Below are 288358 nucleotides of genomic sequence, written 5' to 3' on the forward strand. Positions count from 1 at the left end.
ACAGATGTGGGGTGGCTTAGTGATATGATAGTCAATAATCCACAAATGACAACGCGGGTGTCGGCATTGGAGCTCCATGACGCTCGTGCTGCTGCAGCCAGGAACTTGGAGAAGCTGGGTTCGTAAATATTCGCGATGCGTGGATTCCTCATGCACTGTGAGAAGAAAATTTGATTCAGAGCGTGTCCGTCTGTGTCTTCTTATTGAGACGCAGTCAGACTGCTCCTTTTCGTTAATGACTGGTAATTGAAGATGGAAAGTGAATCGTGTACAACAACGCCCGGAAGAATAAATCGTGGCGCGAGACATGGCAGCCACCACTATCGGGTCCTAAGCCAGGGATGCTTCTCGGAAAGATTCAGCTATGCGCCTGGTGGGATTGCAAAGACGTCTTGTATTACGAACTTCGTCCGAATTAGACTATCACTTCAGAGATCTAGTGTCCGCAGTTTGATCGTCGCAAGGCTGCCATTGAATGAGCGGATCTTGGACAAGATGTCATGTTTCACCACAACATCGACAGCCCACATATCTCTATGGCGGCCCATCAAAAGCTGAGTTATTTCCTTCGGGATGTGTTGCCCAACCACCTTAAGCACCAGACATTGCCTATTCCGAATTTCATCTACTCCGTTCCCTGCAGAATTTCCTCAATGGCTAATACCTCAACTCCTTCGAGAGCTACAGACCTCAAAAACGCCAACATTTTCGGAGAAAGGCATTTACAAATTATCGGGGAAAAGGCAATATGTCGTCGAAAATAGCGATATACCCTGCACGAAATTAATAGTTCCGTTTACAAAATCGATCCGTATTTTGGTTATGTTATACCCGACCTTCTGTGTGAAGTGTATGAGGTGACAAACTGGCAAACTCTCTGCCATAGCTGTGTGCAGGGAAGTGTGTTCTCAGGCGTTCTGTGTGATTCCACTGTCACGAAAGCGAACGAACTTTCGAGACAACCCAATCTGTTTCTACAACACTTGGCTGTCTTGTGTCTATGTTACACATGGAACACCATAATTAAGTACCCCACTAGTTTTGTACAATTATATTGCATTTGTCGAGTGTGTGTGACCAACAATTAAGGTAGAATCGTAAGTCAATATTATGATATACGTCACTTGTGTTCAATAACAGACTTCCAAGGAAACTGTTTTGGAAAGTCTTTTGGTCGTTCGTTACGTCTTGTTTTTAAAAAAAATTTGGAATGGCTGTTTGTACAAAGAAAGAGAGGTAGAAAAATAAGACTGAACACAAAGCTGATTACCTAAGTTGCTTTATTGTAGAGATAGAGCTATTGTGATGATTAAATTCGGAAATTAAATTTATGTTTCCCAGAAGCCATTTGTGGTAAACAGCAAATGCTCAGAAAACTAATGGGGCCCGGTCAAGCAATGCCGATTCAGGTCTTAGCTTGAAAACACGTCAGAGAAAGTTGGTTTCCGAAATTCAGGTTCCGTCATGCACAAGTCGTATCTCGTGTAAAAGTAACAAGTACATCACTGTCCACTATATCCTGGGAAACAGAATACTCCATTTTCTCCCATAAGTTACGTTCAGTATGTGTAACCAAAGCTACAACGTTAAGAATCAAACCCTTTCCTTTTGAAAATATTGAGCAATTCCTGGTACTCAACCTGAGTGCGAAAACCATGTTTCCAACAATTAATGTATAAAAAAAACTAATGACATACGGCACCAGAATTAATGATATTTAAATTTATTATCATAGACTCTTGTGTAATGTTTATATTCTTTGTGGTTGTGTGTTCTGTTCTTTTATCGACACAACTTTTAAAAATATTCTTTAATGTTTAAAGCTCTTTGGTAGGACGATGAACGTAACTCGTATTCTAGCATTTCGGAAGACGGTGACAGATGAATTATGGATGGCTGTGAAGGGCAAAATGCTCACCAGGTGTTGCTCTTCCTTCGGATGGTATGTGAGATGAGAGAGGGGACTAAGGGGATTTTTACCATATCAGCAATTGAAATTCTTCCTTCCTCTTTCCTACCCATTTGCGATCGCAACCCGTTCTGTCATTTCCCGAAGTGTAACTCAAGTGAGAGACTACAGACATCAGAACTGAACTCGCTGGGGTTCCTTAACATATCCGAAGAACTTTTCCGACTATCCACATAAGAATATTGAATGTCAGCTATCACACGGATTTCTGTATTCTGTTATTATTAAGTGAAGACAACATTCTTGCTAAGTTGAGTATAATTTACGTAGCATTCAAATGAGCGTTGATGAATTGTCATCAGATTTTCTGTCTTTAAGTATTTGCTGTTTGGCTGAAATAAACTTAATCGACGTTCCTGAGAATATCATACTTTCAGGTTTACTGCATCCAACTTTACGGTGCAGCAGCACTAGCGGCAACACAACAAATGGTGCAGAATCACATTCACATGAACGCATATGTTCGTATACTGACGCTTGCTCAGTTGTTGGTTAACATACACGTTAATCAATAATTAAGTTACTGCTGCTAGTAACATATTCTACACTGGCGGTGCAGGCAATTTATTCCTTTCTTATGTCACCCACAACAAGAGAATAATATTACACTAGGGACTTGGAAGCTTAATCCATAATTTGGCATACTTTTCTCTTACTTTACACTTATAACTATGTTAAAAAAGATAAAGACACTTCTTGTAGGAAACGACTTTGTACTGGTACTATTAATTCTAATAGAATAACTTTACTTTCGTTTTCCATGGTGCAGAGCATCGTACACTTCAGCAGTGGTGTCTGTCGTCATCACATTCAATCACGAGATTTACACTTACAAGGGCCACCTTACAGCTCGAGAGTGCAACTGTTTGAACTATTACTCTCCATAAATTTTTATAGCAAGAGGAATGTCTTTCAGAAACCGTTAGGTTTAGGTGAGTGATGTTCTAGATAATGTAACTTTCATTTGATCTTTCACCGCCATGGATTAACCGTAACTGTAGTGCATAAAATGGTGGTTTACCATATTGGTATGTCTGGGGAGTTGATAGTATAGCAATCACTCACATATGGATGTCCTTTCCAACTTGGCACAGTTATTTTTAAATAAATTTGTGGCTAGATTCTATTTAAGAAAGGCCCTCCCATACCACTTTCCTTTTCTTTCTAGTGCAGGCTTCTTCAGTTTCCTAAATTATTATTTCCATGCACAACCAAGCCCAATCCAAAATTTACTGGTTACTGATCTTTAATGTCTATTTGTCAAAATTTCCAGAGCTATCCTATAACCACACGCATCAGTATGCATGGAAAGAGGCTGTGAAATGCGTGATAATACAGAATATTTATCTGGACAAACTGACCCGTTAGCCTTTGATTCTCTCTCTCCCCTGTCCATACCCATACGACGTTTCTGCTTGCACGTATCTCGTATAGAAACAAAATAAATGGAACATTGTCAATAATTGCCTTTAATACTCGGAATCTTGGAACGCCTTTATAGCCATGAACTCAGTCCCTCAGAACTATTCTCTGAGCACTAACGACGTGTCACGAAAATACAATTCACTCCTCACATTTGATGCCTCACATGACTTTCATTTCATACCACTGTTTTGATAACCACTAAGACATATTCCATCAGTTCGTATAGTTTAACCCAAGCGGATATGCTCAGAATTACGTCCTAGGCGTCAATAATCAAATCACATATTTATTGTAATCAAAATCCCGGCTCCGTTGCCCTAATAAATGGACAAAAATGATATCTTGAAAGCAAACGATACTAATAAAAACCATGATGTAAATCTATATTTCCTCGATTTCTGAGATGCGCGTTCTGATAGTTATTTTAATTTGTTAAATTTTTGCTTAGTCTGTTAACACGACCAGGACACTCAGTTTCAGTTACTACAATCTCATTTAACTTTCAGGCATCAAGAATTCGTACGCGCACTGCCGTCTCCATTCGAAACGATAACTAACATACTCACATTGTTCGCACCAGTAATTTCCCATTCTTATATTCTGTTTTTTTCCTTCAGTGCAGCTTCCTCTTTTCCAAAAGATGCGGGCTACTTTCGTTTTTCATTTAATTTATGTGTTATTTATTGTGAGGTGACGAAAGTAATGCAGCAACTTATGCCACAGACTCAACAAACCCCTGTTGAAATCCTGAGCCATGCTGGTTCCATACCAGTCGATAATAGCAGAAGTGTTGTCGGTGCAAGATTTTGTGCACGAACTGACATCTCGATTATGTCCCATAAACATTTCATGGGATAGATGTCGGGAGACGTGGGTGGCCAAATTATTCGCCTGAATTGTATAGAAAGTTCTTCAAACGAATCGCGAACAAGTGAGCTCCGATGACTTGGCACATTTTGAGCCATAACAATTCCGTCGTTGTTAGAGAACGTGAAGTCTATGAATGGCAGGAAATTGTCTCCAAGTAGACGACAGTAACGATCTCCCGTTCAGCTGAAGCACAGGACCCTGCCCACTGCATATGGTGTTCGTGGGGTCTACGCCTCATTTAGATCGTCCTATCAACTCGTACCAACAGAAATAGGCACTCATGTGACCAAGCCACGGTTTTCCTGTCGTGTAGAGTCGAACTGACGTAGTCACGAGCTGAAGACAGTCGCTGAAGGCGATGTTCTGTTAGCAGAGGTATTCGTGTCTGTCGTCTGCTGCCATAGACTATTAACGCCAAATTTACCGCACATTCCTAACGGATACGTTCGTCGCACGTCTTGCGTTAGTTTCTGTGGCTGCGGTTATTTCACACAGTGTTGTTTGTGGCGTAGCACTGAATACTCTACACATACACCACTGCTCTCTGTCGTCAAATGAAGCCTTCGGCCTCTTCGTTATCCATTGTGAGAGATAATTCCTGAAATCTGCTACACTCGGCGCACTCTTGACACTGCGGATCTGGGAATATTGAATTCTCTAACGATTTCCGAAATGGAATGTCCCATTCGTCTTGCTCCAACTACCATTCCGCGTTCAAGGTCGGTTAATTCCCGTCGTGTGTGCCATAAACACGCCATAAGCCGTTTCACATGAACCACATGTGTACAAGTGACAGATCGGCCAATGCCCTGCCGTATTGTACCTTGTGTGCACCATACTCTCCCCATCTGTACACGTGTTTATCGCTGTCCCGTGACTGTCGTCACCTCAGTTTGCGGCGCGGAAGATCTTCAGTAGACCGAGTGAGCACCGTGTAGCAACAAAGGCGTTGTGGACACTCCTCATGCAGCATATGATTCATGGTATATTGAAATATGGTATGTACCACTGCAGGCAAAAATGAAATCGGCGCATATGTTCGTAGAGATTTTATAAGGAAATTGACAGCCTGGTTGCTATTTGCGTAATTATGAAACGTCACTTTTTATTTGATGTTTTAGACTAATATCTTGGGCAATTTTTTGAATGTTACATGTATGGCCGGCCGTAGTGCCCGTGGAGTTCTAGGCGCAGCAGTCTGGAACCGTGAGGCCGCTACGGTCGCAGGTTCGAATCCTGCTTCGGGCATGGATGTGTGTAATGTCCATAGGTTAGTTAGGTTTAACTAGTTCTAAGTTCTAGGGGACTAATGACCTCAGAAGTTGAGTCCCATAGTGCTCAGAGCCACTTTTTACATGTATGAAAATATTCAGGAGCCCTGTTTAAGCGTTAAAAGTCGGAACATAAAAGAGGAAAAGTCTGTGATTCGAGACGTTTTCGTTTCTTTGGATTTAGTGCCGGGGTGAATGCAGTTGTGCGGCATGAATAAACTTGTGTTGTGTGTACGGTGAATAGCATTAAATTAATCGTGTGAGAAAACAATACTCCCATTTAGAGTAGTATCATATCGATGTGAACTATTCCGGGCATGGGGGAAGAGCAACGGGCTTTGATTAAGTATGTCTTTGAATCTTTCAGTTGCGCTCTTCGTCAGCGTACACGACTATTTAACCATTGTGCGATACTTGCAGTCAATGAGCAATGTTGGGAAAAAAAGAAGACAAGGAAGATTAGCGACAAACGTCCGTCAATTACAAAGTCATCCGAGACAAACCAAAAGTTTCATTGAGAGGATCGGGAAGGAAATTGGCTGTTCCATTTTAATGGAAATAATGCAGGATTTATCTCAAACCCTTTTAAGAGCATATATCATTATGATCACATAGGAACTTGAACCACTATATCTTAACTCCGTAAAAAGGAAATGAAGATTGAGCCCTAAGAAAATACAGCCAATTTTAGTCCACAAAACGCAGTGTTATGTACAAGGTGACAACAAGTAAGTGTTTTGTGTAACCAATTACTTTGTCGTGCCGCGTCCATCACAGCTGTATTTGTTGCGAACATTCTCATTGGAAGAGAACAATCAAAAGTTCTGGATAACGTGTGGCTACAGTAGTCTACTATATCGCCAGCTGCATTCTGCTGGCTTCGCATCAGAATTTATCCGCGGGTCACCACTCATCGCCCTTTTTCTTTCTAATTCCATAACGCTCACCTGTCTGAGTTCTTATACAGCAACCATGAAGAAAATTTCTTTACTGATAAAAATGCGTTCTCCAGTTGGCATTGTAGACGACGAACCAGTACATCTCTGCGAGTGATACGGTCAATAAAGTAACAATTTATCAGGACAAGCCTACGACAAAAATCTGTCTAAATTAAACAAAGTATCCATATCAGTATCTTCCCGTTTTACATTACAGTGTCTGACGCTTAAACAAGGCACCTCATAACCTTCGAATATTCAACATTTTATCACGAGGACAAGACTAAAGGGCCAAATTAAAAAAAAAAATCAGTTTTAATATACACGTATGGCAACTGGGTAACCACAACCAAAGCAAAGTTGTCTCGCACGTTTGCATAAATCTACTTTTGTCGGTTATGTGTTGCCTGAGATGATAAATTACACACTTGATAAGCTTCACGTCATATGCTGCATGAGCAAGGGTCTGACACTGATTTTACGGCACGGTTTTCAGTCAGCCTTTCGAAAATATTTCGGGCTGAAAACTTCAGTACTAAATAACATACAGTATCAAATAATTTGGTGCTGGCCAATGCGAGTGCAGAAACGCACACAGTAGGCCTGGCGCTGTGCGGTCATTGCTCGGTGGCCATTGCCCGCTGCATTGAGGGGGAACTCCCGAACACAGATTGTTTGATCTTGGCACGAAGCTGCACTCTCTCAGACGGATTTTCTTTTTGGAACTTCCATAAGAATGCTACTCTTAGTAGACAGACGTAATGCGGTGAAATAATTAGAGAAAATGAAAGGGTACAGTACCGCCCGACATTGAAAATAGGTACAGCATACTTCATTATTCTTGTCTGAGCAACATATTTTTTGTAAAAATAACTCAATTTCAATTAATACAGTGAAGCCGGTTACCAGTGTGGGAAAGAATGACAATTTATTTATTTAATTGATCACATGTGCACTCCCACAAAATAAATCCCTACATCCAGTTTGGTGAGATCTGTGAAATGAATGAATGTATGGTTGTCTGCTAACCACAGATAGTGAATGTTAACATATGATCATCTTTGAGAAAGAATGACAATTTATTTATTTAATTGATCACATGTGCACCCCCACAAAATAAATCCCTACATCCAGTTTGGTGAGATCTGTGAAATGAATGAATTTATGGTCGTCTGCTAACCGCAGATAGTGAATGTGAACATATGATCATCTTTGAGACGATCCTTTAGCCACCTTTGGTGGAACCAAAGAGATGAAACTTACCGGAGCTTTGAGCGCCTGAAATGTGGCTGACCAATACGGTAGCATGGTCTTCTCCCACCTCGACAGTGGTGCAAGATGACCCGAAGAACGGCCATGTTTCAGCACTCTGCCGCTGGATCTTGTGCTGTTAAGACCTGTCTTGGGTGTGCTCTGTAAAGACAAAAGAGTGGAGACATGGTATGCATGTGGAATACTTAAGAGTAGTTTGAAATAATAATTTCTCTATTTCAGGAACTTTCGTGGGGAGAATGTCAGGCAGGTAATATTAACGGTCACAGTGAAACCACGTGTAGCAATAAATTGAAATTCTTCCGTGTGCTTAAGTTAAGCTGAATTACTAGCGTGTGTTCTGTAAGTTGAAATATTTAAGAAATGGCGTGTGCAGGCCTTGAAATTAGAGACGAGTACTTCCACGTGGTGAGTACTGTGTGAGTCTCAATCTGTGTATGAGACAAAGGATAAAGAGAAGTACTCGCCCATGGTATCAGTTGAGGACTCGCGTGTGTAATGAATATGTTCTTCATATTACTTTGCGTGATATGTTTCCGTGTGACGCTTGATTCATACTCTGAGAGAGATGCAAGGTGAGTCAGCCGTCTATCCAGCAACGCCACTTGGCTTGCATTGCACGGGAAGACGTGCATATATCTCCAGAGATCATAGTAGGAAAGTAGAATTACGAAGTGGGGCAGTGTCGTGTGAAACTGGGATAAATATTAATTGAAGTGGGAAAGCTGAAAGTGATAGTGTTGTGACTATTCATTGTATTGTATTCCATGTCGTAGTGTGGTGTATGTTATGTAATTTGGGTATGTGTGGTTTGCATGGGAGAGTAGCAAGGTAGTTTCAAAAGATTAGTGGGTTATGCTTGTTCCTTCGGTACCGCTCGGTCTGGAGGAACGTTTCGTGATGATGATTGTGAGAGTCGAAGTGTGAGGTATAATAAAAGATCCACCATCCTATCCAGAAAGTGCACTGTAGCGTTAAATAGTTATGAGACCATAAGGTAGAGAATCACCAATGTAAAGCCATGCCCACTAGGCGAAATTTCTCATGTGTTATTGTTGTAGGTTATAGAATTTGTGTGTTTAGGTTATCGAATTTATCGGAAAAAATAAGATAGTGAAAAGAAAAAGATTGGTGGCCTTTTCCTTCGAATTGTATGTTGTCATGATATCCAGAATTTATAATGTGTGCGCCACTCATATTCAGTGCGATGGCCACGTGTCGATAAAAGCCGTTAAATAAAAAAAGAAAATGTGGTATCGCCAGTGCTTAGTGAACAGTCAGAGTTCTGTAAATTACTGATAGTCAGAAGTGCGTTTCCGTTGCGTATTATTCATATAGGAGGATAATTGGTAACTTAATTATGAGTACGAGAGTTCATGTTACTCGATAAATAAGAATGAATCCACTCGCTTGGCAGACCACTCATCTTGCAGGCCTGACTGCTTGATGCCACAGTATGAGCAAGGCATGTGGGTGCCTCCCAAAATGAGTGGGTTGGTTATCTCCTTGCCACTTCATTTTATTTAATTTTTAATTACGCCAATCTTGCATCACAAGACATGCGCGAAAAAACTTTTTCGGCAATTATGAAACCAAGCGCTACCTTTTTCTTTGATCCTTCGATTTTTTCTTCAATCGAACTAAAGCCCCCGCGCACACACGCGGGACTTCACCATGCTATTCCTCATATTCCATATATGCGAAACAATACGATCATTAGTGAGAAAAATATAAATTAGAAAACAAAAATTAAACGACGAGTGGGACAGTTGCCTCAATTTCTTCGCTACTACTCCGAGAAGGGGAATGTTCTGTGCGATGCATTACACAAAATTACGTATCCAGTCTGTGTGCTATCTTAAAAGTAGTAAGCGAAAGCCGTTCGTGTTCCAGTGCGGCACCCTGAATTTTGTCAGTAAGAGATTTCCAATTCAAAGTTGCCATCTGTAATGTTCAACGGTCGACGTTAGCCCCCACAGATGAATATCGATCATCAAATCGTGGCCAAGAAATGAAAGCGTCCTCGAAGCCGTGTAGGTCGAGATATTTCTTCATTTAAGTGCTCACATGCAGTAAAACAAAAATCATCAATTATAACTTTTAACAATGGGACTTCCTTACTTCGTCGTAGGAAGACCAGCGCTTCATCGACAAACGCCCTGCCTGCAAGATTCTCCTCTGAGAGTTTCCACGTGCGGGAATCAGATTATTATGCATGCACTATGGGAACCAAGGACCGGGACATACTGAATTTTGGATGTGTTTGTGGTAAGTCCTCTCGAGCCAAAGTGGTACCGTTTCCCTATGTCAGTGCAGCGGTTCGGATGTGCTGTTTATTTCCACAGCGAAAGGTATGCTTGTGATGCACATTCAGTAATCGGCTGTTACGTGTGCGCTAGTTTAAGCATATAGATCAACATGGGAAAGCAATAAAGATCAACGCTCACATTTCCGTGCCCAAGCGAATTTGCTCGCCGAAAAGCATTCAAAATAGGAAGATTTTTACAAGAAAAGGTCAATATCCAGGCGATTTACATCACCAGCATATATTTATATGTTCTCAGTAGTATAGTCTGTGTAAAGATCATCACAAACACAAAATGGACAGACTCTTTGGGAGAAGAAACAGGGTCTCTGCGTCTGCCACGCTGATGGCAGTGTAGGTACTGTGGACGTCAGTCATGATCTGCACAAGGAGGATACTCGAACATCCATTTGAACACCCAGCAGAAGACGCCAAGTCGGCATTTCGCCCATCTGGCATGTTAGATAGTCATGTCGAGGAAAGATGGACGTAATTCCGGACATACCTTATCGTAAATGGAGTCCGACAGGCCTGAAGTGAACTTAAAATACATGTTCAGTCATCTCTCTACATCGCTAACTACCATGCCAACGTCATCTCCGACGGACGAGTAAAAAGCTACTCTCGATGTGGGAAAGAAGTGCACTTCCAATTAGTATGCCTCCACGGTAGAATAGTGCAAGTACCGCTGTTGGATATGGAGCCGCTGTAGCAGCTGACACTGCTTCCTGTGACTTACGTTTCAGCCGCCACGACTTTTGCCACTTCACCATGTCATCTGACACTCCCTAAAGACCCGTCGCAGCATCCTCTGATGAACTGGGAAGATGAAACGCCCGTTGTAAGTGTCGTATAATTCACAACGACGACGCCACCTCCGTCGAGAGATGATGAGTTTCATAACTGCGACCTTTCTGACAGAGCCTTGTGAGTCACTACCTTCATCTGACACAGAAAGGCACTCCTGAATGAATTGATCACCAAAGTACTGTAACCTGAGGCGCCAGGGCAGCTACAAAACCACCCCCCAGAGGACTTCTTAGGCTGCCAGAACAATGCTCTCAAAGAGGCAGCCGCTGCCAGCTGCAGTGTGGGAACACAGAATGGGACACATGTCCTTGCAGCTGAGCGATCATAGATTGATACGTGAGACGTTTGCTGACCCCCATGTGCTGGTATGAGGGTACTCATCCTGTGGGCTGAGGAGACAAAGGAATACGTTCTTGTTCTGTGTTCAGTGGTCTGGGGATGACAAGATGACACGCGCTGGTGGTGCTGGCACTTTAAGAACGGTTCCAACCAAGGTGCTGCGGTCGCCCACAGTTGCCGTAATAACTTGATGCTCAGTAGACATTGCCTACCTAATCAATAACTTGGCTTACACAGTTCGGCGACATGTTTATCCCATCGCCACAATCAATCTTAACAGTCTTGGAACAATGGTAAAGATCCATCTGCTGCGACGTATGATTCGTGTGTCAGATATTGACATTGCTTCATTGCAAGAAATGTGCATTGCATCCCTACGCGGCTTCTGTGGTTATGTCACACATATGATACTGGGTGATCAGACTGGAACAGTATGGCGATTCAACTATATGATGGCATTGAAACTGCCATGGGGCTGTCAATCATGACGCTGGGAACGTGTATTTCTATCTTTCATACTTATTAAAAACCCGCAAATAGTTTTGGATACTAGTGTGAGACCTGCTTCCCATTGATATTTGGGAAGAAGTGCAATTTGACCACCCGGGATACACATATCTTATCTGTAACTTTGCAAGTTCTCTTGATCACCCCTATGTCCCATTTCTTCTTGTGCCAGAGTTGTCAGATGCCGAACGATGGCTGCTTTGCTTCTCACACCATAGAACCTTCATGTGTAGTGTCACCCTCCAGCCACAACAGGTATGAAGCAGCCATTGGATGTAAGAGGTGAATGTGTCACACATCTGGATGGAGAATTCCATCAGTTTATCCCGACTATATGGGTAGACTGTCAATTCTTTTTGATGTTGGCATGATGGATCCCGTGTGTAACACTGGCGTTCCGGTGGCTGCTAATACAATATTGAAAGGAAATCAATGCACAGCATCGCCATACTTTGGACTGTTATTGCCCGATGCTTGAAAACTCACATCCCAACTGCAGCCACCAGACTGAAAAATGATGCCGCTGAATTAAAGCCAAAATATTGTTTCTTAGACTGGGAAAATTAAAAATGTTCCTAGTGTGGTCGCAACGTCAAAACAGAGCAAGAGACGAAACCCCGTCTCTGCACAACATCACATTCGATAGCTATCGACCCCAACGACAGCTATTCACGGACCTCACTTTGCTGGGTGGTCGACTCTTTAATGACCCAGGCAGGCATGGTGCATGCCTGTGAAACCGTTATCGACGACATTTTCAGGAAGAGATTATAGAGGATCACGATGGTAACGACGGTTGCCAGCACATGTCAGTCACACACAACAGAAAAGCAGCATCGACGCTTTTAGCGGAAATTTCGCAAGACGACGTTGAGGACGCGATGGAAAACGTACATAGCATGTCGCCCAAGCCACACGGTATGTGTTTCGAAACCTATCGGACTTTCCAAACGTTAACGATGAAACATCGGATCTTCATGTACCAAGATCTAATGTCCCCCATGTTTTGCGTGTCACCTGCCTTTGGTAATGGACTACTCATTTTGATACTCAAGGCTTCAAGAAGCTGAACTACCGAGGACTGCCATCCGATTACAATGTTAAATTCGGAGTGTGAGATCTTCACTCAGCATCTGGCGGTGTTCATAAAAAGTGTCTTGTCACAAATCATTTCAGTGTAGCAAACGACAGAGGAATGGGAGACCGACATAAAAGCAGCCACTGGCGAATGTGGGGTTTTAACAGCCGCCCCCCCCCCCTTCGCCCCCCATGGTGGAGAGAATGCACCACAAGTTTCTCACATCGTTTCTGGCACGAATGGCCCAATGGGCTTCCAACCTGACTTCCTTGACAAACTTTCACTCCTCTTATGTGGAGCATAGTCCCATGTACTGGTACGTGAATGTATCGCCGGCCTTTTGCCAATGTGTCATTCGTTTCCTCAAGAATGACCACTCTCCATTACTTTGTAACCGATCGCATGGGAACCGCTCACCTGAGGGCTGAAAATCAGTCACTCAAGTATTAAATTCAATGGACACGTCTTCCATAGAGTAGGGAACGCTAATGTCGTTTTACTGCTGGCTGGTCCCATGATGTGGTGGTGAGCTACAGGATTCAATAGAAAAAATGACATCGATTGGTGGCGAGAAGAAACATGAATGCATCCAAGACTGCGGCTTTTCATTTGGATGGGGCCTCCAGGAGTGATGCATGCTGGCCCTACCACAGGTGGATGTGATCAGATATTTGGACATTACTTATACATGGGTTGCATGTCACACACCTACCATGAACTATAGATGACTGCACAGGAGGTGCACACAGAATTTTGCCAGAAACTACTTTGATGCATTGATGTATTCCTTCGTATTGAATTCCTTAACCTTCACATAGCGACCAAGGCGATACTCATGGCTCAGGTTCTACCACTACCGACAGCGATAGCAAGCAGGCTACAGACCGTGCTTGCCTATTACCTTACAGCTGGTTTCCTATTTAAAGTCTGGTATGACACCCTGACAGCCACTCCACATGAGGGCAGGATGAAACTTGCTACTGTATGAGCGATGGCTGCAGCCTTATATTTGTGCACAATGGCGCAATTGTGGACCCATCAGCATAATTCACGTACTGGATATCTTTTAGAGTAACTGATGCCCACATCCATCCTGTCACATGTTTCGATAACGCACATCACTACACTGTTTTTCACATCTCGGAATTCATACTCAAATATAGATATGTGCGCCCTGGTTTTACCACCACTCAAGCTCCCAAACTGAGAGACATTGGTTGCTCATGGCTGAGATTCATCACTCGCAAAGTGATTGATTGTAAAAACCTGGCAACGCTGTTGTCTGAGGTGTATAGGGCAGTGCCATGGCCCTACATCCCTACACAGATACAAGCAATGTGGTACGAAGTTAGCAACTGGAAATACGCAACGAGACACCGGTGGCACACTATTCTGCTGACATAGTCTTCCCTCATCCCACAGTGCCACTTCCCGCACATTGATGAACACCGTTTGGAATGTGGATAAGAGTTTCACGTGTGTATGCTGGGGTGCTGAAGATCCTCGTCTGCAACCTTCACGCTCCACTTCGCTCGTTTGATCACTAGCTCCTCCTATGGCCATAGGATACTTTCTTACTGACCAAGAAGACTCAGCTCTCATGTTCTTTAAAGGCATTTGTATTTACTACTTATTCCGAGACGATGACAGGTGGTTCTTAACTATTGGCCACATCTCCAAGACAATCACAGCACACTTGAACACACTCGTCGCTAGCAGCATCTCTTCAGTAATTATTTGCGTAGTTGCTCCCAAAACCACCCTCACATTTTTAGAGTACTGTGGCAAAGGCTGACGATCTCTGTAGTGGTCCATGATATGAGGAGAACTGGTTATCAACTTGCTACCAATAAACACTGCTCATGGGAAGAGAGCGTGGGATGGTGTGCAGGATTTGCTTCAACACTGTTTTGATTTCATTTGATTGTAGGGTCGTTGCGAAAGCAATACAAATAAGCTATTTCCATTTCCTTATTTGTTCTTATATGTTTGGATATCACCCACATGCAATAAGATGGACGCACGAATTATGTGTGCTTACTTTTCATTTCATGTTGTGGTGACTTACGTTATTTAATTTGTTTACAATGTCTTCTCTACAACAAAAATGGTTTTTATTAACAGCAAGTCACAGAGTTTGGATTTGAAGGAAAAAATAGTCTCTCAGGGGGTTGTTCAAGGTGAAGAAGTGGAAGGCATCTTGGCTGCGCCTAGTGTTTAGACCACTGTGAATCTACCCGCCTGAAGCTAGTTTCTCTGCTTTCTTAAGGCAAAATAAAAGTGGTTGGTGACCGTTGACATAAGGTTGGATATCTGGCTTCAAGTCCCGGTGTGGCACTAATTTCGTTTCTTTCTAGTAAACACCATAGAGGTGGTAGTACTGTATTCGAAATTTGTGAATACCGTTCATGATTTGTCCGCAGCGTCTGTTACTTCACACATGCACGCATGTGCGAAGGAACATTCATCAAACATTACAGACACTATCAATGAAAGATACTCGCCTAATGTACTTCCTTTAGAAATCTGAAATATATTCAGATACCCTAGCACTCCTCGACCAGTTCACTAAATTACTCTGCCTTAAATCTGCAGAATATACCTAAGAGTATTTCAAACAGTTGACGAAAGGAACAATAATTATGCCCGCACAGTTTCGTAACTCTCTGAAACCTCATCACCAGTGAGTGATACAGCATATGAAGAGAAACGCAAGGACACTCTTCCACACCGAATTTAGGCCATTATCAACTGTAGAGGAGATGTTTGTGGGACGTCTCCTAGGAGGGAGTTCTTATAATTCAAGTATCACGATTAATTAAATTTTGTATAGCTTGGCATTCAAACTCTTCTCTCCCGCTGACAGCAATATGTCGACTTGCGTAGTTATCCTAAGGATCTACATCTACATCTACATTGATACTCCGCAAGCCACCCAACGGTGTGTGGTGGAGGGCACTTTACGTGCCACTGTCATTACCTCCCTTTCCTGTTCCACTCGCGTATGGTTCGCGGGAAGAACGACTGTCTGAAAGCCTCCGTGCGCGCTCTAATCTCTCTAATTTTACATTCGTGATCCCCTCGGGAGGTATAAGTAGGGGGAAGCAATATATTCGATACCCCATCCAGAAACGCACCCTCTCGAAACCTGGCGAGCAAGCTGCATCGCGATGCAGAGCGCCTCTCTTGCAGAGTCTGCCACTTGAGTTTATTAAACATCTCCGTAACGCTATCACGGTTACCAAATAACCCTGTGACGAAACGCGCCGCTCTTCTTTGGATCTTCTCTATCTCTTCCGTCAGACCGATCTGGTACGGATCCCACACTGATTAGCAATACTCAAGTATAGGTCGAACGAGTGTTTTGTAAGCCACCTCCTTTGTTGATGGAATGAGCATGAAACGCATACTCTCCTGTGGCCATACAGAGTGCATTAGATATTGAAGATAAGAAAATAAAATTTTATGTGATGGTTAGCAGTAGTACAATACAATGCCAAATTTAGTTTTCAGAATTTTATGCGAATTCATAACTTGTTATAAATTATAAATCGTAGTACACTTGGTGTAATTAATGATCGTTTTTCTCTCTATCTGTTAAACATATCAGTACCAAATTAACTGTGTTATGTTTACACACATAAAAATAATAACACTTAAGTAATTTTGCATTAATTTGATGAAACAGGATTTCATGACATTTGATTTCTTTTTCCTAGTAATACATATAGGAATTTTAGGATTCAGAACAATATATTTTACCTAATAAAAGTTTTAAAAATTCAGCCCTTTATGTTTGTTTGTTGAAATTAGAGAAATTTATGGGCCAAATAATAAGGGTTTACGTCACAGGCATCGTGAAAAAAGTGTCAGAAAAGCTGGTTTCCAAAATATTAATTCAAGTATTAAACTTATATTTTCCTTACTTGTCCCTTCTTAGAACATTCCAGAACTGTACTCACGATCTTCTATGCCTTTAAGACATACGTTTTAACTTCTTTCCTTGTACCTTGCATCCTTTGGTTGGTCCTGATGCGACATTTCAGCTCTAGACACATGATGACGGTAAATTTCGTGTTAAAGTCAAAGCACCAGCCTTGAAGCCGAAACGCTGTAACACTTTCACTCATGTATGGCTCCATAGTTAAAATCAATTATAGCATCATATGTTGAATGTTTCACAACTATTGATGACAGGAATGTTGTTACTCTTTCCAAACATTTGCATTGGGGTCCATTCTTTCCCTACCAGAACATTTATCAACACTCCATGGAACTTCCCGTGGTTAACCTTCTTGGCAATCACAACAAATCACAAAACGCGCTATTTAACGCATATAATGAACTGAGCAGTGTCATCAAGTGACAGTGTTGTACTTTGGTTCACTTTCAGAGTTTGATGTAGTTTGTTGCTATATTTTGATGTAATAACATTCACTTTGTGTGTGCTACACTCTATTCACAAATTTGAAAAATTACCTATGGAAAGCAAGCGTTTTCCTAACCTGAAACACTTGCGAAGTGTAGCATTGTCATGGATCTAGGAACAAATGTTCCGTTCAAATTTAAAAAATATCCAAACAAGAAAAGTTGTTGGTGATGTATTTATGATTCCATGTGTCATGTCATTAATATAATACATACCAAGTGTTCATAAGTGAACTCAAAAGAAGAAGATGCATTTTCACATACAAGTTAATAGTTAAAAATATTTTAAAATGGAAGCTAGTATCTACCAACGCAAATTTCCATTTTGGGGTCACAGAAACTTAAATAAACATATTGCCCTTGCAAATATTTACAAACACTACACGGAACGTAATCTCATGTCTCACAACAAGAACGAAATTCGTAGGAAATGCTGGTAGTAGTTGTGGTTGCATTCCTTGATATGATTCTACAATTGGTCATTAGAATGAAGTACCAAACAGAAAAATATCATGTGTTTATAGGCACACTATCCTCCATACTGCTTCTTGTAGTATTTCATAACGTCTGCGAAAGGGCGTTACCTATACTGTCATTTGAACTATCAAGGACTTGCTGGGAAAAGAATACTCAGCAGTGAGGCCCACACGAAAGCGGCAGTGGGTTCAGGGTAAGGAGAAACACTCTATTACTTGCTTCGTATATCATAACCGTAAACCATTTATGGATGGTTTTCGATCAAAAAATTCCCATATCGGTTGAGGAACAATACATAATCGCTTGCCTACTTTCTTGCAAAAGTTGTCTACATACTGAAAGAAGACTTCTGTGAAATATGACTGGTGAGAGATGTTGTCATTGATTTAAGTAAAAAGCATACACTTCATTTGTTTTCAGGAAAATTAGCTCTAATTATCTATCAACACTTTCTTAATCATTTTAGCAACATGTTGTTAAATACAGGCAGTGACAACATTTCATCGTTTCATATTCCTTATTTAATCCATTATCACAAAAAACTGCTATATTTGTCACACTATAAGTTCTAAGAATGCTTGTCTATCATTTTTGTTTGGAGTACTAATGCTGTCATAGTTGTCACTTTAATACCGTTCTTGTGAATAATTATATCTCAAAATTCAGATTATTAATAAGTTTCATTTTTCTGTAAATACTTGGCCCATGTTAAAACACATGCAATATACTACACTTCATAACTATCTATCCTTTACCCTAGAATTAACATCTTACCAGAATTAAAAAAACATTTCAAATGATTATCATCAGCTTCAGAAAACTTCAAAATTTTGTATAGAACAACACTTTCATCACTATCCAAAAAATCGACGAATTCTCTGAACATGTCAGTACAATCCTATCACATGACAAAAAAAATCTTCTTTCCTTGAATTTACAGTACATTTCACACAAACACAACAATAAGCTTCAAACGAAAAAACTACAAAGAACGACATTCCCAGTTTTTATTGCATATTCGTGTACAACATAAAGAAATATGAATGTTTTAGTTGGATCACTTTTTCGCTTTGTGATGGATGGCGCTGTAATAGTCACAAACATATGGCTCACAATTTTAGACTAACAGTTGGTAATAGGTAGGTTTTTTAACTTAAAATACAGAACGTACGTACGATTGAACATTTTATTTCGGTTGTTCCAATGTGATACATGTACCTTTGTGAATTTACCATTTCTGAGAACGCATGCTATTACGGCGTGATTACCTGTAAATATCACATTAATGCAATAAATGTTCAAAATGATGTCCGTCAACCTCAATGGATTTGGCAATACCTGTAAAGACATTCCTCTCAACAGCGAGTAGTTCGCCTTCCGTAATGTTCACGCATGCATTGACAATTCGCTGACTCATTTGTCAGACGTTGTCGGTGGATCACGATAGCAAATATCCTTCAACTTTCCCCATAGAAAGAAAACCGGGGACGTCAGATCTGGTGAACGTGCGGACCATGGTATGGTGCTTCGACGACCAATCCACCTGTCATGAAATACGTTATTCAATACCGCTTCAACCACACGCGAGCTATGTGCCGGACATCCATCATATTTGAAGTACATTGGCATTCTGTCATGCAGTGAAACATCTTGTAGTAACATCGGCAGAACATTAAGTAGGAAATCAGCATACATTGCCCAATTCAGATTGCCATCGATAAAATGGGGGCCAATTATCCTTCCTCCCATAATGCATCATGCATTAAACTGCCAAGGTCGCTGATGTTCCACTTGTCGCAGCCATCGTGGATTTTCCGTTGCCAAATTGTGCATATTATGCCTGTTTACGTTACCGCTGTTAGTGAATGACGCTTCGTTGCTAAACAGAATGCGTGCAAAAAATCTGTCATCGTCCCATAATTTCTCTTGTGCTCAGTGGTAGAACTCTACACGACGTTCAAATGCGTCTACATACAAATCCTGGTGCATAGAAATATGGTATGGGTGCAATCGATGTTGATGTAGCATTCTCAACACCGACTTTTTTGAGATTCCCAATTCCCGCGCAATTTGTCTGCTACTGATGTGCGGATTAGCCGCGACAGGAGCTAAAACAACTACTTGGGCATCATCATGTGTTGCAGGTCGCGGTTGACGTTTCACATGTGGCTGAACACTTCCTGTTTCCTTAAATAACATAAATATTCGGCGAACGGTCCGGACACTTTGATGATTTCGTCCAGGATACCGAGCAGCATACGTAGCACACGCCCGTTGGGCATTTTCATCACAGTAGCCTTTTCCGCAGTTGGTAAACGGTCCATTTGAACACGGGTAACGTACGAAGAAATACCGTCCGCACTGGCGGAATGTTAAGTGATACCACGTACTATACGTTTGTGATTATAACAGCGCCATCTATTACAAAGCGAAAAAAGTGGTCCAACTAAAATATTCATATTTCTTTACGTACTACACGAATATGTAATAAAAAATGGAGGTTCCTGTTTAAAAAAAAAAGCAGTTGATATCCGTTTGACCTATGGCAGCGCCATGTAGTGGGCCAACCATGGCGCCATGTGGTTTCCCCCTTCAACCTAGACGAGTTTCGTTCTTTGTAGTTTTTTCGTTTGATGCTTATTTCAAGAGATATTTGGCCCGGTCACTATCAATGGACCACCCTGTGTGTATATATATATATATATATATATATATATATATATATATATATATATTAATTTTACTGTAAATAAAATTATCTCTGACAAAGTATTTTAAGTTCTGGGCGTATACAGCTCTTGAAAAGCAATTGTTTGTGCATCAAAATAGTTCACTTTCGGTGTAACTTTATCCTGAAATTACAAGATGATATATCACCAGACTGTTTCGAGGATTTTAGTTTTTATGCTGTATATTTATATGGAGATCTTTTTTCCTATTCTAGTAGCCAAGAATTACTTTACACTGTGAATGACATTGTTCCTAAAAGGTGTTACATATGATATTCTACCATACGTATCTTTACTTCTTGTTTAACACTTCAGACTAGCCTCCTTTAAAAGCTGGACATCTTTTACTTGCTATATTAATGCGAGGTATATGTCAATTTCGTCTCAAACAAGATTCATGAAAAAAGAGTTCTTTCTCTCCAGTTCCAAAGCTATGGACAGATTTCATTACCTAAGCACAGAGGTAATCAGATCATGAGAAGATCTGAGATAATATTAAAGCGCTAAAAACCTAATTAGAAAGAAAGAATACAGCACTCAATGAAGGTGAGGAAACTGTGCAACACGACTGAGGACCTTGTACTCTCCGGAAAACAATGTGTTTATGTAGCACTAAATGTTTTAAAAGGGAATGAGTTACATAAAACACTCTATATCACATGCATCATTTTGTTGTAAACTTTACATACAGAAGAAACTATGTTAACTCATCCTTATTTTCAGTATGTAGTGACAAACAAAGCAAAATCTCTGTATATCAGTAAAAATTCGGCGCTCTATAGTGTAAAAAACAACATAAATATTTTACAGTTCTGAAGCACATTTAATATCACAAAGAAAACTAGGTAATAACCTGAACTTTACCATGCTCGAAGCCAATGATACATATTGATAACTTACTGCTACAGACTGACAACACAAGTGCCATATTGGAGAGAAAATCCTATTAATAAACTCTGCTTTCATTCATTATTACTCAATGACACAGGGAAAACCTATAGTCCATATAACCAATTAACACTGAGAAAAACCACATGTACCATTACATAAATTAGTATCATGAAATGACCAAACATTGTGGTTTCTCTTCGCTATACTATATGAGATCTACTACTTTCTCTCCTCCTGTCCATTCACACCCACTTGCACTTTACCTGAAATCACAATAGTCTTTCGGAGATTTTGAAGTAAATATTGTTACTGAGTTCCACAGCTTCCCCAGATTTACATAGAATTCACTGGACAAGTTCTGTATGTGTACAGTTTACTTTGGAAATATTATATTTGCTTTACCATAAAACATACAAAATTTTATGTCTTTAAACGATGACCTCAACAATATCTTTATAGAAATTTTGCCGCACATATTTAAAAATGTGTCTTTTTAGAAATTAAACGAGACTGTATTTCGTAATATGGTAAATGTCATTATTTTATATAGATCATTTCTTTACTTCACAAGAAATTTACATAGAGCATAATAATTCTGACTAAAGAAAATGGACAAAGTTCATCATGGGAGAATTAGGTATCTTCAGGGCATAAGGTTTATCCACCTTCTCTGTTGAGGGATGGGTATCATCCATAACGGTCAGACTAATAAGCACTAAACCGAACACTTACTTATATGTATGTGGTATGCAGGCCTACACTGTCCACTTTTCAGAATTTTCGCCAGTCAGAATCATTTACTTTCAAATTCCTGATAAATTTACAATCTATGACAGAAGTTATGAGCAATTGTAAATTCAATCGACTATATTAGGTGTAATCGAAAAAATAACTTTGTCGTAGGCTCTGATGGTCTAAGAACCAAAAGAACCTTCATCAAACCAATGAGGTGTAAAAAATGAAAGACACTTTTCAAATACGACATATGGATGGGAGGAGGTATCATTCCGGTTAGCACTAGGATGTATGGAAATCCTGGGAAATTAGCAAGCTGCCAATAAGAGAAGCATGTGTCAAAATATTTTTTTCTAGTTTTCCAGAACATGAAAGCGGTTTAAAAATTCCTCCATTGTTGCGTAAATGAAGATCCTGTTATTCCATTTATATGTGAAAGGGTGGTTTTCATCATATCATACAATTTTTTGTTGCTGTTGGAACAACTTGTGTTACTAGCTGTCGATATCTACATGCTGTGGTATGTTGAACTGTCAGTGACTACGAAAGCGAAATATCTTGGGTGGTGGCTAGCATACTTTGAGGCATGCACGTGAGTACAGTGGCTTTTATTAAGTTAGCAAGGTGGAAGTTACTCTTCTGTTTGTCTTAAGCCCAATGTTAGGCCACAGAGCACTATAAATAAGCACCCAGCTAGTCTAGTAAAAAGAATTTGTACAAGTGCGTCTCACAGCCTCATCAAAGTAACTTGTGTTCAACACTGGAATAGGCAATTTTCCTATGTTCAAAACTGAAACGTCCCCTTAGAAAAATTAGTGAATTATTGTGCTAGTAAACCCCTTACGTTATTTGATTTTCAAACAGCTGATCAAAACTGAACGTACTCAGACGTTTTTCTCTTTACTTATTCTGATCATCACTAAACTGACACACAATATTTTTAGCTCAACGCAATCTGACTTTTAATAATCCCTACAAAAGAATGGCCCTGACTAACAATAACCTATACCTTTCATGAATCACTTACCTCACAAAAATCTTCATTACTCGAACTACTGCAATACAGCGAACGCCAATACTGCCAGCTAAATAAAAGATTCTAACTACTGAAGTCACTAACTACTGATATGCATAGTTAGCAAATGAAAGATTTTGATAAAGAACAAACAATGTATTTACCTTAATAGTGTTCAAAAGTCATGATATAATAACAGTTCATGACATCCAGTCTTACAAATTTACTGTCTCTGATGGACACAAGTCCAGATCATCCACTCTCAAAACTCCACCATCTCTCTCCCCACATCCACCACTGCTGGCGGCTCACCTCCAACTACGCAACGCTACGCGCTGTTAACAGCCAACTGCCCAACACTACAATAGCGACTATTTCAACAATGCAATCCAGCCACAGACTTCACACAGGACAGCCAGTGATTTTCATACAGAGTGCTACGTGGCGTTACCACCATAAAAACCTAAACAGCCTACTTAGAAAATATGTTTCGGTTTGTTGTTATTCGGAGTGATTATGAGATTAAAATCGCATCTACGGTCAATATTCCTACAAAATATCTCTTATTTTTATCTAATTAAGGTTCGAGGATCATTAAAAAAATCTGGATTTGGTCACGTGATCGAAAACGTTCTGTTATTGGCTGATGCCCTGGTGACGTCACTGAATAGGAGTAAGACGAAGTTATACGTGTGTTAGAAGTGTATCTGGATTTTACGTGCTTTTTCTACAAATAATTTAGCTATTTAGTACTGCAAAACGCATTTACAACTTTTATGAAGGAATAGAAAGGAATTTTGTGAATGCTGATAGTGGAAACCTTACCAAAATTGATGCTTTTACGCTCTACTCATTTAGTGACCCTATATGTGCAATGACAGAAATTCTTTCCCGCGCTCCCTGCAACATTATTGAACACAGTCAGATCTAAGTAATTATAGTACCCTCCCAAATGCGTCCGAATCATACATCTAGATCGTCGACCATCAGTTATGAAATACGACTAAAAGCACAAAAAATTATTATTGGCAAAACTTAGTGCTTATGTTCGATATGCAGGAAATTCAGCAGAGGGACGACGACAAGCACAGGCGCTGCGGCGCAACTGACAGCCCCTATAACTGTGGACGGAAAACACGCAGGTTCGAATACTTTAAAGGTTATGAACTTTTGAATGTTTTTCACGAAATATGTAAATGGCTTTAGCAAAAACTCATTGTAGCCGTTGTATCGGCCTTGGGATGTATTCTATGTAGCTTCACGTTAATCTTATTCTGAGGAATGGACAACTGAGGTTAAGTGGATCTACTCTGCTTACAGACAATAACCTTTTTTCAAAGTATTGCTAGTATTGAAGATAACATCGTACTCCCTTAGTAAAACGAGGTGCAGGTATGCAATGAGGTAGGTCTCGTTTGAGAGATATAAAGCAAATACATCATGCTGGTATCACAAACGTAAGGACTCTGTTGATTGTGAGTGTAAACTAAAGTCAGTGTCTGAAGCAGACTTAAATTCGTCTTATGTAAGATGATGAATTTTCAAAAGCTTAAGCAATAACGGTCTAAGCTGGACAGCTAGAAGATAAAAAAAAAGAAAACTTTGTTTCGAACGAACATAACTTACGTGCACAGCCATTGCTAAAGTAAGTGCATCTAAAAGCCAATAAAAACGCAACAACACTGCGTTTGTAACCGGTTCGGTGAAATTTTTAATTGCGAGTTGGGTTTCGTATGACAGTACCGTCGATTTGTTTTGTAAATGAGTTAAAATCTTGTTACAGGGTAGATTCTAACCAGTGACTAACAGACATAATCCTTTTATATTTCACAGTTCACCGCTCTACCAATGAAGCTTCCAGTGACGCGAAAATAAGCGGCTATAGCCTTGACTTTTAGTAAGAGGCTAGTTTCGTAGGCTGACGGTATCATTTTTTGTAACACTGGGAAAGCGGGTCTCGGTGATAAATTGATGTTAACATCAGAGTGCAAGGCGTTTTTAATTGATATGGGCATCGACATGTCGGCATTTTGCCGGTACTGTGAAACCTATTTTTACGAGCCTTCTCGTTGTCTGAAACAAAAAAAAAAAAAAAAATTTGAAGAGCTTTTATGAATGTAGCCGTACAGTGTGTACTACATACCATTTGCTATCCATTTTCAGAAACATAAATCCCAAAGGAAGACATCACTGTGACATAGATTTATGGCAGTTGGAGCTGCGAGCTATCTAGTGACGTCACAAGTACCACCGGAATCGAATGGAGCGTTTTTGCGGGCTTTTAAATTATTTGAATTTCATTTCCGTTTTTATAAAACAATACCGAAATTTAAGAATTAAAAAAGCATGTTACGAGCATAAAACGACATAGTTAACGATTTAAGACGATTTCCAGAAAACAGTCAAACACACTGTGTAAGCGGACATTTTGGAAATAAGTAATTTAGACTAAATGTGTTCCCAAAATACTCTCTGAGAATTCGGAAGTCTATGTAAAACTAAACACACAAATGCAAGTGAAATTATCGCTTCTACAGACACCTGTTAGAGTATTCTTAACATAACAGGATACTGAATCACTGCACCATGCGACTGAGTGGTGTATAATGGTGCTAAGTTATTGACATAAGACGGATTATGATAACGCAACATAAAGAATTGGAGTTTTCATTTGTGTCTCGTACACTGTTCGTTCAGTCAGCGAAGTATGCACTTTAGATCTGAGCCACCCCCTTGTGTCTGGTACACAATATAATTAAAGAAAGATATGAAGCAAGTGACGCACCCATCACACTACACAGAAGGCATTGGCAGTGTATGGCGGGGATTCAGTAAACCGGGTTTCCGTATGATCTGTGGGGGCCAGCATAGACACTAGTCTCATAAGCCAACTGTCCGTAGTTAATAAATTTTAATTGTATTTACATAAATTGAGGCAGGGGTTGCTGGCAAAAACACACGAAATATTTCCGTGAATATACAGCTTACTATTTACGTTTTACACGTAACGGTATAGTATAAAAAAGGCAGATTTAGACATCAAACACTTAATTATCGCGGTAGCGAATCTCAACCCAAAGTTAATGTTCCGAATAGATAGCAATAGGAAGGACGATATCATTAAACGAACGATAGGATTGAAACACGAATCCCCATTGTCTCACTTACCAATAAATCACAACCCTGGTTGACTATGTCCAACACCACGAAATAACTTCAAGGTAGGCGAGTGTGATTCTGCACGAAACTACTTCAACTTCTCATCTGGTAAATGTTCAATGTTTACCTGCCGAATCTTGGCATAATTTTCACAACTTCAACTCAGTATCTAAGCATATACACAGAAAAGTTGAGTCCAAGACACGGAAAATGTTCCAGGTCTGAAGGGCCTTTAAACTATACTAAGAATTGAAGTAAACTCGGCAAATTTCATCGTACTGACGTTGTGTATCGTCGAAAATTTCCAAGGCCGCGAGCGCCATTCGACATGAAAAATATTCTAAATCGAGACCACGAAGCTCGGCAAAAAATCATAAGCGCAAAACTCAAAACCTAGAGAAATTCCGCGTCTCACTCACTGAGACTCTCGAGCCGAAATGCGACACAAGTCTTGTATCAACCGGACCTGAGATCACACAATCCCCGATCCAAAATGGCTGCCGCCTATTATACCCTTCGTGTCCTACTAAGGGAATCAAGAAAGACAATTTAAACACAAAAATTACACTTTGGTCATTTTATCCCAATTTTATATCCGAATTTTTACTTAATTTTATTAGATTGTCATTTATTAACATGATATATTTCTACCTTTAACTGTTCATTTGTAATTCATGTTTTGAGGGAGTCTATAACGCATTTTTTTCGGATTTTGCATATTAAATGAATACAAAGAAATATGTTTGAATGTTATAATCTTCATTACTTATATCTAAACTTGGGTCTTGCCACTACTTTTATTAACGTAACTTTATTTAGTAAAATAATAATGTTTTTAGATCCAAAAACACACTTTCACTCGTAATTAAAAATTGGGCGTCAGAATCATTATTCTGCTATGGCGACCTCGTAGGCCTCGACGTCGCCATCCCATTGACACATTATTCGTTGCTGTCGCATAATGACTTGTTGAGATATAAATTTCCAAAGTTCCAATAATATAATGATTGTTCAAAGTTCTGTAATTTAAAAGTATCATATGATAACGGTGGCGCGTCTCAGCAGTCACTATAGTCATAATTTTCCCTTAAAACGGAGTCTACCGGCTCCTCTGTAACTCTTTTGCTTGTATCTTTATCAATCGTTGTAGTGTCATCCCAAACAGTGGAGGGTGCGCCCTGGTTCCACGAGATGCGGCCGGGGTTCCCTCAAGGCACCAAAGACTCTGTCACAGCATCCCGCCGGACCACGTGCTCGCTCCAAGTTGTGTCTCTTAAGTACCAGGCAGTTCATCACATGTTACCCTGCCCTTCACTGATGGTACGTAATTTGTTGTACAGCGACCGACCGTCGCCAAATTAGCGATACGCTCGCTATCAACACCATATTAACGAAGAGTACCCCACATTTGTTGTATTTTACATAGAAATTTGCAAACAGACTACTATCAGCGAATATCAGTAAAACAGCAATTCGTGCAGTAATCTAACCCAATGTACCAACACAAAATCGAGGAAATACGCACGTGCGTTGCTGTTCGCATCTAGGTCTGGAACTAATCTCGCAATAAACGTCTAACACTTGTTACAATTATTAAATGTCACTTATTGTGCGTTTTGCAACATTTAACTCCCCGAAGACATTCAAACTTCCGTCACGACTAGTACACCACCCACACCCGATCAGCACCGGCGACGTGATTTGCCTACAGTCGAAACCCGTCACGGTCGCTTCTGAACAAAGGGCTCCCAACCCTACATGTACATTTTTTGTCATCTGTGAGGCCATTTACCTCATTTATCGTTGGTACGACAATCTGAACCGTTTTATTTGTACAAAATGTGGCAAATGCGTACTTCCACTCGAAACAATTTTTTTTATGAAAATTTAATTACATTTGCTTATGTTCCATATATTACAACGTTCGACACTCTGTTTTCTATGCCTCACGACTTCAGAGAAATGGACGAGTACATTAATCCCGACGCAAATGATTTTGATTCATTTAAGCACCAAGCATTTATATATCCCAGGCACCAAAAATCGACAGTATAAAGGTGACGAGAACGGTCAGGTGAAAGTATTGGCCCTCGCGAACAATTCATCATTACCGAAAGATTCTTGTTAGGTGTGGACATACCTGAAGTTCCAAGTGGGCCCGTACCACATCATGCATGTATCGCATTCCTAGTCGTTTATGTAGTGGCACATTCTCCAGTGACACAGGTAATTGGTTGTGAAGGAAGTGACGATACCAAGCACCATTCACTGTTCTGCGTAGAACGTAGGGGTCCATGGACACCAACAGAAATATTGATAGTAAATGTGTGCTGGAGTCGTCTCTCTCCATGTGCATGTTGGTTGGCATCGACCCATATGTGCGTATTGCCGTAAATTACTTCAATGTGTCTCGTGAAGCCCACCTCATCAACAAACAACAGCTGCTGTGAACTACAGACCATTAACACATTTTTGAGAAGCCACTGGCAGAATTGCAATCTGCTTCGCGGATCGTTTGGCACCAGAGGTTGGACTGACTGCACGTGTTGGGGATAGAATAATTATTTATGGATGACTGTCTGGACAACACACTTAGCAACATCTTCCACTGCAGATATTTTTCAGATACTCTTTCCAGAATCGTATACTACATATTCTAATTCCAGTTCTTCAAGATCTGTCACGAACACGTGTTCGTAGTGCAAAGGATCCCCATTTTGAGAGTCTCTGGAGTAGTCTACTAAACATCTCTGCAGATACGAGGTATACGGCGTGGTGGTTATTTTGCGTCATAGAGGTTGGATGCCAGTAGGCTGCTACCATCTGTATTCCCTTAGCAGAAGACCATATCTGCCATCTCCTTTGTTGAATATTAGGTTTCCATTCGGAGGTGTGCATCCAGTGACAGACACGTAAACTAATTTCAGAAACATAAATTGTGTGTCGCAACAAACAATGCGTTTTCATACCTCATAAGAAACGCGTCAGATTCCAACAGTCATGCAACGGGGTTTCAAATTTACTATTAATTCAGTAAACCATTCTAGGCCCTCCAGGACAGCCCATTCATGGTTTTCTGGTCACTGTAGAAGGTACTACACACTCAATAGTTGGATTTGATGTTCCAACGGGAACTGATATGTTGTCTTAGCGTTAATCAGCTGAATTGACTGCACATTCCGACCTACACTATCAGCTATTCTGATTATATGTTCTGTTTTTGTTCTTGTGATATCAGCGTTCGATACCACACCTTTTTGGAGTTGCAGATATCGACCGCGGTCCGTAATAGATATCGCTGGACCCGCGAGTCGCGACTAGCGCCGCTCCGCGGCTTGTGACAAGTAGCTAGCGAGCTCTCACCCACTCTTGCTCGGGACGTCAACCAGCAATGTAGCATAGCGTTCAGCTGATAGGAAGCAACATCTAACAAGGTGCTTAGTCAAGTGTGGCATAAGTAATGTCTCTCTAGATATCTGTTTGTTATTATATGTATGCAGCCTGTAACACAAGTTAAGTACAATATATATTATTTTTTACCAACGACTGCTAATTATTTCAGTCGTTGCAGATACAGACTATGCAGCCAGCTCCTTACCGACTTCACTGCCAAGCCTGCAACATACGTTTCTATTTAGCATTAGCCACCTGTCATCAAAGCAACTGGCGACGAGAATAATAACAGTTCTCACAATTAAATTAGCAGCCAAGATAAGTGTGGATACTGGGTGTCGAGGGCAAGCAAAGCTTCCATCATTTCAATTGAAGTGTTCAAAAATACCGGCCATAAACGATAGAGCTCTCATAAACAATTAAATGCGAAGTATAATATACAAAGATCACTTATTCCATACGAAATTGCAGCGGAGACCTATCAGTACGTACCGCTGTTAAAAATTGCAGTAGTTTGATATCACAAATAAACAGCACGAGAATATTCTCCACACGCTGCAACACCTACTGCCCGTGTATACGGTCGCCATTTGTGCGTCATGTTGTGAGGCGTCATATCATATTGAAAAGGAGCCACACTAACAGTGCTTCTTCAACGATCATTCAGCAAATGCTGCCAAGTATCAGCCCCTTGGTTCATCTGGCCGGTCAGCTGCTCCACAGCTGCACGTCTACTTGCCTGTACACATCTCCACAGCTGTCATTCACCTCCGTCATCTATGGCCCGTAATGCACTACAGCTACTTCGTCGCCGGTTTTGGGTAGTGCCTTTTTGCCGTGCACGGTATACTTTAACCATGGCAGCAAGCAAACTCAGCCGTTCCGCTAATGCTTCCACCCTTGGCCCAGAAGCCAATGCTGAAACCCCCCTGGACGTCAGACAAATCACTCCGTTTCCGCATTTTGCCAACGACTGCACTGTTTTCCCCTTTATATACCCTCCACTGCTAGTGTTCCCACCTGCCGTCTGTGAGTGGTTATTGCACGTTGACGTCGAAGGTAGCCGTTGGTCACATTATTGTCACTGGATCATGTATTCTGGGCATTGCCATGTATAATAGTTATGGTGCCGTTGAAACTCTATTAGTAATTATTCTGTAAGTCGTGCGGAAACATGTATGACGGTCCGTCTCTTACAATAGTGGAATTCTTATTGGCAACCAAGAGCGTATCCTCTCATATGGTCTGGTGGTCGACTATCCCTGTGTTTCCGAAAAGGTTCGTAGGTAATTACTTACAGCTTGCTGTGATCTGCGTTTCCTCTCATCTGGTCTGGAGGTCGTACTACCCCTATATTTCCAAAATATAAGTACAATTTAGTATTCCGAACTGAGTGGCGATAGGTGGCTTTTGCAGATGAATCATGTTCCATCAGACAGATAGACGTGGGCGTGTATGGCGAGGTAGGTCTGAGAGCAACACTTTCACGCTGGAGGAGGGAGCTTTACGCTCTGGCGAATGTTTTTGTGGCATACCTTGTGTGATCTCGTCATTCTGGAAGGCGTAATGGATCAACAAAAGTACGCATCTATCCCTGGGGAACCATGTCCTCTCCTAAAGGCAGTTTGTTTCTGCTAGGCATGATGACATCTACATCTACATCTACATTTATACTCCGCAAGCCATCCAACGGTGTGTGGCGGAGGGCACTTTACGTGCCACTGTCATTACGTCCCTTTTCTGTTCCAGTCGCGTATGGTTCGCGGGAAGAACGACTGTCTGAAAGCCTCCGTGCGCGCTCTAATCTCTCTAATTTTACATTCGTGATCTCCTCGGGAGGTATAAGTAGGGGGAAGCAATATATTCGATACCTCATCCAGAAACCCACCCTCTCGAAACCTGGCGAGCAAGCTACACCGCGATGCAGAGCGCCTCTCTTGCAAAGTCTGCCACTTGAGTTTGTTAAACATCTCCGTAACGCTATCACGGTTACCAAATAACTCTGCGACGAAACGCGCCGCTCTTCTTTGGATCTTCTCCATCTCCTCCGTCAACCCGATTTGGTACGGATCCCACACTGATGAGCAATACTCAAGTATAGGTCGAATGAGTGTTTTGTAAGCCACCTCCTTTGTTGATGGACTACATTTTCTAAGGACTCGCCCAATGAATCTCAACCTGGTACCCGCCGTACCAACAACTAATTTTATATGATCGTTCCACTTCAAATCGTTCCGCACGCATACTCCCAGATATTTTACAGAAGTAACTGCTACCAGTGTTTGTTCCGCTGTCATATAATCATACAATAAAGGATCCTTCTTTCTATGTATTCGCAATACATTACATTTGTCTATGTTAAGGGTCAGTTGCCACTCCCTGCACCAAGTGCCTATCCGCTGCAGATCTTCCTGCATTTCGCTACAATTTTCTAATGCTGCAACTTCTCTGTATACTACAGAATCATCCGCGAAAAGCCGCACGGGACTTCCGACACTATCTATTAGGTCATTTATATATATTTTGAAAAGCAATGGTCCCATAACACTCCCCTGTGGCACGCCAGAGGTTACTTTAACGTCTGTAGACGTCTCTCCATTGATAACAACATGCTGTATTCTGTTTGCTAAAAAGTCTTCAATCCAGCCACACAGCTGGTCTGATAATCCGTAGGCTCTTACTTTGTTTATCAGGCGACAGTGCGGAACTGTATCGAACGCCTTCCGGAAGTCAAGAAAAATAGCATCTACCTGGGAGCCTGTATCTGGGTCTCATGAACAAATAAAGAGAGTTGGGTCTCACACGATCGCTGTTTCCGGAATCCATGTTGATTCCTACATAGTAGATTCTGGGTTTCCAAAAACGACATGATACTCGAGGAAAAAACATGTTCTAAATTTCTACAACAGATCGACGTCAGAGATATAGGTCTATAGTTTTTCGCATCTGCTCGACGACCCTTCTTGAAGACTGGGACTACCTGTGCTCTTTTCCAATCATTTGGAACCTTCCGTTCCTCTAGAGACCTGCGGTACACGGCTGTTAGAAGGGGGGCAAGTTCTTTCGCGTACTCTGTGTAGAATCGAATTGGTGTCCCGTCAGGTCCAGTGGACTTTCCTCTGTTGAGTGATTCCAGTTGCTTTTCTATTCCTTGGACACTTATTTCGATGTCAGCCATTTTTTCGTTTGTGCGAGGATTTAGAGAAGGAACTGCAGTGCGGTCTTCCTCTGTGAAACAGCTTTGGAAAAAGGTGTTTAGTATTTCAGCTTTACGCGTGTCATCCTCTGTTTCAATGCCATCATCATCCCGGAGTGTCTGGATATGCTGTTTCCAGCCACTTACTGATTTAACGTAAGACCAGAACTTCCTAGGATTTTCTGTCAAGTCGGTACGTAGAATTTTACTTTCGAATTCACTGAACGATTCACGCATAGCCCTCCTTACGCTAACTTTAACATCGTTTAGCTTCTGTTTGTCTGAGAGGTTTTGGCTGCGTTTAAACTTAGAGTGTAGCTCTCTTTGCTTTCGCAGTAGTTTCCTAACTTTGTTGTTGTACCACGGTGGGTTTTTCCCGTCCCTCACAGTTTTACTCGGCACGTACGCGTCTAAAACGCATTTTACGATTGCCTTTAACTTTTTCCATAAACCCTCAACATTGTCAGTGTCGGAACAGAAATTTTCGTTTTGATCTGTTAGGTAGTCTGAAATCTGCCTTCTATTACTCTTGCTAAACAGATAAACCTTCCTCCCTTTTTTTATATTCCTACTAACTTCCATATTGAGGGATGCTGCAACGGCCTTATGATCACTGATTCCCTGTTCTGTACATACAGAGTCGAAAAGTTCGGGTCTGTTTGTTATCAGTAGGTCCAAGATGTTATCTCCACGAGTCGGTTCTCTGTTTAATTGCTCGAGGTAATTTTCGGATAGTGCACTCAGTATAATGTCACTCGATGCTCTGTCCCTACCACCCGTCCTAAACATCTGAGTGTCCCAGTCTATATCTGGTAAACTGAAATCTCCACCTAAGACTATAACATGCTGAGAAAATTTACGTGAAATGTATTCCAAATTTTCTCTCAATTGTTCTGCCACTAATGCTGCTGAGTCGGGAGGTCGGTAAAAGGAGCCAATTATTAACCTAGCTCGGATGTTGAGTGTAACCTCCACCCATAATAATTCACAGGCACTATCCACTTCTATTTCACTACAGGATCAACTACTAGTAACAGCGACGAACACTCCACCACCGGTTGCATGCAATCTATCCCTTCTAAACACCGTCTGTACCTTTGTAAAAATTTCGGCAGAATTTATCTCTGGCTTCAACCAGCTTTCGGTACCTATAACGATTTCGGCTTCGGTGCTTTCTATCAGCGCTTGAAGTTCCGGTACTTTACCAACACAGCTTCGACAGTTTACAATTACAATACCGATTGCTGCTTGGTCCCCGCATGTCCTGACTTTGCCCTGTACCCGTTGAGGCTGTTGCCCTTTCTGTACTTCTCCAAGGCCATCTAACCTAAAAAAACCTCCCAGCCCACGCCACACAACCCCTGCTACCCGTGTAGCCGCTTGTTGCGTGTAGTGGACTCCTGACCTATCCAGCGGAACCCGAAACCCCACCACCCTATGGCGCAAGTCGAGGAATCTGCAGCCCACACGGTCGCAGAACCGTCTCAGCCTCTGATTCAGACCCTCCACTCGGCTCTATACCAAAGGTCCGCAGTCAGTCCTGTCGACGATGCTGCAGATGGTGAGCTCTGCTTTCATCCCGCTAGCGAGACTGGCAGTCTTCACCAAATCAGATAGTCGCCGGAAGCCAGAGAGGATTTCATCGGATCCATAGCGACACACATCATTGGTGCCGACATGAGCGACCACCTGCAGATGGGTGCACCCTGTACCCTTCATGGCATCCGGAAGGACCCTTTCCACATCTGGAATGACTCCCCCCGGTATGCACACGGAGTGCACATTGGTTTTCTTCCCCTCTCTTGCTGCCATATCCCTAAGGGGCCCCATCACGCGCCTGACGTTGGAGCTCCCAACTACCAGTAAGCCCACCCTCTGCGACCGCCCGGATCATGCAGACTGAGGGGCAACCTCAGGAACAGGACAAGCAGCCATGTCAGGCCGAAGATCAGTATCAGCCTGAGACAGAGCCTGAAACCGGTTCTTCAGACAAACTGGAGAGGCCTTCCGTTCAGCTCTCCGGAATGTCTTTCGCCTCCTGTCACACCTTGAGACGACCTCCCACTCTACCACAGGTGAGGGATCAGCCTCAATGCGGGCAGTATCCCGGGCAACCACAGTCGTAGGCCGATCGGGGGATGCGTGGGACGAGCTGGCCGTTTCCGACAAACCCCTATCCGGAACCCCACAGTGATGCCCATTGGCAACAGCCTCAAGCTGTGTGACCGAAGCCAACACTGCCTGAAGGCAGGACAATGCAACGTGTCACACAGCTCGTAGTGTACGTGCGTGGTTTGAAGAGCACCAGGATTTGTTTAGCGTACTCCCACGGCCACCAAACTCCCAGATTTTAAACCCAACTGAGAATCAATGGAACCACCTCGATCAGGGAGTTCGCGTCATGGATTCTGAACCGAGAAATCTAGCGTAGCTGACTACAGCACTGGGCTCGGCATGACTCCACATCCCTGTCAGTACCTTCCAAAACCTAGTTGACTCTCTTACTGTATATGTTCTCTCAATGGTCTGCACTGCAAAAGGTGGTTATTCAGGTTTTTGACAGGAGGTCACATTAATGTGACTGGAAAGTACATTGTCGTGGTCTTTGGAATGAAGCACGTGTTCACGCTAGTATATCCTGTGCGAACGTCTTCTTCTCTATAACTACGCAGTTTGCACCCAGTTGAAGATGCTTAATGTAGGCAAGTCTCGGTTTCCCTCTTCAATTTTTACTCTGAAACTTACCATAATTACCAAATTGACATTTCTGTGATGCCTCAGGATGGGCTTACCAGTTGATTTCTTCTTCCAGCGAAATTATGTCGTACTTTTCTTTTCTCAGTGATACAAGTTAAAATCTCTTCGTTTGTAATCGAATGTACCTGTATAATCCATAGCGTTCTTCTACAAAACTCTCGTTGTGTTGTTGTGGTCTTCAGTCCAAAGTCTGGTTTCATGGAACTCTCCATGGTACTCAATTTTGTGCAAGTCATCTCCGAGTAACTACTGCAGCCTACATCCTTCAAATCTGCTTACTGTATTCATCCCTTGGTCTCCCTCTACGATTTTCACTCCCCACGCTTCTCTCCAGTACTACAATGGTGATCCCTTGATGCTTTGCAATGCGTCCCACCAACCGATCCCTTCTTTTGGTCAGGTTGTAACACAAATATCTCTTCCCCACAAAACAAAACAAACAAATATCTCTTCTCCCCAATTCTGTTCAGTACCTCCTCATTAGTTATATGATCTACCCATCCAATCTTCAGCATTTTGCTGTAGCACCACATCTCAAAAGCATCTGCTCCCTTTTTGTCTAAACTGTTTATCGCCCACGTTCCACATCCACACATGGTTACACTTCAGACTATTACTTTCAGAAAGGCCTTACTGAGACTTAAATCTGTATTCGATGTTAACAATCTTTTCTTCTTCAGAAACGCTTTTCTTGCTATCGCCAGTCTGCATTTTATATCCTCCCTACTTCGACCATCATCAGTTATCTTGCTTCCCAAATAGCAAAACCTACTTTAAGAGCTTCATTTCCTAATTTTAATTGCCTCAGCATCACTTGATTTAATTCGACTACATTCCATTGCGGCGCGGGATTAGCCGAGCGGTCTTAGGCGCTGCAGTCATGGACTGTGCGGCTGATCCCGGGGGAGGTTCGAGTCCTCCCTCGGGCATGGGTGTATGTGTTTGCCCTTAGGATAATTTAGGTTAAGTAGTGTGTAAGCTTAGGGACTGATGACCTTAGCAGTTAAGCCCCATAAGATTTCACACACATCTGAACATCTACAATACATTATCCTCGTTTTTCAACCTAGATCCTCCCTTCAAGACACTGTCCGTCCCATTCAGCTGCTCTTGCAAGTCCTTTGCTGCCTCTGCGAAAATTGCAGTGTCACTGGCAAACCTCAAAGTTTTTGTTTCTTTTCCCTGAACTTTAATTGCTACTCCAAATTTTTCTTTTGTTTTGTTTACAGCTTGCTTATTATACATTTTGAATAACGTCGGGTATAGTCTACAACCCAGTCGCACTCCCTTCACAACCACTGCTCCGTTGTTGTGCCCCTCGACTCTTATACCCGCCTTCTGGTTTCTGTACAAATTGTAAATACCCTCGTGCTCCCTGTATTTTACCCTTGCAACCTTTAGAATTTGAAATAGAGTATTCCATTCAACATTGTCAAAAGCTTTCTCTAAGTTTACAAATGCTATAAACGTAGGTTTTATCTTTCCTTAACCTATCTTCTATCACACCTGTCAACGCTTGCTTTCTTTGGGATTGGAATTATTATATTCTTCTTGAAATCTGAAGGTATTTTGCATGTCTCACACGTCTTGCCCACCAGATGGAAGAGTTTTGTCATGGCTGGCTCACACAAGGCTACTAGTAGTTCTAACGGAATGTTGTCTACTCCCGGGACCTTGTTCCGAATCAGGTCTTTCAGTGCTCTGTCAAATTGTTCACGCAGTATCATATCTCCCATTTCATCTTCATCTACGTCCTCTTCCATTTCCATAACACTGCCTTCAAGTACATCACCGTTGTATACACTCACTATATACTCCTTACACATTTCTGCTTTCCCTAGCTTGCTTAAGACTGGTTTTCCAATTGAGCTCTTGATATTCATACAAGTGGTTCTGTTTCCTCCTAAGATCTTCTTCAGTTTCCTTTATGGAGCATCTATCTTACCACTAGTGATATATGTCTCTACATCCTTACATTTGTCCTCTAGCCATTCCTGCTTAGTCATTTTGAATTTCCTGTCGATCTCATTTAGACGTTTGTATTCTCTTTCACCTGCCTCATTTATTGCATTTTTTTATATTTTCTCCTTTCATCTATTAAATTCAATATCTTTTGTTTTAGCCATGGATTTCTGCGAGCCCTCATCATTTTACGTACTTGGTCCTCCGTTGCCTTCACTACTTCGTCTCTAAATGACAACCATTCTTCTTCTACTGTGTTCGTTTCCCCTGTTCTTGTCAGTCGTTCCCTAACGCTCCCTCTGAAACTCTGTACAACCTCTGGTTCTTTTAGTTTATCCAGGTCCTACCTCGATAAATTCCAGTCTTTATGCAGTTTCTTTGCTTTTAATCTGCAGTTCATAACCAGTAAAATGTGGTCAGAGTCTACATCCGTCCCTGGAAATGCCTTACAATTTAAAACCTGGTTCCGAAATCTCTGTCTTACTATTATACAATCTATCTGAAACCTTCCAGTGTCTCCAGGTCTCTTCCACGTATATAACCTTCTTTCTGTAACACTGTTGTTCATATATTCTCTCCTTGTCTGAACTGTGAAATGAATTCGTAGCTCTTTAATTCATATTCGATGTACGCAAATTTTGTGTTTTGAGAAATCCTAATCTTGCTAACTCGAAAGTTTTCATTTCTTCTCTTTTTTAAGTTTAATTCCCTTTTCAAATGTCTCCATTTTTGCCAATACTATTTGCTCAATGTACAGATACAGTATCATCGAAGATAGATTTGTTGGTATATCAACGCGGACTGTTCAACATGCCTACGAAGTTCCAAAATTGACAGGTATTTCTGTTGTCAGTGAACGCAGATCCGTTTCAAAGAGTTTTTGAGCGAGCATTGCAAACAGATATTCATTTTACAAAAAAATAAAAAAATTTAAAAAAACTGTCTTCTCTGGCTACAGTGTATTTTATTTCCTTTAGACGTGTTTTGCATTTTACTTTAATGCATATTCAGTGGGATAGTTCTTGGAATCGGCGTTTCTTCTCATCGGGTCACATGCTGGAGGTGGCACTTTAACTTGACTTACGAAAAATAAGCACGTTTTCATATTCCGAATTTCTTTCTTGACAATTTTCATATTGTTTGCCCTTATTGCTGTGGAACACTAGTAGTCTTCTGTCACTAGTTGTAGAAATTTCAATTAAATTTGTGATTTAAAGTCGTAACTTCTGTGGGTTCTGAACTCACAGCATTAATTTCGTTACGCAAATTCTCTTTACTAAATGCGACTGACTTGTCGTCACTGCCAGTAGTCATGTTTTGGATTTTGTCTACTTCATTGTTCAATTCGTTGCACTAGATCCGTACGCCGTTAACCATTATGCTCATCGATTTTTGTCCTTCTTGCTTGTATTATTGATTTTAATGATCTCATCATTTTGCGCCTGTGTTTTCTCAAGAGCTTTGCTAACCAGTTCAATTATTTGCTTCCATTTTTCATCAACGTGGGCCCGAAATTTTTGGGTTTCCGTTTCGATTTCTTCTCGTTTGACTTTACATCCCTCCCTGAGCTGATTATGTTTTTCATCGAACATCTCAGTAAGCTCGGATCACAAATTATTGACAGTTAACCTGCACAATTTAGTTTTGGTTTTCTCCTGAATTTGTTTTTTTTTTTTTCCTCCCACATTTCTTTGTTTTCCTCCCGAATAGATTGTAATTGTCTTTGGGATTCTTTCATTTTGTCGTCCATCATTAATTCCATTTCCCCTAATACTTGAGTAGAGACGTTATTACTAACAGTAGTGGTCCCCTTCTGTTGAGTAGCCAACGGTGTTGAACTAGGCTTGGGCAGATGTTTTCCATAAGCATCAAGTTAAAGAGGGATGCAAGCTGCGATTGCTGATGAGCTTCATCGTTGTGCCAGTTGAACGTATCCTAGGTGGGCAGTTATCACAAAAGGACTTGGCAACCTTCATCAAGCATACTTAATTGACATGATTGCATATTCGAAATGGAATTCTCGATATAAATATTTATTAACAGTGGTTGATGTTTATTCCAAATACGCATGGGTTGCTGCTCTAAAGAGTAAAGGCGGTGTTGCAGTTGCAAACGTTCTTGAAAAAATTTACACAGCAAGCAGGCGAGTTCCAGTGCACTTACAAACTGATCTTGGGAAATAATTCTACAATACTAGTTTCAGAATTAAACATTAGTCTACTTTTTTAAATATGAAAGCAGGACTCTCAAGAGTGTTATTTTCAGAAAATTTACTGCTCAGGGCTCCTAAGAATTGATTAATAGTGTACAAGGATTCGTAAAGCAATATAATCACACGAAACACAGGACAATTAAAATGCAGCCTGCGGAGGTGTATAATAAAATCAAAACGATCGATCCACGCCCTTAGAAACTTAAAACTGGCGATTATGTCAGTATTAGCAATCAGAAGGCATTCTTTGACAGAGAATACACTGCAACTGGTCAACGGAAATTTTCAGAATATGTAAAGTGCAGTTTCTCAGATGCAGATATTGGTGGTACGTCTTCCATTTCCAAAATTTGCGAGCTCGCAGGCGAGCTCTTACCTGCTACCTTTTTGGTTCCCATTACTGCAAGGGGTGAGGAATCTTGGCTGCTACATTTCGCTCCAGTTCTCCTTGCCGCCGTCACTCTTCTGGGAAAGTCGAATGATAGCGACAGACTTGATCGATCGTGGTACACAGGACGTGGTACACAGAACGAACTATCTCCATGGTACTTAAAGCGAACTTTGTTAGTGGTTGATCGATCGACTTATTTCCGTGGTACAGAAATCGAACTAACCTACACTTGCACAACACACTGGAAAAACGACACACGCAAGGTGTTTTTTTCCACCTCAACCGGCCTAAACCGACCCTTTTAACACTTGAACTGATAATTCGTAAGAAAGGGAAGTTCACAATATTCCCATATTAAATTATGCAAATTTTTACCTCTTGTACACAGAGAAAACTGTAATAGTAAACATTGTGTGTGTGTGTGTGTGTGTGTGTGTGTGTGTGTGTGTACGTAACTGACTCATCTGGACGGCTGCCCAACCCTGGACAACGGCCAGAACGTGATGACTCAGATGGGTACGGTGCGGTGTAGTAAGCTTCCTCGTTGCGTATATACGTTTTCAAAGTGTTCCAGAACGAGCATAGACATACTACTGACGTATAGTTACCAATACTTAAATCTGAGATCAAAATTACGTGAACATGAAAACCAAAAATTATAAAAACATTACATTATATTTCATTCTTTTGTTAAATTACATCATACGTCTTCTAATAATTTCCGGGTATGCAGCCGGATCCCGTCGACATTCTGCCACGATATTTCGGCCCAGAGACGTCCGGCCATCATCAGGTGAGTACACAACTACTGAAGAGCCCAGGTGCAGTCGCGGTATTTATGCCGAATCTCGCGCGAGATTCGGCATAAATACCGCGACTGCACCTGGGCTCTTCAGTAGTTGTGTACTCACCTGATGATGGCCGGACGTCTCTGGGCCGAAATATCGTGGCAGAATGTCGACGGGATCCGGCTGCATACCCGGAAATTATTAGAAGAAGAAATACGCCGGGAAAATTTCAGAAGTGACATCATATGTGTTCACATTTTCTTTTTCACTCTATAGGTATGGAAGCAAGCACTAATGGTGCTTATACTGCAGAATTATAAGTACTCCTTTATTTCTGTGATCGCAATTAATTGGCGGAATTGCTCATCGATATAACTCAGATTAATCTTAAACAATAAGATATTCTTGGAGAAATTACACACTCATAGACGAGAACAGTGTTCACTGACCAGATAAACTACTGACATACACGGACGGTAATCAATGAATGCAGCAACCAGCACACATATCTATCAAATTAACTTAAACGACTCGTGAAGAGCACAGTACAGGAGACATTTGAATTCATATGGGCATCCTGACATATTACAGCAAGAGATGAACCCTTGAGGTAGCATACGAAGTGACGGGAGAAGAATGATTGTGATGACTGGTCATCACTGCAAGATCGCGACGTAGTCATGCTCTGCGACTGCAAACACTGGCGCCTACACGCCATTAACATTCCTGAGGTATTTGAGCAAGCAAACATTACTGTGACTATGGACGACCAGTGTCCAGAGTATATTCTGCAGCTATCAGAGTCGTTTTGCTGCAGCCGTCGGTCCGAAGAGAAGCTGGCAGACAGATTGGGGTGGCTGCACTCTGAAGTTTTATTACTTCCGAAACTCCGCACAATGTTAAGTTTCCGACCTCAAAATGAGGAGAGTGCCAACGGCTGGTAGGCTGACTGGACAAGGACTTGGAAAATTGACCGTTTTATCGCCATAGAAATTTATTTTCTGCCTTCATCCTAACAATTGAAACACAGTCGATTTTGTAGCATTTCGATTCTTATAGCAAGTAACAAATCGATTTGAATTTTTGTATGGATCTAATAATCGCCGCAACCGTAGGCAGATAATCTGATCATCTCAATCTGATCTCAGTTGCATTAAGATACCGGCATTCTGTTCCTAATATGTCAGAAATCTGTGTTACTCTTTCTTCTAGCTCTAAATTTTTAAATTGCATTTAAAATCATTAGTTCTTGCAAACAAAATTAATAAAGTGATAATAAAATCACCCCTCTATAACTACACCGTGCAAATAACTGTGAAGTGCAAGGCTGTGGGTACACCGTATTGTGCCACTCATTGGGACTTCTTCCCTTTCCATTAACACGTGTCGCGCAAGAAGAATTTTTAATAGGCTCTGTGGGCCCTGTGATTAAGCCAACCGTGTTTTCGCGATCCCTATTTAAGAGATACGTAGTAGCTTCTTGAACATTCCTAGTGTCATCACTTAAAGCCAGTTTCTGTAAATATACAGTAGATATGTGGTTTCAGTTCTGTACGACATGTCAGACAGAACAGACACCGCACGTCTACGTATATATGAGCGAGGGCGGCTCTAGTTACTTTTCAATGTGAATGTGCCATATCTTCCAACCCCCTGTAGACATCGCGGATGCGACTAACAGTGGGGTTAATGGGTGAGGGTACTACTTGCGGGTGACACGTTGAGAACTTGAGTCAGGCAGGAAAAGTGTTCGGATGCCCGAGACGGTTAAGGCAACCGTTCTACTGGAGGGGAGTACGTGGCTTGGAGTTCCAGTCAAGCACAAAGGCTGGGGTAGTCTTGTTTGGGGGAGGAGACCAGACACCGAGGTCACGGTCTCATCGTATAAGGGAAGGACGGGGAAGGAAGTGGGCCGTTCCTTTTCAAAGGAACCATCCGGGCATTTGCCTGGAGCGATTTAGGGAAATCACGGAAAAACTAAATCAGGATGGCCGGACGCGGGAATGAACCGTCATCCTTCCGAATGCGAGTCCAGTGTGCTAGCCACTGCGCCACCTGGCATGGTAGGCACAAATTTCAACGTCCACCGTCTCCCTTAATAATCTATTTATTATAAACAGCGTGTCAGTAGCTAAAAATATCTCTGGAACTTACAATGATGAGAACTAATTTTTACCTATTCAGTGTTTCGTCCTCTATAAGCGAGAGTCTTGATTAAACTATCAATGACTGATGTAATGAAGTGGGATCTACACCATCATTCATAATGCGGTTGAAATTCCCAGTAGTCAAAGTCTTAATTCATACAACAACTCTCTGCGGAGGGCAACCACAGCTCAGAGACATTGATAATATCAATGACAACACTCAGCAGTGAATAACCAATAAAATTACCGTAAATAATTACGTCAAATTAAAATCCAATGGATGATGAGGCATTTTGAAAGGCTCCGTACCTTTATGAAGTTGGTTATTAACAACAGACGTGGATTACTTGCTGTTGTTTCGTTGAATGCCAACACAATGGTTCCGTATTTCTACCATTGCAAAAATTTCACACAGCGATTTGCATTGTTGACAGGTAAACCTGAAGATGCGTTAACATTAAACGTGAAACGAATAGTTGCCAAACAAGGACCTTCATACAGCTCTGCATCTTTTGAAAATACCTCATCACTTTTTAATTTTTAGTTGTTATAATAGTTGTCGATCCTGCGACCGTAGCAGGACCTTCATACAGCTCTGCATCTTTTGAAAATACCTCATGACTTTTTAATTTTTAGTTGTTATAATAGTTGTCGATCCTGCGACCGTAGCAGCAGCGCGGTTCCGGACTGAAGAGCCTAGATCCGCTCGACCAAAGCGGCCGGATTGCTCATTGGTTAGTTTACATAAAATACAGTCACATATGATAAAGAACTTCCTATTTACACTCCTCAACACGCATTGTTAGTACACGCGCGATTCAATAAGACAGTTACGTGTGTGCCTTTACACTAATGTCTTAAAGGTGTGGATTCCCACTTGCAATCGTATGCTCCAGATGCTCTAACCCGGCTCACTCGATTTGATTCAGTAAACTCGACTGCCCAAATATTTCCATACGTAGATGCGTTTTGATTTACCTACTGTTAGTGATTCCAGGTGTTTTTACTATGTGTTCATCAGTTTATTGCTACTGTCTTCAGGGCTGGAAACACAACAGTTTTTCAGATGTTCTCTTGTTATCTTTTTCTCTCTTTGCTGTAGTTGTGCTTATACCTGCTGTTAGGATATGAAGATATGATTCTCTTCTTATGCTTCTGTATTATAGAAAAACTTCGCTGATGACCAGAAGGTTAATGTGACGATTGATGGTAATAGAAATGGAAGTCCATTGCCACACCATCACCTTTTTCTTTACAGTTCCAAAGGTTAAAGGAAGAAAAATTAATCTGTTCTGTCAGCCTCCCATTCAAGAAAGTAAATGTATAATCCCTCAACAGAGACAACTGTAGAAAGCCAGCATCAGTCTGATGAAGATATTGTGTCTGAAAATGTGTCTGATATCTTTCCATGTTATGGCCAGCAGTACCTCTGCTCTGCATGCTCTGCCCCAAAATATTAAACACTGTTATGAAGTACAGCTGTGTTAAGTGACACACGTAACTAATTATTTTTTATGCTTGAGGATTTTATACGTTTTCTAGTGTGAAGGAGTGTATCAACACACACAGCAAAATATATAATGATCTGGACTAAAATTTGTATTCAGTTTTAAAGCTTGTGTTTCTTTGTAAAGCTAAAATTCATATTTTTCAGTTCACATATGTAGTTGTATTATGTGTGGCCTACGTGTGTACTAATACAGTTACAAATATTACTTCTCTATTTCTGCTGACTCAGTAGTAATTAAAGACTTACTGCCATCTGTCAACAGTTTGTTTCCACTTGCGTAGTACATTCTGTGTGGCAGTTAATGTAAACACGTAATGGTATTGTGCCCAATGGACTCAATTTCTGCGTCTAGTACTTTTGATGTAGGAGATGCTTCATAACACATCTAATGTTTATGCGTTTTCAATTACACTCAAATCCATATTAAGGATAGGTGGTTAAAGCACAGGGGATACTTAATATCTGACATAATAGAAATGAGGCGAAAAAAAATCAACCAGTACTGTTCCCAGCATGATCCCCCCACATGACATAATAAAAGTATGAGAAAACACATGCGGAGAAGAGCCTGCAGGACTTGATACAGATACAAAATCTCATCATGGGTGTGTGTATTGGCTGCCATTTTTCATTACTCCCCATCCTGGTTAAAAAAAAAAAAAAAAAGAAAAACCTGTTATTACAATGTGATGAAAAGACAAGAGATTTTTTCTTAGTCATTCTTTTCTTTTCCTAGTCTAATTAAGTTGTGAGATCACAAAATAAAACAATAACTTTAATGTTCAACAAAAAAAATTCTCAGTTACCCTCTACATTATGTAAATGTTATAAAAACGTAAATTTTAAATATCGCTGCTCACGGTCGTTAAGTGATGGCTGTACGTACCATATCGATTGCCGTGGTTATTTCACGCAGTGTTGCTGGGCTGTTAGTACTGACAAGTCTACGCAAATGCCGCTGCTTTGTTAAGTGAAGTCCATCGGCACTGCGTTGTCCGTGGTGAGAGGGATTGCCTGAAATCTGGTTTTCTCTGCACACTCTAGAGTGAAAACGAGTGTCAAAGTTATTGTGAAATTTGTCCATGCACCTATAAAGCAATTAAACGTTTGTGACTGGAATAAAAAAAGTTTTAGCCTACTGGGCAACATTTGAGTAAATTCCTGGGTCTGTCATGTGTGCATAGTGCAACCAGACAATTTAGCTGTTGCAAAAGCCCCAAAGAGGTGAAAACTTCACTTACCTGGGTTCAGTCCCGTGAGTCGCTAGCTGGGCGTGGTTTGGTGTGCAGAAGAAAGACGTCGTTGAGTTGATTAAGCAGGCATCCCACCAAACACACAACGAACGCAGTAGCAACCGTACTGTACCGCAGCGTCAGCTGAGAGCCCTAGCCGCGCACCTACCCGGTGACAGTCACGGCACCGCTAGAGGTACTTGCTTGTCGCTAAAAGACGTTCAAACGGCTGGATCAGAGTTGATGCGAAAATAAATCTACAAAGGACGCTTATTGTGTCTGTTCTGAACCTTAGTGACGGGACAGACTGATTCAACACACATCGCAGTGTGTAATAAATAAGAAACTAACGAATTCCGCTACAAAATAAAACAAAAGGTTGTTATATAAAATACCAACGGCCTTGCTGCAGTGGTAATGAGAGGTGGAATGAGCCCCCTCTCATATTTCTATCTTAGTCTGAGTAATTCGATTTTCCTCTCTAAGTGCATGCGGTGAAAAGTTGCTATCCCTTCACACGCGGACTTCCCACGCAGCGTCTCTCGTCACCCGGGTGGTCCGGTGACAGGCGAGTTCTGTTGAGTTTGAAAGGGTTAAGCCGACAGGTGTGAGGGAGTCGAGTGAATGCTTTCCAGACGCCGACATTGTAGAATAGTGGCGGAGACACGCTCGCAGGGGCCTGAAGTAGTGGCTGGGCTAGAGGTTCCGTTACTTCGCAGAAACTTAGCGAAAACACTTTCTGGCGGGCTACCAGCGAGGCGTGGGAATGACTTGTGTACCTAGGCAGTTGTGACAGGAAAATTCCCGCGCTTTCTGCAAAATCATGACTGTGATTGGCTTGCTCAGGCCACAGCTCCGTGACGTAGCAAAATCGGCGCAGAAATTGGCCCCAAGAATCTCCATTGGTGGGCTAGTTGCTTCAGCAATAGAGAGGAATTTTCCGCCTGTTTTCGAGTTGCTGATTGGAACGTTTAACGACGGCCACTGTCTCTGGGGGCGGGAATGTTCTGTGTTCGGTTTGTACGGGTGCCCTTGTGAGAGTCGGCTCTCGCATTTCGGTCAGAGTAGGTTACAAGTCTGAGGTCCCGCTGCTCTGGACAGCCTGCCTTCCGTTGGCTGTCTAATATACTTTTATTTAATTGAAACTGTCTGACGTAGTTACTGAAGTTTCGACTTCAACGTAACTTTCCGAGTACAGTTGGCAATTGAGTGATCTGCGTACTAGCGGCCTATCTTGTCTGTCTTGAACAGATTTGGCTTAAGTTGACTCTACCGGAGTTACTGTGTGACTTCTCTGTTAAAATCAATCACTGTACGGTCAGTGATTGTGTGGCGAGTCTTCTTCGTCTCCCTCAGAGGCGCATTTGTATTGCTAGGAAGTCTTTAGTCTGGGACAACCAGACCAGGATAATTTGTTTCGGGCTATACTCGCGACATTATCATCACCACAACAGGACATTGAAGCAACCAGCCATCGCCTCCGGTACGCCAGATCGTGTTCTTGCAGTTAAGAAGACAGCTTGGTAATGTATGTCTGCAGCACCAGCAGATTAGGGATTTTGTTTATTATTTTGAGTTTAGTCATAATAAATCATATTGTTATTTTGGCCAGAACTGTCATTCTGTTAAACAGTGGAGCAACCCTTTAATTTCTCACTACATAAATGAAACTTCCCCTCTATTTAACTTATTTTTCAAATTAAATTATTGCAGGTGCCAAACTCTTTTCTACTCCACTTGCAGGGTCGATTACAGTCAGTTCGCGTTTCTTTTTAATCCATGTGCAACAGCAAAAGTCTGAGTTAGAATAGGGGGGGGGGGGGGCTTAAAGCATCATTTATATATGAAGATTCTAGAAGAATTTAGTGTTAAATACACTGCTAGCCCCGGCACCTGGCAGTAACACCGGTTCCCGTTAGATCATCGAAGTAAAATGCTGTCGGGCTGGGCTACACTTGGATGGGTGACCATCCGTTCTGCCGACCGCTGTGGCAAGTGGGGTGCACTCAGCCCTTGTGAGGCAAATTGTGGAGCTACTTGATTGAGAAGTAGCGCCTCCGGTCTTGTAAACTGACATACGGCCGGGAGAGCGGTGTGCTGACCACATGCCCCTCCATATCCGCATCCAGTGACGCCTATGGTCTGAGGGTGACGCGGCGGCCGGTCAGTACCGTTGGGCATTCCAAGGCCTGTTCGGATGGAGTTTAGATTTTATATAAAATGAACTCGGAAACGATGTCCCCATATCAATAACAATACCACGTGAATCTCCTAATTTAGTGTATATTTCTTATATCATCTATGTTTGCCCTCTAAGGAAAAAATTCTGTTTTTGTAATAATAACCTTTATTTCATCCATTATTATCTCTGCAACGGGATGTCTGTTTCCACCATACAATTTTTCCGTGACAGTTGACCCGTGTTGTACACTTGAGACCAGAGCGAGTGATCCTCCAGCCGATTCGTGATGCCTCATGCCACTCCAACTCATCGCCTGCTTCCTGTACTGAAAATGGGTTAACTAAATTATTGCAAGTTCTTTGTAAATGAACAGTAACGCAAATATTTAACGTTTACCAAATGAAAATCGAGCCGTTGTTTACCAGAATCAGTTACAGAAACGCTACACTCGAAGTGAAAAATAATGAAACTCATGATCTATAAAACACACACTTTACCCATGACAATTAAGAAAATCTATCTGATTTCAAAAACATGAGAAGAAGAAAGAATGACACTGCTTATGAATAGGAGTGAATTGCGACAGTAATAATAAAAAGTAATGAATTTCCCTACGTGAGCGTAAGTGTAGAGTGATGATTCGGTGAACGGTGTCTTCAAGTCGACTACAAAAGCTGAGTCTTTTTAAATTAATCCCTCCTGGAAAGCGGCGCGTGGGTCAGCAATTGACGCTAAAAAGAAAAAAGCAATTATAACGTTATCATATCCCATCAGTGAATCTTTTACCATATGTGGGGTACAAACGTAAAGTAAAGTCGTATGGCATTAATGGCTCCCAGACCGCAAAAGGCAGGTTCAGCTTCGTAATAGGAAATGTTTTCCCTAGTCTACGCGCCCGAAGACACCATTCCGTCCCGAAATATGAGCTGTGTATGTAAGTGTATCTGCTAAAGTGTTGATGACTATAATGATTTGTGGTGTGTGTGTGTGTGTGTGTGTGTGTGTGTGTGTAATATAGTGTGATTTTCGTGTTGGATGATGACGAAAGGAAGGAGAGGGGGAAACGCGCTGCCGTCCGGCACATCACCTGCTCCTCTCGAATAGCACCTCTGAGTTTAACGTCCCCAAACTACGCGAAGGGGTCCGGGTTCGATTCCCGGCCTGGTCGAAGATTTTCTCTGCTTGAAGACTGGGTGTAGTGTTGTCGTTATATTTTTACTGTGGTAATTGACATTAATTATTCAGGTGAGTGGATGAACTCGCCCCAAAAGCTAACAAAGTGAAAAAGAAAGAAACGTGTCGCATGCCCTCACTTCATGACACATTTGGGAAAGATCTGAAATTAATCCACGATAATGGCGCAATAACTGGTTATTATAGACCTTAGGCTAGCACCCCTCCTGCCCTTCCCGGGCAAATATTGGCAGTGAAAATTTCATCCACCAGCAGGATTAGAACAAGCTTACCCCACTGCGGAGCAGGCATGCGTTAGTGACCTCGGTTATGGCACCGGGTTTATGTGTGCTCTGACATTTAATCTCAGCTGGACAGTTTAAGGAGGCGTGCGTGAAACGTAGCAATTATCATGATACAGGAGTTTGTGGTTGCAGACTGATATTTATTGTCACATAAAAAACTTGTCTGCCACTTATTAGTTAAACACGATACATGTATTTATGTTTGATGGCTCACACTTTTTACAGTACATGAGTTTTTCTGATTAATCATCAGAATTCTTCCACTGCAACGTGGAAACGAGACGTCAGCCTTCCTCACGTGTGTTGTTGTTGAAACAACAAGGAAACAACAAATTAATTAAGCTGAGGGTGTGCCTCACTAAATATGGGAAGTGCAAACGGAAGAAGAGACCTTTAAATCTACAATTTTCTGCTGAATGGTCAATCAAACAGCAAATTGTAGACTGAAGAAGAAGAGAGAGAGAAAGACAGAAAGATCAAGAGTAAAAAAGAGAAAGGGGGAAAGAGGCAGGGAGGTTTCTATGAGGACAGATGAAAGTCAGTTCTTCCTTTTTGAAAAAAAAACACTTGTTACGTCGCAAAATAATAAAATCCATCTTGCGAGGAATGCTTTCCCCATTGCACAACTCGTCCATCCATTCAAGTTAGTGAGTGGTCTCGCTTTGTGCTGCCCTGTCAGACGACACACTGTAGGAGACACATTTTACTCTTATATACTACGACGGAAATGGAACGTGTTAAACTACGAAGCACCACACAAATATTTATGGCACCTTGTGTATATGTTTAGTATGTGACCAACATTATTTGATCTAATTTTCATTCCATTCACAACAGATGTCATCAACGACGTTGGAATGAACTGTGGTCAGGACGGACTAGGATCATATTCTTTGTGGCTAGGCGCATAACAGCCAGCCATTCTTGAGGATTTTATTATAGTGCCTGAAACATATTCTATGTCAGTTGGCGTTAGGCACATTGCATAATAACACATAATTCAACGAGGCCCGATCAGTCAGGGTTCTTAAGTTTCAAACGGTCTACGCCGACTTAAGAGCAAACGACACAAGCTAAAAAGCAATCCAGATTCAAATGGCCTTTCGTTACGAAATAATTACGGGACAATAAGACCTCAATCTTCCCCACATATCCCAGCAGTCTCACCTAAAAGGATCGTTTATGATTCTAGGTTCCAATTGGCACTAGCCGCTCTATGGGAATAACCACATAAGCCATAGAATAATTCAAATCAGCAAAGGGTCTAACCGTCTACGCATGATACACAACGCTCAAAATACTAAAATTTTAATCGGTGTGTAGCCGCTTTAAAATACCTAATTCGACTTTCTTACTTGAATCGACAGTAGCCAATTAAATTGCACACTATGTACAATACAAAATAAATTTATCAATGGTCCAAAGATGGCGCAAACATAGAAAACATGTCGTTTAAGTCGGTGCTTAACCGCCTTTGAACTCACAAGTTGAGTCGGCACTAGCCGTTTAAATTTTCAAACTATTCGAGCATCTTATAAAAACATATTATATTTTAAGTTTAACTCGGCGCTTAGCCGTTTTAAATTTCTGCAATGAATTTACCACTTCAAATCGGAATTAGCCGTTTTAACTCTAGGTAGACATTAAATTTTTTTTTAAATCCAGCCGTTGGCCACACGTAACACAAAGTATTTTTTAAAACAACTTCACGGCTCTAGCCTCCACTAAAGTAAGCGGGTTAACAATTTTCCTGAGCAATTACAGGTGCTTGGAAGTTCCAGTTCAAAGCTCTAATGAAGCTAATCGTCTAGCGGGACATCCTCAAATAAAAGCCTCGATCGACGCCATACATGAAAACAAACTTGCGTTAACTCGTGTTATAAGTCCAGCCAGGAGCATGAAATAATATGGGCGCTACACTCTTGATACTTAATCCAACATATGACTACGACTTGTCAATGCATAAGCTCCCCTATCCTGCGTCATAACACTTGGTTTTGAAAGTATTTAGTGATAACAATTGAAACCCAGAAGTATAAATTACTCTAAATAAACGCATATGGCAGCAGTATTGCTAGGAAATGTTAAAAGTGGCCGTAAGAATAAAAAAATAAAAAGCTGGTGGCTCTACCCACTCACATACCAACCAATACCACAAATACAAAGTTTTCTTTGCTAAAGTAGTTCACCGAACTATATCAGCCCCAAATGTTTAACTTGAAAACTATAAGGAACAACAACCATTAGGCTACTGCTACAGCCACACAACAGACAGTTTAACGGGCCTGTAGCCACTCTGCGTTTTAGATGTTTGCAAATACAATAAGTTTAAATACATAGGAAATGACTTCTCGGTACAAAACAGTTTAACCCTGATGTACAACACGTGTTAATTTTAGTCACAGTACTTTACACTTGCCCACTGTGGTCGTGTGCTACGTGAGCGACAGAAGCGACCGACAGCGAGCGACTTCTGGATACGCGACACATCAGCGACAAGCAGCAGCATCGGGCGAAAAGCTCGGGTGTTCTGCAGCGAATGACCATGTCGCGCTACAAGATGGCTGCTTAGAGCCAACTGCCTGTTTCTATAAAACGGTGCCCCTAAACTGTAGCATAGTGTAGCTGGAGAGTAAGGCTACAAAACTACGCTGCCACCTCGTCGTCGGAGTTGAATCGCTTTCGGGCCAAATGTTCTTTTAACCTAGGGAATAGGGGAGCCAATTCAGGACTATAGGGCGGGTGGGTGATTTGTTCCACTGAAACTGTTGCAGGAGAACAACGGTTTGCCGAGCGATGTGTGGGCGAGCGTTGTCATGGAGAATGTGTTGCCCGTTTGAGTTTTTTCAGAGTCTCACAGTAGCTGTCAGCGTTAATTGTGGTCCCAGCGATTCAGCTCCGACGATGAGATGAAAGAAGAGGGTTCATAACTTTCCAAACAGCATGGCGGCGAGCTGGTGTGACATGGGCATACAAAAACTGCCACAGAGTTTACAAAAATGCATCGAGATATATGGTGATTATGTCGAAAAATAGCTAAATGTTCAAGCTGTAAACTGATGTAAACCATTTTAGAAATAAACAGGTCTATGTACTTATAAAAAAACAGGAGAAGTTACTTTTGGGATTAACCTCATAGGTTTACTGAAGAAAATAAAGGGAAAAGGAATGCTGTGCATGAAATTTACAAAGGGAGAAATCTCGATGGATAATTTCATAAATATCATCAACTACGAAGATCACCAGACAAATTCTTCGAACACACGTGAATGAGCAGAGGAGCATTCGACTATGTCATCAATAAATAACATACGAATGTTTTTTACATGATCAAGACTTTTAACAGCCAATAAATGCGGAAGAATGACTGATTACATGACTAACTACCGTCAATGCACACAGAAATACACTGTTTGCTATCCGAAGCTAATAGCTAGGTATGGTGTATCGGTAGCGTTACAGTTAGTGGCTGTGTGCGTCGGAGAGGTCCTGCGTACGCCTCTGGGACGCCGCGCCGTCGCCGGGCGCGCACCCCGCCCCGAGGCTCCAGCTGCCCACTGTGCGCCGCGGGAAGGCGAGGACCACCGGACTCCAAGCCGTCGCCGCCCGGCATTCCACCGCGCCTGCCGGCTCCCGCGCCGCACCAGCCGTAGCTACAGGCTTTAACTTTCAACTTAACGATCCGGTAAGTCACCATGACTACCGTTCGAACACGACCTCTCAAGTGCAACTCGGACGTGAACACGTCAGGCCAACAGACTTTGATATTGAAGAGTGGATGTTCAACGAATTGCGTTTACAGGGTGTTACAAAATTCACATTAATCATGGAATAGAAACACGCAGCAACAGAACGTACCAGCGTGGCTTCAAGCACTTGGTTACAGGAAATGTTCAAAATGTCCTCCGTTAGCGAGGATACATGCATCCACCCTCCGTCGCTTGGAATCCCTGATGCGCTGATGCAGCCCGGGAGAATGGCGTATTGTATCACAGCCGTCCACAATACGAGCACGAAGAGTCTCTACATTTGGTATCGGGGTTGCGTAGACAAGAGCTTTGAAATGCCCCCATAAATGAAAGTCAAGAGGGTTGAGGTCAGGAGAGCGTGGAGGCCATGGAATTGGTCCGCCTCTACCAATCCATCGGTCACCGAATCTGTTGTCGAGAAGCGTACGAACACTTCGACTGAAATGTGCAGGAGCTCCATCGTGCATGAACCACATGTTGTGTCGTACATGTAAAGGCACATGTTCTAGCAGCACAGGTAGAGTATCCCGTATGAAATCGTGATAACGTGCTCCATTGAGCGTAGGTGCAAGAAGATGGGGCCCAATCAAGGCGTCACCAACAACGCCTGCCCAAACGTTCACAGAAAATCTGTGTTGATGAGGTGATTGCACAATTTCGTGTGGATTCTCGTCAGCCCACACATGTTGATTGTGAAAATTTACAATTTGATCACGTTGACGTTGGAATGAAGCCTCATCCGTAAAGAGAACATTTGCACTGAAATGAGGATCGACACATTGTTGGATGAACCATTCGCAGAAGTGTACCCGTGGAGGCCAATCAGCTGTTGATAGTGGCTGCACACGCTGTACTTGGTACGGAAACAACTGGTTCTCCCGTAGCACTCTCCATACAGTGGCGTGGTCAACGTTATCTTGTACAGCAGCAACTTCTCTGAAGCTGACATTAGGGTTATCATCAACTGCACGAAGAATTGCCTCGTCCATTACAGGTGTCCTCGTCGTTCTAGGTCTTCCCCAGTCGCGAGTCATAGGCTGGAATGTTCCGTGCTCCCTAAGAAGGCGATCAATTGCTTCGAACGTCTTCCTGTCGCGACACCTTCGTCCTGGAAATCTGTCTCGGTACAAGCGTACCGCGCCACGGCTATTGCCCCGTGCTAATCCATACATCAAACGGGCATCTGCCAACTTCGCATTTTAAACATTGCACTGACTGCAAAACCACGTTCGTGATGAACACTAACCTGTTGATGCCACTTACTGATGTGCTTGACGCTAGTACTGTAGAGCAATGAGTCGCATGTCAACACAAGCACCGAGTCAACATTACCTTCCTTCAATTGGGGAAACTGGCGGTGAATCGAGGAAGTACAGTGCATACTGACGAATCTAAAATGAGCTCTAACATGGAAATTAAGCGTTTCCGGACACATGTCCACATAACACCTTTTCTTTATTTGTGTTTCCTGAAAGTTTGGCCGTACCTTTTCGTAACACCCTGTAGAGGAGGAGGAACTAGAAGGACTCATGCTCGATTTTACTGTGTACAACCTGTTTTTAAGGCTACAGACTGAAACGGTGTGAGACTCTCGTCACCACACATGGGGGAATACGAAAATCTAAACATAGAGACGGCGCTGTGAGTGTTGTAAAAATCTCCTTCGCCGGATACGGAGTGCGGCACTTAACCTCTTCAAGGTCCCGACGTACACACACGTGCACATCAGGTCTTCGTAGTGTCATCCTGCCAAGTGTCGTTTTCCCGAATTAAGACCTGATATGCACCACTGTGTATATCTTGCGGTTTCTGTTTTTGCCACTAGGTCGCGCGCAAGTCAGTTTTAGCAGGTTTTCTCGCATCGTGAAAATTCCGATCTTAAGGATAGCGTCATCTGCGACAAGCGAGAAAGGTAAATTCAGTTTCAATATTCGTTTTTTAATTGTATTGCTGTTTTTATCGTGTCTTACTCCAAACAAGACATCAAGGAAATGATTTGTGCATGCAATTAAAACGATAGTTTTTCAAACATCGACTGTTGAGTTTGAAGTACACATTTGTGTGCATCTGGTCTTAGCTCACAGCATGTAGTGGTACTGATGCTAAGACTGGTCTCACTGCGAAATCGGAATTTAAATCTTTATCTAAATTAAAATATAGGAGTTTATGTACTAATACGGTAGAGTAGGAGCAAAGTCGTTTTAGGTGTTACGGGAAGCATGATGGACATGTAATCTATAGGTCCTTGGTAATAATCTCAGTAAAAGCTCTAAAATTTTTAATTTTGTTATTAGGTTCACTTTCAATTCTTTATTCAGTTACTTCAACTGCTACGTTCACTTTATTTCATTTTCGCTTCTCAGCTCTGACAGACGATTATATTATGAAATTACTTGAGATAAGTGACTTGAGTACCTTGTCAGGTGAAGACGAGGATACTGTTGATGAACTTCTAACTACGCCTGAACGTATTGGTGTGCCACTGTTAATTCATGGATTATGTACAAAAGGTGTTGTCAAAAAGAAGGGACACCAAAACAAAAGTGGATGTCTCTCATTAACTTCAGAATTCACTTGGCCCGCGGCTTGGTGAAGTCTTCAAAAATTGTAGCACTCACTGGAACTGTCGAAGGAAATTTCTCCGAGTGTAACACAGGAGAATGTCAGCAGTTATGATGAAGATGAGGAGCATCAAACCACACAAAACGAAGATGAATTGTGCCAAAGGCAACTAGAGAAAGCGAATGTGACAGGGTTCGCCACCTTCCTGAATACAGCGAGAGTATTTTTGCCTCAAGGTATCGGTTACCAGGGTGCAAGTCAGGTTCTCGCATAATGTGTGAAAAGTGCAAAGTTTATTTGTGCGTATTAAAAAACAATTGTTTGCTAAATTCCATAAACATGAGAAGTAATGTGTTCATACATGTAATGTGTACATAAAAATGAGAAGTAATGTGAACATTTTTCATTGTAAATAAAACTATGAAAATACTACGAGATCGGCATTTTTTTCTCTGTTAAGACCTAGCGTACACATATGTGTAAATTCAATTATACAAACATTATTTAAAATAAAATTTCTAAATTAGTTTTTTAAGATACTTTGAGATCAACAGCACCAAAAAAAAGTGACTGAAATATTTTTCCATTCTTTGTTTATCTTCGGGACTGAAGAGGTTAATGTTGTATAATCTGCCCGTTGAAGTACCCGACGACGAAGTGGGACGTTATTTGCGTCTTTGTGGGGAACTACTGTCAGTGAACCGAGAGTTCTGGGATACTGGACACTGGTACAAGGTGGACTCAGGCATCAGACCAGTGACGTGACGATGATGCCGTAAAAGAACGCGCCCTCCTTTGTGATGATCGGTCGACATAGGGGGGTTGTGCAGTACAACGGCCAACCACAAAAATACTCAATCTGCAGCTCCACGGAGCACTTGAGCAGCCAACTGTCCGAGGAGCAGACGTCCGGCGCAATTGCCGCTCACAGAAGCCGCGGAGGCACCGCAAGGAAACGCCACTGCCAGCCACGCGGGAGCGGTAAACGCGCGACGCTGCCGGTGCTCACGAGGCGGCCACAGCGGAAGCGGCTGCACCGTTAGCCGCCGCCACGGAAAGCCCGCCGGCTGCCCCCGCCCCTGCTCTGGCCGCGGCCGGCGCAGGGAGCGTGGGAGAGGAACGCCAGCTGAGCTCCGACTCAGAGGGCGAAAGTACAATGGAGGGTGGGGCAGCCCCTCCCCCGCCGGCGGCGGCCGAGGATCGCGGAGGTCAGCGCCCTCTCCCAGCCGGCAGCAGCGCCTGCCAACGAATGCCGGACATTTGCCACGCCGGACATTTGCCACACTTGCCCCTTCGCCAGGTAGTTTGAGTAGCGATCCCTCAGGTAAAGGACGCTATTCCTCGTACTTCTTCTGTCCGCTTTCAAACCGCCGTCTCCACATCTTACGCGATGCAACCAGCACGTAAGGGGCCTTCTTCTTCATCTTGGCGAAATACAGAGCTTCTTTTCCGAAATCGAAATATTTATAATTTTTAGGAAACGGAAGAAATACCGACGATTATATCAGTATGTAATTAGTTCTGCCAAGTATAAATATAGATCCCTCTGTCTGTACGGTAGCTTCCTTTCACGCTTACTGATTGCGATAGAAACAGTCCATCGCCATGGGAGCAGCAAGAAAGGAACTATGTAAAGAGAATGCGAATGTACGCTAATCGTTTCTTTTTGATCACTGCATTTGTGCCTACTTTAATTACTACAACTGCATACCCAGAAGACAATAAGGAAAGAATAAATGAGTTTGTGAATGTTTGAAAAGAAGAACGACATACTCCACATTAGTTAATAAAGTGTGGCGAGACAATGTTCAAAACATAACTGAAAACGCGTTCTCTAAATAGAGATAAGAAAATCTATGATTCACATGTCATCTAAAGTCGATGTACAATTTTAAAACGTTAGAAATAAGGAAATGAAGTAATACAGAATGCTACGCTTGTAACGTACGTTGTTGTTCTACGTTGTTTAGCTCTGGTATTTACAGGGTCACAGAGAAATAATTCTGGGTTCTGGAGGGAAAAGCCGTAATTGTAATTATCTGCACTACAACACAAACAAGAAGGACAACTTAAGGAAAAATAATGTAATATGTGTTCAAGCTCACAATCAACATTGAATCAGATAGTTCCTGTGACTTAGTTTGGGCAGAGGTTATATTCGACAACCGGAATAAATTAATAACTGGCTCGTTTTACCGACTCCCTGTCTCAGGTGAAACAGTTGCTGAACAGTTCCAAAAAAACTTGAGTATCATCGTAAATACGTACCCTTGGCAGTGACTTCAATCTACCTTCCGTATGTTGACAAAAATACATTTTCATATCCTATTGTAAATAGAAACAACTTCAGTAATTGTCCTAAATGCTATTTTTAAATTATTTTTTTACATTTAGTTGACGAGGCCATTGAAATTGTAAATGGTTACTAAAACACACTTGACCTCTTAGCCGCAAATAATCCTGAGCATCACGACAGATACAGGGATTAGTGAACACGCAGTCATAGCGAGGCTCAATTCCGTAACAAAGAAATTCACCAAAACTAAACGCGAAATATATCTATTAATACAAGCAGCTAAAAATTCGGTTGACATCTCTCTAAGAGATAGTCTCCAATCCTTCCAAATTATGTAAATGAAGACCAAATGTGGCTTAAGTTCAAAGAAATAGTATCAACAGCACTCGAGATATTCATACCAAATAAATTAATAAGAGACGGAACTGATCCCCCATGGTACACAAAATAGGACAGAAAACTGCTGCAGGAGCACCTCAAAAGGCACGTATAATTTAGACGAACTCAAAATCTCCAAGATTGGTGAAGTTTTACTGAGGCTCGAAATTTGTTGCGGATTTCAATGCGGGATGCATTTAATAGCCCCACAACGAAACTCGCTCTAGAAATGTGGCGGAAAAGCCAAAGAGATTCTGGTCCCATGTTAAGTAAACCAACGGAAAGTTTTAGTAAGTACCTTTACCACGCGACAGCGGTAATGTTACTGTTGACAGTGCCACTAAAGTGGAGTTACTAAATGCATTTTCCGAAATTCCTTCACCAAAGAAGACGAAACAAATATACCAGAATTCGAAATGAGAACAGCTGCAAACATAATTTAGAAGTAGATATCCCTGGTGTTGCAAAGCAACTGAAATTACACTGTCAGTGACAGAGGAAACGATCAAATATCTTTTCAAAAAGTTTCTAATGTATAAGAAAAGTAGGTCTAATACATTTGTTTCTGATGTTCTTTAGTAAGAATTAATTTTCAGTAGTAAGCTCCTTGCTTTTACTGACCTATTTAAAGATAATCAACAATTTAGTAAGAAATTTTAATTTTTAAAGGACTATATCTAAATGTACTTAAGCAGATTTACATCTACTATAAATGTTTGCAACTAAACTAAAATAAAAAAATTTATAGGGTTGCCAAAATCGTCAACCTTAGCATCAGATCAGTTTTGGGACATCAATTTTAGGTGCAATTCAAAGGTTCAGTTCCCATTTTCTTTTACAAAAGCGTATACTATCAGTTTAACAAACCATGATATTTTAGGTGATAGTTGCGACTCTGAAGCTTCAGAAAATAATTTTAGAACTCGCAATTATTTAATAGTATGGCCATAATATTGGAAGGTAGAAAAAAAGTTATCTTAACGTGATAACAATAGGGATACTTTTGTGAGGCTTGAAACACTTTTTAATTTTTTCATTAAAGGCTGATTCGCATCACACTTTGCACAGGCTTTGGATCGTCAAAATGATAATTGACCCTTTACCATTCCGGGGTGTGTAAAATCAGCCTAAACACGCTGAACTAATGTACACTCTATTTAAAATTACAACTTAATATTAGCTCCGATAATACTACTTTAATGCTTTAATAATTTTATCTCAGTAATCTGCAGGGACTCAGTGGCCTTCATAGTTTTTTAATATATTATTTTAACGTATTTTAGTCCAGTTTCTGATTATGGGCAATGGCTTCCAAGCAAGGCGTAATGATGCCATTCTCTTCATAATTCTTTACGATTCTCTCTATCCTGTTGTCCAGCTTCAAGTACTTCTTCTTCCTCTTCTTACCTTCAAGATTCATTTCCAATTTCATGTACATGCAATTTGTGAGCTCTGCTTCCTTTTTCAAGCACTCCACCAAGTAGTTGACTCTAGGGTGAGGGAGTCCAATAATACTATTTATTTTGTTGTGCCTGCTTCCTTTGATCAAAATTTTTCATCGGTTCAAAATCTAAAGTTTGAACAAATGGTTGCCTTGTGTGTTGCTATGAGGGGAACAACTGCGTGGCCACTAGTGAAGTTTTTCTTGCTACACACATACCCTACCAGACTGGAGCCCCAAGTCAACTTCGAAAAATTAAATTCAACGGTTATTCCCAGGCTCTGCTATGAATATAAACCAAGAAATTGTACTTGAATTTACCAATGTTTAGGGGTTTTAATTCCACTCAAATCCATGTTTAGGATAGTTGGTTAAAGCAGAGGGTATAGTTAATATCTGCCATAATAGAAATGAGGCCAAAAAAATCAATCACTACTGTTCTCAGCATGATCCCCCTACATGACATAATGGAAATATGAGAAAACACATGCGGAGAAGAGACTGCAGGACTTGATACAGATACAAAAATCTCATCAAGGGTGTGTGTATTGACTGGCATTTTTTAATTACTCCCCACTCTGGTTAGAAAAAAAAAAACATGCTGGACCTGTTATTACAATGTGATGAAAGGACAAGCGAATTTTTTCTTAGTCATTCTTTTTTTTTCAGTCTAATTAAGTTGTGAGATCACAAAATACAACAAAGATGTTCAAATGTGTGTGAAATCTTATGGGACTTAACTGCTAAGGTCATCAGTCCCTAAGCTTACACACTACTTGTTGTGTCGGTATCTGGGCCGACACCGTGAAGTTGAGATGGCTGAAAAGGCAAGCTAGACTAACGCAGACGGGCGTGAAGTACTGGAACAGGATACGTAATTAATGTTAGGAAGAAAAGTACGGAGCAGGTTTAATACTTAACTTTACTCAATCATAGTGGTACATCGATCTTGACGATACACAGGAGACTTTAAGTACAATCACTGTATGGCTAATGGCGCCTTGCTAGTTCGTAGCCATTAACTTAGCTGATGGCTATTCTGTCTCTCGGCTAATGAGAGAGAAAGGCTTCGTACATCTGGTCGGTAGCTAGGTTCTCGTACAACTGGGCGGTAGCTAGGTTCTCGTACAACTGGGGCGAGTGCTCTCTCGTATCACGAGACCTGCCTTGGTGGTGGCGCTAGGTCTGCGATTACACAGTGGCGACACGCGGGTCCGACATGTACTAAATGGACCGCGGCCGATTTAAGCTACCACCTAGCAAGTGTGGTGTCTGGCGGTGACACCACACTACTTAACCTAAATAATCCTAAGGACAAATACACACACCCATGCCCGAGGGAGGACTCGAACCTCCGCCGGGACGAGCTGCACAGTCCATGATTGCAGCGCCTAAGACCGCCCGGCTAATCCCGCGCGGCCAAAATACAACAATAACTTTAATGTTCAACAAAAAAATTTCTCAGTTACCCTCTACATTATGTAAATGTTATAAAAACGTAAATTTTAAATATCGCTGCTCCCGGTTGTTAAGTGATGGCCGTACGTACCATATCGATTGCCGTGGTTATTTCACGCAGTGTTGCTTGGCTGTTAGTACTGACAAGTCTACGCAAATGCCGCTGCTTTGTTAAGTGAAGTCCATCGGCACTGCGTTGTCCGTGGTGAGAGGGATTGCCTGAAATCTGGTTTTCTCTGCACACTCTAGAGTGAAAACGAGTGTCAAAGTTATTGTGAAATTTGTCCATGCACCTATAAAGCAATTAAACGTTTGTGACTGGAATAAAAAAAGTTTTAGCCTACTGGGCAATATTTGAGTAAATTCCTGGGTCTGTCATGTGTGCATAGTGCAACCAGACAATTTAGCTGTTGCAAAAGCCCCAAAGAGGTGAAAACTTCACTTACCTGCGTTCAGTCCCGTGAGTCGCTAGTTGGCCGTGGTTTGGTGTGCAGAAGAAGGTCGACGTTGAGTTGATTAAGCAGGAATCCCACCAAACAGACGACGAACGCAGTAGCAAACGTACTGTACCCTGGCGCCAGCTGAGAGCCCTAGCAGCGCACGTACCCGGTGACAGTCACGGCGGCGCGAGAGGTACTTGCTTGTCGCTGAAAGACGTTCAAACGGCAGGATCAGAGTTGATACGAAAATAAGTCTACGAAGGACGCTTATTATGTCTGTTGTGATCCTTAGTGACGACAGAGACTGATTCAACGCCCATCGCAGTACGTAATAAAAAAGAAACTAACGAATTCCGCTACAGAATAAAACAAAAGTTTGTTATTTAAAATGCCAACGACCTTCCCGCAGTGGTAACACCGATTCCCGTCAAATCACCGAAGTTCAGCGCTGTTGGACTGAGCTAGCACTTGGATGGTAACCATCCGGTCTGTCTAGCAAGTGGGGTGCACTCAACCCTTGTGCGGCATACTGGGGAGCTACTTGATTGAGACTTAGCGGCTCCTGTCTCGCAAACTAACATACGGCCGGGAGAACGGTGTGCTGACGATATGCAGTGGCGCCTATGGGCTGAGGGTGACACGGCGGCCAAACGGAACCGTTGGACCTTCCAAGGCCTGTTCGGATAGAGTTCAGTTTTTATATAAAATAAACTCTAAAACGATGTCTCCATATCAATTATAATAACACGTGGATCTCCTAATTCAGTGTATATTTCTTACATCATCTATGATTGACCTGTAAGTAAGAAACTGATTTATTATAATAATAAAATTTATCTGATCACAACTATTATTATTTCTGCAACGGCATGTCTGTTTCCACCACACAATCGTTCCATGACGCCTGAGCGAGTGATCACCCAGCTGATTCGTGATGCCCCATGCCACTCCAACTCAGCGCTACTCATCACCTGCTTCCTGCACTATTGATTGCCGCCATCCCACAACTACTGACGCCACCTGTCGCCTGTCCGATGGCCCAATTGTCGAATACTGAAAATGAGTTAAGTAAATTATTTCAATTCTCAACCAAATTATTTCAACTTCTTTGTAAATGAACAGTAACGCCAATATTTAACGTTTCCAAATGAAAATCGAGCCGTTGTTTACCAGAATCAGTTACAGAAACGCTACACTCGAAGTGAAAAATAATGAAACTCATGATCTATAAAACACACACTTTATCCATGACAATTAAGTAAATCTGTTTGATTTCAAAAACATGAGAAGAAGAAAGAATTACACTACTTATGAATGCGAGTGAATTGTGACAGTAGTAATAAAAAGTAATGAACTCCCCTACGTGAGTGTAAGTGTAGAGTGATGATTCGTTGAACGGCGTCGTCAAGTCGACTACAAAAGTTTTGTCACCGTCATTCAAGGATATTGTGTAACAGAACATCATGAAAGAGAATCCACAGCGTTCCTAGATATCAAATGATGTGATAAATAGTAATCTCTACGTAAACTTTTCGTTATGTTTTTAGTTTAAGACTTTTTCTGTGCTAGCTCAGCTTTCTTATACCACTTACTTCTTGTCTCCTCTCCTGTCTGCACGGAAAGCAGAAGAAGGTATTGTTAATCACTCTAAAACTTAGATTAATTACATATGATTCAAATTAGCGTTACTTTTGTTCAGTACTGGTAACATTTCCTATCCTAAGATTATTTTAATTTTTTTTTCCAAGATTGTAGCGGTGAGTGCCAAATGAAATTAGTTTTGCTAATAGAGTGGTGCTACTGAAGCTAAAAAGAAAAAAGGAATTATAATATTATCATATGCCATCAGTGAATCTTTTATCTTAATGTATGGTAAAAACTTAAAGTAAAGTCGTATGGCATGAATGGCTCCCAGACCGCAAAAGGCAGGTTCAGCTTCGTAATAGGAAATGTTTTCCCTAGTCTACGCGCCCGAAGACACCATTCCGTCACGAAATATGAGCTGTGTATGTAAGTGTATCTGCTAAAGTCTTGGTGACTATAATGATTTGTGTGGTGTGTGTGTGTGTGTGTGTGTGTGTGTGTGTGTGTGTGTGTGTGTGCGTGTGTGTGTGTGTGTGTGTGTGTGTGTAATATAGTGTGATGTTCGTGTTGGATGATGATGAAAGAAAGGAGAGGGTGAAACACGCCACCGGCCGTCACATCGTCTGCTCCTCTCGAATAGTACCAAGCTTTAATAATTCAAAAGGTATCTCGGGAAAAAAAGGCAACACAAAATAAAGAAAGGGGACAGTCGAGTTTAACGTCCCCTAACCACGCGAAGGGGTCTGTGTTCGATTCCCGGCCTGGTCGGAGATTTTTCTCTGCTCGGAGACTGGGTGTAGTGTTGTCCTTCCATTTTTACTGTCGTAACTCACATTAATATTCAGGTGACTGGATGGGATAGCCCCGAAAGCCAAGAAAGTGAAAAAGAAGGAAAGTGTCGCATGCCCTCACTTTGTGACACATTGGGGAAAGGTATGGAATTAATCCAAGATAATGGCGCCAGAACTGGTTAATATAGACCTTAGGCTAGCGCCTCTCCTGCCCTTGCCTGCCAAGTACTGGTAGTGAAAATTTCATCCATCAGCAGGATTCGAACAAGCTTACCCCACTGTAGAGCAGGCATGCGTTAGTCACCTCGGCTACGGCATCGGGCTTATGTGTGCTTGGACATTTAATCTCAGCAGGACAGTTTAAGGAGGTGTGGGTGAAACGTAGCAATTATCATGATACAGGCATTTGTGGTTGCTGATGATATTTATTCTTTCACAAAAAAGGTGTTTGCCACTTATGAGTTTGTCACGATACACGAATTTATGTTTGTTGGCTGACAGTTTTTACAGTACATGAATTTTTCTGATTAATCATCAGAATTCTTCTACTGAAACGTGGAAACGAGACGTCAGTCTTCCTCACATGTGTTGTTCCTGAAACAACAGGGAAATAACAAATTAATTAAGCTGAGGATGTGCCTCACTAAATATGGGGAGTGCAAACGGAAGTAGAGAGCTTTAAATCTATAATTTTCTGCTGAATGGTCAATCAAACAATAAATTGTAGACTCAAGCAGAAGAGAGAGAGAAAGGAAAAGAGATGAAGAATAAAAGAGAGAAAGTGAGAAAGAAGCAGAGAAGTTTCTATGAGCACAGATGAAAGTCAGTTCTTCCTTATTGAAAAACCATTTATTACATCGGAAAATAATACAATCTGTCCCGTGAGGAATGCTTTCCCCATTGCACAGCTCGTCCATCCATTCAAGTTAGTGAGTGGTCTCGCTTTGTGCTGCCCTGCCGGGCAACACACTCTAGGAGACACGTTTTACTCTTATACACTCCGACGGAACTACGAAGCACCACTCAAATATCTGTGGAACCTTGTGGATATGTTTAGTATGTGACCAACATTATTTGATCGAATTTTCATTCCATTCACAACAGATGTCAATCAACGACGTTAGTATGAACTCTGGTCTCGACGGACTGGGATCGTGTTCTTTGTGGCTAGGCACATAACAGCCAGCCGTTCTTGAGGATTTTATTATAGTGCCTGAAACATATTCTATGTCAGTTGGCGTTAGTTACATTGCATAAAAACACATAATTGAACGAGGCCCGATCAGTCAGGGTTCTTAAGTTTCAAACGGCACAAGCTAAAAGGCAATCCAAATTCAAGTGGCCTTTCGTTATTTAATAATTACGAGACAATGAGACCTCAATATTCGCCACAATTCCCAGCAGTGTCACCTAAAGGGATCATTTATGATTCTAGGTTCCAATTGGCACTAGCCGCTCTATGGGAATAACCACATAGCCATAGAATAATTCAAATCAGCAAAGGGTGTAACCGTCTACGCATGAGTACACAACGCTCAAAATACTAAAATTTTAATCGGTGTGTACCCGCTTTGATATACTTAATTCGATTTTCTTACTTGAACTGACAGTAGCCACTAAAATTGCACACAATGTACAATACAAAATAAATTTATCAATGGTTCAAAGATGGCGCAAACATAGAAAACATGTCGTTTAAGTCGGTGCTTAGCCGACTTTGAACTCATAATTTGAGTCGGCACTAACCGTTTAAATTTTCGAACTATTCGAGCAGCTTATAAAAACATATTACATTATAAATTTAACTCGGCGCTTAGCTGTCTTTAATTTCTACAATCAAATTACCGCTTCAAATCGGCACTAGCCGTATTAATATGAGGAATAGATCAATTTTTTTTAAAAATCCATCCCTTGGCCAGATATAACACCAAAAAACTTTTTAAAACAACTTCACGGCTCTAGCCGCCACTAAAGTAAGCAGGTTAACAATTTTTCTGAGCAATTACAGGTACTTGGAAGTTCCAGTTCAAAGCTCTAATGAAGTTAATCGTCTAGCAGGATGTCCTCAAATAAAGGCCTGGATCGACACAATACATGGAAACAAACTTGCATTAACTGGTAATTTAAGTCCAGCCAGTAGCATGAAATAATTTGGAGCTACATGCTTGATACTTAATCCAACATATGGCTACGACTTGTGAATTCATAAGCTCTTGTATCCTACATCATAACATGTGAAAGGTTTTGAAAGTATTCAGTGATAACAATTTAAACACAGAAGTGTGATTTGAGGCTAGACATAGACCATTTTACTGCCATATATTACTCTAAATCAACGTATATGGCAGCAATAGTGCTAGAATATGTTAAAAGTGGCCGTAAGAATAATATAAACAGAGAATATTTCAAGTAGGCGGCTCTCACATGTCAACCAATACCACACATGTGCAAAATATTCCTTGCTAAATTAGATTACCGAACTATATGAGCCACAACTGTTTGAATTGAAAAGTATCAGGAACAAGAACCAATCGGCTACTACCACAGCCACACAACAGACAGTTTAAAGGGCCTGCAGGCACTCTGAGTTTCAGATGTTTTCAAATACAAAATAACTTTGAATACTAGTACATAGGAAATGACTTCTCAGTACAAAACAGTTTAACCCTGATGTGCAACACCTGTTAATTTTAGTCACAGTACTTTACACTTGCTCACTGAGGCCGTGTCCTACGTGAGCGACAGAAGCGACCGACAGCGAGCGACTTCTGGATACGCGACACTCAGCGACAAGCAGCAGCGTCGGGCGAAAAGCTCGGGTGTCCTGAGTGAGAGCGACCACGGCACGCTACAAGATGGCTGCTTAGAGCCAACTGCCTGTTTCTATAAAACAGTGCCCCTAAACTGTAGCATAGTGTAGCTGGAGAGTAAGGCTACAAAGTTACGCTTTCACCTCGTCGTCGGAGTTGAATCGCTTTCGGGCCAAATGTTCTTTTAAACTAGGGAATAGGGGAGCCAATTCAGGACTATAGGGTGGGTGGGTGATTTGTTCCACTGAAACTGTTGCAGGAGAGCAACGGTTTACGAGCGATGTGTGGGCGAGCGTTGTCATGGAGAATGTGTATGCCCTTGCTCAACATTCCTCTTTTCCGGTTCTCAGTTGCCCGTTTGAGTTTTTTCAGAAACTCACAGTACCTGTCAGCGTCAATTGTGGTCCCAGCGATTCAGCTCCGACGACGAGGTGAAGGAAGATTGCCAGGTATGACGTTAACAACTTCCCAGTAGTAAGATTTTAATGTGATATATATATATATATATAAATAAAAAAACTCTTTTAAATAGCTGGCAAATTTTCTCTATGTAAAGGATATTGCAAGGTATGACATTAACAACTTCAGAATGTCCCCCCCAGGGGGTCCACAACTCTTTTGCGGATACGTGCGTAGCAAGAACGGGACCCCGAGCTAATGTGGCCCTCCTTCCTTTCCGGGCTGCATATCTTCCTTTTCCGCATCCCCCATCTTCTTCTCCCCCCCCCCCCTTTCCTCTGTCTCTTTCCTTCCATTACCCCCACTCTGGGAGTGTGTTTTGTGCCTACGTCTGGAGACGGACGCTCGAAAATGTAACACATTCTTGGCTTTCTCTGCTTGCAAGTCTTTGTCCTTCCTTTGTCCTTCTTGTTTTCCTTATATCTTCTCTTTACCCTTTTCTCCGCTGCAGCGTTTCAGACCTCTCTTCTTTCTTTTCCCTTTCTCTTTCTTCCTCCCTGTGCGTGTCTGAAGGCCAACCCACGCACTTCCATGCGTAGCCGGTGACGGGGTAACGCGTAATTCCCCGCCCCGGGTAGACAGGTAGGACACGTACGTACCCCCTGGTAACGGCCAGGCCCAGGGAGGGGTGATTACCCGAGCTGATACCTTCCGAAAGTGCCGATTGGACCCTCCGTCCGTTTGTCGGGAGGTGTGACCTGAGGTGTGAACAATCACCTAAGGTGGGAGTGCCCTCAGAGAGGGCCCCCACAAGGGAGGAGCGCGCCATTGGAGACGCCGGTAATCATGGGGGATACTACTGCAATGGTTTCCTCATCTACTACTATGTCTGCTCACAAGCGTAAGTTCAATGAGTCTCAGCCACAGACAGTTCTTCCATCGTTGTCACAGTTCCTTGTTGCTTCTCGGTATGACGAGGGTCACGACTTCTCCACGGTCAACCCTTTCATTATTCAGAAAGGTGTTGACGCAATTGCAGGTCCTGTAAAGTCTTGTTCCAGATTACGAAATGGCATCTTGTTGTTAGAAACAGTCAGTGCCCTCCAGGCACATATATTGCTGCGTACTTCACTGCTACACTCCTTCCCTGTCCGGGTGGAAGCGCACCGCTCTTTAAATTCCTCACGTGGGGTCGTTTATACACGCTCCCTCGACGTATTGTCCGACGAGTAAATTCAATACTACCTGTCTGACCAGGGCATAACGGCTGTTCATCGAGTCATGAAAAGGGTTGACACGAACATCGTTCCAACCCGTACTGTCTTCTTGACATTTGACAGAGTTCAACTCCCATCGAACATAAAAGCGGGCTATGAGATAATTTCCGTTCGCTCTTACATCCCTAACCCTACGCATTGCTATCGGTGTCAGCGGTTCATTCATACCAGCCAGTCCTCTTCCAGTCCGGCCAAATGTGTTATGTGTGGCAAGGATGCCCATTAGTGTGCTTCTCCACCTCCATCCCCTCGTTGCATCAACTGTATGGGTGACCACGCTGCTTCCTCAGAGAGTGCCCCATTTTTAAAGACGAAAAGGTCATTTAGGAAATCAGAGTGAAGGAAAAGGTGTCGACCTTTGGTGCTCGAAAATTATTCGCCAGTCGAAAGCCCACTGTGCCTCAGACAGGTAAATACAGCACTGTCCTTGCCTCTCCTTGACCAACAAAGGAGGCGGCCACGCAGGCTTGTGATTTCACCTTTAGTGCCACGGTCGTCAGATCGGCCAGCGCAAAGATCGCCCGTTCAACCTCCCCACCATCACCTGCTCACTCTATGGCTCACCCTTCATTGGGTTCTGCTAAATCTCGAGCCCAAAAGTCAGACACCCGGACTTCCAAAAAAGAGCATACTCGTGAAGATTTTTTACGTACCCCAACATCACAATCATCGGTTCCTCCTTCATCTAAAGATCCTGTTTCCAAGAAGGCTAATAAAAAACCCAGTTCCTCTCCTTCTCCGCCACGGCGTGTCTCATCTACAGCACCACCTGTCGGTAGGCGCCCTCACCTGTCTCCTGTGTCGCCGAGGCGCACTGCTGGCGGCCGATCAACCGGCCGATCGCTGGTGGCAGGAGCTGCTCCTAAACAACCTATGGATCAGGATCTACTGCCTTCGGCTGAATGCCGTTCCACGCTGTCGGTCGCAAGCTCTGAGCATTTGAGGGCAACCTTGGTCACATTCTTCCATTTTCTGTCCACCCTATGTCCATTATCCATCGGAATATCAGCGGCATTCGAGCCAATCGGGATGAATTGTCGATCCTCTTACGATCCTACTCGCTGGTCATCTTCTGTCTTCAGGAAACATAGCTGTGTCCCCAAAAACGCTTTGTTTTCCCCCATTTTTAGTCAGTCCGATTTGATCTCCCCTCTGTTGCAGGCACTCCAGCACATGGAGGACTCATGATTCTTCTCCATGATACTCTCCATTATCAACCAATCCCCTTAAACACTTCCTTCCAAGCTGTCGCTGTCCGTCTGTCCCTTTCTGGATACACCTTGTCTCTTTGTACTGTATACATTCCATCGTCCACACCAATGGCACGAGCTGATCTCCTTCATCTTCTTGGTCAGCTTCCACCCCCCTATTTGCTGGTTGGGGACTTCAATGCCCACCACCCGCTTTGGGGATCTCCACATCCTTGTCTGCATGGCTCACTATTGATAGACGTCTTCCACCAAGCGGATCTTGTTTGCCTCAACACTGGGGACCCTACATTTTTGTCTGCCTCCAGGACAAATTACTCTCATTCGGACGTTTCGGTCGGTACTGTTCCGCTAGCTCGGCGCTTCGAATGATTCGCCCTTGCTGATACACACTTGAGTGACCACTTTCCATGTGTCCTTCGATTGCAGCCACAACTGCCATATATGCGCCCTCGACACTGGAAGTTTGCCCAAGCCGATTGGACACTTTTTTCGTCTCTAGCAATATTCGATTACCACCACTTTCCTAGCGTCGACGATGAGGTCACTTATCTTACAGACGTTATTCTTACAGCTGCGCAACGTTCAATACCTCGCACCTCCGAATTGCCCCGGCGCCCCCCCCCCCCCCCCCAGTTCCTTGGTGGAACGAGGCATGCTGTGACGCAATATGTGAGCGGCCACGTGCTCTTCGCGTTTTCAGACACCATCCTACTTTGGCCAACTATAAGCAGTTCCGTGCGCGATGCCGTCGCGTCTTCCGCGATAGCAAGAAGGCAAGCTGGGACTTATTTTCTAGCTCATTTAACACCTTCACTCCCTCTTCGGAAGTTTGGAGTCGGATTCGACGGTTATCTGGCGCGCCTAGTTTCTCCCCGGTCTCTGAGCTCACTGTCGCGCATGATACATTAGTGGACCCCGTCGCAATTTCTAACTCATTGGGTCAACACTTTGCTGAGATTTTGAGCTCTTCAAATTACCCGCCAGCGTTTCTCCCGAAGAAACGCGCAGCGGAAATGCATCCTCTTGCCTTCTCCTCTCAAAATCGAGAAAGCTACAACACTGTTTTCTCCATGCGGGACCTCCAACATGCACTCTTTTCTTCCCGCTCTTCCGCCCCAGGACCGGATGGTATCCACATCCAAACGTTGCTGCATTTACCATACCATAGTCTGCGTTACCTTCTTCGACTTTATAATCGAATTTGGACCGGCAGTACTTTTCCCAGACGATGGCAGGAAGCTATCGTAGTTCCTGTTCCGAAACCTGGAAAGGACAAACATCTCCCCTCTAGTTATCGCCCCATTTCTCTCACGAGTAGTGTATGTAAGGTTTTGGAGCGTATGGTGAATTGCCGTTTAGCTTGGTGGCTGGAGTCCCGCAGTCTTTTAGCACCTGGCCAATGCAGTTTCCGAAAGCATCGTTCTGCAGTTGACCATCATGTTGCTCTCTCCACTTATACCATGAACAATTTTCTCTGGAAACGCCAAACAGTAGCGATATTTTTTGATCTGGAGAGAGCATATGATACCTGTTTGAGAACAGGCATCCTCCGCACACTGTTCTCTTGGGGCTTTAGAGGTCGGCTGCCCCTTTTTTTCACGAATTTATGGCAGAGCGCACATTTAGAGTGTGGGTGAACACTACTCTCTCCTGTACTTTCTCCCAAGAAAACGGTGTACCCCACGGCTCCATGCTAAGTGTTGTACTGTTTGTCATGGCCATAAATCCCATTATGGATTGTCCCCTTCCTGACGTCTCGGGCTCCCTCTCTGTGAACGACTTTGCGATCTACTACAGCCCTCAACGGACCAGCCTTCTTGAACGACGTCTTCAAGGATGTCTCGATCGCCTCCACTCTTGGAGCATCGAAACCGGCTTCCGCTTTTCTCCCAGTAAGACCGTTTGTGTTAATTTTTGGCGTCGTACGGAGTTTCTTTCACCTTCCTTACATCTAGGACCTGTCAACCTTAAGTTTTCGGACGTCGCTAAATTCTTGGGTCTTATGTTTGACAGAAAACTGTGCTGGTCCTCCCACGTTTCCTATCTTTCGGCTCGCTGTCTGCGATCCCTCAACAGCCTCCGTGTCCTGAATGGTACCTCCTGGGGAGCGGACCGAGTGGTCCTTCTCCGCCTCTATCGCGCCTTAGTGCGCTCGAAATTGGACTATGGAAGCATAGTTCACTCCTCTGTTCGGCCGTCTAGACTCTATCCACCACTGTGGATTACGTTTAGTGTCTGGAGCTTTTTATACCAGCCCTGTCGAAAGCCTTTATGCTGAGACTGCTGAGCCTCCGCTGTCCAATCGGCGAGCTGTCTTTCTAAGTCGTTATGCTAGCCATCTGTCTTCCATGCCTGCTAATCTGGCCCATGACATTTTTTTCGACGCCTCCTTGGATTTAGGGTATGCAGGCCGCCCTTGCTCCCTACTACCACCGGGAGTCCGCTTCTGTCAACTGCTCCATTCTCTTTCCTAAAACTTTCTTGACAACTTGAGGTACAGCACCGCCTTGGCTCCATCCCCAGACCTACCTGCTCCGTGACCTTTGTCAGTTTCCCAAGGATGGTACCCCTTCACTTGTTTATCATCGGGCATTTGCTGCTCTAAGTGCACAAATGAAGGAAGCCACTTTTATTTTCACTGATGGCACAAAAACATCATTTGGTGTTGGGAGTGCCTATATTGTTGGCGACACCCCAAATCACTTTCGGCTTCCCGAGCAGTGTTTGGTTTATACTGCGGAGCTTTACGCTGTTCTCCAGGGTGTCCACTACATCCGCCGCCATCAGCGGATACAATACGTTATCTGTTCAGATTCTCTCAGCTCTCTCGTCAGTCTCCAAGCTCTCTACCCTGTCCACCCTCTGGTCCACCGGATTCAGGACTGCCTCCACTTGGGGGGCGTCTCTGTGGCGTTCCTCTGGATCCCAGGACACGTTGGTATCTGTGGAAATGAGGTGGCCGATATAGCTGCCAAGGCTGCAGTCTCTCTTCTTCAGCCAGCTATTCGCATGATTCCCTTCGCCAATCTACGGAGTGTTTTATGTCGTCGTGTCAACACTTCCCAATAATAAATTGCTGGACGTGAAAGCTCTTCCCTGTGCTTGGACCTCTTCCTCCCGAACGCGTCGTCGGGAGGAGGTAATTTTAACTAGACTCCGTATAGGGCACTGTCTCTTTATCCATCGACATCTTTTAAGTGGCGATCCTCCCCCACTCTCTCCCCACTGCTCTCAGCTGTGGACGGTAAGACACCTTTTACTTGAGTGCCCCTATTTTACTCCGTTACGCGCCCGTCTACAGCTGTCGCCTGATATGTCTTCCATTTTAGCAGATGACACATGCTCAGCCGATCGCGTTCTCGAGTTTATTAGTGCCAGTGAGATGACGTCAGTCATTTGAAGCTCTTTTTGGGGACAACCAACCCGCCTCTACAGTGGTTTTTTAAGCTTTCCTTCTGTTTTTAGTTTCTCCAATTGTTTGAGTTATGTTCCCATTGCTACTGGTTTCCAGTTTTGTTTCTTTTAGCTTTCCCTAAGTCACAGACCAAGCGCTAATGACCGTAGCAGTTATGCGCCCTAAAACCAGAAAAAAACTTCAGAATGACGCCGGCCGCGGTGGTCTAGCGGTTCAGGCGCTCAGTCCGGAACCGCGCGACTGCTACGGTCGCAGGTTCGAATCCTGCCTCGGGCATGGATGTGTGTGATGTCCTTAGGTTAGTTAGGTTTAAGTAGTTCTAAGTTCTAGGGGACTGATGACCAGAGATGTTAAGTCCCATAGTGCTCAGAGCCATTTTTTTTCAGAATGACAAGATTTTAAACTTGTTATATCTATAACAGAACAATTCCTAAAAAAAAAACAAAAAACAAAAGAAAAACACCTTTAAGTAGCTAGTTTGTACTAAAGCTAAAATAATTGTCTCTCAACAGTTAAATAACTTATATTACACATGCCAGTTGTTACAAGATAAATGTGAATAAGCCAGCACGCAAACCCTCAGACTAAAGGCAGTTTCCAAAAAAATTTTCCTTAGCTCGGTGAGTGAGTGACACGTCTAAAGGGGCCCGAATCACAATAGGCGGAATAGTTACTGGTGGTCTACAGGGCCACAGCAGATCGGTCCCTAAAACTTCCATTACAAGCCACCACCTCCCTGGGTTACCCAAAACCAGAAGATGTAACAAGGGCAGCGCCTACACAGACACCGAAGCACAGCGACATGCGACACTCACCCTAAATCACCCAATCAAGGTGTGAATGAAACGGTGCGACCAAGAAGCAATTACCACATTCCCGCGGACAGGCAAACGAAAACTGTGGTGTGAAGACCCCAACAAAAACACTAATGGAGAAACTCATACACTTCACTAGAACTTGAAAAACAAAACAGTATTCAACGTCTCACACTCCAACACAGCGCCGTGAACACGTCGCACTTCCAAATGCTTGTCAGAGCCAACCGCTGCCAGTGATTTCAACGGTCGATAGGAAGACATACGGTCCCACGCGCTGATTTCTGCACTACGGCTTCTAACCTTCATAAGCCACGTACATGCGGGTAAGGCAGACTTAGCCCCTGACAGCCAAGAGGTCGGGGAAGCACGTGGCGTGCAGTGACGACCACCAACAACAGGGCCCCGCTCGCGGCACCACCTCTCTCGATAACCGCGCAGTACGTACTCCCCGATCGTCACACGCGACCGTACACTTGCTCCACCTCCCGCCAGAGACCGGTAGCGATCCCAACAGCGCGCCAAACCGAAAGCGCCACCGCAAACACTAGACGCGAAGTGAAAGCACTCCGCCTGGCGCGCTTTGCGAAGAGCCGGACACAACTACGACTCAGACGTCCGGCGCAATTGCCGCTCACAGAAGCCGCGGAGGCACCGCAAGGAAACGCCATTGCCAGCCACGCGGGAGCGGTAAACGCGCGACGCTGCCGGTGCTCACGAGGCGGCCACAGCGGAAGCGGCTGCACCGTTAGCCGCCGCCACGGAAAGCCCGCCGGCTGCCCCCGCCCCTGCTCTGGCCACGGCCGGCGCAGGGAGCGTGGGAGAGGAACGCCAGCTGAGCTCCGACTCAGACGGCGAAAGTACAGTGGAGAGTGAGGCAGCCATGGCCCCCGCCCTAGAGCCCTACAGCCCAGGCCGGGCCCAGCGCCGACGCCGCTACCCCGATGCGTGAGCTTACCATCAAGAAGAAGTCACGAAACTGACACGTATTCTGAAAGCGTCCCGGCTTCGCGAAAAACTAAAAAGTGCTGAAGCAAGCGACGAAGCCTCAGTCGAGAAAAAGATGAAGGAAGACAAGATGGACGTATCTGAAGCAGAGGAGTCAGACACGACATCTGCCAGCACCAACCCCCAAAGCAGAGGACGTCGTCCTCAGGCCAGAACGGCCACAGCACGCCACAGATCCGCCTCCACAAACCGCCCAAATGTAACTGGGCTCAGTATACAACGTAATTATGTGCAATGTGAACCGGATCACCGCCGCACTAACGTTAGACGTCCTTCCCGACTTCCTGCAGCACAAAGCCGCAGGAGGTGGTCACGGTGGCAATAGAACAGGTACGGGGATATTACGTCATCTGCAAAATCGACGTAGAAACTCGCTGCGGAACTGCTACCTTCGTCAGACACGGCTTCAAAACTGCCGACGTGAAACTGATGTCCGACGGACGCGGACTAGCGGTGAAGGTAGAAGACACTCTATTTGTAAATATCTACGCTCCGTCGGGATCTGAAAACAAGCGTGCCAGAAGCAAGTTCTTCAACGAGGACATCTGCGAGCTGCTACTCCACAAGAACGTCGTGCTGGCAGTTGACTTCAACTTTGGAATTGCACCCGAAGACCAGATCCCGGTACCTAACTTGTGCGCCGAACTGCAAGAGTCTAAAATTAGCAGACTCTTGGCGTCTACTTCACCAAGACCACACAGAATTCACGTACCTTATAACTGTGGCAGAAGCAGAATCGACAGAGTCTATGTAAACAGAGAGGTGGCCGCCTCTGTGACACAAGTAGGAGTCTGCCCTGTGACCTTCTCAGACCACTGCGCGTATCAGTGCAATCTCCGACTACCAAGAAGAAAGCTGCCACCAGGAAGAGGGACGTGGAAGCTCAACAAAAGCCACCTCACGGACGCAAGGCAGGAAATTGTTGACACGATTCATGCGTGCACAGAGAGGCTAGGCGAGTATAATTCTACCACTGATTGGTGGGTAGAACACGCCAAACGCAAATAAAAATGTAACTGATAAGATACAGCGCTGAGAAGGCTTTTTGGAAACGAAACACGGCAACTTCTACACAAGATGCTTACAAGGCGCAATGGACGCCTCTGCGGAAGACGAACTGCTTCTGCCGCCGATCAGAAGGCTCGAGGCACGTATACTGAGCCTGAAAAGAGAACAAATGAAAGGTGTCATCCCCCGCAGCCAGACAAAGGAGGAGATGGAAGGTGAACCTGCCGCGCTGCACCACATGCACGGGGGTAGACAGAGGGCAAACAGCAAACAAGTACGGGATCTCGTTGGCAAGGACGGGAACAGGCTATCGACGAAGAATGCCACGTCGAAGACCGTTTCAACGACTTGTTCCGAGGGCGAGGATCGTTCGAGAAATCCACCGGATCATTACCAGTGCAGACCGGGCACTTTTAACTGAAATATGACTGAAGACGATGAAACGTAGGACTTAGCGAAAGCAGGATAGGTATGGACGGGGCCTAATCAGTTACGGTTGGTTGCACAGAAAACACAAACACTTTATTTAAAAAAAAAACTCTCAACAATCATTTTTAAATTTATTTTGCTACACTCGCGGCTGAAAGCTTTATAAGAAGAATTGCAAGTTATTGTCGGCTGAAGGCCCAAAGCAATGTTACACGCAATCAACGGCCGAAGGCCTGATTAAGAAGGTTACAAATTATTCGTGGACTGAAGGCCATCAGCAATTTCAGAATACAGAAGGGCTGAAGGACTGAATTACAAATAAGGTGGACAATTACACTTTACAAATACAAAAAACCCTCTTAATCTTAATAACTTGTAACAAGCTATAGTGATGGCGGAAGGCCTCACTAAAACAGGATTGAAAATTATTTGTCGGCTAAAGGCCAAAAGCATTGTTGCAAACAATTAATGGCTGAAGGCCTGATTAAGAAACGATTCAAAATTATTGGGGATTGAAGACCACAAGCAATTTTCAGAATACTGAACGGTTGAAGGCCTCGATTACAAGTAAGGAAGGCAGTTGCATGTTAAAATACTAAAACCTTTTAAAATGATCTTAACGAACTGTAACAAGCTATAGTGACGGCTGGAGACCTTATTAAGAGCAAATTGAAAATAATTTGTCGGCTGAAGACCACAAGTAGTGTTACAAACAATTAACGGCTGAAGACCGGAATTACAAATGGGGAAGGCAATAGCATGTTAAAACATTAGGATAAATCTTAAACAATTATGACAACTTATCCAAATAAGACGGAGTGATCCATAGACAGTGCTCCATGAATCGACCTGAGGAAGGTGACTACAGCTGTATAAGCGGTGAGGCAGGCAGCCAAGAGTTGTGCTCACGTAACAGGATGGCAACACACACAAGGGGTAGCTTAAGCGCCGACCGACCGACCGACTAACCAATCCGCCTAATGTCCGATCACCGGTACAATGAGGTTGGGGGGTTTGGGTTGTTTGGGGAAGAAGACCAGACAGCGAGGTCATCGGCCTCATCGGATTAGGGAAGGATGGGGAAGGAAGGCGGCCGTGCCCTTTCAAAGGAACCATCCCGGCATTTGCCTGGAGCGATTTAGGGAAATCACGGAAAACGTAAATCAGGATGGCCGGACGCGGGATTGAACCGTCGTCCTCCCGAATGCGAGTCCAGTGTCTAACCACTGCGCCACCTCGCTCGGTGGTACAATGATGGAATGTTTTTAGGCAAGGCCGAAGAGACAGACAGCACTACATTTTCATGAAAACACCCAAGGCCGAAGGATACACTAGAACCAAGGTCTCCCCGAAACATATGCACAGTACAATTCAAGAGGCTTTGGAACTACAAGCCGTGTTGGACAGCATCAACACGGCGAGGAAAGGTAGACTGCCGCAAAAGTATGCTGACCTCCAGAGCAGGTAACTGGGGCGTTAGCGGCCACAAGGCACCGCTGGTTGCACTTCACTAATAAGAATAGTACTAAATCCAAATAAGTCCATGACTTCCCCAAAGCGCCCCATTCTGCTCTCTCACGATGTCTAATGACTAATGAAGTCGCCGGTATGGAGTACATGGCAGTAGGTGGCAATAGAATGCACCTAATATGAAAAACTTATGTTTTGGGGGCTGTCCGGATACTTTTGATCACACAGTGTACGTGAGGTTGTGCGGAATTAGTATTTAATTTAGAGGTAACTAGACACTTCAACAAGAACAACAAGTAACAGGATTACCGTTGCCACAACTTAACAATATCCTCTAGTCTCCTGAACGTTCAATGAACGTTCCCAACTGGCCATGGTTGATTGGCTAACGGAGATGAGTGCCTTCAGTAACTGCTTCCACAAAATTACTGATTTAATAACAGTTCACTGAAAAACAAGTCTTAAAACACTTCATAGAAAGGCCGCAATGTATCACGAAACGCTGAGCAAAGCAAATACATTTGAATAATTAGCGGAAGGTTTGCGGCAGAGATACCATAAGCAGAATAGTGCTAGGATTTTAAAGAAAGGTTGAGTGGGTTGATACAGAACTCAAATAAGATTTTGGAGATTTTTTTCAGTCAGAATCCGTATAGTACATGCTAGGCATACGAGTTGACAGGGAATCCAGAAACGGATCGCATCGTACGCAGAGACGCAGAAAACAGAGCTACCGACGTGTTTCTGTGAGGAATTCATGCAGAGTTTCTGTGAAGAGTACGAATGGAAAATCCAGAGGGGCCATAAGGAAAAAGAACAGGAAGCAGGGTAATGGAAACGAACAACGGAAAACGTTAAACATAGGCGGGGGAGTCCATCCGTCGGAAAACGTAACGGTTAGTGCAGACAGAGCACTGCAAACACTAACGCAGAGACGGACTGTTATTTGATGGGCTTTGTAGATGGTAAAGAATGTTAATTTTTGGTCGATACCGGTGCTCGTGTTTTTGTGATTAGTCTAAATCTCGGGGATAGGAGAAGACTAGGCACTTAAAGCTATAAATTGCGGGGAATGAAATCATTGATTTGGTATCACTGGGGGCAACACAGCTCGTTTTTATAATTGGAACTACAGAGTTTCGAGAGTACATGGAACTGTTGCCAACTGTGGGACAAGGGTATTCCACTATTCTCGGACTTGACTTCCTCGATAGATATCATGCGAAAATTAGTCTTCCACAGCTCACAGTTAAAGTTGGTGGGAACTTCTCTCCGATGAACCTAACAGCCAGGTGAAGTGTTTTCTTCTTGTAAGTACTTAGCTTCTGCGTTATAGAGTTGTTTGAAACACAGCTGTAAGAATGAGGCGATTCTCCTTCCGTGGCCAGCTTGGTAAAGGCGAAGAACCGCTACGCTCGCATAAAAAAATGCCTAGAGCGCTGTGTGATGTGTCCAGTGTTGTTTAAAGCGCACTGCAGTACCTGAGAGCAGGCGAAATGCATATGGATGGGTCTTTCTGCGAAGTTCTTTTACCAGTCTTTCTTGTCACGGATCAGGCTACGAAATGACAACACGAAGAGGATGAGGGCCTGCAATTCATCAGATAAGTAGATAAAGTGCAATAAAAATCAACCAGACGTTGTAGGCGTGATGCACAGCTGCCAGGTACACTGGCGCACTCCAAAAAGAGACAGCCCATGTCGATGATAAATCGGAGTAGGAATCTGACAGCAATGCTCCATCTACAACTAAACATCCAGTCAACCGGTGTGAGATGTAAGGCAATGGTCCTTTTGCAGTCTTTGGTGGATAGCGTAGAAGGAAGTCTCAGTAGGACTTATGCAATGATGATCTCTCCATTGGAAAAGAATTTCAGATTAGTGACCGGTGAAGTGAAACGAAAATAAGGATAAAGTTATATGGGCAGACATACCAACAACAACAGCATAATGAATGGTGCACCGAGAGTAGGATTGGTTGTTGCTAACAGCAAGGTAGAGCAGAGTGTATTGTTATGAATATTCAACGTTGGGATTTTCCTGTCCACCATGAAAACAAAATCTCTGTCAAAATATATAGGTCACGTACACATGTCAACGTCAAAGTCTAAAGGTGACGAAACAGAAAGAATTTTGAGACATTTCATAAAGAGTTTCTGTATTTAAATGAAAATAAATATCTAATAACGATGGTGAATTGGAGCACTACATATGGGAAGACATGGTGGCCAGAGCTAAGGCAGTATACGGGCTCGGCAACAGAACTGAGAAATGAGAAATGCTGACTAAAATGTGCAGTAAATTTTGTCTTTAATAGGAACTATAATTCTTAGGGATCACAAGAGAAAGAGGTGTACTTGCAAAGGACAGGGAGGCATAGGAAGTGGCAGGCTTAAATACATCATGATGAGACAGAGATTTCTAAATCACATATTATAATATTACCCAGGGGCACACAGAGATTTAGATCTAATTTTATTAACGACGAAGAGCAGGCTGAAATTTAAGGGTTCAAGAAGCAATGAGAAAGGGAGTCGAACACTGATCTATTGCGGTTGAGTTTCTCTGCGGATGTTGATACTGCGATAGTGCTTGTTACAGTGAGTAATTCGGTAGACACTGAACGAAAGCACCGGAGAAGACTAGGCGGCAAAATTGGGTACGCAAATGTTGTTATGAGAATGGCTACTGCGAAAAATTGTGAAGGACTTACAACAGTCTTTAATTGATGGATAAATGAAGGGAATACAAAAATGTTGAGGAAAATAGAGGACAACAGCAATATGCTCTGAGGTGACAAAGGTCAGGGATGGCGACACAGACGTACGCAGATGGCAGTAGCAATGCGTACACAGTGTATAAAAGGGCAGTGCATTGGCAGAGCTGTCATGTATACTCAGATGATTTGCTTGAAAAGGTTTCCGACAGGATAATGGCGGCGCAACGGGAATTAACAGACTTTGAACTCAGAATGGTAGATGGAGGTAGACGCCTTCGACATTCCACTTCGGAAATCCTTAGGGAATTCAATATGCGGAGATCCACAGTGCCAAGAGCGTGTCGAGAATACCACAATTCAGGCAGTGTCTCTCACCACGGACAATGCAGTGGCCAACGGTCCCCACTAAACGATCTAGAGCAGTGGCTTTCGCGTAGAGGAGCAATCTGTGTGGGAAGTACGACGAGCGTATCTCTTAGGATAGTGCGACGAAATGTGGCGTTAATGGGCTATACCAGCAGACGACCCACTCGATGAAATTTTTATGGATTTAACCGCGCTATGTCACTGGGCCTGAATTGTTCGTCGTTGGTTTGAAGAACATTCTAAACAATTCCAGAGAATGTCACGGCCACCCACTGAGCATATATGGGACACAATCGGGAAGTCAGTGCATGCACAAAATGATGCACCAGCAACCCTTTCCCAGTTATGGACGGCTGTAGAGGCAGCATGGCTTAATATTTCTGCAGGGGACTCCCAGAGAATTGCTGAGCCTAAGCCACGTCAAATATTACACTCCGCCGGGCAAAAGGAGATCCGACACTAGATTAGGTCGTATCTCAAGACTTTGATCACCTCAGTGTATGTGACGTAGCACTGGAATCAGTAGTAACTGCTGGAGAAAAAAATAAGAAACGTATTAAAATATTATGTCTGTCATAAAGTCAAAATTAGTATACAGGGCGTAACATAATTAATAGAAACAACTGACACCGGTGAGAGTTTACGGCAATAGATACAAAAGCTTTCCAGAAAACGTATATATGTGATATAACTGGAAATGTGTGTTAGTTTGTCTAAATGTATTTCAGATATCAACTTTTCTATTACGTCTCCATCAAATTTCACCCATGGCCCGTGATTGTAAAACATGCTAACATAGATGGTTGGACTTACGAGTTTTGATGCTGCTGACAGACATCTATTGCTCAACCATGGGCTGAGATGGATTGGCCACTGTGTTTGCATCAAATCTCACCTGACCCTCAATCCTCAAGAGTTTTCTACGGTCATCTCAAACGTAAAGTGAATAAAAAAGCCGCTGATAAAGTTGAAGAATCGTAGCATTGAATTAAACAGCCTTTTCAAGACATAAGTGATGATCTGGCAATGTTTCAGTGGGGTTGTAAGTCATTGTGAAGACACGAACGGCATATGAAACATCACCTTTAAGAAATATGTGTGTACAGTAAATTTCAACATGGAAAACTGAGTTATACTCCATACGGCGAGAGAAGAGCTCTGACAGTTGACACGGTCTTGGCGCACTTGCTTTGCGCAATCAAGAAGGCCAGTCAGATTGTGAGCTTTTGTTTACGTTACTGTGGAAACGCCCCAGTGTTTCCGTAGTGCTGGGCGACCGCTGCTTTCAGGCAGTTGCGCCACGTGCTGCGTTCTGGCTTGTGTGTATACCTGTGCATTCCGCTACTTCTGTGAGTTTCTTGCCGTGTGTATAAATGGAAAATGGTTACGTGTAGTGCAGAGGACAGGACTTTTGGGAAAGGAGCTGCGCTGAAATCTCAAGCACACGGATTTCTATACAGATTGCGAGTTTACTTTGAAAGGGAAACAGACAGTGGTGGGCCTTTGATATGAATGGGTAAAGTGGTTGACAGAGGGACAGAAGTATCGAATATCTCTACAGCGACAGTGAAGAGAGTCACAAATGTTAGAGAGGCTGTCAATTCAGCTGTGAGCACTGTTATTGTGAGACCTGGAAAGTTAAAGAAGAGATCGTGTCTTGTGACTGAAACAGGCGCCTTTGAGTAAAGTGCTATCAGGCAACACATATACGCGCACTACAGCAGGAAGGAGTATTCAACACAAGAAGTTGATGGCATCACTGTCGAACAGTGGTTTGGTCACAGGCAGAACGACAAGTATCTCCATTGTTTTGAAAGAAATTGTCTTCCGTTGGCAAAAGTTCTCAGGACGAAAGGTATTAATGGAACGTGAAGACACTGTAGCATGGAGATGTCGTTTCCTGTGCGAGGTGCTAGCAGTGACTCCGAAAAATGTAATATGGATTGACGAAACATGGATCAACGTGCGTCATGCACCCGTTCCGTCGGATGGACAGACGACACGTGCCACGGAACTATTAGTGTGCCAACTGGTAAGGAAGGGCAACTAATTATACTTCACGCTGGCTCTATGAACGATTTTTTGCCCGGTGCTATGATGATGTTTCAATCAAAAAGAAAAAAAAAAACTGTCTACTACCATAAGGGGATGAATGCAGATACATCCAAAGACAGGTCCGTTACTCGGTTGCTACCAAACGCCAAACGTCATTTCTGATAGGGTTTTTTTAATGGACCATGCGCTGTACCATTCTGTACAGTTAAATAAGGCACCAACGGCTGCTTCAAGGAGAGACGAAATAGTCAGCCGGTTGAAAGATAGTAAAATAGGCTTTGAACAGAATATGCGGAAAGCGAAACTTCTGGAATTAGTGGAACGATACAAGCCACAGAAGACGCAGTATGTGATTGATACATCAGCAGAGAACACAGCTACAAAGTTATCCGTCTCCCACCGTGCCACTGCCATTACATTGTAACTGAACTCATCTGGAGTCAAATAAAAGCAGATGTTGCGGAGTGAAACAAAATCTTTACGTTGTGAGACACAGAGAGGCTGGTAGGAGAGGCAGTCACGCGAATAACGCCAGGAAATTGGAAAAACGTCGTGAACCAAGTGAGGAAAGAGATTACAACGTTCAAACATAGAAGAAGGTATAAGAGTAGAATCCGTTCATAATGCTATAATTTCTTTATCAGACGATGAGGACAGCAGCAGCAAAGATACCGAAGACTATGTGGTCATGACGAGAGATGACCAATCAGATGACGATGATCTTCAAGTTTCCTTTCTCCCGCACTAAAAGTAAAGGTAACGTCGTTATTCGGTATTTTACACGTAACATTTGTGTAATTTGCTTTACCTTGTTAATGTTGAAAATCTGATTGTGTGTAATTTTTATTTTGGCTGGAACCATAGTCATGCAAATTTTTTTATGATGTTACCGCCGTTTGACGGTAATAATTTTTATTTTATTGTTATAGGATATAGAGTTCGGTCATAGGCCATTTTCAAGTACAGTAACTTATTCATGTCAAAAGATATCGGACTGGTACGAAATACAGCGAAATTTGAACCGTGTAACAATTAAATAAAAACTGATGGAATCAAATGGGCCGGCCAGAGTGGCCGTGCGGTTCTGGGCGCTACAGTCTGGAACCGAGCGACCGCTACGGTCGCAGGTTCGAATCCTGCCTCAGGCATGAATGTGTGTGATGTCCTTAGGTTAGTTAGGTTTAATTAGTTCTAAGTTCTAGGTGACTGATGACCTCTGAAGTTAAGTCGCATAGTGCTCAGAGCAATTTGAACCATTTGAATCAAATGGCTGGAACATCACTGAAGAAAACATTTGTGCGTGCGTTTGTGTAAGCCTGTAAGGTGATAAACATTGGTAGCGCATGGGAAAATATTCCATCGAGGAACACATCGGCCAGCGCTGCCCCTACCGGAATGCTGCAATGAATGGCGCGGCATTGTTAGGTTCTGAAGTGGCCGGGTGTTGCCGCGGGCCGAAGGGTGGGACGGGAAGGTCTGTCACCCCGCACCCCCCACCACTGGCTCGCTGCCCGAGCGTGTCGAATACTGGCAACTGCGCTGCAGCTGTCAGAGCTCTTCTCTCAACGTACTGCTCGTTAGGATAGGTCAGGAGTAAAAGTTTCAGCCAGATTACATGGGGATTTCGCCGAAAAGTCTCCATTTTGAGCACATTTGTACTAACTAGGCTATACTTCAAACTGAAGCCAATGGCGACGCGTAAATACTAAACAGTTATCTCGCGTCGGCTCGTTCTCGGAACGTTGTTTGCTCAGAGGTTTCTACTGTCGAATACTGTGTTAGTTTACACTATTAATTACGACACACACTGCACAGAAAAGTAAAAGTAACTTCCAGAAACGGGAAAAACATAGGTGTTAACATTGGGAGAGCATGGAAATTACACTGCTTGCTGCAGACGTGGGATCGAATATGTGTTAAGGATACATAGGAGTCAACAACACTCCAAAAAATTAGTAACAAAGTCACACAAATGAATTAAAAATATTTACTTACCGTTGTGACTTGTTGAACAATGAAGTCTGCAACACTGCTTGTAATGTAACACAGAAAAGGCCCTCAATGGCTAAGTACAAATAATCGTATGTAATCTACACAGTACATAGCAAATGTAAACCACAACAATTGTCTGCTCACTTCTGAGATGTTCCGTGTCTAAGTTGGCCCTGAACGATCATCTATATCCAAGTGCGCAAGAGCTGCTCTTCTATCTTTCGAGTCGGCTTCTGCCCGTTGTCGTCCGGTCATTGGCGGATTCGACCGGCAATTGGCCGACGTCAAGTCGATCTCTTCATCCTCAGCGCCGTCCGTGGCGTTCTTTGAACTCGCGCAGGTGGCGAGACAGGTCACTGGCACCAGCTCACGCCTTTGCTCCTATGGTGCTTTTTCCCTGGCCGTGTCTTGTTCCGACGACACAGCAAAGCTAAATTGTATTAACTGGTGACAATCGAGACAGATCGTCAGACTTTCTGAATAATATTACCGACACAGTGCTGCAGACAGCAATGGCAAATAAACGCCGTAGTCACCATGCAATGAGCTTTGTACATAATGCCTTAAATCAGATGTCCATAATATATAAAGTAAAGAAAACTGAGTATCTGTTAGGCGACGATCATTTACATCTTAGCAGAGATCAAGGCTTTTCTAACTATGGACTCTTGAATGGAGTAAATACATTTTATCGAATTAAAAAAGCATTTGACAGTTTCAAGTGTACAAGATGTTCGGAATACTCAGAAAGGAGTAGCAATGTGCTATAGACAAATACAAAAAATACACAAGGGCGTGCTGAAAGGTAATACCGCTGATATTCTATGTCAAGAATCTAAAGCTTTTTTAATAAAACAAACGTTATTCACTTTCTACATCTTTATTCTTATGTCTACACATTCAATTCTCAACACAGCCATCCTGGTGACGACCACTTTCCCCTCAACAAGAGACAGTGTGTTGATACCACCACTGTAGTGTGTTTGTCTTTGTTGACGAAGACACAACCTGATATCTGCTTGCACTGCTTCATCACTATCAAAATGAAGTCCTCGAATGGTTCTTTAGGTTTTGGAAACAGATGAATATTGGATAAGGCTAAGTTGGGGCTGCAAAAATGATGATCGATGATAGTGAACACAAAGGGTGAGATTGTTGAAATGTCGCAACACTCGTGTGTGGTCCTGCAACGTCATGCTAAAGAAGAGGGTGCTCGGTGTATGGACGAACTCTTCGATTTCGAAACTGGATTACAGCACCCCGTTTCTCAAGCAGCGACATACCCTGAAGAGCCAAAGAAACTGGTACGCCTGCCTAGTATCATGCAGGGCCCCCGCGAGCTAGCAGAAGTGCCGCAACAAGACGTGGCATGGACTTGACTAATGTCTGAAGTAGTGCTAGAGGGAACTGACACTATCAGTCCTGCAGGGCTGTCCATAAATCGGTAAGAGCACGTTGCAAGGCATCCCAAACATATACAATAATGTTCATCTCTGGGGAATTTGCTGCTCAGCGGAAGTGTTCCTGGAGCCACTCTTTAACAATTCTGGACGAGTGGGATGTCGCGTTGTCCTGTTGGAATTGCCCAAGTCCGTCAGAATGCACAATGGGCACGAATGGTGGCAGGTGATCAGACATGATGCTTACGTACGTGTCACCTGTAAGAGCTGTATCTAGACGTATCATGGGTCCCATACTACTCCAAATGCAGTCATCAAGGGCACACGAGTGGGAATTCGACTCCGAATGCCCATATCGATGATATTTCGTTGAACTGTTCGCACGCTCACACTTGTTGATGGACCAGCATTGAAATCTGCAGCAATCAGTGGAGGCGTTGCACTTCTGTCACGTTGAACGATTCTCTTCAGTCGTCGTTGGTTCCGTTCTTGCAGGATCTTTCTCAAGCCGTAACGATGTCGGAGATTTGATGTTTTACTGGATTCCTGATATTCACGGTACACTCGTGAAATGGTCGAACGGGGAAATTCCCACTTCATCGCTACCTCGGAGATACTGTGTCCCATGGCTCGTGCGCCGACTATAACACCACTTTCAAACTCACTTAAATCTTGATAACCCGCCATTGTAGCAGCAGTAACCTATTTAACAACTGCCCTGGGCACTTGTTGTCTTTTATATGCGTTGCCGACCGCAGCGCCGTATTCTGCCTGTTTACATATCCCTGTGTTTGAATTCGCATGCCTGTACCAGTTTCTTTGGGGCTTCAGTGTAGTTACGTTACACTGTCTAGTTACACACTACAGTTCGGAGACATCTAGCGGCAGACAGCTGCGAATACAGTATGCAGACATGAAGAACAGAAATGTAGAACGTTAATAACTTTTGAAACTTCCTGGCAGATTAAAACTGTGTGCCCAACCGAGACTCGAACTCGGGACCTTTGCCTTTCGCGGGCAAGTGCTCTACCATCTGAGCTACCGAAGCACGACTCACGCCCGGTCTCACAGTTTTACCTCTGCCAGTATCTCGTCTCCTACCTTCCAAACTTTACAGAAGCTCTCCTGCGAACCTTGCTGAACTAGCACTCCTCAAATCTGCCAGGAAGTTTCATATCAGCGCACACTCCGCTGCAGAGTGAAAATCTCATACTGGAACAGTCGGCTTTCAGCCGTGTTACCGTGCGGACGGGCTCGGCGCGCCGGGCAGTGCTCCGCAGGTGTTGTTGTTTACCCGCTAGCGCGCGGTCGCGTCGTTGTCTTGCCGTATAGTACCTGTACCGACCCAACATGGCGCTCTCATATCGAAAAGCTACAATCAAACTAACGTTCAACGCATCGTACACGAGACCGAAGGCCCATGAAATTGAACGGTTTCTACGAGACATTATGCACATCGAACCACAAGAACTGATAGGAATTCATCTGTCTATTGTAACCAGCACAGTGTACCTCAAACTGATTGACGAAGTGGCCTGCGACAGATTACTCCAACGATCTGCAAACGGCTTTCGCTTCTGTCACGCAGACGGTAACGTGAGCGTGGTAGGAGTTGACCATGCTGGTCTGGGGGTGCGTACCGTGCGCATCTTTGAACTACCGTTCGAAGTTCCTGCCAACCTAGTCGTTGATGCGCTGCGGCCATACGGCACAGTTCTGAGCCACACAGGGGAGAAATGGAACACATTCGAAATGTACCCTGTCCTTAACGGGGTACGACAAGTGCGCATAGAACTTAAGAAGCACGTTCCATTGTATGTTTTCGTTGGTGGCTGCCGCGCAATTGTTATATATGATGGACAACCGAGGACCTGCTCGGGCTGCGGCCAGGAGGGCCATGTTAGAACTGAGTGTCTGCAGCGCTGCCTCGTTCAGGTGCCCCGCAATGAACTTCCCCAACGATTCACTATGACCTCTCTCCCGCTAACATATGTGGAGGCGGCACGACATGATGTGATGGATGATCAAAACCTGCTACCTCCTCAAGCCACTGCCAGCTCCGTTGGAGAGTCAGCGCCGTCGACGACGCCGCAGCCCAACGGTGCAGAGGTTCCTACAGCCTCCGCCCGCCGCAGCGTCGTGGGCACCCAGCCACCGTCACTGTCGGGATCAGACACAGGGGTTCCTAGCGACCGAGACTGTGTCGAGCCCCGCCCTCCAGTGGATGTCAAATCTCGGACCCGAAAGCAAAAATCACTCAAGCGACACAAGAAGAGGCGATTGTCAGCTGACGAACAGGACAGGAATGTGAAGCCGGCGGAAGACATCGACTTCGTTGACTCGCCCACAATTGCAACGGACTCCAGTGGCATCATTCACCAGAAGGTGCCTGAAGACAAGGAACACTCTCCTAAATCTGGTGGCCCAGAAAACGAGGCGCACTGTGTCGACTCCCAAAATGTGGGCTCCTGTGAAAGTGTCCAGCCCCCAATGACATCACAATCGTCTTTTGGTGATTGGGCAGACGATGTGGAGGCAGATGATGCATAGCAAACATCGATATCTCCACCAGAGCCCATGGGTGACATTGAGCCCGGAGGGCTCTGCCAGTCAGGGACTCCTACGGCACAGTAATGCACAGCATGCAGATGGATGGCTGTGTGGTGTGTGGTGTGTGAGATCACTGTGGGATTGCACCGGCACACTGCCTCCGCCACTTGATATGTCTCAGTCATACCGTGTGGGAACAGTCAACGTAAATGGTGTCCACTCCACTGTCAAGACCCGCATGTTACACGACATGATCAGAGCGGCAGACTTGGACATTGCCCTTCTCCAGGAGGTCCGTCCCGAGCTGTGTTTAGACCTATATGGCTACACCACGTACAGTCTACCCGTAGGTGATGGCGCAGGAGGAACGGCCATCCTTCTCCGAGATGGCATAGACGCGACGGACGCGACGTACTTGCCGAACGGGCGAGGCATCGCACTCACACTTGGCGCAGTGCGCCTCATTAACTTCTACGCTCCCTCCGGTAATTCGCACCGTGGTGACAGGCATGTCTTCTATTCGGAGGAGTTGGCCCAACTTTTGCAAGGAAATATGGACCATTACATAGTGGGCGGCGATTTTAACAGTGTTCTGCGGCCCGAGGACCAGATACCGCATTACGTCCCATGCCCGGTTCTACAAGCATTGATACGTGACCTCGCGCTCCACGACACATGGCTCTTACATCATGGGACCCAGAGTGGATATAAGCACTTTACCAGCCATTCTGCCAGTCGTCTGGACCGGATATACGTCTCGCGTGCCCTCCGCACAGCAACCCGTGATGCAGAACTCTGGCCGACGGCCTTCACGGACCATCTCGCGCACATCTGCACTGTCGCCTTGCCCCGACAACTCACAAGACGCAGCAGGGGCCCGTGGACGCTGAACGTCTCCCTCCTTCGCGAGGAAGCGTGTCGGCGAGCAGTCACTGACACGTGGCGTCGATGTATCAGGCGCCTGCCTATGTATGCTTCCGCGTTGCTGTGGTGGCTGGGATGTGTCAAACCTGCCCTCCGAAAGACCTTGATGGCCTACGGGCGTGACAGATCGAACTGGCAAAGGGCAACATCGGAATTTTACTATACAGCGTTACGTGAGCTGGCGACGTAACCGCCGTCTCCCGAACGTCAGATGTCCGTACAACGCATCAAAGCTCGTCTACTTCGCATCAGGACAGAGCAGCAAGACGGTGTCCGCATCCGTGCGCGAGTGCAAGACTGTATCCCCAACGAAACAGCGTCAGTGTATCACATTGTGCGCGAGAGGCGCCACCGCAAACGTCAGCTCATTACGGCGGTAAACACGGAGGACGGCGGGCGCGCAGTGACACAAACGGACATCGCGCACACGTTCGCCAGACACTATGGGACCTTGTACATGGAAGATCCGCGAAATGTACGTGATTATGACGAGCTGTTGCACGATTTTCCCGCCCCTCGGGACGTGGCACCCGATGATAGTCTGCTGTTGCCCATTACACCCGACGAGCTGACATCGGCCTTGGCACGTGGAGCACCGAACAAGTCGCCTGGACCGGCCGGTTTACCCCTGGAATTCTACCGCACTTTTTGCCACCTTATGGGTGACAAGTGGCTCCAAATGTTTCAAGATCTGATCCGCCCTGATTTCACTGTCCCCACAGAATTCACAGAAGGCATCTTGATCCCAGTTCCGAAACCGAATGGTGGTTGTAGGTGGCAGGATTTTCGCCCACTCACACTCCTCAACAGCGACTACAAGATCTTCGCCCGTATCCTCCGCGTGCGTCTCCACACCGCTATCGGGAAAGCAGTCCACACTGATCAGACATGTTTAGGTGGTGTCAGCAACATTCATACGGCGTTAGGAGCATACCGCGACGTAATTGCTTTGACGGTGGCCTGCAAAATACGAGGCGCCCTTGTCCCCGTAGATTTTGACCACGCATTCGACCGCATCGATCACGGCTTTTTACGCGCAGTTTTGCAACACATAGCCCTCTCTCCGGAGTCTGCACAGGTGGTCCTTCGACTGGTCCACGGAGCGCGCTCACGCATGATGGTCAACGGTTATCAGTCTGGTCACATTGTTGTTGGACGGTCAGTGCGACAAGGGTGCCCCCTGTCGGGCATATTATTTGCTGCAGCGCTTGAACCAGCCTTACATGGTCTACGGCAGCGATTAACTGGTATCTCCTTGTGGGACGTGACCTTTTGTTGTGGTGCATTCGCCGATGACGTGGTGTTCCTGGCCAGATCAGAGGATGAAATGCATATGGCGCTACAGTGGCTACGCCAGTACGGGGCGGTCGCTGGGAGCGTCATCAACGTGAAGAAGACAAAATACATGGATGTCGGAGGGGGGATTTCCCACACAACGGCGGTGCCCTTTGACAAGGTGCCCGTACTCAAGTGTTTAGGAGTGCAAATCTATAGCAATGTCCGCCGCTCGGCGGCGGCTGCGTACCGCCGGCTCCTACACCAGACACGTGCTCTGCTGCAGGACAACAAACTGCGTCGCTTGGATATGCTCCTCAGAACACGTTATGTCAACACCTATCTTGTCTCAAAACTGAACTATTTTGCGCATATCCTTCCCATGACAGCTGCGATGACCGACAGATTTCAAGCAGCATATGGACATTTCGTAAGCACCGGTCTGGTTTTTGAAGTCTGATACGCCACCCTGACACTGCCCCAGCGGGCGGGCGGTATCGGTTTAATTCACGTATATAACCGTGCGCGATCGCTTTATCTCAACACTATGCGTCGCACGTGGACCTCTGCCCACGCCACTCTGACGGGCACCCTGATAGCGGAAGTGGCACCACACTCTCTGCATCCCCGGTTTCTGTAGGACACATTTCACCGGCACTCACCCACATCAGAGACTTCTTTATTGACTTCAGCTACTTACGGTCAGAACTTCCGACGACACGGAAGCCCAGCACAAAAGACTATTATCGCCTCTATCAGCAGCGGCAACCTGTAAATACGGTCACCCACAGACATCCTGAAGTTGCCTGGAACACGGTGTGGCAAGCGGTACACACGCCTTTTCTACCTACGACGGTGGGTTCATTGTAGTGCGTGGTTGTGAATGGGAAGTTCGCTACTCGTCAGAGGTTACATTCCATACATCTGACGGACGACCCTTTGTATCCAACATGCTCAGTCGCTGACTCGGATGCACACCGTCTGACGTGTGCCTCGACCAGCGAGTGCTGGCTACTGACGCAGCGCATGCTGGCATTACTCTTGCGGCGATTGCCGGAGTCTATCTCCCCTGATGACGTATTGCGCCCCGACGTCGTATACTTTCCATCAATCAGAACGAATGCTGTTAACTGGCTAAAAGGCATGGCCGTTTACTACATATTTTGCAATGCTCCCAAAGGCACACTCGACTTTTGGTCCCTATTGATGACGACACATCCAGCTTTCAGCCGCCACCCGAAGTACAGAACTCGTTTCGCAAATTATTTAGGTTCATTATTTGCGGATCCTCCTGCTCACTGGGGCGTTCCGGGTATGAGACGCTGAAAATGAAGAAGAATCCTGGAGCATATTGATCCTCTACGGACGGAATAGGGGGGAGCCCCTCCCAACAGACGAGAAGACGACTCGGACGCTCGGCTACGGCAGTTGTAGGATCTTTCTTTGTAATGAAGCAAAAATAATACTATAATACAAAAAAAAAAGTTTTAAAAATTAAAGAAATAAATAAATAAAAAGAACAACATCGACAAACCCACTCCATCCTCATCCTGATCCTTCGATCCTCGAACTCGAACACGTTGCTTGGGCGTGGCGGCGGGATGGCCAGGCTTCGGGTGTCGACCCCTGCACTACCCATCGTCCTGCTCCTGCAGCGGCTCATTAGTAAAAAAAAAAATGGTAGAGCACTTGCCCGCGAAAGGCAAAGGCCCCGAGTTCGAGTCTCGGTCGGGCACACAGTTTTAATCCTCCAGGAAGTTTCATATCAGCGCACACTCCGCTGCAGAGTGAAAATCTCATTCTGTTAATAACTTTTATTTCATTCTAAAAAGTGTTAAGAGTTTTCACACATGAAATTCGGACTCATTACTTTTCAACACGGCCACGTACAACACACACAAGAACCAATATGTAGCAATAAGGTTTGGAGACAAAGAACAAATATAGGATTAGAAACAACATAAGGTGGGGATGCACTGTCCCTCCGACACTGTTAAAACTGTAGACATGAGATGCAATAAAGGAGGTAAAACATCAGGAGTGGGATTTGCATTCGGGTTGAAAGGATAGCAGTATTAAGATTCGTTGACGATATTGTTATTATCTGTGAAAAAGGAGGAATAACTGTACAACAGTTTGACCGAAATGAACGGTCTACAGAACACAGAGAATGAAATGATTGTAAATCTATGAAAGGCGAATTTAGTAATTGGTAGTAAAATTTGTGATTAATTCAGGCCGCCCGGAGTGGCCGTGCGGTTCTAGGTGCTACTGTCTGGAGCCGAGCGACCGCTACGGACGCTGGTTCGAATCCTGCCTCGGGCATGGATGTGTGTGATGTCCTTAGGTTGGTTAGGTTTAATTAGTTCGAAGTTCTAGGCGACTGATGACCTCATAAGTTAAGTCGCATAGTGCTCAGAGCCAATGGAACCATTTTTGATTAATTCAGTATTATAGTTGGAAACCGTGTAGTAGACGAAGCGAAGCAATTTTGCTAGTTTGGGAACATAGTCAGACATATCGGAAGTTACATAAGAAGCAGATGATAAGAGGTTAAAGGAGCATTTCTTGCCAAGAAAAGTCCACTAGTATGAATATGAGGAAGAAATTTCTGAGAATACACAATTGGAGCACAGTATTGCAGCATTGTATGTAAGTGTCTGAGATGTGGTTTACAGACGGATTCTGAAAACTAAGTGGGCTAATGAGGTATGAAGTTACGTGCTGCTCAGCAGAATCAGCCAGGTAAATAGTGTGTGAGAAACACTGACTAGAAGAAGTGGCAGGATGATGGGACATATGTTAAATATCAGGGAATAACTTCCATGATATCAGAATGAACTGTAAAGACGTGATGGATTTGGGGAGAGCGCACTTCATATAACAAATGGAATCTCGTATAGAACCGAATGAGATGATATACAAGAGATGCCACTTCAAGCTGCTACAGCTACATTAGAAAAGTAATCAGAATCAAACAAACATAATGTTGGTTTACAGACCGCAAAAGGAGACCGTAACGAAACAATAACATAGTATGCTGATTAATTCCGCAGCGCATCCGAAGATATTACGTGATTTTCGTGTTCATAACCCTGTTTAGGGGTCAGCTGCAAAATGTCAGCACAAATTGTCGACGACGATAATTTCTTGTCGTTTCAAAGGACGGTTCCACGACGAGGGTAACTGCACCACACCCACGATTGAGCACTGTAGACATTTGTTTTTTATTCCAGTCTTTGACTACAATATCAATCCTTTAGACGATGACCGGTTTCAGTCCGTGATGACCATCCTCAGATCTTTTTTATACCATGTCCTAAAGTGATAAGGCCATAAAGCCATCGTCAAAACATATACGTATATTCAGCACAGCATCGTCACATAGATCTAAAATAATGTGTAGAATAGGCCACATCGTCCACACAGTCATTATTCAAATATGTGTAGAAATATATAGATTTATGTTTATTTTTATCTAGTTGAACATTAGGCTTCACATGGGACCTAGTAACAGAACCCCTATGATCTGGTCGCGCGGAATCGATCTGTGGTGAGCCTGTCAACAAGTGGATCATTCGGAAAACGGGCTTGAACAAATGCACAACTACACTTTCGGAATAGATACACAAGATGGCAGAATCTGTAGAAACGAGAACAGAGTAAGCGAATTTAGTTGCTTGTATGGCAAGAGAAGCAACAGTAAATATCTTATAAACAAAATCGTTGTCCTGAAACCTAAAATATTACCAGTGTGGTAGAATTGGGGATGCAATAATGCAGTGCTGGACCAAAGGAACACACTAAAACCGTAAAACTGGCACGATTCGGAAGAAGATTATGAAATTTATTTATTTAAGTGAGTGTGTCTGTACTTAAATTGCTGAATGACTGACAAGATGAAACTTCTACGTTATTTGATTCTGAAACAGCTGAGTAAAACTGAACTTTACTTGCTCTTTACTTTTTGTTATCATATCAACACTGATCCGCAATACTATAGAGCAACACAATTTGACTGCTCAAAAAAAAAAAAAAAAAATTACAACGTCACTTCAAATAATTAATACAAAAGAATGGCCCTGAATAAGATGCAATCCTGACAATAACCTACGCATTTCATCATTAAGCACTTACCTTCGAGGTGCTGGGGCTAGCAGTGTATTTAACACTAAATTCTTCTAGAATCTTCGTATGGAAATGATGCTCTAAGCCTCCCCCCCCCCCTTTTCTAACTCCGACTTTTGCTGTTGCACATGGATTAAGAAGAAACGCGAACTGACTGTAATCGACCCTGCAAGTGGAGTAGAAAAGTGTTTGATACCTGCAGTAATTTAACTTGATAGAAGTTAATTTGATAAAGGAAAGTTTCGTTAACGTAGTGAGAAATGAAAGGGTTGCTCTACCGATCTACAAAATGAAAGTTCTGTCCGAAATTACCAATTTGATTTATTATGACTAAACTGAAAATAATAAACAAAACACATGAAACATTTACAATACGTCAAATTGGATACTCAAATAAATGCTGTGAAGGTGAAGTTGTACATAAACTAGCTTGTGACATTTATGACCAAGTGGTATGTGGAGCCAATTCCTTGCAACTCAAATCTTAAGAGAAACATCCAGAGAACCCAACATTAACTGCTGCTACAGCAGTGAGAACTCAGACAAAGAACACCCAAGACAGAACCACATTAGAAAAGACGGGAACAGGAGCGCTCTGCTGAGCTCTGATTACACTGTTCGACATGGGTTCTATTTCTGATATTAAAGTATGTGCTTCTAGACCATTTTACCGTGGGAAATTCAAATATGTAAATAAAATATCGTTCTCAGGGATACTTTTTATGTAATATGTGTATATATGTGTATTCACAATTCATAGCAAACACAGAGACGTTATAGAGAAATACGGGTATTTTGCCGCATCCAGTAGTGATAGAACGTGATAATTTCTTGTGCAACAGCAGGTGGGAAGAATCAGACATCATTAGGTTATCCCCCGCCACACCTATGTCATTAAAACCACCTTAAACATCTCATTAACTCGAACGGTGACAGCCGGTCGCTGCCTTGGCAGTAAAGCTTCACGCCTCCTAGGGACAGGTGCATCGAGTTTTCAACAGTGGTGTTAGCCGCAATTTGTGTCAGTCTTAACGAGTGGGTGTTTTGGCTGCCAAGTAACTGTCTGTCATATTTCCGAGCACGGTTGAATTTTTTAGTTTCTGTGTGTAAACTGATTGAGCCTGGTGCTGAAGGTAAAACGACTGCTTGTTTTTATACATCAGCGTTCCTCTAGTTCCCTACTATTAACACCAAAGTAGTATTTCTAAATTTGCAGAAATGCCACGTCGTCGTGGATGTCGATATAAGCCGGACGACGTCTGCTACATCTGTGGGAAGTTCACTTTTGCCAGAAATAGGAAGCAAAATTTCTTCAGTCATAAAGAAAGCATACAAACATTACTTTGGAGTAGAGGTAGGAGACCAAGATAAAGAATGGGCACCACATTTCTGTTGTGCTACATGTTACTGCAAACTAATTCAGTGGTGGAAAGGTAAAGAGAATGTGGCGTTGTTTGCTGTTCCCATGGTGTGGAGGGAGCCTAAGGACCATGTTACTGATTGTTATTTCTGTCTAGCAAAAATTCACAGTTTTACAAACAAAAAGCCAAAGAGGCACACTGTTTACCCAGATCTGCTTTCAGCGAGAATGCCAGTGCAGCATTCCGACAATCTTCCAGTACCTTCAAGAGCTCGAGGTCAAATTCCGAGTGACAGTGAAATAAGTAGCACTGAAGAAATCACAGATAATGATTCTTTATATCACTGCACAAGTGAGTCATCGCCACATTTGTTAACACAGGCAGATTTAAATGATTTAGCACGTGATCTAGGACTAAGTAAACAAAAGGCGCAACTGCTTGGTTCAAGATTACAAGAGTATAATCTACTGCACCAAAGTACTAAAATCAGTGTGTTCAGGCACAGAGAACGTGCCTTTATTTCTTATTTTTCAACTGACGAAGCACTGATATTTTGCAATGAAGTTGCTGGCCTGATGAAAGTGCTGAACTTCACTTATATTTCACAGGAGTGGAGACTTTTCATAGACGCATCGAAAACAAGTCTGATGGGCGTTTTGCTCCACAACGGAAATAAGATACCGTCTGTTCCAATAGCTTATGCTAGTCTGACAAAAGAGAATTACGAATTCGTACAAAGGATGCTAAATTCATTAAAATTCAATGAACACAAATGAAAAGATTTCAAGATAATTGCTATGGTACTGGGAATGCAACAAGGCTACACAAAGTATGCCTGTTTCCTTTGCGAGTGGGATAGTCGAGACCGAAATTCTCACTGCTTGAAAAAGAAATGGCCTAGGCGAAGATGGAAAGTTGGCGAAAAGAATGTACAACGTGAAAGTTTGGTAGCTCCTGAATATATACTACTTCCACCGCTTCACATCAAACTTGGCCTGATGAAACAATTCGTGAAGGCCATGGATCCAACAGGCTGTCAGTTTGCGTATCTAGCTACCAAATTCCCCCGTCTTTCAGCTGCAAAAATAAAGGAAGGTGTATTTGTGGGCCCACAAATCAGGGAGCTGCAGAAAGATGCAAATTTCAAAGCATGTTTAACTGATAAAGAAAAAACCGCATGGGAGTGTTTCAAGATGGCGTCGGAAAACTTCCTCAGAAGAAGAAGAGCTACTAACTACAAAGCAATGGTGAAGGATATGATCAAAGCATATCAGGATTTGGGGTGCAATATGTCTTTGAAGATACATATGATGGACTCTCATCTGGACTACTTCACAGAGAGTTGTAGTGACGTTTCGGATGAACATGGGGAAAGATTCCATAAAGACATTTCTACCATAGAAAGGCGCTATGAAGTGAAGTGGGTACCTTCTATGTTAGCAGATTATTGCTGGAATATCATTCGAGAGAAGAAAGATTCACAATACAAGAGAAAAAAGTGATGTGCATTACAAGACAGTGGCTCATTGTTTGACAATGTTCTGTAATTTCTCATGTCAAATAAATGCTCCAAAGTGTATACACAAAGGTTACTGTGTTATATGTTAGATCCCATCCTCCATTAGTGTGATGAACTTATAACGTCATAAAGATGTGCATTTGTTTGTCGAATTTCACCTCACGTTTGCTGCACTATAATAGAAACTGAAAAGAGAAATAAAATTGCGATTACTCATAAACTATCCCTGACAGAAAAAAACGAAAAACAGTTTTCAATTCAGCACTCAAAATACAACTAGGATCACAATATTTTTTATCAGAAATGGAAGAAAAGTTTTTTTTGTAGAACAGTGTTATCACATAGAAAAATTCCCTAGTCTGCCGGTGCTGCGACATACATTACCAAGCTGTCTTCTTAGCTGCAAGGACACGATCTGGCGTACTGGAGGCGGTGGCCGGTTGCTTTGACGTCCCGTCGTGGTGATGATAATGTCGCGAGTATAGCCCGAAACTAATTATCCCGGTCTGGTTGTTCCAGACTAAAGACTTCCTAGCAACACAAATGCGCCTCTGAGGGACACAAAGAAGGCTCGCCACACAATCACTGACGGTACGGTGATTGATTTTAACAAGCGAAGTCGCACAGTAACTCCGGTACAGTCAACTTTAGCCAAAACTGCTCCAGACGGACAACATAGGCCACTTGCACACAGAACGCTCAATTGCCAACTGTACTCGTAAAATTACGTTGAAGTCGAAACTTCAGCAACTTCGTCAAACAGTTAAAATTAAATGAAGATATATTAGACAGCCAACGGAAGTCAGGCTGTCCAGTGCAGCGAGAGAGTCTTGTAACCTACTCCGACTGAAAGATCAGAGCCGACTCTACCAACAACACCCGTACAAGCCGAACACAGAACATTACCGCCCCCACCACAGTGGCCAAGGCTAAATGTGCCAATCAGCAACTCGAAAGCCGGTGAAAAATTTCTCTCTATTGCCGAAGCACTACTATTCCACCAATGGAGGTACTTGGCGCCAATTTCTGCGCCGATATTGCTACGTCACGGGGCTATCCCCTGAGCAAGCCAATCACAGTTATGATTTTGCAGAAAACGCGGGAATTTGCCCTCCAAGACTGCCTGGGAACATAAGTCATTCCCACGCCTCGCTGGTAGCCCATCAGAAAGTGTTTTCACTAAGTTTCTGCGAAGTAACAGAATCTCTAACCCGAGCCGCTTCTTCAGGCACCTGTGGGCGTGTCGCCCCCGCTCTTATGACAATGTCAGCGTCTGGACAGCATCCACTCGACTCCCTCACATCCGTCGGCATAACCCTTTCAAGATGATCAGAACCCGCCTGTCACCGGACCACCTGGGTGACGAGAGACGCTGCGTGGGAAGTCCGCATGTGAAGGAATAGCAACTTTTCACAGCATGCAATTAGAGAGGAAAATATTCATATCTTCTGACTTCTCAATACAGCCTTGTAATGACCATACTCGGCTATGCTTCCCTAAATCGAATTACTCAGAGTAAGGTATAAATATGAGAGGGGGTAAGTCACTGTGTGCATCGTAAAGGCATACCACTTCTCAACCTCACAAAAATCTTCATTATGAGAACTACTGCAATACAGCGAGCGTCAGTACTGCCAGCTGAATAAAATATTCTAACTGCTGAAGCCACTAACTACTAATAGGCATGTGGTTGGTAAAGGAAAGATTTTTCTGCAAACCAAATAATGTATTTTTTACCTTAATAATGTGACATCCAGTTCAAACACAAATATTAATCGCCACTGGTATCCAGTACAAAGATTATATAATCATGAATAATTTTGAATCTCTAAGTCGGATACTTCCAGATCGTTAGCCTACGCAAACACTTCAGACCTCTACCCTACATGAATTCCAACTTCTCAAATTAAACATCCATCGCTGCAGCTGTTCACCTCCAACTGCCCAGCAGTACTTCCTTCACTACTGGTGACTAACTTCCAACTGCCCAACACTTCTGGCAATTAACTTCCAACAACGAGTCCAACCAGCCACAGAGTCTCTTACAAAAAAAGTGCAGTCAGAGATCCAATGCAAAGCGCTACACAGAAGCAGCGCACTTACACATACTTCAATAGATTCAAACTAAAAGTAAAGCGATAAAAAATAAGAAAATATCTGCGTGGATAAACTTCCCACCAAATTAGTGGGTAACTTCTTGATTGGCAGCAAAATGATTTGAACAACTCACTGATGAGCAAGCGGAGAGAGGAGACTATTTCCTGAACGGAGGTGTACTGCCCTGTCATCTGGGAAAAGTAGTGTCCCATCGACTGGCAATATACACTGGTGGAAAAAATCGCATCACCAACAAGAAGTTGTGCGACATAAGCGAATGTTGGTAGACGTGTTCGTACATATGAAATATGATGCCTGTTCAGATTCAGCTCCTGTCGCATATGAGTGGCGCTAGAAGCGGCACTATGAGGGTGCAAATACGCGCTGTAACGGTCGTGTGTGTTAATTACTTTTGGGACTGGACATGGATGCTCATGCTAGTCAAGAATGTCTTAAAGGCGACAAAGACGTCACTATCAACACCTTACCAAGTTTGAACGAGACTGCTCAAGAACGCTGCGATATTCCAGGAAGAATTGGCAGGAGTACAGCCACTGTACATGATTACTGGCAGCGGTGGCCACGGGTATGTACGGTCGCAAGAGGACCGGGCTTCGGACGGCCACGTGCGCTATCTAAAGGGAAGTCAATTGTGTTTGGTGTATGGCCCTGGCGCATCGTGCTGATGCACCTGCAGCAGCAATTTGAGCAGCAGTTGGCACTCAAGTGACACAACGAACTCTTGGAAATCGGTTACGTAAAGGACAGCTCTGAGCCCGACGCCCAGCAACGTGCAATCCGCTGCCCTCAAACCATCGCCATTTGGTGTCAAGCGAGAACTCATTGGAGGGCAGGGTATAGGTCTGTTGTGTTTTGTGTTTTCTGATCAAAGCTGGTTTTGCCTCGGTGCCAGTGATGGTCATGTGTTGGTTAGAAGGACACCAACCTGTCTACGTGCTAGACACACTGCACCTACAACTGGAGATTTTTTTCTGGGGTACGATTTCATATGACAGCAGGAGCAATCTCGTGGTTATGCCATGCACCCTGACTGCGAATTTGTATGTCATCCTGATGATTCGACCTGTTGTGTTGTCAGTCATGATCAACATTTCAAAGAGTGTTTTCCAACAGGACAAAGCTCGCCAACATCTACAGGGAATTTTTGCCTTGGCCTGCTCGATCACCTGATCTGTCTCCAGTCGAGCACAAATGTTACATCATCGGACGACAACTTCATGGTCATCTACGACCAGCATTAATCGTCCTTGCATTGACCGACCAAGGGCTGCATGCATGGAACTTCATCCCAGAAACTGACTTCCGTTATCTATACAGTACAATGCATACTTGATTGCATGCTGGCGGTTACGCCAGTTAGTAGCATACCAGCATTTTATCTGTACATTTGCAATGGATTATCCCGCATCATATTAATCTGTAATCTTGCACTGTTAATCACTTCCATATTACCTAGAAAAATGTATTCCCGAAATTTCATTACCCTACATTAATTATTTTTTGGTAGTGGGATTTCTTTCCATCAGTGTACTTTACCGTATGCTACCTTCTTTAACGGGCAGGAACCCATCTCTGTAGTACTTTAATAATATTTGAAACAAAAGAACAGATGTCCCAATTGGAAGCTGTCATGAATAGTGACGGTAGGAAAACACAGTAGGCCACATAACGAAAAAAATTCGTGTAGGCCAATAACGATGCTGATATGTGTAGAGGAAGTGTTGGAAGGGATGCTGAAATATTGACCACTCACGTGGTATGAGCAACACAGCCTGTTCCCAAAACAACGTTTGCTTTTGGAATAATAATACACTCAGTAGCCGACGTCCATATAAGACTCACCACAGCGGATATGACATTTCTGCTTTTACTGACATAAGGAATGTGTATGATAACGTCACTTAATTGATACTGCCTGCAAAAACATCCCCGTTAGCTTTGTGGCCATCATGCACAGCACGCACACAAATATTCGTTTTGTGAATGATAACCACCTTCACTTGCTACAATATTTTTATTTTTTCAAGAGGCGTTTCGCCTTTTACTTTAAAACATCTTCAGTGGAATCTAGAATGATACAGTTTTGTTTTGGTATGTGGTATTAGTACATTATAAAGCAGTTCATGTCTCATTTTTTACTTAAATAAGTGAGTACTTAGAGTTCTTCGTGTTTTTGTTTGGCATCTGCGTTCCTCTCATCTGGTCACATGCTGGAAATCGCACTATAACTTTACATACGAAACGTAAGCATATTTTTATATTAAGAACTTTTTTCTTCACAGTTGTCATATTGTTTGCCCTTATTGCTGTGGAGAATTATTAGAGTTCTGTCACTGGTTGTAGATATTTTACCGAAAACTGTGATTTAAAGTCGTAGCGATTGTGTGTTCACTTTGTTTACGAAGATGTTGGCAACACAAGGAAGTATACGTTGAAATCTAACGCTTGTTCGTTTCTGTTCTGTTTCTCTCTCTCTCTCTCTCTCTCTCTCTCTCTCTCTCTCTCTGAGTGTGTGTGTGTAAGAGAGAGAGAGCGTGTGCACGTATGGATTTGTGTTTTGTGCGTGTGTAAGAGAGAGAAAGAGCATATATGCACACTGGTTACGACTTTAAACCACTGTTTTCGCTGAAATATCTACAACTAGTGACAGAAGGCAAATAATACACGACAGCAATAAGAAGAAACAATATGAAAATTGCGAGGAAAAAAGTTCGCAACATGAAAACGTGCTTATGTTTCGTAAGTGAAGTTATAGTGCGACCTCCAGCGTATGGCCGAATGCGAGAAAACTCGGCTGCCAACCAAAAACGCGAAGAACAGTAATTACTCATTTATTTACGTAAGAAACGAGACGTGAACTGATTTATAATCAGCTAATATCGCTTATGAAAACAAAACTGTATCATTATAGGCTCCACTGGAGATGCTTTAAAGTGAAAGGCGAAACGCGTCTGGAAGAAATAAAATATAGTGCACCTAGAAAAGGCGCTTTTTATATATAAAACGAATATTTTTCCCCTTACTTAACGATCATTGAGAGTAAGAAAGAGAATTGACTATGAGGGATCGAAGATGACAAACGAAAGGCTGTGGCAATGATCAATTTCATCTCTCCTGATTTTCAATATACGGGCGTTTGTTTAGTGAGTGACACCGGTCATGGAGGTTGTAGACGATGAATCAGTCTTTTTCTAGACTTCACACACAGAGGGTGAACATCAATAAAACCAGCAAACTGCAGGGACGGCTTCCTGACTGGAGATGGAGAAAAAGAGGTCCTGTGAACTTGTGTCCGGAAATGCATCCTTACGACGGCAGATGGCGCTGACGAATGACAGCTCCTCTGACCACATACCGCGTGTTTCTTGTGTGTTGCAGGTGGCAGGGAGAGTAGCAGTTGTCATACGGGATACACATCATCATACTTCGGCTTGCACCACATTGGTGGGCCACTTTCCTGTAGCTTGTACTAGGGTTCGTCTCAATATTCTGTAGAACATGGTCCTCCAAATCTGGTACACGCGCAGTCCGCCGCCTCCATGCACGTTCGTCTGTCTGAAAGGACCCGTGATCACACAGACGCCCAAAAAGGAATCGAGATGTTGTGTGATGTGGTTGGTGTCTGTGAGTGTACTTGTATTGATACAGCCGTGCTTCCTTTCGACCGCTTCGATCTGCGTGGCCGTACACATGCGCTATCTCTGCTTGTACCCGACATGAAGGCCGGACCATTTATGCTCCTTAGAATATGCTGCGTCAGCCGCACAGCCTGCAACACACATGGAACACACGGCACGTGGACAGAGGAACAATCATTAGTCTGCAGCATCTACCGTGGCAACGCTGAATTTCTGGACACATGTTCATATGGCCTTTTCTCCTCCATTTCCAATCGCGTATACGTCCCTGCAGTTTGTCGGTTTTATTAATGTTCAGCCTGAATGTACAGAAGAATCGTTTCGATATCTCACCCAGCAAGTCTTTGGTTCTATTGCTCACCAGACACACTGAAGCTTGGGTCGTACAAATTATCAGTTGAGATAGTAATCAAATATGTAGTCCCATATCGACCACAAATAGCGGTGGAAGACACATACTACAGAAGCTGTCGTATAGTGCGAAACGTCCACCAATATACTGCGTGCTAACATGAGAGTGATCATGGAAGCGGTTGCAGACTGTGGTCTACGACTGTATCGTGCTTTGGTTCGCCCATAGATGGATTATGCTTGTCTTTATTTCGGGTCAGCTCTGAACACATATCTGTTCGAAGCACGTAGGGTGTAGATGATGATAATGGAGCCTACAACGACAAACGCTATTTTACTCGAAGCAGATGAGCCTTCCCCACATCTAGGTCGCAAATACCTAAGTGAGAAATATTTATTTAGCTCGTCGCAGTTTGCACGGGACCTGCGCGCGGCCTGCCTTGGAGCATAATCTAAGGCGCATAGGCGATATCAATTTCTCCGGTGATAGGTGCGAATGCGACTGTGTTGAGGTCATGTTTGGGGGAGGCCGAGAAGAGACATTTGTTCAGTTTGGCAGCTGGTGGTGGTTGGGCGCGTCTGTTGCACTATTTTGCGGGCATGACTGTGCACTGTGCGGTGCTTTGTTTGGAGAGTTTAAGAGTACAGAGCTCGTCTGCTGATATTGTGTACTGCATTATTTAAGAGCTGTTTGCTATTGTGTGGTGAAATTAGGAGTAGTTTACGTGTTTGTGGCCTATGTCAGATGACCACAGTCGGATCAGTGCGGGTGTTCTGTGACAAATATACTCCACGACTAATTAAAAGGGCTCCAAATAAATAGAGGGCAGCCCTTCCTTAATTCTCCGAGCAGCACAGCGCCGTCTGAGTGGTTTTTGCGCAAAAACTGCAACCTGGTCAGACTGTGAGTGAGTCAACAAATAACTGGACAAATTTATCTGTAGAGGAGTTAGAGGTCTGGATTGGGATGAATATCTTGATGGGTGTGGTTGTGTTGCCTCGTGTAGTGCACTACTGGAGTTCAGAATCTGCCTTATGTCAGCGTTACATATCGAAACCTATGTCATGCAAAAGTTTCAAAAAGATATGTCCCAAATAAATAAAGTACACTCGTTCCTCCTTCCATCAGCCTATGCACTGAAATTATCGCGGAAAGTTAGCAGATCCATAATGAGATTTTCACTCTGCAGCGGAGTGGGCGCTGATATGAAACTTCCTGGCAGATTAAAACTGTGTGCCCGACCGAGACTAGATCTCGGGACCTTTGCCTTTCGTTGGCAAGTGCTCTACCAACTGAGCTACCGAAGCATGACTCACGCCCGGTACTCACAGCTTTACTTCTGCCAGTACCTCGTCTCCTACCTTCCAAACTTTACAGAAGCTCTCCTGCGAACCTTGCAGAACTAGCATTCCTGAAAGAAAGGATATTGCGGAGACATGGCTTAGCCACAGCCTGGGGGATGTTTCCAGAATGAGACTTTCACTCTGCAGTGGAGTGTACGCTGAAATCAAACTTCCTGGCAGATTAAAACTGTGTGCCCGATCGAGACTCGCACTCGGGACCTTTGCCCGTCGCGGGCAAGTGCTCTACCAACTGAGCTACCGAAGCACGACTCACGCTCGGTACTCACAGCTTTACTTCTGCCAGTACCTCGTCTCCTACCTTCCAAACTTCACAGAAGCTCTCCTGCAAACCTTGCAGAACTAGCACTCCTGAAAAAAAGGATATTGCGCAGACATGGCTTAGCCACAGCCTGGGGGATGTTTCCAGAATCAGATTTTCACTCTGCAGCGGAGTGTGCGCTGATATGAAACTTCCTGGCAGATTAAAACTGTGTGCCCGACCGAGACTCGAACTCGGGACCTTTGCCTTTCGTGGGCAAGTGCTCTACCAACTGTGCTACCGTAGCACGACTCACGCCCGGTACTCACAGCTTTACTTCTGCCAGTACCTCGTCTCCTACCTTCCAAACTTTACAGAAGCTCTCCTGCGAACCTTGCAGAACTAGCATTCCTGAGAGAAAGGATATTGCGGAGACATGGCTTAGCCACAGCCTGTGGGATGTTTCCAGAATGAGACTTTCACTCTGCAGCGGAGTGTGCGCTGATATGAAACTTCCTGGCAGATTAAAACTGTGTGCCCGACCGAGACTCGAACTCGGGACCTTTGTCCTTCGTGGGCCAGTGCTCTACCAACTGAGCTACCGAAGCACGACTCACGCCCGGTACTCACAGCTTTTCTTCTGCCAGTACCTCGTCTCCTACTTTCCAAACTTTACAGAAGCTCTCCTGCGAACCTTGCAGAACTAGCATTCCTGAAAGAAAGGATATTGCGGAGACATGGCCTAACCACAGCCTGGGGGATGTTTCCAGAATGAGATTTTCACTCTGCAGTGGAGTGTGCGCTGATATCAAACTTCCTGGCAGATTAAAACTGTGTGCTCGACCGAGACTCGAACTCGGGACCTTTGCCTTTCGTGGGCAAGTGCTCTACCAACTGAGCTACCGAAGCACCACTCACGCCCAGTACTCACAGCTTTACTTCTGCCAGTACCTCGTCTCCTACCTTCCAAACTTCACAGAAGCTCTCCTGCAAACCTTGCAGAACTAGCACTCCTGAAGGAAAGAATATTGCGGAGACATGGCTTAGCCACAGCCTGGGGGATGTTTCCAGAATGAGATATTAACTCTGCAGCGGAGTGTGCCCTGATATGAAACTTCCTGGCAGATTAAAACTGTGTGCCTGACCGAGACCCGAACTCGGGACCTTTGCCCTTCGCGGGCAAGTGCTCTACCAACTGAGCTACCGAAGCACGACTCACGCCCGGTACTCACAGCTTTACTTCTGGCAGTACCTCGTCTCCTACCGTCCAAACTTTACAGTAGTTCTCCTGCGAACCTTGCAGAACTAGCACTCCTGAAAGAAAGGATATTGTGAAGACATGGCTTAGCCACAGCCTGGGGGATGTTTCCAGAAGGAGATATTAACTCTGCAGCGGAGTGTGCGCTGATATGAAACTTCCTGGCGGATTAAAACTGTGTGCCTGACCGAGACCCGAACTCGGGACCTTTGCCTTTCGCGGGCAACTGCTGTACCAACTGAGCTACCGAAGCACGACTCAGGCCCGGTATTCACAGCTTTACTTCTGCCAGTACCTCGTCTCCTACCGTCCAAACTTTCCAGAAGCTCTCCTGCGAACCTTGCAGAACTAGCATTCCTGAAAGAAAGGATATTGCGGAGACATGGCTTAGCCACAGCCTGGGGGATGTTTCCAGAATGAGATTTTCACTCTGCAGTGGAGTGTACGCTGAAATCAAACTTGCTGGCAGATTAAAACTGTGTGCCCGACCGAGACTCAATCTCGGGACCTTTGCCTTTCGTAGGCAAGTGCTCTACCAACTGAGCTACCGAAGCACGACTCACGCCTGGTACTCACAGCTTTACTTCTGCCAGTACCTCGTCTCCTACCTTCCAAACTTCACAGAAGCTCTCCTGCAAACCTTGCAGAACTAGCACCCCTGAAGGAAAGGATATTGCGGAGACATGGCTTAGCCACAACCTGGGGGATGTTTCCAGAATGAGATATTAACTCTGCAGCGGAGTGTGCGCTGATATGAAACTTCCTGGCAGATTAAAACTGTGTGCCTGACCGAGACTCGAACTCGGGACCTCTGCCCTTCGCGGGCAAGTGCTCTACCAACTGAGCTACCGAAGCACGACTCACGCCCGGTACTCACAGCTTTACTTCTGGCAGTACCTCGTCTCCCACCTTCCAAACTTTACAGAAGCTCTCCTGCGAACCTTGCAGAACTAGCACTCCTGAATGAAAGGATATTGCGAAGACATGGCTTAGCCACAGCCTGGGGGATGTTTCCAGAATGAGATTTTCACTCTGCAGCGGAGTGTGCGCTGATATCAAACTTCCTGGCAGATTAAAACTGTGTGCCCGACCGAGACTCAATCTCGGGACCTTTGCCTTTCGCAGGCAAGTGCTCTACCAACTGAGCTACCGAAGCACGACTCACGCCCGGTACTCACAGCTTTACTTCTGCCTGTACCTCGTCTCCTACCTTCCAAACTTTACAGAAGCTCTCCTGCAAAACTTGCAGAACTAGCTATCCTGAAAGAAATTATATTGCGGAGACATGGCTTACCCACAGCCTGGGGGATGTTTCCAGAATGAGATTTTCACTCTGCAGTGGAGTGTGCGCTGATATGAAACTTCCTGGCAGATTAAAACTGTGTGCCCGACCGAGACTCGAACTCGGGATCTTTGCCTTTCGCGGGCAAGTGCTCTACGACCTTTTTTTTTTTGTTTCTTTGTTTTTCGGAACCGCTTTTATTTTATACAAATATATAAATAAGAGTTACATACAAGTTAAATGAAGGTGATAACAAAAAATAAAAATCCGTATTCCAAGCTGATTTTGTATCTTGTTTGTGGGAGCAGGAAGGCAGGGTAAATAAGCAATCTTTATTCGTACAATTGTACCATTTTAGGGATAAGAAAAAGATCGAGACAGCAAAAACAAAGCAAAAACAATTTGGAAACCAGAAAATCAACGTAAAGGCCGTCCTTTTTTTTGTGTAACATGAATAAAGTAAATGACAATCCTAGACACGGGCGGGAGTGAAAATGAAGTTATCATCTGCATCACAATCCCTGCAGCACACGGTGTCGCATCATAAATCTGGCAGACAGCCATATAATCTTGACCATTTCTGCCTTTGTGGGTGGCATATATTTATGTATTTCTCCTGCGTCGACCATGTAGGGGCCAGTTTTCTTCTCAGTGTGCTGTATGCCAATATAACTGAACCGCGCAGTATTGTCTCTAGTCGTTCTGCTGCAGGAGTCTTCTGAGTTCTGGGACACCCCAGCTGTTGGGCGGATTGTGAAAAACACTTCCTAAAAAATTGGAAAAGTAAGTCCTGTATTTCGTATGACTCCGTATGAGCTCGTGTTGTTCTTGTAAATACCTCCAATAATCCATCACGGACTTAATATCGTACGAATACAAATATTTCGTCGCATGTCCAGCGATCCAATTGACCGCATATGTCTTTTGTTTGGGAAAAAAGGTCTTGTCCTGTAGAAAAAGTACATCCGATGTGATTTCTGTGTAGTTAGTGCGCCGAAGGAAGGCCAATATTCGACGCGTCAGCATCCAGACGTCCCTCGCTGCACCACACACTAAACCATGTTCTTCCGTTGCTAACAGGCCACAGTTTGCGCAAAGAGGAGAATCGACCATATGAATTGTATGTAATCGACTCCTGGTGACAAGTTTACGGTTTATAAGAATGTACCACATCGATCTCGCTGCTGTTGACGGTAATGGAGTATGCACTGCACACCAAATGTGGTTCCACGTTCTCGACGGGTATTTGAATTCCATTACGTTGCGGGCATGGTGATCCATCAAGCACCTATAGATCTCCCGAGTCGTGGGTATTCTCGTCGAAGGTACTTTCAGACGAACATAACTGTAATCAACAAGAAATGAGGCAATGTGTGCAAGAGAAGGCGAAATATTGCCCACCGCAACAGGGGATTCGTACGAAGGCGGAACAAGTACTTTTATCAGAGCTGACGTTATGGTGTGCTTTCGTTGTTGCCAATTTCGTATCATCGCTCGCATGTAAAGCGCCAGAGCTTTGTTTCGCACGTTTGTGAGGTTGAGGCCACCGTTCCGGAATTGTAGCGTTAACGTGGCATATGTGATCTTAAATAACATCCCAGTACTAACATAGTGACCAAAGGCAGCCATGAGGCGGTCTGCAATACCCTTCGGTATTGGTAGGATCTGCGCTAAATGGGGCAGTCGTGACGCTATGTGAACGTTAGTGTATGTCACACGCTGGATCATGTCAAAGGCTCTCAGTGAGTTGTTCCGTATCGCCAGACGAACATTTTGCAGAAGCCGCCGAGAACTCGCCGCCGCTGACCGCCGTAGTGAACGGGTAAATGTGATCCCCAGACATCTCAGCGTTTCCACCGTCTGAAACGGTCCCGGTACGTCTTCCAGACCCCGTCCAATGTGCATAATTTTGGATTTCGTCATGTTAATGACACTGCCTGCTGCCGTCCCGTAAGAGTCTAGATATTCAACAGCCTGATGCACTTCATGACCTGATCTGACAAGAAGGATCAGGTCGTCCGCATATGCGCGACAAACGAAGGAGGTCTCATTAAGCGCTATCCCAGTAAATGAGCGCCTCATAACACACATCAGCGGCTCAAGCGCTATCGCAAACAGCATCATGGAGAGTGGGCACCCTTGTCGGACGGAGCTGTTAATAGGAACCGAGCCCGCTTCCCGACCGTTTACAATCACCTTCGATGTAGCCCCTCTTATTAACCTCATAATGATGGAGATGAAAACAGGTGGAATCTCCATTTGGCTCATGACTGACGCCAAGAAGTCATGGTTTATCCTGTCGAACGCACGATCGAAGTCCACAGATATCATCGCTGCTCGCATTTCACAAGTTTCCGCAAGGGCGATAACGTCACGGTATTCACTTAACGCCGAGGAGATGTTGCTTCGCACCCCTAGGCAAGCCTGATCAGGGGATATTGTCCTGGATATCGCCAGCTTGAGACGAGACGCTAGTAGCCGTGCAAAAATTTTATAATCGGTGTTTAGCATAGTGAGAGGTCGATATTGATTAACACTGTGACCCCCTGCCATCTTCGGGATGGGAAGAAGAAAGCCCGTGACAAAATCCGACGGTAGGCGCATGTTCGGACTCATCGCCTCATTGTACATCGACACCAACTGTGGCATCATCATGTCCACGAATTCTCGATAAAACTCTAGCGTAATCCCATCTGGACCCGGTGATTTATGGGCCGCTCCTTTTGTGAGTGCCACCTTTATATCTATCGTCTTCTGTGAGTGGCTCCATAAGCGCTGCCTTATCCGTCTCTGTCAGTGTCGTTTGCAGATGTTGCAGTATCTCTTCCCCTACCTGACGGTCCGTCGGTGTACCGGCATAGAGATGGCGGAAATGCTCTAAAAATTCATTTGCAATGTCCTGTTGTGTTGTCAGTTGACGGCCATCTAAACCGTGGAGCACTGTTACCAATGCCCGGCGGTAACGCTTATGTTCCCGCGACACATGGTGCATCGAGGTACGTTCCCCAGTGATGGTGTCAAGACATCTTGCCCGTATTGGGATGCCACCCAGTCGTCGTCCCGTGATCGATAGGATTTGTGCCTTGACACGATGAACTTCCGCATGATGTTCTGCAGACGGCACCTGGAAGGACAGCTCACGAAGCATGGTGTAATAATAATCAAGAGTGTCTCTCTGCCATCTCGCCTTATCCCGACCATACTGTATTAGAGCTCTTCTTATTGCCGGCTTAGTGCACTAGAGCCACCATTGAAGCACGGAGATATACGTTGGTAGACGGCGTTGACATGTGGCCCATACCTCCTCGACTCTCTGACGACATTCGGGGTCCGCCAAAAGGGACGAATTGAGCTTCCATGTCCCGCGGCTTCTCCACACACTTTGCCTAGGGAGTGACATGGCACAAATGTAAGCCAGATGATCAGTGAATGCCGCAGGCCATCGTTCCGCGTCGACCACCTTATCCTGTAGGCCAACCGAAACATATATTCGATCGAGTCTGCTCGCCAAGTGACTGGTAAAAAAAGTATATCCCTCACGGTTCCTATGAATCATGTCCCAGGTGTCGCTTAACTCCAGATCCCGGCATAGCACATGCATTTCACGACAGGTATTGTAATGTGGTGTCTGGTCTTTTTGGGCTAAAACACAATTGAAGTCACCACCTATAGTGTAGGAAAAGGGAGAGAAGGAAACGTAGTAGGTGAATATGGATTGGGGCTAAGAAATGAAAGAGGAAGCCACCTGGTAGAATTTTGCACAGAGCACAACTTAATCATAGCTAACACTTGGTTTAAGAATCATGATAGAAGGTTGTATACATGGAAGAACCCTGGAGACACTAAAAGGTATCAGATAGATTATATAATGGTAAGACAGAGATTTAGGAACCAGGTTTTAAACTGTAAGACATTTCCAGGGGCAGATGTGGACTCTGACCACAATCTATTGGTTATGACCTGTAGATTAAAACTGAAGAAACTGCAAAAAGGTGGGAATTTAAGGAGATGGGACCTGGATAAACTGAAAGAACCAGAGGTAGTACAGAGTTTCAGGGAGAGCATAAGGGAACAATTGACAGGAATGGGGGAAAGAAATACAGTAGAAGAAGAATGGGTAGCTTTGAGGGATGAAGTAGCGAAGGCAGCAGAGGATCAAGTAGGTAAAAAGACGAGGGCTAGTAGAAATCCTTGGGTAACAGAAGAAATATTGAATTTAATTGATGAAAGGAGAAAATATAAAAATGCAGAAAATGAAGCAGGCAAAAAGGAGTACAAACGTCTCAAAAATGAGATCAACAGGAAGTGCAAAATGGCTAAGCAGCGATGGCTAGAGGACAAATGTAAGGATGTAGAGGCTTATCTCACTAGGGGTAAGATAGATACTGCCTACAGGAAAATTAAAGAGACCTTTGGAGATAAGAGAACCACTTGTATGAACATCAAGAGCTCAGATAGAAACCCAGTTCTAAGCAAAGAAGGGAAAGCAGAAAGGTGGAAGGAGTATATAGAGGGTCTATACAAGGGCGATGCACTTGAGGACAATATTATGGAAATGGAAGAGGATGTAGATGAAGATGAAATGGGAGATACGATACTGCGTGAAGAGTTTGACAGAGCACTGAAAGACCTGAGTCGAAACAAGGCCCCCGGAGTAGACAACATTCCATCGGAACTACTGACGGCCTTGGGAGAGCCAGTCCTGACAAAACTCTACCATCTGGTGAGCAAGATGTATGAAACAGGCGAAATACCTTCAGACTTCAAGAAGAATATAATAATTCCAATCCCAAAGAAAGCAGGTGCTGACAGATGTGAAAATTACCGAACAATCAGTTTAATAAGTCACAGCTGCAAAATACTAACTCGAATTCTTTACAGACGAATGGAAAAACTAGTAGAAGCCGACCTTGCGGAAGATCAGTTTGGATTCCGTAGAAATACAGGAACGATTTATCTTAGAAGAAAGATTAAGGAAAGGCAAACCTACGTTTCTAGCATTTGTAGACTTAGAGAAAGCTTTTGACAATGTTGACTGGAATACTCTCTTTCAAATTCTAAAGGTGGCAGGGGTAAAATACAGGGAGCGAAAGGCTATTTACAATTTGTACAGAAACCAGATGGCAGTTATAAGAGTCGAGGGACAAGAAAGGGAAGCAGTGGTTGGGAAGGGAGTAAGACAGGGTTGTAGCCTCTCCCCGATGTTATTCAATCTGTATATTGAGCAAGCAGTAAAGGAAACAAAAGAAAAATTCGGAGTAGGTATTAAAATCCATGGAGAAGAAATAAAAATGTTGAGGTTCGCCGATGACATCGTAATTCTGTCAGAGACAGCAAAGGACTTGGAAGAGCAGTTGGACGGAATGGATGGCGTCTTGAAGGGAGGATATAAGATGAACATCAACAAAAGCAAAACGAGGATAATGGAATGTAGTAGAATTAAGTCGGGTGATGTTGAGGGTATTAGATTAGGAAATGAGACACTTAAAGTAGTAAAGGAGTTTTGCTATTTGGGGAGCAAAATAACTGATGATGGTCGAAGTAGAGAGGATATCAAATGTAGACTGGCAATGGCAAGGAAAGCGTTTCTGAAGAAGAAAAATTTGTTAACATCGAGTATAGATTTAAGTGTCAGGAAGTCATTTCTGAAAGTATTTGTATGGAGTGTAGCCATGTATGGAAGTGAAACATGGACAGTAAATAGTTTGGACAAGAAGAGAATAGAAGCTTTCGAAATGTGGTGCTACAGAAGAATGCTGAAGATTAGATGGGTAGATCACATAACTAATGAGGAAGTATTGAATAGGATTGGGGAGAAGAGAAGTTTGTGGCACAACTTGACCAGAAGAAGGGATCGGTTGGTAGGACATGTTCTGAGACATCAAGGGATCACCAATTTAGTTTTGGAGGGCAGCGTGGAGGGTAAAAATCGTAGGGGGAGACCAAGAGATGAATACACTAAGCAGATTCAGAAGGATGTAGGTTGCAGTAGGTACTGGGAGATGAAGAAGCTTGCACAGGATAGAGTAGCATGGAGAAGTGCATCAAACCAGTCTCAGGACTGAAGACCACAACAACAACAACCTATAATGAAATGATCTAATCTGCCCGTAAATATGGGCACAATCTCTTCCGAATAATATCTCGCACGCGCCCGTCTGTTTTCTGTGCCGGAAGGGGCACAAACATTGAGAATGCGAATTCCATTAACAGTTATCGCCAGTCCTCGTGCCGAAGGTAGATAAGCCAGGTCTCGGACCGGAATCCCGTCCCGGACCAATATCGCCGTTCCACTGTCGTTGTTCGAGTGCGGCGAGGTGTAGGAGATGTATCCATGTACTTCCTGGAACTCAGGAATGTAAATTTCCAGCACCATCAGTATATCCACATCCGACGCGTATATCATGTCCCTAAACAACTGCTGTTTCACGGGCGATCTAATGGTATTTACATTCACTGTCCCTATTCTGTATGCCTGGGGTCGAGTAGCTGTCATCTCCACATGATGTTAAAATGACAAAGTTTCACTGTGTCGATAGTCCCTTTGCACATCCGCCGAGGGTCGCCCGAGGAACGTGTCCCTGCGGCATTAGGTTTCTTGAGATGCGGACGGATGCAAGGCCCCGCCAATAGAATGGTCCGCATCGGTGATGTAGTCGTCCTGCTCATACCAGCTGATACTATTGGTGTGCTCCAAATTTTCCTGTGCGGCATTGATGTGTGACATCTGTTGTTCTTTCGCAGCTGTAGACTCCATCGCCGAAGGGGTAGCAGGCCCCTGAGCGGATGCGTCGTCTGAACGATATGACATCATTTCACTGTCCGAATTCATATGAATTCCATTAACAGTTATCGCCAGTCCTCGTGCCGAAGTAGATAAGCCAGGTCTCGGACCGGAATCCCGTCCCGGACGAATATCGCCGTTCCACTGGGGAGTTGCGACATCCGAAGCTTGTGGTTCCATGTCAGACAGGTCCATAGTGTTAGACTCGTCTGGGCTCCCTAGAAGAGAAGGGAGCGTCTCCGCAGAGTTTAGTCGGCGCTTCTTGCGGCGCTTTGGCGAGCGTTGTTTGCAGGCCCTAACCTCGGCCTCTGGTGTTGGCGCATCTTGCATCTCCTGCGTTCCCGCCGCCGCCACAATGCCCTGGGGCCGTTCCACTTCAGCTTCCATGCCTATTGTGATGCTCTCATCCTCTTTCTGCCCCACCTGTAGTGTCTGAGATTGGAGGTTGGTCGGAGCCATTCCTTCTTCAGCGGCGTGCGAGGGCGCCTCAATCAACTGCGGCGTTGGTTCGATGGTGCGCTCCGACCTCGGAGTCACCTCCCCGCGAAGTGCCGTCACGTAAGTCATCGGCAGTGACGTTGGTGTAGTCGGATTCTGGAAGTCTCCGCTGCGGAGTTGCACGAGTCTCCTCTGCATACACGCTGATCAAAGATGTCCTTCACCACCACACCCGGAGCATGTCCGGGGCTGTCCATCATAGATGACAATAGCTCTACAGCCGCCGATGTTTATGTACGATGGCACATGTTTCGTAAGGGCAATTCGCACCTGTCGGACACCATTGAGCACTGGATACGTGCTAAAACTTGCTCAGCGTTCGGCTGTATGACTAATAACTCTGCCATATGGCTGGAGTGATTCAGTGACCAATAATTCGGGTACCTCGAAAGGCAGCTCGAAGATTCGAATCGTACGCACGCCCAGGCCCGAATGAGCGACTAAAACTTCGCCAATATGACCATCGGAGTGTCGGAACTGGAATCCTCGTTTGGCGGCTTCAATGATCCTATCACATGCTGCGTCGTCAATCATCTTTACGTACAGAGTGCTGCTCACGATTGATAAATGAATTCCAATAATCTCCGTGTAATTGAGATGCACTTCGTCCCTCAAGAAACGTTCGATTTCGAAAGCCTTCGGTCTTGCATACTCGTTACAGAACGTGAACTGTATCGTGGTTTTTCGGAAATTGTGTGCCATTGCGTTCGATTCTAACAGTAACACACGCGAGTGACGACGGTGTAAACACCGCTTCTTCCGCGACCGTTCGCAGCCGAGACGTAAACAAGTCCGAGCTGCTCCGCGGCGAAAGGCGGACTGACCAACTGAGCTACCGAAGCACGACTCACGCCCGGTACTCACAGCTTTACTTCTGCCAGTATCTCGTCTCCTACCTTCCAAACTTTACAGGAGCTCTCCTGCGAACCTTGCAGAACTAGCACTCCTGAAAGAAAGGAGTTCGAGTCTCGGTCGGGCACACAGTTTTAATCTGCCAGGAAGTTTCATATCAGCGCACACTCCGCTGCAGAGTGAAAATCTCATTCTGGAAACATCCCCCAGGCTGTGGCTAAGCCATGTCTCCGCAATATCCTTTCTTTCAGGAGTGCTAGTTCTGCAAGGTTCGCGGGAGGGCTTCTGTAAAGTTTGGAAAGTAGGAGACGAGGTACTGGCAGAAGTAAAGCTGTGAGTAGGGAGCGTGAGTCGTGCTTCGGTAGCTCAGTTGGTAGAACACTTGCCCGCGAAATGCAAAGGTCCCGAGTTCGAGTCTCGGTGGGGCACACAGTTTTAATCTGCCAGGAAGTTTCAAATTAGCAGTTGTTTGGCTATTTGGACATAAATGTTTTGCATTATTTACGAGCGGTTCGCATGTCTGTAGGATGTGCTATGAGTTATTTTTGACTGTTTACAATTAACAAGCGTGTGTCTAGACCATTATAAACGAGTTATGTAGGAGTGTTTTGCAGGTCTGTATGGTGCGGAACAAGTCGGTGTGATACATACACTCCATTCCTAAATAAAGTAAATTGGTTCTTCCATCCTTGGGCCTAGTGCAAAAAAATGTTCAAATGTGTATGAAATCTTATGGGACTTAACTGCTAAGGTCATCAGTCCCTAAGCTTACACACTACTTAACCTAAATTATCCTAAGGACAAACACACACCTATGCCCGAGGGAGGACTCGAACCTCCGCCGGGACCAGCCGCACAGCCCATGACTGCAGCGCCTCTGACCGCTCGGCTAATCCCGCACGGCGGGCCTAGTGCAGGGTGAGTCCTTTTAGCTGAAACGAGTAGGACGAGGTTGAGTGGTGGTGGCTTAGTTTAGTGATGATGAGCATCGTTTGCAACAATTTTCTTAGGTTGGTGGTGGGAGCACATGTGAGCTTGGTTTACTGGCAGATTTCAAACTTGGCGCTGGTTCCTAGGAGGGAGTGGCGGTCGGGCGGCTGAGGTTCGTACAGGTATCCTTTCTTTCCAACAATTTTCTTAGGTTGGTACAGAAAGCAGAAGTGACCTTTCTTTACTGCCAGAATTCAAACTCGGCGCTGGTTCCTAGGGAGAGGTGGCTGTCTGGTCCTCGAAAAGTAGTTGAAATTAGGAATTTGAACACCTTCGCATACATACATGAAATTGTAAATATTTAATATGATTAAATCGAAATGGAATTAAGTACTTAGGTATTTGCAGAAGACTATGTCCGTCGCGTGTATGGAGGGTGTGTGACATAAGCGGCGCAGCGATTGTACAGTTATTACGCGTTCACGCGAGAGAGAGTCAATTTGCGAGCGTTCTATTGCGGACCAAACGTGCTGTTAAATAGTCATGGCGGATTCCACTGCCGAGGAAACTTTGCCGCCAAAAGTGTAGCACTGCGTTCCGCTCGCACAAGGATACGTGGTGGACGGTGAGCGGTCGGCATCGACAGGTTTGAACGTGCCAGGAAAACAACTTTGGCGCCAAAAGTGTGGCAGGGAATGGCCGACCGTTGTGTGATTCAGCTCCGAGGCAAACAATTTTGGTGGGAAACGAATACACGTGGCGAGCGGACAAGGGACCGCTGTGACGTCAAACTCGACAAGTTCCAGCGTGTCCAGCGAAAACATGTTTACGACGTGGGAGCGATTGCTGGGCTCGCCCCCAGCGTACCGCCAGTCCAGCGCGAGAGGCCGGCTGCCTAACGTGACAGGCATCGGCAGTACCTCTGCACGCTGGCCAGGGGGTGGCGAGGATTTGAACTAAATCCGTTGGAGCACAGACGCAGTGGCGACTGCACTGCGATATCAAAGATGTGTGCTGACTGTGTTGGAGAACAAGTGATGACCGTGCTGCTTGAAATCAAGTCTTCAGTTCCCTTCCCCCCAGCAAAATCAAGGGACGTGACTTACGTTACTATAAGTGCAGTTTATTATTTGACACGATTATGACAGGCTATCAGTGAAAAAAGATAAGTGACAGAGAAAGTTCGAACATGTGATCAGTTATGGTATTGGGATTTGAACTTGTGATAGATTTTTGTTATGGATGTAAGGAAAACGGCTTTCTCTCCGAGAAAATCGGACATCTTGAATTAATAATAAATGATAATAACAAATAGAAGTACAGTTTTCGAGACATTATCGTGCTGGAATTAGAATTTGAGACAATCTTCTAGTGGAGGTAGGACTATAATAATAAATAATAATAATAAATGATAATAAATGATAATGAATGATAATAAATGACAATGAATGATAATGAATAACAAAAAACAAAAGTAAGGCTTTGCAGCCATTATCGTGTTGGAATTTGAATTTGGAGGGAATTTTCTAGTGGAGGCAGGGCAGTAATAATAAACAATAATAAATGATAATAAATAATAATAAATGGTAGTGAATGTTAATAAAGGATAATCAATAATAATAATGGTAAGTACAGTTTTCCTGTTGGAATTCAAACCCCCTGCCATTATTTCTTCTGGAGGCTTAGTTTAGGGACATCGCACAATTGGTCTATTTTCCCGCCGAAATTCAAATTTCCCGACATTTATTCTTGAGGTTAGGTTACTGGACATGCACAATTGGCCTATTTTCCCGCATAAATCGGCTGTTGCCAAGTCGACATGCAGCCATCTTGGATGACATCATCGCCGCCACCTTGAATAAATTTGGCAACAATGCAGAGTGCGCTGACGCGAAGGTTGTCCCACTACTGACGCTGCATCACATACAGGAGCGCCAGCGATGGGGTACTCAACGACGAACCTGGGCGCACGAATGGGAAAACGTCATTTTTTCGGATGATTCCAGGTTCTGTTTACACCATCATGATGGTCGCACCCGTGCTTGGCGACATCGTGGTGGACGCACATTGGAAGCTTGTACTTGTCGTCACCATACTGGCGTGTCACCCAGCGTAATGGTATGGGGTGCCATTGGTTACACGTCTCGGTCACCTCTTGTTCGCATTCACGGCACTTTGAACAGTGGACGTTACATTTCAGATGAGTTACGACCTGTGGCTCTACCCTTCATTTGACCACTGCGAAACCAATCACTTCAGCAGGATAATGCACGACCGCATGTTGCAGGCCCTGAACGGGCCTTTCAGGATACAGAAAATGTTCGACTGCTGCCCTGGCCAGCACATTCTCTAGATCTCTCAACAATTGAAAACGTCTGGTAAATGGTGGCTGAGCAACTGGCTCGTCACATTACGCCAGTCACTACTCTTGATGAACTGTGGTATCGTGTTGAAGCTGCATGGGCAGCTGTGCCTGTACACGCCTTCCAAGATCTGTTTGACTCAAGGCCCAGGCGTGTCAAAGCCGTTATTACGGCCAGAGGTGGTTGTTCTGGGTACTGATTTCTCAGGATCTACGCACCCAAATTGAGTGAAAATGTAATCACATGTCAGTTCTAGTGTAATATATTTGTCCAATGAATAAAAGTTTGTAAGACGTGTATATTTCTATTGTTTATTGTTAAATCACAAGTTATGAAAGATGCTTATATTTTATTAATAGGATTAAGTAGGAATAATTATTATCTGTCATGTTGGAAATAATTGTGGTAGCAGGGAATGTCTGCACCCAAGTATTGTTGACAAGAGAGACTGCAAATTGATACAATTTTAAAAAGGGCCGGAGAGACTGCGTATGGATACATTTTAAGAAAAGCGCGGGATAGACCGCGTATTGATACATTTTGTAATGGTAGCAGGGGTTGTCTGCACCAGAAAGCATTGTTGGCAGGAGAGACGGTACTTTAGCGTTCGTAGGAAGTCAGTAGTAAGCGAGAAGTGAAGCGAGTCGGTAGCAGGTCCGAAGCGAGTGGTTGAGAGGAGCGGTGTGCCTGCCAGCCACTAGCTATGTTTTACAAGAGATTATAAACGGATGTACAGAGACATCAGATAACTATTATAATAAGAGGAACTAATATTATTGAATTAATTTTTGAGAAACTCAAGACTACTGAAGGTATGTTTGCGCATTGCTAGTTGTAAGATTATTGTAAAAAGTAAGTCCCATTTGAACGTTTGTAAAATCATTTCATTCAGAATATAATTAACTTTTGCCAGCAATATTGCATTTCTAGTTATAGTCCATCCCAAAAACCATCAACGTAAAACTTTGCGAAATTTTATTGTTGTCAAGAAAAAGTTTAACTATGAATTACGTAATTTCAGTCAAATTTATAAAAGAATAACGTCAGCTTTGGTAATAAATACAGCCACTTATTATGAAAGCCCACCAGCAGCTAATAGAGTATAGTAAAACAGAGTAAGTATATTCATGTCGCACTTCGATGTTGCAGTCAGATGGCGATCCAGTAACAGTAAAAAAGGTAAGGAACAGTTTTTGGTTATTGCAGATAACGACTGAGGGTCACGACGACGACACATTCTATGTTTCGTCGAAATAATCAGAAGCAGTAATAACGTGGAATCTTTTGCCGAACAATCAACTTCAGAAATGCCAACTAATAATGAGACATTAGTGCAAAATATTTTTTTTTAAATACAACAGACGCTCCACAGCTACAAATTACGCGTAGAAGACATAATAGTTTCAGGTACGAAAACACTATAATGCAGTCAAACAAACTTCAGAAATGCCAACTAATAATGAGACATTAGTGCAAAATAATTTTTTTTTTAAATACAACAGACGCTCCACAGCTATAAATTACGCGTAGAAGACATAATAGTTTCAGTAACAAAAACACTATAATGCAGTCAAACAGTGTGCCTCCATTACGTGCCGAAACAGATTCAAACGGTACACAGATACACAATCTGCGTAGCAGATATCACAGTTTTATTGACAAAAATTCCGAAACTCCGGAAGAGGTGGCACGATTAAAATCGTCTAAGGATGTTCAGATGAACGCAGATTTACAACCTTTAACCACGAATACAAATACACACACAAGTCAATCCGAAACGGATCCAATAATGGCATTTTTGCTACAAATGAGACAAGACATGAATCAAAACTTTAACAGAAGGGCACAAGAATCAGCAGACCTAAAAAACGAAATCAAGGTAGTCGCTGAAAAATCAAACCAAGAATTACACGCCAAGATTCAAGAAATAACAGATAAACAAGAAGCATTCGCGGTTAGCATACGAAAAACAATGACAGAGAACTTTTGTAAACAAAACGCTCACATTGATGAACGTTATAACAATCACACAGAAAACTGTTTGATACGTCACCGCAAACTGGTGCGATCGCAGGATAAAGAACGAAAAGAACTATTACGAACAATTAATAAACAGCGACAGGACGACAAAAAGAAAGTGTTTCCTCAGGGAAAAACTTACGTGGATAATTACATACACTCGATTTCGGAAGAAATCGAAACGGTTAAGGAAACAAATATTCAAATACAAGGGAGGCTCACGAAAATTCAATCACACACAATTGAGGCGAAAATTTCTACAGACACTGAAACCCAGAATATTAAGGATAAATTAACAGAAGAAGTTTTGACACTAACTGACAGAATGGAACACATAGAAATCAATCAAAACTCAGAAAATTTGAAAGCAGATTTTAAGAAAGTAACTACAAGTAATCGTAAATTACGTAACGAATTGACAGAAAAGATCAACGAACTCACTACAAGAACAGACCTGTTAATATACTACCAATGACCGTAAATCAGATGACACTGCACCAGTCTCAGTTCAACAGATTTCTAATAGTAAAGATACGCAAATTACAAATGTGCAACAAACACTCGCACCTAGAATCACGTAATAATTTGTTACATCTGAAAATCACTTCTTTACAGCAAAGGATAGCTGACACACAAGAAACAACTGCAAATAATCAATTCCGACAGAACACACACCATTACCACATGCCTCAGATGCACAGTACATATAATGTCGGTAGACTTCAGAGAGTAAGAGATCTTAACCAGGCAGAAAGACACACAAATTCACATTCACAACATTACGAAAATAATTACACACAAAGACATGACGGTTTCGACCACAAGCATTTCCTTTCAGTGAGAAAGTTTAAAACATTTCAAAATGACAGGACGCAAGTACATCCACTGGACTGGATCCAACAATTCCATGCGGCACTCCCACCATCATGGCCAGTTCAACATAAGCTAGATTTTATTATTAGTTTTCTTGAAGAGGAACCAGCGAGAAGAATGTGACCAATTGCTAGATAGTGTTTTTCAGTAGAAGCATTCCAGGAAGCATTTCTAGCAGCATATTGGTCAGATACCACACAGAGTAGCATTAAAGATCTGCTAATTAGTCTACCAAATTTCGAGAATTCTACTTTCCCAACAATCACACAATTTTTTCGAGTATATGGTTGAACAAAACCAATATCTCAATGAGCCATACAGTCAACCCACATTAATACAGTTGTACATTTCAAAACTCTCCAGAGCATTGAAAGTGTCATTATTAAGAGGGCAGCAAAAGGACAGCTTGTACGCATTTAGAGACATCCTGCAATTGCTAGAGGTGCACCAGGCAGATTATGCGTTTGTTAATAAGAACTTTTCACGACATAGCGCAAACCAGACAAACAATAATAATTTTGAACAAACACGATTTGGCAATAACAATCATAATAAACGCTTTCGCAGCGAAAATGAAAACTTTAGTCGAGAATACACACAGGGATTCAATGAACAGCAGTATAATAACAATGTACATTACAATTCAAGACAACAACAAAGCCTTCCAAATGACACGACATATATACGACAGGAAATGCCGAACCGCTCGAACTGTCACATGACTCACCGCCAAGAAAAGGTGACAGGTGCAAACAATTACATGGGTCAGCCGCAAAATAAACAAAACGAACAAAGACAGCCTTTTCAGAGAAACACGCATGTCTCGCCGTATAACCACAGTTATGACGACAGAAGGAGAGAAAACGAACACCGACCGCAAAGGACATTCTACAATAATAATTTTCATAGAAATTCAAACAGTGCACAACAACCAAGTTATCGTATGAATGTACCAGACAGAAGATTTCATCCACCACCTACGGCTAATAATCAAAACGGTAGAACAGTGCAGCTCACTGAAAACACACAACACTCCCCAACAGAAAATGAAATGGCAGAACATTTATGACTAGAGATAGCCTGTGATGAATCTCTGAATGACGACACTATGGATAAGCACAGAGAAAAGATAACGATAGAGAATGCCATTACATTCGACGACGTGCGAGACACATTGTTACAAGAAAAACCGATCATGCAAAAAACTATATGTCACCCAACAATTCAGATAAATTTAAAGGCACAAAATATTTTAGCAATAATTGATTCAGGCTCACCAATGTGCGTAATTAATGAAGACACATTTAACAGATGGAATAGCGACAATGATTATCCAGTATTCCCATTACACAAATCTAAAGTTAAGGGAGCATTTCCAGGAAAAATCATTGAAGTCAAAAGACAGACACAATTAACATTTGTTTTTGCAGGGCAAACTTACCACAGAAATTGTTGGATAGTTCCACATTTAACAACTGATACAATACTAGGAATGAATTGTCTCGTACAGTACGATGGAAAGATTGACTTTAAATCGTCATACCTAACATTAAAGAAGGAAGACTGTGAAGTGGTAGTGAGATTTCAAAATACGGTATCCTCAGAAGAACAAAATATGCACAGGATCGAGATTATTGCAGATTCTAAAGATAACGATTGTTATCTCACACTATACACGAGTACACATAATAACGACATGGCAGAGGAACAGGAGTATAATGTATTATAGACAATTACACGCAAGGTTGGAGACAATATAGCAAAAGACGACATAGAGCGCACAGAATTAGAAAATATTCTTGTGCAATATGAAACAGTTTTTAACAATGTTCCAGGAACGATGACAGGATTTATGTACGAATTTCAGGAGAAACCACACGAGACTTTTAAAGCAAAACACTATCCAATCCCGCATATATACACAGAAGCAGTTAAGAAAGAGTTAGGAGCAATGATTGATCAGGGTGTAATTGAACCAGCAGCAAGCCAATATATAAATCCATTACACATCGTTGAAAAGAAGGATGGATCACTCCGTTTAGTTTTAGATTCACGTGAAGTTAATAAAATAATCATTACAGAAACTGACCGACCACAGACGTTAGAAGAGCTACTGCAAAAGTTTCATGGCACCTCCATGTATACCACCCTCGATCTGTAATTAGGATTTTGGCAAATCCAGTTGTATCCAAATTGCCGAAAGTATACAGCATTCCTTTGCTTTGGTGAATGTTACCAATTTTGTAAACTTCCGTTTGGACTAACGATTTCGTCTGCAGCCTTTATACGAGGCATTAATACAATTCTCCCAAAGGATCTTAAAATCAAAATTACTATATATGTAGATGACATTCTAATCGCAGCAGAAAACTGGGAACAGCACAAACACACCCTTCAACAATTACTGAATACATTCGAGCAAAATGGTATAACTATAAACCTCCGTAAATCTGAATTTGGAAAATCCTCTATAAAATTTCTAGGTCATATCATTTCACAAACAGGTGTTGCACCAGACTCCGACAAATTGCAAGCATTGAAAGATATCGACGTGCCAACAAATAAGAAGGAACTTCGGAGCTTTTTAGGCCTTATTAATTATTTTAGAAAATTCATTCATTATAATGCATTAGACACACCCTTGCTATACCAGCTCACAAGTAAAAACACAATTTGGTCATGGAATGAAGACGCTGAAGCTGAATTCGAGAATTTGAAAGAAGGTTTACTAAGGGCACTTTTGTTATCGCATCCTCACCCAACACAAAACTTTTCCATTGCAACAGATAGTTCAACTACAGCACTAGGAGTACATATTTTCCAGGAAGTAGAGGAGGGCGGTAACACAATCGTTAAACATATTGCGTTTGCAAGCAGGATACCTTCTCCAGAAGAGCGATATTACTCTGTAACATAATTAGAGACGCTATGTGTAGTAAGGGCATTTAAGAGATTCCGTCATTATCTATATGGAAAACACACCACAGTATATACCGATCACCGAGCAATCCAGTTTTCATTATCAGCAAAACTTACGCATGATAGATTAAGCCGTTGGAAATTATACCTACAAGAGTTCGACTTTACTATTGTACACATTCCAGGCATGCAGAATATTGTTGCCGACGCACTATCGAGATCTATTCAGCATAAACGACTAGAGAAAGAAAATACCTTCTGCTACAACAACCATAGTATCATGTATATCAAACAAGTAGTTTTCGAAAACTTTATATCATCAGCATTACAGGACATAGAGAGAGAACAGCAGAAAGATAAAACACTAAAAGAGATTTTAACGCTTTGGCGAGACTAAAGCAACGCAAAAATCAGACATAATTACACTATACATCAAAATATTCTGTTTATTCGCTCGTGCCCAGACGCCAACAATTGGCTTTTATGCATTCCAGAAGGGATCAGAAACAAATTGATATGGTATACGCACCTAAGCTATGCACATTACGGAGCTGGGAAATGCTTTCTAATTCTTCGACAAAATTCTCACTTCAACAATATGGAAAAACACATTCGCAAAGTTATAGCATCCTGCAAGATATGTCAGAAAGCTAAATCATCCACAGTATCACATATTCCACCACTGCATCCCATCATACCGGGTAAGTTAAGACACATGGCAGCAGTAGATCTGTTCGGTCAAATCCCCAGAACAAGTAAAGGTTATAGTTATATTCTAGTAGCCGTAGAACTGACATCCAAATTTGTAACATTTTCTCCACTAAGGAAAGCAACAGCTAGATCAGTATCAAGAGCATTTGTAAGAGATTTTCTATCAATAGTAGGACATGTACAGAAGGTTATTTCAGATAACGAAACGCAGTTTAGTCAGACATATGGAAACACATGTTAGAAAGTAAGAACATAACACCAATTTATATATCAAGATATCACAGTTCCTCTAACCTCGCAGAAAGAATAATGAAAGAGATCGGGAAACTTTGTACAATTTATTGCCACAGAAAGCATACAACATGGGACGAATACATTTCACAGTTTCAGGAAGTAATAAATGCAGTAACTAATGAGTCAACGATGCTCTCACCAACTGTAATACTGACGAATAAAGACCCATCGAATAAACTTACTGAAGTGATTACTTTTCCAAAGAAGCGTAGACTTCGTCATTGTGAGATAATAGATATGGCGTTAGCGAACATTAAACGAGCTGCAGATCGTCGGAAGAGACAGCAGAAGCAGGTAAGTAGACCACGCAAGTACGAGATTGGCAATAAGGTACTAGTCCGCACCCCTTATTTGTCACATAAAGGGAAGAACCGATGCAAAAAAATTGAACTTCTATATGCAGGACCGTACAGAATTCGAAATATTCCACACGCTAATGTAGTACACATTGAGACACTCAGAACAAAAAAATCGAGAGGAAACCATCATATGTCAAACATAAAGAAATTCTTAAAATAGACAAATCTTCTTACAGGGATACATATAGACAGAGTATAACAATGAGCTTTTTGACACAGTCCAGCAACACCGACTACAGTGAGCTACTAATGGGTTATTTATGTGCACAACAGGCCACCTCGATTCGACCGCAGATAAATACACTGAACATTAATAGCAGTCTTAGAAGTGTTCTCACAGGACATTTATTTCACATTATGTAAGGTAAGTGAAGCAATTAACAGGACTACTTTAAATCTAAGTGTATAACACATACAAATAATTTTCATACAGTAGTAGCAATTAGATGTATTTTTTAACCCATGCATGAAGCATTGTTGTCATAGTTCACCAAAATAAACGTAGTTTTAATTATAATGTAAGTATTGAATATGGAGAAATGTGGATAAATGCTTTATAGGTCATGCCGAGAGCTGACGCGATTTTCCAGATGCAGAGAGATGTTGAAGTCATGCCGTGCACTGACGATTATTAACCATGAATATTTTGTTATAGGTAATACAGAGCGATGACACGTGGTACAAAGGAGAGAGGAGAATGAAGACTTTAGTATGTAAGGAGTATAATTTAGTAATGGTTTATTTTGATAACAGGTGCCACAGCGCAGCACTACGGAGGGAGAAACCACATTAAATTGCTTACTACATGTACTTTGCTATTCGAAAATTTTTTTCTGCATTGAACATATCTTTTACATCAGATACATACATAGGAAAAACAGATCACACCAAATGTCAGAATAGCGATTCGCACTCTATGTAAAATACAAATGTTTTTCTTAAATAACAATGGCGATGTGTGTTACACAACTCAAACATAATATATAGTCGACTGAAAATATGACTCATAACTGACGAACACATTACCGAACATACTGAAGTCACAGAAAGTGACATATTTTGTCAAAATGTGTTTTCATATTTCAAAAATTGTGAATTCACAACCTGTGAAGTAATATAACAGTGTCTTTATGTAATTATTTATATGAGCACCAGATTGTAATTTATTTAGAGTCACAGAAAGTGACATAGTTTGTATAAAGGTACTTGTCTATTTTATTTAAAATGTTGATGCCTAAATGTACTTCTAAATTCCACTTACAGAAATATTTGTTTATGTTATTGAGTGTCACGTAATGTGATACGTATTGTAGGCTGAATTCACTACAGGTGGAAAATGTGTTTCTTTATGTAAGGGTTTAAAACTATAAACTTTATCTACATCCACACAAGGTGAAATATTTTGCCCTTTTAAACGTAAAATATATAATTTTATGAGCACAGAGGAAAGAGATGATGTAAAATTTGGTAATAATGGTATCAACCATATCAGTGAACCTTTTGACCAATTGATTATACCTGTACCTTAATTCCTGTGTATCCCCACGGTTATGGAGCACGAACAAAGTGAATAGTGAACCATGTTACTTCAATCTACGATGTTTTCTATGAGATGTTGGCATACAAGGATGCACACCACAGTCACGATGTACGTCAATAGGTGCTTGCATACCAAGATGTACACCATCACTACTAATGGACAATTGAAGTTGGAACTTGTACCTGATGTAGCTGTGGCAACTCAGGCAATTCGATGGTTAACTTAGTGTTTGCTTACACTAAAACTATGGATCAAAGAGACGACGGAATCACATGGCGAATCCTGGTGTTGTGCTATGTGAGGGAAAGAAGCGGACTTTTGAGTGCATTCACAGACAGTTTCCAGTGCTTTGACCATGCTATCCTATTCCTTTTTTTCCCTTCCTTGAATATGGTATGAATAGACACCAATTCATAATGAAACATAAACTATGTTCTAATTTTTGCCATCCATTACTATTAGAAATATAAATAACTTTTACTACCTGATGTACACTTCCAACTTACTGACTCATATTATTTGTACATTTTGATGTATACTCTTTTGAATATTCTCTTTGTTAGAGTTAGGAAAAAAAATTCTTATGGCAGTATATGTATGTACTTTGTTGAAAGAAATATTCTATCTTAACTTACTTATTACTACACATATTTCTATAATCAAATGTTCTCCTTACGTCAAGTCCAAATGACATAACGACGTAGGAAAATTTTAAGGAAATCCAGTGGAGGGTTATGTAAGAAGTGTATATTTCCATTGTTTACTGTCAAAGCACAATTTATGAAAGATGTTTATATTTTATTAAAAGGCTTAAGTAGGAATAATTATTATTTGTCATGTTGGAAATAATTGTGGTAGCAGGGAATGTCTGCACCAAAGTATTTTTGACAAGAGAGACTGCAAATTGATACAATTTTAAAAAGGGCCGGAGAGACCGCGTATGGATACATTTTAAGAAAAGCGCGGGATAGACCGCGTATTGATACATTTTGTAATGGTAGCAGGGATTGTCTGCACCAGAAAGCATTGTTGGCAGGAGAGACGGTACTTTAGCGTTCGTAGGAAGTCAGTAGTAAGCGAGAAGTGAAGCGAGTCTGCACCAAAGTATTTTTGACAAGAGAGACTGCAAATTGATACAATTTTAAAAAGGGCCGGAGAGACCGCGTATGGATACATTTTAAGAAAAGCGCGGGATAGACCGCGTATTGATACATTTTGTAATGGTAGCAGGGATTGTCTGCACCAGAAAGCATTGTTGGCAGGAGAGACGGTACTTTAGCGTTCGTAGGAAGTCAGTAGTAAGCGAGAAGTGAAGCGAGTCGGTAGCAGGTCCGAAGCGAATGGTTGAGAGGAGCGGTGCACCTGCCAGCCACTAGTTATGATTTACGAGAGATTATAAACGGATGTACAGAGACATCAGATAACTATTATAATAAGAGGAACTAATATTATTGAATCAATTTTTGAGAAACTCAAGACTACTGAAGGTATGTTTGCGCATTGCTAGTTGTAAGATTATTGTAAAAAGTAAGTCCTATTTGAACGTTTGTAAAATCATTTCATTTAGAATATAATTAACTTTTGCCAGCAATATTGCATTTCTAATTAGAGTCCATCCCAAAAATCATCAACATAAAACTTTTCAAAATTTTATTGTTGTCAAGAAAAAGTTTAACTATGAATTACGTAATTTCAGTCAAATTTATTAAAGAATAACGTCAGCTTTGGTAATAAATACAGCCACTTATTATGTAAGCCCACCAGCAGCTAATAGAGTATAGTAAAACAGAGTAAGTATATTCATGTCGCAGTTCGATGTTGCAGTCAGATGGCGATCCAGTAATTGTAAAAAACGTAAGGAACAGTTTTTGGTTATTGCAGATAACGACGACACATTCTATGTTTCGTCGAAATAATCAGATAATCACTTTTAATAAGCAGCAATTTAATTTTTATACGAAGATAGAGAAAGAGAATAAATTTCAAAGGGAAGATTTCATTTGTTAGTATTAAGCAAGAGATGGAAATCCTAAGGGAAGGTTACATAGGTATTGTAAAAGGGAAGGTTACCATTAACAAAAACGATATAGAGGAGACGGGAAGGTTTCAAGTTTATCATCTGCATTTCTTCATTGTGTAGCAATTTTAATGGCCCGTAGTGTAAATGTTATCTCAGATACGACGGTGCCACTTACACCTCCGGATGTAAACTGCACCACACACCCCTAACGCCGTGTGCAGCCTCCTTCTCACAATGCAACCTGAGCGCCCCACGTCGCAACAGCACGTTGGACTTTCATTCTGGAAGAAGGCGGTTCGAAATCTCACCCGACCATCCAGATCTAGGTTTTTCTCGATTTGCCTAAATCAGCTAAGATATGAGTAAAGACCGAGACGGTCTCTTTGAAACGACACGACCAATTTCTCATACGAGTTTGTGCTCCGTCCCCGACGACCTAGCTGTCGATGGGACTTTAACCACCAATATTCCCTCCCCTTTTCTTTTTTTAAACCGAAATAGCAGCATATAAATGTGTGGTGGAATAGTGTGCGTTCGAAGATCTTTAACGCAGCAGATGCACAGATGCTGAATACGGCAGTAGATAATTAACTTATGGGAGAGTAGTTATTTCCAAATAGGATAACACAGGGTGCGCAGCGAAGGAGTCCTTGTTTCAAAATTAAATATCTCGAGAATAAAGATCGATAGGCTTGTGCAACAAAAAATATGTTTATTGTGAAAACTGTAAGAATTTTATACAGAAGTTATGCAGAAGTATCAAAATAGAAAAGCTTGCAACAGATGCCGCTGTAAGCTGTGGAACTCGTATGGTACCAGCTTGCATAATCAGAATTTTCCTCTGGGAGCAGTCTCTGCAATTACATCACAAACTTTCTGAAATGTCCACCACTCGCAGTACGCGGCCGGTCCAAAGGAACAAAGGAATTTTCCATCACATCGTGAAGTATTTCAGTGGAAAATGATTCGGAAGCCACACGGATCGCCGATTCAACTCGTGCAGTGTAGTGCGATGTTCCGATAAACAGTATCTTTCAATGTGTCATACAAAAGTAGCCAGGATTCATCTTGGGCGAATATGAAAGTCAATCCATCACCTCCCCAGTAAATTTGCAACAATGCAACGCAGTGACTCTGTTCGAGAAGTAATCAACAAGAAAGCGAAACGCTCGTTCGGTGCGATGTTGTCTGGCCCCACCTTGCAAAAAAGAACGCGGTGTTTGTTAGAACATCCAACGCCAGCTGTATGGCAGGAACTTCTTCTGAATTTGCAACGTAACGTTCACAAGAGAACGTTTCTCACGTGAAAAAATGGACAATAAAGCCTCTGTTGCATATCATAGCCCTTTGGGAGAATGCAGTGGTCTCACTTCACACAAATGGATATCTTCGGAACCTCATAATCTCCTATTACGTTTATTCACACCTCCATTCAGGTAAAAGCGTCTTTCATCCGCCAACCAGAGGCTGGCAACATCAACTCCTTCATTATCAATCATTATGAGAATCTGGTTCGCTAAGTTAGTCCTCTGTCGTACAGGTGCGGCCTGGTGGCTTTGGATTTTGATTGGAAATGTGTGTAGGCTCTGTCCCAATATTTTCAGGGTGTTGGTATGCTTAAAACCAGTCTCTGCTGCAATTCTGTCGACGAATATCCTTCGACATTGCTCAATAAATCTAGAAACTGATCGATATTTTCAAAGGTAATCCAGTTTCGCTGCCTTTCCGTTGGAATCTGGCGAAAAATGCAAACGTTTTTCACATCGGGTCCTATTGCTCCACTAAATCGTGTTTGCCTGTTGCCGTAGGACTGTATTCTGACCTGTGCCATTCCACCAACAGAAACACTTTGTTTAATGGATAACATGATTTCTACCTCTTCCTTCGGTACGCTAATCCCGTTTCACGTTTCGACGGTGAAATGCTCGATTTAAGCTGTGTCACACTAATTATGGACACTACGCATTTCGATTAGTGGGCCATCTGTTAGCAATTTTTTTGGACTATTTCGAGACTTCTGTATAACATCTGTATAAAATTCTTACAAATTTCGCAATAAATACACCCTTTGTTGCATTCGTCTACCGATTTTAATTTTCGAGATATTTAAGTTTGAAATCAGAGACTCCTTCGCTGGACACCCTACTTATATGTGAGTATAATAAGGTAATTGCAAAAACATTGTGTAAAAGCAAAATCCTTACTTCATACGACTGACGATAGAAGGTAATGAAATAAATGCTCCGAAAGAAAAATCAATACGAAAATGTATTCAGCAAGAATTGCAAACAAGCTGGAGTGAAATAGCTGCAGGTAAAATGGGAAGAAATCAAGAAGAATGTGGTCGACAGAGGAACTGATTCAGTATACAGAAAAGTCATAATACATTATAGGTAATTTAATGTGATGAAAAAAGAAAGAAATCGAGACAGCTTTGAAAAGCTCACTAAAAATTTGTCCAAGTTCTACCTTGGCAGCTCCCGGAAGCTGGACTACCTATGCCAGTGACAAGTAGTCTGCCAGGTAGTGGGAAATGCTGAGCGAGTTGTGGCAAACACCGAAGTTATCACGTTATCACAGCACAAGGGAACGACTGAGCACCCACATCTGCAAGTGATGCATAAAGTCGAAGGATACCGTCTTAATAGTAACAAAGCAGAATTTCGTAAGGAAAGCTAGGTGCAACGCAACAATAAGTATTCAGGTGTCGAGCCAGCAGAAAAGAGTCTCTGAAAGGTGAAACTACCAATGTCTGAAGTCACTAGGAGAGCAGATAGCGAGGTAAGAAACAGGATACGTGATGTCATAGCCATCCCCACGGCCGCTCAGTGCACAGGAATCGCCGACATAAATACCCCACTCTTATTAACATAAGTTTCATTGCTGATTGCTGAGTAGTGATCGCCGACTGCCCAATGAATAGTCTCAGCACTTGGTCAGCTGCAGCTATGCACTGAGAGGAGAGGCTATAGAGGTCGATCGTCAGCACACTTGGCTGTTTTCGATCGTCTCTGGAACCGCGAGTCCAGTTGTTCTGCCAGCTGCACTGCCAACCTCTGAAGCAACACTGATGGGACGCAGTGGCAGCCATCACCCTGCAGGCCTGTTGGGGACTTCACCTGCATGGTCTGATCGCTGTACGTCATCTCCCTTCTAGAGAGAGGGCACTGGTGCTGCTCATCCCATCCCTGTGGCTGACACTGATGCTAGCAGCATCTGTCTCCAATATGGGAGCTGAGAGGTGCCCCTGTTAGCTAGTGAAGATTTCAGGTGGACGTGGGTCGCGGCGCCTGAGTGTAGATTTTCGACGTCAGCGAGAGCACTTTGCCCGGATCCCGTGGGTCGACGGCCGCCCGCCCGCCAACACTTCGCTGTGCTGGTCGTACTGTGAGCCGAGCGCACGCTGGCTTTCCTCTGCTGACGAGGCGCTGTTCCGCCGGCCCGACTGTGGCGCGGCGCTTTGGAGAACAGTCCTGTGTTAATGCCCAATAAACACGATATTGTCAATGAATTTTTCTTGGTCCTCTCGAGCTTAGCTAGGTCCTCACTACTGAATCCCACCCGGCTCTCTCTTGACGACTTTATTGTCTGGATCTGGACCATTACAGTAGGTAACGTTCTTCCTGAATTTCTAAATTCACCTTGAGAAATGGCAACCAAACAATTTCCTGGAGTGTTATTGGTATATAAAATATTCTATAATCCTTCAGGAGTGCGACCAGGACCAAATTATTTTTTCTTTCGATATTTGGGTTGATATAATTACAACCAACTTCAAGGTGAAATGGTAACTGAATTCAAAACAACTTGGTGCAAATGTGAGTGTTGGAACTTTAATAGTGGCATCTGTTTCTTTACAGTTCGTTCAAAATTGATACGTGGTTCAAATGGCTTTGAGCACTATGGGACTTAACTTCTTAGGTCATCAGTTCTCTAGAACTTAGAACTACTTAAACCTAACTAAGCTAAGGACATCACACACATCCGTGCCCGAGGTAGGATTCGGACCTGCGACCGTAGCAGTCGATCGGTTCCACACTGTAGCGCCCAGAACCACTCGGCCACCCCGGCTAGCATAGATATGTGTTTCAAAGTTTTACTGACCTTCAGAACTAGCTCTCCTGGAAGAAAAGATGTTGCTGAGACATGGCTTTGACAGCCGGGGGATGCTTCCAGAATGATATTTTCACTCTGCGGAGGAAGATAGGAGACGAGGTACTGAAGGAATTAGAGGTGTGAGGAGGGGTCGTGAGTCGTGATTGGGTAGCGCAGCTGGTAGAGCACTTGTCCGCAAAAGGCAAAGGCCCCGAGTTCCAGTCTCGGACCGGTAAACAGTTTTAATCTGTCTGGAAGTTTCATATCAGCGCGCACTCCGTTACGGAGTGAAAATTTCAGTCAGGAAACATCCCCTAGGCTGTGGCAAAGCCCTGTCGCCGCAATATCCTTTCTTCCAGAAGTGCTAATTCTGCAAGGTTTGCGGGAGAGCTTCTGTAAAGTTTGTAAGGTAGGAAACGAGATACTGGCAGAAGTAATGTTGTGAGGAGAGATCGTGAGTCGTGCTTGGGGAGCTCACTTGGTAGAGCACTTGACCGCGAAAAGCAAAGTTCCTGAGGTCGAGTCTCGGTCCGGCCTACAGTTTTAATCCGCCAGGAAGTTTCATACCAGCGCATACTCCGCTGCAGAGTGAAAATTTCATTCCGTAAAAGATTATGCTCTATTTGAAAAATCAAAATTGATTGCTATAGCTGTTTAGGTAATAACTAATGCCCGTAACGCCGATAAAACGAGTAAAATTTCTCATGTTCAACTTTATGATTAAATATTCCTTACACTTATTATTTTGTAAGTTGGAGAGAGAACCACATTATCTGAACATCCTGTGTAATTAACATTGTTTTGAAATTCCTTTTATTTTTAGTATTATTGCTGTAACGGGATTTAATATTCTGTTCGTAGTTAGTGTACAGAGACTCTCTTGCTGCGCAATAACTTTTAATCCCTTAATTTATTTCGTTCATACTATTTTTTATAAAACAATACATTTGATTCGACGACTCTGTGTAGAAAAAGAAATACAGAGAGCAAAGTGAGTAGAGTTTTATTGAAATTATCTCACAGTCGCACAGCAATGGCGTATAAGTTCGTTATACAGACGTTATATTTTGGCGTAACTGTAAGCTGTAGGATTTTATCTTGTATTTAGTTCCACGTTTTTTACATCTGGTGTATCTCCTATTATTCACCTACTATATGAGGATAAAAATGTTTATGCTGCATGTTGTTGGCCTCTGGAGAATAGACATGCATGGTAACAGAGGCAATAAATAGTTTTTTAAAGTACACACAGCTATGAGAAGTATTCCACAGATGTGACACATCTTACAATAATTGCGAAATAATGAAACGTAGTCAAAAACACAGAGAGTTACTCTTACCAGATGATCAGGAGTGGCTCGTAGTGTTTGAGAAACTGCAGTCGTAAATTGTGCTACCCGGCAGTCTTACTTGAAAATGGCCGGTTCCATAAAGACTTGAATGGCGCGAGCATACGACATTTGAAAGTCTGCCATCTGCACGAGTAGGGAGACCGCTGACCAAGGAATGATGGAGCAGTTTCTCTGAGTGCTTGTCATTTGTGTCCAGGTCTGAGTACACCTGGAATGCACATTCCAGCCAGTCGCCAACAATACCTAGCAGCTTAAAACGATACTGCCAGTTAGGATAATTTACTTGGCATATAATGGTGGGGTACCCTGGAAACCTGACGTACAACTTTTCGTCCAGGCTACGGAAACGACATTTCACTTGACCTTCCTCATTAGGGCGCTGTATTCTCACATGGAAATATTCCTCTGGCAGCTGTGAATCGGTAGTGCATCTGACTTCGCTGCTGATATAGACTAATTTACGCTCCCCTTCGGAAACGAAAACTCGTGGTAGACGTTTAAGTATCAATTTCAAATCAGCGTGTGATGTAGCATTTCTTTCGAACGAACACGTGTAGAACGACCTGGCGTATGCCAATTTGAGAATGAGGTCGGCTTTCAAACGGTCTCCCCCTGCCCAGTCGCCATCCATCTCCAGCTCGCAAATGAGGGGCGGAGCAGCGGCCGTGAAGAAGATGAGGGCGTCCTCGGGCCTGGAGGGAATGTGCTGGAATCTCGCCTGCTGGAAGTATTCTGTGGCGTTGCGGCCGCTGCACACTGCCGCCATCGTCAGCAGCAGGAGGCTGCAAGCCCCGCCCGAGCTCTTCATGGCGCACTGCACTCCGACACTGCTCCCTCCTCAGACTGCGCTGTGTAACAAACACCGCGCCCAAACGCCACAGCCGTACTTCACGGTGTGTTTTGTTTCTCGGATTGACCGCTCGCGCAGTAATTAAACAAGTGTTGCGGTGACGTCACCACAGCTGCTGCGACGGCAGTGATCCGCTCTGACTGCTGTCACCCAGGCTCAGAGTGTCTTTTCTTGTTTCCTATTTGCGACTGACACGTGTGCACGTGTCGATGCTTGTCGACAGACGCAGTAGATTGAATTCAGTGGCATTATCCTCCAAGAATAATCATTTCTAAATCTGCTTCATATTCAGGAAGTCACTTTCTGCGGATAGCGGTCAGCCAGTTGCGAACCACAATCTTCAGCCTCCAACCCGCCCACTCTTTCGCCGTCATAACCCTTAACGCCAGCAGATCCTCGTGAGAACGATTGTGGTAAGCTTCCTGATGAAGCAGGGATTTCTCAGACTTTGTTTTCTTTTGAAGTCTCTGATTTTTGAGAATAATTCTTTCCATAACGCATACTACCACTCTGGTATTTTCTAACAGTAGACACGGTTATGAATCTCTGAGGTGCTCTTTCTTTACCTAAAACAATACGAGGTGAAAAATTTCTTTTCCCTCCTCACTATTAACACTATTTTGTAAACCTTTCGTAACAATAGCCCAAACTGAATATGTTCAATTCGTGAGCGAATTACATTTCCTTGAGATTTTTTAACGTATCTCATTTGGAATCTGCCTCTTCTGCAGCTAAGCACCATATCGTTTTTTCACCTTAAACTACTGTGAACGACTATCTTGCGGCTGTGGCCTTCCAGCAACTCTTCAGCAGACGTCTAGTCACACAGTAATGATGAATGGCTTCTTTACTTTTTCTTCTTCTTTGTTAACAGAGCAAATTTTGCATGCAGTCTTTTTGGAAGCATTCGTATCACATGAATCAGTCTGCTAACGTATGCTGCCTCACAGAAATCCCAGAATCACTCTAAGACAAAAAATAATGAAGCACCAATTACGAATCATCTGAATGGGACGGAAATCAGTAAATGTGATGTACACTTACAGACGAATAAATTGTTGCAAGTGCAGAAAAATTGCATGATTTATTCAAGAGAAATAGCTTCACAAACTTTGCAAGTCAGTAACGCGTTGGTCCACCTCTAACCATTATGCAATCCGTTATTCGACTTGGCGTTGATTGACAAAGCTGTTGTATGTCCTCCTGAGGAATACCTTTCCAAACTCTGTCGAACTGCCACCTGGCGTGTTAGATCTTCAAAATCTGGAGATGTCTGGAGGGACATGCGCATACTGCTCTGAACGTTCTGAAATTGGGAGAGATCCAAAGACCCTGCTGGCCAAGGTAAAGTTTGGTTAGCTCGAACATAAGCAGTAGAAACTATAGCTCAAACGTAATTCCATGGTGGTTTGCATGAAGGGCAAGAAATCGGAGAGTAGAATATCGCCACGTACCGCTGTGCTGTAAGACTGTAGCGGATGACAACCAAAGAGGTCGTGCTATGAAGAGAAACGGAACCCCGGACCATCACTCCGGACTGTCGCGCCGTACGGCGGTCGACAGTCAGGTTGGCATTCCACCGCTGTCCAGGGCGTCTCCAGGCACGTCTTCGGTGGTCATCGGGGCTGAGTTCGAAGCGAGACTCATCACTGAAGACATGTCTACTCCGGTCAATGACGTTTCAGGCTGAAAACGTGAGTGGAGACGTCCCAGACACTGATGAAATATCAACCTGATTGTCGCCCGCCGTACTGGCCAACAACCAAAAGTTACGGTCTGGGGTGCTGTTTCTTTTCATTGCAGAACCCTTTTGGTTGTCATCCGCGACAGTCTTACAACAGAGTGATGCGTCGACGATATTCTACTCCCCGATTTCTTGCCCTTCATGGCAAGCCACCATGGGATTATATTTCAGGAAGATAATGCCAGCCCACACACGCTTGCAGTTCCTACCACTTATCTTCGTTCTTGCTAAAATCTACGATGGGGACCAAGGTCACCTGATCGTTCCCGGTATCATAGGTACCATCCGACTATTGCGTAAAGAGTTTAGAGAAGCTACAGAAATCCGAATTCTGGATGACTGGACGTGGGTTTGAATCCTGGTCGTGTCGAACGCATGTCCAATGTACTACGGGCCACTTCGTTCGGTCCCAGCTTTCGGGGCTAATGTGACGATTTTACATGTGTAGCATTTCCCCAGTGCAAATATATATAAACAAAAAAATCGATTTAACAAGGGATTTAGTATAGAAAGTAATCTGTGTGGAAATTATATCTTGTTTCTGTATTAGTAATATCTCTGAAAACCCTCCCTTATATGTCGAGAGAGTGAGGGTGAGGCGCGAGAGACCTCCATGAGGCACTGAGACAACCAGAAGTGGAACAGTGCTCACTTCGTGCGTGCCAGCGGAATCACGACACATGTTCGATATTATACCGTGTGAGACAAAATTATGTGAACACTATTCGGGACAAAGCACTCATAATACAGAGTCAACCTGACCACCATCACAATTAATGCACTCGAACATTCGTTCGACAGCACAGTTTAGTGCCAGAAGACACATTTATGAGGTAGTATTGGATATCACAGCTTTCATTCTGTCCCTGAGTTCTTGAGGTCTATCGTTCGTGCGCTACATACGCGCTCCTTTATCTACCCCATAACCAGAAATCAAAGGGTGTGAGATCTGAAGAATGGGGAAGCCATAACAACGGTCAGCCAAGGCCAAAGTTGTGGGGACGTTTCATCAAGATAAGCACGAATGGAACCAGAAAAATGGAGCGGTGAACCATCATGTTGAAAATAACCTTCTCGTATAAGCTGTAGGAGCATGTTATCAAGGAAAACTCTTTCAGCATTTACAAGTAATCATGTGCGTTCACTGTTGGGGTTGTAAAGAAAAATGGGACATGTACACCAGACGCCGTCACGGCGCACCACACATTTACTTTCAGTGACGCACGCTCATGCTCACGTGTGATACGCGGATTTTCAGCACACCATAAAATTGTGTTATGACGATTAACCACTAATCTCAAATGAAATGATAATTAAATGGGTACCCTAGCTGCAAACAGGTGTTGATATACTACATTGGGGACATGTTGAAAATGTGTGCCCCGACCGGGATTTCCTCCTTACATGGCAGACGCTCTATCCATCTGAGCAACCGAGGGCACATAGGACAGTGCGCCTGCAGGGACTTATTCCCTTGCACACTCCCCGTGGGACCCACATTCACATGTCCACACCACAACATTCGTAGTGCGCCTAATAGATGTTTGCCCATCACACTCATTACTCGTGGCAGATTAATCTACCAAGTCCTGTAAGAGTTTGGGCATAGCGGGTGCGTTCGCACAAGATGGTCAATAGCTGGGAAGCCTGTTTGCAGCTAGGGTGTCCATTTTATTATCATTTCATTCTAGCGAAAGCTGCATGGTCATCAACTGTAACTGTTCTTTCGGGAACAGACACAACCTTCATATGTACTAATCTCAAAGGTAGCTTCGTCACGGAAAATCATTTGGCTAATAATGCTCGGCTACCAGAATCTTACAGCTTTCCACTCGTACCTGTTTCTGCCGAGCAGTCAGACCCCGAACGATTTGTGGGGGATGCGGTCGCATCCTAAGGTCCTTGGATAGAATTCAGTTCACTGTCCTCCGTGTAATACTTATTTCCAGACTGCATGGTGTCGTCGATTTTGATGGACTCCGTAGTATGGCTTTCTAAAATGTGGCAATGTATACTTCACTTCTGCCAGTTCTCGGTCACCCATCATTCACGTGATAATGGTCTACTACTGATCCAGTTGACACAACCTTCTAGTAAAAGTGATAAATTACCAAACGAGTTGAGCCGTCTATCTGAAAGCCGTTCTGCATGCCAACGCCCCTTTGCCACCCACTACAGAACTTCCATTGAGCTTGCAATCACTCTTCGCTGCTCCAACGTGAGTCACTCAACCATGGGTACTAACAGCTTGCAATAAAAAATGAAACAAAATTAAGATTGTTCACATAATTTTGACTCAGCCACTGGTAATAATCTGGAGTAGAAAACGAAACAAAATTAAGACTGTTTATGTAATTTTGACTCACCTTGATATCTAGACCCTAATAAAGCCAGTATATGATGTCTATGTAGTAGTCTGTAACTGTACAAGAATAAGGCAACATTCGTTTTCTTGTGACATGGAATTACTTTTGTAGAAAGGTCTCACGCTCTGGGGGTATATTGCTGGAAATATCGAAAGCAACATCGCCAGCATTCGTTATCTCACTTCGATACTGCCTCCTACGAGAACTCACCACATATGTCGAACGACAGTATGTCGTAAACTTCTCCAACGATAGATGAACTATTGTACTTAGGCGCAGTGACCAGTGTACACTGGCTAATACCTACTAGTGCAAATAATACTAACAAAACGAGGGTTGAATTTTACAAATTTGAATAGGATGAGGAATTGCACCTTATGCATGACACCTTTTCAGTTTGGTTTCACCCAGACAAGTTTCAGCGCTTTTTGTGCTATCTTCATTGGGTTACTTTATTTTCTTACTTACATGAAGATATTGTGTATTTATGTTGGTAGCTAACTGCTACACAATCTACAACTTGTCTTGGCATTGATGTTGTAGTGTCTTCAAACATGTCTGAAAATTCGTAGAAAGCGCATTGTCAAACGACCATACGTCACAGAAATCAGCGTATTCATCTCGACAAAACATATGAGAAAATACTACAACATCAAAGCCATGACAAATTGTAGACTGTGGCCGGCCGGTGTGGCCGTGCGGTTCTAGGCGCTTCAGTCTGGAACCGCGTGACCGCTACGGTTGCAGGTTCGAATCCTGCCTCGGGCATGGATGTGTGTGATGTCCTTAGGTTAGTTAGGTTTAATTAGTTCTAAGTTCTAGGCGACTGATGACCGCCGAAGTTAAGTCGCATAGTGCTCAGAGCCATTTGAATTTGTAGACTGTGTAGCAGACTAGTTACCAACATAAATACACAACAGCTTCATTTAAGTAAGAAAATAAAAGAACCCTTAAACGTAGCACAAAAGTGCTTAAACAAGTCTGGGTAAAACGAAACTGAAAAGGTGTCTAGCATAAGGCGCAATCCCTTGTCCTATTTTCGTAGCAAGTGTGGACATAAGAAGAACTGCAACACCACAAGATGATTATTTACAAATTTGTTTTGCAACGCTTTGGTGGTAGGCAGTAGATAGGCTATGATAAAAAATATCTGTCATTTTTCATTTGCGCAAAATATATTGGTAAGCTTTCAGTTTTTACTTATTAGTCTTGATCACTAATTATAAGTGAAACTTCCTAGCAGATTAAAACTGTGTGCTGGACCAAGTTTCTAATTCGAGACCTTTACCTCTCGCCGGCAAGTGCTGTACAATCTGAGCTACCCAAGCACGACTCACGACCCGTCCTCACAGATTCAATTCTGCCATTACCTCGTCTCCTACCTTCCAAACTTCGCAGAAGCTCTTCTGCGAACCTTTCAGAACGAGCACTCCCGAAAGAAAGGATATTGCGAGACGTGGCTTAGCCACAGCCTGGGGGGTGTTTTAATGTGCCAGGAGGTTTCATATCAGCGCCCAGCCCTCTGCAGAGTGAAAATCTCATCCTGGATTAATTAGAAGTGTTTAGAAGCTGTGCTTAGGAGTGTTATACCTCTGTAGTTTTCAAATGCTGTTCTGTTCCCTTTCTTATAAATAGGGATTATTATTCCAGTTTTCTTGTTATCTGGCATTGTTTCTGTTTCCCACATATCTGATATTAATGTGTACAGTTCCTTTATTACAGCCTCACCACCAGTTCTTATTAATTTTCGTTTTCCATACGTTGTTCCTCCGACTGCATTTGCCGTCGATTTTTCACAAAGTGAAGCATCTTTAGAATGCATTCTTTCTTTTGCAAGTAAGTCCTTTATCTGCTTCATTCCTTTTTTCCAACTCTTTATTATCTCAACAGGTAATATCATGCTTTTCATAAGGTTCGTCTGATGGATTAGCTCCTTTATCACCTCTAGATAATCTCTCTTCTAATTTTGTTCCAGGGTCACAGTATATTTATAATTAGGAAGATGCGTCTCAAGCGGTAATTTGCTAACCAAAGAATTTACTAATCCTTTTTCATATTTTTCACTTTTTCGAAAAGTGGGAGGGATACAATTCAAAAATCTAATCAGGTATAGAATTCCTTTTACATTGTTGATGATGAAATCAGTAAACTTTTTAGTAACACTTTAGTTATTCCAACATTTCCAATATGATAACTTTTATTTCCAGACAATTCTTCACCATAAACTACTGACAATTTATTGATTAAATTACGGACATCATCCATCCAGCCATACGTGATTTGTTTTTCTGACCATTTCTTTATTAGACCTTGACCTGTTTTTTCATCTAAACTTGAATTTGTATCAATTATGTTTTCTCTTATTAAGTTGAAAACAGTCATCAATAATTTGTTTTATCAGTCCTGGAGTACCCATGTCGCCACTGTAGTGTCTTGTACCGCAAAGGAGTAAGGGAGAGGACGTTACAAGAGGCTAGTGTCCTCTTTTTACAACACAAATGCACACGTGGATTAATGTGGTTCTTTATTTACATGAACATTTACTTATCTCGAATACAGTCTGTGTGTTGTGATACGTTCTCATCTGTAATAGTCCTCTTGCAGACAACATCAGTAATCCTTCTATTGGCTGGCCGTCGTGGTCGAGCGGTTCTAGGCGCTTCAGTCCGGAACCGCGCGACTGCTACGTTCGCAGGTTCGAGTCCTGCCTCGGGCATGGATGTGTGTGATATCCTTAGGTTAGTTAGGTTTAAGTAGTTCTAAGTTCTAGGGGATTGATGACCTCAGATGTTAAGTCCCATTGTGCTCAGAGCTATTTGAACCAATCTTGCTATTACAAACTTTAGTCTCAGTGTTAGTCCAGCTATCATCACTCATCTGGTCGCTGTGAACTGTCGCAACCTGTGATGTGGACTGAGCCAGCTCTGTGAATGTGTCGACAGACACCAAAGTCGATTAATAAGTCCGTGAAACGCTCCAGTCAGCGGCGGGGATCTAACTACGTGCTGCCGACAGGGCGTTGGCAGCGTGTTGCTTGTAGGTGTGTCTCTGGCCTCACTGATGATAGGTGCGCTTGATCCAGCCCCTACCACCAATCTTCGAGCTTCATCTTTGATGACCAGTGTACTGGCGACAGCTAACGCTATCACATTCCTCCGCCCCTGTAATACCAGACTGTCGACATGTATGGAGGATGCAAATGATAACGGGTGGGGGAGGCAGGATGCTGGAGACAGAGATGAGCCAGCAACCGTGACTGGAGGACGGCGTTCTTTCGACCCTACCCTGCAATATGGCTTGCGACGCATAGGGAACATCCTTCGGAAGACTGCTGCCAGGGTACACATCGAGGCCTGAGAGCGTGTCCTGGAGCGATGATGGCGACAGCGACGGAGACGACGGGTCAACGTCCATTGGGTCGGCGAGCGGGTACGGTGTGGGGCGAGGGCACACCGTCCATCTGCTCCTCTTGGGGTGCCCTGGTGGCACCACCGGGTTTCTTCAAAGAGCAGGCGGTTCCGTGAGTCCGTGTATCTGGGTGAGTAATAGCAGCAGAAACACGGGGCAAATGACACACACGAATATGGTTCTGGTGGCGACGCTGCAAACAATCGGTACCTGCAATCAAGTACATAAAAGAGCCAATGCGTTCCTTTATCACACCTCTTTCCCACCGCCCTTGTTTGCCATAAACCGTGAAGAGAACAAGATCACGTGATGCAAAGTGATACCAGCGGACCATTGGCGGTACCGGGTGCTGCGCTGGATGCAGGAAGTGTAGCAGCGTTCGATGGCGGCGGCCACGCAGATGTTCCGCCGGTGGTGGTCCGTCTTGTGGCTGTAAGCGACAGGAGGCGAGAAAGTTGCTGCGCCTGTTCCCGTGTGTGGCTGGTGCGGACCTTGCCCATCTCTTCATTGAAAGTGCGTAGGAAGTGTTCTACTTCTCTGTCGGATTGGGAGGTGAAACGGAGCACTTGTTATATGACGAATGTTGGATGATGAGCTTTCAGAATCATGTAAAGTGAACTGTAGTCTATTTTCTGACACAAGTACTCCTGGGAAAACTTTTGTGCAAAATATGGAGGACAACGCTTGAATGGGCTATGTGACGTGGTAGTGTTCATAGGCACCGCAAGTCAACCACTATGAGCCAACGAGTGTTCCAAAATCGTCCTGCAAAGTCGTTGCCATGAAGACTAAGTGTTAGGCCAAGCTGAGAATGTCTGTGGCGGAGCGGATTGGTTTTGCGCGCATGTGCGGCAGTGCGACATCATCTGTTCAACATGGGCGTCTATGCCCTGCCAGTACAGAGCCGTCACGCTAACTGTTTAGTGAGAACATCTTTTTGCAACACTTTTGGAATAAGCACATGCGATTGTCCACTGTCATTTTGAACTAGAATCACATCCTGTTGAACTGAAAGGTTATGCCAACATGCAAAATATCAGCACACAACTGGTTCTGGATACTGTTCAACCAGTGAGGTCAAGCCGACTGAGTGTAATGCAACAGAATCTTCAGTCTGGTCTGCTTCCGTGGTCTGTGTAATGTTTCTGTAGTGCAAGGGAAAAGATACCAGTAATTGTGAGTACAGCAAATCAATCTTGCAACAAGATGCGGAAGATGCATCAATATCAGAGCCTGGGTCAATCAAAATGCGAGATAGGGCGACTGCATTGCCATGTGCTGTGCTGTAAGTCTGTACACAATTTCATACTGATACTGTGAAAGCAACAAAGCCGATCGTTGCAATTTTTGAGCAATGCGTGTAGGGACCGGCTTTGTCGCATGAAACAAGGACTGCAAAGGCTTGTGATCTGTCAGTAAATAGATCTTTCGACCAAAGAAATACTGATGGAATTTCGTCACGCCATACACAATAGCGAGAGCTTCTGTTTCAGTTTGTGAAAATTGCACTGAGTTTGTGTTAACAACTTTGAGGCAAAAGCAATGGGTCTGTCTTGGGCACCATTTCTGTGCGAAAGCATAGCGCCAATTCTGTAGGATGAAGCATCGACTTGCAAAACTACTGGCTTGGCAGGGTCAAAATGCACTAAACGTCTGTCAGCAAAGCATTTTTGAGTTTCTGAAATGGGCCTTGACAGTCTTTTGTCCACCCAAAAGTTACATTTTTCCAACGCAAGCGATGCCATGGAGCCGCGATCTGAACGGCATTCGGCATGAACCGCGTGTAGTATGTCATTTTGCCTAGTGCTGATTGCAGTTTAGTTACATTGCGAGGAAGAGGCAGGTCGTGGATTGCAAGCAAATGAGACTGGGCGAGTGCGGGAGGGTGCACAGCCGCCCTGTTTTTCATATGACTTAAGTATTGTTGTTCAGTTTGAAAGAAGTCAGACGTTTCGAGACGATACTTGAGTCCAGCTTCTGACACAATCGAAAAAAGAGTACTCAAATGGGCAAGGTGTTCCTCTGGTGCACGACCTGAGACGCCAACATCGTCAAGTTAGTTTGAAGAAAATGGAGCTTTCGCCGTCAACTGTTCCAAGTAACGTTGAAGAATGGTGGTGCGGAGGCACTGCCGACGGGCAAACGCAAATATTCGAACATTCCTAAGTGTGCATTTACAACAAACACTTTCTGTGATTCTTCATCCAATGGAAGTTGCAAGTAGGCATGACGCAAATCTATCGTAGAAAAATAACGTCCTGTACCAAGCCTGTTCATGAGTTCCTGAGGGCGAGGTAACGTATAAGTGTCTACTACTCTCTGTGGGTTGACTTTAGAGTTGAAGTCAACACACATACGTAGGCATAAAACGAGAAGACTAGCCCATTGACTAGCTTGAATGGGGAGCAATTACACCACTATCTGGCAAGTCTTTCAATTCACTGGCTACTTTGTCTCTGAAAGAAATTGGAACGGGGTGGGCCCTGAAAACTTAGGCTGCCCATTGTCTTTCAAAATACCATGCGCTACAAAGTTACTAGCTTTTCCCATCCCTTCTGAAAATAGTTAAAAAAAATTCTTTGAGCAGGCTAGCTAGACTGCCTGTTGGCTTAAAACCAGACACTGAAAGTACATTGTCTTGGATGCTAGGTCTGAACAAATCAAAGCCATCTAAACAGAATACGTTCTCACTGTCTCTCGATTTCAACACAGGAAATTTCACTGTTCTGGTGTGAGATTTGTAAGTGACAGGCAAACCAATCTGTCCAAGCAGTGAGGTGCTTACTAGATTTAAAAAGGTGTGGTGAGTCTAACTGTTGGCATGTGGCACGATTAAGTAAAGTTACTGAGGCACCTGTGCCTAACTGACAGTTCACACAACGGCCGGCAATTCGTAATGAGACAAATAGTTTGTTACAACGTCGTTGCACAGCACTACGGCGAGACCTTAATCTTACTTTTGTCACAACCTGTTTTACGTTTTGAAAACAAAGCGTTCACTCCATGAGCACGAGCCTTTTTTTTTTGGGAGCGGGCAAAATTGGCGTTTTTGTGCCGTTGCAAACAAAGTGCTTGGACATGGCCTTTTTCTCGACATGTTCCGTTGCGTGATGGGCAATCCTGTCTTTTATGGCAAACAAAACGTCTAGGGCAAGACTTCATTAAATTCACAGTCCTACGTGGCAGTCCGCGCGGCTGTGTACGTGCTTGTTGTGGCTGCTTTGGGCGGCCGCGAGCAAGCGGCCTAGTCAAAATTATCGGCCACTATGGCACCCTAATCACATTGCTCTGAGATTTGCAATGCTTGGGAAAGTGATGGATCGGAGTACTTTAAGACCTGTTCCCGTATTCTACTACTTGGAACATTGGATGTGATTGAATTGTGTATCATTATACCAATGTTAAACTTGCCACAACTAAACTTAAATTTACACTTCACAGTCGTTCCCGTTAATTCTGTGTACCACTGGCGGTACCTCTGTTCCGGCTTTTTATACAAACGAAAGAACTGATATCTAGGTGCAGCTACTTGGACTTGCTGATCGTAGTATTGAGTTACTATAGCGATTACCTGGTCGTAGAGGAGTTCGTTGGGAGATGCTGTTGGGATCAGTTTCTTATTAACCTGAACACTGGGGGTTCTGTAATCTTATGTAAGTATTGTAACTTTACAATACCTCGAACACCATGAGCTTGACAGTGTGCTTGGAACTGAGTCAGGTATTCAATCAATTCTTACTGTGTTCCCTTAAATGGCCGGAACGGATGTATACTGTTAGGCAGTACACTCTGTGTGCAGAAAACCGACGCATTCAGAGTTATATCTAAACGCGCGTAGTTTTCACCACTCAGCTCAGAAGAGAGCTATGCTGAATAACTTGGTACGTAGAGCAAGACTATTTCGGACAAGGATCATCTTGGCTCGGAGATTAAACACCTGACGACGGCATTCGGAAAAAATGGATATTCCGATCGTGATCTACTCTGGCGAAGAAACCTAGGAAGGACGCTGTTCGAACAGATGAAGAGGACCAGCTCATCTCGCGGCTACTATTCTGCGGTGCAACGACCAGCAAGATCGGCAGAGTCCTGAGCCGGCAGGGCATCAGACCAGTCTTCCGGCCACCCAGGAAGATTAAGGAGATGTTGCGAGCCGTGAAGGATAATCTGGGCCTGAGAGTGGCTGGAATTTACAGCATGCCTTGCGAGTGTGGCAAAAATTATGTGGGCCAGTCTATAAGAACTGTTGCCGATCGCTGTGTGAAACATCAGCGTCACCTCAGAAACAGGCATCTAGAAAAATCAGCGGTGGGTGAGCACATTTTGTTAAATAAACATAAGATTTTATTCGATGAACCAACACTACTTGCTCACGCTTCAAACTATTGGGACTCTGTCATCAGGGAAGCAGTTGAAATTAGACTCTGTGAAAATAATTTCATCAGAGACTCCGGTTATACACTCAGAAATACATGGAAGCGCGCAATTGATAAAGAAAGAGCGCAGAGAGAGACTTCTTACATTCCTCGCAGTTCTCCGCCTGTTGCGATGGATGGCGCTGCAAGCAACGCTGGATAAAGTGCGCCAAGAAAAAAGAAAATCTATGGATATAGAGATCGCCACCTCGGTACGGGCCGTTTTCACCGTGACGTCATCCAGCCAATGAGAAGCCGTCTACTGCATATAAAAGCAGAAGCCTCACCGGTCCAGGTTTTCCCCTGACGAAGATGACGGAGGTAGTCACCGAAAGCTTGGGATTTTATCCAACTTTGACGCGGCAAGTAAACCGAGAACTTTTACTGCAACCATTCTAACAGTCTCGTTACTATCGATCTTCCATGTGGGTCAGGCAGGCAGGGAGATGGCGTCCCACGTGCCGTACCGCCAGCGCTGAAGCTGCGCTGCCACCTCTTATGGAACGGAGCTGACCAGGCGACCAATAAGCTTTCAGCACTCAGATAGTACGATTTTTACCTGTAGCGGGAATGGCAGGCCGTTCATTCCCTCTGTTTCTGACGCGACGTGCCACAGATCGACTTCATGAGATACCACCCCCTGCGCAGGACGTCTGCAGCCCTCTTCCTATAAAACACTTTCGTGTCAGTTACACCGTCTTCTCCCTACCCCTAAATTTCCAGTCCATCATTTCGTTCACACTCCTAACTTTGTCACTCTGTACAGCCTTTGCACGCTCCATAATTTCTCTAATTTTGTCTTAGTGCACCTTAATGCATACATATGTAGGCTTCTATAATATATTCCTATATTATTCACTTCACACGTGTTATTGAAACATCTCTCAGGACCTGTACATTACTTTTACAGAGAAATGGATAACCGTATGTCTTACTTTGGTGTACTATTGTAACAAAAACATGACAAAACACATATCCGAATCCATTAATCTATATTATCCACATTCAAAGAATTCACCATATCCACCTAAATGATGCTAACGAGATACCCACTTCTCTTAAGACCATATTATCAAAATTTTCTCGTTGAAGGACGATTTCATAATGCCGAATATGTTAAGTACGCATTCACAGTACAATGTAGCAATGTAGATGAATAAGAGAAACAGGGAAAGAGGAGATTTAGTTCTGCTTTGATTGACATACAAACATAATAACACGAAAGTATCAATACAAGCTGAATATAAAAGCTCTTCAACTGTTTCTCATTTAATTTTCCAGTCTACCCCCAGCCAAAAGAACTGTAATAGAAGAAAAACTCAGAAAAAAGTTTCAATGGTTTCAGTATGACACAAGTTACGACTGACCAGATTTGCAAAAAAGGTTATTAAAAGTATTTAAATTCTAAATACATATACTCCAGTATTTTTACTATTTCAAATGTAAATACAAAACGGTTGTAAGTAAAAGTATTTAAATACTAAATGCTAACTACATGTTCTCGAATACCTTTATTCAAAAAAAATACACTCCTGGAAATGGAAAAAAGAACACATTGACACCGGTGTGTCAGACCCACCATACTTGCTCAGGACACTGCGAGAGGGCTGTACAAGCAATGATCACACGCACGGCACAGCGGACACACCAGGAACCGCGGTGTTGGCCGTCGAATGGCGCTAGCTGCGCAGCATTTGTGCACCGCCGCCGTCAGTGTCAGCCAGTTTGCCGTGGCATACGGAGCTCCATCGCAGTCTTTAACACTGGTAGCATGCCGCGACAGCGTGGACGTGAACCGTATGTGCAGTTGACGGACTTTGAGCGAGGGCGTATAGTGGGCATGCGGGAGGCCGGGTGGACGTACCGCCGAATTGCTCAACACGTGGGGCGTGAGGTCTCCACAGTACATCGATGTTGTCGCCAGTGGTCGGCGGAAGGTGCACGTGCCCGTCGACCTGGGACCGGACCGCAGCGACGCACGGATGCACGCCAAGACCGTAGGATCCTACGCAGTGCCGTAGGGGACCGCACCGCCACTTCCCAGCAAATTAGGGACACTGTTGCTCCTGGGGTATCGGCGAGGACCATTCACAACCGTCTCCATGAAGCTGGGCTACGGTCCCGCACACCGTTAGGCCGTCTTCCGCTCACGCCCCAACATCGTGCAGCCCGCCTCCAGTGGTGTCGCGACAGGCGTGAATGGAGGGACGAATGGAGACGTGTCGTCTTCAGCGATGAGAGTCGCTTCTGCCTTGGTGCCAATGATGGTCGTATGCGTGTTTGGCGCCGTGCAGTTGAGCGCCACAATCAGGACTGCATACGACCGAGGCACACAGGGCCAACAACCGGCATCATGGTGTGGGGAGCGATCTCCTACACTGGCCGTACACCACTGGTGATCGTCGAGGGGACACTGAATGTTGCACGGTACATCCAAACCGTCATCGAACCCATCGTTCTACCATTCCTAGACCGGCAAGGGAACTTGCTGTTCCAACAGGACAATGCACGTCCGCATGTATCCCGTGCCACCCTACGTGCTCTAGAAGGTGTAAGTCAACTACCCTGACCAGCAAGATCTCCGGATCTGTCCCCCATTGAGCATGTTTGGGACTGGATGAAGCGTCGTCTCACGCGGTCTGCACGTCCAGCACGAACGCTGGTCCAACTGAGGCGCCAGGTGGAAATGGCATGGCAAGCCGTTCCACAGGACTACATCCAGCATCTCTACGATCGTCTCCATGGGAGAATAGCAGCTTGCATTGCTGCGAAAGGTGGATATACACTGTACTAGTGCCGACATTGTGCATGCTCTGTTGCCTGTGTCTATGTGCCTGTGGTTCTGTCAGTGTGATCATGTGATGTATCTGACCCCAGGAATGTGTCAATAAAGTTTCCCCTTCCTGGGACAATGAATTCACGGTGTTCTTATTTCAATTTCCAGGAGTGTAGCTTCAGCTAGTGGACAATTTACAAACCTTTTGTTTCACCGATTTTAACACTAGCAATAGTTCGAATATATCATCTTTTATGTTACACGTATGTGGCCTTATTATTATTCCACAGAAGGCAAGTAGTCGTTCAACAGGAGCAGAATTTGGTAAAGAAGTATTATAAATATATTTTTAAAAGTTTGATATCTCTTCAAGGAACCTAGACTATTGTCGTCATCCTTAAATATTGTAGTGGTATCGAGATCTATTATAGTGTGGCCACTATCGCTGGCCACAAAATAGTCAGTCCTCAAACAGAACATAATAAACTTCAACCTTTTCTTTATCAGACTGTAGAAAGTTCTTCCCATCTTCTCGTTCTTGTTTCTTCTTCTGCACTTCTGAAATAAACTGCTCTTTAGCGTACGCTCCGCTAGTTTTCGGCACCCATATCAGTTTTAAAAAAGGACAATACAAATATGGTAATATGCCATCATTTGCTTTTGGTTCCTCTACATTATAGACTCTTTCAAAAAGTCTATTAATACCTTCTACATCACAGTGCGCAGGTTTATCCATTTGCAATCTGCTTAACAATTCGTTAGTTCTGGCAGAAGACATCCGTAGGAGGTATCTTTCTTCCCTTCTAAGCTTCTCATACTGTCAGCAAAATATTTAGAACAACTCACGTATTCATTAATAAACTGCATTTCAGTTTCCTTAAAAGCTCCTAATTTGAGTTTCGTTTAAGCATCCTTGAGTGTCAGTAGATCTTGAAAAGAATTATAGTATGAATTCCATCGTGTTGGACATGTACAAGTAGGGGATTTTCCAGTTGCTCTTAAGTAGGTTTCATAAGCCTTAGAAGACTTTGAACAAAAACTTCGATTGTCTTCCTATGTTGATGTAAATGTATCAGAAACTTTCTTGTATGGATTACAACTAGGTCTGGCCTCATCCTTACCTCTTGAGGTTGTTAAATGTAATGTGTGTGACGTTGCTTCCTCCTTCAGCCAGTCCCATGGCGTTATCAGATCATTTCTGTTTGTTTTACATTAAAGCAACAATAATGATAAACACATAACATGTACTCAAGTCTTACAGACTTTTCTAATAATTGGGGTCATCGACATATTCACTCGACAGGTATACCTTAGGCGCTTATTGCGCCATTTGTATCTGTCGTGGATGAAAACTACGAAGTATGAAATAAAAAATTTCAAGAGAAGCACTTTGCATTTTACAAATTTCTATTTCTTAAGTGTTTCAAATAACATATGAAATGCTTTTCGAAAAATAATGTTTCAAATGCTGAATAAAAATAGGTATTTGCCATTTTGTATTTGCTTTAGCGAATTTAAGCGCTGTACGGCTAGGCCAGCACTTGGATGGGTCATCGTTTGGGTTGCCGAGCGTTGTTGGAAAGCGGAGTGCACTCAGTCATTGTTAAGTCCAATTGAGAAACTACCTGATTGAGAAGTGGCGGCTCCGGTCACGAAAATTGAAAACGGCAGCGAGATTAGTGTGACGTCTGTCCATATCCGCACCCAGTGGCTCCTGTGGACTGGGATTCACACGGCGGTCTGTCAGTACCGATGGTTCCTCCGAGATCTGTTCGGACGGAGTTTAGAATTTGACATGTGGGTAACGTCAAGCACCACCGGTAAAAGAGAGTCGGGAGTACAAAACTTTGTTATTTAGTTGAAAGTTGTACCATTTAGAATCAGCATATATATATGTCAGAATCCTTCATAGTTTTGGATGCACTCTTGCAATATGAGTTAAATTCAAAAGTTTCCATCTATGTAGATGATCTTTTGATACCTACTCGACAATGGGAGGGGCACTGTCAGATACCTGGAGAACTGTTCAGAGCACTTAATTAAGACAGACATGACGCTGAAAATTGCTGAATCAGAATTTGTAAACGATAGAACCATTGTTTTTGAGCATTACGTTTCTCAAAAGGGAACTGAAGTGAATTCAGAACAGGGAAGAGCAATCAAGGAAGTACCTCATCCGAAAGATAAAAGGCAGTTAAAATCACAATTCATAATGTGGGAACTATATCGCGAATTCATACTGAATCAAGCATGCATTGTACAGTCAGAATTTAGCAACATTATGTAAGATCAACAGCATTTTGCTATGGAGAATCGATGCCAGCAAGTATTTGAACAGATTAAAGGAACGTTAGACAACATCCTAACATTGCAGTGGCCTAATTTTATGTACCATCTTGTCTTGGACCAGAATCAGGTGACCGTAGGACAGCATGCCATCTATTTCAAGAAACAGAAGAGAGTGGGGAGAAACAACAGGAAATAACATCGTTTTCAGTCATGATCTAACGACCTGCAAAGGGAATTACAATATTTTGAAACGGAAGCTCCATCTGTTATCTAGGGTTTAAAGACAACATACGGTAGTCATCACAGATCGTGAAACACTGAGATACTTGAAGGGACGACATTTCTTAAATGGATGCTTGGTCAGGTAGTCATTGTTCCTGCAGCAATTACATACTGATATTATAAATGTAAAATGAGAACACAGTGTGGTAGCAGATGCACTTCCGTAATGCCAAGAGATACAGAACTGCAAGATAACATACTAAAAACCAAAAGAAAATTAAAACTTATGTATTTCAAAGGGATTCCACATAAAGTGAAAATTAAAAGAATTATAAGAAGCTACACATAATGAAAGAACAGGACACTTGTTTGAGAATAATACGAGACAGAATTCAGCAAGAAGAATAAAGTATTGAATCACTACTTCATTCACGGGGAGACCCACTTCTGGAGAAGAAAGGAGGAAGATTCTGACTGGACAATTTGTTGGCATGAGAAGTTTGTGGATAACTTAATTAACTACACGTATGACAGTTGTGATGCTTCTGGGGTTCGATAGTGTTTAGGAAAACACCTGGTGTACCCAGTGGATCCACTCTCACAGCAGGGTGAGTGGCGGATGGTAAAGCATTCGTGTCGCTCGAGGCGGAGGGCCAATGAGCAGGCTGACCATCCGTCCTCGCCTGTTCGCCCTGTGAGTAAAGAGGTGGGGGCCATTCCTTCAGCAGGGTCTCAGTAGACAGACCTGGGCAGAGGTTTGCTGGTCAGCGGGATCTCCTAAAGTATTCAGCTCCTTAGGAAGACATCACTTCGGGCTGGAAAAAAATGTTCACTCAGTATGAAACTTCCTGGCAGATTAAAACTGTGTGCCGAACCGATACTCGAACTTGGGACCTTTGCCTTTGGCGGCCAAATGTTCTACCATCTGAGCTACCGAAGCACGACTCACGTCCCGTCCTCACAGCTTTACTTCTGCCAGTACCTCGTCTCCTACCCTCCAAACTTTACAGAAGTTCTCCTGCGAAACTTGCAGAACTAGCACTACTGAAAGAAAGGATATCGTGGAGACATGGCTTAGCAAGAAGGACGCTGGTCTTGCGTACAGAGTGCAAGCAGAGCTCGCAATTTGAAACACTGTTCCCAGAGTTGATTGGGGTCTTTGGTTTGGAGCGGAGGAGAGGATCTCAACGAAGGCCAAATCTTGGCTGCAGATTTCTGGACGTGCGTGGGGATTAGTAGGGCTCCCGTTGACAGGAAGTCATGGGTCCCCTGTTGTACAGCTACGCCGGTAGGAGAATACTTGCGGACTGCACATTGGTTTTTTTATGCTAGACGGAATACTCGCCAACCAATGCGCATATAGCGTTATCAGACCGTGTTCAGAGTAAAGGCACTTCGACTATCAAAATTTTATCAGTAAATTTGTCAGTGTTTTCCACATATTCCTTTTCTCTCCGATTCTGCGGAGAACCTCCTCATTCCTTACCTTACCCGTCCACCTAATTTTCAACGTTCGTCTGTAGCAAGCACATCTAAAATGCTTCGATTCTCCACACAGTCCATGTTTCACTACCATACAATGCTGTGCCCCAAACCTACATTCACAGAAATTTCCTCCTCAAATTAAGGCATATGTTTGATGCTAGTAGGCTCTTCTTGGATAAGAAAGACTTTTTTGCCAGTGTTAGTCTGCTTTTGATGTCCTCCTTGCTCCGTCCATCATCTGTTATTTTGCTGCCTAGGTAGCAGAATTCCTTACCTTCATTTTCTTCGTGACCATCAATCCGGATGTTAAGTCAGATGGTATGTTGCCAGACTGATACATTTTACGTGTCAACGTGAATAGTCGTTTTGTTGCAGCTCCTCCCAAAGATTTTAGAAACTCTGATGGAATGTTATCTATTCCTTCTGCTTATTTGATCTTGAGTCCTCCACAGCTCTCTTAAATTCTGATTCTAATACTGAATTCCCTGTCTCTTCCAAATCGATTCCTCTTTCTTTTTCTGTTACATCAGACAAATCTTTACCCTCACAGAGACCTTCAATGTACTCTTTCTACGCATCCGCTCTCTCCTCTGCTTTTAAAAGTGGATTTCCTATTGCACTCTAAATGTTATCATCCCTGCTTTTAATTTCACCGGAGGTTGTTTTGACTGTCCTATATGCCGAGTCAGTTCCGACAATCAGTTCTTTTTCGATTTCTTCATATTTTTCGAGAAACCATTTTGTCTTTGCTGCCCTGCAGTTCCTATTTATTTCATTTCTCAGCGACTTGTATTTCTTTTTTCTTGAATTTCCCTGATTATTTTTGTACTTTCTTTTTTCGTCGATCACCTGAAGCATTTCTTCTGTTACCCATGGTTTCTTCGAAGTTATCTTCTTTGCACCAATGTTTTTCTTCCCATCTTCTGTGATGGCCCCTTTTAGAGATGTCCACTCCTCTTCTACTGTACTGCCTACTGAGCTTATCCTTACTGCTTTATCTGTAGCCTTAGAGAACTTCAAGCGTGTCTTGTCATTCCTTAGTACTCCACTTCTTTGCGTATTGATTCTTTTTGACTAATATCTTAAATTTCAGCCTACTTTTCATCACTACTACATTGTGGTCTGCTCCTGGGTATGCCTTACAATCCAGTATCTGATTCCGGAATCTCTGTTTGACCATTATTTACTCTTATTGAAAGCTTCCCTTATCTCCCGGCCTTTTCAATGTATACCTCATCCTCTTGTGATTCTTGAACAGAGTATTCGTTATTACTAGCTGTAATTTATTACAGTACTCGATTATTCTTTCTCGTCTCTCATTCCTTGTCCCAAGCCCATTTTCTCCTGTAACCTTTTCTTCTGCTCTTTCTCTTACAACTGCATTCCAGTCCCTCACGACTATTAGATTTTCATCTCCGTTAAGGCACTGTACTACCCTTTCGATATCTTCGTGTAGTTTCTCTGTCTCCTCATCTTCAGCTTGTGGCGTCGGCATGTATACCTGAACTGTAGTTATCGATGTTGGTTTGCTGTCGATTCTGATAACAACAACACTATCACTGACCTGTTCACAGTAACACACTTTGTGCCACATTCCTCCTATTCACAGCGAATCCTACTCCCGTTATACCATTTTCTGCTGTTGTTGATATTACTCTATACTCTACCGACCAGAAATCCTTGTCACTTCACTGACCTCTACTGTATCTAGACTCAACCTTTGCATTTCCGTTTTCAGATTTTCTAGTTTCCCTACCAGCTTCAAGCTCCTTGTATTCCACGCCACGACTCGTAGAACATTATCCTTACTTTGGTTAGTCAACATTTTTCTGATGGTAACCTCCCCCTGGGCAGTCCCCTCTCGGAAATCCATTGTTGCAACTGCCTTCTGCATCCTCATGTCGTTTATCGTTGCTGATTCTTCCGCCTTTATGGCCATTCTCCCAACCCAAGGACAAGCGAGTGCTCTGAACCTCTGCCCGCCCCTCCGCCTTCCTTGACAAGGCCTTTGGCAGAATGAGCGTGACTGATTATGCCGAAGTCTTCAGCCACCAGTGTTGATTATTAATCAAAGTTTAAGCGGTGGTGGGTTTCGAGCGTGGGACTGCCGACGTTTTGATTGCTAATGAAAGACGCTACCCCTAGACCACCAGTGAGTTATTTTATCACATTACGTCTTTGGACTTGTATTTTACAAGTGGAGGCTGTCCAATATGGTTCTGTGTATTGAACTATGTATTATCTTTAAATATTAGACCTAACAGTGTGAGGATCCTTGCTCCGAAATAGTTATTTCCAAAGTCTTACAGTGTGCTCATCCACGAAACAACGTGTTGCACCATAGCTGAAATTTTATTAGAATTTCGGTGATAAATTTTCTAATTGAATAAACAGCAACCGCCGCAACAACCGTTTTGCTATGTCCAGAAGTCTTCAAAGAACAGCAGCATTGCACAAGCGGCAAAGAACTTCCTCCACTGCCATGCATCTCTAGGTGAGCCATATTATCCATTTAGCGATTATCATTCAGGGGCCAGCTTCATTGTTACATCCTGTGAAAAACACAGTTTTGACAAACTACTAAATTAAAGTGAGCAAAAGTATTTGGGTCTTTACATAGAACCCACTATCAGAAGGAAACATTTTAGATATTAAAGAAAGAGGATTGTGTCCAGCAATATTAGTCAGTAACAGTAGGAAGTATTATAGTTTACATCAGGATTTCCCACACTTAATTAAAATTTTGTAAAACTGTTTAAACTAAACCAGTACCAATGATATCACTTGCGGACTGGCTTAGTCAGAAGAGTCAGAGGAGTAAATTGAAACCGTTTGCACGTACCTCTCCCAACTTAATCTCTGCCACAACTGGTAGCAGAGTGTGGTTGTGTATTCCGAAGCTGTGCTCTTTTTGGTATGGTTACATTCTTAATTAGTAGTTTTTGTTATGTTATTGCTTAACTGTTAAGGAATGAAACGACAGTGCTCTTTTATGCTTTGGGGTATGACCATTTCATTTGGTTACTGTCTGTTAATTCGTTTGTTCAGAGTCAATGATTGTGAATATTATTGAAATACGTGAGTAGTGTTATGGTGAACATTGTTAGGGGTGTAGTAATAAATGTAAATGAACGATATGTTTTCAGAAAACTATTTTTAGAAGGTAAACTTGGAATAATACCAAAACTTAGTGTGTGTGTGTGTGTGTGTGTGTGTGTGTGTGTGTGTGTGTGTGTGTGTGTGTATGTGTGTGTGTCTGAAATTAACCTGAAAGATACTAAACAGGACACAATTGATTGAAGATGAGATGCCGACAGACAGTTCCTATCATGTTTGTCATGACAAGTGGATTTTTTTCAGTGTTGTATGTATGATTTTTTTAATTGCATGACATTCTGCCTGTAGCAATATGGCCAGATACAGATGAAGGGTAAATGTTGATGTGTACTCCCCATCGAGTATAACCCTGTAATGATTTATTTCAGTAAATTGGCTTAAGGAGATATATTGTGTTTGCTGTTGATTAGATTGAAATGTCTGGGACATTTAGTTCCTTATGTACCGGTGAGGCATGCACTCCCCTCTCTGTTGTGCTGCTTCTAAATGTTGCACACACGCAAGTTTGATCTTTTGTGATTAACTTGCCCACAAGTACCACACCCATGACTTAACAAACCATGGTGTGGCACCAGATGATGGAGCTCTAGCTTCCCCAGAACTACTTAATATGCAATAAAGGATATATCATTCGAAACTGGAAAGGGTTTTCAGGCTAATTTGTCTGGTTATCTGCTTAAGTATTGTGAGCCATTTTTGTAAGAAGTATCTAACTTTACACTCATCTTGTCTAACTGCATCACACATATCACGTAAGGACATAATACGTTATGCTTGATACCAAGGCGCTGCTGTGTTCCATTATATTTTTATTACTATAGGATTATTTCGGCGCTATTGGCATCGTCAGGCTATATCAGGTTGTCTTGATGTCCACATGATATCGCTTCTTAGTTGCTGTCGCTACAGATACTGCTGGCTCAACTGTCAATATAGCTGTCAGTTCACATCATTATGAAATAAATTTTCATAATTGATAAACTCCAGAAGCAACATACAGCTGCAGTTACAACCTACCATACCTCCACCACCATCAAAGGAGCAAACTTATACTGTAGTGACAGCAACTAAAACAGCGATATCATATGGATATCAAGACCACCTGATATAACCTGAAAATGCTAATCAAGCCGAAATAGGCTTATAGTAATAAAAATGTAATCGAACACAGAAGCGTCTTTGCCTCACAGCATAATGTATAAAATCAAAATTGTTGAGTTTATTAATGGGGAGATTGCCCATAGATGTTGCAGAATAAATTCGTGTGCAAAGTAAAGAAGACAATTTCTGCAGGAGCCTTGATGTCTTGTGCAACATATTTAAATGATTGGTATCATGAAGAAAAGACTTGCATCAGGCGAACGGTCCACCCGATGGGAAGCCCTAGCCACACGACATTTCATTTTATTTCATGAAGAATTACTACCTCTGGCCAGAGTTGAGTGACATGTGATGTTTAGTAGTAAACACCTAGTGTTTTAATTCCAACTAAAGCTTTATGTAAACTGTATAAAATAATATTTTGTCTAGTATTAGCATATGTACAATGTGTATTACTCCATTCACAGTGTCGTGCTGCCAAGTATAGGAAACATGAAATTTTCATGGTCTTTGATTTGTTCACATAAATTATTTCCAGTGATCCAGTTAAAATTAAAAGAATGGAAATGAGGAAGGGTTGCAGTGTTCGAACAAAGTCAGTCAGATTGTAGAGATTGTGTATACGTAATTTTCGGACCAAAGCAGACATCTGTTGTATTTTGACAGTGTCTAAATGGAAGCTTTGTTCTGGGCAATTGTGATCACTAGACTTGTTTGATCAGCTTGCAGGATGAATTAGCTCACGAATCTTGGTACCATTTCTGCTTATAGTTTGTACAGTTCTTCCCAGGTATACTCTTTCAGTCCAGGTCACTTTAATAATGTTGAGCAACATAGGCAAAAAAGTCACTCATTCGTGCTATTGACACTGCTTTTAACTTAGTAGCAGTTTGCAGTATAGTGTTATTGGAAACTTTGTCAGTCTCAATTAGGGTGATGAAGAGATAAAGTTAATGAACCACATTAAGTGCCTAATGCATGAATTTTTTCGGATGGCTGTTGTCAAACGATTGATTGAATAGCATGATGAGGGATTACATTGCTGTTACATTATCCATACCAGTGTGTGCATCATACAGTACTCTGTTGGGCGTTTTAAGACTAAGACCTGGATGTAACCTAATGTTGAAATTCTACTAAATGAAGTGGGACAGTGTAAGGGTCCCACAAATGCTTTATCTTGAAATTATTTTTTGAGTGATACTTACGTTATTGTATTCTTTATAGATACTTCTGTGCCGATGAGACGGACTTTCCACTTTGGTTAAATACGACTCTAGGCGGTGATGTGCTGTGCTAAACCGCTAGACTAACTACTGACTCCAGTGGAGAACCACCTATTGTTGTAAGTAAATAGTGAAGTAATACATATGCTTAGTGCTTGTTTTATCATATACATTTATGATGAGAAAGATTTAGTTTTATTTTTATATTTAAGAATGTACCACCGTCGGTCTATATCGGTAAATTTGCCTGCAGTCGGTTTTTGTGTGCTTGTCTGTTAACGGCATTCTCACTTGGCACACGTCTGTCAACGAAAAAATATTCACATAGGCTTTATTATGAATTTGAAGAACATGTAGCGAAATTAAAAAAAAACTGGTTATCCTATCATGAGAAACGGTTCTGTTTAAATGAACTGCATAGCAGCAATCATTATACAAATGTTCCTTTCCGTTATCGGGATCGTGTCCCATGTCGCCACATCACCATCGGTTCTCAGGACGTTACTTCAACGGACAAATGGATGAAAACAGTCTGATGATGTTTTGTCCCAGTCCGGCCATACAGGATTCGCAAGTAATACATTTGTGACTGACTGTTATTTTGAATATCACGACGCTGCCACAAACCTAACAGGATTTCTTGCAATTTTGTAGCTGCAGGTGCAGAGTACGATTGTGAAAGTAGTAGTAGTAGTAGCTTTATTCACTCGTAGACCTCTTTTTGCAAGGATGTAGGTCATGCCAAAGTATTTACAAATTTAGACCAATTTAAAATACGCTAATTTGTATACACAAATATTTACAGACTTATAGTTAAAGACAATCATTAGATTTACTCCTGTTATACTACACTTTTTTTACAAATAACTTATTAAATAATGTAATGCCACATTGTTCACCCATATCTCACTATCAGTCACTGCACACACTATACACACATTGTTTCATAACACTTCACTCACTACACACACACACACACACACACACACACACACACACTGGTGATTTTTGGGCCATTTTCTGTAACGGAACTTTCCATTTGCTATCCTGAAAAACTGAGTCAGCATCCCTCCATAATGAGTGAGATGTTGAGCTCAGAAAGAGGACGAGGTGTTAGTATTGTGGCATGCATAGCTTGGGGGTAAGTATTTCTAGAATGAAAAAAAAAACAAGAAAAAACATAAATCGATGGTGTTATGTGGAATGTTGGATATTTTATAATCATTATTGTATTATTATTTATTTGTATATCATGTTTTGTCAAATCCCTACTCTAAGTAATCCTTCAATGTATAAATTTTATTGAATAACAGGTACTTTTTGGCTGTCTTTTTAAATAAGTGTATTTTCCTAATTTCGTTAATCTCTTTTAGTAATTTATTGTACAGTTTTATTCCTTAGTAGAAAATGCCATACTTGGCTGTAATTCTGCAAGAAAGGTTTCACTCACTTTTGAGCCATGCGTGGCTCACGCTCGTGCCATCTCTTATTTTACATCCTGTTTTTTTCGTGTTGTCACCCGGTTATGTTAGTTTCAGTTTCTGTTGTCACTGAGTTGCTGCTTTGTCTGTCCGTCATTGGCAGCAGCAGCGCCTATCGATATAGCCCTCATGTGTTATCTTTGCTGCACTGCTATTACTTCCCGGTTGTCGTCTGTCGTGGAGTCAGTTGGAACGTGGCAGGAGGGCAGTTCGGACCTGCCAGTCGTGGAGTTGTAACACGGCACAAGTTCAGTCGGGCTGTAGCAGCAGTGAGGCCTGGAGGTCCATGGCTAACCGACAGTTTCCGCCATGCATCACTTGAGCCGGGGACAGTCTTCGTGGATCGTTGGTCGGTCGTCCTACTGGACGACGAGAATTGGCTCGCCGATCGTTTATAGGTTGGCTGTGTGTGTGTACCGACTCCAGATTTGTCTTCATGATTGCACAGTCACTGCTGAGGGTTGTTCAAGTCTTCCTGCAAGTGTTTGTGAAACTGTGTGTGTAGCGGGTGTCATTTCGACTGACAACTTGTTTTAAATGTTGCCGGCGTACTGGCAGTGAGCCGGTCGGTTGGAGCAGATCAGGAAGCAAGTCTCTACGCGGCACAGTTGGCCGGCCACGCTGGCGGTCCCTACGCAGTGCGGGGGCTGTTGCGAGTGTTACAAGGTTCATGGCTCACCGACCCAGGACATGAAAGTTGAGTGGTAATTTTATTACCGAAGCCACGTCTGTTCAGGTTGTCCCCTTGTTTGGTGGCTCGCTGTTGGCGGTATTCCTGGAAGCAACAGCGAGTGTTCGAGTTGGTGAAGATTTATTCGCCATGAGGTGGAATTAATTATATTTGTCGGTTTGAAATTCAAGTGCACAAGTGGAATTTTCTGCCTTGTGGCCGTTAGTGTTCCGGTTACCTGCACTGCTCGCTGACGTAGATTCAGGCAGTGTCCTTTCCTCACCTGTTATCGCTGTCCAACATGGTGTGCAGTTTTTGACCGCTTAATGTATTTTTGATTGTGAGCGGCTATGTCTGTAACGTTTAGGCTTTGGAATTCTCGTATAGTGGTCGGTGGTTAGCAAGTCGTGTTGTCGGTGGGTCGCTGACTGTCTATCCGTTGTGTTGCCGGCGGATCGAGTATAGTTGGGCCGACTTCTTGTCTCCGCTAAGCAAACGTTAAGATTTCAAGGGCAGACCCCCCCTGAAAACTTCTGAGCGCCGTTGCCTATAAAGCATTCTTATTAGCGTTTAATTGTGTATTTTTAATGGCTCATAGCCAATGGTTGGAATCTGTGTTTTTTTTTTAAACAAAGGCCATCAGCCCTTTTAAAAGTATGTTCTTCTAAACTGGGGAAATCTTACGTTGTCTGAACATAAAGCTGGGGCATTCTGCCTGTTAAAAATTTATTGTAGTTGTGTTGTTCTTAAATGATGGGCTTTCAGCCTCTTTAAAAATTTGGATTCTTAGTTATCAGGTCTTACATCACTTGGGCTTATATACTATTTAAAGGATAAAAGCCTTCTGCCTTGGAAAATTGCTTGCAGTTTTTTTTTTAAAACAAAGGCCTTCAGAAATTTGAAGTAAAGTTTCTTATTGGTCATAAAGCTTGGGCTTTCTGCCTATTGAAAGATTATTGTAGTTGCGTTGTTTTAAATTTATGGGCCTTCAGCCTCTTTTAAGAATTTAATCTGTTTACTCAAGTCTTACATCGCTTGGCCTTAAAGACTATTGAAGGTTAAAGCCTAGAGCCTTCTGTCTCAAATAAATAAATAAATAAAATAAAATTTAGCTGTTGTATTTGACTCATGGGCCTTCATCCATTTTAGCATTAATGACGTCGACAGTCAAGTTTAGAAGTTGCACTGTAATGTTTGGACAACTAAATAAAGTGTTATGTTTGGAATGTAACTGACAATCGCTCATTTTGGCCCCCCCCTTCCACAATTCCTACTACTTGTCCTGTCCTGCAGGTTTAGCAGGGCATATAAACTTCCTTATTCTCCAAACGTTTCGTTATCTGTTTTAGGTGACACGCAATGCTACTCACCCAAAAAAAGCTGCAGAAAACTACGAAGACATTGGATGTTTCCTTAGACTGCATCATAATCTGAAATAGCTGAAAGTCGGGAAGATAAGTGGCACATATTGTTAAGGATAACCAACTCACAAGTCCCTACACTAATAGAATGTGCAATTCCCTGGTGTACTTTTCAAAGATATCTGATTATATATCACCTCTAATTTCACACGCAATGATCACGCCTTCAAGCAGTACAGCAAGCATCATACAGACGGCACTACATACACGTACTGGTGACTCAGTCGCGACGCACCATCTGTGTCCCGTGCAGTACACCTCCTGGCTCCAGAACACGGGACCGTGTGAGCCTCTGATCGGCTGAATCTAGCACTGTTATGTGGTATGTATACCTATTCCAACATTATTAAGGAAATACAAGTACATTTAAGTGAGTAATCATTCCTCCTGAATGTAATTTATGATAAATACCTAAATATATTTTGAAATGTCTCTCTTGGATTCCTTTCATGTTTAATTTCTTAAATCTGTTGTCATTTACGGCATAAATTCCCCTTCTAAATTTACTGTGGCGTTTCTGACTATCTGGGAGGAGACTGAATAGTGGAACGTGTTACTTTTACACATAAACAAGAATGATCTGTCACACTACTACACTTTAAAACACAGCTTATATGTAATTCATGCCACACAGTCTCATACAGAACCTACATCCACTTTCTTTTATATGCTGTATATGATAAGATACTGTCATCCCCCTTCCCTTATGTGTGAAACGATGAATGAGCATGCTTGATGGTAGCAGACAAGCCTGTCTGCTAGAGAACAGTAGGACCAATGCCGGAACAGGTAGCTACGCTTCCTAAAAGCAAAGAGGTTTCTATGCTTAGTATGGTCCTGTCCATCCCTTGTCATGTTGGTATAGGAAGCTGCCTCTCTGGTCACTTCTGTTTGGATCTGTTAAGCACCCTCGGTAGAGGCTGAGGCAGTCTCTCCGCGGCGAGCGTCTGACGTGGTAAGATCTCCGGCTAAGCGCATCTCTGCTAAGTCCATAGGACAATGATTTCTTAAGTACAGCCTAACTCAAAATTTAATCACCTTTATTTCAGGTTTAGATCTAAAATATCTAATGTTATCTTAAATTGCAAAGCAGTGTAATTCGAGTATGAAGTTCAGAATATCTTCCAGTAGTTGCTTTGTCACTACTTTGTGAGTAAAGTGGAACCACATGTGGTGATCCGCAACTCTAAGTAAAATCATCAATGTTAAATGCGAATGTGCGTGAGATTGTAACGTCTCGTCTTGACAATATTTTTCAATATAGCAACTTTTCTTTATGTTCAACCCACGTGCGGTGTAGTTTGTAAGACCAGTACCACATGCTTATACAATTGTTTGACCCATCAGGTTAATAGTAAGACGATAGTAACCAGTTCGAGGGTTTTCTTTTGTAATTTGTGTTTCGATGTAATTTATTTTAATTATCAAAATTATTGTGGAGTTACACTCTTTGGGTAAACCAAGTTGACCACGTGAAGCATGTAGTGTTATCATCAAAGTAGCCCTCAGCTATTCTTTTCGGGAAGATTTCACAGAGAGTTAGTATGAATTTAGTATACCAGTGTGTGGTAATTTCATGACGGACAGGATTGCGCTACAAACGTAACTTCTTTGGGTGAAAATTGAATCGGTTGGTTGTGGTTAATTTCCTCTGGCATATGTTTCAACGTTCTTCGTGTGTTATTTTATGAATGCAGTGTTGTATGCAGTCTCCCAATCTTGGCTCCATATTTGATGTGTTCTGTAAGATTACAAACTCACAATTTCACAATCCTAAATAAGGCACCAGTTTAGTTATGAATCAAGTTTAATATGCTGACATTTTAACGGAACAATGATCAATGTTAAAACAAATGTCCAAATATAAACTGATTTATTTATTTTTATTTAAATTGTCTTTTTATATATATATCACCGGTTATTGTAAGATGAGTACTAAAACATTATAATTAATGTTAGTCTGGTTGGGAATTTGGTAAGCTAGACTGGATACCTGGTGAAGTAGTTGCTCAGTAATGCAAGGTTAACTTCCCCACATAGCTCACAGCTTTTAACCCGCTTTTATTGTCTTGAATATCAGCACAGCTTTCAGAAAAAATTAATGCATCAACTTCAAAACTTTTAAATGGTAAATTAACTTCTGCCAAGCACATATTCAGTGATGGTACGGTGTGAATATGCTCCTTTCCTGGTAAAATTATCATATTGTTCTGCAGTTTTCAGTTAACTCTGTATATGTGATTATTTCACTACTGCGCAACATTTCACACTCTTAATCATTATTACCCACAAATTAAAGATTCTTTACACACATACACTTCCAATTTACTCCACACACATTCGAATAACATACCAACTGTTATTTGCTCTTAACAATTTGTAAGTTTGTGCTTTAAGGAATTTACGAACTTCCAGCATGCTGGAATAACTTGGGCCAGGAACTTCTTTTAATCAGTAGAACGACGAGCAGTCCAAGCTGAAAATTTTTCCTTTTTATTCATTCTCTGACTAGTTTCGGGCCGATATCCATTTTCAGAACATCGTAACAAAGTCGGAAATGGCATTTCTGAACATGTTAAAAACGTGCAATGAATATTTACAGTTGATACACATAACTGTAAGGGCTGTAAATATTCATTGCACGTTTCTGACATCTCCGGAAATCCCATTTTAGACTTTGGTATGATGTTCTGAAAATGGGTCTCGGCCCGAAATTAGTCATCGAATGAATAAAAAGTAAAAATTTTCAGCTTGGATTGGTTTTTCGTTCTGCTTTAAGGAACTGCCTGTATTTATAAAAGATATTGACTTGAAATTCACATTTCAAGTAACTGCATGCAAGCTTAATTAATATTGGACCATGGAAAGGAATAAAAGTGGAATCTCAATCTGCTGTATAATTTAGCATCTTTCTCTCTCTCTAAGCACGTGTGTTGAAGCATCGCAGAATGTAATGTGTACGAATATTTAATACTGATGACTACGAACGCACTTCATCAGAAGTTCTCCTAATAATTCTCACGCAGAACGTACAGTTCTGGATATTAACAAGCGTGGAGGAAACGAAAAAGAGGTTTTATTTTTTATTACTTCGAAGAAACCATCAACCTGCATATCAAATATAGAAGACAATATGCAGAAAGTGTAACAAAAAATCTTTTTTTATGGAAACAAACGACGCTTTAGGAAGCGAAGACATACTGTTCTGGCTTCTCATTTGTGAATCTCAATGTATTAGGAAGTACGTGTTGGTTCATGGAATAATAATCTTATCTTTGATTATTGGTGTCTGCAATTATTATAGAAACTTTTCTCATCATCATATTAATTTTATTTAATGATCTCGTGTGTTTCAGGTAGATGAATCAGGTCGAATCTTCAAATCTATTTTTACGAACTCCGAAATAATATTTATCACTACTTTTTACATGGATGTCCTCATAGTATTGTATGTATGTGATCAAAGATCCTCCAAACAATGATGATATCAGTAGCCACAAAGGCTGATACCAAGGCTGATACTTCAAAAGATCAAGATACGCGGAGGCATAGATATTTGAATGACGCTGATTCAGTTCAGTAGAAATTTCGGTTGTATGCCGATATGTGTCCTATTATTAACCACAATGTGCCATCACGTTTGTAGCGTTTCTTTCCTGGAGCAAACCTATCTTCATACATAGCATACTATCATCAGAATTTAAATATTTCTCTCTTATCTGGGGCAAATAAAAGATTCTTAACAACACAAACGCCATTTCTCAAACAGAGATGGAAACAGATAATAAACGTCAAGAGAGGATACGATGACAGGACTAGGATATTACAGGTAATTAAACGGGGAAGATGAAAACGAGTTATGGAGATGACAGCAGGCAGACATTGCGTCGCTGATAATAGAGTAGGCGAAGGGCGAGGTCCGCAGTCACCACTCAGTGTGTGAAGCACTGCACTCGCAGGCTGGAGGACGCTGGTTTGTAACCCCTTACGACATGCTGACTGAGGTTCACCGCCATTTCTCGGAAGTGTTTAAGACACTTGTCAAGGTGGTCCCTGAGAAACAGCACGGCCAACGTCTGTCCCTACAGTTCCCCAAACACTTCTTTTAATCAGTAGAACGACGAGCAGTCCAAGCTGAAAATTTTTCCTTTTTATTCATTCTCTGACTAGTTTCGGGCCGATATCCATTTTCAGAACATCGTAACAAAGTCGGAAATGGCATTTCTGAACATGTTAAAAACGTGCAATGAATATTTACAGTTGATACACATAACTGTAAGGGCTGTAAATATTCATTGCACGTTTCTGACATCTCCGGAAATCCCATTTTAGACTTTGGTATGATGTTCTGAAATCTCTGACATCATGTCAACGACAAGAGGTTAAGTCCGAATCATCCTTCGTTTCCTTCGATCAACAGTGAAATACTGAAGGCAAACAATAGTTGTAATAAACATTTGTCCTCTGGGTAATGCTGGTCATCGGAGTTGGATATTTCGCATTTTATTTATCGTCTGCCTTGCGCCGGTTCTAGGCGCTTCAGTCTGGAACCGCGCGATTGCTACGGTCGCAGGTTCGAATCCTGCCTCGGGCATGGATGTGTGTGATGTCCTTAGGTTAGTTAGGTTTCAGAAGTTCTAAGTTCTAGGGGACTGATGACCTCCGATGTTAAGTCCCATAGTGCTCAGAGCCATTTTATTTATCTTGGCTCCCTGTAATTATGCAATGCACTTACCTGAATCATATATTTCTAGAAAGAGTATTGATTAGTGTACAACTATGGAATTAACACCGCAGAAGGGACTTTAAAGGTGGAATAAAGTTACGTAACACAAACTCTGAAGATCAATTATTCATATTTATTGTAATACTACAAAGTATTTTAATTTCTTAAGTGTTCCTGCTTTGTCGTCTTCTGCCTTCATGAGTGACCTGTCTTTCAGTCTTGTGGCGTATTTTCTGGCTGGGGCTGCAACAGAGAAACAACAAACTTACAAAGTAAGAGAGCACAGGTAAGTCACACAAGTAAAAAGTTACTGGGGGTTGAATCTGCTGGACCCTTCGAGGTGGTGCAAAAGCCATCGAATTTGTTGCTCTATTATTTTAAATATAGTTAATATGTAATTCGCTTCGTTGTGTAATCAGTGTAATATGTTAATGTATAAATTGTATAAATAAATTATTATTATTAATTTCTCTTTATTAATAATGGAGAAGAAGGCTATGATAATATAACTTATAATAATAAAAATATATTGTTTAAATATTTGATCTAAACGTTTTTTATTAACGATAAAACAAGGAATGTGTTGTCACATGAGATACGTTATATTCTTGTTTAAATTTATTTGTAATAGTCCCTATTTTCTTCATTGTTCTGTAATTTTAAAAACTTGGTTCGTTGGTTAATCAATCAGCTTAAGTAAGGTTTAACTATTACTGAAAATTTTTGTATTTTGTTAAAAGTTATGTACGTGCTAATGTATTCACTTTTTCTTTACCTTATGCGTTATCCCATCTCCTCAGTTTCTCTGAAAGCTGCTGTTGTCTTTACATATTCGCATCTTTGCGATTTGAAATATTAATATTTACTTAATGTTCTGTTACCTGATCAACGTAGAATTTAAGTTGTTCACTGCAACCTTAAACTTTTAAGCATTCCTCACTGCTAACCACAGTTTCAGAAACTCTTCACAATGCTATCATAAGGTTGGCAGAAACTACCCTCCGCCCTATGACAGACCGTTTAAGAGTTAAAAATTACTTCAGTCAATCTCTGGAAAGTACATAAATCCTGTAGTGATAATATTCTACTTTAGGGGGGCTATTCAAACAACACACAGTAAATTGAAGTGTTCTATACGTGAATCTACAAACGAAAGATTACCATCTCCTTTTATTTTCACGTCCTGTCAGAAGCTAATTTTTTTAATTTTTTTTTTTGTAATGTGCATATGAAATATTGACAAGAAGTGCTTGAGACACGTTGAGAACTCTCAAAGGCCAATAATGTGCACTTGCAACGGACTGCAGACAACTGTTGTACATAAACACAGCTGTGTTTTAAGAGGGCTTCCGCTAGTCCTTACGGCTCCAATTATGTTTACCAAATAATGATACAAAAAGTCTGTTCATGTTTCCATCCTCCGCCGTTTTCTCGTTCTTCCTCCGCTACACACCTTGAGGTGCCTTATGGACTACAGATGTAGATATGGATGACAACAGATGATAACAAAAAATAATATATTTTAAAATAAGGTTTTGCAATGCTCAAGCAAGCCTTAGAAATGAAAGTCATTTATCAACAGATACCCACTTTTATACAGGACGAGCAAAGAAATTCATTGCGAGATTTTGTTAGAGCATTTTAACTATGATTATGAAGTATGGATTCTGATGAAACAGTAAAGGAAAAATTAGAAGCAACAGAGATTTAGAGATGGAGAAGATACACAAAAGTGTTTTAGAGTGAAAAAAAAATTACAGTAAAAATTCAAAAAGAAATTAAGGAGAGAAAGCACAATGAGGTTATCTCTGGATGCTACATAAAACCATAAATTATCCATCACAAAGCGGCTCAGATCACTAGATCTTCATGTGATCTGGAATCTTAATCTGGTGATGGTTGTTACAACCGAAACAAATTACATCCAGTAGGCCGAAAAAAAATTGCGATTTCGAGAGTTGCTTTATATTTTTTATAAAATATGCACAGATAAACATGGTACAGAGAATCGATCGAAATTCTCGACAAATCATAGTTGCACATAGCGTAGTAATCAAATTGTTGCAAAACCAGTCCCAATCATCAACAGACCATCTTCAGGTGTCTGTATACAACGAAAAATTAAAATAAGGAACAACGAGTCATTAAAAAAAACGATAATAAATATAGTACTCAACATGTATAACCTATTGGCAACGTGCATTCAGAAATCTTATTCAGATGTGTGACAACTCCTATGATTCCGATATTAAACTTATGTGCTAATGTCAACACAGAATGATTACAAGATCTATACATATGTTGGGTTCACTTTTAGTGCAAGGCTATTAAGTTTCATTCTCCTCAGAGCTTGAAGTTAATTTAGGTGACTTAATATCACCATTGACTTAGGAGTGATTGTATTTAACATAAAGCATGAAGTAATACACACAATGCTTTGTAAGTTGGTTACTTAAATTTGTTACTTGGTTGTCAATATGGTGTGTTCGCTCTTCTTGACATTTTATTTTTGTTGTATTCTGCTATGACTGTAGATTGTAAGCAGAATATTTTTAAGGTTTTGACAACATGGGATTTCAGCCATTATGTTAATGTAAAAAGTCTTCATGTTTCCACCTACCCTAATAAATATGTGACTAATGATATAAGATGACATGAATGCTCAGAAAATTATTAACAAAAGGATGATAGATTATCGCCCGCAGAGTATGTTCATTTCTCCTAAACATTTTATTTTGTGGAAAGCTGTAATCTAGGGTGACCGTTTGTTACTTGCAAAACGGATTGCCTTCATGTCTCCACTTACTCGTTCTAATTTTGCCATTATGTGAACAATAGTAAGGTACCACAAATCCAGCGACGCCTTTAAATTATAAGTATAAAAGAGTCTTTGGATCTGTGAGCGTCTCTTCCTGCCAGTATGACACTTGCGACCATTTTGTCATTACTGAGAATTCCATGCCACGTTTTATAATTTCAAATGCTTCACGACAGTATTACTGGACACTGCATGTGGTCCAGATTTTTATTTCATTGGAGCTGTTGGCTTAATACATGATGGCTTGTAGTTGGTTATGAGTTGCCGCATGTCTGACGACATTTTCGCAGTGTAAGTTGTCAGCAGGTTATAAACGCTGAGTATAACATTTATGTTGTTTTTGTAATGATTCATTGTGACTTAATTTTGTGTTTCGCTGTATTCAGACAACTAGGTGTGGCCTGTAGTCACTGAAACTAGTTATGCAATAAAATGATTAACACAGCTGTGTGCAACCATGATTTTTTCCACAATTTTTACAGTATGTAAATGACCACCTCCTGAAAAGTATGTAAGAACTCAATTATCTGGGCACCTAGTTTAACACAACAACTTCATAAAAGACATCTTAGAAAAAAAATCCTGGGAAAAAATCATGAGGCTGGCCACGAACATCAGCATCACACAGTGTTATCAGTGGACAACTGCAGCCAAATGTTAAAGACGCGAGGGACATAGAAAGATGGTTATATCATCAAGGCGTTGCTTTTAGTGTCTGATAATGAGCAAGAGCAAGAGGGAGACCAAGAGATGGCTACACTAAGCAGATTCAGAAGGATGTAGGCTGCAGTAGGTACTGGGAGATGAAGAAGCTTGCACAGGATAGAGTAGCATGGAGAGCTGCATCAAACCAGTCTCAGGACTGAAGACCACAACAACAACAATGACCAAGCAGGTGATGAGTCTATGAAAGACGGATTCGCTTAACTTATTGTTGGTATGATACAAGAATATGAAAAGTGTGTGCATTCAACGCCTTCGAACTGTTTAGCGCAGTCGTCAATTGATACACTAAGTTACTCGCGTTTACTATTACGTAAGCTCAAAATGCAGGCAAAGAGTACGTCTTCTTAGTGTGGAGAGAGCCACACTACCGTCAAGTAGGTTTGCCAACTCTCCCGTATTACACGGCAACTCCCGTATTCTTCTGAATTTTTAAGCCTAATACCGTTTTTATTTTATACAGCAGATACAATCTCCTGTGTTTGAGAAAATGACACCGATTAAGATTTAGTCCTGCTGCATATTTTTCAAATCTTGATGCTGGACGGTCCCTACAACATCGATTAATCGATACGACGTAGTATTTTATATACTGTTATTACATCGATATGAAGGAAGCACAAAACGTAACACGGTGTCACGAGTCACGTTGCTATTATCTTGTTTCTTTGTCGTTCCGCCTAATCCGATTTACGCAAAATGGAAGAAACCAAAACTCCACATAAAAAGAGAGGAAAGTGTTTCTGTACGTATCAGAAGAAATGGGAAGAAGCTCATTTATGGATTAATCCCGTAAAAGGAAACAGTTCTAAAGTGTATTGCACCCTCTGCCAGCGTGAATTCAACGTAGCACTTGGTGGTAATAGAGATTGTCAGCAGCACGCCAACACCGAAGGACACAAAAGCAGAGTTAGGGATGGTAACACATCTCAGATGTCCGGATATTTTCAGTGCCTAAGTGATAGTCCCAGTAGTGGTGAATCCGCAAAAGGGGCAACAGTACGTTATCGGTTGTGTACCATACAGTGAAAGACAACATAAGTAATATTAGCATGGACTGCGCAAATAAACTTACAAAGAACGTATTTATGGTTTCGGATGTGGCCAAAAAACTACGTTGTGGTAGGAGGAAAGCAGAATCTATTACATAAAACGTATGAACACCCAGAAGTGTAAGTGATTTCCTAGATGCGCTTAATGAACCAGAGAAGTGTAGCACCTTTTTTTCTGTGGCTTCAGATGCTTTGCATTTCAAGAACAGGAAAACTTTTCCTGTAGTAATCAGGTACTTTGAACCCTGTGTTGCCATCAGAAATAAACTATTAATTTATGTGGGACAAGTAGATGAGTGTGCATTTCATCTTACAGTGCCGATAATGCTAATGTCAGCTATGGCAAAACTAAATCTGTGATGAAAATGCTGAGCGAGAAAAATAACAAAATATTTAAGGCAAACTGCACAAATCACATAAGCCTTAATGGCACTAAATATGCTTCTGATGTCTCATATGTAGACATATAAATGATAGTTCTTAAGATTTATTGACAGTTTTCAGTGTCATAAAAACGCAGGTAAGAATTAAGTTCGTTTTTTAAATTTTGTTGGTACTGATTGGTGTGAAATTTTAGGGCCTGTACCTACTAGGTGGCTGTCCCTCACACAAGCTGTTGGTAGGCTAATAAAGAACTGGGGGCCAATAATATGTTATTTTAAAAGCACAAATGAAACTTGTAAGGCTTTCAAATTGTATTTTAATGAGGAGGACCCAACCAAAATGTTAATTCTCGAAGCATATCTTCAATTTTTTCCTACATTGGAAATCTTATTTTGGAAACATTAAAACATCTCAAGATTTTAGATTTAACTATAATGGAGACCTGTAGTGCCATTGGGACATTGTCAAAGAAACTTTTAGCAAAGAAAAATGACTCATTTTCTGGAAGCAATAGACTCAACATTTGAAAAAGATTAAATCCTGCCAATGAGAAGAGAATTCAAAATAATTTTGCTGAACTTTATAATATCTTTCACACATATATTGTAAAAAATGTAAAAATTTCTGACAATGCTACAATTAAGTCCTTGCCCGCAATGTTCCTAAAGAATTCGGTTAATTTTAATGATTTTCAGAACATGCTTACTCATTTTCAGGTAGACATAAAATAAGGATAACATATACAATCAATTTTGTTCTTTGAAAAATATAATAAATGCAAAAGTTGCCACTGACGGTAGTACAGTTTAAAAGTGGATATCTGTGATGACTGGGGCATTGACCAAAAGAATTAAATCCAGGGAGATAAATAAGATCCTTGGCTTTGTTCTCAGTATACTGGCATCTAATTCTCACACAGAAAAATTTGTTCTTTGGTGAACAACAAACGGTCTGATGATAGAAACCGTTGCAATCTAGATTTAAATAAAGCTGAACTAAAAAAAGTGATAATCCTGGTTCCGCATGTGACGAATTTGTCCAATTTGTAAAGAATGATCGCAAACTTCAGACTTCTGCCAAAAGTGTAAACAAATATAGTTTTAAGTAAAAAATTGTGTAGACCTTCAGCTTATAATTGTTATGAATAAGTTATTGGTTGGTCCATGCAATAAACCAGTTTTGAGGTTTAAATAAATTGTGTTAAGCCTATTAATTTTGTTGGGTCAAAGCGTCCCTTATTTTGACAAAGAAAATTTGGTAATGGAAAAAACCACATTTTGTCAATGGAGTGAGTGATTGATTATTTTGTAAAATTTTTTTTATTGATAGACGCAATCACGTTCTTATGACACAGTCATAACCTGTTTCGGCCATACAATGACCATCTTCAGATTCTGAAGGCGGCACACACTGAACACAGGTACATGCATTGTCAAACAGGTTCATGTATTGACAATGCTTGAACCTGTGTTCAGTGTATGACGCCTTTAGAATCTGAAGATGGTCATTGTATGACCGAAACCAGTTATAACTGTGTCATAAGAATGTGATTGTGTCTATAAATAAACAAAAAAAAATTACAAGAGTTGGTTACCTCACAGTCCAGAAGTGCAGCATGTTCCACAGTTTTGTGTGATTATAGTCTTGCTACCTCCAATGGTAATTTTATTCTATTTTAATTTTATAAACTGACACTGAATGATGGCAATTTCATAGAGTTACCATTATCATTACAAGTAAGAACAGAAAAAAAGGTCTCCAGTCTAGCACTATCTCTCGAGTATAGCTTGTATCTTTTGAAACTTTTTTGAACGAAGTTGACAGTTGACATTCTACTTAGGGAAGTGTTTTATTTATTGTCAAAGAACAACATGGTTCACGTTCTGAGTTGTGATCTGATAAAGGAAGCAATATGTGATAATGGAAGTAAAATATTAAGCAATGTGGACAGTTTTATTCACAACAAAACATTAGCATAGATACTCTATTGGCTCCAATCTCTTCATTTTTGTTTTTTAAGTCTATGAGAGATAATATAATATATAGTTGATTTTCAAAGTTCTGAAATATTCTAATATGAGCTTTAATTAAACAATGTTTTTGTTATCATAGGGCGAGAGAGCTGCAACTAGAGAATAGTGAACCCAGCAACACATGATGTTTTTAGATTGTGCTTTAGTCGAGTGACTGATTTTAGAAACATATGAAGGAATGCACACTGGAGGCCATCATAAGCAAATCTGACACTTCCTACTGGGTTTTTTGTTGCTATACATCAGGTTGGATTTTGGGTCGCTTTTGCTAATAATTGGGACACTGCATGTTTAGGTGATGTATAGTACATTCAAGCTATTTGGAATATATTTCTAATTCTTCAGTTACACAGTTTAAAGAGAATAAAATTTTATATATTATTAGAACTTCTTGTATAGTATGTGGGCAGTTAAGTCACACAATGCCAATTATACACTATCTCGTACCATTAAACTGAAGAAGTTCTTTTACTGTTGAACATGTGACATTTACAAAATTACAGCCTCTTGTTAATGTCCTAACAATCTAATCTTTCTTGAAGATGAAAATTTATCTTAGTTTCTAATGGCTTCAGTTTCAACATTTTTAATTTGTATTGTTTTTGATAATACTTCTCCTGAATTAATTTCAGTTATTGATTATTAATGTGTAGTAGAGATATTATGTAACAGATAGACGACTAAATACAGAACAGACAAGATTTTTTCGATTGCAGTGCTTTTAAATGTTATTAGAATATTTGTTCTGAGGTGCATGACCAAACTGTATGTTTTCCATTGACAGATAAACCTTACTCTTCTGGAGTAATTTTTGCAATTCCAGGAAAAGACTGCAACACATAAAAAGTGAGTGTCGTCATTTATAAATTGAATCAGAAAATACACTAAACTTCTATTAGACGGCTGTGTAGAAGCAAACAACTGAAATGTATTCCAAGGTACAACACTCTAACATATCGATAACAATGTCTGCCAAATTTAATTACTTGACAGCTTGACAGGTTATCAGAAAGAAAAGTGAACATAACTGACAGCAGGAGACAGGGTTGCAGCCCATCCCCAATCTTATTTAATCTGTGCATTAATCAAACAGCAAGGGAAACTATGGAAAAGATTGGCAAAGGAATTATAATTTAGGGAGAAGAAATGAAAACTTCGAGGTTTACCGAGGGCAGTGTAGTTCTGTAAGAGACTGCAAATGACTTGGAAGAGCAGTTGAACGGAATGGATAGTGTCTTGAAATGAGACTATATGACGAACACTACCAAAACTAAAACAAAGGTAACGGAATATAGTCGAAGAAAATCAGGCGATGCTGAGGGAATTATATGAGGTACGGCATTAGGAATGGTATATGAGTTTACTCACGAGGGGCGTGCAGTAAGTAATGCAAAATTTTTTTTTCTCAGTCAGGTTCGATTACAAAGCGGCGGAGTTTGTGGTGGTACATAGTGGAATATTCCACCTTCAGCCGCTATAGTTTCATGAGGTTCCGGTAGGTGGCGGCTTTATGTAGCTTGCAAATTGCCTTCTATAGCAGAGAAGCGCTCCAAGCAAAGAGCCGTCATTAGTTTCTTTTAGAGGAAACCCAGAGCACCTCAGACATTCGTAGGCGTTTGCAGGATGTCTACAGACACCTGACAGTGAACAAAAGCACGGTGAGTCGTTGGACGAGTAGTCTTTCATCGTCGCAACGAGATCGCGCAAACCTTTCTCATCTCCTGCACTCCCACCGGCTGCACACAGCTGTTGTTCCAGGAATCTTGTGACGTGCGGACTTTCCTATTCGAGATGATGGATGCAACACAATTAAACACCTCACCGCACAACTGGCTGTCTTTGTTGGTAGTACAGACAGAGTCGTTCAGCAGTTGGAGTACTCAAAGGTGCTCCCACTGGATTCCCCACCGACTACGTACCTTCCATCTGTTTGGCCTAATGAGTTGCACACTGCGGGAAGCAGTACGTGATGATGGGGAGGTTATTGATGCAGCAAGACGTTGGCTCCGACGTAGACCAGTAGGGTGGTACAGTGCTGGCATACAGGTCCTCCTGGTAAGGTGGCATAAGGCTGTAGTACTGAACGGAGATTATGTTGAGAAACAGGGTGTTACAGCCAAAAGAGTAGGCAATAATAAGGTATATTGGAATCCTGCACAAAACCAACCTACTTTCAAAAGAAAGTGTTGCATTATTTACTGAACGACCTTCGTATTTAGGCAACATAATAACTAATGACGTGCGAAGTAGAGAAGAGGAGCAGATACGAAGTGCAGGTTTGTTATAGTAAGACAAGTATTTCCGAAAAAGAGGAAATCACTAACATCCATGGGTTACTAAGTTCTTCTAAGGGTATTTATAAAGTTTATGGCTTTGTACAAACGTGGAACGTGGGCAGTAAGCAGTTCAAACAAAAGTAGATTAAAAGATGGAGGAACTAATGAGGAGTCACTGAACCGAAACGGGAAGAAAAGAAATTTATAGCACAACTTGACTAAAAGAAGGGTTCGATTAATACGATACATCAAACAATAGTAAGTTGTGTAATTGTGGGAAGTGTGGTAAGGCGGGGGGGGGGGGAGAGAAGTGGGAGGAGGGGGTTGTAGACGGAGGCCTAGGCATGAGTACAATAAGCAGGTTAAAAAGGGTGTATGTTGCAGTAGTTATTACTGGACTAACTGTGTGCACGTGGAACGCCAATGGAATTCGCAGTCAAGTAGGAGAGTTCGGTCAATTCCTCCAAGATGAAAGAATCGACGTGTGCCTTGTCATCGAGACACACTTGAAACCCGACATCCAAGTACGAGTCGCCAACTACAGCTGTTTCCGGACGGACCGGCCGACTGCTGGTGGAGGAACAGCAGTATATGTAAGAAACTCCTTGATGCATCACCAACTGCCACCCCCAGGGTTATCCACAGTAGAAGCCACATCGGTTGCAGTCCAAACATTAAGAGGCCGCAAACAATTCATTAAAGCGTACAGGACCCCCCGTGGCCATCTAGAAGAAGCAGACTTTGAGGCGTTACTGTCACAACAAGGAAATTTTTTCTTGCTGGCGACCTTAATGCCAAAAATACCAACTGGAACAGCCGCATCACTAACATCAGTGGACGCCGTCTCCTACGAGTTGCAGAAAGAAACCACGCCATCATTGTGGCACCATACGACTCCACATGCTTTCCGAACAGAGGCCAAAGTGACGTGCTGGATATAGCCATCATTAAGGGATTTCCCAATGATGTTACTGCCACTACCAGAACGGCCCTTACATCAGATCATGAACCTGTCATCTTTGATGTCGACCTCGTCGGCATCAATAAACCGGCAACACACCACCATGATATTCGAGGAATCGGCTGAGAAACATATCGCCAGCTGCTTGAAAGAGGCCTTCCGGACACACCAGACCCAGAGACAGCAGGAGCAGAAGCCACTCTATTATCCCTAACAACTAAAGCACTAGACGCTGCAACAGAAGGCACGCCTCCGAGACGGCCTACACGGCCAAAAACACCAACTGCCTTCACTTATCATAGCAGCCATCAGGGGAAAAAAACGAGCATTCAGAGAATGGGAGGCAACGTGCAATCCAGCCACAAAGCGCCTAGTAAATCGACTGCAACGAGAAATAAAGGCAGAAGTAGAAAAACATAAGAATCAAGTCTGGGCAGTAAAGGTTGCACTGCTACAGCTACAAGACCAATCAGCCTGGAAGACGACGAAGTCTCTACTGAGGAACGGACAGAAGCTACCCCCAGTACACGTGGCCAACAATATAATTAGCGAACCAGATACCAAAGCTAATGCTTTGGTAGATGTATTCGCAAAAAACTTTACGCCGATGAATGACCCCGCCGACGCAGCCCACATTGGCCTAGTCAACGAGAGACTTCCAAGATTCCTCGCCAATCGAGCCGAAGATGACCATATTCAACCTATCACGACAGCAGAAGTTACAAAACAGCTCGAAGAACTAAATGGAAAAAAGGCTGGAGGACCAGACCGCCTAACAAATGAGCTGTTGAAGCAACTATCACCTACCGCAGTACCACTAATAGCGGCCGCTTTCAACGAGATCCTGGCAACTGGCGACTTCCCCCTAACATGGAAACATGCCGAGGTCGTCGCCATACCGTAGGCAGGAAAGGACCCTCGACCACCTGCTAGCTACAGACCAGTCTTTTACCTGCTATTCGAAACTTTACGAACGTTTATATATAAAGAGAGTTCAGCAGCATGTGGAAGCAGAGCACCTGATACCAGACGTCCAGTTCGGCTTTCGCCGTGGCCTCTCCAGCACCCAGCAGCTACTACGCCTAGCTGAGGAAACATTCGGCGCCATGGAAAGAAAGGAATTCTTCGGGGCTTTATTTCTGGATGTCTCTCGTGACTTTGATTGCGTATGGCACGAGGGACTCCTGTATAAACTCCTAGATAAAGGGGTCCCCATGTCACATGCAACACTCCTGAAGGGCTATCTAGAAAACCGGACATTTCATGCCCGCACTCAAGATGGTATATCGTCCACCAGACCCGTCAAAGCAGGATTACCTCAGGGCAGTGTACTGGGACCACTGTTATACATCTTGTATACATCCGACCTACCATCGACGGCCAGAACACACCTATCTTTATATGCAGATGATACAGCCATGTACTCCCGAAGTATGAATGCTGCACACCTCCAGGCAAGACTGCTACAAGCATGTAATAAGCTGAGTGAATGGGCGACGAAATGGCGATTGTCTTTCAACGACACGAAGACGCAGGCAATAGCTATTTGTAGAAGGCCACTCCCGCCTAACATCCAGCCCATTAACATAAGTAGCACCCCAGTCCCACGGTTAAAAACAGCAAAATACTTGGGTGTGACCCTTGATAGGTGGTTGACATGGCAACCTCACATAGAAAATATTCGAGAGAAAGCCAGGAGAAGAATGGTACAGTTTTACCCACTATTAAACCCATCGTTAACACTACCATCTAGACTGGGGGTGATATTGCACCTGACATTGGTGCGACCGGTCTTGGACTACGCCGCTGTTGTGTGGGGCCATGCTGCTCCAACCCACATACAACGGATGCAAAGAATTCAGAATCGTGCTCTGAGAAGGGCACTCCACCTGCCATACCGGTTCCCAACGAACGAACTTCACCAACTCGCAGGGGTACCCTATTTGAGGGACCGATTCAGAACCACTGCCAAAACCTTTTACGAAAACACACAACAGTCAGATAACGAACTTGTACAAGAACTTGGACACAGGGTGCACTACCTGGCCTCCACCAGATTATTTTATTAAAATAAAAGGTGAATGAATGAGTGTGAGAATGTGTTAACTGTAATATGTATGAGTGTGTACAATGTATATATCGTGTGAATGTGTGAGAGGATGGGAGAAAAAAAATAAAAATTAAAAAATTTAAACAAAAATAAAAATAAAAAAATGAAAAATAAATAAAAAATAAAAATATATTATCATCGAGCCAACGTCTTTTTAAATCATTTAAAAGCAGAGAAAAACAAGACAACCAAAAAGCTGAAACTTCCTGGCAGAGTAAAACTGTGTGCCGGACCGAGACTCGAACACGGGACCTTTGCCTTTCTCGGGCGAGTGCTCTAACGACTGAGCTACCCAAGAACGACTCACGCCCCGTCCTCATACCTTTACATCTGCCAGTACCTCGTCTCCTACCTTCCAAACTTAACAGAAGCTCTCCTGCGAAACTTGCAGAACTAGCACTACTGAAAGAAAGGATATTGTGGAGACATGGCTTAGCAAGAGAGCTTCTGTAAAGTTTGGAAGGTAGGGAATGAGGTACTGGCAGAAGTAAAGCTGTGAGGACGGTGCGTGAGTCGTGCTTGGGTAGCTCAGTCGGTCCCTCTGTAATAAAAAACTGAGTCAATCGACCAACAACGAACATAAAAGGATGTCTTACGACGTCCGCCCCGAGCAAATGCAACGAACAGAAGCGAACAAAACGAGATTAAAAAAAAAAAAAGTCGGTAGAGCACTTGTCCGCGAAAGGCAAAGGTCCCGAGTTCGAGTCTCGGTCCGGCACACAGTTTTAATCTGCCAGGAAGTTTCATATCAGCGCACACTCAGCTGCAGAGTGAAAATCTCATTCTGGAAACCAAAAAAACTATTGTTTTAATGTCAATTTTTATTATTGAAGGCATAGCCGCATGGCTTGAACTTCTACTTTCAGACTGGGCAATCCTAGATGCCCCAATATATTCTGCAGTAGTTATTCAGTGGCGAATAGGCTCCCACATGATGGACTGGCATGTCGAGCTGCATCAAAGTGGTCTTCAGACTGAAGAGTATAACAGAAACTGTCACCTAAAGTAAGTAAACTAAATCTCAATTAACGCATTCTTCCTCTGTACAGTCACACAGAAACAACATTTTATTCACTGATAATCTGTTAGTGACTATGACAACGCTTTATATGCCCTGAAAAAAAAAAAACGCTCGAAGGGCACTAATGTGGCTTGAATTACCAGGTACTCGTTAGCTAGCTTATACGACTAGCAGAATAAGCACTTCCACGTCTTCCCAACGAGCTAAGGAATTATACTACGGATTAAGGTGACTGCTTCACCATTCTCCTTTTGGTTGATGTGTGCTAAAGTCTAATAACAACTCCTAAAGTCATGTATCATTTGAAGAGAAAATTCACCATCTGCTGGTGCCGGCTGTAGCAGTAAAATTAGTTGCTTGTAAATGCCCTATTGTAGAAGCTGTCATAGCACAAGCTCTGAGATTCTCGAAATCTATAGTTTAGAATCTTGGGTAAAGCAAGCAAGTTATTACAGTCAAATGGTTATGTTAACTTGGTCCAAATCGGCGTTCTATGTGCTTGAGGAGCTCATCTTTTGTTGCCTCTAATACACCGGTCTTATCAGTCGTGTGGGCAAAAGTTTGTGGTTAGCAATAACAATGTAATTAAAAATTACTAGATACTAATACTAATAAAAGTATTAATTGGATGTGTTCGAATAGTAGCGTGTGTTAGGTGAAAGGGCTCCATTCCAAGAAGTATCTACAGTATTTCCGGGTCCCTGCTGCCAGCGTTCCTTTGCAGTGGGGCTGCTTCCGCGATGGGAAAATGTGTCCCCACAGTATTTCAGACGCCGGTAAGGAACGCTGTAATGGCCAGTGAGAATTGATGTCAATCAAGTAGGCGTGCTCCGAGAGCCAAATGGGTATGGCGACAGGTTATGGAATGAATGATATCCGGATTCGATTCGCAAACGCCGTCTGGAGTGGCCGAGCGGTTCTAGGCGCCACAGTCTGGAACCGCGCGACTGCTACGGTCGCAGGCTCGAATCCTTCTTGGGGCATCGATGTGTACGATGTCCTTAGGTTAGTTAGGTTTAAGCAGTTCTAAGTCTAGGGGACTGATGACCTCAGAAATTAAGTCCCTTAGTGCTCAGAGCCATTTGAACCATTTGATTCGCAAACTGAATAAATGCAAATGCAGAGACGGTTTTTTTCAAACTGGCGTATTGCTTCCACAATGTAGCTGCTGCTCGACGTGAGAATTCAGAGAGAATGGGGGGAGAGAGCGAAAATAAAAAAACATTAAGGCTCACACTTACCGGATAGCGAGAAGCATCGTCGGGGTAACTGCAGTAGTAAGTGACGTCATTCAGCAACAGCAGCTCAAAGTGCGCCGTTCCATTAGACGTAGCTTGGCGGGAGCATACGACATGCGGGCTCGTGCCATCCTCCCGAGTGGGGAGTCCGCTAATCAGACAGCGGTACAGCTGTTCCCCTGTGTGCGTGCCCGGTAGAGGCAATTCTGAATACACACGGAACGCGCATTTGAGTGGGTTATCGGCGATACCCGGCAGGTTAAAATGATAACGCCCGTCAGATTGGTAACTCTCTCCTTCAGCAAAAATTTGGCAAAAGATGGTCGGGTATCCTGGAAACTGAGGTACAGTATTCCTCTGTCGTAATGCTGAAGACATTTCACTGGATGATCCTCATGAGGGCGCTTTACTCTCAGAGGGAAATATTCGTCTGGTAACGGTGAATGACTAGTGCAGTACATGCTATATCCCATAAAATTTACGCGACGTCCCTCGCTGAAATCGAAAAGACGCGGTGCACTCTTTCGAATTAGGTTAAAATTACTGTCTATCGTTGCGTTTCCTTCGAACGAGCATTTGTAGGGAGAGTACCCTCGTGGCAGACTGAGACAAAACCCGGCCTCTAAGAGGCCTTCCAAGGCGCACTCGTGATCCTTGTCTGGCTCGCAAATGAAGGGCGGGACATTGGCCACGAAAAACACGAGGGCATCTTCGGCCCTAGAAGGAGAATACTGGAACTGCTCCTCCTCGAAGTAATCTCCAGCGTTGCGGCCGCTGGACACTGCGGCCATCGTCAGCAGCAGGAGGCTGCAAGCCCTGCCCGCGCTCTTCATGGCGCACTGAACTCTGGCGCTGCCCACTCCTCAGACAGTGGGCCCAGTACTGTGCTAAAAATGCAGCATCCCTACGTCACGGCCGTGCGTCACTGTGCTAATTTTTATTTCTAAGTTTGTCCGCTGCCTCAGTTTCTTGTGTATCTGGCGTCACCACAGCTGCTGCGGCCGCTGTGACCCGTTTGGATGTTGTCTCTAGGTCCCAGCGTTTCTGCCGTCCCATGACCTTTTTCTGCAACTGTTTGTGTCTGACATGTGAGTACGTGTTGCTGCTCGCTGAAAATATTGCGTAACACTGTTCCAGGGTGAATTCAGTGATATCACTCCCCAAGAATCCCCAAGGAACGACCGCAGGCCACCATTGGCTGATTCCGCAGGGTGCACTGGGAACTACGGTGACAAAATCAATCACTAAGCACTTTTTACCTGTCTTCGCAGTTACTTGTATTAAGCGTGGAATAAATGTTGTCAGGCTATGCTACGGATCAATCCGTTACCATACCTTTTGTCGAGTGTTCACTTTAGTCCGCTATTATCTCCCAACGCCACCCTGACCTCTTGATATGCTGTCAGCTACAATTTATTTGATTTTATCCTCATTCTCCTTAAATGTTCAAAAATGGTTCAAATGGCTCTGAGCACTATGGGACAACATCTGAGGTCATCAGTTCCCTAGAACTTAGAACTACTTAAACCTAACTGATCTAAGTACATCACACACACCCATGCCCGAGGCAGAATTCGAACGTGCGACCGTAGTGGTCACGCGGTTCCAGACTGTAGCGCCTAGAAACGCTCGGCGAGTCCGGCTGGCTCCTTAAATGTATCTCGGAATTTTGACACCAGTTATTTCCGTAATACATGCGATATGGCGCGCGCCGCTATCCTGTGATCTTGTTCAGAGCGCGCACTGTAATCGATTACAGTTTGCTGTCCTGGTGCGGGTGGCGCTCCGGTGGCGATTTGCTATGACGTTGCTGGCGTGTGTTTGCGGTGACCGGCGGAAAGCGAGAGGGTAGTTGGTTTTCCGGGTATTGCACCGAATGTGAAGTTCGCTCTGCCTGACCTGCTAGTGACTAGCGCTAAGGTTGTTGTGCCTCGCAATATGAGCAGAGTGGTCTGAGGCGGAGGCGACTCGCCGCTGTGCTGGCCATGCGGTGGTGATTAATTGAAGTCGGCGTACTTGTTCTTCCTGCCTGTCTGATGTGGAGGTCCGATGGGGTCCTGTGATACTCTGGCCCGGAGACAACTAGTTGCTGAATTTTGGAGTCGTCTGCCAGGTTAGGGTGTGGGCTCGGTTGGCTCTTCAGATTTTCCCCTGGAAGCTCCAGCAGCGGTTTCTGAACTTCATTCTGATGTGGGGCGGTGTTGTTTGAACTTTTTGCTGTGTGTGTGGCTCGTTACGATATGTGTTGGTACTAATTTGTTTGCTCAACTGTAGTCCTGCCCTGAGTTGCGTTCATGTATGGTACATTTGGTATTCGATGTGTTAGAACATAACCAAAGTGCGTAAGTGATGGGCAGTTGTGGGAGGCATGTCGGGGAGCTATCAGCGGTTCATTTCGAGGACCGTTTCTAGTGGGAAGGCTCGGAAATGTTGAGAGCTCGCTCGTCTGTGATTCGTTGGGAGTTGCCCTCGCCCTTTGGTTGTATCAAATTATTACTTTGTTATTATATTTATTGTTTGTGTGTTGCGCTTCCTTCATTTTATGGTGCCAAGCGCCATTATCTTTCTCAAAGTTTTTTTTATTTTATTATTTATTATTATTTTGAGCTTTTCCTCATTACAGAGGCTTATCACCAACATAATAATTTACTTGGAAATTACAATACAAACAATAAACGTTCTTAAACTATATTCTCAAAATATTCCTCCAGGTGTTTCGATCTTGTGTGTCTTCTTCCTCTGCGCCCATTCTCCTCATTGTGTGCTGTACATTTTGGAGCCAGGTGGTCATAGGGCGTCCTCTTCTTCTTCTCCCCATCGGTTCCCACTCCAGTATCAATTTTGGTATTCTGGTTTTCTCCATTTGTCGTACATGCCCGTACCTCTGTAATTTCTTCCTATCCATTACGTCATATATTCTTTCTTTTATTTCCATTCTCCTTATTACTTCGGTGTTCCTTATCTTTTCTTTCCTGGAGATTCTTGCCGATCTTCTCCAAAAGTCCATCTCTAGAGCTTGTAATTTTTTAATGTGCTTCATGTTAATTGTCCAGGTCTCCGTTCCATACAGAACCACACTCTCTAATATGGATTTGTATATTAATTTTTTAGTTCTGCTCATTACATTCCTGCTCCATAAGACTGAGTTAAGCATCCCAATGACCCTCCATCCGCTACTAATTCTTTTATTGATTTCTGACTCTGATTTTCCCTCGATTTCTAAAATGGATCCCAAATAACAGAAAGTGCTTATCTTTTTGATTTTCTTTCCTTCAATGTATAGCTCATCTGAATCATTAGTCAAGTATTCTGTTTTTTGGTAATTAATCTTCAAACCCCAAGTTCAAGTTTTGTTTGCGACTGCTAGTTGATTGCACATATAGTTAGCATCCTCCCCATCTTGTGCTACGACTACTTGATCATCAGCACATAATAAATGATGTAGGTAAACTCCATCTCTTATTTCTAATCCCATACTATTACATTTACGAGACCATGTTCTAAGGCTAATATCTATATAGATTTTAAATAATGTAGGTGACATGGGCAGCCCTGTAATTGGCCTTTGCTTGTTCTAAATTTCTGTGAAAGTTTATTACCAACTTTCATTTGCCAAATGTTATCTTTATACATCTGTTGTATTATTTTAATCAAGGAAGGGTTTACGTTTTCCATATGTAGGGCTCTTCAAAGTAATTTTCTTGGAACAGTATCATACGCTTTTTCTAGAGCTATGAAAATTAATCCTACATTTTTTGATTTTTCCCTATGTTTCTCCGAAATCTGTCGTAATGTGAAAATATGGTCTACACATGATCTCCCAGCCGTGAATCCTCATTGTTCTTCTTGGGTTATAAGATTTTTTTTCCAGTTTGTTTTTAATTACTTTCGCGAAAATTCTCATTAATGTGTTTGTAACACAAATTCCTCGATAGTTTGAAAAAATTTTGCGATCCTCTTTCTTAAGTATTGTATTAATGTAACCTAGTTTCATCTCGTTGGGTATTGAATCTCCATGTATCATTTTGTTGAAGAGCTGTGTTATCAGTTTCACAATTTTCTCACCACCGTATTTCAGACACTCCAGACTGATATTGCCTGGTCCCGGTGATTTACCATTCTATCCTGTTCTCAGCGCCTGAAGTGCTTCACTTTCTAAAATCTGGATCTCATCATCTTCATGTCCTTTATCTTCCCCTGTTCCTTCTTCTAGATATTCTTCTCTGTCCTCATTTAATAATTTTTGGAAATACTCTTCCCATTCCTTTTGTGTTAACAGTTGGAGATTAGTTTTGCTTTTAGTATCCTGTCGAAGCCCTTTCAATACTGACCATGCTTCTTTTGCTCTCCCAAATCCTAATTTGCTATTCACCTTGGCGCATGTTCTTTCCCATGCTTCATTTTTTGCCATCCTTATTTTTATCATCACTTCATTCAACCACTGAAGGAACGCATTTCGTTTTTCTCTAACGAGGACCTCTGGTTCCTCTAACCACCACTCTGCTGCACGGTTGTGCTTGCTATCTTTTTTACCCAACACCTCTGTTGCTATGATATTCACATTAGCTTTTATGTAGTCATATATTCCTCTGTACTTCCTTCAAATGATTCAACCAGTTTCCTTTCCATCCTGGCCGCAAAGAGTGTTCTGATACTTTCGTCTTGTAGGCTGTCAATATTAAAAGGTAAATTTTCATCTTTCTCAGTCTGGTTCGTTTAATTTATTTTACTTGTATCACTCCTTGCATTCTTCCATGCCAGAAAGACCTCATTTTAACTAGATAGTGGTCTGATCCACACTGGTTTTTTATATAAATCATTTTAAATTATAATGCCAAGCTAACTTATTATTGGATTTTGTCTTTTGAGTAAACTCTAAAAGCACTATTGTAAAAGGCTGTTGATTGTATTGTGGCAAGCCACCGTTATTGTTTTTTAAAGCTCACTCTTTAACCATTTGTTAAGTTTTGTAAATTATACGAATTTGTTGTTATTTAAAAGAGTTTAGTATTGGCAATTTAATAAATTGTGTGCAGAGTCTGCTGTTTGGATATTATTGGGTGGAAGTCCTTGGATAGTTGTCCTATAAGAACACACATTTCAGCATGAATCCCCGCTTTGATTTTCTGTTGGTGGTAAATAACTTCTCTCTGGGTGTCTCGCTATGACAAAGCTAATATGTGACTAAAGATTCTGTTTTTTGATCTTTTCTGTTTCTTCTATTTATCCAACCTAATACTGCTTAAATGATAATCCATCGACCATAAACATACAACTTCGTGAAAAAATTAAATTTCTGTAGCATTCTTCTCATGAATCTAAGTCTGGCATCTGTCTTAAATATAACTAATTTTATTTTGGCGTTCTACGTTACAGAGCAACACACTTCTATCGCACGGTTTGATCAACCATTGTGTAATGGAACAGTAATTAGGATTAATTTTTTCAGCTGAGGTGTCCTGTTTACACACTACCAGTTTCTAAGTTAGATTCATCTTCAAGCACATAACTAAGATTCATAAATCAGTCGAGAGTAACAAAACTGCGCTATCTCATGAAACCCAAGCTCTTCTGATTTCCGCGTAAGGACTTATTGAAATCGATGCAATTATGAAACTACAGGGCAATCACCAGACAAATAGCGTTTGTGGTATCAGGTCTCCGCATTATTCACGCTTTTTCTAAGCGATGTACAACAACTTTATAATGATATACACTGCTATAAAAACATTAGTTCACCCTTTAGAGGCTTCCAATAATTATTATTGATGCAACAGTGCATACGGAGTACATGGTACAAATGGCTCTAAGTACTATGGGACTTAGCATCTGAGGTCATCAGTCCCCTAGACTTAGAACTACTGAAACCTAACTAACCTAAGGACATCACACATATCCATGCCCCAGGCAGGATTCGAACCTGCGACCGTAGCAGCAGCACGGTTCGCTACTGAACCGCCTAGAACCGCTCGACCACTATAGCACAAGCAGTTCTGAGGTACCAGGTATTGATCCATGCTGAAATACCTAAGTCAGCACGTGCTGTAGCTTCCACGGATGGCAAAGCAGTTGCTGATTCTTGCGTGCAGCCGCGATTACCGTCCTAGGATCCTTGAATGCGTCATGCTGCCACGCGGGATTAGCCGAGCGGTCTCTGGCGCTGCAGTCATGGACTGTGCGGCTGGTCCCGGCGGAGGTTCGAGTCCTCCCTCGGGTATGGGTGTGTGTGTATGTTCTTAGTATAATTTAGGTTAAGTAGTGTGTAAGCTTAGGGACTGATGACCTTAGCAGTTTAGTCCCATAAGATTTCACACACTTTTTTTTTTTTTTTTTTTTTTTTTTTTTTTTTTTTTTTTTTTGCGTCTTGCTTCACGTAGATCTGTAAGAGTTGTTAGCTCACCAGTTCCACCAGCTACTTCTTGTTCCATCATATCCCAGACGTACTCGACTGGAGACAAGTCTGCAGAATGAGATTTTCACTTTGCAGTGGAGTGTGCACTGATATGAAACTTCTTGGCAGATTAAAATTGTGTGCCGGACCGAGACTCGAACTCGGGACCTTTGCCTATCGCGGTCAAGTGCTCTACCAACTGAGCTACACAAGAACGACTCACGCCCCCTCTTCACAGTTTCACTTCCACCAGTAACTCGTCTCCTACCTTCCAAACTTTACAGAAGCTCTCCCGCGAACCTTGCAGAACTAGCACTCCTGAAAGAAAGGATATTGCGGAGACATGGCTTAGCCACAGACTGGGGGATGTTTCCATAATGAGATTTTCACTCTGCAGCGGAGAGCTTCTGTAAAGGTTCGCAGGAGAGCTTTGTAAAGTTTAGAAGCTAGGAGACGAGGTACTGGCACAAGTGAAGCTGTGAGGACGGGGCGTGAGTCTTGCTTCGTATAGCACTTTCCCGTGAAAGACAAATGTTCCGAGTTCGAGTCTCGGTCCGACACACAGTTGTAATATTCCAGGAAGTTTCTGAAGATTATGTTGAGCAGGGAGGTTTCTGCACGTGTTGCATAGCACAGTGAATTTCATGGGAAGTGTTTGGGCAAGCATTAGCCGTTTGGAACAACTCATCAACTTACCGATGCAAGAACGACAAAAGAACGAGACTGACAACATTTTGCACCTATCACGTGGTGATTAGCGTTTCCTCCAGAAATACCAGAAGTGAACGAGATTTGTAGCTTATCGCACCCGAACCATAAAGCCTCGGATGGGGCCATTGCGTCTTGAAAGGATGCCTTATAAGAGACACTGCTCACCAGGTATACGACCACTAGGCACCATTCCATCTGCCAAGTGATCTTCTGTCAGCGCCAATCGAGCCGTGCACGTCGGTGCTGTGGCATGAGTAGAAGACGGGCTAGTGGCGAGGGCGCCCACGGTCCCACTGCTAATAGTTCGCAACAGCTCGTGTTGACACATTAGGGCTCACGAGGCCTCTTATCTGCGCTGCGGTAGCCGTGGTAGCAGTGACAACTGCTGCAAGTACAGGACGACGATCCTGGCGGACATCTGCGCTAAGTGGACGTCCAGAAGCATGTCTACAGGTCTAAGAATGTTCACGTGACCACTGATACCAGTATCGTTGCACAACTGGTGCAGCACGTCCGACTTGCGTGACCCCGCTACTAGGAAAGCCAGAATTTGACACCTTGCAAACTCTTCCCAGTTGGCTGTAGGAATCACGAGTGCGTCTCCGTGGCATGGTTGCCGGCTTCCTTGACACGTCTGCACCACACTGAGCCTTCTGGCTGTGAGCATCCCCTATTAGACACAGATAGTTGTCTAGTAGCTATGCCACTTCGCTGTCTGTTGGCGGACGACGATGAAACCAGTACGCCAGCCAAAAGTGAAAATCTAACCGGAATGAGATAAATGTTTGTTGACTCCATCGACCACGTTGATAACGAAAAGGACAGTGAAAAACTCATATTATCTCTCGTTTCCAAGTTGAAGAGCGTTGAAATTAATTATAGTTATGTTTTGTTAGCTTATTCCGTTTATTTATTTTAGAAATTATTGTTTTATATCATTTATTTCATATATTTTCTATATATTTTCTTAGCTATGTTCTGTTCTTGTTCTGGAAGACCGCGTTACTGAAGTTAGTGCATGTGGGCATTTTAATTCCTGTGATTCGATATGCTTTGCAAATCCGTTTACAGTACTGACAATTTTTGCTACATTTGCGGACAGGCTGCACTGAAGTTGCAGACGGGGCCTTTAACGCCATATATCAGGAAGTCATAAAGACTGTACTTTGGCTATAAAATCAGGGGCCCTGGACAAGCCCCGGGCTGCTCATGTGTGCTGCACATCTTGTACCTCGAGTCTTCATTGGTGGTTGAATTGTAAAGCCGGCCGGTGTGGTCGAGCGGTTCTAGGCACTACAGTCTGGAACCGCGCGACCGCTACGGTCGCAGGTTCGGATCCTGCCTCGGGCATGGATATTTGTGATGTTCTTAGGTCAGTTATGTTTTAGTAGCTCTAAGTTCTAGGGGACTAATGACCTCTGATGTTAAGTCCCATAGTGCTCAGAGCCATTTGAACCATTTTTGAATTGTAAACGATCTTTCATGGGCTTTGCTATGATCTGGTGACAACCATCAAACCATGTGAATGGTTGTTATTTTGTGTGACAACTCCATTAGCACATGGCTTTCGTAAAGAGAAAAAAATTCTTCCCTGACATATCCTAGCATGCCGTCGACCATGCGATCAGTGCCTGTACCTGCTGCACCTGACTATGTTAGTGACGAGGACATTAGTGAAACAAGTGCTGCACCGTCACTTTCAAAACCCAGTTCTTCAAGAGATCCTGATTTTGTGTGTAACGATGAGTGTATGGAGGTTCACAAAATAACACAATGTGAAATTAATGACCCAGTGAGGGATCTGAAATTGCCGAAAAGTAAAGTTGAACATTGGAATTATCTTGAGAAGATGGTAAATGTGACTGCGTTCCGTAACCGCCATATTCCATTCCTTCCATTCTTCGAAAGTGAAAAGAACTTGCTATTTCGTAGTGATATGCACGGACTAATGACAGATATGGGCAAAAGTGATTAGTGGAGGTTGTTCATCGACTCCTCCAAAATGTCAAACGTGTGCTACCGCATAATGGAAACGTGTTATCATCGACTCCCATTGGGCATGCATCTTACATGAAAGACACGTGTGATAATATGAAACAATTGTTATTGCGATTAAACTATGACAAGTTTAAATGACAGATTTACCGGGATCTGAAAGTCATTTACATATAACTTGAGGTACAACAAGGCTTCACCAGATTCTGTTGCTTCTTGTGCCCCTGGAATAGCATCGCGAAGGCACAACATCAGTCATCTGAATGGCAAAAATGCAAAATTTAGGTTACTCTAAAAGCAAATGAGAGATTAATGTTGGGCATTATTAAGAGAGATAGCAGTATGAGCAACTGTATCAAGCAACTGTAGCACGTAATTATGACTGTTATGTAAGTGCAGAGGATAAGGCTGTATTTAGCCTGGCGAATGGATGGTAGATTGACTACGAAAGGCTATGCTGGATGCCAAACGATGAGGAGAAAATACCTTGCTAATTCGTCCCGGGTTACCAAGTGAAAGAAACTATGGGTAATATGTAAGACAGACGAGTCATATTTCATTTCACATTTTCTGCAAGGATAGAATGATTTATATCGCTGTTGTAACTTAAGTATTAGTGGATCTCGACTCACTATTTCACGCCTTGTTGCATTTTCAGCAATATTAATTGCATTCAGCAACTAGCTAATTCATTAGCAAACAAAGCTTTGTGAGCCGAGACAAAAAGGAGAAGCTAGTTGAAGATAATCATTAGCGTAGATCAATTTAAGCTACTGTTTCAGAACTTTACTTCTGCAGCAAAAGTTCTGTTTCCACCACTCATATAGGATATACTTGGTTTTAACCCGTAAGTTTCCGGGGTGTCCATATGGACACAATTGTTGAATAACTTTGATCTTTGATCTTCCTTCACTGTCAGCTTACAATCAATTTTATAGTTGGTAGTCATGTATTCTTGTCAGATAGGTGCATAATTCTACATTTACTGTGTTAGCATTTCTTTGTTACTATTCCCATTGAGTTTGCAACATTCTGTATTGTAAATAGTGCTTTGACAACAGCATTCAGTATACTAATCTGAAGTAAGTGTTGTTTTATGAAGAATCTGTTCGCAGTAAATCAAAATAATTTCATTGACAGTTTCATTTTAGGTAAGCTTTCATCCATCGGTTCACTTTGTGTTTATGAAGTAAGTATTTTAGTTGTGTCCATATGGACACGCTAGGCAGTTAAGCACTTTAGGAAGGGCTGGAAGCACCGGGGAAATTGAGGATGAAAATCTCGTGTCAATAGACAACGCTAGCGCCTCTCGCAGTATGAGAAATTCTAACGTGATTAATTCATGTAATTTCGCTAAGCTCGCAAACACTCTCTTAAGCGTGTTGCGCAGGGTGGAGTATCTTGCTACAGATGCTGTGCAACAGTTCCGTATTTTTTTTTTTTCTCCGTTGACTTGGAAAAGAGGTGAAAGTGTTAAGGACAGGTTCAGAGACAGTTTTCCAATTACTTTTCCACTATGTTGGATTTCCTTAGCCGAAACGGTGGGAGATGTACTGGCGCAACAAGGCTGTTTCGTGATTTGCAAACCCAGGTCTTAAGAAGGAGGTTATCGGCCATAACTGAAAATGAGTTGGTTAATGAGTACCTCTTTCGGGTTCTACGTTCACGTGAACCATGGAGGAATAAATACCGAGTGGGGCAAATAAGTGACTAGGACGAATTGATACGATTAGACGTAAATCTGTGTCAGCATTAACGGAGAGGGGAAAGACCTACAGTTACTTCCAACAGTATGGACCAATTGCCTATGCAGCCGGCCGAACGTTGACGTACATGTACACAATCTTCACTCCTGACAGAGCAGAGGTCAGTCTGCTTGCGGCCCAAGCTTACCACCCAGACCACCTGATAAGTCAGTATGCGATTACTCTGTGTAGGGTGCCCTCAAGTCTAAGACATATTGCAACAACACTGTCTTCAAGAACTGCAGCAGAACGTTTCGAGTGAGACTGAAGCAATCCCAGCAATCCAGTTTCGATCCGCCCTCAACAACTTGCTGATCAGGGCCCAAAAGTGCCAACATTTGCTTTAGTCAGTTTAAGTACTGTATTTCCTTTCATCTGCTGTGTTTCTGTGCACGCTGGAAGTCTGTTCCCTGGGCCGCCTTTACTAGCCCCATCCTGTACGAGAGGTTCGCTCTGCCGCTCTCGCTTTTGAAGTGCATTTTTCGGAACTGGAGAATAGGGTCACAATTTTACAAGCGCTTAATCGGAAGGATCGCTCGTGTGTTGTGTTTTCACAGAAACCGCTAATCTTTGGCGAACTATATCACTTAATTATCGACTTTGATTTTGTGAAGCAAGCAGACTCGAGACGGGACCGTGAGCTGGTGTCCAGTAATGTGAGTGGTGATAGGGATCTGGTTGGAAATGTCAACCCGAATAAGGTTAATTGGTACTGGTGCATGAGTCCAGGGCGTATCGGGAGTGAAATAGCACGCGAGCAACTGACGCCAGGAGAAATAAGGAAGGTACTTTAGTTGTAATAACCTTATTACAACAGCTTCCAGTCTATGGGTTTTATTCAGATTTCTTGAGCTGTTACTAACGAGCTCCGACATATAGTCCACTTTACTTGGTAATGCTTGGGGTAGTTAGTCCACTATTGTCAAACACTGTGTGGTTAAAAGTATCCCGACACCTGGCTGAAAATGACTTAAAAGTTCGTGGCGCCCTCCATCGGTAATACTGGAATCCAGTATGGTGTTGGCCCACCCTTAGCCTTGATGACAACTTCCACTCTCGCAGGAATACGTTCAATCAGGTGCTGGAATGTTTGTTGTTGAATGGCAGCCAATTCTTTCCGAAATGCTGGACAGTGTGGCCTGGCATGAATTCGGCTTTACAAAACATCCCATGGGTATTCTATAGGAATCATGTCAGGACTCTGTTCAGGCCAGTTCATTACAAGAATGGCATTGTCGTGTAACCACTCCACCACAGGCTATGCCATATCAAGAGGTGTTCGATAATGTTGAAAGATGCAATCGCCATCGCCGAATTGCTCTTCAACAGTTGGACGTAAGAGGGTGCTTAAAACATCAGTGTAGGCCTGTGCTGTGATAGTGCCACGCGAAACAACAAGGGGTGCAAGCCCCCTCCTTATAAAACACGACCGCACCATGACACCACCGCCTCCGAATTTTACTGTTGGCACTACACACGCTGGCAGATGACGTTCACCGGGCATTCACCATACCCACACCCTGCCATCGGATTGCCACATTGTGTACCGTGATTCGTCGCTCCAGTGTTCAATCGTCCAATGTTTACGCTCCTTACACCAAGCGAGGCGTCGTTTGGCATTTACCGGCGTGATGTGTGGCTTACGAGCACCCATGACATCCAAGTTTTCTCATCTCCCGCCTACCTGTAGTAGTACTTGCAGTGGATCCTGATGTAGTTTGGAATTCCTGTGTAGTGGTCTGGATAGATGTCTGCCTACTACACATTGCGACCCACTTGAATTGTGGGCGGTCGCTGTCAGTCAACAGAAGCCTCTATGCTTTTGTGCTGTACATGTCCCTTCACGTTTCCACTTCACTATCACATCGTAAAGAGTGGACCCAGGGATGTTTAAAACTGTGGAAATCATTCGCACAGACGTATGACTCAAGTGACACCTCATCACCTGACCACGTTCGAAGTCCGTGAGTTCCGCGGAGCGCCCCATTCTGCTCTCTCACGATGTCTAATGACTGCTGAGGTAGCTGAAATGGAGTACCTGGCAGTAGGTGGCAGCACAATGCACCTAATATGAAAAACGTATATTTTTGCGGGTGTCCGGATACTTTTGATCATATGGTACGTATGTCCGCAAGCTTGTGATCCACTGTATAGCCAAAATGAGCCGTTAATATTTGAAGTGCGTAATATGTCAAAGGAATATTGATATGCCCTCCTTTCTTGCTACGTTTTTCATGAGTCTTACGACACTAGTTTCCCTTTTAACACTATGCGCCACATAATATACAACGATTCCCTATTTTTATTGTTCTACCGCATACTATTTTGTGACTTTTATGTATCGTGTACTCTTGCGTGGTTCTTATTGGTTTACCTGCTCAGACCGCATTCCATTTTATGACCGTGTATATCGCATACTCACACGTGTTTTCATTAGCGCATTAAATGATGATTTTCACCTTGTAGAGTTCACAGTTAACTGTGTTCCAATAGTGTTGACGCTTTAACAATGAAATCATGTCTACACATCCACTTACATCTTATGACCCAATAGCGTCAGAGCTTTGATGAATGATTCTAGTGTCACCAGTTGGTCCTCTTCTTCCTATCTTGTTTCCATACAAACGTGCGTAGGGTTATGATTGGTTATGTGCTCTGTATTTGCCTTGTCTTTTATTTTAACTTCCATACTGTATGTAGGCACGCATTTTCATTTTTATTGCTGGCTACGATATAGAGCAGTTGTACAGGTGTATGTACCTCACACCACTAAATTATGTTAGTAATTACGTTGTACGCGCGATCATACCCAATATTAGTGGATATTTAATTTGCACGATGTAATTAACCACGTATTTTTAATTACGTCGTTTATTGTGATATATGCTGGGTTCCATTCTTTTTGATGACGAAGTGTATCGTCGAAACTGATTCCCAAAAAATTGACAATGAAATTACAGCTGACAGTGCGTAGAAAATTTTAATCTTTGTATACCTGTCCCAGAGACAGAACAACGACTATGAAATCGGCGGAAACCTATCACCTAAGTTTGTCATAGCATACTCTACAACAACATCTGCGTATACATCTATAGTTCGCAACACACCGTCATCTGTGTGATGGAGGGTACTTTTTACACCGTTGTCAATCGTCCCCCTTCCTGTTTCTGTCACTTGTGGTGTACGGGAGTAACGATTGCTGGTAAGCCTCTGTATAAGCTCTAATTGCTCTAATTTTATCTTCATCGTCTTTTTTGTGATATATTCGTAGTCGAAAGCAGTATATAGTATTACGCCTCTAGGAAAGTACAGGCTATGAATTTAATGCTATATAATACTGTGACAAGAACGCCTCTCCTGTAACGCCAGCCACTGGAGATGACTGAACATTTCTGTGACGCTTTCACGCTTACTAATTGAAGCTGTAACGAAACATGCTACTCTATTACCACTATTTCTTCTATCAGTCCTATCTGGTATTGTTCCCACGTTGACGAGCAATATCAAACTATTGTTGAACAAGTGTTTTGTAAGCTATTTCCTTTGTTGATGAACTATAATTCCCGAGCAATCTTCTAGTGAATGTCAGTCTGGCATCTGCCTTACACGCGATTAATTTAATGTGATGGTTCTAGCTCAGATCGCTCCATATGCATCTCATAGATATTTTAAAGAAGTAACTGCTTCCCGTGATTGTTCAGCAATCACGTAATCATACAGTAATGGGTCTTTCTATCTCTGAATTCGCGAAACGCTGCATTTGTTTATGTTGAGATCCAATCATCACTCCTCCATAGGTGTTCCAGCTTTTCGCTATAGTTTTCTAAGGTCTCGACTTCTCTGTAATGACAGGATTGCAGTATCTGACGCAGGTAGTCAAAGAAAAGAGGAGACCCTGGTACAGAAAGAACACCAAGTTTATTTGAGAAAACAGAACATAATCTTCAATCTTGGGAATCGGTTTCAAGACAGCCATGAACAACATAATTCTTCTGGTTTGAGCAGAAACAATACGTCTGGTAGAAGACATTTAGCTGGTGAAAAACATAGAGTTCTGAACTGGAGTAAAAGCATATAAATCTGAATTGAAGTTTGCGTGCTTGGTACCGAATCAAAGACCTCATGGGACCAGCCATAATCCACACCAATAATTTTTTAAGTCCAGCAAAGCTGGTTTTACACACAAAACTGAAATATTAAAGTCGGCTGATGGATTCCCATGTCGGAACTATGTGGCCCTAGAGCGAAGTCCTGATTGTGGAATTGCAATCATATTTGGCGCCTGTCCAAGGAATCTCACTCGGACTGAGCTGGCCTCTCGAGGCACATTCCGGGTCTAAGTACATCCCTCGGGGCCGGAATACAGTCGGTCTTGCTTCGCGTGGCGTAGCCAGGGTAAGAAAGAGGTCTGTGGAGCCAGCGACTTCTGCTGGCGCTTAGGGCTCCGTCCGGTGAACGCGTATATCGTGGCAGCACTTGAGTGTCCTTTGTTTCGGAACCGACTGATTGCTTAACTTGGTTGTAATGTGTATTGTAATGTGTAATGTGGCGTATTTCTGCGATACAGCAAGTATTTTACGTGATATGCACCATAGAACTTCCGAATTCATTTATACAGGGTGTTACAAAAAGGTACGGCCAAACTTTCAGGAAACATTCCTCAGAAACAAATAAAGAAAAGATGTTATGTGGACATGTGTCCGGAAATGCTTAATTTCCACTTTAGAGCTCATTTCAGTTTCGTCAGTATGTACTGTGCTTCCTCGATTCACCGCCAGTTGGCCCAATTGAAGGAAGGTAATGTTGACTTCGGTGCTTGTGTTGACACGCGACTCATTGCTCTACAGTACTAGCATCACGCATATCAGTACGTAGCATCAACAGGTTAGTGTTCATCACGAATGTGGTTTTGCAGTCAGTGCAATGTTTACAAATGCGGAGTTGGCAGATGCCCATTTGATGTATGGATTAGCACGGGGCAATAGCCGTGGCACGGTATGCTTGTATCGAGACAGATTTCCAGAGCGAAGGTGTCCTGACAGGAAGACGTTCGAAGCAATTGATCGGCGTCTTAGGGAGCACGGAACATTCCAGCCTATGACTCGCGACTGGGGAAGACCTACAACGACGAGGACAGCTGCAATGGACGAGCCAATTCTTCGTGCAGTTGACGATAACCCTAATGTCAGCGTCAGAGAAGTTGCTGCTGTACAAGGTAACGTTGACCACGCCACTGTATGGAGAGTGCTACGGGAGAACCAGTTGTTTCCGTACCATGTGCAGCGTGTGGGGGCACTATCAGCAGCTGATTGGCCTCCACGGGTACGCTTTTGCGAATGGTTCATCCAACAATGTGTCAATCCTCATTTCAGTGCAAATGTTCTCTTTACGGATGAGGCTTCATTCCAACGTGATCAAATTGTAAAGTTTCACAGTCAACATGTGTGGGCTGACGAGAATCCGCACGAAATTGTGCAATCACCTCATCAACACAGATTTTCTGTGAACGTTTAGGGACGCATTGTTGGTGATGTCTTGATTGGGCCCCATGTACTTCCACCTACGCTCAATGGAGCACGTTATCACGATTTCATTCGGGATACTCTACCTGTGCTGCTAGATCATGTGCCTTTACAAGTACGACACAACATGTGGTTCATACACGATGGAGCTCCTGCACATTTCAGTCGAAGTGTTTGTACGCTTCTCGACAACAGATTCGGTGACCGATGGATTGGTAGAGGCGGACCAATTCCATGGCATCCACGCTCTCCTGACCTCAACCCTCTTGACTTTCATTTATGGGGACATTTGAAAGCTCTTGTCTATGCAACCCCGGTACCAAATGAAGAGACTCTTCGTGCTCGTATTGTGGACGGCTGTGATACAATACGCCATACTCCAGGGCTGCATTAGCGCATCAGGGATTCCATGCGACGGAGGGTGGATGTATGTATCCTCTCTAACGGAGGACATTTTGAACATTTCCTGTAACCAAGTGCTTGAAGTCACGCTGGTACGTTCTGTTGCTGTGTGTTTCCATTCCATGATTAATGTGATTTGAAGAGAAGTAATAAAATGAGCTCTAACATGGAAAGTAAGCGTTTCCGGACACATGTCCACATAACATATTTTCTTTCTTTGTGTGTGAGAAATTTTTCCTGAAAATTTGGCCGTACCTTTTTGTAACACCCTGTATACAGGGAGTCCCAGAAATGTTGTGACAAGCTTCGAGGGGTTGTAGAGGGAGTCTGGACAAACAAATCGCGCATGAGAACGCGTGTCCAGAAACTTTATCCACCGACGTTACAGAGCGCTGAAATTATAGGCGCCATCGTCGGCGCCTACCACTTTGGCAGCAAACGTGGCTTTCTTACGTTGAAAGACCACAGACGAAACAATATTGAAACTTCCTGGCAGATTAAAACTGTGTGCCGGACCGAGACTTGAACTCGGTCCCCAGTTCGACACTTGGTCCAGCACACAGTTTTAATCTGCCAGGAAGTTTCATACCAGCGCACACTCCACTGCAGGGTGAAAATCTCATTCTAGATCTCACAATATTGTTTGTTATTCAGTTATCATGACTGGTTGCCACGAGCGCCATTGTAGAAGATGGAACTAAGTGCTACATAGAAAGGCCTTGGTTCCTGTGAATGTGATGCTCTGAGGCCTTGGAGATTTCGGACACAGGTCTCTATCCTCAGTTTATTTCCCTCGTGGAACATTACATAATCTTCACAGTGTTTGGAAATACATGAGAAAAATGAACAGCAGACTGAAACCCGTGTCCGAAACCATTATCCACCAAGGCAATAGAGCTTTACATTCGTGGAAAACAAGGCCTGTCTAGGCAGCACCTAGCTCCGTCGTCAATCGTGGCAGTCAGTCGACACCACTGAATAACTACGCTCTGTCAACAACCAAAGTCACGTTTCCTGCCGCAGGGGTGACCAAGTGGCAGGCGCTGCCTCCTGTAACGTCGACGCTCTCTAGCGTTGTGGGATAATCTTTCTGGACATGGGTTCCTGTCCTCGATTTGGTACCCAAGATACCCTCTACATCCACTTGAAGTTTGTCGCAACGTCTCTGGGACACCCTGTAAGTATTGTTATAGATAATGGTCCTATAACACTCTCTTGGGGCACGCCGGGAGCTACTTTTAAGTCTGACGCCTTCTTTACACTCTGTGTTCTCTTTGTTACAAACTCTTCAGTCCCATCACGTGGTTTCTATGATACCCAGTTAGCTAGTATTTTGTTCAATAAGTGGTAGTGCAACTATATTTAATGCCTTCCAGAAGTCAAGGAACATGACATCTACGTTGGTGCCTGTATCTACTCCTTTTTGAGTCTCGTGGACGAACTGACAGAACAGTGCTTCAGTCGACCATTGCTGTCGGAACACATCTTGGTTCCTACAGTGGAGATTTTCGGGTTCCAGAAATGTCACAATACGCGAACATAAAACGTGTTCCATAATTATACAACAGACATACGACAGAGATATGTATCTTGTGCGTCTATTTCATTACTCTTCTTGGAAATGGGAATGACTTGTGCTTTTTTTTTTCAAATCATTAGGAACGCTTCGCTTCCCTAGAGACCTACAGTATGCTGCTGCTAGAAGAGAGGTAAGTTCTTTCGCACATTATGTGTAGAATCGAATTGGCATCTGACATTTCAGTTACTTTCCTATTCCTTGCTCACCTATTTGATATACGCCGTTTTAAAGGTGAAGCTGCAGAAAAAAGGCGTTTAGTATTTCAGCTTTTTCTGTGCTACCCACTCCTATACTCTGCACAACAGCTGTTTTATGCGTCCTGCAACATGACGGACAGAAAAGTGGAAAGTAAAGCGACAACCTGAGGCGACAGTCTCAACATTGGCTGAAAAGTGCTTGGTGCCAGGAGCAGCAGAATGCGGTGTCACCAGCCGGCAGTGATGCTTGGTGTAACCTGAATCACAGGGTGACATGTCCGTGCTGTGTTCACTGGGTGGAGGTGGTGAAGTTTAGTACGCTTGCTGTACGGAAAAATCCTCTGGTCCCTACAGCAAGTGAAAGGCCAGACCATTGTATCTGGCGAACGAAAGTTATGTGTGGCCTATTGCTGCTACGATCTAAGGTTACTTTCTCATTTGTACCGGTGATTCGATCTCGTCAACGGATCATGATAGTCTGTATTATGAAAACTGACGGAGCTACAGAAAAGGCACGACATACATCACTACATTAATTAATAAAACGAACATAGATGGGTCTGCAGCTCGTGGTCTCGCGGTAGCGTTCTCGCTTCCCGAGTACAGGGTCCCGGGCTCTATTTCCAGCACGGTCAGGAGTTTTCACCTGCCCCAAGACGACTGGGTATTGCTGTGTCGTCTTCATCATCTTCATTCATCCCCATTACGGTCGGAGGAAGGCTACGGCAAACCACCTCCATTAGGACCTTGCCTAGTACGGAGCGGTGCGGGTCTCCCGCATCGTTCCCCTACTCTATGTCAAGTAGCATGGGACTTCATTTGCAACACAGATGGAGCTTAATAGCTACAAGAGACGTACACTATGTGAAACTATATGTGCTGTTCACAGATGCATATGGCCGAAATATTTCAGGTATTCATCAAACAGTTCAGAAGCTACAATATGATTCGAAAGAACGGAAATCTCAGACAGAGCTAGAACACCGTAATGCAGACATTTAAATGTAAGAAAAAACGACAGTACGATAAAAATATATACTTTACTTATCTTACTGTGTAGAAAGCTTGTAGATTATTGATTTTGTAATGAAAATAGCATTTAACAGAAGTGGTGATCATTATAAGTGACTAACTAAGAAGTGGTGTAAAATATGTAAAATTTGAAAACACCAATTAAACGCCCATAAAAACAGCTTCAAAATGATATGCCATTTCAGTCAACGGAATGTTGGACCCGGTCGTATAGCGATAAACTGCCCGTCTAGAAACTCAAAGGTCACGAGATGGAATCTCTGTCAGACATGAAATTACCAGTCAGCCCTTAACTTAGCCTTCACCTTTTAGTCATATGGAGATTCTTCAGGAAAACAAGTGGTTGGTATCCCTCATTAAGGGGGAGCAATAGTGTGACGATCGAAAAAATATTAAGTTTGTATTGTGGAATTAGAATGCATATACATGGAAGAATTATTGCGCAAAATATCATGCACGAACCCCAAAAAACCACGATTCTGCGATCGTTTGAAGCCGAGCGTGTACGGCACGCCTCGGCGTTAGAGAACCGGTTATCGATGCCATCACCCCTATATATACTGATTTGGGTAAACCTGATTTGCTGGAGACAGGTTTTACTCAAAATCTGAACGAAGGTTTCGACTGTCTCATTTGGAAATACGCTCCAATGTACGAGGTGCGGCTAGAAAAAAAACCGGACTGATGCTGGAAAAAACATTTATTTACAATTATTTACAATTTCATGTTATCTCCTTCAATGTACTCTCCTCCTCGGTCTCTACACCGCTCCATACGAATTTTCCACTGTTCATAGCAATGCTGCAGATCATTTTCGGTAAGTCCATACATTACTTCCGTCGCTTTTTCTTTTACTGCTTCAATAGTCTCAAATCTAGTTCCTTTCAAAGCTGACTTGACTTTAGGGAAAAGAAAAAAGTCACAGGGGGCGAAATCAGGTGAGTGGGGTGGATGATCTAAGATGGGAATGTTGTGTTTTGCCAAAAACTTCACTGACAACGCACTGTGAGCTGGGGCATTGTCTTGGTGAAGGATCCATGACTTTTTTCTCCACAAATCGTTCCGTTTTCTCCGTACTCGCTCACGTAGGGTAGCCAGGACGCTAATGTAGTAATGCTGATTCACTGTTTGTCCCTCTGGTACCCAATCAATGTGCACAATCCCTTTGATGTCAAAAAAAACAATCATCATTGCCTTGAATTTCTATTTTGACATTCGTGCTTTTTTTTGTCGTGGAGAACCAGGAGTTTTCCAATGCATCGATTGGCGTTTAGTTTCGGGATCGTAAGTAAAAAACCACGATTCATCGCAAGTAATAACATTTTGTAAGAAGGTGGGATCACTTTCAATGTTTTCCAGGATGTCAGAACAAATCATTCTTCGGCGTTCCTTCTGTTCAATTGTGAGACACTTTGGAACCATTTCTGAACACACTTTGTTCATGTTGAAACTTTCATGAAGAATCTGCGTAACACTTTCCTTGTCAACTCCTGTTAACTCAGACACTGCTCTGTTTGTTAAACGGCGATCTTGTCGAACAAGTTTACCGATTTTTTCAATGTTTGCATCAGTTTTTGCTGACAATGGTCTGCCAGTGCGAGTGTCATCACTGGTGTCTTCGCGGCCATCTTTAAATCGTTTAAACCACTCAAACACTTGTGTTCGCGATAAACAATCATCGCCGTACACTTGTTGTAACATTACAAACGTTTCACTTGCACATTTTCCTAGTTTGAAACAAAATTTGATGTTAACACGCTGTTCTTTCTGTACACTCAACATTTTCCGAGGCACAGACAAAACGTCAACTACTTAAAACAGACGCCACGGGCAGACTGAGTGGAGGAGGCAGATGAAACTCGAGCAGTAGGCGGAGCGAGAGTCACGTGACAGGCCACGCGACTTTCAGCCTTATTGCATTCGTTTTATTGTTTCACCAGTACTAGTCCGGTTTTTTTCTAGCCACACCTCGTATGTAGTCCGTACTGCATTAATGCACGTGGCTAATCCCTTTCAAATCAAATCGGGCGGTGAAAAGCGCCAGCTCTCTGAAGATAGAGACTCCAGCGGCGTTGCGCTCAGCCATGAAAAGTGCTCTGAGGACGAAATTGAGGGCTTATCAGGTCAATGTAGCAAAAAACGGACATCGACTAGCCGGCCGATAGCTATTATGAACCAGCATTGATGATATCCTGTAAGTTTCAAACTGTGTCCCTTTTTTATATGACAAACACTTGTCAAATTTTAGACGCGTTTTTCTCAAAACCGTGTTTTTCCGGATGGCTGTCGTCACCCATCCAATTTGAAAGATTTTGGTCTCCGATGAAGCAAACTGAATTCTCTTCAGTTAAATGTAGTTGATTTTTATGTTGATATTTAGTATTTTTTTCAGCCAGAAGAGAGGAATCCAAAAAAGGGCCATTTTTTTCAAATATCTATAATTTCGCCAAAAAGATATTATTTGCAAATCCCTACGATGAACTAAAATTATATCTGCAACGATATATGTTTGAGATAACCACAACCGGAGTTACAGAGACAACCATCGATCTACCTAGTTTCAGAGCTGCCTCGAGAAAATCCCAATCACACAGTATAGATATTGATATTTCTCAATAAAAGAATACCAATTAAAACTTCAATGTCTGCTTTACTCGTTACAGCAAACTCCATTGGCTACTACATTCCAGTACGGTGAAAAAATTCTTGAATCTGAGCAATATTTTCGTCCGTCGCCCCGCCGCTCCCCCTTAGACTGTAGGTTCCTTTCCGCAGAAGAATCATTGAGGTACGTCAGAGTCATGCAAGTCGCCTTGATGGCATTCAGTTAACAGATTGTACTAGGTCGTTGAGCAGCATGGGATTATTGTTATTACTAACATTATTATTATTGTTACCGTTATTACACCCATGGTCAGAAAAAGAACACCTTGAACGACTAAATAGAGGACGTTCCTGTTCATAGGGATATACACTATTATGTTCTGCAGAGATCGTAAGCATTTAGGTCAGGGCAATTCAGCGTGTGTCCTGTTGCCTAGTAGGCACAGGGCCCACTACGGTGCTGCATCCGTCATTTCACCATGTCCTATACATTTTAGATTGGCAGCACGTCTGGTTATCTGGCGAACCATGGCAAAACGTTGACATCCTGTGACTCCAAGACGGCAAGTGTTCGTGCATCAACACGGGTTCGTGCATTGTCTTGCTGAAAAATGGCGTCTGGGGTGTTGTGCAGAAAGGTTATGGTTATGGATCGCAGGACGTCATTCAAGCAGGTCACTCTGGTAACACTGTCCTGGACACGCACCAACTGTCATCTGTGGTTGTGCCCAGTAGCAAACAACAACGTAAGTCCTGGAGTTGGCGCTGTATGTAATGTGCGATGCAGTCACTGTGATACCGCTCTCCCTGTCTTCGGCGGACCAGAATGCGGCTATGATTTTCAAACAAACAAAACCTGGATTCGTCCGGAAACACTGACTAATGCCGTTCCTGTCCCCAGTGGTGTCTTTACATGCACCATTGCCGTCTAGCATGTTTCTGCACATTCGTCGAAATTAGGGGGGAAGTGGTCGACGCGCACGTAAGCCGTGCCGTAATAAACGGCGACGGACTGTCACCACTGATACTGTACGATGTGTTACACTGTTCTACCGTTGTGCCAGAGCCGAGGAGGAGGTAGATCTGTCCGAAAATGCCATTCGGATGAGGAGTCTATCTTCTCGACGGATGGTCTGAGTGGAGCGTGCTGACCCATCTCGTCCTACGGCCTTCCGTGAACCATTCTGAATACACCCGTTGCACTGCCGTAACACTTAGTCCCACACGAGCAGCAATTTCCCGAGTGGGTGCATCACATTATTTCATGTCAATAATGCGCCCTCTTTGAAACTCACTGATTTGACGGTACGGTTCGCGAATACGTCTACGAGGCATCCTGCACGTCTGATTAAGTCACACTGTCCCATTACCTTCGGTTTATAGCGACAACGAGATCCGCAGACACATTTTAACGGTTGGTGGTGTTGCGAAGCGACATCGATGTTGATATTTAACTCGCGGGCCAACATTGTTAAAATGCTGATCACTTCTGCAGAACATACTAATGTACATGTCCTGTGTATATGAACGTGTTGTCTCTAGTCGTTCAAGGTGTTCTGTTTTTCGCCGACCGCTGTGGCCGTGCTGTTCTAGTCACTTCAGTCTGGAACCGCGCGACTGCTACGGTCGCAGGTTCGAATCCTGCCTCGGGCATGGACGTGTGTGATGTCCTTAGATTAGTTACGTTTAAGTAGTTCTAAGTTCTAGGGGACTGATGACCTCAGATGTTAAGTCCCATAGTGCTCAGAGCCATATGAACCATGTGTGTTCTGTTTTCTGGACATGAGTGTATTATTTTTATTGGTATTGTTATTATTATTAGTAGTAGTAGTACTATTAGTAGAATTTTCTCTTATACTAGTTTGTTGCTGATAATTTTTTTTTTTATTTTAATGACCCAAAGAGGAATAGTAGATGTTACTCAACTGCGAGGTCTAGGACCTGAAATGAAAGGCGTAAAAATAAAAAAATGCTTTTCCAGTAGACATAACATAATGATAGCCTAAGTATATGTAAATGGTCTTTTCCTAAATTTTACAATGTATGCTTGAAATAAGTTAAGAGTAGGAAGGAGAAGAGCATATTTCGGGCGACGGGCCCCACGTCCTACGATCTATTTTCGTACTTGGAAGCGTACGTACAGTGTGGTTGACAGGAGGAACGTTCGACCCCGGGACTTGGTGAAGTTCTCACAGTGGGAGACAAAAACCTAGATTCATCAGGTGCCCAGCAAACACGGTTATCGCTCAGTACTAAGCTGGACGGTCAGAAATTACGACATAGTAATTTTTCTGCATCGTGAATTACACGAGTACGTATTGTACGTGCATTTTTCTCTAACGAGTTTAAAATCTGAATGTGACTTCATATAGCCACTATCCCTATCTTCCACTTAATCTATCATCAAAGCTTGTTGAGAAGACCCTGTTGTAAAATTTTCATCTTCTTGTACTACTACTACTACTACGTCTTGCGAATTCTCTACGGCTGACGCCGCTTCGTCAACCCCCCACCCCCTCCCCCATCTTCTTCTGGTTTGGCTTTCCTCAACGTTCATATTCCTTGTTTCCGTTGCCTCCTGAACATCATTTTGCCAGTTGCTTCGTGACCGATCACTTTTCTTCTGCTGGGGTGATATCCATCATAGTATCCTATTTGGTATCCTGACCTTACTCATTCTATTCACATGGCCAAATCAGATCAGCTGTTTTTGTTGTATATCGCCACAGACATCCCTACCGATTTTCGTCCTTTTTAGGATTACGTCATTTCTTGTCCTATCCATACTTGAGCCTCGTCTTGAATAATCCATCTCAGTGGCAAGCAGTTTGTTCTTATTTCTTTTGCTAACGGTCCAAGCTTCTGCTCCATACAAAAAGTCACTCTGGACTATAGAGTTACACATTCTCTTCTTCGTTGTTCTTCTTATTCTTTTGTTCCACAGTACAGAGTTCATTGCCCTTGTTACAACTTGTCCTTCATTAATATTACTGATTTCATCATTGCTTGTGCCCTGTTTATTAAATAATACCCCCAGATATTTTGCCTTTTCCACATCTAGAATTACTTCTCCATCTGCCTTCAAAATTTGGCTTTTTCATTCTACAAGGCAAGTACTCACACTTTTTAATGTTCATCTTCAGGCCAGCCTTATTGTATTCGACTTTAAGCTTTCTTGCTATATAGCTCAGATCATGTTCGTCTTCTGCTCTGGTCATCTGCAAAATACAGGCTAAATGTCTCGCTGTCCTCTACTGTCACTCCCATAATCTGGTATTTTCTTTGCCAAGTCTGTAGGATTACACCTAGATACAGCCTAAAGAGGGTCGGTGACAGCCAACATACTTTCCGCAAACCCTTATTCATCTCGAATTCTTCCTTCCAACTATTCCCAATCCTTACTCTCGTTGTGTTATTTTCATACAATTTCATGACAGCTTTTAGCAGTTGATCTCACATGGTCGCGAACTGAACTGTGACCCGAATATAGAATAAATTTCCTTTACTTCACTTCTGTGGTCACAAATTTTTTGCCATTAGACTACCGGTTTCGGTCTATAATGTCCACCTTCAGATCTGTTTTATAAAAACATGTCCTAATGTACTGAAGCCATAGTGGCATAGTGTTTGTTGGTGGGTATATTAGCATATGCTTTCTCTACATCATTCGATGCAAATGGTTCAAATGGCTCTGAGCACTATGGGACTTAACTGCTGTGGTCATCAGTTCCCTAGAACTTAGAACTACTTAAACCTAACTACCCCAAGGGCATGACACACATGCATGCCCGAGGCAGGATTCGAACCTGTGACCGTTGCGGTCGCGCAGTTCCAGACTGTAGCACCTAGAACCGCTCGGCCACTCCGCCCAGCCTCAATCGATGCAACATGAGTCTCCAGTCCAACCTTTCAGTATCTTTCACATATTAGTTTGACTGCGAAATGTTGTCCATTACGGTTACGTTGTAAAACTTCTGCCACTGAAGAGCAGATGAGTCTTCTGATCCCTGTAAAACAAACTGTTTCAATCTGCCACGCATATCCATACTAACAAACACACCACTATCAGGAAAAGAATTATATTCTTGGAAAACAACGCAGTAATAAGTGGAGGAAGTAAAGTCTCTACATAAGACACAAACACCCAATTTCACACATTTTTCATAAATTTTTGTTTCATAGTATCCACATTTCGGGTACCAAGACATTTTCTGGTGTTACTCTTCGAAAAACAGAGATTATCGCGGTGATTAGAAAATCAAGACAGATATACAAAAAAGTTGGCAATTTGAGCCCACGTATCAGTATGACGCTGTACCCTCTCTAGACTGGATGCATTCAGCGATTCTCTCGGTAGGGGTGTCATAAAGCAGCATGAGCAGCGCACCATTATCTTTCCCCAGTCATCTTTTTCGATTTTACCCGCCTTGCAGTCTCTCTGGTTTAATCGACTGTGGTCTTTAGTTTTCCCTACAGAGTGTAGCGAGTGCAGAGAGGTGTACTATTCGGGAGCATGCGCGGTGACGCTGTAGATCAGCCGCGTTGTACAGGTCTGTTGACTAGTGGCACGGCGGCGTGTTTCTGGTGGTGAAGGCCTCACGTCTGACATCTGATCTGATACTGGCGCCTGTACAGTCGGCCAGCTGTGTGTGTCAAGTACAGCGCGGCGGCTGTGTGAATTCGGTGTGGTGTGGTGGGTGTGCCTCCGTGGTATCCTGTCGGAGCAGTGAGGTGCGTTTGTGTGGGTCAGCCATCGCTCCGGAACATACATCCCAACTGAATTCTTAACACTACTGTGGAACGTTCTCAGCATTGCTACAATCTGACCACGGGAGTCCTGGTCGTACTTCCCGATTCCGGTAGTCTGTCGCCACGATGTTGCTATAGTCACAGTTAGAGGAAACTGTAATATTCAAAACGTGTTCCACAATATTCAGATCCACGGAAAAGTAGTGCGAAATTGTTCTACAATAATAGACTAGATCTTAGCGCACTGGGAGTCCGCACCCTTAGGTGAGTGGTCAACACGTCTGACATGCAGCGGGCTTGGCTTCGATTCCCGGCCGGGTCGGAGAACTCCCTGCTCTCGATCACTGGTGCTGTGGTGTCCTCATCATCATTTCATCGTCATCGTCACCCAAATCGCCCAGAGTGGCGTCGACTGAACGGGCTTTGTGTATTTGTGTGAAACCTAAGAAAGTTTCATTAAGTACGTAAGTAACTTGCTTAGCCTTAAAGTGACCTGACTGCCGGCCACGTTTCTGTTGGTCTAGTATAAATTGAAAATTTATGAATGTAGACATACGAAAAACTGATGATTCCGTTTAAAACTTGTGTATTTTGTATACTGTTTCCCGCTTGCAGTAATCGTTTTATGGAACAGGAATTTGTTGTATACTTGTTCCGCCCTGTTCAAAATTTCACAAATTCAGTCTGAGCCATAGAAAGTGACAGACTTGGATGACGACCGCTTCGACAGCGGGGCGACTCTCGTACTGTTAACGGCTGAATGCGACACCATATGCGTAAGTTCAGCAGTTTGTTGTTAATTTCATTTACTCACTTGGAAATTGTTCCACTTGCAGTTACATAATTTTCATCATTAACTATTTACTGTTTGCTGCAAACTTGAGTCTTGATATTAGCTCAGAGCGTTTAGATTAGGTTCTGAGGACCAAATATTTGTTGCAGGCGGCATAAGTTATTGTGAGCTACTCTCAGCATGTGTTACTGAGTTTTAAGCCAAGTGTGGAAATTTAAATTTGGTGCAGCGGAACAGCACGTTATTGTATTGTTACTATTTCAGCCGTTTATGAAACATTGTAAAAATCTAGACATTTTACGTAAATACAGTTACAGTCGACTAAGACTGGTTTTATAGAAACCATTCAAATTTTGGCTCTAATACACGCAGGTGGACTGTGAGGCCAAGGAAAATATTTTCACATTAACACAGTGTCAGAAAATTGCTTCTAAGAAGCTCACTACCTTTCAGTGACCTTAATAGAAGCCGTTTGGTATGGGGTACCAGGTATTTTAATAATAACACTTTCGGATAGCTTACGTGAAACAGTTCTAAGTGTATCGCCGATGAGTCGCATGCACTCTTGTCAGCTTATTTTTAGCTCCGCGTAGGTTATTCCCGTCAACGCATTATTGTATAGTAAGCGCATTGAAACTATAAGCGCTTATGTGGAGCCTGTAGCGTAGTCTGTAGCAAGTAAAGGTAATTTGATGTGACCACATTACCACTGCGTCTTCAGTTTGTACATAAGAGCTCGCAGGGGTGCGGGTTCCGGAAGTTACTATTGTTCTTTTAACGTTTTTTAAAACATTGAAGGTTTATTCTTTTAAAGATCATACACTAACCTGTTGTAGAAATTATTTATATATATTAAGGATTGAACTGAGTTTAATAATTGCTTTTCGTTGGAGTCATTTCAGTTAGTCATTTTGATCTAGATTCTTGTTTCCTATTGTCCATCAGGCACTATTTCTATTAGAAAAGGAAAAGTCAAAACAGTTTCCACACTCTGGGATTTTAAATATTTTAAATAAGTTAGTTTAAAGTATTATGGTTTTTATACAGGTCCAGCACTTTACCACTCTGCGGCCCAGCTCACTACCATTTCACTATAGACGACGAGTCAACACACGTAGTCTGTAGCGAAATGATTCTGAGGTTTGTGAGGAAGTGGTACGGGGTGACATGAATATGTCGACGACGAAGATTGTAGCAAGTGCGACAGAAATATGATACGTCAGCAATGGATACTAGCACGCGAAAACGACTAGAAACTTCCAACAGATTCCCATTTCTCATGTCATCGAAGACTCAAGTAAACGATCCAAATATGGAACAACAACAGTCCTAACCAGAGACCGATGAAAAAAAGTACCACCAGTCACCATTTACCACACAGGAAAATACCCTCAGTTCCATTTCACATTAGAAAAGCACATCTAAGGAGAAGTTACAACTGCCTACCAAGACAACAACAAAAAATTCCATTTTGATTCCTACACCAACAACAGAAAAGCGTTAGTCGTTTTCTATCACCACAAATGGGATTTCTGCAGACATCAACCTCCTTAGGAGAAACAACTGAAGATCGTACTGATGGAACTTTCTGCCTGTGCCCCAAGAGACGAACTAACGAAGGCGATAGGCGCGAAAGGATTCGTTGAACCACAGTCTATCAGTATAAACAAAGAGATGAAACAATGGTAGATTTGCGATCACTACCTATTTACGTCGTCGTCTTACCCGAGGTCAAGAACAACGACAGAAAGTACGGACTTGAACACATACTCTACACCACAGTGTGATTAGAAGATTACATTCCAAAGGAAGGGCGTGCGCAATTGAATTGATGCCAGCAGTTACATATGACATATGGCCAACTACTGGCATCTCCCAGCACGATATGTCCGTTATGCTGGTTGTCAACACTGCGGGGATGTATAATGCCAGATACAGAGCCACCCAAAGGCCGGAATTGTGAAAAGGATCACCTGGGCTCATGGAGAGGCGGTCCAACGTAGCTAGAATTCTTGTTGCTCTTTTATGGCACACACATTGGTCTGCACTTCCCGATAAAACCTCTTCCCTGTGCGTGGACCTCTTCCTCCCGGCCTCGTCGTCGGGAGGAGGTAATTTTAACTAGACTCCGGATAGGGCACTGTCTTTTTAGCCGTCTTTTAAGCGGGGGTCCTGCCCTGCTTTGTCCCCAATGCTCTCAGTCGAGGACAGTGAGACACCTTTTACTTCAGTGTCCCTATTTTAATCCGCCGTGCTCCCGTTTACAGCTGTCGCCTGATATATCTTCGCTTTTAGCAGATGACGCCTGCTCAGCCGGTCGCATCCTTGAGTTTATGTTAGTGAGATACCATCGGTTATTTGAAGCTATTTCCGAGAAAAACAAGCCCCCTTCAATAGCAGTTTTCTAAGATTTCCTTCCGATTTTAGTTTCCTTCTTTCTTGAGTTTCGCTCCCATTGCTGTTGATTTTGATTTCGGGTTTTCATCCTTCACTAATCCACAGGATGGGCTCCTATGACCGTAGCAGCTTTGCGCCCTAAAACCGTAATCAAAAAGTAGCAACAGTTGTTCCATATTCACCAACGGTGGACAACTTGCCGACCACAAACACCCAGACGAACGACGAGCATTAGACCGGTGACCCAGGACGAGCCTCAGCAACCAGAGCAACGCCGGGACCTCGACAACAACAGAGCCGGGAACAGCGACGACCCACCTGCAAGAGCCAGCGACCGACTTGTGCAAGGGCAGCAAACCCTGTACCACGAAAACTACAAGCAGGAAACGGTTCCACGAAGGTCATGGACACCATTACTCCAGCCCTTTCGGACATCCAGAAATTGCTGACAATGCATCCGCGAACAATTCCCAGCATACTCACCCTTGTCGACCAAATAATCAAACCATTTATCTCGCCTTAAAAATCACTAACAGACAACTAATTACTCGCCTCCGGTCCTGAATATGGAACGCCAGTGGACTGAAAACCACGGAACTTGAAGAATTTGTTTCCGTCTACAGACTAGGCTGTGGACTTCTTGCTGAGACACATCTGCGGAAAACACGGCGTTGAAACTCCGAAATGTACAAGGCTATCGGGCAGAGTTGGACACAAAGGTGATTTCACTGCAATCTTAATTAAGTAAACGTTCATGCATTCTGTTGAACAACCAGCTTCTTGGAAGGCTGTCACAGCGCTAACAGCAGTCGGCAAAATAGCTCTCATTGTCTGCTTTCTTGTATTTCCAGTCTTGGCTCACAATGTTTATTTGTAATCAGGTAGTTAATTTAAGTCGGTAATGACCATTTTCAGACCTTGAATGCACCATCGCATGTAATGACATTATAAATAAATATATATTTTGTAACACCTTTCTACTCACAAGGGAACCTCCCCATCGCACCCCCCTCAGATTTAGTTATAACTTGGCACAGTGGATAGGCCTTGATAAACTGAACACAGATCAATTGAGAAAACAGGAAGAAGTTGTGTGGAACTGTGAAAAAATAAGAAAAATATACAAACTGGCCATCAGTCTTGGCCACATAGGCAACATAAAGGAGAACGTGAGCTTCGGAGCGCCGTGGTCCCGTGGTAGAGTGAGCAGCTGCAGAAGGAGAGGTCCTTGGTTCAAGTCTTCCAACGAGTGAAAATTTTACTTTCTTTATTTTTGCATAGTTATTATCTGTCCGTTCGTTCATTGACGTCTCTGTTCACTGTAATAAGTTTAGTGTCTGTGTTTTGCGACCGCATCGCAAAACCGTGCGATTAGTAGACGAAAGGACGTGCCTCTCCAATCGGAACCGAAAACATTTGATCGCAAGGTCATAGGTCAACCGATTCCTCCACAGGAAAACACATCTGATATATTCTATACGACACTGGTGACGGCATGTGCGTCATATTACAGGAATATGTTGTCGACCCACCTAACTTGTACACTTGGCGAATGGGTAAAAAGATTCTTCTACCTTGCCCGATTTAGGTTTTCTTGTGGATGTGATAATCACTCCCAAAAAAGTGATGAAAACATAAGAGTTTGTCACATAAACTGAAGATAAAAAAATTAAAGTTTTCACTCGATGGAATATTTGACCAAGGACCTTCCGCTCCGCACTTGCTCACGTTACCACGAGACCACGGCGCCACTGCGTTCCAATTCTCCTTAATGTTGCCTATCGTCTCATGAACTACTCAGTTTGTATATTTTGCTTATTTTTTCACAGTTCCACACAACTTCTTCCTGTTTTCTCAATTGATCTGTGTTCAGTTTATCAAGGCCTATCCACAGTGCCAACTTATAACTAAATCTGAGGGGGGTGCGATGGGGAGGTTCCCATGTCAGGTCTGAAGACGGTTATTACCGACATAAGTAAATTACCTGATTACAATTAAACATTGTGATGCAAAACTGGAATAATAATATAGCAAATATTTTCCTGGAACGATGAAAACTTTTTCGTGGCTATGTGACGACGTGTAAGCTCTCACTGTGATACATTGAAAGGTGGCTACACTGAGTCACAGCGCAAGAGATTGCGCCAAAGATTATTATTCCGCCGCCTCCACTGGTGCAGTAGTAGTTGAGAGGTTGTCGTGGGCAGTACTTGTTGACAGGATGTCGAGAGCATTACTAGTTCAGAGGATGTCGAGTGCAGTTGTTAATCTTCCACCAAATTCTCCACTAAGTCACAAACTGGAATTTACGTGTGGCTATTTAAGTCCTCAGGGGATTCACTACACTAAGTGAATATGTGCCGTAGCGTGCAAAGGGCCCCGAGCTGTAGTTGTGCTATTTTCCTTTTAGTTTTCTGCTCTGCTGCCTACTCTTTTACTATTCTTTGTATCTATCAAAACAACGCTTCAACTATCAATCTGTCTAGAAAAGGAGTCAATAAAGAATAACCGGATATGACTATTTTACCCGAAAGTGACAGTTTTCAGGATATTGATGAGAAACGAACCGGCGACGCGCATGTGTGTCCTTATTAGAGATTGTAATAATTTAAATGATTTTTATCATGCATTTCTATCGGCATATTTGTCCGAAAACACGCAAGACAGAGTCAAACATAGTCTTATTATGCAGCGTAATTTTAAACAGTCTGAGTTCCGCACGCCGGCAGTATACTTTGTAGACATGATTCGAAAGAATCAATTACTTTCCAACACTTATAGCCCGACTGAATTAATTCGCATTTGTTTAACTACGCTGCCACAATCGATAAGACACATTGCTTTAGCCAGAAGATGTAAAGACGACATTCAAACTTTTAAGACTTTGCTACAAGAACTTGAATATGACAACGACGACGGAACTTCTTGTAATTCTTTCAGTAATGGTAATCACAATCGATTTTCAGAGAAAAGGGATAATGATCGGAACGGACGTTATAGCAGTAATTTTGAAAATGACAGACGAAACAGACAGGGCAATACATACCAGCCTCATGAGAAAGGAAAGCGTAGCGATTAGACAGTGTTATTTAGTTTGCAATTATATCCTTTTTAAACGAAAATCGGTTGACAACTCTGTTTGGTTAGTTTGCATTCCTGATGAGTGGGTTAATAAATTGATTTGGTATACACATTTCAGTTATGCACACTTTGATCCCAGAAAATGCTTTCATAAATTACGAGAAATTGCTACTTCAGTAATATGGAAAAACGTATTCGATTTGTTCTTGGCAAATGCTAATTATGTCAAAAGGCTAAGCCGCCAACTATTTCTCACAGATCACCGTTGTTTCCTATCATTCCAGCGAAATTAAAGGAGATGGCTGCAGTCGATTTGTTCAGTCCAGTGGTTCGTTCTACTGATGGTTTTACGTGCATTTTGGTAGCAGTGGAATTGACATCAAAATATGTGTGTTTTACACCTTTACGCAAAGCAACAGCTCGTTCAGTATCTAATGCTTTCATCAAACATTTTCTTAAAGAAGTGGGTCATGTTGATAAAGTTATATCAGATAATGGAACACAGTTTCGCTCTAAAATTTGGCTTTGTACTCTACGGCGTCGTAAGATTAAAGCAATTTTCATTTCACTTTTTGACCCTCAATCTAACGCTTTAGAGAGATGGATGAAGGAAACCAATAAATGGTGTCGTCTTTATTGTCATCATAATCACAGAACGTGGAATCAGTATCTTCATATTTTTCAAAACATTCTGAATGAACTCCCTAATGATTCAACTTCTTTCCCGCCTATATTGATATTAAAAAATAAAGCACCGACAAATCGCATTTCTGAAATAGTTCCTTTTTCGCCTACACATAAACTGCGGCATTCTGAAGTTGTCAACCTGGCTCTACAAAATATTGCATCTGCGGTTGCTAGAAGAGTGAAATCAGCTAAACGTACTGGTCGTTTAAAAACTTTGTCAGTTGGTCAAAAGGTGTTAATTAAGTCTCATCGTTTTTCTCACAAAGAAAAAGGCTTGTGTCGCAAATTTTTTCTGCTCTGTAACGGTCCATATAGAGGTCGCAAAATTGTTCATGTTAGCACTGTTGAAGTAGAAACTCTTAAATCACGGTGCTCTAAGGGAATACATCATATATCGAACGTTGCAATTTTTGTGGAATGACATGCTTTTGCGAGATTGACAGTCGCGCGTGGACGCGTAGACAATGCAGGGGTGCCGCGCCGTGTTTTGGCGGCTGCACATACTCAAAGCGACAGTCAGTCCGCGCGCCGCAGAAGGTAGTCGTTGACCGCAAACAATTACTTCCTACGTCACGCTTACGTACAGCTGATCGAGCGCTCAGTGCGAATGCACTGACAGCCGTAGACAAATACACAGTCTCCGATTAAATTCAGTATAAAGCTATAGTGACTTGATAACTTATGTTATTAACGTTCAGTTTTTTCCAGGATACAGTTGTATAAAATATTTAAGAATTTCAGGTAAATTCTGTGTGTTTCCGACTTGCTATCGAGAAAATTTCAGGAAGAATGTAATTTCGAAGAAGAAAGTAATAAACTAAAAAGGTAACTATTAATTGCGTTTATTTTTCAGGTAACATATTTCTACTTAAGTATGTACTTTTGTTGCTCGCGACTACGTGATTTATACTTTATGTTAACTGATTTTGACAATGATAGATTAATGAACACGGTTGTTACTTATGTCTATTATGCATCGCTTGGCTGCTCTGTTTTTTCACTGGTGTCATATTTTTTTTATTATGCGCCTGCTGTGCCTATTTATTTAAATTATAATTGTCACCTGATTAGTTGTGCTGATATGGTTATGTATGTAAGTTATACGTTGTGATTTATCTGCTTGCACCTTCATGTTTACTTATTGAGATTACTTATGCTGATATGATGCTAATGACCTGTTTATTATGTAAGATATATACTTGCTGCTTTGCGTATGGATAGCATATTTACACATTTCTGTTTTGTTGTCATAATTACTCATTAATTTGGTATATAGAAATGCTTATATACTGTGAACAAACATGGAGTTTAGGTTACACTATGGTATTAATTATAGATTGTTCGCTTGTTAGAGCCTCGTTGTAGGGATTGTGCTACATCCACTTGTTGACATTCTGTTCTCTACTGGTATATTTACTCGCTATTGCATGTTTTTCTTACGCTCAGTGCTTTATATTTTAAGATAAGAAAATGAACTGCTATAATTCTACGAACTACATTGGTACAAGAAACTTCACTGAAGTCACATGAGCTGGAGGTTTTGTGGAAGCTGTATAAATTTATTCTAATAGGAAGGAAGCTAACGACATGAAATACCAACTCTCTCTTTAGACCATTGATAGTTATTACACTGCACTCTTCGTGAGCCATTGAAATAGCAAGTGACACTTGACACAAAGAAATACTCAACATGTGTGCTTCTGTTTTGCCATGATTCTTGAAGTGGTGTATACACTGTGAAATATTACGATTTATTCATTCAAAGTCTTATGTGATCATTCATACTACGTACTCGCACCTACTTACTGAAAGTTATTCAAACTGAAGGCTATTAGAGGTCATGTATCCATTTCTATTATTTTATGATGGACAAGGTAACCAAAATGTATTTTATAATTCATAATGAGTAGAAGATTTGGCTCAGGTGGATTACACAGAGGTTGTGTGTGGACATTGTGTCTTCAGGTTGTATGGGATGATGAATTGAAGTTTGCACTAGGATTTTATTTGTACTTGTTTGAGGAGACTGACTAGAGGAAAGAGTTGTTATGGGAGTGAAATGATATTGGTACACGTATCGACGTATTGAAGAGGTATGATTGAAGTATTGAGATTGTGTGATATGATGATTATTGGAGTTTTGGTGGATAGGATGTAAGGTAAACGATATTGGTGATAAGGTTTACATGTATCGACGTATTGAAGAGGTATTACTGAAGTATTGAGATTATGTGATGCTGATGATTATTGGAGTTTTGGTGGATAAGAGGTAAAGTAAGTGAGGAGCATATTTTTTGTTGCTTTATATGGAACAAGAAGGATGAAGATGGCAGACTAGAACACTCCAGTGGAAGGAAGATTGTCCACACACACACTTTGTTAAATCAATAAGCAGTATATACTTTTTTTTTGGAGAGAGGCTTTTGCATATCTTGGCACACTGACAGTTGTTCAGCAACCGTACATTTTGATTTGACTTGGCAAACATTGGTCTTGATATGATGCCTATGACGTTGACTAACTATTATTGACTATTATACACTGCTGCCACTCTATTTGATACACATGTTGAACATCGAATTTTGACAGACTTGCATTTACACAGTTAACACTATTCAATTACACAGTAGTATATAATATGTGGATGAGAGATGAGTGAGTGTATTTTGTGTGTTTTCCTTTCCTAATCCCAAATAATTGGTACTGACCTACCTCCTAAATATTATTTTACTTGTTTGTTGTGGCTTGCACTGACACCCATAAATATTATAGGTTTACTGATATTTGTGTATTTGTAATAGTTAATATGACAATTATCTGATATCATTTGTGTGTTTATTATAATTTGTATGTTTAGTGTAAGAGCATTGATAATAATTTTGTAAAAGCAACTGTGTGTGCATTCAAACTGTTGTTGTTGCTTACACTTATTAACATTGGTGAGTGCCACTTGTAAATTTTTAATTTCTGCTGAGGAACTCTGGTGAACTGGGTAATTATTGCTGGTGAATATTATGGGCTGTTACCTGCACTTGTTCAACATTGGTGGGTGCCACTTGGAAATGTTTAATTTCTGCTGAGGAAACCTGATGAACTGTGTAATTATTGCTGGTGAATATTATGGACTGTTACCTGCACTTATTAACATTGGTGGGTGCCACTTGGAAATGTTTAATTTCTGCTGAGGAACTCTGATGAACTGTATAATTAATGCTGTTGAATATTATGGACTGTTACCTGCACATATTAACATTGGTGGGTGCCACTTGGAAATGTTTAATTTCTGCTGAGGAACTCTGATGAACTGTGTAATTAATGCTGGTGAATATTATGGACTGTTATCTGCACTTATTAACATTGGTGGGTGCCACTTGGAAATGTTTAACTTCTGCTGAGGAATTCTGATGAACTGTGTAATTATTGCTGGTGAATATTATGGACTGTTACCTGCAAATGTTCAACATTACTGGGTGTCACTGATGGAACTGCTTCAGCTGAAATGATATCACTTGTTGCTGTCTGCACCTGTTCAACATTACTGGGTGCCACTGATGGAACTGCTTCTACTGAGAGAATGTCACTTGTATGTGTCTGCAGCTGCTCGCCATTGCTGGGTGCCACTGTTGGAGCTGTTGAAATACTGCTGATGAAATGTTATGGGATTGCTATTTCCACCTGTTGACCATTGTGGGGTGCCATTGTTGGAACGGTCATCTACTCTGAGGAGTGCTACTTGTTTATTGAACTATTGAAAAGATTTTATGTGAATATTTGTATAAACTCCAGGATGAGATTTTCCTTCTGCAGCGGAGTGTTAGCTGATAACTTCCTGGCAGATTAAAACTGTGTGAGGGACCGAGACTCGAACTCGGGACCGTTGCATTTCGCAGGCAAGTACTCTACCATCTTAGCTACCCAAGCACGACTCACACCCCATCCTCATAGCTGTACTTCTGTCAGTATCTCGTCTCCCACCTTCCAAACTTTACAGAAGCTCTCCTGCAAACCTTGCACAACTAGCACTCCTGAAAGAAAGGATATTGCGGAGGCATGGCTTTGCCACAGCCGGGGGGATGTTTCCAGAATGAGATATTCACTCTGCAGCGGAGTGTGCACTGATATGAAACTTCCTGGCAGATTAAAACTGTGTGCCGGACCGAGACTCGAACTCGGGACGTTTGCCTTTCGTAGGCAAGTGCTCTATCGACTGAGCTACCCAAGCACAACTCACGCCCAGTCCTCACACCTTTACTTCTGCCAGTATCTCGTCTCCAACCTTCCAAACTAGGAAAAGTCAAAGGTCTCGAGTTCGAGTCTCTGTCTGGCACACAGTTTTAATCTAGCAGGAAGTTTCATATTTGTATAAACTTATTTTTATTGTATTTACTCTTTATGAAATGTGATGAGTCTCTTACCTGCACCTATTCGTCATTGCTGGTGCCATAGATTGAACTGTTTAACTACTCTGACAAATGATACTTGTGTAAACTATTATGTAAAATCACATGTAAGCAAGTATTTGTATTCCTCACTGTACTTCATATATTAGGTTACTGAAGGGTCAGTGCAAAGCCAAAATTTATTTAGTTCTGTGATATTTACTTATTAATATCATCTTTTATTTTTGTCTACGTTCTTTGGACGAATTTGGTGGTATTTTCACCACCAATGCTGGCAGAAATACCATCGAATTCTAGCTCGTGGAGGAGGGCATATGAAAGGTGGCTACACTGAGTCACAGCGCCAGAGATTGCGCCAAAGATTATTATTCCGCCGCCTCCACTGGTGCAGTAGTAGTTCAGAGGTTGCCGAGGGCAGTACTTGTTGAAAGGATGTCGAGAGCAGTTCTAGTTCAGAGGATGTCGAGTGCAGTTGTTGTTCTGTTGGGCGAGAGAGTAGATGCTGTTCGACTGGTGTAATATATAGATGGAAGATGTTGCAATAATCACAGTGTATTTTTCGTCAATATATGCTGAGGTAAAAAAAAAAATATTTCACATTTCTTTAATGACAATGCCTCTCGGTCACAGGTTCAGTCAACAGAGCATCTGGCTCGTGTTCATGTAATTCTGGTTTCTATGTGCAATTGTGGTATTTGTAGTTTTTCAATTAGATCATTGTAAATGGTGTTTAAAATATCTTGGCGTATTGAGGAAGAACCGTGCCAGATACATGTACGTTGAATTACACTACCACACACAGAACAGTTAGACTTGTGCTTTGTTGTTTCGTAGCTTTTATAGCTGCAGGGGACTTAATTAATCAATTGTGTTAACGGAAATTTCTTGTCATTCTTTATTGTTATTTTATGCAGTCAGATCGCGTACTAATACTACTCAGGGCCAACCGGTTACGAGACTTCGTAAGCGGACACACAGCTACTAAAATTATTGCATTTTAATTAAGCCCCCATGCAACATCTACCTGCAAATAAAGACATTATTCTGGACAAACTCCACAAAAATGAAACGAATATTGTGGTTAACGTCCCATCAACAACGATATCGTTAGAGACGGAGCATAAGCTCGGATTGTTTCAGGGATCAGGAAGGAAATCCGCCGTATCCTTTCAAAGGAACCGTTCCAACGTTCCCCTGGACAGATTTTGGGAAACCACGGAAAACCTACATCTGGATGGCCGGACGCGGATTTGAACTGTCTTCCTCCCTAATGCGAGTTCATTTTAGAAACGATTGCGCCACCTCTATCGATTGAGGTGACCTCAAGACATCTGACGACCACCAGTTCAAGAGGCAGAGTTCTGTACGATTTAGAACAGGGCTTGGAAGTGACTGTTTACGTTCCCTATTCGGATTCTTTACTCCCAACATGAAATAGGAGACATCATGGCATTCCATTCAGTAAACATCAAACCATGAAGGTCTTCCTGAAGGTGGAGAATCATTAATGTCAAATCGATCCTCCTTCAAACGATAAAACAGTTTTCTTGCCGTCCGTTGTCCAATGGCATTATCCACATACACTGTGCAAATGCTTCTGGCTGCCCAAGCTGCTGTCACCCTCTACCTGACTGAAACAGAAGGATATGTCGGATATGTTCCGATTTTTCAACATAGCACTCCATTTCGTACCGTCCACAGCTCCAGTCACTATATCCAAATGCCAAAACGACAACATGTAAAGATACTGGATAACTACTATCACGATAGGAAGTTTTCCACCCAACTTCAGGGCAAGAAATCCTGAATGAAATATCTGTCAGCAAGCATTCCCCAGGGCTGTATCCTTTACATTTTCACACTCGTCTCAGGCTGGCGCATAATATCTGAGCGTTTTCCAATAACTTTAATAAACGCAACATATACACATAATACATTTAGCCATCAATTTACGATAGTCTGCCAACGTTGAGGTAATTTTCGACTCCGTGACTGTAGAAATCACGTTGTTTTGAGGCAAAAAACTTGTCGAACCACGTTCGGAGCGCATATTTAACCAGAAAGGAAGAGCCTCAAAGGATGTTCGATAGAGAGTGGAAACGGTGAAAATCTGAGGGCACAAGATTAGGTGAGTAAGGTGGGTGCGGAGTGACATCCCAACCCAACTCCTGTTTAGTTTCTTTTTGTCAGTTTAGCACAATTCAGGTGGGCGTTATTGTGGAGTAGCATCACTTCATGCAATCATCCTGGTCGTTGTTTTTGGACTGCGTCTGCAAGACGTCTTAGTTGTTGAAAATAAATATCAGCTGTGATGGTTACACCTCGGGGAAGCGATTCGTAGCTCGTCAAATCATCGCTGTTCCACCAGATGCATAGCCCTGACTTTTGTGGATGCACCTACGTCTATGCACAGGCTGTGGCTACCTTGGGATGCGCCATTCCTTTCTCTTCATTATGTTACCTTAAAGAAACTATTTCTCCTCATCAATCACGATACAGGATAGGACTGTTCGATGTTGTTCACGAGTCAATTGATGACGAGCAAGTAGAGATGCACATATGCACATATAGCCACCAACTGATATCCGTGATTTTGGCTTAGGCGGTATGGAACCCATACAACTGATTTCTGACCATGCAAATGTCGCACGATGATGGAATGATCAGAGTTCATCAGATTTGCCAATTGTCTAGCACACTAAAGTATATCATTGCGGATTTTATGCGTTTAAACGATCTTCATCAAACCATGAAGGTCTTCCTGAAGGTGGAGGATCATTAATGTCACATCGATCCTCCTTCAAACGATAAAACAGTTTTCTTGCCGTCCTTTGTCCAATGGCATTATCCACATACACTGTGCAAATGCTTCTGGCTGCCCAAGCTGCTGTCACCCTCTACCTGACTGAAACAGAAGGATATGTCGGATATGTTCCGATTTTTCAACATAGCCCTCCATTTCCTACCGTCCAGAGCTCCAGTCACTATTTCCAAATGACAAAACGACAACATGTAAACCAGAATAGCAACAGGGAGCTACAAATGAAAATTGACAATCTGTACATAAACCCATAGTAACCAGAAGACCAATACACAAAACAAAAAGGCTTCGAACTTACGCACCAACCTAATATTAACGATTTACCACCGTAAAATAACATTCAACAAGTCTCTGAAACAATGATATCGATGATAATGGGCGCTACAAACCTCAGATAATATATCGCATACTCTGCCAATTAGACAGGGACTAAAGAACAAATTTATTATTAATCCTAAAAAAGTAGACAACATCCAATGAGAGGATACCTCTGACGGTGCAAAGAAACTGACCTTGCGACACGGTTATAAAAAGGACTCACATCAAGACGATGATACTTAAAATGATCCGGGTGTTTATGACAATGTTCTTTAGCTGGGACCTCCAGCCGGCAACAAAATTTAGTCTTTACAAAGCGACCGTTCTACACAGCATACTGTACGATAGTGTAGCACGGGCACAACCTGCAATACCAATATCCGAGAACTCGATATCCAACAAAGTAAATGCAAGAAATGAAGTTCAGGATATCCATCGTGGACGAGTTCGAGATATATCCATGAGAAATATCCCATCGACAAAGTACATCGCCACAGCGCTGTAGCTTTTATCGGGACAGACGCCCTATGCCACGTCACCAGACAGTTAGGACAAGTCGGAACAGTGTCCCAGACCAGGACAACAGTGCGATGTCCCTCGACATCTGGTTGCCCGGTACACAACGCAGTCGCCTTCTGACACATTATCCACCTAGGCAGGTTAACAATATAACCCTGGCATCACGTCGTAATGATACCGGAGGTGATAGGATCCCATCCGTGTACCAATCCCCTGACAGTGCCAAATAAAGAGAAAGTGCGGTATTAACGTCGATACCACACTTGTTAAGGGTTGCAGTCATCGACCGCTCTCCGTTCCAGTATCGCTGGACCCGCTAGTCGAGATTAACGCCGCTAGGGCCGCTCCGCTGCTTGCAACAAGTCTCTAGCGTGCGCTCAGCCTCTCTTGCTCGAGTAGTATAGCCTTCAGCTGATAGAAAGCAACCTCTGACAAGGCGTTTAGTTAAAGTGAGGTCTATGTGATGCCTCTATAGCTCTCTGTTTGTAATAATATTCCTCCTGACTATGAAGACTCCTGTACCACCAATTAAGTACAATATATTATTTTTTATCAACGACCTCTAATTATTTTAGTCGTTGCAGACCCACACCATGCAGTGACCTCCTTATCGAGTTCACTGACAAACCTGCTGTATATGCAAAGAAGAGATCTGTATGTTTCTATTTAGCATTGGCCACCACACACACACACACACACACACACACACACACACACACACACACACACACAAGCGCATGTTTCCGCTGGGCTTAGTTCGTCACAGTTCATCTTTCCGAGGATGGATAAGTACGACACCGCCACGGCAGTGCCTACATCGGATAGAAGACTGTTGTGCACCAGTTGGACTTACCTTCAGAGTACGACTGTCGCAGCCTAGGAATATTGTACAATGTTCTCTCCAGGTTTAGTGTCAGAGTGTCATTGAAGATATGTGTGTTTTGGAAACAGAATTGTACCCATAACAGCAGTCGTGGTTATCGACACGCATGCCAGATGTTTGGCTGGAAGTGCCGGTCGGGTTGGCCGAATGGTTCTAGGGCTACAGCCTGGAAACGCGCGACCGCTACGGTCGCAGGTTCGAATCCTACCTCGGGCATGGACGTGTGTGATGTCCTTAGGTTACTTAGGTTTTATTAGTTCTAAGTTGATGACCTCAGAACTTAAGTCCCATAGTGCTCAGAGCCATTTGAACCATTTTTTTGGTTGGAAGTAGCGCCCTTGTTTGCACTGAAATCAGCGGCACCTCGGTGTTTGTTGTCAACGTATTCGTTGGCAACTAATTGTAGATACAAAAGTAAGGATGACGCTGTCTGTAGGTGAATCCCTCTTGCATGCATCAAACAAGTGGACATCTTTCAGCGGTCCTTTAATGCATCTAGGAAAGCATGAACATGCCTGGTACTTTATTCTCAACACTGAAAATACATCGTATTCATACCAATAACAGCACTTTGCATATTACTCTAAAAGTTCAGATTAAAGGAATTAGTTTTCAGATCTGTCCGTATAGATTCCTAACAACAGTGGGGGTAGTAAGTTGGTAACCCCTAGCTAGTTCACAGGTTAAAATTTCTCTTTTGTTGTGTAATAATCACGACACGTCACTAAGAATACAGAGTCAACAAAAAAAAAAAAAAAAAAAAAAAAAAAAAAAAAAAAAATCATCCACATTCCTTTCTTGAAACGTATTGAATAAGTAATCAATGCTGGGAATGACAATACCCCGTTGCTTTCTGCAAAAGTAAGTAATAATGTAGGCTGGTCCTTCAGAAGTGTAATCGTGGTTGGTATAATAGTAGAATCCATAATCTGTATTTGTAGTTAATCATAAATAATTTACTGTGTTCATAATTCATTAACATCAACCAGAATACCGCGACATACACTTTGATTTCGCTGTCGACATTGAGCCATTCTTATCCTTGTCCCAGCAGTGGAATACTAAAGGCAAACGATAGTTATAATAAACACTTTTCCTCTGGTGGATGCTGACCAGCGGAGTCGTTTGCTTCAGATTTGCCCCACCTTAGTTTCCAGTTCCTATGCACTCCTGTTATTTAAAATCATACAATAGACTAATCGACGTGTATCTGGGAAGTGCAGCCATATCTAATTAATGTACTCTGCAAAAGGAGCTTTATAGAAGCATCATTAAGGTTGGAATAAAGTAATGTGGCAGCAATGTTGAAAGTTATGTACCCATATTTATTGCATTATTATAAGTTATTTTTTAGATAGTTGTGGAAAGTATTCCTGCTTTGTTGCCGTAACGAGTTTTCTGCCTTGCTGGGGAAGGTGGCTTTCAGCCTTGGGTCGTATTTCCTGGCTGTAGCTGAAACAGAGAGAACAACAGACAAAGTTAGTTAAGCCGCACTTCATCACAAGCTGCCCATCTAAATTATAAGTTACTGAAACTTAAAACAGACATTCTAGAACATATTTTGGAACTGCTGTCCACTTCTAGGCGACGGAAGCCTATCAAAATTTTAACTATATTAACTTAAATATAGCCATAGCACAGTATAATAGAAAACTTCTTCGAAAATCTGCCTGCGATAATAATGAAAACAGAAATGTTACGCAATACAATTTATATCCTAACAATAATAATACATTCAACAGAAAACTGGAAATAGAAAGATTTCTGCAGGCTTTAGTTAACATGTTCGCAACTTTGCGGTTCAAAATATTTAACTAACTTCATGTTACTCTGTGAAATGATTGTATGTATTTTTAGATTTTATGCCAGTGCTGCCAAATTTAGTTTCTAAAACAACTCATCCACAGGACTAGATAAAACTGCCCTCCACCCTGTGAAGGACGTTTTGACATTCTGGACGATTCCGGAACTCTGTTATGGTAAGAATTGTTCATTTTGCTTTATGGGTGCAATCGAAACAACAGATAGTAGATTGAAATAAATTATATGTATACAAGAACATGTAAGGTTATTAGTCCGTATTTGAATGTCATGTGACTGGTGTGGATTTATAAGAGAAAGTTTACAGATCCTTTAATTTCCCCTCGCTGACAAAAGCAAACTTTTAGTGCCTTGCACCTGCTAATTACTAATAACAAATATGTATCCCTGGTCAGAACTCGCAAATCCCAACAACATGCACCAGACTCGCACTGTGTTCAACTTGACGTATGTACACTGCAGTGCTTCGGACGTGCCACTGTTACTCTTCACTTATCCCACGTAATGGTTTGGCGAGTTTTATTTGGGTGGCCATCATTTAGCTGATATAATTATTGTTTGTCTTAAACGTACTGCATTTTAAGAAACTTTCTTAGTGGATGCGATTAACTTTATTTGTAAAGAATCGTTATTGGTGACTGAGTAAACATTTTTCACATGTAATACGTTTTCAGATTTTGATTCATATGACCTTCATAACCGTTTTACAGAAACGTTACATATGGTGTTTATTGTCACCTTTCACTTCTTTTGAAGCCAACAGATTTCTCATGACGTTACAGTAGAAAAAAGATTTTATGTATACTACTCTCTTCCCTCATATTTTGGGAGACATATTTTCTTGTAAACAATAGATTTCAGCTATCAGTCGTCCTTTTGAAATTTTATTGGCAGATCTAGATTTCAGCTAGAAACTAGCCATCCTCGATGCACTGTCATTTTTTTTCAATGCATGTTATGGTCGTGGTTCATCCACATTCAATGATTTACAACACCTCAAAACTTACATTATTGTTGCAGATCCAATTGTCTAGGTATTTGTTCTATAAATACCATTTTCTCTTCCAACGGTCGGGTGTCGACTGCTGAAATTGTGTGCCCTAGGTACGTTCTCAGCATTCGGCATTCGGAATTGCAGCTGTATTTGGTCTGCAAAGATTATGTTTTGTAGCATGGAGCTTCAGCAGGCCGCCTACACCATCACAAGGCCCCTTCCCGTGACCAGTATCACTGTATACCCAGTGAGTTGATGGCACAAGTAACTGACTCAATTCAAACAGCTGGTAACAATTTTTAAAATGACTAGGAGCACCATCAGAAATTATGATGATGATCTGTGCCCCTTTTTGCAGTTGAAGAATTTTGCGCATTGCTAGCAAAGTATGTGCTGAGTCATGTCCTGTGTCGTTACTTACAACTGCAGCACTTGTGGTCTTGTTTTGAAAATATGTCACGCCTGTAAAAATTGAAACCTGTACGACTTGTGGGAGAATTACAGACCAGTTCTCAGCAAAATCACAGTGAAGCACTAAATATAGTTCTTCAGCCTGTACACACCATTTCCCTTCTGCAATGTGTTGTTGCAATTTCTTCAGATGCTGGTGTGTTACTGCTTTCACTGACCATTTATCAAGTTCATCAATGAAATTGTCAAAGGCAATAGTTTTCTTAATTAATTTATTGTCTTACCATGTCATATATGTAGTTTCTGCAGAGTTATCTGCTACATCTTCCAGGCTAAGTCTCTGTAAAGACAGTCCTCCCTTTCCAGGGCAGTCACCACATTATTGAAACAAATAAATCTCTCGCTTTACATCACATACCTCTAATGACTTCACACGTCCAACCAAGGTGTCATACGTCACATGCTCCAGAAAGTTCTTCAACGTTATCGGATTAAACATACTGCCATGAAGCACAAAAGGAGCACAGGCTCCATAACACTGTACAAACTTTCTTGATTTGTCTATCATATACTATGATACTGACGGAACGTGGTTCAAAATTATTTTCTTTGAAAATGTCTCTGGAATAATAATTAAAACTTGCACATTTTAACTGCAGGTTGCACAATATTTAACAGCCGAAATGATTTTTGTGAAAAAATCCTGACAAGAGGTGGAAGAGCGATTTTGGTCATTTTCTTCTGAATATGGAATTTCTACTTTGAAGAGTGTGATCAGCTTTGCTGTAGGGTACTCATCCATAGCTTTAGCAATTTCTCTGCATTTTCTTGATGCATAGAGCTTATGACTGGACTTCACCGACCACAGTTTCTTAACAGGACTAACACTTACCTCTGTAGTTAACTGATTCAGGGTATTTAATTCTTCCTCTATTGAAGCAAAATCTGCATCATCTGCACTGTGGAAGGCTTCACCTTGTTCAGATACTACCATTGTTGTTATTCTGTTAAAATATTTAGAACACAAAAAGTTGTCACTGGAAACATCTTCACACGTGACGTGACGTGTCTTTTTCACAGTTTGCACTAATTTTCATTAATTATTATCCCATACCTACGTAGTCTACCAAAAACAGCTTTAAGGTGAGCCTCATGGAGCTTTTGTGTAGCTGAAAACATCAGTATATCGTCGAGACAGGTGAAGGTGAAGTCTCATCCCCTGACACCTCATCAATGAAACGTCGCCGCGTTTGACCTGTGTTTTTAAGACCAATTGGCATACGTAAAGGTTCGAAGGGTCCAAAAGGTATAGTAACAGTTGTCTTCAGTATCTCAGCGTTCGAAACCTGTATCTGACGCTATGCCTTTTGACAATCTATGAAGCTGATGTATTTTGCTCCCACTAGTACACTCGTAAATTCACGAATATTGGACCCTGGCTACTGACCGGGTATCGTGTGAGCATTCAATTCCCTGTAATCACCGCAAGGCCTTCAACTTTCTCCTTTTTTTTTCTTTAGTAGATATAAAAGTGACGAGCATGCGCTCTCATCTCCGTGACATTCCTCTTTCTAACATACGTTCGAATTCGGTCTTTCCGTCCCCAACCTGTCTGGTGACAGTCCTCTCGGTCCAAAAGAGACTGGAAGGTCCATCACTGTGTTTGTGGGGTGAACAGTACTGTGTGCCACTGCAGTCGACGACTGTGCTGTCAGGTCCATAAGATGCTCTACCTCCGTCGCTTGTACCGAACCGCCTCCTCTGTCTCTCAATTTTCATAGAAGGCTACTTCCCATTCCTTCTCGAGACAACAGAATTTCAGTGGTGATAACTAGCTGCGTACTGAAAATTCGCCCCTACGTTCGGTTCCGGCACGTCGACTGTTAAAAACGTCCAGCGCCAAGTATTACGAAAACCTAAATTCACATCCTTGCTGCAGCTGCCGTACGTTGCTATCGGCCGTTTATTTTCTCCCGAGTAGCAAACTAATGAACTGTCCTTGAATGACATATCTCTATCTACTAGCAGCGTGCTTACGTCACACCTGGTGTCCACCAGATAATAACATGAAGTCTTTACATCTCGTACACACAGTCGTCGTTACACGGGCAAGCAGGAAGTGTCTGTACTTACAGTCTCCACGTTATTGACGAAACGTGCCTATCTGCATGGTAGAACATACTTGGCTGCTCGTTGTACGAACCGTCCGTGGTACAGGGTGACAATTACTGAACTATATGAAACAAATTCGCCATACCTTCTGGAATGGTTTGTGTTAGGGCGTTCAAACTGCACGGTTGGCCGCGAGGCATAATGGGAACTAGAATGCTCAGTATGGCTTGGTTTAGCGACGAATCCCACTTTCATTTGGATGGGTTCGTCACTAAGCAAAATTGGCGCATTTCGGGGACCGAGAATCCGTTTTCGCGATCGAGAAGCCTCTTCATCCCCAACGGATGACTCTGTGGTGTGCAATGTCCAGGCACAGAATAATCAGTGCGATATTCCTTCGTAATAATAGACGGCAAATCATCGAGTAAAACTGAAGTGATATCAGGTGTTCGCCAGGGAAGCGTCCTGGGACCTCTGCTGTTCCTGATCTATATAAATGACCTGGGTGACAATCTGAGCAGTTCTCTTAGGTTGTTCGCAGATGATGCTGAAATTTACCGTCTAGTAAGGTCATCCGAAGACCAGTATCAGTTGCAAAGCGATTTGGAAAAGATTGCTGTATGGTGTGGCAGGTGGCAGTTGACGCTAAATAACGAAAAGTGTGAGGTGATCCACATGAGTTCCAAAGGAAATCCGTTGGAATTCAATTACTCGATAAATAGTACAATTCTCAAGGCTGTCAATTCAACTAAGTACCTGGGTGTTAAAATTACGAACAACTTCAGTTGGGAAGACCACATAGATAATATTGTGGGGAAGGCGAGTCAAAGGTTGCGTTTCATTGGCAGGACACCTAGAAGATGCGACAAGTCCACTAAAGAGACAGCTTACACTACACTCGTTCGTCCTCTTTTAGAATATTGCTGCGTGGTGTGGGATCCTTACCAGGTGGGATTGACGGAGGACATCGAAAGGGTGCAAAAAGGGCAGCTCGTTTTGTATTATCACGTAATAGGGGAGAGAGTGTGGCAGATATGGTACGCGATTTGGGATGGAAGTCATTAAAGCAAAGACGTTTTTCGTCGCGGCGAGATCTATTTACGAAATTTCAGTCACCAACTTTCTCTTCCGAATGCGAAAATATTTTGTTGAGCCCAACCGACATAGGTAGGGATGATCATCAAAATAAAATAAGAGAAATCAGAGCTCGGACAGAAAGGTTTAGGTGTTCGTTTTTCCCGCACGCTGTTCGGGAGTGGAATGGTAGAGAGGTGGTATGATTGTGGTTCGATGAACCCTCTGCCAAGCACTTAAATGTGAATTGCAGAGTAATCATGTAGATGTAGATGGCACGGTGACTACCGAACGGTACATAAAGGTTTTGGAATATGATTTCATGCCCATTATCCAAAGTGACCCTGATTTCGACGAGATGTGGTTAGTGCAAGACGGAGTTCGACCCCATCGAAGCAGGAGAGCGTTTGATGTCCTGGAGAAGCAGTTTGGGGACTGCATTGTGGCTCTGGGATTCTCAGATCAGAGATACTGGCATGGGCCTCGATTGGCCTTCATATTCTCCGAACCAGAACGCGTGCGACTCCTTTTTAAGGGACTATATTAAATAGAAGGTTTAGAGCAATAATCCCAAAACGATTCCCGAGCTGAAAGCAGCAGGAGCATTCAGGTCATCGACAGTATTTATGTTCCGACACTTGAGAGGGTCATTCAGAACTTCCCTGTTCAGCTGCGCCACATCACCGCCAATGATGGCAGGCATATCGACCATGTCATAACCTAAATCCGAAAATGTGTAGCGACGTTCACATATTGAAAAAAATGTGTGCACGCCGTAGTTGTAGCAAATTTACTTTTTTTCATATCGTTCAATAATTAGCACCCTGTACCAACATAGCTGTTAAGATTCTGTCTATCCACTGTTTCCTAAGTGCGCTGCAGAACCCTCCGTTCCAGTGACATTACCAGCCTCGATTTTTCTCTGTAGCTCGTCTTTTAGTTTCTGAAACTGTGCAGTTGTATCCGCCCGTTGACCCTTGCGAATTGCCGCCGCCTGATACTTTTCCAACTTCGCGTCCGCTCAGTGTACTTGTTGTCTCCATTGTCGCATGAACTCTGTCGGACAGCTGCAGATAACTGGTCGTGTCCCACCCAGCCTTTGTAGCCACCGCCGCCTTTACTGCCGTGGGGATCTGTGATGTCCAAACGTGCCGGAGCACAGAATCCGAAGATTCTGCCTCTCTCACTATCCCCCGTAACTGCCGCCAAAATTCTCAGGGGGATTTGACACGTTGTCGCTCGCTGAGTAACACGTTGTGTATCCGTTGATCTAACGGCTTACTAAGCTTACTTATCAAAGTCTTCTTTAGACTTGTATATTGCTGTGTTGTTGGTGAACGCTTAATTTCGTCATCTACTGATGCTGCCGCTCTGGCCTCTAGACTGTTCAGACTGTTGACTGGCATCGCGATCTTTTCTTGATTGTTTGTTAGTGAATTACGAGTGAACGTCAACTCTAACATCGAAAAGAAGAGTTCCTGTTTATCAGACAGGAACGGAGACGTGCGAACCTTCATACACCGTCCACATGAATCTTCGTTTCTCGGAGTTTCGTCGACAGTGGAGCCTGTCGTGCGCAAATCACTAATTTGTCCCGGCGAAACGTTTCCGAGCCGCGCTATATATGCATCTGACTGCGCCGCTAATCCGAACCCCGGTAATCCGAACGTTCGGTTAATCCGAACATGAAAAATGATAGTCTACACATGGAAAACTGTGCGGTTAACTGCTGTACATACACACTGTTTTAACTTACACAGTACAGTAAACATGTAGTAGAAAAACTGGCAAGAAACAATAGGTTCAAACAATGCATAACAATGAAAGAAAGGCTGTCAAATTTACTAAAATACATGGGACATTTTTCCCTACTTTTTTAGATGACAAAAACTCTGTCATTGGTTTTTGGCGTAATGAAGGCATACTGTTATATGACGCATAGTTGCGCCATCGTCTCATAAACATGAAATCAGCAGGTGTAGCAGTGGGCTGCTGCTCCAAATAACGTAGCGCGAGGTCAAGGGCTTCTGCTACGTCACTGTGTGGCACCAGTTCTCCTTTGTCGCTTTCGGGCTCATTGTCACTTCTGTCACAGCCGTCCACTTCTTCCTGGTCTTGAGTCACAGCAGCAACTAAATCAGCGTCAGTAAGGTTCTCCACACATAACCTATCCGGTGCCATCCACTCATCTACGTTTCCTTCACCAGCTCCTTCACATCCAGGGATTGTCTGTATCATTTTTAGTAGATTTTCCTCTTCATTTTCAACTAGATTGTCCTGATATTCAACAGATGTCCACAGTTTTCTTGAAGATTTTCTCAGAGTATTTTCCGAAATATTCTGCCATGCCTCAGCGGCCCAATAAACAACATCCTTCACATTGGTCTTTTTTATTTTGTCCACTATAGGAATGCTATCATCTTGGATCAGCATTCTTACAAATTGTTTTCTGTAAATCAGTTTTAATGTTTTCAGTACCCCCTGGTCCATCGCCTGTGGAAGTGGTGTAACATTCGACGGCAAAAACTTCGTCACAATTTCTCCATTACATAATTCCTCAGTGCTGGGGTGAGATGGCGCGTTATCAGTCAAAAGGACTGACCGGGGAGAATAATGATTTTCGTTCGGAAACCGTCGAACAGAGGGAACAAACTGGCCGTGAAACCATTCTTTGAACAACTTACCATCCATCCACGTTTTTTTCTGGTTTCGATAATATACGGGCAGGGACTTTATGTTGCAGTTTTTAAAAGCTCTGGGCCTAGCAGATTTACCGGTCAGCATAAAGGCAGCTTGTGATTACCAGCCGCGTTGCTGAACGCTAGTAAATTTACATGATATTTGCATATTTTAAAACCAGAAGCACGGTCTTCTGCTTTTGATGCCAGGCTTTCTGTTGGCAATGCCCTAAAATTAAGGCCAGTCTCGTCAGCGCTATAAATTTCTTGGGGAGAATACTTTTCCTCTCTTATCATTTTTTCAAACTCACCCATGTATTCCTTCGCTGCATCACGGTCAGAAGAAAGCTTCTCTCCAGTAATTGTTAGCTGACGGATTCCATGACGTTTTTAGAATCTGTCCACCCATCCCGTACTCGCACTGAAGGACTCATCACCATTCATTAACTTGTTCAGGTAAACAGCCTCCTCCCGGACCAGTGTTCTACTCAAAGGAGTTCCCCTTTCTCTTTCCTGCGTAAACCAAAAGAAAAGAGCTTCATCCACTTTATCGTACTGGTATTGTTTCAGAGTCTGCCGAATTTCGAGTGTTTATCCCGAAGACGTTGCACAGGACTGTTCAAGCTTCATTCGGTTCTTTTTCCAGTCACAAATGATTGTTTTACCAACACCTAGTTCCGTTGCCAGTTTAGATACATTCTCACCATTGTCTATCCGCTTCAAAGCATTCAGGTTTTCTTTGAGAGTTAACGTTGTATGTTTCCGATTACTCATGACGAAAATACGTGCACCACTACACGTGAACGAATACATTAGAACCGCTAACGACTGCCAGCGATCCATAACTAACATAACCAAGCGCTTTGCGAGCCAACTGGCAGTGCAGTGACCTCAAACACTACAAAGGTCTGAACAATGCACAACAACATGGGCAGGGAGTGAGAGTGAGCCATTGTTCCCACACCTGTTCACATTTGCTACCCTGGTGTACCAACTTATCTGCTTGGTATACTTTATTCTAGAAACTCGTGACCGTAATTCCTGCTAATCCGAACAAATCGGTAATCCGAACATGGTCCGGTCCCAATTAGTTCGGATTAACGGGACTCTACTGAACTTTGTATCTGTACTAAATGTATCTTAGAACTTCTGTCGTATTCGTCGGAGAATTTGCGTCGCCTCGCTTGCTTGTTTCTTCCTGTGCGAGATTTCTGAACCTGAGGTCACCACTTTATGGCTGGTAAGTAACATCATATTAAATAATAACTTGTGGGAACATACAACTTAATTTCTCTTTCTCGTAAAACATAAAAGCCAATAACCAACAACATAACATTCTAAATCCATAGAGGGTGACCACCTTAGGCGACATAAAATGGAATGACCACGCAAAACAAATTGTAGGAATAGCCGATATTGGCTGAGGTACACTGGAAAAATAGTAAAGAACTGTAATTCATCCCCGTAAGAAGTGGTTTACAAAATACTCGATTGACAGACTCTCGAGTGTTGTTTATGAATCTTACTCCCTCACGAAGTCGGATGTGCTCCCCGGTAGCTGAGTGGTACTGAGTTATTCGATCAACAACGAACTTAAACGGATGTCTTACGACGTCCGCCCCGAGGAGATGCAACGAACGAAACCGAACAAAAATGAGATTAAAAAAAAAAAAAGTGGTCAGCGCGACGGAACGTCGTTCCGAAGGGACCCACTTCGATTCCTGACTGGGTCGGAGAATTTTTCCTCCCAGGGACTGGATGTTGTGTTGTCCTAATGATCATGATCTCATCCTTATAGACACACAAGTCGCTGAAGTGGCGTCAACTCAAAAGACACGCACCAGGAGAACGGTCTACCGTGTGGGTGGCCTTAGCCAAGGGTGACCAAATTATTTTCGGTGAAAACGGTGACACATTCACCCGGGTGCCAATGGACACCTCATTCCACATGTACCCAGGTTTCTTAATTTTAAGTATACTGATGTTTTCTTGATACATTTTGTTAACCCCTTTATTAAAACTAATAAGAGGATACAAAAGATTGATATAATCTAGATTATCTGTATAATTAATGACATCTAATAGGCGTATACAGTAATAAAGAAATGTATTAGGATTTTACAAAATTTTACAGCCATTCAACTTTTAATCAATTAATATTAACAAGAGCTTTAATATTACTGAGCACTTGTAGATGGAATTGACTGTCCTTGGAGAAAAGGATATTTTTCATTGCCTCCAGCCTTTTTGATCGTGTCTTTGTTCTTTGAGACACAGTGATAAAACTCGGTACAATACATATTGTAGCTGTACAGGATCTGCAGGATTGCTTCGAGAGAGTCCACCTCAGTTCTGTTTATTTCATCAGTCCACTGGATATTCATGAACGAAAATATTCTTTCCACATTGGCATTATGGGTTGGGATTGCAAATAAATAACTTGCAGTTATTACCAACTCAGAGTAATGCTGAAGACAGTCACAGCTTTTAAAAAACACTCGGCTGCTCGAACTTTCGTCTCTTCACTTGACCGATGCTTCACAAAATAATTTTGTAGAGTTTTACTGCAGCTCAGTGCACTGTATCTGTTTATGTGTTTCTTTGACCTGATGTGATGAACTATGTCGGAACGTCCACCATGACTTATACTAATACAACAGTTACATACGGAACACTCGGCTTCGTAATCAAAACGACCTTTATTAATGAAATTGCATTCCTTGGAATAACAGTCACTGAACTTGCAGGCACGTTTCGGCATTGCGTTTCACAGCACTGCAGCAATAATACCTCTAATATGAGAAAAACTATAGCACTTTGTCTGACAAAACATCAACTACTACACTGTTCTGACAATGAGTTTGTGAGTAAGTGGCGCGACAATCGAACGGTTTCATAGCTCTGTTACAATAATACAACTTACTTCTTGTTGGCCAAAGTACCGCTCAAAGTAAATTATTGCCTGAGTGTATCAATACTGATACTGTGATTAATAGTATGGGACAATGGAGGTTTTAGATAAATAAGCTAAAATATTTTAATTTCTCATATTTCCTTTAATATAATGAAACCCCAAAAATTTGAGAAAGTTTCACGACATGTATTTAAAAACTGAATTCCGGGACTTTTGAGCGTCCCGAAACACAGGGATGAAAACTGAGACAATCCCGGTTTTCCGGGACGTTTGGTCACCCTACCCTAGCTACACAACTGAGCCGTAGTAAAAATTGTCGTTTTGAAGAGCGCGCCGCAGCGCGTAGTGTGAAGCAATCGCCCTCCGTTTCTGGCGGTGGCGCCGCTGTGGCAATCGCAGCTTTTGTGTCTCCCTCTGGTGGGAAAGGGTATAGGTTGCCTGTTCACGTGCATTTAAGGGGCGTTATGAGCTTGCCAGTGGGTCAGTCTGGGTCAGTCCCTCATCCCCAGCTTGCTAGTCTGTCTCTCGTCCGAATTTGTGAGGCAGTTACTGTCTGTCTGTCGTCCGGAATGCTAGTATGTCTTTCGTTCGGATCAATCGTTAAAGCCGGATAAATGAGAGTCTTTCCACTCCGCCAGTAAGAAAGTCAGCGAGCGGTCGCCCGGTCGGGGCTTAGTTCCTGCATCTGCGCGTTAGGCCGCCAGTCTGCTCGAGTTCCTCATGCAATGGTAAATTGCAGTTGGATCGATCGGTTGGTCGGTCACGCACTGAGGCACAAGAAGACTTTTCCGTCTTGAGCGTCGGCGCATGTGAGATCGCCACGTGAGTCCAATGGGCCGCACCGTATAGCGAGGGGTAATGGCTTCGCGGTCGACACGAGAGCAACAGGAGTCAACCCACGACATCGGTCTGGCCGGTGCCAGCTGCGACGCCGTTAGACGGGAGATGGGCGCGCCTTCCTGCGTTCGTTGAAGCGGCTGGCAGCCGACGATTCGGGAGAGCGATTTGGGGGTGCTGCGCCAGGTCTTCTCCAGAAACCGCGGTTTATTAGAAGTGATTGCTGATATGTTGTTTGATTTACTTGTTAAATTCTACTTGTTTTCTTGGTGAGGTCACCAGCCGCTTTGTTTTGGGGTCGTCCCACCATTCTTCTCCGTTTGCCCACCCGCGGGAAGGTGGTTATTTATGAATTGGGTGGTCCGTTTTTCCCTTGTGGAGTAGGGGTGGGTTACAGCAACCTGTGGTTCGGGTTGTTCGGTAATCTCCCTATCAATCTGCCGTACGTTAGTAGCTGCCTCTGTCATGTTTGTCGGATTCGGTGTGTTAACGAATTTATTGCTTGGAGTGTAACGGCCTAATTCCTGAAATATGTTTTGATCTTGCCTATCATCTTGCGGGGCAGCATCTGTGTACTGTAGAGCATCTTAACTTGTTTGGCCAACCATGTAGAATTTTATATATGATTGCATTTCATGGGCTTTTATTTAAATGATCAATTTAGTATATAAAGTTGCCACCCTTTCACCGTAAGACTTTCTTAGAAGTTAAAATTAAGTTGTACCTTCGGTGGCAAAGTTAATATTTTGATTTTAGTGTTTTGTACCATTTCCATCCCTCCTACAGGGTGCATAGTTTGTGTGCTTGTGTGAATTGTTAAAACGTTTAGTTTAAAGTAATCTGGTGTGTTGCTGATTTGCACCAGTGTAGTCTTTCAGAGGTTGTTGTGAGCGGTCATAACTACGGCCGTGTCAAAAGGGAGTGGCAAGGTTCTCAGCCCGAAAGCTCATACAGTCAAAAATTTGTTTCTTTCTGCCTCTGAATAAATTGAAACTTGATGTTTGGAGGGCGCTTTCTGATTATAATTTTAAATCTGTTTTTTAATGCTTTAGGCACCATTAAAGTGAATAAATTACCATTTGTTAAAAAGGAATTTGCTTATGATTTCATCAGTTACTCCCTGGCAACTACTTCGTTGTGTTAATGTTCTTGATGAATCGCTAGTAAATAAAATAAATTTTAATAATATTTTTTTTAACATAAATCACGGTTCAACTACATTTCCATGTACCAAGTAGGATTAATAGAATAGATAGAGACAGTCCAACGACGAGCAGCGTGTACCGTCATGTGATCGCTTTTTCTAGTCGGCGGGAGAACGTTATGCAGATGGTCAACAAACTCCAGTGGCAGAAGCTATAAGGGGGAGGGGGAGCCACTCACGTTAAGATTTCTCGCTAATATAGCTGTAGAAGTAGATAATAACAGAAACAACGAAAGTGTAATGCACAGTAAAATAAAATAATAAAAGCAATGACCATCCAAGGCTTCAGAAATAAGAGCGAATTGTGAACAAAATGCTACTTATTATGGAAACAAGAAAGAAATTCGTCATGCCGTATATTTAGGTAGTTTTCATATAAGAACATCATTGCCTGCAAGAAAATGCAATCAATATACACGAAATTAAATTAAAGAGCAAAGGAAGTTTATTTTTTCGTAACATGTTGAAACGTTAGCGATTGTTCGTAACATAAGAACAAAATGTGACATTCTCAACCGCAGTTTCTTTTCGTTCTACTGGTGGTAACCGGTTTCGGTTACAAACCATAGTCAGAACAACGTACCACGCAGCAAGGAGCGCCGCTGAACCGAGCTGATGTGCAACGACGTTAAGGTGTGTGTATCACTCAGCAGCTCTGAGCACCGGTGCTACGTATAGTCTGACGATTTTAATAACCGAAACCGGTTACTTCCAGCAGGACGGAAATAAATTTTTACTTTTATAAGAAGGACATTGATTAACATGTTACAGAGAATAAAAATGAAATTAACTGGACACTATTTCGACACGCCAACTTATAAGAAACATCTTGCAAGGCAAAATGTTCGAAAAACTCAGCAGGTAGGACTAGTACTTTAGACACTGAAGTCCATGGAATTATCGGCAATAGGTGCAACCAGACGTAAAAATGGCAAGGGAAAGATAAGTATGGCCACATAAACAAGCCGTTGCCTTCAGTGTCTAGTGATGATGAACTCGTGGTTATTCTGTAAAAAGATCGTTTCGCTTAGCTTGCGAATGAGATGACACATCAAAGGAAGAGGGAAAGGTAACCAAGGCAGAGGAAATGTTTAACGCTGAGGTAAACTGGTAGACCACATGTGCTACTACTTGTCTGGCAGTACTGACTATGTAAGGCAGAAAACGGCAGGCAAAGAGCAAATCCTCGCAGCCAGTAGAGACCCTCCCCAACGTCAAGAAGTGATGGAACTTTCTTGCAAGGTGTGTGCCTTTATCGTTTAACGAGTTGTCGGTGGTGCAAATAGTATTCCAAATATAAACAGTTTTTCATCTACATCTTTATTAGTGTATACGACCTTCAACACTTTAAATAAGATGTTACAACATCATGTTGTTAATAGTGAATGTAGCTCGAAATGGAATTTAGTAGTTTTAATGATTTGTAGATCTTGAAGACCAATGTTTCAACTTTCATTGTAGATAATTTTTTTTTTAAATTTGAAACTTGAGATATAAAATTACATAACAGATCGACAGCAAATATTTGAATAGTACGCAAGCGAGTGAGACAGGTTTGTAGCCGGTCTTATTGTTATTCAATCTGTAAACCCAGCAAACAGAAAAGTAAACCAAGGAAAAACTGAGAAAGGGAACTAAATTTAATGTAAAAAATTAAAAATGTTCAAGTTTGTGGTGACATTGTAGTTCTGTCAGAGACGGCAAAGGACTTGGAAGAACGAAATGCATAGTTTTTTGAGAAGAGGTTATAAGATAAACTCAAAGAAGTTAAAACAAGGGTAATGGCTGCTAGTCAAATTAAATAAAGCGATTCTGAGGGAATTACATGAGGAAATAACATACTAAAGGCAGTACATAAATTTATTTATTCAGCTGGCAAAGTAACTGACTGTGGCTGAAGTAATGTACATAATATAAGGTGGAGACTGGTGATAGCAAGAAAAGCATTTCGGAAAAATTGGAATTTCTTAATGTAGTATAAATGTAAGTGTTGGCATGTCATTTTTGAAAGTGTTTGCCTAAAGCGTAGCCTTGTGCGAAAGAGAACGTCGACAATAAGCAGTTCGGACAGGAAGAGAATCAAAGCTTTTGAAATGTGCTGCTATAGCAGAAAGTTGAAAATTATATGAGTAGGTCGAGTAAATAATGAGGTACTTGATCCAACTGTTGAGAAAAGATGTATGGTACAAATTAACTAAAAGAGGGTATCGGTTAATGGGACGCATCCTGATACATCAAGAAATAGTCAGTTTCGTAATGGAGAGAAGATTAGGGAGTAAAAGTTGTAGAGGCAGAAAGCTGGTTCAGATGGATGTAGGATACTGTTGTCGAAGAGGCTTGGAAAGGGCATAAAAGCATGGAGAGCTGCATCGAAAATGTCTTCAGAGTGAAGACCACAAAAACAACAGAACCGAAAAGAAAGTAAATCAAATCTTTATGAAATGTCCCATCGTTTCGCAGATAATCTGGTACTTGAGTTTCACAACGAACTACCTGTCGATGATAATAAAAATCCTGAGGACACTGATGTGATTGGAATTATCAGGTTATCGTTCGCTAGATTATGCAACTGGAGGAGTAAAACTTTCATGACTTTAAGGTTTACCTCCCAGCTTTCGTTTGCTGTTTACTAAAGTCTTATGATGACTCCAAACAACCCGCTTCAGAAGAAGAGTCACTACCTTGTTCGCAGTTGCTGGTTCCAGAGGTATCAGCAAGGTTAGTTGCTGACAAACGTCTTATTGTAGAAATCATCATAGCACAAGTCAGGGGTTCCGAGTACGTATATTTTCGAAACCTGGGTTAAGCAGACATGATACTACTTCCAAATGCTTACGTTCAATTCGTGCCAATTTTCATCCTATTCGCTTTTGCAGCTCACCTTATACGGTCTCTGCTACTCTACTGACAGCGCAGTCACCAGAAACGCTGCCAGAATTTTGGGTAAATAATAAAAATGTAATAAATCATGACTAGGATCCACTGAGACGATTCTTGTTGTAAAGTGCTGGTAGGAGTAAACGTATAGATTGAATATTGTGGAGTAAAAAAGTATTTTCCAAATGAAAATTCTCGACAGCAAGAAATATCAGTAGTTTTTTTTTTTTATATCCGTAGCCCATCGTTTCTTGCTCTGAGCCTATTCCCGCTATGGGAGAACCTCTCCCCACGCTACAGAAATTAATAAGTATCCCTACAACTGAGAATGATATTTCGTGTCAATCAAAAAGGCTTAGAACAGTAGCAAAATAGTTAAAGTGACTGCCTATGAAAATGAGGATATCCAGATACGATTCACACTCGGAGCTCAGGCGTAGACGCAAACACAGAAATGGTTTCTTCAGAAAGTCGGGCTGTTTTTTCTGTGCAGCTCGAATCAAACTGATGCTTCGCGTGAGAGCCATGGGCGAAGCTTTGAGACAACGAAATAATAAAAAAAAATGTTAAGTTCACACTTACCACATTGTGAGGAATAGTGTCGGGGAAACTGCAGTCATAGGTGGCGCCACCCTGCAACTGTAGCTGAAAAAACGCCGTCCTATTCGAGATCGTACGGTGGAAGCACACGACACGTGGGCGAACGCCATCCACGTGAGTCGGGAGTCCGCTAATCAGAGACTGGTAGAGCCGTTCTTCTGTGTGTGTGTCCCCTAAAGGCAGTTCCGAATACACGCGAAACGCGCATTTGAGTGGTTCATCAGCAATACCTGGCAGATTAAAATGGTAACGTTCTCTGATAGTACCCAGATGGCAAACGACGGTGGGAAATCCTGGAAACCTTAGGTACAGCATTCCACTGTCGTTCCGGAGACGACATTTCACTGGACGATCCTCAGTAGGGCGCTGCACTCTCAGGTGGAAATATTCATCTGGCAGCTGTGAATCGTTTGTACAGTACATTCTCAAACCGGTAAAACTTACTTTCCGGCCCCCACTGAATCCGAAAAGATACGGTGCACTGTTTTGGATTAGGTTGAAGTTAGTGTGTCTCGTTGCGTTTCCTTCGAACGAACATGAATAGGACGAGTACCCGTGTGGCAGATCGAGACGAAAATCGTCCTGTCGACGGTCTCGCCTGACTCGATCGTCAGTTTTCTCAGGTTCACAAATCAGGGGCGGAGCATTGCCTATGAAAAAGATGAGCGCGTCTTCGGGCCTAGAAGGGGAATACTGGAATCTTGCCTCCGCGAAGTAATCTCTAGCGTCGCGGCCGCGGGAGACTGCGGCCATCGTCAGCAGCAGAAGGCTGCAATACATCCCCGACCTCTTCATGGCGCACTGAACTCTGGCGCTGCCCGCTCCTCAGGCTCGAGAGGCCAGTGCTGTGCTATAAACGCGGCGTCCCTACGTCACAGCCCTACGTCACAGTTAGTTTTTGTTTCTGAGTTTGTCAGTTTCTTGTGAGCAAGTCTCGTGGCTGACGTCACCGCAGCTGCTGCGGCCTCTGTGGGCCGCCCTCGCCGCTGTCTCCCAGACTCTGTGTTAGCTGTCGCCATGTCACCTTTTTCTGCTTACTGTTTGTGGCTGACTGACATGTGAACACACGTAGCTGCTCGCTGACGATACCGTGTAACACTTTTTCAGGGTAAACTGAATGACATCAGTCTCCAAGAATCTCCAGTAAACCTCCGTAAGCTTCGGCTGATGCCAGTGGGCCCAATGAGTACCACAGTTTTCTTCCCTGTCCCTACACCTCTTTCAAAAAAAATGTTCAAATGTGTGTGAAATCTTATGGCACTTAACTGCTAAGGTCATCAGTCCCTAAGCTTACACACTGCTTAACCTAAATTATCCTAAGGACAAACACACACACCCATGCGCGAGGGAGGACTCGAACCTCCGCCGCGACCACACCTCTTTCCTCCCAACCTGATCGAATAGTGAAAGACGCAGAAACACATGATTGTGATGGTAAATAGTCGCATAGTATGTGTCCCCTCCATCGCAATTGACATTTCGAGAGGGGAGTGTGCACTATGCCTACAGGGTGTACGAGTACTCCCACTAACGCTGTAGCCCCTGTTTGGTGACAAATGTTATTCTGCATGTTGGAACCTACATTATCAGCTGTTGGGATTCGTGTTTATAAGGTTTCATGGTCGCAGTCTATATTTAATTTGTAGCCGTTGCAGATTCGAGCGTTCATAGGTACGCTATTAAGGAGCGCTTAGTGACGACTGTGTGAGTCGCCGAACGACAACACCCAGGACAGCCAGTGAAACAGATTGTCGGAGCATTACAGGAAAGATTTAGTACGGCTCCATGGCGAAAGGCAAAGCTTCTGGACTGGGAAAGAAGTATTTTTGCTTTCGAAATGGTTCAAATGGCTCTGAGCAATATGGGACTTAACATCTATGGTCATCAGTTCCCTAGAACTACTTAAACCTAACTAACCTAAGGACATCACACAACATCCAATCATCACGAGGCAGAGAAAATCCCTGACGCCTCCGGGAATCGAACCCGGGAACCCGGGCGTGGGAAGCGAGAACGCTACCTCACGACCACGAGCTGCGGACTTTTGCTTTCGGTTGTATTAAAGACAGACAGCGGTGTGGAAGGAAGAGGATACGAGAAGAAACGTGTACCGGAGTCCCTGCTTCTACGGAACAATTTCATATAAAGTCGGCACGTAGACATGTTGCGGAACTTGGTATACAGAGGACAACAAAGCGAGGTCAGACGAGGAAGGACCTTTAAGGTCAGACCTCTTCGACCGACATTAGAAAACGAGAGTGAAATGAGCGCGTTTAACACGCCTTGCTTGTTTAACTCAGTTTCCGAATGCATTGAACCGTGCCAAGTTTGTGTTACCTCACGTGCTAGAAATGTTGCCGTTTGGACCAAAGAGAATCCTCATTACACAGTGGAGTTAGAAAGGAATCTGTCACGCGTTACGGTATGGGCAGCGATGACATCACAACATCTTCTCGGACAGACTTCTGTGAAGGAAGTGCGAGTGGTGCAAACTGTTTCCGCATTTTACAAACATGATTAATACCTCAGCATGAAGTATCGGGCCTCGCATAACTCATAGGGTTGAAGCAACACGGAGTGCCTGCTCACTACGCTCTTTAAGTTTACGATTTCCTAAATGAACACTCTGTAGGACAGCGAGTAGGTCGTGGTTCATCAGCAACAGCAGCTGCCTTGGAATGGTCACCAAGATGTCCTGACCTCACCACACCTGACAACTTGTCATAGGGAGTCATTAACGCGCAAGTATTTGCGCGTCGTTATGCTACAAACGAAGAACTGCGCAGCACTGTCCAGAATGAGTTTCGCACTACGACATGAGACACGCTTGAGAATATGTCAAGAAGGACAAAGAAGTGTATGAAAATGTCTATGCAGTATGATGGGGAAGATACGAGTATATTGCACGCTTATACTTTGCAAGTACTTGAGCTAAAACTAATCAAATCAATAGCTTCCGATACTACGAGCATCAAAATACACGTCGGAGATGTGTATACTGCTGGCTTTCAAAAGAGCGACACCACGAAGATGGCTTGTAACAGATGGCAACCGGCTTTTATTCAAAAGTAGCATTAGTGATTGTTGGTGAGAAGATCCGCTGTTGCCTCATGTATGGACGTGAAATGTCTGCGAACATACTCGCAATTAGACAGCGGCAGGGCCTGTCAAGATTGCGGCATATCTTTCCACGATTCTGCAGCTCGAGTCGGTTGCGATCCGATGGCTGCCCTGCAAATATGGAACCGATGTGTTCAGGACGGTGAGACCCAGCTGCGAGCGGGTTGTCAGCCACACGTCGCGCCTTGCGGCCCAGAGGAGAGGCTCAGGGCGGCTCCCCACGAGGCACCGAGGGGCGCCCGCCTGCAGCGCGCCGGGCCTCCACACCGTGTGTGTCAAATCTTATGGGACTTAACTGCTAAGGTCATCAGTCCCTAAGCTTACACACTACTTAACTTAAATTATCCTAAGAACAAACACACAAACCCATGCCCGAGGGAAGACTCGAACCTCCGCCAGGACCAGCCACACAGCCCAGGCCAACACAGGCGGCTCCTTACGTTCCACCATGGAGTCCGTCGAGCATGATGCCTCTTTTTTACTTCTCTTCCTGAATGTCAGAAAGAGGTTACTTAAAAGTAAATCCTGGGTGCCACCACTCCTCAAAGGAAGAGTAATTAAAGATTTTCTATAAGTGCAGCCAACTTACCGAGCTGAGTGGCTGCTACAAACGGTAAACGTACACCTGTCATCAGGGCAGCTGAAAGGGGTCGTTTTATTACGAGATTACTAGCCATGTGTGATTTCACCACAGACTGATGTTCATTGACACTAGAGCAAATAGCGGACCTGTGTTCAAGAACTGAGTACTTCGCAACAAGTTCACTGACAATGAAACTATATTTTCTCAAAGCAGGCAATTGTATCAAGGCTTTGATTACTTTCCTCCACTACCGTTCGTGATTAAGGTTTCGCTGTGTCATGCTTCTTACTGGGCTAATACGGAAGCAATTTCATTTTAGAAGCTTTACAGATACAGTCTCTGTAGGGACAGAATATATGTTGAATGTATTTTTGGCAGTGTTGCCAAACATTCCACAATTTTTGACCGACCTTCAAATGTACCTCCAGAATTTGTTGAAAATATGATAAAAACTTCCTGTGGGTTGCACAGTTTTGTTGGTGATCGAGACAGACACAGATCTGAAAACACTTTGAATTCTTCTGTACACGACATGTCGACAGATCCGACACGAGCGGGAAAAAATATGAGTGATGCTCACGAATCATCGTCTTCCATGAAGATCGTATACCTCCAATGTCCGGTGGAAGCTTGAATTTTCTGCAGTGTTTTCGGTGATGTTTGCTGTCTTAAGTAGATGTGGCATAATAACAGATTGTAAAATGTGATTAGGAAATTCTGCCAACACCCTTTTAAAAATTCTGGATGGACACCGCCTTCAGCTTGGGACTTTCCAGGTTTTATGTCATCTGTGACTCTATTCACTTCGTCGGCTATAGAGGGACCTGAGCATGTAATTACTATTGCAGCTTCGCTTTATCTGCTGATAAGACTGCAGTGCTGATGTTCTTTGGGTGTTTTGACTATATGGTCAGCTATTACACTTGGCGAGATGGATACACAGGGGTTGGAACACTTGCATGAAGTGACACTTGCACGGAGCCCGGGTTTCCGCTGGGGCTAACAGGCTACACTTCAGCGCACCTGCTCGTGCTAGCGGGTTTGCATTAACACCACAGCAGTGAGCAGCCATGTACCACTCACGGTGTCCCATTAACGCCTTCTATGGCACATTTATTTTTAAGACTATTGTATTAATTAGTACTTGCAATGAAATTCAGCATAATGGGAAATGTCAATGAAATTCAACATTGCAGTCTTTTCATGACTGCCGTTTTAGGACGAAATTTAAACTTCCAGTCTTACATTTCATTGTCATTTTATTGAAACGTTTAACATGTGAGAGTCATTCAATAATTAAAGGGAAAAATTGGTCTGGAGAAAAATGCCTTTGTTTTTACAAAACAATATTTTTTTCACTTTTCAGCATTATCCCCTTGAACATTTATGCACTTGTTCGAACGGGCTACAACGTTTTTTTTATTCCGGCTGCAAAGAATTCTTTATCTTGATGTTTGAACCAATGTCCCACAAACTTTTTCACGTCCTTGTTGTCCTGGAACCTCCTTCAATCCACCAAACAAATGTAAATCACTAGGTGCTAAACCAGGATTGTAAGGGGGATGAGGCGGTACTGCCCAGCCCATTTTGTCGATGGTTTGACGAGTTAGTTGAGCAATATGAGGAAGTGCGTTGTCTTTCTGGAGAATCACACCTCTCCTCTGAGATCCACGACGTCTCTCTCTCGTAGATGGCTTCACCTTGTTTAAAAGCAAATCCGAGTAGTATTGGCTGTTCATTGTACGCTGCTCTTCGAGATAATCACAAGAAACTGGACCTACTGCACCCAAAATACCGTCAACATGACTTTTCCTGCTGATGCTTGGGTTCTAAAATTTTCTTTACAGGTGAGTTGGTATGCTTCCACTCCATGCATTGTCTTTTTGACTCTGGCTCATAATAGCAAACCTAATTTTAATCACAAGTTAATATTTTGTTGAGGAAGTCCTCACCTTCTCTTTCATAACGTCCTTTTAGCTCTGTGCACACTTTCAACCTTGTTTCCTTGTGTAGCCAAGTCAATTCCTTTGGGACCCATATTGCACATGTTTTGCGGTCCTTCAGCTTGTTACAGATAATGCTATGAACTGTACCAGTACCAACTTGAACTTTATCAACTATCATTTCCACAGTCACACGGCGGTCGTCATGAATAATGTCATCAATTCGACTTACAAGTGAGGGAGTTTAAACTGCAACTGGTAGACCAGAACGGTGTTCGTCAGTCACTGAGTCGCGACGATTTTTGAACTGCGCTACCCACTTGTAAAAATTTGTGCGATCCATACAACCTTCACCATAAACTATAAACATTCTACAGTATATATTCACTAGTTTCTCCTCCTCAGCAAATAAAAAACGAATAACAGAACGTTGTTCAACTATTGTGGACGTTTAAAGCGGAATCGCGATCTAGAAATGTATTTTTGAGGTTGTAAACAAAACAACGTTGGTACATCAGCTGATCAGGGCTCATCCCAGTCATGCCAACTTAAAGCCATAAAAGCACCAAACTTGCCCTACTAACAGTGTTTTCCCCAGACCGATTTGTTTCTTTAATTATTGAATGACCCTCGTGAAAAGACAGTATGTCGATGAATATTACTTTTTTTACCTTGCACGACGTATGGTATCAGTTTTTGAGTAATGCTGATTCGAAGTCAAGCTTTTAAATCTGCCAGTGAGCTACTGTAGATGAATTTCGTTCTCTTCATTGAGTAAAATAGCACCATGTACATGTAAGCCTAAACATTGACATAATCGTACCTGCAGACTTCTGAAGTAGCGAAACTTCACGTCGAAGAAAGAGAAATCGACGAAACTAATTTTGCTGTGAAATATTAATCACCCAAACGCCACACTGTTGGTGTGTAAGTTTCAGTTGTAGCCGAGTTTCCGCACTGCCAGCATAACCAGAAAATCAGTGAAGTTGCGCGACCCTTTGCAAGCTGAAAAGCAGTTTGCCGTAACTGTATCTAAATGCAGATTCATTGTTCCCCCTCAAAAAACAAAAATGTTTTTTCCTTGTGAAAATGTTGAGAAAATTGTTGAGGTCTTTATTTCTCTGCTCCCATATGATGAATAATTTCTTCAGTCAGATCACTTAAAAGGTTTCTTTTTTCCTTCTTTTTGCAACTTCAGCTTCTGACTGTTTGCCTTCCAAGTGTCCATAATCCTTTGCATGGAAGTTATTGTAATGTTCTTCTAACCCGGAATTTTTTCTTTGTGTCAAAGTTTTGAAGCATATTAATAGAACACTAAGGGCATCAAGATACAAGCACATACAATAAACATATAGCCTAGGTATCCAGCACTGATACATTGATGTTGATATGTCTGACTGCTTTGAAGTTCCTAACTCGACCATTATGCTACTTCTCAACTCTTTACAAACACCGTCCTAAAACTTAATTTTTTTTTCAAAAGAAATTTAATGACTATTTCACATTTTTGATGTGTTAACTCTTAGATTCCAAATCAGTTTGGCTGTATTCGAATTACAAGCACGTCGAAGAAATGTTTGAAATAAGGACTGCATAAGGGGACGTAGGACACTGAAAGACGCCAAATACAATTTTTGATTTCTATCGTCATAAAACAGAACCAGCTTTATAGCGAACTTGGCATAAAGTCAAACTGGGGAAACCAAGTTGCAAGATTTCCAGGAAAACTGAAGATAAACAGCTGGCAGTCAGTCGTTAGAAATCAATTCGTTTGCCTGGTGACAGCATCAATATAAATTTAGGGAACACAACGAAGTCCTGTTCAGTGTGATCAACACGTTCCAAGGAAAGAGGCATTGGCTTGCGATCGGATATCCCTACCACGTACCTCCACAAGAAGAGTATGAGCAGATTTTTATTCAGGAAATTCAAGAAAAAGGCTACCTTGATATTGAGACTACAAGAAGAATCCTCCTATAAGCAAGAACGGTAAACGTTATTATGCCGGTGAATTTTAATGCGTGTGTGTCTTGTAGTCACCTTCATTCTTTGATAGAATGTTAACATCCGTTTTACGATAAGTTATTCTAAGCTCAGTACCAACATTTTTTATTATAAGTATTAATCAATTCCAATGACATTTTTGCAGGAAGTAGCTTGATGTGTTTGCATACTTCTATGCATTAACACTATCGAAAATATGTTTATTTTATCATCACGTTTATGTACTGATAATTTGAGAAAATTTAAGGCAAAAATTTCAGATAAGCTATGAAAACAAAATTATTAATATTTCTCACAAAGTTAATGGACAGGACCGTTGAACTATATTTTGAGAATATACCTTTAAAATCTGTCATGTGGAAATTGTGCTGTTAGCACCATAAGTTGGTTTTCAACAATACGATTAAAATCGTACTAAAAATTCAAAAATCGAAACGACTGAAGTTATGGAGTTCTAAATTTGGGTAATGATACATCTTTATAAAATAGACACGATGTTAAAATTTGGTTGTCGTCGGCAAACTACAAGAAAATTTAAATTTTTGGGTGGCATTTCCCCTTGAGCACTGCGCCATATATACTGTGTGTTCGTATCTAAGGCTACGCCGAACCTAAATATGGTAATTCTTCTGAAGGCAACACCAATCGATCGTGCTGTATTACGTAACGACGTCTGACCGTCGCATTTTACCGCGAACACTCACAACACAGGCGGCGAGCGAAGGTGGCCGCTGTTGATCGCCTACCTGCATCCCCAACAGGCCTGCTGTAGCCTATGACATGAGTTACTTGAAACTAATTTTAACATATGTTGAAAGGTTGCAAAAATGCGATCAGTCACTTTTTTATGATAATTTATTTTGTCTATACTAGTTTGTTGCTGGTTTTCCCATCTTCTAACGGAGGGAGAAAGTACGGGTTTCACTGCATGACATTTTCTGCGCTTCCGCTGCAAATATTTAGTATTCGGTGTCGGCCCACAAAGTTTTCGATTGTAAGGACCTCTCAAGGCGAATGCTGCGATTATTCCCTAGAATAATCTTGGTATTTGAGTAATCTTGTCAATCTTCATTAGGGAATATTTTGCAAATTTCGAGATATATTTAGCAGATTTTGCGTCGTTTCCAGAGAACATCAAGAGAAGGTAGTCTCGTTTCGTCCCCGATTAAATTTGTTTACAATATTTACAAGGTTTCCAACGAAAACATCAAACTACTTTTCAATATTTGCAAAAGTTTCAATGATTCTGACGTTTTCTTTGTCACTCTAACATCTGTGGGCAGGCCACACAAGTCAGAAATGATTTTGAGTTCCCATCAGCTTGGAGTTTCTTCAAAGCCTTTGCAATCCTTTCGTCATCTTCATTGCTGACTTTTGTCTTGTGTTCCCATCAACGTTTAAAATTAGTCGGTCAAAATGGTGGCTCTGGTCCTCTACATCTTCTCGATGATTCTCCACTAAAGAGTACACATTAGGGTGAACTTTGAGATTAATGTGTTTATTCTTCAGTTCCATTCTTCTGTAACGTTACAAATGCGATGGCGCGTTCCACTGCAGCTCCACATCTTTCTTGGCAAAAGTTCGCTATCGAACCACTGCTCCACTAAACAGTCATAAAAGTCCTGACGCTTTTGCTTTTCTGACGTCGTCTGTATTTCCACGTTTTCCTTATAGGCTGGAACGAGGCCGCAACACTGAACTTGTTTTCACAAACATTGATTAAAATGATAATTGCAACTAGTGATCTCTGTTCTAGGAAACAAAACTTTAGCTGGTTGCACGATGCCAATTTCGAAGTCCATCATCAGAGATGCAGGGCTGCAGTTGTAATATTTTAAAGCAGACGTTCATATGTCTCTCGGTTTTTATTTGGCAACAAAGTGCAAACGACTGGAATGGTGTTAATTCTCTCCCAGGAACTATTAAGGTCGGCGTGGAGAACAAACAACTGTCCAAACTGCTTGCTCGAACTCTTTAAGGTTCCATACACAAAGAATGATACATAATTTAGTAGGCATGCTTTTCCCTTTCCGCTTTCTGTCTTTCGGTCCCTCGTTATGATCTTCAAGTAAAAAATTACTACCATCATTCATCAGTAAATTATTTTCTTGGAAGAATATTCCTGCAGAATGGGTGGAATCTTGCGTACTGCTTCACACTTCTGTGTGGTGGTAAGGATGCTGCTAAGTCGTAGCCACGATTGAAGAGCTGTGCTACTTATTCTACGTAAACTGACGAAGCTGAAGCATCCGTTTCTTTTGCCCTCTTCTTTGTGCTGACCAAATGTTTCTACACCTAATTTGCTGCTTCCTCTGGAATACAAACATGGCTACCTGTTCCCAAAATTGAATTACTTTTTGTGGATAGACTTCCTTTGCATTTATTTTTTTAAAGTTTACGCAACGCCAGTAAGTCACGTTTTGTTTGGTTGTATAGTCCACTACATAGTAGTGCTCGTTGTAAATCAGTAAAGGCTTCTGTTCGGTGGTCTTGGTGAACTCCATTTTCTCAGCACTAAAACACAGAACACTATTTGCCAACTGCAGTACTGAACTCTGGGATAAAGCCATCCACACTACGAACAGCTGCGGGGACAGGGAACTTTGAGAAGAAAATGGGCTTTGACCTTTTCCAGAGAATGTCGCAGGTAGCGGCAAACAGACCTTTGTTCCTACTTCTGGAACAGCCTGTCCACTACCTGCAGTGTCCTGGGCTTCGTGCAAATGTCAACACATTTCCTCTCCGTACAAATGGCACTCTGTGCAACTGTGAAAAAGTCAGATAAACCAGTGTGGGTGGGTTCGTTCGTCACTGCCAACCTACGCAGCAACAACCATGCCAACTTTCCTGATGTTATAAAATTGATGTGGCCAGCTCATCCACGATTTCACGATTGTCACTCTCCAAGAACTATTGGTACAGTTGTTCTGTAGTCTTTCTCCCCCCTGGAACATATTCTTTTCTGAAGCCTGGGGGGAAGGGGGGGATACTTTTCTTAGCAGTATTTATTACCATTCCTACAAATCTTTTATAGTTATTTTGTGACGGTGGTATCCAACCAAGTGTTTTATCAAGAATGTCTGAAAATTTCTTCAAGTTTGCTTTTCTGATGTGGTGTCACCGCCAGACACCACACTTGCTAGGTGGTAGCCTTTAAATCGGCCGCGGTCCGTTAGTATACGTCGGACCCGCGTGTCGCCACTATTAGTGATTGCAGACCGAGCGCCGCCACACGGCAGGTCTAGAGAGACTCCCTAGCACTCGCCCCAGTTGTGCAGCCGACTTTGCTAGCGATGGTTCACTGACTACATACGCTCTCATTTGCAGAGACGACAGTTTAGCATAGCCTTCAGCTACGTCATTTGCTACGACCTAGCAAGGAGCCATATTAAGTTAATATGTCTTCTGAACAGATAATATTGTGAATCACGTACCGTCAAGAGCGACGTTCATCATTAATGGATTAAAGTTAAGTACCGAACTAGCTACGTCCGCTTTCTGAATTCTAATTCCTTGTCATGTTCCAGACCTCACGTCAGTATAGTTCTTCCCTTCTCACGCCAGCCTGCGTGAGCTAAAACGCGTGCATGTCGGCCTCCTCTAGTAACACGGTGTTGGCTCATCCAACACAACATCTGAAGTTCGATCTGTGGTGAGGATATGAAGATAAGGGAGGTATAATGATACCTATTTCGATAACTACACGTCGGTGTTGAGAGTGAGGGAAATCCGTCAGAAGCTTGCGACAGGCTCTCAGACGAACATCTTTATCAGCTGTTGCAAAACATAGATCTGGGAACCTTCCTTTCTCCAGCTGTTGACTTGAAAGTTCTAAGGTCTTTAGCATAAAAAACACCTGGATGAGGAACTGATTGAAGGATATGCTGGGACCGCTGAATAAGTGGTGGCTTATAAATTTTATCAGCGGTTACTTCGCAAACTTTTGTAACAGCGTTATATATATTGTCAACTGAGGAGGTATTTACTAAAGATGTACTTTCCAAGTTGGTTCGTACATACACGTATGTGCCTCTATCTTATGGTAGGTGGAGAGTGGGCCTAAGCATGTTATACCCTGTTATCTTTCCCCTGTTTCAGCTGTTCTTCGTTGCCAAAGTGCGTTTCCTGGATTACGACGACTTTAATATCATTCTCATTAAGGATCTTATGCAGGAATTGCCATTTTGCTCTGCTAGTGCCTCCTATATTTATTTGACAAATTCGGACACCAGGTCCCATCTTTCCTGTCAGTTTTTCTCAAAATTTTCAATTTATTCCTGTTATCGTGTGCAACATCTACATATTTAACTCACAGGAACTATTGGATTGGTGCATAAGTTGTAGCGTTTATCCGTAAATTTAAGAAACAGAACAGACACACATTTCAGAGACTTGAGTCATCAATAACATATTCTCCGCATTATTTACAACAGTCTGCCAAAGCTTGGCAACTTTTCGATTCTGCAACTGTAGAACGCACGTGGTTTTGAGGCATAGAACTCGTCGAGCCATGTTCTGAGCGCATTTTGATCCGGAAAGGAAGTTCCTTGGAGGTTGTTCGATGGAGAGCGGAAAAATTTTATACCTGATTTCGAAAGATCAGCTGAATAAGGTGGGTGTGGAATAGCTTCCCCTCCCGACTCTTTATAGTGCTTTTGTTAGTCTAGAAAAATGCTGGCCGGCGTTATGGTTGAGTTGCATCATTTCAGGCAGCCTTCCTCGCCGTTGTTCTTGGAGTGCGCCTGCAAGACGTCTCAGTTGTCCACAGTAAATGCCGGCAGTGATGGCTACGTCTCGGGGAAGTAATTCATAGTACACCACACCGCCGCTTTCCCACCAGATGCATAACATTATCTTTTGTGGATGCGCCAGGTGTTTGTACGGGGAGTTGCTGCTTTGTTTGGGCACAGCCATTTCTTTCTTTTCATTATGTTAGCATGAAAATACCATTTTTCGTTACCAGTAACGACACAGGGTGGGAAAGGCCGGTGTCGTTGAAGAGTCAGTTCGTGATTAGCAAGCAGTGCTGCACAAAGGGGACACCCTCTGATTTTTGTAACTTTGGCTTAGAGCATGTGATACCCAGACACCCGACTTTTGAACCTTTCTTACAGGATGCAAATGTCGCTCGAGGTGGATTGACACAGTTCATCATATTTGCCAGTTCTCGAGTACAGTGACGTGGATCATTGTGGGTTAATGGGTTTAAAGGATGTTCGTCAAACCCTGAAAGTCTTCATGAACGTGGAGAGTCGCCAATGTCAAAACAATCCTCCTTAAAATGAGAACACCATTTTCTTGTCGTGCTCTGTCCAATGGCATCACCCCATACACGGCGCAAATGTTTCTGGCTGTCTCCTCTGCTGTCACCCCGCTACTGAATTCAAACAGAAGAACACGTCGGAAATGTTCCGATTTCTCCACTTAACAGCCCAGTTTCAACCGTCAAAATGACAACAAGTAAACTGAAACAGCAACAGTGAACTACCAATAAAAATGATGATAAATAAACCCATAGCAAGTGGAATACCAACATGCTAAACAAAAACTGCGAACTCACGCATTAACCTAACATCTGTTTCAGTTTCACATGAACTACTCCTAAGAGCTAGAAACACGCCACAACCTATCTATAATGTCATCTACCCTTTCTGAACAACGTTGTCCTCTGCAAAACTTTCAGGTGAAATTGTCTTCTACTTTAGACAGCTTTCAGTACCTATAACGAATAGAGCTACAGTGCTTTTTATTAGCGCGTGGAGCTCTGGTTCTTTCTTAACGCAGCTACGACAGTTTACAACTACAATATCGATTGTTCCCAGGTTTGCTGGTACTTATCTGTAACACCCTTGTGTTTGATTCCGACAACTCACATGTACCACGAGAAGCTGTTTCCAATTCATCACCATCAAAATCATGAGTGACAATCCACAGAAAACTTCCACATTGCATTGTGTCAGTCTAAATACCTGTCGTAGGTAGTAAATTGTTCACGTCTGACATTTATTTTTGAGCCAGTTGTGACTGATTTTCCGGCATAATCCTGAATGTGTCTCGATTGTACTATGCACAATAGTGCAATGGCGTCCAGATTAAAAAAACCTTCATTTCCACAATCTTAAAAGGTAGTGTGTCTGTACAAATCATGAAGAAAATTGCTTGGGTATGCGAACATTTTCTGTTCCTGTGTCTGGAGCATATTCTGAGACACTACGAAGATTTGAAATCACTGTTAGCTGAAGAGAATTCTTAGACGCTGCATCTAAAATACTACTTCTGATCTGCCAGAATGAAAAATATTTCGTCCCTCCTCTTTCCCTCCATCCTGGCTACGTCTGACAATCGGCAAAAATTATTGATCAGCGGAATGAGGATGCGAAAGCAATGGAAACGACTGCATTAATGACGCATTATGTGTATCCACAGGTGACTGTAATTGAAAAAAGTGTTACGATGATCCCTCCAGTAGCGAAAGATTCTGGACTGAGAAAAAGTGTTGGTCCTCGTCTCCACTGTTGCGTCTTGTACCATAGTAATCAAGGGACAGGATGTTGTTTAATGGCTGGTATCCTCTTTCTACAACACAACTGCACACAGGTATTAACAGGTTTCTTTATTTACTTAAACAGATAGCGGCTACTTAACGTAAACAGCGTCCATGTTTTGTGGTAAAAGCTCTTCAGTTCTGCTCCACGTTAGCCTCATTGTTGGTGAAGTACAAGTCCCACTAGAAACATTACTCCGGTCGCTATAGACTGTCGTGGCCAGTGATGTGAACTGGCAGACGCCAACTACAATAGTGACTGAGCTAGTGACTGAGCGACTGCAATGGGGACTGAGACTGAAACTGAGCCTTCCGGTCACCAGCGGCAATCCAAACACTTGTCGAGAGGGTGTTGGCGGCGTGTTGCTTGCAAGTCTGTCTCTGGCCTCTCTCCTGATAGGTGCGCTTGATCCAGTGCATACTATCATTCTTGTTGTTATACCTTTCTCGACCGGAGTGCTGGCGACAGCTGATGCCAGCACAAAAAAAGATTGAATAGCCAAAGAAAGAACATCATTCTGCAAATCGGGATGTAAAATGTCAGAAGTTTGAAAGCAGTAGAGAAAATCTGAACAGGAAAATGTTAAAGTTCAATCTAGATATAATGAGGCTCCGGAAATGGGAAGAAGATAAGGATTTCTGGTCATATGAGTGTAGGGTAATTTCAAAAGCACCATATATTGGTACAGCGGTAGTAGATTTCTTTAGGGACAGGAAAGTAGTGCAGAGCGAGTTATCGTGAACAGTTCAGTGATAGGGTTGCTCTCTTCAGAGTCGACAGCAAATCAACATCGACAACCATAGTACAGATATACATCCCAACGTCGCAAGCAGAACATGAAGGATGAGAAAGTAAGTCAGGATAATGAATGGGTAGTTCAGTGCAAAAGAGAGATGAAAATCTAATTTCTATGAGCAAGTGAAATGCAGTTGTAGTGGCAGGAGTAGAAGAAAGGTTCAGGGGACAATATGGGTTCAGTAATAAGAATGAAAAAGAAATAAGACTATTAGAGTTCTGCAGTAAGTTTCAGCTACCAATAGCAAATACTCAGTTCAAGAATCACAAGAGGAGGAGGTACATTTGGAAAAGGTCGGGAGATACACGAAGATTTAAGTTAAATTACATCACGGTCCGGCAGAGATTCCGAAATCAGATACTAGACAGCATGGCGTACCCAGGAGCAGATATAGACTCAGATAATAGTTTAGTAATGATGAATGGTGGGCTGAAGTTTAAGAGACTAGTCAGGAAGCATCAACGCACAAAGAAATGGTGTACGGAAGTCCCAACGAATGGAAGAGATACGTTTGAAGTTGTCAGAGTCTGTAGATACTGCCATAATGAGTAGCTCAGTAGGCTGTTCAGCGGAGGAGTAATGGACGTCTATAAAAAGGACAATCACATAATCTGGAAAGAAAAATATATGTTGAAGGAGGTTAACTAAGGTAGCTGCAAAGAAACATTGGTTAACAGAAATAATACTTCAGTTGATCGACGAAAGTAGGGAGTACAAAAATGAGCAGACAGATTCTGGATTATGAAAATACAAGTCACTTAGGAACAAAATAAACAGGAAGTTCAGGGAGATAGTGGGAAATGGCTACACGAAGAATGTGAAGAAATGGAAAACAAAATTACTGTCACAAGAACTACTCAGCATCGAAAAAGTCAAAACAAGCTTTGGTGGAACTAAAAGTAAGAGCGATAACATTAAGAGTACAATGAGAATCCCACTGTCAAATGCAGAGGAGAAAGCTGATAGGTGGAAAGAGAGGATTGAAGCCCTGTGTGTGGAGGGGGGGTGGGGGGGGGGGAAGAGGCGTGGTGGGGACTTGAATAATAACATGAAAAAGAAGAAACAGCTGTCGATATGGAAGGCACAGGGGATCCAATACTAGAATCAAAATTTAAAAGATTTTTTTTTAATTTTTAAGACTTAAGGTCAAATAAGGCAGAAGATATAGATAACATTCCACCAGAATTTCTAAAATCATTGGGGGAAGAGGAATCGACTATTCACGTTGGTGCGTATGATGTGTGAGGCTGGCGACATACCATCAGACTTTCGGTAAAACATCATCCACACAGTTCCAAGGATTTTAAGGGCTGACAAGTGCGAGAATTAACATACAATGAGCTTAACAGCTCATGCAACCAAGTTGCTGACAAGAATAATACGCAGAAGAATGGAAGGTAAATTTAAGCGTCTGTTAGATGAGAATCAGTTTGGCTTTAGGGTAGGTAAAGGCACGAGAGAGGCAGTTATGACGTCGCAGTTGATAACCGAAGGAAGACTGAACAAAAATCAAGGCATGTTCATAGCATTTGATACCTGGAAAGAAAAGCTAGACAACACAAAATGGTGAAAAGTGTTCGAAATTCTGAGAAAAATACGGCAAGATTTACGGAAAGACGGATAACATACAATGTGTACAATAACCAAGAGGGAACTACACTCCTGGAAATGGAAAAAAGAACACATTGACACCGGTGTGTCAGACCCACCATACTTGCTCCGGACACTGCGAGAGGGCTGTACAAGCAATGATCACACGCACGGCACAGCGGACACACCAGGAACCGCGGTGTTGGCCGTCGAATGGCGCTAGCTGCGCAGCATTTGTGCACCGCCGCCGTCAGTGTCAGCCAGTTTGCCGTGGCATACGGAGCTCCATCGCAGTCTTTAACACTGGTAGCATGCCGCGACAGCGTGGACGTGAACCGTATGTGCAGTTGACGGACTTTGAGCGAGGGCGTATAGTGGGCATGCGGGAGGCCGGGTGGACGTACCGCCGAATTGCTCAACACGTGGGGCGTGAGGTCTCCACAGTACATCGATGTTGTCGCCAGTGGTCGGCGGAAGGTGCACGTGCCCGTCGACCTGGGACCGGACCGCAGCGACGCACGGATGCACGCCAAGACCGTAGGATCCTACGCAGTGCCGTAGGGGACCGCACCGCCACTTCCCAGCAAATTAGGGACACTGTTGCTCCTGGGGTATCGGCGAGGACCATTCGCAACCGTCTCCATGAAGCTAGGCTACGGTCCCGCACACCGTTAGGCCGTCTTCCGCTCACGCCCCAACATCGTGCAGCCCGCCTCCAGTGGCGTCGCGACAGGCGTGAATGGAGGGACGAATGGAGACGTGTCGTCTTCAGCGATGAGAGTCGCTTCTGCCTTGGTGCCAATGATGGTCGTATGCGTGTTTGGCGCCGTGCAGGTGAGCGCCGCAATCAGGACTGCATACGACCGAGGCACACAGGGCCAACACCTGGCATCATGGTGTGGGGAGCGATCTCCTACACTGGCCGTACACCACTGGTGATCGTCGAGGGGACACTGAATAGTGCACGGTACATCCAAACCGTCATCGAACCCATCGTTCTACCATTCCTAGACCGGCAAGGGAACTTGCTGTTCCAACAGGACAATGCACGTCCGCATGTATCCCGTGCCACCCAACGTGCTCTAGAAGGTGTAAGTCAACTACCCTGGCCAGCAAGATCTCCGGATCTGTCCCCCATTGAGCATGTTTGGGACTGGATGAAGCGTCGTCTCACGCGGTCTGCACGTCCAGCACGAACGCTGGTCCAACTGAGGCGCCAGGTGGAAATGGCATGGCAAGCCGTTCCACAGGACTAAATCCAGCATGTCTACGATCGTCTCCATGGGAGAATAGCAGCCTGCATTGCTGCGAAAGGTGGATATACACTGTACTAGTGCCGACATAGTGCATGCTCTGTTGCCTGTGTCTATGTGCCTGTGGCTCTGTCAGTGTGATCATGTGATGTATCTGACCCCAGGAATGTGTCAATAAAGTTTCCCCTTCCTGGGACAATGAATTCACGGTGTTCTTATTTCAATTTCCAGGAGTGTATAAAATCGAAGACCAAGAATGGAGCGTTCGGATTAAAAAGGGTGTACAACAGGGATGTAGTTTTTCTCCCCTACTGGTCAATATACACATCGAAGAAGCAAATTCAGTTGAAGAGCTTCCGCAGTTCTGTCCGAATGAATTGGGAGTACCATGCTGCCTGAACCATGAAAGGGAATTTGGACTGAGGATGGAGGCGTGCAGTTGTTCAGTGCAATTGTGCAGGTGCGGCGTATTGGTTACGAATTTGATTGGTGAGCATGAGACCTGGACTAGAGTAACGGCAATGGTAGAAATTTTCATTTATCGCTTCGGTCTGTCAAAACGTCACAGACGTTTGAAGCTTGAAAATGTTTCTCCCAGTGTACGGCCCGTATGGTTTGCCACCTTGCAAGGAAATTTCAGAGAATGTACGTTTAGAGCACAGTACTGTACGGTAGTGAAACCTGAACTGGAACAGAAGAGAATCGAATTATTGGAGATGCGATGCCACAAAAGAATGTAGAAAATTAGGTGAATTGGTAAGATAAGGAATGAGGCGGTTCTCAACAGAATCGGCGAGGAAAGGAACATATGAGAAACAGTGAAGGAAGAAGGGACGGGGTGATAGGACTTTTGTTGAGACAACAGAGAGTAGAACTAGAGGAAGATGTAGAGGGTAAAAACTGAAGAGACATACAGAGATTTGAATGCATCCAACAAATAGTTGAGAAGATAGGTCACAGGCGCAACATCGAGATGAAAAGACTAGCACAGGAGAAGAATTCCTGGCGATCGACATCGAACCAGTCAGCAGACTTGTGACAAAAGAAAAGAAGAAAACAGTCGACGGTGCCTTGGCAGTGTAAAAAATTGAAGATTCTTAGTTAATGGAATCAAACGATTCTATCGTCCCTAAGGATCCATTCTTCCCAAGAGGAGGTAGAGGTACAAAGTTGAAATTTATGTCAAAATAGTAAGGACTACAATCATTTGTCAGTGTAAATATTTTAAGCTTCTACGCCAATGCAGTTAAAAGATACTATCACGTCTGTCACAAATTTTGGTTAGTCGTGGCCTCAGTCATCAAGTGGAATAGATCTGTACATGTATTATGGCCTTGGTGGTCCTGCTGGTTATTCTCATGCCTGTATCGCGAGTAAGGTTAGAATATAGTCCTTGTTCCGCCTCTTAACGTTAGCGCCGCGTGTCTTACTTGCTCCCGCTCACTGTCATTTGAGTTCTCGTGTGCGTCACACTGGCTGTTTGATGTCTGGTGTTCGTGCAGCCCTCCATGATTTGGCGTTGTGTCCCACACTCACGTCAAACATGCTTTCCACATCTATTCCATGTGGTGGTAACGTCAGCTTTGATTTTTGATAAATCCAAGCGGCATGTGCAGCCCAGTTCTTTAAAGATAGCTCTTGTTGGTGAACAAGATCAAGGTTACTACAGATCAAGTGCATATTGCTTACTTTGATTGGGAATTATAAGTTTTTTTTGTTAAATTTCTTGTGGACAGAAAATATTTAAGTCGTAATGCTGAGATCCCTTTTACCCAAGGGTGATCGTTCCACTAGCATGGTTCTTTTGGCGAACGCAGAATTGGCCTATACAAATATTCGTTTTTTTTTTAATCTTCGGCCTGGGGTAGATGACTGTTTTCTGAGGTCCGTCCTGCTCCTTTGTAGAGATATATGACATATTTGAAGGGAAAGCTTGTCCACTGAGCACCGTTTCTATGTCTATAGTAATGGTGTTCGATCGTTAGAAACAGTAATAATAAAGAACCAGTCCCTTCCCTTTCACTTGCAGGTGTGGTTATCGCGTTCAAATTACTTATATCTGCTGTATACGCAATTAGAGCGGCCACCTCCATACCAGTTGTCCGCGTCGTGTGGTGGTATTAAAATCCACCTATGAACAGTGCGAAAAATTGATTTGCGGATTTTCACCAACAGGATTCTGCAGCTGAGCCAACCCCGGTTCTTATGGAAGAAAGGGGATCTTTGAGATATAATGCTCGTGATTTTTCCCCACTTCCCACGTGTAGGAACATCAAAGCCGATGACTGGGCTGTAGAGGTTTCTTATTCTCAGTCTGAAACTGATGTACTGCGTGATCCAGCCAAGTAGATAAAATCAACAGGTTCTAGCTCAGATTTTTTAAGAAAACTCGTACGTTTGATTCACTCGCTCATTCGTTTTCTGTACAAAAAATTGCCTAGTACCTGTTATTTTGTCTGCTATCACGTCTGACTCACATTTTTCATATAAAAATTACAAGAAACTTGAGTTTTTTTCTGAAAAGGTGGACATAAGAGAAAAGACGCACTATGCGACTATGCGACAACATCTGAGGTCATTAGTCAAAGGGAAACGAATCCTTTTATTATATATAAATCTTATTTACCGAAAATTTTAGCTGTTCGTAGTAGAATTAGCTTAAAAAATAAGTCGAGGTACAAAATTATACGAAACTTCACCCAAACCGTCGGCGCCTTTTTGAAGGAAAGCCCTCTAGGGATTTCTTCCGAAGGTGCCCTCCTTATTTGATTATCCCCAAAGAGCTTCTCTCTGCTGAACGTCGTCTTGTACTGTGACTTGTATGCTGACCATCGTCCTCCCATCTCCTATTTAGTGCACATTGGTATGCAGTGTATGAGCTGCTTCTGGCGATCAGATTCATCTTCTTCTAGATAGGCTCGAGCTGTGGACGACGCTCACAATAGTATTGGCTGTCCGACCGAATCTTAAAGCTATTCAGCTGTGTAACGGTCACGAATCGTATATACAGGGTGAGTCATAAATGTCGAGGACCGCATGCTGCTATGGGTAACACGTGACTCACCGTTGTTAATTTCGTTCTCCTCGATGTACTGTGTACGTAAAACAAAAGCATCTGTTAATCATTGAACGAGATACCGACGAGCCTCACGATCACGACATGTCATTCACCTATAAATACAACACATGACACACCAATGAGCTGACGTGTATCTTCCAGTGTTTGAAAGATACGAGAAAGAACAAATCCCATCGTAATATATGTGAAATTGTATCAGAACTTGTGAATCACACGTTGCCGGCGGTAACGGATTGTATAGTCGCATATTAGGGAATGTGTGTCCTGTAAGCTTTCCGCTGGTCAACGGCGGAAGTAAAACCGCGGAGTGCATGACGTGTTTACAACACATCTTCGCTGCTCACTCTGCCCGATACTCACCAGCTGCTAACGGCCGCGTCGCAGTGTTACTACGCATAATGGCAGCTTTAACAAACGAGGAATACGCCGACGTCCACCTCACCTACGCGCTTGCAGATGCAAGAGCTGACGTTTCAAGGCAACTGTATCAAGAGAGGTTTCCTAGCCGGCACCTTCCATCCGCAAAAACGTTTTACACTGTGGACAGGCGCCTGAGGGAGTATGGTGCATGTGTAGCACCTCCAGAATTTAGTGGTCGTGGCCGACCGTCGACGTAAAGTGCGGATGACGAAGAAAAATTGTTACAAACTGTTGCGGAGGACCGAACAATAAGCGCCAGGTCTCTCGCCACTGCGATCGGAATGTCACAATCAACTGTTATGCGAGTACTCCATAGAGACCATTCCCATCCCTTTTGCGTGCAGAACGTATAGGCAAATGGTTCAAATGGCTCTGAGCACTATGGGACTTAACATCTTAGGTCATCAGTCCCCTAGAACTTAGAACTACTTAAACCTAACTAACCTAAGGACATCACACAACACCCAGCCATCACGAGGCAGAGAAAATCCCTGACCCCGCCGGGAATCGAACCCGGGAACCCGGGCGTGGGAAGCGAGAACGCTACCGCACGACCACGAGATGCGGGCAGAACGTATAGGCATTATGGCCGGAAGACTACCAGAGAAAGCTGGACTTCTGCAAATTTATCCTACAGTGTCAGACACGCGACCAGCATTTTTCACGGACAATACTGTTCACCGACGGAGCCTGTTTCACGAAGGAGGTTTAAAGGCACATTTTTAGCCGTAGCATTTAAATCTATTTTTTTTTAAATCAGAGAACCCTGTTTAATAAAGTATGAAAGCCAATGCAAGTTATCTTGCGCGCGGTCGCATGTGATCGCTGGTGAGACACAGAAAGGATGTCTAGTCTTTTGTTAATTACTTCTTCTGTGATCTGTTCTGGAATGGAGTCAAGGGAGAGCCTCGCGCCCTAGACTGGCCGCTCTGATTTAAACTCTTTCATTTTACAAAAACTCACTGCGTACTGCAGGGAGCATTCTCTCGCGCATACTAGTAATTACATAAGGAAATTTCCACTGCGCACAGACGAGATACCGACGTGCGGATAATCAACATATCACTAGTGATTAGTATTGTATTCCCAATGTAAGTAGCATAGTGCACTTCAGTAATTATAGTTATGATTAACGCTGCTGTGATTTCATTATTTGTTTAATACATGATCCTAAAATTTCAACATTATATGTAAATCGTACCTTTAGTATTTCTCTCATTTTAAGTTAGAAATAACGTAGCCCACGAACCTTCTTCTTAGGCGACGAAATTCTCCAGGTATATGTACGACGCCACCATATCATGGTTTTAATATATTCACTGGTTTTTAAATATATCCATCTATCTCAATTCAGTTAAACAAAATTTATAAAAAAGCAAAATAATATAAATAATCATATATATATATATATAAGGGTTACAGTAGACCTACAGTGGTGCAACGGAAGCTACTACTGGACTCCCAGGAAGGTTCAAAGCACACACCAATTCATGCCTTACTGCCCATGGACAGAAGTCGGCATTGTGCCTTTTGTATTCAATCCCGATGATATTTCTGTGTTTCATCGTCAATTTGATAATCCTATGGATACAGTAAACCTCCAGTGGAGCATCGGAATCTGCTACTGGACTCTCAAGGAAGATTCCAACGCAGACAGTTTGAGGTGTTATTTAACCAGGACACAAATCGGCATTGTGATTTTTGTACTCAATCCCGATGAAAGTTCATTGTTTCATCGTCAATGCGAAAGTCCAAACCTTCCAGTAAACCTGCTGTGGAGCATCGGAAGCTACTAATGTACCCCTTAGAAACTTTCCAACACAGTCTGTTTGAAGCGTTACTCCCCTGGACAGAATTCAGCATTGTGCCTTTTGTATTCAATAAGGATGCAATTTCTGTGTTTCATCGTCAGTGTGAAGGTACAAGTGTTACAGTAAAAATGCAGTGGTGCATCAGAATCTAATACTGGACGCTCAGGAAGGTTTAAAGCACAGACCATTTGATGCCTTACTCCTCATGGACAGAAGTCTTCACTGTGCCTATTTTATTCAATCCCGATTCAATTTCTGCGTTTCATCGTCAATGTGATGATCCTATGGATACAGTAAAACTCCAGTGGTGCATCTGAATCTACTACTGTACTCCCAGGAAAGATTCCAATTCTGACTGGTTTGAGGCGTTACTTAACCTGGACACAAGTTGGCATTGTACCTATTGTATTCAATCCCGATGAAAGTTCTTTGTTTCATCGTCAATGTGAAGGTCCAATGGTTACAGTAAACCTGCAGTGGTGCTCCGAAATCTAATATTGATCTCCCCTGAAAGTTTCCAACACAGACAGTTTAAAGCGTTACTCCCCTTGAACAGATGTAAGTATTGTGAGATTAGTATTCAATCCCAATGCAATCTCTTTGTTTCATCGTCAATGTGAAAGACCAACGGTTACAGTAATCCTGCCGTGATACATCGGAATCTCTTACTGGTCACCCAGGAAAGGTTGCAAACACAGACTGTTTGAAGCCTTAATCCCCTTGGACAGAGGTCAGCATTGTGCGTTTGTATTCAATCCCGATGCAATTTCTGTGTTTCATCGTGAAATTGAAGTTCAAGGGGTTGTGGTAATCTTAAAGTTGTGCATCAGAATCTGTTACTGGACTCCCAGGAAATGTTGAAAGCACAGACTCTTTGAAGCGTCACCCCGCGTGGACAGAAGTCGGCATTGTGCTTTTTGTATTCAATCCCGATGCTATTTCTGTGTTTCATTGTCAATGTGAAGGTCCAATGGCACATTGTAATCTAATACTGGTCTTGAGGAAAGCTTAAAAAACACAATCTGTTTGAAGTGTTACTTCCCCTGTACAGAAGCCGGCATCGTGCCCTTTGTATTGAATCCCGATGAAATTTCATTGCTTCATCATCAATGTGAAAGTCCAAATGTTCCAGTAAACCTTCTGTGGACCATCGGAAGCTACTAATGTACTCCTTAGAAGGTTTCCAACACAGTCTGTTTGAAGCCTTACTCCCCTGGACAGAATTCAGCATTGTGCATCTTATATGGAAATGTCGTGTGGCTAGGGCCTCCCGTCGGGTAGACCGTTTGCCTGGTGCAGGTCTTTCGATTTGACGCCACTTCGGCGACCTGCGCGTCGATGGGGATGAAATGATGATGATTAGGACAACACAACACCCAGTCCCAGAGCGGAGAACATCTCTGACCCAGCCGAGAATCGAACCTGGGCCCTTAGAATTGACAGTCTGTCACGCTGACCACTGAGCTACCGAGGCGGACATTGTACATTTTGTATTCAATAATGATGCAATTTCTGTGTTTGATCTTCAGTGTGAAGTTCCAAGGGATTGGAAACTGCTACTGGACTACCAGGAAAGGCGTTCCCCCCCCCCCCCCCCCCCCTGGACTCAAGTCAGCTATGTGCCTTTTGTATTAAATCCCGGAGCAATTTCTGCGTTTCATCGTCAATGTGAAGGTCCAAGGGGTACAGTAAACATGCGTTGGTGTATCGGTATCTACTACTGGACTCCCAGGACAGGTTCAAACACAGACCGTTTGAAGCTGTTCTCCCCCTGGACTGAAGTCGATATTGTATATTTTGATTTCATTCCCGATGCAATTTCTATGTTTCATCGTCAATGTGAAAGTCCAAAGGTTTCAGTAAAACTGCTGAGGAGCATTGGAATCTACTACTGCACTCATTGGAAAGGTTCAAAACACAGCCTGTTTGTAGCATTAATCCCCTTGGACAGAAGTCGGCATTTTGCCTTTTGTATTCAATCTCGATTTTCATCACAGACTATTTTTAAGCGTTAACCCCCCCCCCCCCGCCAACCCCGTACAGCAGTCGGCATTGTGAGATTAGTTTCTTTGTCAATGTGAAAGTCCAACGGTCACAGTAACTTTGCCGTGATGCATCGGAATCTAATACTGGCCTCCCAGGAACTGTTACAAACACAGACTGTTTGTGGCCTTGCTCCTCTTGGACAGAGGTCGGTATTGTGCCTTTTGTCTTCAATCCAGATTCAATTACCGTGTTTCATCGCCAATGTGAAGTTCCAAGGGTTATAGTAATCTTGCCGAGGTGCATCGGAATCCACTACTTGACCCCCAGGGAAGGTTCAAAGCAGAGATTGTTTAAAGCGGTTTAAAGCGTTACTCGCCTGGACAGAAGTCAGCATTCTGCCTTTCGGATTCAATCACGATGAAATTTCTGTGTTGCATTGTCAGTGTGAAGCTCCAAGAAATACAGCAAAGCTGCATTGTTGCATCGTTATCTACTACTGGACACCCAGGAATGGTTCAAACTCAGAATGTTAGAGGCTTTAACCCCTGGACTCAAGTCAGTATTGAGCATTTGTATCAAATCCCGAAGCAATTTCTGTGTTTCATCTTCAATGTGAAGGTCCAGGGGACACCGTAAACATGCGTTGGGCATAGGAATCTACTACTGGACCCCCAGTATAGGTTCCAACACAGACTAATTGAAGATTTACTCTCCCTGTACAGAAGTCGGCATTGTGCCGTTTGTATTCTATCCCGATGCTATTTCTTTGTTTCATCATCAATGTGAACGTCCAGGTGTTACAGTAAAAACGCCTTGGTGCATCGGAATTTAATAAAGGTCTCCCAGGAAATGTTCAAAGTAATGACTGTTTGTAGCGTTACTCCACCCGTACAGAAGTCACCATTGTGCCTTTTATATTCAATCCAGATGCAATTTCTGAGTTTCATTGTGAATGTGAATGTCCATGGGTTACAGAAAATGTGCAGTGGTGCATCGGAATTTACTACTGGACTCCCAGGAAGGTTCAAAGCACAGACCATTTGATGTGTTACTCCTCCTGGACAGAAGTCGGCATTGTGCCTTTTGTATTCAATCCCGATACAATGTCTGTGTTTCATCGTCAATGTGAAGGCAAAGGGTTACAGCAAACCTCCTATGGTGCATCGGAATCTACTACTGGACTCCCAGGAAGGGTTCAAATCACAGACCATTTCAAGTGTTAATCCCCCCGGACAGAAGTCGGCATTGTGCATTTTGCATTCAAACTCGATGCAATTTCTGTGTTTCATCGTCAATGAGAAGGTACAAGTGTTACAGTAAAGGTGGCGTGGTGCATAGGAATCGACTACCGGACTCATAGGACAGGTTACAGGCACACACTTTTTGAGGTGTTCTTCTTCCTGGACACAAGTTGGCATGGTTCCTTTTCTATTCAATCCCGATACAATTTCTGTGTTCCAACGTCAATGTGAATGTCCATGGGTTACAGTAAACCTGCAGTGCTGCATCTGAATCAAATACTGTACTCCCAGGAAAGGTTCCACCATAAAATGTTAGTGGCGTATCTGTGTGTAATCGTCAATGCGCACGTCCAATGGTTACAGTAAAGCTTGCGGGTGCATTGGAATCTACTCCTGGTCTCCGAGAAAATGGTTCAAAACACAGACTCTATGAAACGCTACACGCGCTGTGTTTCATCGTCAATGCAAAGGTCCAATGGTTACAATAGACATAGCGTGGTGCATCGGACACTACAACTGGACTCCCAGGAAATGTTCAAAGCACAAACTGTTTGAAGCGTTTCTCCATTGGACAGAAGTCAGAATTGCGCCTTTTATATTCATTCCCGATGAGATTTGTGTGTTTTATCGTCAGTGTTATGTTCCAAGGGTTACAGTAAAGCTACAGTGGTGTATCGGAATCTACTAGTGGCCTCCCAGGAAAGGTTCGAATACAGACTCTTCGTTGTGTTACCCCCGTGGACACAAGTCAGCATTGTGACATTTATATGCAATCCCAAAGCAATATCTGTGTTTCATCGTCAATTTTAAAGTCTAAGGTATACAGAAAACCTTCCGTGGTGCATCGGAATCTAATACTGGTCTCCCAGGAAGGTTCAAAGCACAGACCATTTGAAGCGTTACTCCCCCTGAACAAAAGTCGGCATTGTGCCTTTTGTATTCAATCTCTAAGCAATTTCTGTGTATCATCGTCAATGTGAAGGACCTAGGGATACAGAAAACGTGCAGTGGTAAATCGGAGTCTACTACTGGACTCCCACGATAGGTTCCTAGCACAAACTGTTTAAAGCGTTACTCCCCCTGAACAAAAGTCGGCATTGTTGCCTTTTGTATTCAATCTCTACGCAATCTCTGTTTCATCGTCCATGTGAAGGTCCTAGGGATACAGAAAACGTGCAGTAGTGAATCGTAATCTACTACTAGAGTCCCAGGTACGGGTACAACACAGACACTTTGAGGTATTATTCCCCCTGGAGACAAGTCGTCATAGTGCCTTTTGATTTCTAACCCGATGCAATAATGGGGTTTCATGGTCAATGTGAAGGTCCAAGGACTACAGAAATCCTACCTTGGTGCATCTAAATGTAATACTGGGCTCTCAGGAAAGTTTCCAACACAGACTGTTTGATGCGTTACTCCTCCTGGCTAGAGTTGACACTGAGCCTTTTGTATTCAACACCGATGCAATTTCTGTGTTTGATCGGCAGTGTAAAGCCCAAGAGTTCCAGTAAACCAACAGCGGTGCATCGGAATCTACTACTGGATTGCCAGGAAGGTTCGAAGCACAGACTGTTTGAAGCGTTCCTCCCCCAGTACAAAAGTCGACATTGTGCCTTTTGTACTTAATCCAGATGCAATTTCTGTGTTTGATCGTCTACGTGAAGGCAAAAAGGTTATAGCAAACCTGCAGTGGTATATCGGAATGTGGTACTGGTCTCCCAGGAAAGTTTCCAACATAGACTGTTTTTAGCTTACTCCCGCTGAACATAAGTCGGCATTGTGGTTATTGTATTCAATCCCGATGCCATTTATGCATTTCATCGTCAATGTGAAATTCCAAGGGTTACAGAATACCGTCGTGGTTAACCGAAATGCAATACTAGACTCCCAGGAAAGATTCAAACCACAGACTGTTGAAGCGTTCATCCCCCAGTACATAAGTCGTCATTGTGCGTTTTGTATTCAATCCCTAGCCAATATCTGCGTTTCATAGTCAACGAGAAGGTCCAAGTGTAGTGGTAAAACGGAATCTAGTTCTGGACTCCAAGGAAAAGTTCTAATCACAGACTGCTCTAGGCGTTACTCCCCCTGGACAGAAGTCGGCATTCTCCATTTTGTATTCAATCCCGATGCAATATCTGTGTTTCGTCGTCAATTTGAAGGTCCAAGAGTTACAGAAAAACTGCAATGGTGCATCGGAGTCTACAATTGAACTCTCATGAAAGATTCAAAAGCACAGACTGTTTGAAACGTTCACCTGTACAAAAGTCGGCATTGTGCTTTCTGTATTCAATCCCGATGGAATTTCTGTGTTTCATCGACAATATGAAGATCCAAGTCTTACAGCAAACCTGATATTATGCATCTGAATCTACTGCTGGACTCCCAGGAAAGGTTCCAATCTCAGCCCGTTTGAAGCGTTACTCCCCCTGGACAGAAGTCGGCATTGTGCCTTTAGTATTCAATCCACAGGCAATGTCTCTGTTTCATCGTCAGTGTGATTATCCTATGGATATAGTCAAGCTCCAGTGGTGCATCGGAATCTACTACTGGACTCCCAAGAAAGATTCCAACGCAGATAGTTTGAGGCGTTACTTAACCCGGGCAGAAGTCGGCATTGTTCCTTTTGTACTCAGGCCCGATGAAAGTTCTTTGTTTCATCGCCAATGTGAAGGTCCTAGGTTTACAGTAAACCTGCAGTGGTGCACTCGGATATAATATTGGTCTTCCCAGAAAGTTTCCAGCACAGCTTGTTTAAGGCGTCACTCCCCCTTAACAGAAGTCGGGATTGTGAAATTAGTATTCAATGCCGATGCAATTTCATTAATTCATCGTCAATGTGAAAGTCCAACGGTTACAGTAATCCTGCCATGATGCATCACAATCTAATACTGGCCACCCAGGAAACGTTGCAAACACACTGTGTTTGAAGCCTTATTCCCCTTGGACAGAGGTCAGCATTGTGCGTATGTGTTCAATCCCGATGCAATTTCTGTGTGTCATCGTCAATGTGATGACCCTATTGATACAGTAAACCTCCAGTGGTGCATCTGAATCTACTACTGGACTCCCAGGAAAAATTCCAATTCTGACACTATGAGGCGTTACTTAATCTGGACACAAGTCAGCATTGTGCATTTTGTATTCAATCCTGATGAAAGTTCTTTGTTTCAACGTCAATGTGAAGGTCCAAGGGTTACAGTAAACCTGCAGTGGTGCTCCGGAATCTAATATTGATCTCCCCGGAAAGTTTCAGACACAGACAGTTTAAAGCGTTACTCCCCCTCAACAGATCTCGATATTGTATTTGTATTCAATCCCAATGTAATTTCTTTGTTACATCGTCAATGTGGAAGACCAACGGTTACAGTAATCGTGCCATGATGCATCGGAATCTATTACTGGTCACCCAGGAAAGGTTTCAAACACAGGCTGTTTGAAGCCCTAATCCCCTTGGACAGAGGTCAGCATTGTGCTTTTGTATTCAATCATGATGCAATTTCTGTGTTTCATTGTGAATTTGAAGTTTAAGAAGTTGTAGTAATCATAAAACTGGTGCATCAGAATCTGCTACTGGACTCCCAGGAAAGGTTGAAAGCACAGACTGTTTGAAGCGTTACCCTGCCTGTACAGAAATCGGCATTGTGCCTTTTGTATTCAATCAAGATGCAATTTCTGTGTTTCATCTTCCATGTGAAGGTACAAGAATTACAGTAAAGCTACAGTTGTGAATGGGAATCTAATACTGGTCTCAAACGAAATGTAAAGCACAGGTTGTTTGATGCGCTAGTGCCTCTAGACACAAGTTTGCATTGTACATTTTGTATTCAATCACGATGCTATTTCTATGTTTCTTTGTCAATGGTGATGGTCCAATGGTTCCAGTAAACTAGCAGAAATCCATTGTAGTCTAATACTGGTTTTGAGGGGAGTTTAAAAAACACAGTCTGTTTGAAGTGTTACTCCCCCTGTACAGAGTCCGGCATCGTGCCTTTTGTATTCAATCCCGATGAAATTTCATTGTTTCATCGTCAATGTGAAAGTCCAAATGTTCCAGTAAAGCTGCTGTGGAGCATCGGAATTTACTAATGTACTCCTTTGAAACTTTCCAACACAGTCTGTTTGAAGCGTTACTCCCACTGACAGAATTCAGCATTTTGCCTTTTGTATTCAATAATGATGCAATTTCTGTGTTTCATCGTCAGTGTGAAGGTCCAAGGGATACAGTGAACTTGCAGTGCTGCATCGGAACTACAACTGGACTCCCAGGAAAAGTTGCAACTCAGAATGTTAGAGGCGTTACCCCCCTGGACTCAAGTCAGCAATGTGCCTTTTGTATTAAATCCCGGTGCAATTTCTGTTTCATCGTCAATGTGAAGGTCCAGGGGTTACAGTAAACATGCGTTGGTGTATCTCAATCTACTACTGGAATCCAAGGAAATTACAAGGTTATAGTAGCATCGGAATCTAACAGTGGTCTCCAAGGATTGGTTAAAAGCAAAGATAGTTTGTAGCGGTTCTCCTCCTGTACATAAGTTGGCATTGTGTTTTTTGTATTCGATACCGATGCAATTTCTGTGTTTCATAGAAAATGTGAAGGTCCAAGGGTTACAATAAACCTGCAGGAATGGATCGGAATCTACTACTGGATTCCCAGCAAAGTTTCCAACATAGACTTTTGAAGCGTTGCTCCTCATGGACAGAAGTCGGCATTCTGCCTTTTGTATTCAATCCTGATGGAATTTCTCTGTTTCATCGTCATAGTGAAGGTCCAAGGGTTACAGTAAACCTGCCGTGGTGCATCGGAATCTAATACTGGTCTCCATCGATTGTTTAAAAGCACGGACTGTTTGTAGCGCTACTCCCTCTGAACAAAAGTCTTCATTATGCATTTTTTATTCAATCACGATGCAATTTATGCGTTTCATGGTCAATGTGAAGGTCTAAGGGTTACAGTAAACCTGCTGTGGTTAACCGGAATGTAATACTAGACTCACAGTAAAGATTCAAAGCACAGAATGTTGAAGCGTTCATCCTCCTGTGCAAAGGTCGGCATTGTGCCATTTGTATTCAATCCTGAGGAAATATCTGTGTTTCATCGCCAATAAGATGGTCCAAGGGTTACAGTAAACCTGGAGTGGTTCTGGACTCCAAGGAAAACTTCTAATCACAGACTGCTCTAAGCGTTACTCCACCTGGACAGAAGTCGGCATTCTCCTTTTTGTATTCAATCCCATTGAAATATCTGTGTTTCATCGTCAATGTAAAGGTGCAAGCGTTCCAGTAAATTTGTTGTGGCTCATCAGGATTTGATACTGGCAGATACAGTAAACATGCAGTGTAATACTGGTCTCCCAGGAAAGTTTCCAACACAGACTGTTTGAAGCATTACTCCCTGTGGACAGAAGTTGCCACTGTGCCTTTTGTATTTAATACCGATACAATTTCTGTGTTTCATCGTCAGTGTGAAGCCCAAGAGTTACAGTAAACGTGCAGTGGTGCATCGGTATCTACAACAGGACTCCCAGGAAGGTTCAAAGCACAGATTGTTTCAAGCATCACTCACCCTGGACAGAAGTCGGCATTGTGCCTTTTTTATTCAATCCCGATGCAATTTCTGTGTTTCATAGTAACTGTGAAGGCCCAAGTGTTACATTAAACCTGCAGTAATGCATCGGAATCGACTACTGGACTCCCAGCAAAATTTCCAACATAGACCGTTGAAGCGTTGCTCCTCCTAGACAGAAGTCGACAGTGTGCCTTTTGTATTCCATCCTGATGGAATTTCTGTTTTTCATCGTCAATGTGAAGGTCCAAGGCTTACAGTAAACCTGCCGTTGTGCATCGGAATCCATAAGTGGTCTCCAAGGATTGGTTAAAAGCAAAGACTGTTTGTAGCGGTTCTCCTCCTGTACATAAGTTGGCATTGTGTTATTTGTATTCAGTCCCGAGGCAATTTCTGTGTTTCATCGTCAATGGGAACGTCCAAGGGTTACAATAAACCTGCAGTGGTACATAGGAATCTACTTCTGGACTCCAAGGAACAGTTCTAATCTCAGACTCCTCTAAGCGTTACTCCCCCTGCACAGAAGTCATCATTCTGCCTGTTGTAATCAATCACGATGCAATATCTGTGTTTCCTCGTCAATTTGAAAGTCCAATTTACAGAAAAACTGCAGTGGTACATCGGAATCTAATACTGGTATCCCAGAAAGTTTCCAACGCAGACTGTTTGTAGCATTACTGCTCCTGGCCAGAGGTCGTCTTAGAGCCTTTTTTGATCAATCCCGTTGCAATTTCTGTGCTTGTTCGTCAATGTGGAGGCCCTAGACTTTCAGTAGACCAGTATTGCTGCATCGGAACTACTACTATATTCCCAGCAAAGTTTCAAAGTACAGACCTTTTGAAGCGGTACTCCCCCAGGACATAAGTCGGCATTGCTGCTTTTGTATTCAATCCCGATGCAATTTCAGTGTTTCATCGTCAATATAAAGGTGCAAGAGTTCCAGTAAATTTGTCGTGGCTCATCGGAATTTGATACTGGTCTCCCATGAGAGGTTCAATGCACAGACTGTCTGAAACGTTACTCCCCTGCCCAGAAGTCGTTATTGTGCTCTAGATGAAATTTTGGTGTTTGATCGTCAATGCCATGGTCCGAGGGTAAGAGTAAACCGGCAATGGTGCATCGTAATCTACCACTGGACTCCTAGGAAAGGTTCCAACACAGACTGTATGAGGCGTTGCCCCACTGGACACAAGTCGGCATTGTCCTTTTTGTATTCAATCCCGATGCAGTTTCTGTCTTTCATCGTCAATGTGAAGGTGCAAGGGATGCATTAAACCTGCAGTATTGCAACGGAATCTACTACTGGACTCCTAGGAAAGTTTAAGGTAAGACCATTGGCAGCGGTTATCTCCCTGGACAGAATGCAGCATTGTGCCTTTTGTATGCAATCCCGATTAAATTTTTGTATTTCATCGTAAATGTGAAGGTCCAAGAGTTACAGTAAACCTTCCGTGGTGCATCGGAATCTAATACCCGACTCCCAGGAGTAGTTCAAAACACAGGCTGTTTGAAGTGCAAATTCCCCTGAACAGAAGTTGGCATTGTGCTTTTTGTATTCAGTCTCGATGCAATTTCCGTGTTTCATCATCAATGTGAAGGTGTAAGGATTACAGGTAACCTGGAGTGGTGCATAGGAATCTACTACTGCACTCCCAGAATAGGTTCCAACACAGACTGTATGAGGCGTTGTCCTCCTGGACACAAGACGGCATTGTGCTTTTTGTATTTAATCCAGATGCAATTTCTGTGTTTCACCGTCAATATTGAGGTCCAGGGGATACGATAATTCTGCAGCGGTGCATCCTAATCTTCTACTAGACTCCCACGGGTGTTCAAAGCACTGACCGTCTAGAGCGGTTCTCTCCCTGGACAGAAGCCGGGTTTGTGCATTTCGTACGCAATCCCGGTCAAGTTTCTGTATTTCATCGTCCATATTAAGGTCCAAGTGTTACAGTAAACTTGCAGTGGTGCATCGGAATCTAATACTGGTCTCCCAGGAATGTTTCCAACACAGACTGTTCGGAATGTTACTCCCCCAAGACGGACGTTAACATTGTATCTTTTGTAGTCAATCCCGATGCATTTTCCTTGTTTCATCGTCAATGTGAAGATCGAAGGGTTACAGTAACTTTGTCGTTTTGCATCGGAATCTACTACTGGACGCCCAGGAAAGGTTAAAAGCACAGACCGTTTGAATTCATACTCCACCTGGACAGAAGTCGGCATTGTGCCTTTTGTATGAAATCGCGATGCAATTTCTGTGTATCATCGTCAATGTGAAGGTCCAAGGGTTACAGTAAATCTGTGGTTTTGCATCGGAATCTACTACTGGACTCCGGGAAAGGTTCAAAGCACAGACTGTTTGAAGCGTTACACCCTCTGGGCAGAAGTCGGAATTGCGCCTTTTGTACTGATTCGCAAAGCAATTCCTGTGTTTCGTCGACAATGTGCAGGTCCAAGCGTTAAAGTAAACCTGCAGTCGTGCATCGGAATCTGCTACAGGACTCCCAGGAAAGGTTCCAACCCAGACTGTATGATTCGTTATCCCCCTGGACACAAGTCGGCATTGTGCTTTTAGTATTCAATCGATGCAATTTCTGTACTTCACCGTCAATATAATGGACCAAAGGATATGGTAAATCTGCAGTGGTTCATCGGAATCTACTACTGGACTCGGAAGAAAGTTCAATGCACATCGTCAATGTGAAGTCCAAGGGATACAGTAAACCTGTCGTGGTGCATCGGTATCTAATACTGGTCTCCCAGGAATAGTGCAAACAAAGACTGTTTGAAGCGTTATTCCCCTGGATAGAAGTCAGCATTGTGCCATTTGTATTCAATCCCGATTCAATTTCTGTGATTGATCCGCAATGTCAAGGTCTTTCGTCAATGTGATTTTCCAAGTGTTGCAGTAAACCTCCACTGGTGCATCGGAAAACACTACTGGACACCCAATAAATTTCAAAGCACAGATCATTTGAAGCGTTACTTCCCCTGGAACGAAATTGGTATTGTGGCTGTGTTTTCAATCCTGATGGAATTTCCGTGTTTCATCGTAAGTGTGAAGCTCCAAGTATTACAGTAAGCCTGCAGTGGTGCATCGGAATGTAATACTGGACTCCCAGGAAAGGTTCCAATACAGACAGTATGAGTCGTTACTCCCCCCCGCCCCCCGGATACAAGTCGGCTATATGCATTTTATATTCTATCCCGTTGCAATTTCTGTGTTTCATCGTCAATATTAAGGTCCAAGGGATACACTAAACCTGTAGTGGCACATCGGAATTCAGTAGTGGACTCCGTGGAAAGTCCAAAGCACAGTCCGTTTGGAGCGCTTCTCTCCCTGGACTGAAGTCGGCTTTGTGCCTTTTGTATCCAGTCCCAATGCAATTTCTGTGACTGATCCGCAATGTGAAGGTCGAAGGGTTCCAGTTAACCTGTAGTGTTTCATCGGAATCTGCTATTAGACTGCCAGGAAAGGATCCAGGACAGACTTTATGAGCAGTTACCGCCTGGATACAAGTCGGCATTGTGCATTTTATATCGAATCCCGATGCAATTTATGTGTTTCATCGTCAATATTAATGTCCAAGGGATACAGTAAATCTGCAGTGGTGCATCGGAATTAAGTACTGAACTCCCAGGAAAGATCAAAGCACAGACATTTGGGAGCGGTTCTCTCCCTGTACAGAAGTCGGCATTGTGCCTTGTGTGTGGTATCCTGATGCAATTGAAGTGTTTCGTCGTCATCGTGAAGGTCCAAGGGTTACAGTGAACCTTGCGTGGTGCATCGGAATCTAATACTGGTCTCCTAGGGAAGGTTGAAACACAGACTGTTTGAAGCGTTACTTGGCTGGACGGAAGTCGGCCTTGTGCCTTCTGTATTCATTCACGATGCAGTTTCAGTGTTTCACCGTCCAAGTGAAGGTCCGAGGTTTACAGTGAACCTGAAGTTATGCATCGAAATATCATACTGGACTCCCAGCAAAGGTTCAAGGTACAAACTGTTTGAAGCGTAACTCAACCTGAACAGAAGTCGGCAATTTGCCTTTTGTATTCGATCCGATGCAATTTATGTGTTTTAACATCAGTGTGAAGGTCCCAGGGTTACAGTAAACCTGCAGTTGTTCAGCGGTACCTAATACTGGTCTGCCAGTAAAGTTTCCGGCACGGCCAGTTTGAAGCGTTACTCCCCCTGGACAGAAGCCAGCATTGTGTATTTTGTATTCAATTCCGATGCAGTATCTCTGCTTCTTCGTCAATGTGACGGTCCAAGGGTTACAGTAAACCTGCCGCGGTGCATCGGAATCTAATACTGGTCTTGCACGAAAGTTGCAAATCACAGACAGTTCGAAGCGTTATTTCCCCTGGGAGAAGTCGGCATTTTTCCTTTTGAATTCAATCGCGTTGCAATTTCTGTGTTTAATCGACATAATGAAGGTCCAAAAGTTACAGTAAACCTACAGTGGTGCATCGGAATCTACTACTGGACTCCCAGGAAAGGTTCAAACACAAACCCTTTGAAGCGTTAAGCCACCTGGACAGAGGTCGGCAATGTGCCTTTTATATTCAGTCCCCATGCACCTTCTATGTTTCTTTGTCAATGCGAAGGTCTAAGGGTTGCAGTAAACTTGCAGTGGTGCATCGGAATCTACTACTGAACTCCCAGGAGAGTTTCAAGGCGCAGATTGTAATAGCCTTACTTCTCCTGTACAGATGTCGTTCTTGAGACTTTTATATTCAATCACGATGAAATATCTGTGTTTCATCGTCAATGTGGAGGTCCAATGGTTGCAGTAAACCTGCAGTGGTGCATCGAAATTTACTACTGCTCCCCCAGGACAGGTTCAAGGCACAGACTGTTTGAAGCGTTACTCCTCCTGGACAGAAATAGGCATTGTGTCTTTTGTATTCAATCCCGATGCAATTTCTGTGTGCCATCGACATAGTGAACGTCCGAGAGTTACAGTAAACCAGCAGTGGTGCATCGGAATCTACTACTGGACTGCCAGTAAAGTTTCAAACACAAACCGTTTGAAGCGTTAAGCCACCCGGACAGATGTCAGCATTATTTCTTTTGTATTCCTTCCCCTTGCACCTTCTATGTTTCTTTGTCATTGTGGAGGTCCAAGGGTTACAGTAAACCTGCAGTGGTGCATCGGAATCTACTACTGAACTCCCAGGAGAGTTTCAAGGCGCAGATTGTAATAGCCTTACTTCTCCTGTACAGATGTCGTTCTTGAGACTTTTATATTCAATCACGATGAAATATCTGTGTTTCATCGTCAATGTGGAGGTCCAATGGTTGCAGTAAACCTGCAGTGGTGCATCGAAATTTACTACTGCTCCCCCAGGACAGGTTCAAGGCACAGACTGTTTGAAGCGTTACTCCTCCTGGACAGAAGTAGGCATTGTGTCTTTTGTATTCAATCCCGATGCAATTTCTGTGTGCCATCGACATAGTGAACGTCCGAGAGTTACAGTAAACCAGCAGTGGTGCATCGGAATCTACTACTGGACTGCCAGTAAAGTTTCAAACACAAACCGTTTGAAGCGTTAAGCCACCCGGACAGATGTCAGCATTATTTCTTTTGTATTCCTTCCCCTTGCACCTTCTATGTTTCTTTGTCATTGTGGAGGTCCAAGGGTTACAGTAAACCTGCAGTGGTGCATCGGAATCTACTACTGGGCTCCCTTGAAAGGTTCAAAACACAGACTGTTTGAAGCGTTACTCCCCATGGAGAGAAGTAGGCATTGTGTCCTTGTATTCAATCCCGATGCAATTTCCGTCTTTCATCTTCAATGTAAAGGTCTAAGGGTAACAATAAACGTGCATTGCTGTATCGGTACCTACTACTGGACTCCCAGGAAAGCTTAAGACTGTTTGAAGCCTTACTATTCCTGGACAGAAATCGGCATTGTGCTTTTAGTATTCAATTACGAGGCAATTTCTGCGTTTCATCATCAGTGTAAAGATTCAGTGGTTACAGTAAACCTCCAGTGGTGCATCGGAATCTACTACTGGGCTCCCAGGAAAGGTTCAAGGCACAGATTGTTTTAGCTTTACATCTCCCGCACAGATCTCGTCATTGTGACTTTTATATTCAATCCCGATGCAGTTTCTGTGTTTCATCGTCAATGTGAGTGTCCAAGAGTACCAGTAAACCTACCTTGGTGTATTGGAATCTAAAACTGGTCTTCCACGAAAGTTTCAAATCACAGTAACTTCGAAGCGTTACTTCCCCTGGACAGATGTCGGCATTTTGCCATTTGAATTCAATCGCGATGCAATATCTGTGTTTCATCGTCAATGTGGAGGTCCAGGGGTTGTAGTATAGTTACAGTGCTGCATCGGAATCTTCTGCTGCACCCCCAGGTAAAGTTCAAAGTGTAGACTGTTTGAAGCGTTATTTCCCCTGGACAAAAGTTGGCATTGTGCCTTTTCTATAGAATCCTGATGCAATTTCTGTGATTCATCGTCAATGTGACGGTCCAAGGAATGCAGTAAACTTTCAGTATAACATCGGATGTACTACCGTGCTCCTGGGAAATGTGCCAAGCAAAGACTGTTTGTTAGAACGGAATCTACTACTGGACTCCCAGGAAAGGTTCAAATCACAGACCGTTTGAAGCGTTAATCCCCATGGACAGAAGTCAGCGTTGTGCCTTTTGTATTTAATCCCAATGCAATTTCTTATTTCATCGTCAATGTGAAGGTCCAAGTAATCCAGTAAATCTGCAGCGGTGCATCGGAATCTAATACTACTCTTCCCCCAGGAAAGGTTCAAATCACATACTATTTGAAGCGTTACTCCACCTGCAGAGAAGTCGGTATGTGAATTTTGTACTCAGTCCTGATGCAATTTCTGGTTTTCATCGTCAATGTGGTAAACCTGCCACGGTGCATCGGATTCGACTACTGGTCTCCCTAGAACGTTTCCAACACAGACTGTTTGAAGTGTTATTAACACTGGATCAAATTTCGGCATTGTACATTTTTCATACAATCCCGATGCAATTTCTGTGTTTCATCGTCAATGTGATGGTCCAAGTGTTACAGTACTCATGCAGTGCTGCATCGGAATCTGATACTGGACTCCCAGGAAAGGTTAAAAGACAGACTTATTGAATCGCTACTGCACCTGTACAGAAGTCGGCACTGTGTTTTAAGTATGCTATCCCGATGCAATTTCTGTATTTGATCATCAATATGAAGGTCCAAGGGATAGAGTAAACCTGCAGTGGTGCATTGATATCTACTACTGGACTCCCAGGGCAGGTTCAAAGCATAGACCGTTTGAAGCGGCACTCCCCCTGGACAGACGTCGCCATTGTGAATTTTGTATTCAATCCCGACGAAATTTCTTTGTTTCATCGTCAATATGAAGGTCCAAGGGATAGTGTAAACCTGCAGTGGTCCATCGAAATCTACTACTGCACTCACAGGAAGGGTTCCAAAACAGACCCTTTGAAGCGGTGCTGCCCTGGACAGAAGTCGCCATTGTGCCTTTTGTATTCAATCCCGACGAAATTTCTTTGTTTCATCGTCAATATGAAGGTCCAAGGGATAGTGTAAACCTGCAGTGGTCCATCGAAATCTACTACTGGACTCCCAGGAAAGGTTCAAACACAAACCCTTTGAAGCGTTAAGCCACCTGGACAGAGGTCGGCAATGTGCCTTTTATATTCAGTCCCCATGCACCTTCTATGTTTCTTTGTCAATGCGAAGGTCTAAGGGTTGCAGTAAACTTGCAGTGGTGCATCGGAATCTACTACTGAACTCCCAGGAGAGTTTCAAGGCGCAGATTGTAATAGCCTTACTTCTCCTGTACAGATGTCGTTCTTGAGACTTTTATATTCAATCACGATGAAATATCTGTGTTTCATCGTCAATGTGGAGGTCCAATGGTTGCAGTAAACCTGCAGTGGTGCATCGAAATTTACTACTGCTCCCCCAGGACAGGTTCAAGGCACAGACTGTTTGAAGCGTTACTCCTCCTGGACAGAAGTAGGCATTGTGTCTTTTGTATTCAATCCCGATGCAATTTCTGTGTGCCATCGACATAGTGAACGTCCGAGAGTTACAGTAAACCAGCAGTGGTGCATCGGAATCTACTACTGGACTGCCAGTAAAGTTTCAAACACAAACCGTTTGAAGCGTTAAGCCACCCGGACAGATGTCAGCATTATTTCTTTTGTATTCCTTCCCCTTGCACCTTCTATGTTTCTTTGTCATTGTGGAGGTCCAAGGGTTACAGTAAACCTGCAGTGGTGCATCGGAATCTACTACTGGGCTCCCTTGAAAGGTTCAAAACACAGACTGTTTGAAGCGTTACTCCCCATGGAGAGAAGTAGGCATTGTGTCCTTGTATTCAATCCCGATGCAATTTCCGTCTTTCATCTTCAATGTAAAGGTCTAAGGGTAACAATAAACGTGCATTGCTGTATCGGTACCTACTACTGGACTCCCAGGAAAGCTTAAGACTGTTTGAAGCCTTACTATTCCTGGACAGAAATCGGCATTGTGCTTTTAGTATTCAATTACGAGGCAATTTCTGCGTTTCATCATCAGTGTAAAGATTCAGTGGTTACAGTAAACCTCCAGTGGTGCATCGGAATCTACTACTGGGCTCCCAGGAAAGGTTCAAGGCGCAGATTGTTTTAGCTTTACATCTCCCGCACAGATCTCGTCATTGTGACTTTTATATTCAATCCCGATGCAGTTTCTGTGTTTCATCGTCAATGTGAGTGTCCAAGAGTACCAGTAAACCTACCTTGGTGTATTGGAATCTAAAACTGGTCTTCCACGAAAGTTTCAAATCACAGTAACTTAGAAGCGTTACTTCCCCTGGACAGATGTCGGCATTTTGCCATTTGAATTCAATCGCGATGCAATATCTGTGTTTCATCGTCAATGTGGAGGTCCAGGGGTTGTAGTATAGTTACAGTGCTGCATCGGAATCTTCTGCTGCACCCCCAGGTAAAGTTCAAAGTGTAGACTGTTTGAAGCGTTATTTCCCCTGGACAAAAGTTGGCATTGTGCCTTTTCTATAGAATCCTGATGCAATTTCTGTGATTCATCGTCAATGTGACGGTCCAAGGAATGCAGTAAACTTTCAGTATAACATCGGATGTACTACCGTGCTCCTGGGAAATGTGCCAAGCAAAGACTGTTTGTTAGAACGGAATCTACTACTGGACTCCCAGGAAAGGTTCAAATCACAGACCGTTTGAAGCGTTAATCCCCATGGACAGAAGTCAGCGTTGTGCCTTTTGTATTTAATCCCAATGCAATTTCTTATTTCATCGTCAATGTGAAGGTCCAAGTAATCCAGTAAATCTGCAGCGGTGCATCGGAATCTAATACTACTCTTCCCCCAGGAAAGGTTCAAATCACATACTATTTGAAGCGTTACTCCACCTGCAGAGAAGTCGGTATGTGAATTTTGTACTCAGTCCCGATGCAATTTCTGGTTTTCATCGTCAATGTGGTAAACCTGCCACGGTGCATCGGATTCGACTACTGGTCTCCCTAGAACGTTTCCAACACAGACTGTTTGAAGTGTTATTAACACTGGATCAAATTTCGGCATTGTACATTTTTCATACAATCCCGATGCAATTTCTGTGTTTCATCGTCAATGTGATGGTCCAAGTGTTACAGTACTCATGCAGTGCTGCATCGGAATCTGATACTGGACTCCCAGGAAAGGTTAAAAGACAGACTTATTGAATCGCTACTGCACCTGTACAGAAGTCGGCACTGTGTTTTAAGTATGCTATCCCGATGCAATTTCTGTATTTGATCATCAATATGAAGGTCCAAGGGATAGAGTAAACCTGCAGTGGTGCATTGATATCTACTACTGGACTCCCAGGGCAGGTTCAAAGCATAGACCGTTTGAAGCGGCACTCCCCCTGGACAGACGTCGCCATTGTGAATTTTGTATTCAATCCCGACGAAATTTCTTTGTTTCATCGTCAATATGAAGGTCCAAGGGATAGTGTAAACCTGCAGTGGTCCATCGAAATCTACTACTGCACTCACAGGAAGGGTTCCAAAACAGACCCTTTGAAGCGGTGCTGCCCTGGACAGAAGTCGCCATTGTGCCTTTTGTATTCAATCCCGACGAAATTTCTTTGTTTCATCGTCAATATGAAGGTCCAAGGGATAGTGTAAACCTGCAGTGGTCCATCGAAATCTACTACTGGACTCCCAGGAAAGGTTCAAACACAAACCCTTTGAAGCGTTAAGCCACCTGGACAGAGGTCGGCAATGTGCCTTTTATATTCAGTCCCCATGCACCTTCTATGTTTCTTTGTCAATGCGAAGGTCTAAGGGTTGCAGTAAACTTGCAGTGGTGCATCGGAATCTACTACTGAACTCCCAGGAGAGTTTCAAGGCGCAGATTGTAATAGCCTTACTTCTCCTGTACAGATGTCGTTCTTGAGACTTTTATATTCAATCACGATGAAATATCTGTGTTTCATCGTCAATGTGGAGGTCCAATGGTTGCAGTAAACCTGCAGTGGTGCATCGAAATTTACTACTGCTCCCCCAGGACAGGTTCAAGGCACAGACTGTTTGAAGCGTTACTCCTCCTGGACAGAAGTAGGCATTGTGTCTTTTGTATTCAATCCCGATGCAATTTCTGTGTGCCATCGACATAGTGAACGTCCGAGAGTTACAGTAAACCAGCAGTGGTGCATCGGAATCTACTACTGGACTGCCAGTAAAGTTTCAAACACAAACCGTTTGAAGCGTTAAGCCACCCGGACAGATGTCAGCATTATTTCTTTTGTATTCCTTCCCCTTGCACCTTCTATGTTTCTTTGTCATTGTGGAGGTCCAAGGGTTACAGTAAACCTGCAGTGGTGCATCGGAATCTACTACTGGGCTCCCTTGAAAGGTTCAAAACACAGACTGTTTGAAGCGTTACTCCCCATGGAGAGAAGTAGGCATTGTGTCCTTGTATTCAATCCCGATGCAATTTCCGTCTTTCATCTTCAATGTAAAGGTCTAAGGGTAACAATAAACGTGCATTGCTGTATCGGTACCTACTACTGGACTCCCAGGAAAGCTTAAGACTGTTTGAAGCCTTACTATTCCTGGACAGAAATCGGCATTGTGCTTTTAGTATTCAATTACGAGGCAATTTCTGCGTTTCATCATCAGTGTAAAGATTCAGTGGTTACAGTAAACCTCCAGTGGTGCATCGGAATCTACTACTGGGCTCCCAGGAAAGGTTCAAGGCGCAGATTGTTTTAGCTTTACATCTCCCGCACAGATCTCGTCATTGTGACTTTTATATTCAATCCCGATGCAGTTTCTGTGTTTCATCGTCAATGTGAGTGTCCAAGAGTACCAGTAAACCTACCTTGGTGTATTGGAATCTAAAACTGGTCTTCCACGAAAGTTTCAAATCACAGTAACTTAGAAGCGTTACTTCCCCTGGACAGATGTCGGCATTTTGCCATTTGAATTCAATCGCGATGCAATATCTGTGTTTCATCGTCAATGTGGAGGTCCAGGGGTTGTAGTATAGTTACAGTGCTGCATCGGAATCTTCTGCTGCACCCCCAGGTAAAGTTCAAAGTGTAGACTGTTTGAAGCGTTATTTCCCCTGGACAAAAGTTGGCATTGTGCCTTTTCTATAGAATCCTGATGCAATTTCTGTGATTCATCGTCAATGTGACGGTCCAAGGAATGCAGTAAACTTTCAGTATAACATCGGATGTACTACCGTGCTCCTGGGAAATGTGCCAAGCAAAGACTGTTTGTTAGAACGGAATCTACTACTGGACTCCCAGGAAAGGTTCAAATCACAGACCGTTTGAAGCGTTAATCCCCATGGACAGAAGTCAGCGTTGTGCCTTTTGTATTTAATCCCAATGCAATTTCTTATTTCATCGTCAATGTGAAGGTCCAAGTAATCCAGTAAATCTGCAGCGGTGCATCGGAATCTAATACTACTCTTCCCCCAGGAAAGGTTCAAATCACATACT

General features: G+C 42.8%; 3 protein-coding genes across 4 annotated transcripts; all 3 read right to left on the reverse strand.

The window, feature by feature from the left end:
* Window positions 1-48190: 48190 nt before the first annotated feature.
* Window positions 48191-137033, reverse strand: LOC124711885. 2 transcript variants are annotated; one of them, XM_047242128.1, is made up of 2 exons: window positions 136143-137033; window positions 48191-48313 (listed from the first exon to the last, which is right to left on the reverse strand). In XM_047242128.1, exon 1 carries the CDS (start codon window positions 136960-136962, stop codon window positions 136150-136152), a length of 813 nt encoding a protein of 270 aa, XP_047098084.1. In that variant the 5' UTR covers window positions 136963-137033; the 3' UTR covers window positions 48191-48313; window positions 136143-136149. The 2 variants fall into 2 exon arrangements, with proteins under 2 accessions (XP_047098084.1, XP_047098083.1); XM_047242127.1 differs by lacking the exon at window positions 48191-48313 and adding an exon at window positions 64586-64759.
* A 32585-nt stretch (window positions 137034-169618) lies between these two features.
* LOC124712510 lies at window positions 169619-184883 on the reverse strand. The gene is made up of 2 exons (XM_047242820.1): window positions 184071-184883; window positions 169619-169694 (listed from the first exon to the last, which is right to left on the reverse strand). The coding sequence occupies exons 1-2, from the start codon at window positions 184443-184445 to the stop codon at window positions 169665-169667; spliced, it is 405 nt and encodes a 134-aa protein (XP_047098776.1). The 5' UTR covers window positions 184446-184883; the 3' UTR covers window positions 169619-169664.
* A 43328-nt stretch (window positions 184884-228211) lies between these two features.
* On the reverse strand, window positions 228212-245228 carry LOC124711994. Its single transcript, XM_047242280.1, has 2 exons — window positions 244398-245228; window positions 228212-228345 (listed from the first exon to the last, which is right to left on the reverse strand). The coding sequence occupies exons 1-2, from the start codon at window positions 245208-245210 to the stop codon at window positions 228316-228318; spliced, it is 843 nt and encodes a 280-aa protein (XP_047098236.1). The 5' UTR covers window positions 245211-245228; the 3' UTR covers window positions 228212-228315.
* Between the last annotated feature and the right edge of the window lie 43130 nt (window positions 245229-288358).

Source organism: Schistocerca piceifrons, chromosome 8, assembly GCF_021461385.2.
Source record: "Schistocerca piceifrons isolate TAMUIC-IGC-003096 chromosome 8, iqSchPice1.1, whole genome shotgun sequence".
Classification (NCBI taxonomy): Eukaryota; Metazoa; Arthropoda; class Insecta; order Orthoptera; family Acrididae; genus Schistocerca; species Schistocerca piceifrons.

Excerpts from the sequence above, each read along its gene's own strand:
- LOC124711885 (XM_047242128.1), bottom strand. The coding sequence starts at position 136,962 with ATGAAGAGCTCGGGCGGGGCTTGCAGCCTCCTGCTGCTGACGATGGCG.
- LOC124712510 (XM_047242820.1), bottom strand. The coding sequence starts at position 184,445 with ATGTCTTCAGCATTACGACAGAGGAATACTGTACCTCAGTTTCCAGGA. Across the intron at positions 169,695-184,070 it reads ACGATGCTTCTCGCTATCCG|CCCCAGCCAGAAAATACGCC; the intron begins GTAAGTGTGAGC and ends TCTCTGTTGCAG.
- LOC124711994 (XM_047242280.1), bottom strand. The coding sequence starts at position 245,210 with ATGAAGAGGTCGGGGATGTATTGCAGCCTTCTGCTGCTGACGATGGCC. Across the intron at positions 228,346-244,397 it reads ACACTATTCCTCACAATGTG|CTACAGCCAGGAAATACGAC; the intron begins GTAAGTGTGAAC and ends TCTCTGTTTCAG.